Raw genomic sequence first — 237,125 nt, 5'->3', positions numbered from 1 at the left:
AGGCGGAGGTTGCAGTGAACCGAGATGGCGCCATTGTACTCCAGCCTGGGTGACACAGTGACACTCTGTCTCAAAAAAAAATAAAAATAAAAAATAACTTCCCCCTTGCTTTTCTGTGTAAAAACTGGCTCTAAAGAAATTATCTGAGCTACCTTGTTTTAGATCATAGGTCATAAGACGCCCATTCCAAAGAGGGTCCTGTCCATACCCAGAAGGAAGGAATGCTGCCGAGAGAGACCAAGAATCTAGACAGACAGGCCTCACTGGGTTTCCCCACTCAGTCTGTTAGCACTAAATCAGTACCCTTTTTATCCAATCCTATTTCTACATAACTGTCCATACTTTGTTGAACCTAAGCATATAAATGGACAATTTCCCATTTGGGTCTTCATTCTGAAGGCTCCTGTGTCATGTAAAACTATGATCAAATAAATTTGTATGCCTTTTCTCCTATTAATCTGTCTTTTGCTAGTTAATTTTCAGTGAATCTTAAGAGGGGAAAGGGGAACTTTTCTGTTGGCCCCTACAATGTTAAAACTAGTGGAAAATATGGAGCCAGGTGCCATGGCTCACACTTGTAATCCCAGCACTTTGGGAGGCCAAGGCTGGAGAATCACTTGAGCCCAGGAGTTCCAAGACCAGCTTGGGCTACATGGTGAGACCCGTCTCTACAAAAAAGTTACAAATTAGCTGGGCACCGTGGCCTGCTTCTATGGTCCCAGCTACTTGGGAGGCTAAGGCTGGAGGATCCCTTGAACCCAGGAATTCTAGGTAACAGTGAGCTATGATCATGCCTGGGTGACAAAGTGAGACCCCCATCTCGAACAAAAGAGAAAGAAAATATGGACAATATATATTGTGAAAGGAAATTAAATCTTGGGACCCCAAACTCATTAAGCCAAAGGGAAAAGTTGAGCTGGGAACTGGGTAACACAAACCTGTCTTCTGCTTTTGGTTCCTAAATAAGATAGCTACAAGATGAAAAGCTACGTGCCTCCCCCATATGTTGCCCAGTAATTCAGACCCTTCCAGAACCAGCAAACCCTTTTCATTTACAATCTCACTGGACACGTTCGGTATTCCAGTGGTATGATCACTTAGCTTCAATCTTTGTACCACAGATAGGTATTGAAGATGTTATATGGCATATAGAGGCTTTATCGAATTACACCCAAAGGCCCTAAATGGTAGCTGCATGAGTACCTCTTTGCTAAGCAATGAGGTCATGCTTATGAGGAAAGCTGTGCTGCAGAACTATATGGCTTTAGGTATACTCACGGCAGCACAAGGGAACCTGTGCCATCATAAAAACAACGTTGTGTGTATATTCCAGATGAATCGAAGAACATACCTGACTTATGACTGATACAAAAACCCAGATAACCAACTGTCAGATACAAAACCCTCACTAATCCATTGCTTGAGTGGTTGGTTTGGATTCTGGGGAATTTAGTAGCAGAAGCTATTGCTTATAATAGGAGGGATAATAATTTATGTTCTGTCCTGTTTCTGCTTACAATGTTGTTATAGTATGTGTCTGCAAATAAGTCAATGTGCAACCAAAAGGGCTAAGGTAATGATTGCCCAGAGAATTGCTTTAATTGAGGAGGCAGTAATATAGCCTGACCCAGCTTCCAGGTTTGCTTTCCTTTTATTGCTATAAATCTGGCCTAGTCCCTATATATATTTTTTCTTCTCTTTTCTTTGTTCCTTTCCAGGAAAGTAAAATTCCTCACTAGGAATTTCCTTGTGGGCAAAATATGGGGGAGGCATGTAGCTTTCCATCTTGTAGCCATCTTATTTAGGAACCAAAAGCGGGAGGCAGGTTTGCGTGACCCACTTCCCAGCTGGACTTTTCCCTTTGGCTTAATGAGTACGGGGTCCCAAGATTTAATTTCCTTTCACATTTCCTCCTTTTTTTCTTTAAAATCTTTTGGAGAAAGCATTTTAAAAGGAGTGTGTGTTCCTGGCCTCAGGTTGCTTTTTCCTCCTTTTTTGAGCTGGTTTCTTGTCGCTAGGATGGTTTATTCCAGGAAATTCAGGTCCCACGTTGCTAGGAAGGCTCATTCCTAGGAAGTCATGTCCCATGTTGCTAGGAAGGCTAATTCCTAGAAGTCATGTCCCACAAAGATTTAAAAAAAAAAATTGGGGGAGGAAAGAAGGAAAAAGGGAGGCAACGAGATGATTTTGAGAGCTCCAAACTTAAAGGAGAAAGGGCTCCTATCCCTTTTCTCTTAATGTTAAATGTTATTTTGTTTGTGGAATGTTCACTCTGTAATATTTATATGAGGAATAAGTATCCTATTATGCATGCTTTGCAATATTTATTGACCTAAGGAGTGCCTTGAGCCTGTGTGTCCAAGGCTCTGAGTGCTCAGTGAGTGGCAAGTACTAAGGAGAATTGTTTTCTTGGAAACTCAACATAGTTCGTGGCTTTTTTGATTGAAATAGCATCAGTAAAAGTCTGACATTGTGGAAAAACACAAATGTATGTGGACTCTGTTATTTCTGACCTTGCATTCCTCACAAGACACGTGAAATTGGAGTCACAGATGTAGAAACCAGGCAGAAGACTGAAGAGATGATACTTGAGAATTTTCCAAATATAATAAAAGACAACAAATCACAGATCCAAGAAGCTCAGATAAACGCAAGGACTTTCTTATAAAGGCAAAGATATACTTACCATATGAACAAATAATCTCACTCTAAGGTATTTACACAAGCAAAATGAAAACCGATGTCCATACAACGATCTGTATGTCAATGTTTATAATGGTTTTATTTATATTCACTAAAATCTGGGAACAACCCAAATGTCCAGCAACTGACAAGTGAATTGTATGATATATCCATACAATGGAATTCTACTCAGTAATACAAAAGAAGAAATTATTGATACATGTAACAATATGGATGAAATCTCAACTCAAAATACTAAGTGAAAAAAATCAGATCCAAAAGGCTATGTAGGATTCCATTTATATGACATTCTGGAAAAGGCAAAACTAGGGACAGAACACAAATTAGTGATTGCCATGGTTTGAGTATGGGAATAAGTGGATTAACTACAGAAACAAGGGAACTTTGGGGATGATAGACAATTCCATATTTGACTGTAGTGAATGTATGTAAAAAATTCAAAACTAAAAAGGATAAAAATTTATGTGAAGTTATACTTTAAATCAACCTTTTTTTCCTGAGGTGATTTAAATAAATATGTTAGGTAGTTTGATGACCCGTTAAGTATGAAAGTGGTACCAGAATGGCTTGAAACTCATAAAATATTGGCGGAGTGGTTACGAGTTATTCCAAAAATCAAATAATGCATATGTTTATTCATAAGGCCCTTGTCATTTCAGAAGCTGGAAATGAAACAGTACTAATGTCTTTGAATTTGTGGCTTCACCACTTTTTAGCTCCACAACTAGGAGCTAAATCAGGAGAGATTAATCTCTCTAAACTGTTTTCTTTTCTATAAAAGAAGGATCATCATACTTGCCTACAGGGTAGAGTTACCAGATAAAATACAGGAAGATTGGTTAAGTGATGCGACTTTCAGACCAACCACGAATCCTACTTTAGTACAAGTAGGTACCAAATATATTTATAATTAAAAAGCGATTCGCTGTTAATCTGAAACTCAACTTTAGACGTTCTGTAATGAGAGAAAGAGAGAGAGAGAGAGAGAGAGAGAGAGAGAGAGAGAGAGAGAGAGAGAGAGAGAGAGAGAGAGAATGAATAAGAATCTGACAGCCCTACAGAGAAGTTATGAGAACAAATGAGACACTGGAACCACAAGACGTTCGCCCAGCATTTGGCATAATAAGCGCCTCAATGGTAGGGAACGCTGTTTTAATCCCAGCCTCTTATGCATTACGTCTTACTTTATTCTTTCGCCCAATTTTTAAATAAATCAGCTGCACGTGTGGCCCTTCTTTCCAAGCAGGCAAAAACTCAAAGGAAGCATCCAGGTACAATATAACAGGACCCGGATTGTTAAGCTTAGAAATTCCAAGAGCGGGCGACGTCATGACGCAAAGGCTCCGCCCCGGAAGAGGCACTGGACGCGTAATTAAGACGCCGACTAGCCCGGCGCTAGCCTCGGGGCTTGACGGGATTGTGGCGGTCCTCTCTCCCAACTCGGAAGCTACAGCTGCCTCCGGACGCTCTCAAGATGGCGACCTCTCTGGGTTCCAACACCTACAACAGGCAGAACTGGGAGGATGCGGTGAGTGTTCCTGCCGGAGGAGGATGGAAGGAGGAGGCGAAGCCGCGCACCTTGCAAGCTCGCAGGACAAGGCCTGCGGCGCGGCCGAAGGAATTCCGGGGAGGAGCCAAGGCGGTGGCCTAGCTTTGGCCGGAGTAGGAGGCCGGAGGGCGATCCTCTTGCGGGCTTGAAGGGCGGGGGCTTAGCCAGGGTCCCGGGACCAGCGCCCTTTCCATCCCTGCCCCCTCCAGCCTATTCGAGCTGGTTTTCTTTTCTCCCGCCGCCTGCCGGAAGTGCAGACAGCGCCCCCTCCCGCGATCGGGTCGTGATGGACTTCGGGTTCCTGCCGTACCTTGTTCCCCACCCTGGCTTCCCGCCCCCTCGCCGCCCCAAGTGTCACTGAGGTGTCAGGGTCTTCGGAAGGTGGTCCTCAACCAGATTTCCCATTTTCACCAGGACTTCCCCATTCTGTGCCAGACATGTCTTGGAGAAAACCCATATATCCGAATGGTGAGTGATCGCGTGTGAAACGAGTTATTCATGTCCTGTCAGTGTTGTGGTACTTGCACACTGTGAAGTGTTTCTCTTAGACAAGCAGAAAAAATGATGCTGTTTTACTAACCCAAAGTGCTGGACGACTTGCAAAGAACTGTCATGTGTATTCTCTTACTTACGAATCCGGTAACACTCCTGTGATGTAGGGGTAATCATGATAGCTAGTATTTGTTGAGCATTTACCCAGGAAATAGGTCTGTTGACCAGAAGGTGAGAGCGTTTGTGTCTTTTCATACAATAGTAATGAATGGAGCTGGGATTCAAGTTCAGATATTCTGGCTGTAGGAATGTCAGCATGATAGGAGGAGAACCAGAACTAAAAACTAGGTTTCCTGACTCCTGGTCAAATGCCTTTTGGCCAGTGTACTTTATCTCTTTAAGCATTCCCCGTTTCTTATAAACAAGGGTAAAATTAGAACCAGTTAACAATAATTAGGTTAGGGCTGTATTATTGTGTAGTCGTAGAGATGTTGATATATTAGTATGTTCAAGATGTTTGAATGGTTCAAGATGTTTGAATAGTTCTGTTTAAACAGAACATTTACTATATTCCGGGCACTGGCACAGGTCAAGTCTACAGTAGCTACCTTTTGACTAAACTTTGTAAAGTGGGCGGGCCATAGCTGTATCCTCTCTGATTTAGGGATTGTGGAAACCATTAGGAATGTTAGTTCTTGGGAGTGAACTTGGGAGCCAAAAATGAACCTAGGAGTTGTGGCTGTGGAAAGACACTCAGTTACCTAGTATTAGATGCATATACTCTATTTTTTTTTTCCCTGTGGAGACAGCGTCTTGCTATGTTGCCCAGGCTGGTCTGGAACTCCTGGGCTCAAGCGATCCTTCCACCTTGGCCTCTCAAAGTGTTGGGATTACAGGCGTGAGCCGCTGCCACCTGGCCCAGATCCGTATACTCTTGAGATGTTATAACTTACAATATGTTGTTATAGTATGTTTCCTACCCTCTTCCCAAAAAAGTTTGGGTTTTGGTTTTTGTTGTTGTTGTTGTTGTTTTTCTCTCTCTCTAGGATGCCAGGGATTTCCAGACACATTTCTTGGGTTATGTTTAAGGAAATAGTAGACACCTGGCTTTTTTCTTTCTGTAACTCCAGTTCTTTTCTATTTTTTTTCTATTATAGACCAAAGAAAAGTATGGGAAGGAATGCAAAGTAAGTATGTCTGTTAAAGAGTAATGATTTCTGTTTCATTTTTCTTTTCTCTACCAAATTAGCCTTCAGCTTACTAAGTTTTGAGGTCTTCCAGTAAGAATCAGTGCCATACAACTTTTTATGTATTACTGATATATTCATTGGCTGGCAACTATTTATGTGGGAGGTAAGAAAATGAACCCTCTGATGTAGAGATTCTAATGTCAGTGGATGGGCATTGAAGGAGTTTGTATACCAGGTGGTATATGACTGTCCACATGAGCATTTTAGCTGAGGAGGAAGGTCATCCCTGTCAGAAGATTCTCAAAAAATTTTATGACACTCCCCACTCCCCCTAAAAAAGATTAAGGTTCAGATTATTATTGGTGCTTACCTCTAGGATGGGAAGAACTTTGACCTTTTGGCTATTTCATTTCTGTACTCTGAATTTTTGCTGGAGAAGGATGCTGAAAATTGTATTGAAACATCAAATCAACTAGATGGTTGCTAAGGTCTCTTCTAAACCCTACATTCAGGGATCCTTTTTTGAATGCCCCATTGTTATCAGAGCTCCAGATTGCCCAGATCAGGGCCATTAACATTCTGTGGCTCTTGTTTTGTGTTCCAGATCTGTGCCAGGCCATTCACCGTGTTTCGCTGGTGCCCTGGAGTCCGCATGCGTTTCAAGAAGACTGAAGTGTGCCAAACCTGCAGTAAATTGAAGAATGTCTGTCAGACCTGCCTCTTAGACCTAGAGTATGGTATGCTTGACCTGTCCAATAGATCTGAAAGTGTGCAGGTGCCTAAAACTACAAGCCAGTCTTTTGTCTCCCACTTCTCACCCTAGCTCTGGTTCTGATTTCACTTTGGAATGTCTGCTGTGGTCTGCTTTTCCCAGGAAAAGAACCATAATTAGTCTGTTCTAGAGTCCTGAACAATAGTAGGAACTTAAGGAAAATTTGGGAATTAATCAAAAGTGTTCTAGGCCGGGCGCGGTGGCTCAAGCCTGTAATCCCAGCACTTTGGGAGGCTGAGACGGGCGGATCGCGAGGTCAGGAGATCGAAACCATCCTGGCTAACACGGTGAAGCCCCATCTCTACTAAAAAATACAAAAAACTAGCAGGGCGAGGTGGCGGGCGCCCGTAGTCCCAGCTACTCGGGAGGCTAAGGCAGGAGAATGGCGTAAACCTGGGAGGCGGAGCTTGCAGTAAGCTGAGATCCGGCCACTGCACCCCAGCCTGGGCGACAGAGCAAGACTCCGTCTCAGGAAAAAAAAAAAAAAAAAAGTGGCCTAAACCTTTATCTCTGCAGCCCAAGTGAGGTAAAAGGCATTGATCCTATGACAGATAATTTATTTGCCTTAGGCTTCTTTCTTGATCCAGAGCTTTTTTCCACCATGCCAACCAGAAGCTCACAGGGTAATTGTGCTTTATTTTATTTTATTTTTTGAGTTGGGGTCTCACTTTGTCACCCAGGCTAGAGTACAGTGGTGTGATCACAGCTCACTACAACTTTGAACTGCTGGGCTCACGCCTTCTGCCTCCTGGTATGCCTCTGCCTCTGCCTCCTGGTATACCACCACACCCAGTGCACGTGTGTGTGTGTGTGTGTGTGTGTGTGTCACTATTTTGCCCAGGCTGGTTTTGAACTCCTGGCCTCAAGCAGTCCTCCCACCTTGGCCTCCCAGAGCCACCACAGCCAGCCTAATTGTGCTTTAGACTTTTGTCTCAATTGTGTTGTGAGAACTGATACATTGCTACTGTTTCAGAGTAACTGCTTTTGGGAGTATTTTTTTTTTCTAAACAGTAGGTGACTGTTTTTCAGAAAGATAATTTTTCAACAAGAGTTTCTACTATTAAAGGAAAGGGAAAATATATATGAGTTTATGTATGTTAAGTTCATTAGAGTTACTCTTCTAGTCAGAGTTCTGGCCACATTTTATGTAATATTATTTATATGTTTGTTAAGGAGGTGTCTGGTCCTGGAGTACAGTGACCCTTACATGACTGTGACTATCCAGATGATCTGTAGGACTAACCAAAGAAACCACTTTTACATTTACTTTAGGTAAATCATGTTGTAATAAAAAGTAGGTGCGTTACTAATTTACAAGTTGAATATGACCATGGGCACAGTTTGTTCATCTAAAAATTTTCTTTTATAATTTTTTTGTTTTTGTTTTTGAGACAGGGTCTCACTGTTGCCCAGGCTGGAGTGCAGTGGCATGATCACAGCTCACTGCAGTCTTAACCTTTCCAAGTTCAGGTGATCCACCTCAGCCTCCTGAGTAGCTAGGACTACAGGTGCACACCACCACACCCAGCTAATTTTTGTATTTTTTGTAGAAATGGGGCTTCACTATGTTGACCAGACTGGTCTTGAACTCCTGGACTCAAGCTGTTCGTCAGCCCCAGCCTTCCAGAGTGCTAGTATTACAGGCCTGAGCCACCACACCCAGCCTAAAAGGTTTTCTAAAACATTGATTTCATCAAATTTCCTGACAGCTCAGGAATTTGGACAATTTCTTAGCATGCTGTGTAGCAGAAGTAACCTGATGGTGCTAAAGAGTTTGAATAGAAACATAGTAAGGTCTCTGGTACTAAATAGGAAGGAGGGGAAGGGAAAGGTGATGTATTCTGTGTGCGTGGTTAGTATGGATATGTTTTAAAATACATCTGAGGTCTCTCTCCTCTTTTTTTGTACCAGGTCTGCCCATCCAGGTTCGTGACGCGGGATTATCTTTTAAAGATGACATGCCAAAGTCAGATGTCAACAAAGAGTACTATACACAGAATATGGAGAGAGAGGTATGCTGCCACTTTTTGGGTAAAAATCCTAATGAATTGACACAGTCTGCATAATTTATCTTTTGAATTTGTCATCCTCACTTAGATTTCTAACTCTGATGGAACACGGCCAGTTGGCATGCTGGGGAAAGCCACATCTACCAGTGACATGCTGCTCAAACTGGCCCGGACCACACCCTACTACAAAAGGAATCGACCCCACATTTGCTCCTTCTGGGTGAAAGGAGAGTGTAAGAGAGGAGAGGAATGTCCATACAGGCAAGAGCCGAGCCTCATTTTCAGTATTTGCTTTCAGATGATTTCTCATCTAAGAAATGGGAGGTGCTAGCTTAAACTGTTTCTGCTTTAAAATCTAAAGGTCATACAACCAATGTGGTGTATCTGATGTCTTAGAACTATGAAATTTAGAAGAGCATGAATAAATTGTAGTTTTTACTTACAATTGAGCCTTGGAAACTAAATTGCTATGCCATACAATATGGATGCTGGCCTTAAACATTTCTACCTGAGAAGTACATCTTCACTGCCATGATTTAAACACTTGACTCTCAATGTATAGTTGAAGTCAAAGTAAGGTCAGACTACTAAAGGGTGTGTATGTTTTGGTTAAGACTGCCAAGCATCTGTATTAGGAGTTCTTAAATTTGGGATTAGTTAACCCTACCCCCTAAAAAATAATATATGTGCTTTCTCTGGAGCTAGGTCCATAGCTTTAATCAGATTCTCAGTGGAATACAATACCCCAAATGTGTTAAGAATCATTGACCTAGAGAGGGGTAATCATGTGTCCCTTTCTAGGGGGCAGGAGGGGGCGGATCATGTCAAGAGTTTTTATTTATAAGGAAAGTTTGGCATCCTAGATGGCCTAATGGCTTTTAGGAGGCTAGGAATTCCTTTTGTCATACAGTAAATCTCTTGGTATTAGGTCTATTTTGGTAATTGTATTTTGGTAGAAACCATAGTTTCTAGTTCAAAAGGCACTTCAGAATGTGTATCTAGGACTTTAATATGTAGCTATTCTTGGAAGATACCATTTTTTCACCTTTGTTTCACCTTTATGCCTTGTTTTTTTCTTGAATCATAGACATGAGAAGCCTACAGATCCAGATGACCCCCTTGCTGATCAGAATATTAAAGATCGATATTACGGAATCAATGATCCTGTAGCTGACAAGCTTCTAAAGCGGGCTTCAACAATGCCTCGGCTGGACCCACCAGAGGATAAAACTATCACTACACTATATGTTGGTGGTCTAGGTGATACCATTACTGAGACAGATTTAAGGTTTGTGGGTATAAGTTAAAGAGTTATTTTTGCCTTTAACTGCCCTGGGATAATTTATTTGCAAAAACTGCAAGGATGATCATTCTGTACAAAATCCATTTTTCTTTAGTCTCTCTACTGTTAGTATCATGCTGACTGGAATTTTTGTAAAATTGTCCTTTATGGTGCCACAGTAATAATGTGCTTATCTGGCTGGGCACAGTGCCTCATGCCTGTAATCTCAACACTTTGGGAGGATCTCTTGAGCCGAGGAGTTTGAGACCAACCTGAGCAACATAGTGAGACCCCATCCCTCTTAACAAATCAAAAAAATTAGCCGGGTGTGGTGGCTTGTGCCTGTAGTCCCAGCTGTTTGGGAGACTGAGGCAGGAGGATGGCTTGAGCTTGGGAGATCAAGGCTACAGTGAGCTGTGATTGCGCCACTGCACTCTAGCTTAAGCAACAGAGTGAGACCCTATCTCAAAACCAAAGCACAAAAAGTGCTTATCCATCCTGGCGTATGGTAATAATGACACAGAATTCTATTTGACCTAACAGCCAGGTTTTAAAGGATGGCACGCATCCAAGTATGATTAATTATGTAGAGGAGGGAGAGCTTTGTGATGATAAAACTCTTATGGTTTAAATTGTTGGCTTTTTAAAGAGACTGGCATTTGATACATTTGTATTATTTTTGGCTTGTATTATGCTTGGCTAGATGAGACATCTGGGCAGATAGTAATGGAAATTACCTCTTCCAAAGAGATAAAGTGGAGAAGAAACTCCTGTAAGTTTATAACCTGCCCTTGGTAGCCTGTCTCCGTTAAACCCTATCTGAGTGAGCTAGACAACCCCCAGGGGTTGGCAGACTTTTGCTGTAAGAGGCTGGATAGTGAATATTTTAGGCATTGTGGGCCACATGCAGTCTCTGTCACATATTCTTGTTTTAAACACTCTTGGCTCATGGGCCTTGAGAGCTGTAGTTTGCCAACCCCTTATCTAGGATTTAGGAACTTTAAGGAACCTATTAGAACTCCCTTTCCTCCATGGGGAAAAAACCCTGAGATGTTTGAGAACCTTTATTTACTCATTTCTCTTTCCTTCTCTCAATAAGCAGCACCCACATTAGGACAAGATATGGGAGGGAAGACCTGAGGGTAGTTAGGTAGATAACCTTGGGGCCCACCTGCCTAGTGGTGTGTCACTGAAAGTTAATCCATTTTCAGTCTCTTGGGAACATCTTTGTTCACTCCCATTTTCATTTTTTTTCTGCCTGTATCCCTTCAGAAATCATTTCTACCAGTTTGGAGAGATCCGGACGATCACTGTTGTGCAGAGACAGCAGTGTGCTTTCATCCAGTTTGCCACAAGGCAAGCTGCAGAAGTGGCTGCTGAGAAGTCCTTTAATAAGTTGATTGTAAATGGGCGCAGACTGAATGTGAAATGGGGAAGGTGAGAATTAAACTATTTTTAAGTGACATTTTGCTCACATTTTTAAGAAACTATGTCATTGTCTGGAGACTAGGAGGCTATTGATTAACAGGCTTAAATGAATAGGATCTTTAAAGAGATCTTTCAAAAGTCACTCTCTGTTTGATACTTGATTCCTGTGGATGTTGGGAGAACCCTGCTTTGGAAATGTATTCAGGGGTTTGTTGTATAATCTGCTCCTTTGAAGTTTCATGTTTTTGTGACTAGCTATTATAGGCCAGGTATAATAGCCAGGGCATGAAAGGTGAGTTTCAGGGTTTATAAATGAATTAGACCTAGATTCTGCCTTTGGAGGCTGATTGTCCAATGGAGAAGATAAAACAAGGAAGAATCGCTATTTTAAGTTTAAAAGTGATGATTGCATAAGAGAGACACAGGCGAAAGACTCAGTTCAAAGGGGGAACATGTCTCCGACTTGGAACCAGGGAAGAGATGGCTAATAGCAGCATCTGCCTTTGTGGAGAGCTCCCTATGTGGTAAGCACAGTGCTAAACATGTATGTGTTGCCTCTTCTGGTCCTTATGATAGTTCTAGCAGGTTTTGAACCCAGGTCTTTTCTGGTGTCAAAACCTTTGCTCTTATTCACTGTGCACAGTGGCATTTATGGGAAAAGTGTGTGCTGAGGAGGAGGTAGGGCAAAGGAACTCCATTGGACTGAGGAATTTAGGAAGCAGACGTGTGAGATAAGGTGGGCCAAAGTGCCAACTGTATGCATGTGTGTTTCCCAGATCCCAAGCAGCCAGAGGAAAAGAAAAAGAGAAAGACGGAACTACAGACTCTGGGATCAAACTAGAACCTGTTCCAGGATTGCCAGGAGGTGAGTGCAGACTTCCTGCTGACTTCAGAAGCTCCGTCTGCCCTGATGTTCCTATTTTGGAAGACGGGACCCAGGTCTTGTTCTCGTTGCCACTCTGCTCTCCCAATAGGACCTCTGAGAATGTAAAGGTGGTAAAAACTGTTGCACAGTTGTTCTCCCCTCTATGTGTTGACTATGTTCTCTCCTCCAGCTCTTCCTCCTCCTCCTGCGGCAGAAGAAGAAGCCTCTGCCAACTACTTCAACTTGCCCCCAAGTGGTCCTCCAGCTGTGGTGAACATTGCTCTGCCACCGCCCCCTGGTATTGCTCCACCTCCTCCCCCAGGTAACTTCCATCTTCCTTCTTAGCCCAGAGAAATCCTTGTGAAAGTTCTGTCTCATAAACGTCACCATCACGTTCAACACGTCCAAATCCTGTGAGTTTGCTCTGTAGAAGTCTATAAGTAAAGTTGATCTGTTGGGATTTCTGATATTTTTTTTTCTCCTGCTCTGCCAAGGAGAAGAAAGGGGCCAGTTTTCTAAAGATCCGAGTATATGTGTCATCAGAGTAAGATTATTAGATTACAAAGATCTATCACCAATTTGTTCCCTTTTCTAAACTGAATGCTAATGGATGCCCTAGAGCACTATTGCTCAGTGTGGGCTGTGAGTGGGTGTCATTTTACAAAGTGTTTATCATCTGTCTGCCACCAGATCAGGAGCTTGTGCCGAAATGTAAATCAGTGAACCCCTTCCTTCATTGAGAAAGTCTTGTTACCAAAAAAACTGTCAGATGAACTAAACTCTGCCTGATCATATGATTTACATTCTGACTCAAGCTCTTTGTCTTTTCAGTGGCCAGAAATAGGTGGAAGACTGGCACTTTGTATAGCACTGCTCTAGACAGCGTTAACAGTGGAAGGAAATCACAGGTAGCCAGTTCTCCTGTGGCAGAGAGCCCATACTCTGAAGTGAATCTGGTTTCTGAACCCCCTCCATCCTGGTGTCAGGCATTAAGGTTAATGATGACACAGTCTTGCCATCAGCCTGATTTCTTCCTTATCTCCCAAATCCTGACTGACTCCTGTCTGGTAGGATTTGGCGTGTTGGATACATAGCAGAGACTCAGACGACATACTAGGCGATACCTTGTGTGCTCTGGAGTTTTTTGGACTTGGCGGGGAAAGGTTTCTAAAACCAAGGAAATAACAGGTGGAAGCAAGTTTTGTGAACTGACATTTGCTTAAGCCCGGTGTCAACCTTGATTTATGTGTAGATGGTTTTAACCTTAGCAAGATTGAGAGGTTTGAAAGGTTATCAAGGAAACTGCAAGCCTAACACATTTGTTCTTTCGTATCTGCAGGTTTTGGGCCACACATGTTTCACCCAATGGGACCACCCCCTCCTTTCATGAGGGCTCCAGGACCAATCCACTATCCTTCTCAGGACCCTCAGAGGATGGGAGCTCACGCTGGGAAACACAGCAGCCCCTAGCACCTTGTCACCACTCTGGGGCTCTGTGGAAGAAAGGGCACTTAAAACTCCCAGTAAATCTTGGAATAAATATATTTGTCCTTCCCTTGTAGTTTCCATGGTAGCTGAATGTGCTCAGATGTGGGCATTCGGAGACTGACAGCCATGCTTTCCTACACATGTTCAAAGGATTGATGGACCGTAAATAAGCTGCCGTTAACACATCTGGTTACTGCTATAACACGACTAATAAAGCCTAATGCCTGTTCCCCTTACCTGTGTGGGGGACAAGCAGATGAGTGAATTGGAATGTCCAGCAGAGTTACCATCCCAATTATATGTTCATTTTGTATATTTTTTGGGCGGGGGAATAATTGACCTGCGGTAAAAAAAACCTTTGACCATTTTTATGTCCATTGAGTATTTTCCTTTTCATCCTGTTAAAAAAAAAAGATAACTAGTACTAATCATTGGAGTGGCCTAAGTGTGATTTAACTCTTTGGAAGTCACACCCTCAGAAAGATGAGTAGAAACCAGCACCAGCACAGCCCAGATCTTTTCTTTCCTCTCCTTTTCCTCGTTTATTCCTAAAGGAATCTGACCATTTTAAGTCTCTACGGCCCAAAAAAAAGACAAAACTAAAAATTCCTTTTTATTCCTGTCAACTGGATGGAAACAAATTTAATGGAGCTGTGTACCATTGAAGAAACCTGGTGTCTGGCATGAAATTACTGTAAAGAACTTCCTGTGAAACACGTTCTTTAACAAATGAAAAGCATTGGAGCGTGTGAATGAAAGACTTGTGACCTCCTGCTGGGACTCTGATAGTCGTCAGCATTCACCTTCGTGTGTCTTCAGTGTCTCATTGTCATCCCTGCTTCTGTTTGGTCTTAGAGTGTTTGGATATAACTGAATTGTAGATGGTAAAGGAAATTTGATGTGTTTTTGTTTTTAAATAATTAAAACGGGTCAATTTTTGAAATGTTGTCATGGGTTTATTTCTAGATTCCTCTTTATCCTTTGGTAGCTGAACTCGAGGTCAGTGGAAGTTATTTAATAGAAATGAGTTATATATTGTAAATTTTTTAAATGTTGCTTTAGACTTTTGATTATATCCATTCCATGATGATTTACTTATTTTACTATTTTTTTACCTCAGCCTATTCCTGGGTTAGATTCCATGATGATTTAAAAGGCCCAGACCTTTTTAGTACTTACTTCAAAGGGTGATTGTGAGGTTGAAATAAGATAGTGCACAGAAACACTTAGCATAGATCCTGGTGTATGGTGGTTGATAAAGGGTAACTTTAAGAAGTCACCCAGCTGGGTGCATGCTGATAGTGCCAGCTACTTAAGAGGCTGAGGTGGGAGGATTGCTTGAGGCCAGCAGTTCAAGGCCAACCTGGGCAACATGGTGAGATCCTGTCTCTAAAAAATAAAATTTAAAAGGTCATCCTTAGGCAAGTCATTTTAAAAGGAAACATTTATTATAAATTCATTTTTGCTAAGGCAACTTTTTTTTTTTTGAGATGGAGTCCTGCTCTGTCACTAGGCTGGAGTGCAGTGGTGTGATCTCAGCTCACTGCAACCTCTACCTCCTGGGTGCCTCCTGGGTTTAAGCGATTCTCCTGCCTCAGCCTCCTGAGTAGCTGGAATTACAGGCATGCGCCACCACACCTAGCTAATTTTTATATATTCAGTAGAGATGCGGTTTCACCATGTTGGCCAGGATGGTCTCCATCTCCTGACCTCATGATCCACCCACCTCAACCTCCCAAAGTGCTGGGATAACAGGCGTGAGCCATGGTGCCTGGCCATTTCCTTAAGCCAATTTTATGCTACTTTTATCTAAAATGTTTACTTCCAAGAAGGACATGCCCCATATGGCACCCTGTTTTAGATTTGCAGAATTTTTGTTTTTCTCTAGAGAACTTAAATTGCCTTTTTTTTTTTAAGATTTAAAAATCTATACATAGAAATTTTCATTTTATTGCTAGTAATGTCAAATGTGAAGCAATGTAGGATACTTCCAAGTATTTTTGTACCCTTTTGGGTCTTTTTTGATTGCCTGCTTTTGAGCATGTAAAGGATTTTTAGCCAATTTGTAAATGAGATGTGAATCTTATGGATAGCATTTTAATAACTGCTAGATTCAATGATTTACATCTCCACATATACATGCATACATACATACATGCCTGTCCAATTGTGTATTCTAACGTTGCTTTCTTGGGGAGGAGGAGATTCTAATTTTTGTGCAGTCTGGTTATGGATCTTTTTTAAAAAAAATTAAGTATAGAATAGCTATTCATCATAAATAAATCAGAATTATGAGCAATTAGATCTTGGCAAAAATTCTTGCTTGCCAAATTCCATTGCCTGGGACACACAGCTGGGTACACTTGGTGAAAATCAACTTTTGCCATTCCTAGGCTTGGCCTGTAAAACCCTCACCCAGTCCTGTGTGCTTTCTCCATCTGGCTGAATGCACAGAATGGTCTCTAGAAGACAGCAGAGTCACAGAGTGGAGCCTGGGTTCCTCCATCACCACTTAGAAGACAATATTGCTATATGAGAAATTTTTGTTGTATTAAGGCATTGAGACTTGGGGATTTATCTGTTATAGCTGCTAGTGTTACTCTAATAGAAATATAGATGTCCTCAAATCTAATAATAAAAAGGCACTTGTTTATCTAGTAGGTTTATACTGAGTGATGGTGTTTTCCTCTTTTTTTGAAAAATAGGGGTCTCACTACATTGCCCACGCTGGTCTCAAACTTCTGGGCTCAAGTGATCCTCCCGCCTTGGCCTTCCCTTTGTTGGGATTGCAGGCATGAGCCACCGCGTCCAGGCAAGTAATGGTGTTTTAAACAGACTCCGGAGCCAGACTACCTGAGTTCAAATCTCAACTTCAGCTCCTCCCAGCTGTATAACCGGGTATGTACTTAATCTCTGTCTAGTTGTCACAAGGCCTCATCTCTTAACCCTTTTTGCTGCCTGTAATATTTTGAGCTCCTCCCACAGAAAAGGCTCAGAAGGTAAAGCATTATGACAACCAGACTAAGGCAGTGACAGCCCATAGGGCAAACAGTGAGATGTAACAGATGTTCTGGAAGCCAAATCAGTGAGCCACTGTGACCTGAAATAAATGGAGGTGAAAAGAGAGGAGTCTAGGGTAACCCCTAACCTCCCACCTCAGGTCTCTGGGTTGGTCAACTGAGTAGAAGGGTGTCTTTTCCTGAAACAGAGAATGCTGGAAGAAGAAAGTGAGATTGGGAAGTAGGGGTGGGAAAATATGAATCCCCTATGGGATCTGGTGAGTTTAAGATATTGTTAGGCCAATAGAAATTCGCAACCCAAGGGGAATGGAGCTTCAGGGAGATTAAGATTTGGATGGGCAGTGAAGTGGTGACAGCTGAAGCCCTGGCTGTGCAGTGGAATTCTCCAGGGTCGGCAGGTAGAGCAATTTTTAAACTTCAGTGAGTCTTAAGTTCTTGGATTTTTATGAGGCAAAGACCACCCTTTGAGAAATACTAGTATAGGATGAGATCACTTTTTTTTTTTTGAGACAAAGTCTTGCTCTGTTGCCCAGGCTGGAGTGCAGTGGTGCAATCTCCGCTCACCACACCCTCTACCTCCCGGGTTCAAGCAATTCTCCTGCCTCAGCTCCCGAGCACACACCACCATGCCCAGCTAATTTTTGTATTTTTTTTTTAGTAGAGACAGGGTTTCACTTGTTGGCCAGGCTGGTCTTGAATGCCTGACCTTGTGATCCACCTATCTCAGCCTCCCAAAGTGCTTGGATTACAGGTGTGAGCCACCACACCTGGCCGAGATCACTTCTAAGATCTGAAAATGTTACTCTTCTCAGATTCTGTAGTCTTTTTTTTTCTCTGAGAGTCTCACTCTGTCGCCCAGGCTGGAGTGCAGTGGTGCCATCTTGGCTCACTGCAACCTCCGCCTCCCGGGTTCAAGCAATTCTCCTGCCTCTGCCTCCTGCGTAGCTGGAATTACAGGCGTGTGCTACCACACCCGGCTAATTTTTGTGTGTTTTTAGTGGAGACGGGGTTTCACTATGTTGGCCAGGCTGGTCTTGAATGCCTGACCTTGTGATCCACCCATCTCAGCCTCCCAAAGTGCTGGGATTACAGGTGTGAGCCATCACACCCGGCCGAGATCACTTCTGAGATTAGAAAATATTACTCTTCTCAGAGATTCTGTAGTTGTTTTTTTTGTTTTTGTTTTTGTTTTTGTTTTTTGCCCCTAACATTTTACTGTACTGTGTAGAAAAGTTAGAATAATTTTACTGTGAACCACTGTATACCCACCAACTGATTCTACAATTAACATTTTGCCATATTGGCTTTATCACGTATCTATCCATTTCTTTATGCATCCATCAATCTATTTTTTTTTTTTTTTTTTTTTTTTTGAGATAGAGTCTCACTCTGTCGCCCAGGCTGGAGTGCAGTGGTGCTGTCTTGGCTCACTGCAACCTCCGCCTCCCAGGTTCAAGCAATTCTCCTGCCTCTGCTTCCTGAGTAGCTAGAATTACAGGCGTGTGCTACCATACCCAGCTAATTTTTGTATTTTTTTAGTAGAGACGGGGTTTCACCATATTGATCAGGCTGATCTCAAACCCCTGACCTCAAAAGATCTGCCTGCCTCAGATCTTCAAGAGATCTCCCTCAACTTCTCACAGTGCTGAGATTATAGGCATGAGCCACCGTGCCCAGCCCCATCAGTCTATTTTTATGCATTTCAGAGTAAATTGAAGACATCAATAGACTTCACCTTTAAACATTTCAGCATTTATATACAGATGCTCCTCAGCTTATGGTAGAGTTACATCCTGATAAGTTGGAAATATCATTAAGTGAAAAATGTATTTAATACACCTACTGAACATAACAGCTTATCCTAGCCTATTGAGCAAAATCACCTAATACAAAGCCTATTTTGTAATAAAGTGTCGAATATCTCATGTAATTTATTGACTACTCTCCTGAAAGTGAAAAACAGAATGGTTGTATTGCTTTCACAACATCATAAAGTTGAAAAATCATAAATTGAACCATCCTAAGTCAGGGGCCATGTTTAATTAACTAGAGTTCAATTCTTTTTTCCATCTATCTGGATGAAAGAGTTCAATTTTTTTTGTGGATTTTTAAGGTCAAAGTTACATAGACTAAGATGCATGAGTATGTCATTCAAGAGTTTTGACAAATGTATCCATCCATGTGACTCAAACCCCTGTCAAGATATAGGACATTATCATCACTCCAGAAAGTTTCCTCCTGCTCTTCGTAGCCAATACCCACTCCTACCAATCTCCAGAGGCAACTACTGTTCTGATTTTTATTACCATAGATTAGTTTTGCTTCCTTTAGAACTTCATATAAATAGAATCATGCAGTGTGAACTGTTTTATATTTGGCTTCTTTCTAGCAGCATGTGTTTGAGAATCATCCATAATGTTGTATATAGTTCCTTCTTCTTGCAGGACAGAATTCTACTGTATGACTATGCCATCACTAATCCATCCTCCCATTGATGGACACCAAGGCTGTTTCCAATTTGTTTGGGGTTTTTTTTGCTACTGAAAATAAAAGCTACTATGAATATTCTTGTACAAATTGTTTGTGAATATATGTTTTCTTTTCTCTTGAATAAATACTTAGGGTTGGGCGCAGTGACTCATGCCTGTAATCCTAGCACTTAGGGAGGCCGAAGTGGGTGGATCACCTGAGGTCAGGAGTTCGAGACCAGCCTGGGCAACATGGTGAAACTCCATCTCTACTAAAAATACAAAAATTAGCCAAGTATGGTGGCAGGTGCCTGTAATTCCAGCTACTCGAGAGGCTGAGGGAGGAGAATCGCTTGAACCTGGGAGGCGGAGGTTGCAGTGAGCCGAGATGGCACCACTGCACTCCAGCCTTGGTGACAGATCAAAGCTGTGTCTCAAAAAAGTAAAAAATACATAAACTTAGGAGCAGAATTACTAAACATGTCTGGTTTTAAAAAGAACTGTCAGACTTTTTCCCTTTATGTTCCTACCACAATGTAGGAGAGTTCCAGTTGCTCCACAATGTTGCCACCATTTGATGTAAATGGTCTTCTGAATTTAGCCATTCTAGTGGGTGTGTAATGGTAATTAATTGTGGTTTTATTTTGCATTCCCATTGTGACAAATAAGTTGGACACCTTTTCAATTACTTATGGCCATTTACATAACTTCTTTTTAAAAAAAAAAAAAATTGAGAAACTTAAGGATGAAAAATCTGTTTTTATTTTTATTTTTAGAAATGGGGTCTTACTTTGTCAGCCAGGCCACAGTGCAGTGATGTGATCATAGCTCACTCCTGGCCTCAAGTGATCCTCCTACCGCAGCCTCCCAAAATGCTGGGGTTACAGGTGTGAGCCACTGCACCCAGCCTATATGTCTTCTTTTGTGACATATCTGTCCAAATATTTTGGTCATTTCTATTGGGTGTTTTTTTTTGTATTAACTAGTTATAGAAGGTATACATCTTAGGTATTAGTCCTTTTTCAGAGACGTGTTTGCAAATACTCTCTCCCAGTCTGTGGCTTGCCTATTCACTTTCTCTCTTTTTTTTTTTGAGATAGAGTCTTGCTCTGTCGTCCAGGCTGGAATGCAGTGGTGTGATCTTGGCTCACTGCAACCTCCATCTACCGGGTTAAGTGATTCTCCTGCCTCAGTCTGCTAAGTAGCTGGGACTACAGGCATGCACCACCACACCCAGCTAATTTTTGTGTTTTTAGTAGAGATGGGGTTTCACCATGTTAGCCAGGCTGGTCTCGAACTCCTAACCTCAGGTGATCCGCCCACTTTAGCCTCCCAAAGTGCTGGGATTACAGGTGTGAGCCACCGTGCTCAGCTTTATTCACTTTCCTAGTGATGTTTTTTGATAAGCATAAGCTTTTTGTTTTAATCAAATCTAACTTAGTATCTCATATACCAAATCTGTATTAGTTTGCTAGGGCTGCCATAACAAAGTACTAAAAACTGGCTTAAACAACAGGAATTTATTGTCTTACAGTTCTGGAGACTAGGCCTCCAGGATTAATATGTTAGCAGGTTGATTCCTTCTGAGGCTGTGAGAGAATCTGGTCCATGCCTGTCTCCTAGGTTCTAGTGGTTTGCTGGTAATCTTTAGCATGCCTTGACTTGTAGGCACATCACTCTGGTCTCTGCCTTCATCTTTCCTTGGTGTTCTCCTAATGTGCATGCCTCTGTGTCCAAATTTCCTCTAGTTATAAGGACACCAGTCATACTGGATAGGTCCCACCCTAATGATGTCATTTATTGTTTGTTAAAAACATTTTCCTTTTCTAGGGCCCTTGCATTTCCATATAAATTTTTAAATCAGCCTGCCAATTGTGTTGAAAATAGGTCAATTTGAGAAGAACTGACATCTTACAAATATTGAGTTTTCCAATCTATGAGCACAATATATGTCTCCACTTAACTATCTTCTTTAATTTCAGCAATGTTTTAAGGTTTTGGTGTACAAGTCTTACACAACCTTTCTTACATTTATTACTAAGAATTGTGTGATTTGTTGCTATTTTTAAAAAAGTGTCTTTTCCAATTGTTGCAGTTAATATAGAAATACAGTTGGGTTTTGTGTCTCAACCCTGTATCCTGTGACCTTGCTAAATTCACTCAGTACTTCTAGTAATTATTTTGTAGATTTCTGCAATGATCTATGTAAACAATAATTTCACCTGTGAACAGAGACCATTTCATTTATTTATTTCCAATCTTTATGCCTATTTCTTTTTCTTGCCTAACTGAACTGGCGAGGACCATGAGTACTACATTAAATAGAAGTGGTAAGAGAAGACACTTTTGTCTTATTCTCAAGCTGGTGGGAAATGCATGCAGTATTTCCCCATTAGGGTTATTAGCTGGAGATTTTTTGGAGCTAACTTTGATCAGACTGAGGGAGTTGCCTTCTAAATTTTTAAAGAATTTTCACCATAAATTGGGGTTGAATTTCATCAATGCTTTTCCTGCACCATACAGTTTTCTCATTTACTATGTTAATGTGAATTCATTGATTGATTTTCAAATAAACCAAGATTTCATTCTTGGGGTAAACCTAATTTAGTCATGATATATTACATATAGTTATTTATAAATTATATATACAGATATATTTATAAATATGTATGTGTATATACATATATGAACGCACATGTATATCTTGGGTTTTGTGTCTGTATTATTGAGGAATAGTGGCCTTTTCTGTAACATTTTTGTCGGGTTTCTTCTGGCATTATAAAATTTGTTTGGAAAATGTTATCTCTTCCTCTATATTTTGAAAGCATTTGTGTAACAATGCTTTTTTTTTCCCCCTTAAATGTTTGATACAATTCTCTGGTGAAGTGATCAGGTCCTGGTGTTTTCTCTATGGGATTTGTTTGTCTTTAGTTTCACAGCTTGTTATTTTGGAATAACTTCAGATAGACAGAAAAGTTCCAAAGACAGTTCTTATATACTTTTCACCCAGCTTCGCCTCATCATGTTAACACCTTACATAGCCATAGTATGTTTCTTTTTTTTTGAGACAAAGTCTTGCTCTGTTGACCAGGCTGGAGTGCAGTGGCACAAACTCGGCTCACTGCAACCTCTGTCTCCTGGGTTCAAGCAATTCTCTGCCTCAGCTTCCTGAGTATCTGGGATTACAGGTGCACGCCACCATGCCCAGCTAGTCAGCTAATGTTTGTATATTTTTAGTAGAGACAGAGTTTCACCATGTTGGCCAGGCTGGTCTCGAACTCTAGACCTTGTGATCCATCCACTTGGCCTCCCAAAGTTCTGGGATTGTAGGCCTGAGCCAGCACACCCGGCCTCTTTTTTTTTTTTTTTTTAGATAGAATCTGGCTCTGTCATCCAGGCTAGAAAGCAGTGGCATGATCTCAGCTCCCTGCAACCTCCACCTCCTGGGTTCAAGCGATTCTCCTGCCCCAGCCTCCTGAGTAGCTGGGATTACAGGTGCCCACCACCACACCTGGCTAATTTTTGTATTTTCGCAGAGACAGAGTTTCATCATGTTGGCCAGGCTGGTCTTGAACTCCTGACTTCAGGTTGATCTGCCTGCCTTAGCTTCCCAAAGGGTGGAATTACAGGTGTGAGCCGCCATGTCCGGCCTAGTATGTTTTTCAAAACTAAAAAATTGGCCAGGCGTGGTGGCTCATGCCTATAATCCCGGCACTTTGGGAAGCCAAGGTAGATGGATTGCTTGAGCTCAGGAGTCCAAGACCAGCCTGAGTAACATGGTGAAACCCCAGCTCTACAAAAAATACAAAAATTAGCCAGGTGTGGTGGCATACACCTGTAGTTCCAGCAACTCAGAAGGCTGAAGTGGGAGAATCGCTTGAGCCTAGGAGCTGGAGGTTGCAGTGAGCTGAGATTGAGCCACTGCACTCCAGCGTGGGTGACAGAGTAGTAAGACGCTGTCTCAAAACAAAAAATGAGAAAAACAAAACAAACAAAAAAAACTTAAGAAATTAACATAGGTACCATACTATTAATTCAATTAAGTCTTTTATTTGGATTTCACCTTTTTTTTCTGTCCTTTTTTCTGTTTCAGATTTCAGTCTAGGCTTCCACATGACACTTAGTTGTAATGTCTCCCAGTCTCCTCCAATCTGTGACAGTTGATTGGTCTTGCCTTGTTTTTCATGCTGTGGTAGGTTTTAAAAGTACCAGTCAGGTGTTTTCATAGAATGTTGCTCAACTGGGTTTTTCTGATGTTATCACATGAAGACTGGGGTTAAGGATTTGAGGAACAATATCACAAGAGGAAGTGCCCTTCTCATCACTTCATATCAGAAATCTGAGTATCACTGATGATGTTAACCTTGATTACTTCATTAAGGGAGTGTCTTCCAGGTTTCTCCTTTGGGAAGTCATAATTTTTCTCTTCCTATGCTCTGTTCTTTGGAAGCAAGTTGATAAGTTCAGTCTATAATCAATAGGATGGGAATTAACCTCCACCTCTTAAAGGGGCAAGTATCTACATACATTATGTGAAAGTCTTCTACAAGGAAAAAGGAAGTTTTATCCCTTCTTTCTCACTTGTTTGATTTTTATTTATTAAATTATTAATTTATATCCCTACAGTTTCATTGATATTTATTCTTTGAGCTATAATCTCCTATTTTGTGGGTTCTCTTTTCACTCTCTTGATAGTATTCTTTGATGCACAAAAGTTTTGAATTTTGTATATTTGGTTTTTTAAAGCGTATGTAGTTAGAATGAGTATTCTCTAATCTGGTGGTGCAGGATGCTGCTTTTTCATTTTATTGTTCGTATCTTCTATAACCTTACTAATTATTTGTCTGATAACCCATCGATAATTGAAAGAAATGTGTTAAATCTTCCACTGTGACTATGGGTTTATTCTTACGTGAAGATCTGCTTTATCACAATAATGCTTTTTGCCATCAAGTCTACTTTGTTTGATGTTAATGCGGCTAAAACACATTTCTTTTTTTTTTTTTTTTTGAGACGGAGTCTCGCTCCGTCACCCAGGCTGGTGTGTAGTGGCGCGATCTCGGCTCACTGCAACTTCCGCCTCCTAAGCGATTCTCCTGCCTCAGCCTCCCAAGTAGCTGGGACTACAGGCACCCCCCCACCACACCCGGCTAATTTTTTTGTATTTTTAGTAGAGACGGGGTTTCACCGTGTTAGCCAGGATGGTCTCGATCTCCTGACCTCATGATCCGCCCGCCTCGGGCTCACAAAGTGCTGGGATTACAGGCGTGAGCCACCACGCCCGTCTAAAACACATTTCTTTTGGATAGTATTTCTTTCTCTCTTTCTCTTTTTCTTTCTTTTTTTGAGACAGGGTCTCTTTTGCTCAGTCTGGAGTGCAATGGCATGATCATAGCTCACTGCAACCTCAAACTTCTGACCTCAAGGGATCCTCCCGCCTCTGGGATTACAGGCATGAGCCACCGTGTCAGACAATTTCTTAATTTTATTTCTGTGCCACATATTTTAGGGGCACTGCTTATGAACAGCACAGAACTGAAATTATTTTCGTCCAATCCACAAGTCTTTTTTTTTTTAGACAGAGTCTTGCTCTTTTGCCCAGGCTGGAGTGAAGTGGCTGGATCTCAGCTTACTGCAGGCTCCGCCTCCCGGATTCATGCTGTTCTCCTGCCTCAGCCTCCCGAGTAGCTGGGACTACAGGTGCCCGCCACCATGCCCGGCTAATTTTTTGTATTTTTAGTAGAGACGGGGGTTTCACCGTGTTAGCCAGGATGTCTCAATCTCCTGACCTCGTGATCTGCCCACCTCGGCCTCCCAAAGTGCTGGGATTACAGGCATGAGCCACCACACCCGGCCCAATCCACAAGTCTTTATCTTTAAACTGGTGAGTCCTGTCTAAATGTAAATATTAGTTACTGTGATAACTGATATGTTTGAAAGTAATTATACCACTTTATTTTATGTGCTTGTATTTCTTTTTCATCCTTGCTGTCATCTAGTGGATTGATCGTGTTTTAGGACTTAGTCACATGCTTACCATTTCTCTGCTCACTAGTACTGCTTAGATTCTATAATTTCTTTCTGGGTCCTTCCTGAAGTATGTTGTTTGTCATTTTTTCAGGGGTCAGTAGAAAACTCTCTTAATATTTGTTTGTCTGAAAATCAATGTATTGTGCTCTCACTCCTTGAAGACATTTTTCCATTATTGCCGGAAAGTGTTGACATTAGTAGTGTTGGGCATTGTCATTTTATTCTCCATATCTTTTAACTTCTCTCTCATATTTTCCATCTCTTTAACTCTCTGAGATGCATTATGGGCACTTTTAGCTCACTAATCCTCTCTTCAGGTATGTCTCATGTCCTATTAACCTGTTCATTCCGATTTTAAAAGGAGGGATTATTTTGATAAAATATGTACATGTGCAGAAAAGTGTGAAACACACAGGTGTACAACTAACTTAAATATTGTAAAGTGAACATCGATGTAACAATCACCCAGGTCTAGAAACAGAATTTTTCCAGCTACCCTAGAAGCATTTGATGGGGCCCTTCACATTCACAAACGCCTCCCCACTCCCAAAGTTACCACTATTCTGACTTTTATATTAAATCTTTTCTTCCATCAGGAAACATTTGCCTTCCTTTGCTTACCATTATGTTTCTGAGATGCATTCACATCGTTGCATGAAACTATAGTTCATTGTTGCTATGTCTAATGCCACGTTTCTCTGCGTTTTGGCTATTCTTAGTCCTTTTCATTTCCATATCACTGTATGATTTAATTTATGGAAAGAACAAAAACAGGCAAAAATATAGAATTTTATATGAAAGATTTCGTTTTCTTTTTTTTTTTTTTGAGATGGAGTCCTGCTCTGTCGCTCAGGCTGAGTGCAGTGGTACAATCTCAGCTTACTGCAACCTCTGCCTCCTGGGTTCAAGTGATTCTCATGCCTTAGCCTCCCAAGTAGCTGGGATTACAGTCACATACCACCATGCCTGGCTAATTTTTGTATTTTTAGTAGAGATGGGGTTTCACCATGTTGGCCAGGATGGTCTCGAACTCCTGACCTCAAGTGATCTGCCCACCTCGGCCTCTCAGACTGCTGGGATTACAGGTGTGAGCCACTACGCCCAGCCTATGTGAAGAATTTCTTATAATTTATTTCATGTAATCTCAAATTACATGAAAGGTGAGTGATTTGCTTTTTCAGGATCCAAATTTTACTTCTTAAATAAAGCAGCATGATACAGAACAATCCATATAGTATGATTCCATTAAAACAAAGACATGCCTATGTGTGTGTGCATCTATATACACATGCACATATTTATCCATTCAAATAATTCCACAATTCTAGAAGGACCAAATTGTCATCAGTGGTTACCTCTGGTCTGTAGGAATAGCAGAGACAGGAAGGTAGGAAGGTGTACATATGTGCATGGGAGGGCTATGTGGGCAGACACTTTCACATTTTACTCCTTATCATTATTATTTTATTTTTACCATGAGCATTCTTTTTTTTTTTTCTTTTTTACAACACCAGAAAAAGTCACACTCTCAGAAGAAGAAAGAATTTGTTTTGGGTGCAGTGGTCTCCCCACCAGGCTCCTTTTCGTACCCAGTGGCTACAGTTACCTTCCAGAGCACAGCAGAACCAACCCAAGGCAATCGGAGTCCTTTTGTCTACTTTTCAGACTCTTGAATGGCTGCTCTTCAGCACATGGAAACCTGGCTTTCAATGGCAGCCCCCAAATTCAAGAGAAAACACCAATTGCAAGCAATTCTAAAAGTCAGGCCATTGGGCCCTTGGGACCCAGAAGGGGAGTGAAACTCCAGAGCAAAAGGAAAATGCAATCATTATCCCATGCACCCTGGGAATGGGCTGGACTCCTGATCTTCCACATCGCTCCCAGAGAGAGAGGCAGGGAGAGCTCTACAGCAATGAGAGGCTTTCCTTCAGCCTTCAGCTTTACTGACCCCCAGTGACATCTTAGCAGCCAGCTTCTCATGCTGCATCTAGTGCACAGACAACTTTTCCAGCCTAGAGCAGCAGTTGCATGAAACCTACCATTGACTGAGCTCTTATTATAAATGTGTCCTGCACTGTGTTCACAACAAACCCATAAAGGAGATTTTATACTTGTCCTCATCTTACTGATGGAGAAATAGAGGCTCGGGGATGTGAAATGACTTGCTCAAGTTCACCCGGCTAGCAGTGGCAGAGTTAGAACCCAGTCCAGCCAGTCTGACTCCCAAGCCTGCACTCAACTTCTAAACTCCAAGGCAGGGCACCACAATCAGATGATTTCAGAGCGAGTGGGCATTGACCACCCAGTGTAGAGAAAACACATCCACTGGAATCAGATTCCCATTTGGTCTCTGCCCCTGGACAAGTCACTTCCTCCTTTTGAGCCTAAATATCCACATCTGTAAAATGGGGACAACAATATCTTTCTCTCAGGGTTGTTGTGAGAATTAGAAATAAGATATGTAGAGAACCTACCACCAGCCCAAGCACTGAGGCACTCAATATAAAGCTGCCATCATCATCATCATCATCACCACCACCACCTTAAACAGCCTGCTCAAAATGGACAGTGGAAAGAAGGAATCTTAATAAGCACCCCACTTTGCACTTGTCCTGCAAGGTGCCCAGCAGGCGGCCCCTTCTCTCCATTCCCATGGCCTCATCCCTTACAGGCTTCCTGGCTTACGGCATTACCCTTCTCCAATATACGCCCCACACAGCACCCAGCAAGACCCATCACTAAAACCTTCCGCATTTCCTTAGTGAGGTCCACCCCACGCTGGCCCTCACCGGCTCCTCTAGCACAGCCTTCTCCCTTCTGCAGAACACCCTGCACCCGTGCTCAGTTCCACATTTTTGCACATGCTGGTCTACTTTCCAGGAATACCCTCCCCCTCACACCCCCTTCTCTTCATGGACTCTCACACCTCCTCCAAGGTCCCACTCAAATCCTCCAGGAAGCTTCTGGAATCCCATCCCACACCTAGGGTGAGGGACTCCTTCCTCTGCCCCACGACACACTGTTCCTCAATTGTCAATAAGCATGCTTTAGGGAAAATTATGATGATTTCACGCTCTATAAATCTGTCTTCCCTACTGTCTTTTCCTCCTCGAGGCCCAGGCCTGGCACAGTGTCTAGCACACAGTCAGTGCTTAGGAAGTGTTTAGAGCATGAATAGATGAAGACCAACTGCCTCTCAGTAAAGGAACATTTTCTAAGTATTTGAGTTATTCACAGGAAGATGGGGTGCCAGTGAGCAGCACCCTGTCACCGGGGGAGTGTACACTGCAGGAACAGGGAAGAGCAGAGGTGTGGATGTGGACTCCTAATGACACAAACCATGGAAAATTTATGCTGGAATCACCTGGAGTACTGGTTGCTATTTAATTTATTTATTTATTTTAGAAGGAGTCTCACTCTGTTGTCCAGGCTGGGGTGCAGTGGCGCAATCTCGGCTCACTGTAACCTCTGCCTCCCAGTTCAAGTGATTCTCCTGTTTCAGCCTCCTGAGTAGCTGGGATTACAGGCATGCACCACCATGTCTGGCTAATTTTTGTATTTTTAGTAAAGACGGGGTTCCACTATTTTGGCTAGGCTGGTCTCAAACTCCTGACCTCAGGTGATCCTCCCACCTTGGCCTCCCAAAGTGCTGGGATTACAGGCATGAGCCACCACACCCGGCCCTGGTTGCTATTAGTAATACAGATTCCTCGACTTAGGAGACTCTGATGCTGCAAGTCTGGGACAGTCCAGTCATCTGTATTCAGAACAACATCCCCAGGTAATTTTGAAGCACACCCATGTTTTGGGACTACTGAACTTTGTGACCTCTGAGGCCATTTGCGATCAGGTTTTGTGTGTGAAGGCCCTTCTTAAACTGTGAAGTGCTGTCCGCAAGTCTCGGTTCCGGATGTTACCAGGCCCCCAAGACTGGGGAACTGAAGATGCAGGCTTGGGCTACAGCTCCTCGGACTCTGGGAGGTTACGGACCCAGCCCTGGGCCACTCTGTTGAAGCTGGGTCTGAGGCGGAGGAGTTCCAAGCCACTGAGGGGCTCCGGGATGAAGGGGGTGCCTGGCCTGGGAAAAGTGCCCCCGACGAGGGGTCCTCCAAATGGCACCGGGGTCCTGGAGAAAGAGAGCAGCAGGAGAGGTGGGCTGTGTGGAACAGGGACAGCAGTATACTGACATGTGGGTCACATGTATGAGCCCCTCCCTGCTGCTCTCTGAGTCTCAGTTTTCCCTTCTATAAGCAAGACATCTTTTTTGTACATTCTGTACATCTTTTTTTTTTTTTTTTGTCACCCAGGTTGGAGTGCAGTAGGGTGATCTTGGCTCACTGCAACCTCTGCCTCCCAGGTTCAAGCAATTCTCCTGCCTCAGCCTCCTGAGTAGCTGGGATTACAGGTTTGTGCCACCACACCCGGCTAATTTTTATATTTTTAGTAGAGATGGGGTTTCACCATGTTGGCCAGGCTAGTCTCGAACTCCTGACCTCGTGATCCGCCCACCTCAGCCTCCCAAAGTGCTGGGATTACAGGCATAAGCCACCGCGCCCAGCGATTCTGTACCTCTTAAGAGGTTTTTTCAACTTTGCCCATTTCGAAGTCTGCGCCTACGTGGGTGGCTCGTTGCTTAGCAATAGAAATGAAGCTGACAGAGTCAGAATTGACTTGTCCTAAGCAAGACTCTAGACTCCCCTTCAGTAAGCTTCCCTTAGGACAAAAGGCCCAAAACTAGAGAGAGAAGAGAACATTAGAAAGAGCACTGAAAATCAGGGGGAAAATGCAGATTACAACACACATGACATTTCTCCTCCAGGACACTGGCACAATGAAATCATTTGATAACGGGGCAAAGTTGGTGAGGTGGCGGGGGAAAAGTTTCACAGCGTGCTGCTGGTTAGAGGGTAAGCCAGTGCTGCTACCGCAGAAGACAATGTGGCAGGACCTTTGTAACCTGAAATGTGTGAGCTATGTCACCCCGCACCTCCACCTCCGAGCATATGGCTTAGGGAAGCACAGGCGCGTAGGCACTGGGATGCAGACCTCAGCAGCACATTAGTGACAAATCAGAAACCACCCATATGTCCACTAGCAGAGAAATGGGCAAGACAGATAGAGCATGTTCACACGATAGAAAACTGCCTGTAATCCCAACAGTTTGGGACGTCAAGGCGGGCCGATCACCTGAGGTCAGGAGTTCAAGACCAGGCTGGCCCACATGGTGAAACCCCATCTCTAGTAAAAACACAAAAATTAGCTGGGCATGATGGTGGATGACTGTAATCCCAGCTACTTTGGAGGCTGAGGCAGGAGAATTGCTTGAACCTGAGAGGCAGAGGTTGCAGTGAGCTGACATTGTGCCATTGCACTCCAGCCTGGGCCACAAAAGTGAAACTCTGCCCCACCCCGCCAAAAGAAAAAGAAAAAGAAAACTATACAGCAGCTTAAAAGGAACTAGAGCTCTACGTACTAGTATGGTAGATTTTGAAAGCATAATGTTGAATAAAAAAAGCAAGTTAACAGAATGAAACGCAAAGTATTAAAACACACACACACACACACACACACACACACAAACATCATTCCCCCTACAGGCATGCAGTTGCCCACACAAAATGTTCTGAGCCCATACAGGCCAGCCTGACAACCATGTTACCTTTGGGAAGGCAACTGGGATTGAAAGATGGTGAGCAAAGGGGCTCTACATTTATTTGCCTAACATTTTTTAAAAGAGAACCTATGTATGTGATTTTAATAATACTGTTTTGTTTTGTTTTGTTTTGTTTTGAGACAGGGTCTTGCTCTGTCACTCAGGCTAGAGTGTAGTAGAATGATCTCGGCACACTGCAACCTCCGCCTCCCAGGTTCAAGCGATTCTCCCACGTCAGCCTCCTGAGTAGCTAGGATTATCAGTGTGCGCCAACAAGCCCAGCTAATTTTTGTATTTTTAGTAGAAACGAGGTTTCACCATGTTGGCCAGGCTGGTCTTGAACTTCTGACCTCAAGTGATCTGCCTGCCTTGGCCTCCCAAAGTGGGATTACAGGCATGAGCCACCACACCTGGCCTTAATACTGTTTGTTAATTTTAAGAAAAATAAAAATCATTGCTTGTGTTGTTTTTCCAGCAGCCTGGGACCAGTGGGAAGAGGATAGTGCTTGCCTCTGGGGTGGAAAGACAAACCTCGGGCCAGGGCCTGGGTCCCAGCCAGGAAAGCATTTCTGCCTGGACCACCCCAGTTTTGGTGGCAACAGCCAGGCCTCACAGGAACAGGCTGGGTGGTGTCCAAGCCATGCAAGGCCCACAGTCAGGCCCTTGACCGGGAGCCCAGGGCCCTGGAAGCTGAGCACATCTTGGCCCCCCAAACTGCTGTTTCTCTTCTCTATGCCTCAGTTGCCCTTTCTCCCTCAGAAGAGGTCTGGGTGCAGGGCTCCCTAAGACCCTCTTTCTGCTGGTGGGAATGTGCCTTGCTGTCATACTTGAGGCATGAGATCAGTGGGAGATGCAACCTGAGTGGCCCAGCCTGGAAGCCGCCTGCCAGGACTGAATGTCTGCTGTAGGTTTCAAATGGCTGGGCAGGCAGGGTCTGAGGGCCCAGGAGGAGATAGGGCAGTCCTGCCTGGCGGGGAACTCCAGAATGTCTGTTAATGGCTTGTGACTCACACAGCGCCTGCTAGGCCCAATTCTTCCCATCAGGACCCTCTCTGCCTATTCAGATATTTGAGGGCAGTCACATCCCTCCGGAGCTGTCTCTTCTCAAGGCGGATCACCACCAGTTCCTTCAGCCTTTCCTCCTAAGTTCTGATTTTCCAGGCCTAGCTAGGCTCCGGCGCCCACCCGTCTGTCTTAGACAGACACAGTCTCCACGTGTGGTCTGAGCAAATGCCAGAGGAGCAGGACCGTGGCGTCCTCTCTGTGGACTCCCCTTTTCCTCACTAAATGCAGTCCAGACCAGAGGAGCATATTCAGAAATAGCACCCGACCGAGGAAGCCAATGCAGTTAACATGCACCCCTCAGCCCAAGGCCTTCCTCCAGTGCCAAACTTCTGTCTTGATTCCTATGGTTTGTTTTCAGGCCTCCAGTGCAGAATGGTAAATGTATCCCTTTTAAGCTCTCCCCTGTCCAAACCTCATCTCAGCTGTAAATAATAATCATAATAGGCCGGGGGCAGTGGCTCATGCCTGTAATCCCAGCACTTTGGGAGGCTGAGGCGGGTGAATCACAAGTTCAGGAGTTTCAGACCAGCCTGGCCAACATAGTGAAACCCCTGTCTCTACTAAAAATACAAAAAATTGGCTGGGCACAGTGGCTCACACCTGTAATCCCAGCACTTTGGGAGGCTGAGGTGGGAGGATCACGAGGTCAGGAGATTGAGACCATCCTGGCTAACACAGTGAAACCCTGTCTCTATTAAAAATACAAAAAATTTAGCCAGGTGAGGTGGTGGGCACCTGTAGTCCCAGCTACTTAGGAGGCTGAGGCAGGAGAATGGCGTGAACCTGGGAGGCGGAGCTTACAGTGAGCGGAGATCACGCCACTGCACTCCAGCCTGGGCGACAGAGCGAGACTCTATCTCAAAAAAAAAAAGCCGGGTGTGGTGGTGGGTGCCTGTAATCCCAGCTACTCACGAGGCTGAGGCAGGAGAATCCCTTGAACCCAGAAGGAGGAGGTTGCAGTGAGCCGATTGTGCCATTGCACTCCAGCCCAGCCAACAGTGCGAGACTCCGTCTCAAATAATAATAATAACAACAACAACAATAATAGTTATTGTTTGTTGAAAGTTTCTTACTTGCCAGAAACTTTACCTATGGCTTCTCATGTCATCCCCACAGCAACCTTATGAAGTAGGTACTATAAACCCCTCATTTTACAGGTGGGGCAATGGAGGCTCAGAGAGGTTAAGTCACTCGCCCAAGGTCACACGAGCAGGCCTGGGGTCTGCATTTAAGTCCACGTGGAGGCCCCATGCTCTAAACCAATACAGGCCACTGCTGTGTGGCCCTCACTCTGGCGTCCAATGTTTCACTGCCTCTCTCCACTTCGCGGCATCCTCAGAGCTACCTTGTTGGCCTCTTCTAGGCCATTGGTGAAAGGAAAAGCTGAGCTGGCCTCAAACTGCTGAAATCTGGGGACTCCTCAGAGAAAGACACAAACCTAGATGTTCATCAAAGAGGTAGCACACAGCAGCCATGGGGAATAAGGCACTGGTCTCTGGAGTCAGACAAACCCAGACCAGAACCCCAGCCCTGCCGGTGCTTCCCTGTTTTGTGACTTTGGCCGGGTTGTTCATATTCCTGAGCCGCAGCCTCTTCATCTGCAGAACAGGAAAACTCATAGCGCCCGCCCACCATGTCCCGGAGAGGATCCAAGATGTGCGGCACCTTCACTCTTCATTTCTCCCACGTTTACTGAGCACCTACTAGGTGCGGAGGCGCTGTTCCAGCCAGAGCTCAGTCAAAGAGTAGAAAGCGCTGGGGACAGAGCCTGGCCTGCAGAAAGTGCTCAGGAAACGCAGGCTCCCGCTGTGGCTCTGACTGGCTTCCCGCCCCTCCCGGTCTGTCCCCGGGCTGCCCGCCCCGCCTTACTTGTTGAAATTTCGGTAGTCGTTGGGGCTGGGGGTGTGACTTCGGCCATCGCTCTGGTAGTCCCGGTAGCTGACGAACTCCTGCCAGGGGCAGCGGTAGCCCTTGGGGATGGCGGTGTGGTTGAACTTCTCTGGCGGGACGCCCTTCAGCGGCTCCGCATAGCCTAGGGGCGGAGGGGAAGGGGGCGCCTCGGTTCTTCCACCTTCAGCCCCCACCCCCACCTCGCTCCATCCCCATTCCGCGGAGGCGGTTGGAGGAGGGAAGATCCGAGTTAGGGGAGAGGAGTGGGGGAACAGGATGTCACAGTTGCTCCAGCACAGGAGACCCCTTCCCGTCCCAGGAAACACGGAGGACTGCAGTGAGGAAGCCACGAGTTCGCAGCGCGGGTTGCAGTCTTGGCCTTGGCTGACTCGCTGTCTGACCTGGGGCGCGGCGGCGTGTGTGTTGGGGAAGGGGGCGGACTAGCTTTCTGGGTGCTCTTCCTGCCCCATGGGAAGCACACCCATGCTTCAGGCCCCCAAGCCCTGGTCCAGGGACCCGAGGAGGCCACTCACCTGGCGCCAAGGCGCTGGGGCTGGGGACGCACCCAGCTGGGGCGGCTGCAGAGTGGGCGCCCTCGGGACCCCCGAGTGAGGCCCCGGGTGAGGCCCGGAAGATGTGGAGCTCCGAGCGGTAGTTCTGCCCCTCGGGGCCATTGGCATTGGCAACCTGGGCACAGGGGCGGGCTCTCAGAGGCCACCGACGACCTCCCACCCCCAGCCGCCTTCCCCTTCCCCCAGCTTCCCTTCCAGGGAGCTCCCCTCCACGCTCACCGTCCCCGACTCCGCTGTTCCAGTCACCTTCCTCTTGGCGCTTCCGGCCAGCATCTGGGAGCGAGGGGGTAGAATAAACCGCGGAGAGGCTCAGCGGGGCAGGGGACCAGGGTTTTCCCTCCACCAAAAAAAAAAAAAAAAAAAAAAGGGAAAGGCAAGAATCCTAACGCCCATCATCGGGGAACAGGGATGAGTTACTAGTTTACAGCGCTAAACCCAGTGCCTGGGACCGAGAAATACTCGATATATGTTAATTGCTATTGTAATGCTGAGTCTGGGCAAGATACTTAATTTCCCTGAGCCTCAATGTCCTTCTCTATAGAAGGAGGATGATGGTGATGAAGGTCTCTTCCTCAGAAGAATCTATGAGCATTAAATGAGACACCTGCAAAGTGCTTAGCTAGCACTGACTTAGGCACATAGCAAGGGCGGGTGTTTTGTCATCTTTATTTTTCTGCCACATCACTCCCTCTCAGTTGCCTCCTGTCTGGCCCAGAAATTAAGTGGAGGGTGGATGGAATAGCCCTGGCTTCCTTAGAAGTACCTGGAACTGCCTGCTGCCTTTCTGAAGCCAAGGGAAGAACCCTTCTTGCCTTTCTTCTCCACCAGCAGGTTATTCCATGGCCTTTCCTTCCTCCAGTGGGAAGAAGAAAAAAAGGCATTCTACATTTTCCATCTTAGATCAGGCCCAAGTCTAAACTAGATCCTGCCTGCTGCAAATTTAGCCTGGAATGCATGCCTGTCTTCGCATTTTTTTTTTCTTTTTTTTTTTTTTTTGTAGGAGGCAGACTACCTTCACTCAACGGCTTATCCTCAACCCCCCAATTTACTTTGTTCACTTTGTTCTGTAGCCAGGGTGAGATGCCTAAAAAGATAACACTTTTCAAGGATCACACAGAAAGGCAGGAGCTTCATCCGATGGGGACATCACAGTCTTCAGCCTGGCTTACCGTTTGGCTTTAGGCTAACCACTGGCTCTCTGTCGTCCTCAGTTTCCCCATGAGCACAATGGTGGCTTACTCACCGCCCGCTGGCTGGCTGCTAACTCGAAAGTGAACTTCTGCACACGGCGCTGCCTCTTCTGGAAGAGGAGGGACCCTCTGTTGTTGCGTAGTGACAGCTCCTCCATCATCAGGTCCTGGGGCACGCTCAACTTCTTGCCCAGGTCCAGCGTAGGGACTGCCAGGAAAGGCCAGAGCGGGCTCTCACCACCCCATCCCCTATACACTCCAGACCCCACCTCTCAAGGCACCTCCTCAGCATGGCATGCTGTGTGTAAGAATGCCCGTTTCTCCCCAAGCTTGCTGACACCAGGTGTCATGATTCTTTGGAATCTTTGCCCACCTGATGGGCAAAAATGGCACCTTAGAGTTTAATTTGCATGTGTTTGTTGCTTAGTGAAGTTTAGCACTGTTTCAGAAGTTCTTTGGCCATTTGTATTTATTGCATGAATTCCCTGCACAGGTCTTTGCCCATAATGGTGGAGGTAGTGAGAAATGGTCAGATTCTAGCTGTGTTTTAAAGGTAAGCCATGGGTATGGTCAATAATCGAGAGAGGGGTTGAGAATGACCGCAAGGCTTCTGGCCTGAGCCACTAGAAGGATAGAGCAGCAGCTCATTGAGATGGGGAAGGCAAAGGGAGGAGAAAGTTCTGGGAGAGATCAGGAGTTCAGTTTTAGACATGTGTTCTTTTAACTTTAAAATAACCTTTTATTATTATAAAAAAGCATATATGGGCCGGGCACGGTGGCTCATGCCTATAATCCCAGCACTTTGGGAAGCTGAGGCAGGTGCATCACCTGAGGTCAAGGATTCAAGACCAGCCTGGCCAACATGGCGAAACCCCACCTCCACTAAAAGTAGAAAAATTAGCTGGGCATGGGTGGCACGTGCCTGTAATCCCAGCCACTCCAGAGGCTGAGGCAGGAGAATCACTTGAACCCAGGAGATGGAGGTTGCAGTGAGCTGAGATTGCATTGCTGCACTCCAGCCTGCGTAACAGAGTGATTCTCCATCAACAACAACAACAACAACAACAACAAGACTATATGGGCCCTGAGGAACGTTGGAAAATACAGATATCAGACAAAAAAGAGAAAAATACCATTATCTATCACCCAGAGACTGCCACTATTAACACCTTAGTGTATGTCCTTTCATATCTTTTTCAATCACTATATTCGTACGAGGTTTTAACCAAAACAAAATCATAGCATACATGTTTTGTAACTTTGTTTTGTTTTGTTTTTTGAGATGGAGTCTCGCTCTGTTGCCCAGGCTAGAGTGCAATGGCACAATCTCGACTCACTGCAACCTCTGCCTCCTGGGTTCAAGCAGTTCTCCTGCCTTAGCCTCCTGAAGTAGCTGGATTACAGGCACACACCACCACTCCTGGCTAACTTTTGTATTTTTAGTAGAGATGGGGTTTCACCATGTTGACCAGGCTGGTCTCGAACTCCTGACCTCGTGATCCGCCCACCTCAGCCTCCCTAAGTGCTGGGATTACAGGCGTGAGCCACCGCGCCCAGCCTGTAACTAGTTTTTATCACTTAAAGATCTCCAGCTTTCCAAGTGAACAAATTTTTGTTTTACCTAATATCTAGTCCATATCCAAACTCTGCTAATTATCTCCAAAACTGGGCATCTTAAATTTGAGGAGACTTGTAGGCATCTAAGTGGTGGTGCTGAGGAGGGAGACAGACGCGTGAATCTGGAGAAAACTGACCTGAAGGTGAAATTTTGAGCATCATGAGCTTTTACTGGTATTTACTGGTATTTGTTGTTGTTTTTCAATGAAGAACATTACATTTATTTCTTTTCTCATAGTTGGAACTACTCTTTATAGCTATTTAGAGGATTTTCAGGGTGATGACTGTTCTTAGCAGTTTGTGCTTTTCCCACTAGCCAAATGCAAACTTTCACATTTGGCCAACAAAGGAAGCCTTTTGCAGGACAGAGGGGAGAGAATGGTGAGGACCTTGGCAGGTGAGAGCCCTGCGTGGGCAGCATGGCCTGCCTGGTCCATCTCTAAAATCGGATACACATATGTTCATATTCCAGCTCCATAAATGGTACTTTAAGCTGGGAGGCTGGATGAGATCACAAAGAAATGAGAATAGGTAAAGAGGACCAGAGACGGAGCCTGGGGCCTCCAACATTTACAGTGAGGCGGTGAGGATGAACTAAGCCAGGAGCCTGGGCAGGAGCAGCCCACAACATAGGACGAAACTAAAGAGGATGGCATCTTGGAAATAAATGATGAAAGCATTTCAGGTATGATAGAGAGACTAACAGAGCCAAATGCTGCTGATGTGTCAAGGAAGATGAGAGCTGAAAATCGACTATTATATTTAGTAACACAAGGTCATTGGTAATTTTCACCAAAGCAGTTTCTGTGGAGTGTTTGGGTGTGAAAGCCTAACTGGAGAGGGTTCAAGAGAAAATGGACAGAGGAACAAGTTTAACCACACCATGAGGAAACGATAAGCCAAATCCAGGATGCAGGACATTCTACAGGACAACTGGCCTGGTTTTTCACACAAGTGAGTGGCATGGATAAAAGGGGCAGAGGGCTTGCTTCAGATTAAAGGAGATTTAGAAGCCATAGCAACCAAATAAAAACTGTGGCCCTTGTTTGGATGCTGATGAAAACAAACCAGGAAACTGAAGAAGGTTGAATACAGACCGCTTATTAAATGGTATTAAATCATTAGTGCTGATTTTGTTCAGTGTGCTAATATCTTTGTGGCATGTAAGGAAACATCCTTTTATTATTTTGATGCATTCTGAAGTATTTGCGGGGTGAAATGACATGCTTTTTGGCATTAGCTTTGAAATTTAGGAATGAAGGAGGGACCATGTACTTACTCCGTACTTGTATGTGTATTTGGAAATTGACTAATAAAATGTCAAAAAGAGAGAAAAAGAGGATTGGTAAGAAAAATATAGGCAACTGCTTGGAAGAGTTGGGCTTTAAAGGATCCTGGGTACAGACAGCTATGGGATCAAGAGGGGTTTGTTTGTTTGTTTGTAAAGATGGAGAATAACAGCATGTGCGTTAACTGATGGGAACTTTTGAACAATGCAGTAGAGAGAGGGGAGAATTGCTGCAGGAATGTCCTTGAGCAGGAGTGACAGGAGTGCTGCGTTTCCAGAGCCCAGCCAGAGGAGTTGGCACCAGGCAGGTGTGAGGAAAGTTCATCCACCATATCAGAAAGGAAAACCACAAACATGGGCGCAGATGCAAGCAAGTAGAGAGATGTGGCAGAGGATGCTTGCAGATGTTCTCTTCTGGTTACTCTATTTTTCTTAGTGGAATAAGAAACAAGGTCTTTAGCTGATAATGAAGTTGTGCAAGGAGGTACTGAAGGTTTGAGGAGAAGTGGTGCCAAAGTCATTAAGAGAGTAGCATGGGAGAGTGAATGAACTAGGGAGATGGACATGGCTACCGGGCAGCACTGGGGGTCACTCGGGTGCTGTGATTCATGCCAGTCAATGGAATCCTGAATAGCTGTCTAAAAAGGACACTGATTTTTTTTTCATTCTTTCAACACAGACATAAAGGGCACTTTCTATATGCTAAGAACAGAAAGAAACCCACTTATAGGCTGGGCGTGGTGGCTCACACCTGTAATCCCAGCACTTTGGGAGGGCCAGGCGGGTGGATCACTTGAGGTCAGGAGTTCGAGACCAACCTGGCCAACATGGGAAAACCCCATCTCTACGAAAAATACAGAAATTAGCTGGGCATGGTGGCGTGTGCCTGTAATTCAGCTACTTGGGAGGCTGAGGCACAAGAATCGCTTGAAGCTGGAGGTGAAGTTTGCAATGAGCTGAGATCATGTCACTGTGCTCCAGTCTGGGTGACAGAGCAAGACTCTGTCTCAAAAAAAAAATAAAAAAAGAAATCCAGTATAAATTAAATTAATTCCCCTCCAATTGCAGGGAAAGTAAGAATCAGAAGAATAGGTATTTGAAGATCCCATTTGTATTATATATTATATAAATATTATATGTGTGTGTGTGTATATATATATTTTATATATATATATATATTTTTTTTTTTTTTGAGACAGAATCTTGCTCTGTTGCCCAGGCTGGAGTGCAGTGGTGCAATCTCGGCTCACTGCAACCTCTGCCTCCTGGGTTCTGGTGATTCTCCTGCCTCAAACTCCCAAGTAACTGGGACTATGGGTATGAGCCACCATGCCTCGCTAATTTTTGTATTTTTAGTAGAGATGGGGTTTCACCATGTTGGCTAGGCTGGTCCCAAATTCCTGACCTCAAGTGATCTGCCCGCCTCGGCCTCCCAAAGTGTTGGGATTACAGGTGTGAGCCACCACGCCCGGCCCCCATTTATATATTAAAAAATAAGTATGTGTTTTTGCATGCATTGAAAAATCTGCAAGGATACATGCCAAGGAGACATGTCGCCATAGCAAACATCTACAAGGAGACATGTCACCATAGCAGTGACCATGGGACATATAAAGGAGGAGGGTTAGAAATTGTTTACACTGTTTTGTTGTCACTGTTTTTATTGAGAAAGTGTACTGCCTACTTAAAATTACGAAAGAATAGTTATACCTAAATACATAATAAAGCACCCTCAGCATCATATTCTCAAACACTGTACAGATGAGCTAAGCTCAATATTGTTCTTTTTTTTTTTTTTAGATGGAGTTTCATTCTTGTTGCCCAGGTTGGCGTGCAATGGCGCGATCTCGGCTCACTGCAACCCCCGCCCCCCAGGTTCAAGTGATTCTCCTGTCTCAGCCTCCTGAGTAGCTGGGATTACAGGCATGTGCCATCACACCTGGCTAATTTTGTATTTTTAATAGAGATAGGGTTTCTCCACGTTGGTCTGGTCTCAAGCTCCCAGCCTCAGGTGATCTGCTTGCCTCCATCTCCCAAAGTGCTGGGATTACAGGTGTGAGCCACCTCCCCCAGCCGAACTCAATTAAAAAAAAAAAAAAAAAGAGAGCAGCTATAGTTGGCTCACAACTATAATCCCAGCACTTGCAGAGGCCAAGGTGGGTGGATTGCTTGGGCCCAGGAGTTCGAGACCAGCCTGGGCAATATAGCAAGACCTTGTCTCTATTAAAAAATAAAAAAAGATAAAACCTATTTGACTGAGTAATTCTATTTCTAGGAATTTATTCTCAGGGGAAAAGTTGAATAAATATGTCCAAAGATATATGTAGAAGAACGTTTATTGCAGTGGGGTTTAAAATTGTGAAAACTGGGACTCAGTCTTCTGGTGGATGCTGCCCAGATGCCCCTTATTAGCAGCTAATAGTTCTTTTTTTTTTTTTTTTTTTTTTGAGACGGAGTCTTGCTCTGTTGCCCAGGCTGGAGTGCAGTGGCTGGATCTCACCTCACTGCAAGCTCCGCCTCCCGGGTTTATGCCATTCTCCTGCCTCAGCCTCCCGAGTAGCTGGGACTACAGGCGCCCGCCACCTCGCCCGGCTAGTTTTTTGTATTTTTTTTTTGTAGAGACGGGGGTTTCACTGTGTTAGCCAGGATGGTCTCGATCTCCCGACCTCGTGATTCGCCCGTCTCGGCCTCCCAAAGTGCTGGGATTACAGGCTTGAGCCACCGCGCCCGGCCAACAGCTAATAGTTCAAACTGCCACCTTCTACAAAGAACTGCCAGTGGAATGGATGCTGCCGCAGCGCCTTTGCCTCAGGTGGGATGAATTTTGCGGAGGAATTCATGCTCGAGAGCTCCCCACAGGCTCACACTGAACCTGGAGAGCCGCTGAGCCCACACTCTCGCTCAGCAATACCCCACCCTAGGCTGCATTCCTTCTTCTCTCCCGAGAGCACTCTCTCAATAGGTCACTTGCACAAGCCTCCTCTGGTTCTGCCCTGAAGGATCTCACCCCAGACAACCCTCATGACCACCATCAGGGGATGTTTAAATACACGTGGCGTGTGCAAACAGCGGAATGATGGTAAGCACGGGGAAGGAAGGCTTGAGATAAATCATACTAGGATGGAATGCTGCTAAATGAAAAAAAAAAAAGCCAAAGAACATAGCATATAGTATTTAGCCCATGTGTATGTATGTTTATATAAAGACATTCATATATGAACAGAAGAAGAATTTACATAAATATGTTAACAGTGGTTATCTCCAGATGGTTCCATTATGATGAACTTTCACTTTCAAAGCTGTTCATGTCTGTTTTGTGTGAATTAAACAAATTTTTCTAATGTATGCCAAGTCAATGGCAAATGGATATTTTTTTAAAAAGTGATGTATTATCGGCCGGGCACGGTGGCTCAAGCCTGTAATCCCAGCACTTTGGGAGGCCGAGACGGGTGGATCACAAGGTCAGGAGATCGGGACCATCCTGGCTAACGCAGTGAAACCCCATCTCTACTAAAAATAACAAAAAATTAGCCGGGCGAGCTGGCAGACGCCTGTAGTCCCAGCTACTTGGGAGGCTGAGGCAGGAGAATGGTGTGAACCCGGGAGGCAGAGCCTGCAGTGAGGTGAGATCCAGCCACTGCACTCCAGCCTGGGCGACAGAGCAAGACTCCATCTCAAAAAAAAAAAAAAAAAAAAAAAAAAAAAAAAAAGTGATGTATTATCCTCTGGAGACAAAGAGACCTGGAGTCAAATTGCAGCTTTACCACCTACCAGATGTGACCACCTGCTCTTCCGAGCCTCAATATTCTCATTCCCAAAATGAGGATAATATCTAACTTACAGAGTTGTGGTGGGGATGAAATGACACAAAGCATAAAGGATACTTTTCTCTTAGCAAAGTGTCTGCCACATAGTAAACATGCAATGATGGTAAACATTTTTATAATTTTTACTTTACAGTGGCTGTCTTTAGGTGGTGAGATTATAAGATTTATTTTTTCTTCCTACTTTTCTTTTGTTTCAAAATTGTCTTTAGTCAGTACCTTAGCAATAATCAACAAGTTATATATTTCAAATCTTGCATCAATGATGTGTCTCCATATTTGGGGGTCTGTAATTAACTCCCCAAGAGAAAAGAGAATGCATTGCCTGACCCTTCTATTTAGAGCGTCAATACGCATAGAATGTGCATATTTTAGCTACAAAATCAGGGTGGGAGAAGAAACTGGACATCAACAAGAGGAAGCAAGAACACACAAAATAGGTTAAAAGGATGCCACATATAAAGTCACGAAATTGATTGACTCCTTAGCACGCTGAAGGCAAATGCACAGGTCCTACCTCAGGTCCCCTGAGTCAGAATCCTCAGGAGTAGATGCTGGGCATCTGTATGCCTAACCAACATCAAATCATTATGATTCACAATAAAGCTGGAGAGCTCTGACTTAGTTGATTTTTTTTTTTTTTTAAGAGACAGAGTCTCACTCTGTCACCCAGGCTGGAGTGCAGTGGCACAACCATAGCTCATTATAGCCTCCAACTCCTAGGCTCAAACGATCCTTCTGTGTCAGCCTCCTAAGCAGCTGGGACCACAGGCATGTGCCACCATGCCTGGCTAATTTTTTTTTTTTTTTTGTGGGATAGAGTCTCACCATGTTGCCCAGGCTGGTCTCAAACTCCTGGGCTCAAGCAATCCTTCCACCTCAGCCTCCCAAAGTGCTGGGATTACAGGCATCAGCCTCTGTGTCCAGCCCCTAAATTAATTTTTAAAATACCTGAAATCCTGTAAAGTAGACCAAATACACAGATTCCAAAATTATATCAAGAGTTCCTGAAGAGGTCTTATAAAATTGATAAAAATGAATTTAAACTTTTTAAATGAAATGATAAAAATGATTTACTCATTGGATAAATCAGCTTTTAAGTAAAAAGTTTTGTATCCAAATGGGCGGCCTGCTCTTCCCACCCTGCTCCATTCTCTCCATTCCCCTGTCTTAGCCATGGGGCCCAGCCATCCTGGGCCATCCAGAGGCCTCGGTGAACCCCAAGGAGCAATAGGCAAGGGCAAGTATGTGCAGAGCTTGCAGCCACAGGTAGAGCTGGAACTGGGACCGGAGCCTTCAGAGCTTAATTTGGGGCTGAGGTGAGGCCTTAGATAAAGCCAGGGCCAGGGTCATTTTAGAGCCAACGCCCAGCCTGGGACACTCAGCCTCAGCTCCTGGGTCTGTGGAGAGATGGGCAAGACCCCTCCGGGTGCCTCAGGAAGCTTCCCAGTGGAGGCGGCAGATTCCACGGGCACTCCCTCAGGGCTGGCCTGGAGCTCACACCTGTCTGCCCAGGCCTGGGGCCAGCAGGCCAGGGTGAGTGCAGCCTGGGAGCGAGGAAAAGATGGAGTCTGAGGAAGGCATGAGGCTAGAATCACCTTACCTGGTTCAGTGAAGTTCCCCATGGCAGCCATCACTGGCCCCTTCTGCTCCTTGGGGATCATCCTGTGGAGGAGAGACCCCCATAAATGGGCCAGCCTGCCTCCATTTCTCCCCAGACCTCCTTCCAGTCCCTGGTTCACCCTGCCCCGGTCCTGAACAGCTTTAGACCAGCCCAAAATCACAAGCAAGGGATATCTGAGCTGGAAGAGCCTTCAGGGTCTCTGTGCAGAGGAGACTGGGGCCCAGGGAATGAGAGGGAGGTGCTCAAGTTTGCACAGATCTATTTTCGTGTTGCTAGGGAAGCACTGTCTCTTCAAGGGTGGTTTCTAGGGGCTTTTCCCAGCTCAGGCATCCTGATCAGAGGGAGAGTAGGTGCCAGGGGCATCCGGGTGGGGCAGGCAAAGGTCTCAGACTACTGTCATCTGTTGACCCAGGAGAGTCCTATTCCACGACTGAAAGAGGTTGGAGGTTTAAGTTAGGGGAGAGGAAGCATGGGCTAGGCTGGGGCTGCAATGGGGTCTGTGAGGCTGGTGTGCCCCTCTCATCCCTGGCACTTGGCCCTGAGGCTTGAGGGCACAGGCTGGTCCAACCAAGCAGAGAGAACCATCCCCCATCTTCCCCATCTCCCCATTACTGGGCTAACTTCTGTGGTGTTCTTTTCTCCCTCTTCCCTTCTCTCCCTCCTGTTCCATCCCGTGATTTGTATCTCATGGCACTTTCAAGGAATCTTGGAAGAGATCTGCAAATAAAATGAGGTCCAAAGCCCTTAACTTGCTCTCTGGAGAAGAGGCAGAGCCCTTGAGCTCCTTGACTGACCACCCAGCCTGGTACCCTTCTCCTTTGCCTCCGGATTTTTCTATACTCCTTCCTTTAGAAAACAATCTGCCTTCATCTGTATCCCCAACACCCACAAGGGGCCCTCGGTCTGTGGGCACTCATTGTGCAACTGGAGTCTAGTGGGTGTCCCTGACTTTCTCTGTAACTGCAAACAAGTAGCTCTGCAGCTCTGCACCTCAGTTCCCCCTTCTGTAACATTAGGGGGCTAGGCTAAATCACGGAGATACATGGATGGGCTTTAGGGTGTTCACAATCCCCCTAAAACTGTAGGTAAACATGAGTGTGTCTACATGCATTTGGGGATGAGGGTCATGGGATGACTGAGAATGCCTCGATCATGACCGTTTAGGATTCCACAGTCCACAGATCTGTTTCTTGATAAACACTCCCTTTACAGAAATTCACAGACGCTGGGAAGGGTCTCTCATTTTACAGACAGAGAAGCTGCTTCCCTCTACTGCGTAAAAATCCCAAAGTCCTGAGCAGAGCCATTACCTATTCCCCACCTTTAATCCTAGCCACACCCTCCCCATTTAATGCAGGGTAACCTAGAGCTTAGAGTTCCTCTCTTCCCAAACCAGAATCTAGGCTTTCATGGGGTTCCAAACTCCCTAGACCTACTGCAGGGCCCTTCCTCTCCTGGAGAAGGAGCTCTGGGGATTGGATCATTTTCTCTGCCCACTCCCCCGAGTTCCCCAAGCTCCCCTAGGATGCTGGTACCTGAGAGAGTGGGACCACAGTGGACAGGAGGGAATCTTAGACCCCCAAGATTAACACCTCTGTCGGGAAGCTGAGAGTTGCGTGGTGTCCCTGTAGGCAGTCAGCGGTCAGCAGTCAGTAGGCAGCGAGCAGGGTGTCCCCTGCAGCCAGCTCTGGCTTCAGCTGATGAGAATCATTCCTGCCTTGCCATGGGTCACAGCCTTATTTCGGGCTGCAATAGGAGCTGGAGCCAGATGCTAAAAGCACCAGACCCTAGGGAAGACAGGTGCCCTGGCAACAGGCCTTTGCCGACAGAGGGCTTGCACCCACGTGTACACACACGCTCACATATGCATGCACCAAAGTCACCTGGAAATGTTGAGGGTCAGCTGCTGGTAGCTTCCGCTTGTTAACTGTTAAATCCTTAGTGCCAAGAATGGTGCCTGACAGGAACTCAGTAGATATTTGCCAGGTGAATGAATGGATGGATAGATAGATGGATGGATGAATGAATTGCTCCTCAATATCTTTGCTTGACTTATCCTTTTCTTCCTTCCTTTTTTCTCTCCTGCCTTTCTTCTTCTGTCTCCTTCCTGCCTGCCTTCTTTTCTCCCTTCCTCCCTCCCTCCCTCTACCTTCTCACATTCCCTGAGCCTCTCTCTAAGGACTGAAAATAAATAAGGCAGGGCTCTGTCTTCAAGGAGCTCAGCCAGGTCAGATTCAGATGGGTAAACAAGCTTTGGGGAAGGCTCTAAGAGAGCCCAGGGGAGGGAGTTACCAGCTCAGTCTGGGGTAGGGGGTGAGAAGGCTTCCCAGAGGAGGACACACTGGAGTTGGGCCTTGAAGGATGAGTGGGAGTTCACTGGGCAGAGAAGGGGCATGGCAGGTAGTGGACATGTCACTTATAAAGATGGTAGGGGGTTGGCAAGTAGAGCCATTGCTGAGGGCAGTGCTGAGAGATTAGCCCAGACAGTGGGGGCAGGGGCCAGATCCCAGCAGGCTTTCAAAAGGAAACTGTGTTTATAAAGGGTTGCTGATGAGATCAAAGTGGTGAAATGGAGTGATCAGATTCGCATTTTCCAAAGGTATCTTTGCTGCCATGTGGGAAATGGGTTGGAGGGCGCCAGACTGGAGGCACGAGGATCTGTCACCAGGGGTGGCTGGATCAGAGCAGTGACAAGGGGATGGAGAGGAGAGGGAGTTGAAGGGTATTTGAAGAACTCTCAGGTCTTGGTGAGGAATTGGATGTGGGAGGTGAGGAAAGGGAGTCCCACTCCCCTGTTTCATGCTTGGGTGACTGGAAGAGGAGGAGCAGGTGGGGTAGGGGTAGACACTGAGGTCAGTTTTGGATGAACTTTGTTTGAGGTGTCAGGGGACTGGGGTGAGATCACCAGTAGGCAGTGGGACACCGTGCTGCGGTGGGGCCCCAGCCGAAGATAAAGATTGGGTCCAAGGCACACACCACTCCTGGGGAATGGTGGGTCTAGCAAGGATGGGCTGGGCACAGGGTGGGGAGCACCTGTGTCTGTATGCTGGCAGACTATCCTGGGGTGTATTTCTGACACCCTCTCAAATCAGAAGCCTGGGTTCTGCTGTCCACCGCCCTGACCTTAGCTTCCCAGCCCTCGGTGGGCCTGAGCTTCTAGAGAGGAAGAGTGAGATGTGTTCCTAGGGCAAGCTTAGCCTCACCTGGGAACAGGACCACAATCCCCTTCTCTGGCCAAAGGACGCTCCTGTCAGGAGAGGATGCCTCATGGCCCGAGTCCTTGCTTAACTGGGGCTTCCTGGCTCAGATGGGACCTCTTACAGTGGCTCCTTTCCTGCCCTGGCACCCCCACCTGCCATGAGGAAACAGCCCCAGAGCACAGAGCCCTGACCCAGCTTGGCCCTGCCCACTCTGGTGATAGTGCTCTGTGTTCAGAGCCTGGACAGTACCGCCTGAGACATTACCTAGACCAACTCTCCCCTTTATATGGATGGGGAAACTGAGGCCTGGAGAAGGAGTGGGCTCACCCAGGGTCACCTTGCTCATCCATGACAGGACCAGGACTTCAACCCAGGAACTTCTATGGCCTCAAGTTGTCCGTTGTTCCCATCTCTCCCCATGGCTGCTTCTTCCCAAGCTCCCATCCCATGTATCTCAAATATTCCCAGCCACCCAGAGTCCCATGGACTGCTCCATGCTTGGGGAGAAGGGAAGGGCATCAGACACAGCTGAAAATGACACAGGAGGCAGAAGAATGCAGGAAGCATTTATTGAGGGCCAGAGCTGAATTCTACAAGAGGCAAGAGGCAGGGCACAGGCAAGCTCTAGTGGGTTAGAGGAGAGGTTGGGGAGAAGGCAGTGACAATGAGAGAACAGCCAGGGGCTGGCTTGGGAACTGCGGGTTTCTCAAGGCTGCCTCCTGCTAGTCCTTTGGGAAATGCAGGTAGAAGTGGATCCTCTATGCAACTGCCTCAGCCAGAGGCCTGATGGTGTCCCTTCTCTGGGAGGGGCCCTTAGCCCCAATCTCCTGCACTACAAGGGACCCAGCAGCAGGTGGGGGCTTTGGTAAATATAGTCACTCATCATTAACTGAGTAAGAGCCCCTTCTCATCTTCACACCAGCAGGACCTGTGTCCTCATTCCTGAGGTCCAAGGAGCACTCTAAGGTCACACTTTCATTCCAAAGCACCCCGTCCCAACCCTATCTTTCATACTGACTTTAACTGTCTCCAGCCTCACTTGGGGGTTCTAGATCTACCACCACCCTGACGGGTGAGTAAGTCCTAAACCCATACTCTCCATCACCTTTAGCAACATACTGCTATCCTTTCACCTACATACATTTGATCCTCAGCCAATTCCATCCCCTCAGCTGATCCTGAAGCTAATATTCTGAACCTCTAGAAGGCTCTACCAGCCAACTCTGGAAACTACAGAACTCAGCCATATTCCTCCCTGAGTCCCACCTGGGGACTGGAATCAGAGCCACCAAGGTTTAGGGAATCAGTGAGGGCCTACAGCCAGGCTCCCTCAGGTCACTGGACACCAGGCACCAGCTAGGTCAGAGTGCACTGGGGAAGGGATGCGGCAGGATAATGTCTACTTTTCTGGGCACGATACGGACACTGGGACTGAGGTCTGACACTGAAGAAGGGGACATTTCCAAGGGGGCCAGAAATACAGGCAGACCCTAACCTAGCAGCCTGCTCATGTACCCAAGCTCATCGGCCCCTAAATTCAAGCCCAACTAGCCCACCACCAGCACCCACCCCCCACTTCCTAATACCATGGAATGCATTTCAAGACTGGAAGAGACCTCAGGGGTCATCTGAGCCAATCCTGTCCCCTGCTAGAATCTCCTCTATGCATCCTGGCCATGCTTTTCATATTTCCCGTAACAAGTAACTCTTTGTCTCTCTCTTTCCCAATAAGCAACCCCAAACTGAGGGCAATCAGGTAAAGTCACATGGTAGCTCTGTACCTCTTCTCTCCCCAGTTCAGCTTTGAGCCCAGAACCTGCCATGAATGGGCCCAGAAGGAACAGATGAGCTGGAGGCCCAAGTCCTGGGCCTAAGGGAAATCATTGCCTTATAGTTCTCTTGTGGCTGCAGGTAAGATGTCCTGGACAGTCTGAACCAGGGTGGAGAAAGTAGCATGACTGGGACCCAGGGAGAATTTTCCTGCCTCTTCTCTCCAGAGGGTATAGTGGGACACCTTGAGCTGGTCTGGGAGACCTCTCTAAAGGTCATTGTGATAAAAATAGTGCTTGTCTGGGAAGGGATGGAAAACAGCTGCTCCTGCCTAGGACTTGGTGCCAGGGAGCCGGATGGTCAGGCCAGTGCCTGGACATGGGACATAGGCCTAGGATCTTCCCAACACACTGCACTTGCCAGACTCCAGAGAGCAGAGCCAGGAGGGGAAGGAGGAGTATGGAACCCCGAAGGCAGCAAGTCCAGGGGTCCATATACACACTGCCCTGCTTCATCCAAGGCACTAACGTGTATGTGTGTGTGTGTGTGTGTGTGTGAGAGAGAGAGAGTGTGTGTGTGTGTATTGATGGGAAGGGGAATTTTGACGTTTGTGGATTGTCTTGGCCAAAGCCACCATTAAACAGATGGGAAAGCTGAGGGTCAAACAAGGAAGAGTCTTACCCAGGGTCACACAACAGCTGAATGACAGCAAGGGCTAGAACTCAAGCTTGCGTCCCTAACCCATCCCCAAGCCCAGAGCTCTCCTCTGCTGACCCCTCAGCTCTGGGGCTGCCCAAAGAGGCCAGACCCTTTGGGTACCCCAGGTCTGATGAGCCTTCTTCTGGCTCTGTCCTCCCGGGGTGGGGCCGGGGGTGGGGCTCTAGGTGGTGCAGGAGGCCTCGGCGGGGAGGCTGCCACGCTTCAGCCGAAGGCTGCCGTTCCACCCGCGGGGACAGATATTGTAGCCGAGGATGCCGGGAGACTTAGCCCCGGAGTCCTCGGAGTCGAGGGACACGTCGGAGTCCGTGGGCGAGCGGCGGTAGAGGAAGGGCCTGGGAGGCGCGGGCAGCGGGCTCCGGGGACTGGTGCAGGACGACGGCCCGGCGGGAAGCGGGCTCCGCGGGATGGGCGCGAAGGCTGCCCCCAGCATAGCAGCCGAGCCGGGGCGAGCGGGCTGTGGCGAGCGCATGCGCGGGGGCGGCGGCGGCGGTGCCCTTGGCGGGGAGAAGGGCCGCAGGTTCTCGGCGCCCGCCGACCGCGGGGAGGCGCTCTTGCGCCGGGCCGCGTTGATGATGTTTCGCGCCAGAAGCGCCTGCAGCTGGCGGCTGGGGGGCCGCGCCTCGGTCTCCGGTCGCAGCGGGGACACTGAGCGCTCGCTCCACGAGGGAGACATGGGCGGCGGTGGCGGCAGCGGCGGGGGGCTGCTCATGCTGCTCCCGCGGCTTGGCTCCCACGGCCCCGGGCTTACCCAGCCGTCTAGGCTGCTGGGAGGCCGGGACGCGCCGGGCGTCCAGGGAGGGGAGGTGGGCAGGCTCTCCCGGCGGTCCTGGGGAGAGAGCAGAGAGGGTGGGGCAATCATTAGTGCTGGGTTCCTCCACACCGGGCTTTAGGAAGGGACGGAGTCCGATTTGTCTATTACACCGAGAAGGGAAGCCACCGATCCAAGTCAGGTAGTACCTGCAATAAAACACAGGCGCCCAAACTCAGCCCAGAACGCTTGAAGAGCCCCCGCGGTCTTGTGTCTGCTCCCGTGTTAAGACTCGCTTTGGAGAGAGACGCCTTAACTTACTAACTGAGCTTGGGCAAGTTCCTTCACCCCTCTGGGCTTCAGTTTCTGCTTCTGTAAAATGGGGTGTGACAACAGTACTTAATCCTATAGGGTTGTTGTGAGGGTTAAATGAGATAACTGATGGAAAAGAACATTACATATATCGGCACATTCCTTGGAAGAAAGTGCTCAATAGATGTTGATTACCATAAAGAAATACTAGAAGGGCCTGGCGCTGTGGCCCGCGCCTGTAATCTCAGCACTTTGGGAGGCCGAGGTGGGCGGATCACCTGAGGTCAGGAGTTCGAGACCAGCCTGGCCAACATGGAGAAACCCTGTTTCTACTAAAAATACGAAAATTATCGGGCATGGTGGCATGTGCCAGCTACTGCGGGAGCTGAGGCAGGAGAATCGCTTGAACCTGAGAGACGGAGGTTGCAGTGAGCCGAGATCGTACCACTGCACTGCAGCCTGGGCAACGCAGCGAGACTCTGTCTCAATTAAAAAAATAATACTAGAAGGATATAGAAAGATACATGCGAACTAACCAAAGTGGTCACCTGTTAGGAAATGGGGTGAGAACAGGATCAGGGCATGCAGCCTGAGGCACTGGGAGTTGCTCTGTTTGTGGCACATCCCAGGAAGCTTTCAGTCAGGCTAGCTGAGGGAGGCTTCGGTTTCCCCATGATTTAGGGAGAGGAGCTGGGAGGGAGGTCCTGGACCCAGGGCCACATGGGAAGAACTAGATAGAGGCTGAGGCTAGTGTCTCAGGGCCAAATGCCAAGTCAGGGTGGGCTCTGTATGTCCTCCCGTCTGACCACAGTGTCACCTGAGCAGGGAGGTGGGGCCTAGAGCTCATGACCCAAGCCAGTCAACAACTACTGAGGCAGGGGAACCCGGCTCTTCAACCAGAAGAGTAGGCTGGGGCAGGGAGATGGGAATAAGACTTTTTAATATATTACTTTTTATATAAGTTTAGATTTCCGAACCGTATGAATGTATTACCTATTCAAAATTAAAATGTAAAAATATTGACCATTATTATTATTTTTTTAAGATGGAGTTTTGCTCTTGTTGCCCAGGCTGGAGTGCAATGGCACAATCTCAGCTCACCGCAACCTCCGCCTCCTGGGTTCAAGTGATTCTCCTGCCTCAACCTCCGGAGTAGCTGGGATTACAAGCATGTGCCACCACGCCCGGCTAATTTTGTATTTTTAGTGGAGACGGGGTTTCTCCATTTTGGTCAGACTGGTCTCCAACTCCTGACCTCAGGTAATCCACACATCTCAGCCTCCCAAAGTGCTGGGATTACGGGCGTGAGCCACTGAGCCCAGCTGACTATTATTAAAGTTGGACTTAGGGAAAGACCCTCTCAGCCCCAAACCCCTTGCCATGTCGCCATGGTCACTTCCTCATCTTTCCTTGGATACCCAAGCAGAGAGGAAGATCCTCCTGACAGATGGAAATTCAAAAGGAAGTCGGGTCATGCACATGCCCGACAGCAGCACATGCCCCTCACTGAGCTTTTTCACAGCATGGGGAGGGGAGTGTGGTTTTGGAGAGGCCAAGATGGTGAACAGCTTGGAGGCTATGAAGCACTGGTTGGCAATGCACGGCCATACCTGTTTCCTATGTACTTAAGGACTTTCAGTCTACAAACTTCGTTCTCATCCTTTATCTCATTAGGTTTTCACAACAGACTAGTGAGGTAACTAGCATTATCACACCCATTTTACAAATGATGAAAATGAAGCTCAGAGGTATAAATAACAATCTAGTGTGTTCTGCCCCACTGGGAAGTGTGTGTGTGTGTGTGTGTGTGTATGTGTGTGTGTGTGCAGCTCAAAGCCTACATGTTTAAGCAGTTTGAACTGGTTTGAAAGTGGAGGGCTTGGGAATCCCTGCCTAACATGTATCTCCTGAACTTTCCAACTGTTCACCCAATCAGATTCCAGCAATAACCAGTCCACCTTGCCATTCAATCCAATCCAAATTCACTAGCAGTCATCCACCACAGTTCAGAGCTAGCCAGGCCATTCCATGCTTCCTACCCAATCAAAATCTAGAACCATCCAAAGATTTATTCTTTCATCCAATCAGTGATCAGCCATAACCAAGCCAGTCATCCTCGCATCCAACTGAGGGTCTTCTAATTCCTTCCAATCCAAAGGAAATAGACACTAATTGTATGTTTTATCCAAACAGAATGTAGCAGCTGCTAGATGAGCCCAGACTCTAAATTGGAGCCCTTTAAACTAAAGGGGAATGTTATACAACAGCCTGAGCAGGACATTTTTCATGGGATGCTAATGCTGGAGTGACCCTTAGAGACTCCCTAGGGACATCCAAGCTCCCAGTCATCAAGCTGAAAGTTAAGGCTCAGCCTGGGATCACACTCTTTTCCTCCCAGGGTCAGAATTGTGTATACATGAGCCAGAGACACTGGGAGCTTCTCTGTGTCTATGAAACATCCCAGTCAGCCTGGTCATAGAGGGCAGACTCCACAGTTTAGGGAGAGGAGCTGGGAGGGAGGTCCCAGCTCTAGGGCCAAATGCCAAATCAGGGTGGGCTGTGGCATGACCCAACACCTGACCACAGTGCCACCCTGAGCAGGGAGGTGGGGCCTAGAGTTCATGACCCAAGCCAGTCAGTAACCACCCAAGGCAGAGGAACCTGGGGTCTTCAGCCAGGAGAGTAGGCTGTGCAGGAGAGCTATGATAACCACCTAAAAATCTCTAAAGCATTGTTTCTCCCTTTGGTGACCACAAGGGGAATGCTGGGGCCAATAAGTGGAAGGAACAACGATTCAGCCAAGACTACAAAACAGAAAGGCTCAAATGGGGTTGAATGTTGGGGGCAGTGGTAAGCAGCTCCTCATATCTGGAGATGGGCCAGAACCTGACCTCACTCTAACAGCCATGCCTGGGCACTGACTCTGTGTGTATGTTTGGAGTGGGGGGTGTGCACAATAGGAAAAGGCTGCAGGAAATCAGAGCTCTTCACTTTCTGACAGACCGTTCAATGCACCATGCACACCAGAGCTCCTTGGGAATGCGGTGGGTGAAAATTCAAAAAGTAGCATCCGCTCAACCCAACCCCAGACCCAAAGCAGGGCACGTGTGTGAGGTGAATGCGTAAGTAGAACACAGTCAAACCTGGACTGTCAGAGACCAAACGGGGCTCCCATACCACCTTCTGTAATCCTTTCACTGCACAGAAGGGGAAACTGAGGCCCAGAGATTGGAAGAGGTTGAGGTCACACACGAATCAGATGCAGACCTGGGGTTAGAATCCAGTTCTCCTGACCCTTTATGGCAGTTCTTTCCTCCCCACCAGGGGCAAAAACTCCATGCTTTCAGGATCCAGACAGTGAAAACAATGGCAAAAGTGGGAAATGGCCAAGTGTAGATAATAGGAGGGAGGGACTGAGGGAACTGGAGAACGAATGCTGGCTAGAGGCATTTCTATTCCACTTGTAAAGAACCCAAACAAACCTGAACCAGAAGAGGTAGTGCATTTTCCCCAAAAATCCTCTACAGTGTTTTTGGCCAAACTCTGAGGGAAGGAAAGAACAAAAGGTTGCTATTTGCACAGGATTCTGGCTCCCTGAGTGCTGTAGAGAGGAAGGCCTCACTTCCAAGCCAGCACACGTCTGTACCCGTGCAGAACCAGACATACAGCAGATGCAGGCAGCACGCAGGACACAGCCACACTTTCACGCACAGTAATTGAGCAGGCCCACTCCACTTCCCAGGCTAGAATCAGGGAGGAGGAAGGGAACCCTGACCCCTAGCAGCACGGAAGAAAGAAAGAAGCAAGACGGATTTGAGGCAGAGTGTATTGAGAATATGAGAGAAAACAAAGTTGGGGGCAGAGCTCAGCCTGGCCGCAGGAGCTGCAGAATGAAGGGTGGGCTCTTCTATTGATGGCCCTCAAGGGTCGAAGGGAGCAGGGGTCCAGGGCAGGGGCTTCACTCTGTTCTGGGAGGGGCCAGGCCTGAAGGAGCTGAGCTCACTCACAACTCCCCCATGCATATCCCCTTGATTTGTGTGAAATGAGCTCACTAAGAAGGCACCCCTGTTTCCATGGAGACAAGCCCAGAGCTCACAAAAACTGCAGGCTCAGCCCAGCACGGGCACCGCCTCCACCACCCCTTGCCCCACTGGGGAGCCCAGAAATAGGACTGGGAAAGAGAAGTGGGTGGTCCTCGGCCCCCAGCCTTGCGAAGCTTCCATCTGAATCCTGCCACTTATGTCTATATTCTCTCACCCCCCACAAAGCCTGGTTTGGTTGGGGGCTGTATCATATCACCTCTAAAAGTGTCAGAGGTGACGGGGAGTCTCCAGCTACCTGACTTAACACTCTCACTGTATGAATGTGGAAACTGAGACCTACAGACACACATGCAGTTGGTCTGTTAGAATCCAGGTTTCAAGTCCCAGATTTTCCTCAAAACTCTAAGATCTCCTCTGTCCCTTCCCACTGCACTGCTATGCCTTGCCCTAGGTCCTGCTGGTGCTCCCACTGTCCCCAGGCAATCTTGAGCCTGAGCCAGCCCAGCCCAGCCCAGGCATCCCTTGGCCTCTTGCAGCAGCTCATTCCAACCCTTCCCTCACCAGGTCACCCTCACAGCCATCTAACGCCACCTGTCCTTTGGCAATAGCCCATTTCCTTTCTCTTTCTTCCCAGGGGACTGTCTTGTCACTTACAAGGTCTTCCTTCAAAGAACCAGCCTATCCTCTCAATCCTCACAGATTGTTACAGCTAGAAAAGCCCTCTTTGTATAAATGATAAAACTGAGGCCCAAAGAGAGAACGTGAGTGGGCCAAAGTCACACAGCAAATGGGAGGGTGACATGGGACCAGAACCCTCCTCTCCTGCCTCCCCCTGGGCCCCGTTCCAGTGCACTGAGGTGGCTTCTTTTAGTCAGGCAGATCTTGGTTGAATCTGAAGCCAAAACAGCCAATGGATACATGGCTAGGGGCCACCCTCCCTGTGGCACACCCACATCTGCACAGCCTCCTACAGGGCTCTCCTCCTGGGGATCCCCTGGGACGTCCCCCACCCCTACAGCAGTGACAGCAAGCCAGGAAGAACTGGGGCTGAGGCCTGGGCCCAGTGGTCTCCCTAAAACAGAGCCAGGCCTCGGAGGGGGGCAGGAAGAAAAGCATCAGACAGCAGTGGTGGGCTGAGTCCGCAGCCAGCAGAAGGACCCCGGAGAGGAGCGCAGGCGGAGGCGAGGCAAAGCGCTCTGAAGCAGCGGAGAGGAAACGGTGTCCAGAAGGCAGAGGCAGAAGAGACAGGCCCGTGGAGGTGAGAATCCAGCGATAGGAAGAAAGATGCCAGGAGCTTGAGCCTCAGGAGGGAGGCCCCCACTGGGGCAGCTGAGGAGGCAGACCCTTGGCTGGCTGACTCCACAGGCACTGGCAGGCTCTGTCTGCTCCAGAAGTCCCTGTTAGGATCCCCTTCTAGGCCACTCCTCCAGCAAGACGCTGGCATCAGATGCTGCATCCCTACAGCTCACAAAGGCCAGTGGATGCCCCTCTACCGCATCAGGGCTGCCAGACAGTTCTCTCTCCATGACCCTCCTCCCCACTCAGACACGGAGTCCGACCCCTGTTGTAGTAGGGGAGGGGCAGCTTCAGCTCAGAGAGGGGAGGCGACTCGCCCAAGGTCACAAAGCCAGCTGGTGGCCGCATCTGACCTTGAACCATGGACTCCCCATTCTCCTCACTCAGCTCTGTGCCATTTCCTGCCACGTCTGCTCTCCATCTGGCCCTCAAGGAGGGGAACTTGACCGGCAGTGGGACCCCAGTGGGGTTCGTTACTTGAAGCAGAAGGAAGGCTTCCACACCTGAGCCTCAATCCCGGCGTTCCGGGTAGAGAAGGAGGGCCTGGGGGCCTGCTTGGCTCGGGGAGACCATGCCCTGGAGGGAGACACAGGGGAGATGTCACCGCCATAGGGAGGGCTCACAGCAGTGGGCTGCAGGCTGTCCTGGCCGGGGGAGGTGTAGAGGCCCGGTGAGGAGCGGGAGGGCCGAGGCAGGGCAGGAGACGGAGGGAGAGCCCCCTTGGGCAGGTTGGGCACCAGGTCCAAGGAGCTGGGCTTGGCAGGCGAGGCAGCTCTTGGCGAGACCTTGGCAGGCTCCTTGATAGGAGAGAGGACAAAGAGCGAGGGCCGCAGCTGGTACGGCGGCTGCTTGGTGGGCTCTGGGCGCAGGACCCCGTTCTCAGGCAGGTAGCCATGGTAGAGGGAGGCAGGCGGGGTCCGGGCTGGGCTTCGGGATGCCACTCGGAAGGCCCCGGGGGCGTTAGTGGGGTATTTCCAGGAGGAAGGCAGGGACATGGTAGGTGATGGGCAGCGGGCCAGCTCCGGTGTATGACTTGAAGACTCGATGACATATTTCTCCATCCGTGACTGGCGGCGGGCATAGAGCTCAGCCCCCTTCCCAGAGGCCTCGGAGAGGTTCTGGTTGGGTTTGGGCTTCGGCTTGGCCTGGATGCGGGGTGACTTGAGGCAGGAGGCCCACTCTGGGACCGCCTCCTCTACCGCCGCGGGGCTGGCCCTGTCGCGAGGTGCTGGCTCCTGCTGGAAGTTGGAGGCCTCGGCCCCCAGTGCGAAGGGCTCCTCCTCCACGCCTACCTCCCCCTGGTCCCTCTGCCGCCGCTTCTCGTCCGCTGTCTGTACCAGATCCAGCAGGTCTGGATTCGGGGTCACCTTGGGCTTCTCCACGAAGGTAAACATGGATTTACGGCTGCCCCGGCGGGCCATCGACTCCTCCAGAATGCCTGTCTTGCTGGCAGGAACAGCCTGGCCCTTCAGATGAGAAGACTTGGGGTCGGAGCTGGGGTACAGGGCAGAATATGAGGGAGGAGACCTCACCCAGGAAGCCAGAGGGGCTGTGGACAAGGTCTCAGTGTAGGTGGGGGGTGCAGTGAAGTTCCCCAAGGGGCGTCTCTCTGAGGCCGGGCTTCGCTGCCCCATCAGCCTCCTTTCCACCATGGGGCTGTGGGACATTATGTGTCTCTGTGGCCGGGGACTCCTGTCTGGGATACTGGGGAGCTGGGGAGCCGGAGCCTTCTCTCCAAAATGTCGTCTCTCTAGCATGGGGCTCCTCTCCATCTGGCTGGTGCCCCCTGGCGCCTGGATCCCAAAAGGCCTGGCCGTCCTGTTGACCACTGATGGGGGCTTGGCCAGTGTGAAGTGGACCTCACTGTAGACCTTGGTGGGTGTGGTGGCAGCTGCTCGCCCAGACATCTCTTGATCTGCTGACACCACCAGGGTGTTGGGCTGGATGTCAATGAGCAGGGAACTGGACATGAAATCTGAGGCTGGGGGCCTGGAGCTGGGGATGAGCGTAGCTTCTCTGGAGAAGGTGCTGGTGGTGGTAGCTGGAGTTGATACCTTGTCAATTAGGAGTGTGCTGCACCTCACTTCCTCGGCCGGTGCCTGGGGTTGCCCGTCAGCACACAGGGTGCTGGGTTTGGAAGCAGGCACTGTGCCATTGGATGGGAGTTGGGCCTCTGAGGAATTCTGTTGGATGCTAGAGAGTGGCAGGCTCTGTGGAGCGACAGTTGCCGGTGGGTTCTGATTGACATCGGTGGCTGGCGGGTTGTGGCTGCTGTTAGAAACTGGTGTGGTGAGCGTGGCACTGGGCGAGGCAAGGTTTTGGTTGACATCTGCAGCTGGGCTGTGGTCCTCAGCTGGAGGTGGGGCCGGTGAGGACTGCTGGGCCTCTCGGTTTTGGGACAGGTGGAGCCCATTGGCTGTCAGCAGTGCTGCGTTCTCCTTTAGATAAACCACCAGTGGCACCTCTTCCTCCTCACTGGCCACCCTCTCCAGGTGCCGCAGCAAGCTAGCCTCCTCTGAGTACCCCTCCATGCTGTGGCCAGGGACCCCGCTGTCGGGGCTCTGGGGATTGGGGTGCCGTGGAGGGCCTGGCTCCGGCAGCGAGGTGGAACTCAGGCTGAGCCCCGGGGCATGGCCTGGGGGACTTTCAGGGAGCACTTTGAGGGACTCCTGGCTGGGCTTCTGTCCCCTCTGGCCGTGGCTCTCCAAGGTGAACTCGTTCACCCTCTGCCGGCGCCTGTTGAAGAGTTGGACGCCACGGGAATTGGAGCTGGGAGGGGTGGTCAGCTGGGCTGCAATCTGCTGGCTCCGCGCCTTGGCCTCTTTCAGATCCTTCTCCGTGAGGCTAGTGCTCTGGCCCGATGCTGCAGGGAGGGACAGAAGCCCAGTTAGCAAACAGGAATGCAGTGACACAGGGGTGCACAGACAGACAGGCAGACCGAGATGGTCGCCTCAGCCCTTCCTACACAGGATCTCTTCTTCTGGAATTTAATTGTCACTCACTGTTTCTTAGAATTAGCTCACTTCGTAATCAGCCCTGACCTACCTTTCATGGCCCAACTCAAATGCCACCGCCTCTACGCCACTCTGATTATCCTCTCAGGATTAACTGGTCCCTGATTTGGATTCCCCCTGACAGTTGCTGATACAGCACTTTACCAAACTGAGTACGAACACTTCACCCTAGAAGTCCCTCCGTGTCCCTGGCTTCTCCCCACCGCCTTCTCCTCTCTCACTAGGCTCTGCCACACTGGCTTGCTTTCTCCTCCTTGAAAATGCCAAGTATGTTCCTTCCCCAGGGCCTTTGGACTTGCTGCTCCCTCTGCTTGGAATAATCTTTTCCCAGGTAGCAGTCCATGCTGGTTCCTTCTGGCCACTCAAGTCTCAGCTGGAATGTCCCCTCTCTGGAGGCACCTTTCCTTCTCCTATCCCAATCTGTTTTGTTTCCTCCATAGCATTCACCAAGTTGAAATGATCTTTATGTTTCCCTCTCTATTATCCATCTCCTCGCCTAGAGCATAGCTCCAAGGGGCGATGACCTTGCCTGACATGTTTTTTTGTTTTTTTGTTTTTTGTTTTTTTTGAGAAGGAGTTTCGCTCTTGTCACCCAGGCTAGAGTGCAGTGGCGCAATCTCGGCTCACTGCAACCTCCGCCTCCTGGGTTCAAGTGATTCTCCTGCCTCAGCCTCCCAAGTAGCTGGGATTACAGGCATGCGCCACTATGCCCAGCTACTTTTTGTATTTTTAGTAGAAACGGAGGTTCACCATGTTGGCCAGGTTGGTCTCAAACTCCTGACCTCAGATGATCCACCTGCCTTGGCCTCCCAAAGTGCTGGAATTACAGGCGTGAGCCACCGCACCCAGCCACCTGACTTGTTTATCACTGTAACAGCAGCTCCTAGAACAGCACCTGTCATACAGTGGCACTCAGTAGATATTGCTGAATGCACAAATGAACCCCCAGAATATTTTCTGTGTGCCCTCCTTAGGGCCCTTTATACTTTCAGACTTATAGTATAGGAATGTGCTCTAATTTTTTTAAACAAAAATATTTTAATAAACCACTGTCTGGTTTAATTTTTTAAATTTGTATTTATTCATTTTTTTGAGACAGTGTCTCACTCCGTCACCCAGGCTGGAGTGCAGTGATGAGATCTCAGCTCATTGCAGCCTCCACGTCCTGGGATCAAGTGATTCTCCTGCCTCAGCTCCCCAAGTAACTGGGACTACAGATGTGTGCCACCACACTCGGCTAATGTTTTTTTTGTAGAGACAGGGTTTCACCATGTTGCTTAGGCTGGTCTCAAACTCAGGTGGGCTCAAGTGATCCGCCCACCTCAGTACCTCGAAGTGCTGGGATTACAGGCATGTGCTTTGATTTTATAAAGAGATGTCACTAATATTTCCCCTTTTTAGAGTAGGTAATACATTCACATGGTCTAAAAATTTATTTATTCATTCATTTTTATTTTATTTTTACTTTTCTGAGACAGGGTCTTGCTCTGTTGCCCAGGCTGGCATGCAGTGGCACCATCATAGCTCACTGCAGCCTCAACCTCCTGGGCTCAAGCCATCCTCCCACCTCGGCCTCCCAAATGGCTGGACTATCATCAGTGTGCACCACCACGCTTAGCCAATTTTGTTTTTGTATTTTTTGTAGAGAAGGGGTCTCGCTATGCTGCCCAGGCTGGTCTCAAACTCCTGGGCCCAAGTGATACTCTGGCCTTGGCTTCCTAAAATGCTGAGATTATAGGCATGAGCCACCATATCTGGCCCTAAAAATTAAAACATAAAAAGATATACAGTAAAAAGTGTCACCCCATCCTCGATTACTCCATATCACAATCAGGTAACCACTGTTTGTGTCATTATTCTATCTCCTCCCAGGATTTCTTCCCATTTTTACTTAAATAATCATTTTAAAATTCACATCCTTTAACACTACAAAAGTAACAAATTGAGCTAGTTTCACCAACGACTACTCTAGAACATTGCATTCTTTTATTTTATCTGCACAAAACCATAATGAGACAAGCACTGCTTGCCTGTGTTTTTCAGAAGAAGAAACGGAGGTTCAGAGATATATAAGGAAATGCCCCAAGGCTGCAAAGCCAAGGGTGACAAAGCTGGAGCCAGAACTGTTCTTTCTGGGGTCTCCAGCCCATGCTCAAGCTGTCTGCTCATCCCAAAAGGTCTCTTTGGGACATAAGGAGCAGGAACAAGGTCATCAGGGGTCAGGGGTCAGTCTGGGACTTGAGGTCCTGAGATCAGGCTGAATTCAGTCCCCTATTAATCTATAAGATCACTATAGGCAACCATTTCTCTTTCTATCCCCAGTGCCCAGCTGGCACACAGTTGGTGCTCAATTTATAATTATTGAATAATTAATGAACAAAGGATGCATGAACAAACGCCTTGACAGACAGGTGGATGGATCAGCCCGTGACCAGGGTCAGAAGCAACATCAGTGGCTAAGAAAATTCCTCCCTCCATCACCCCTCTCCTCCCTACTGTGGGAAGCTAATTAGTTCTTGAGGAATCTGACCCTGCCCTCCCCTCCCTTGCCCTCATTAGCACTGGCCATGGCATGCTGAGTCTGTCTCCAGGGACAGTCTTTCTAGGCATCTTGCCAGCGAGGCTCTGAATTCATGGACTCTCAGAGCTGGAAGAATTCTTACAGAGGAGGTATTGCATCACCACCCTGTTTTATAGGTGGGAAACAGAGGTCCAGAGAGTAGCCCAGGGTAGAGCTGGCTGACCCCACATGGGAGCCACAGGGAGGTCCACACAGAGCAGAGAAGCTGTGACCAGCAGCGTCACAGCAACTCCACTGGGGCCAGGCCAAGCAGCCACAGGTTTTCTGGCCGCAACCTCCTCCTTTCCTCCTCCATCGAACCTGGCTTTCCCCTAACCTATTAGAAACAGTGAAAGCACATAGCCTATCCCACCCACCCATGATACTACTCCCCTCAATAGGACTCCTCTCCTGCCTGGATCACCCTATCTATTAAAGATGTCTATTAGCCAGGCTGTTCCCCTGGGAGGTGCCTAAGGGATGGGGTGCCAGCCACACGGGAGGGCTCTGAGAGGTTGCTCAGCTCATGCAGCATCTGTCTCCCCTGCTCTGCTTAGAAACCAGGCATCCTGACCTGAATCCAGGCTCTGCCATTTGCTAGCCATGTGACCTTGGCAAGTTACTGTACCTCTCAGAGCCACAGTCTCCTTAACTCAACATGAGTGTTGGGAGGCCACAATGAGATCATGAATGCCAAGGCCTGACTGCCATGAAGCCCAGGTGGGCAGAGGGCTCATGCTCTCCTGGCATAAGCTGGCAATTGGTCACCCCATTCCACTGCCTGGAAAAGGTCAGATACTCTTCTAGCATAGGAGATTCGCTGAAGGTCAAATAGCAGGGGATTCCAGAGCTGCGGGGAAGCAGAGCTTACTGCCCCCAAACACGGAACCTCGGAATCTCAGAGGCGGCTGTCCCCAAGTCCAATCCCCACACAATTCTTGCATCTTCAAAACCACACCCTTGAGTGTGCAAGTCTCTGCTGATGTACTCAGGTGGCATGAGCTCACTCCCCCAGGAGGTGCCTTCCACTAATTAACATTCCTCAGTTAGAAAGTTCCTCCTTACATTAACTTCCATCCACTTTTTTTCTTTTTTTTTTTCTGAGATAGGATCTTGCTCTGTCGCTCAGGCTGGAGGGCAGTGGCGCCATCATGGTTCACTGTAGCCTCAAACTTCCAGGATCAAGCATTCCTCCCACCTCAGCCTCCTGAGTAACTGGGACTACAGGCATATGCTACCATGCGTGGCTAATTGTTGTATTTTTTGTAGAGACAGTGTTTCACTATGTTGCCCAGGCTGATCTTGAACTCCTGCGCTCAAGTGATCCACCCACCTCAACCTCCCAAAGTGCTGGGATTACAGGTGTGAGCCACCATGTCCAGCCTTCATCCACTTTCTTGATGTGGGTCTGCCTCCCCAGGCTGCACAGAAAAAAAATCTTCTCAGCCGGGCGCGGTGGTTCACATCTGTAATCCCAGCATTTTGGGGGGCCAAGGCAGATGGATAATGAGGTCAGGAGTTCAAGACCAGCCTGGCCAATATGGTGAAGTCCCATTTCTACCAAAAATACAAAAATTAGCTGGGTGTGGTGGCAGGGGCCTGTAATCCCAGCTACTTGGGAGGTGAGACAGAAGAATCACTTGAACCAGGGAGGCAGAGATTGCGGTGAGCCGAGATCACACCACTGCGCTCCAGCCTGGGCGACAGAGCAACATTCCGTCTCAAAAAAAAAAAAAGTTTTCTCATTCATTCCAGCCTGACAGCCCTGCAGAGATTTGCAGATACATCAGATCCCCTTGGGACAGGGTCAGGATAAACATCTGTGGTCCTACCAGTGTTTCTTATGACATAGTTGCAGCAACAGTAGCTAACATTGATTGGTCACTTACTGTATACCTATACACATACTTTACTCATATTATTTAATTTTCAAAACAACCCTACAAGGCACAAACTATTATTATTTATTGATGAGAAATCTATGGCTCAGAGAGGTAAAGTGAGCTGCCCAAGATCACAGAGCCAGAAGGAGTAGAGCTGTGTTCACACCTGGCTCTACGTTACTGCAGAGAGCACTAGGCTCCTGGCTGGCCGGTTCCCACCGTGCGAGGCTCATAGAAAGCACTTCAGTGTTTGATTACTCCAGACCTCTCAATGCCCTTGCATTTTTCTGCTTTTCTCTTTACTGGCTCTAGAAGGCCATGGGTTTAGAAAATCCTCAAATGTCAGAGTGTGCAGGGCCTTTAGAAATAAGCTGGCCTGGGAGGCCCAGCCAAGGAAGGGGTCAGAGAGGAGGATGTGAGTCCAAGACCAGGTCAGCTGACTCCCAGTGAGGCTCCATTCACAGCCTGGGCTGCTGCTAAGATCCCATCACCGCCACCTCTCTGAGCTTAGAACTGCTCCCAAGCTACTGTTCTGGAACAAGAGGAATGGCAGAAAAGGCCAGGAGGTAAGAGAGCCCTGCCCTCCAAGGCAAGCTCCTGCAGCCCGCACTCCAGCCCACAGTGACTCCATGGAAAAGGAATTCAGCAGGAGGTTTGGACCAGATCCAGCCAGCCATCCAGATGATTTTTGCCACCCTTCACAAACAAAGCTGGGGAGGGAGGGGGCACCCCAGAGTCCCTTGTAGCAGGGCACCAGGGGGCAAGTCCATCTAAAATTCCTCAGACTAGGGAGCTGCCCTCTCTGGCAATATCCCAGGCAGCTGCTCCAAGATCTTGCTCCTGGTGTCAAAGGTGGGGGTGGGGAAGTAGCCAAAGGCTACAGGGGACAGGTACCTCATTGAACCCTCAATTGGCCTGGCTGTGGCCTGCACTTGGGCAAGTCATGATGTCCCCACCGCCTCCCCACCTAAACTGATGCAGAGCCAGGTTGGGGGGTTAGCCCTTTAAAGACCCACCCTGGACATTGGATCAGGAGCCCTGAAGACAGGCCTTCAAGAGAGGAAGGGGTGGAGCGCGGACACAATGAAAAGCTGCCTGGGGTCAGGAGACTTGGGTCCAACAGGGTAAATCCTGGAGTGGGGGAGTAGGCGAGAAGCACCAGCACAGTCATTAGAAGGGGTTTGCCATGACCGCGGTCACTACCGAGCCCCCGCTGCAGCCCAGGTGCAGTGCTGTGCACTTTATGCTCACCACCTTGTTCAGTTCTCACAGCACCTCCAAGAGGTAAGTCCTGTGATTCTTCTCATTCTGCAGGTGAAACTGGGGCTCAGAGAGACCTGCCCAGGGTCACACAACTTAAGAGTGGCAGAGCTGGAATTCAAAACTCAGAAAAGTCTGGCTCTGAGTCTAATCTCTTAACTATTCCCCTTCCAGACTAGGACTCTGGAAAGACGAAAAACAAGAGAGGCTGCAGTGCTCCTGGATGATGGTCTGCAAAGCCCTCTGCTTCCTCATCTCGTGATCAATGCCCCTCAGCAGTGTCTTCTCCCCTGAAAACCCAGCTGCCTAGAACAACTCCTTCTTTCTCCCACTTCTTCCTCTCAGAAGAAGAGTTGATGAACTCATTCTTACTAAGGTAGAAAGGACTGCTAGGGCATGAAAGATTAGTAGAGTGGGAAGATCACAATGTTGGGAGTCAGGAGACCCCAGTTCTCGTTTGGCGTAGGAAGGGACAAACCCTTTCCCCCACCCCTACCACCCACTGTGGACAGCTGCCTGTTCTGCCCACCACTTGGGGCCCGTGTGGACGGAGGATCCGCAGGAGGGAGGTGGGGCCGGGGAGGGGAGGCCAGAGCACAAGGTCAGGACAGGGAGAATTCAAGGAAATGCTTCTTCACACGATGCCGTCAATGGGAGTGTCCAGCCAGGGTCGGGTGGGGTGGGGTGGGACAGGGAGCCAGGGGTAGGAATAGAGATTGGCTCAAGGCAGCCCATTGTGGTTGTCCAGGGGTCTTGGCAACAGGAAGGGTAAACAGGCTGGGTAAACTGCCCCCCTGGTGAGGTCAGGAAGGAACCAATGACTGGCCACTGCACAACCTCTGGCTCAGCTGGAGGCAGGAAAATGGAGAGGCCTGAGTAATGGCCTGGCTACCTTGCCAGCCCCTTCCCCACTCCTCCCACTGAGAGGAGGAAACGGCACAGGCTCCATGCCCTGGGGAGTTCTCCATCCCCACAGTCATGGCGAGTGCGACCTGACTGGGTCGGCAGACTGCCAGACCTCCTCTTGGGAGGAGAATAATATAGGCTTTGGTGGGAAGGACTGCCGCACATGGGAGAAGACACAGAAGTGGGGTGGGGAGCCCCAGGCCCAGCCCCCGCCTCACCACTCACAGGCTGGCAGAAATCACCACATACCTCTCCCTTGATGCCCAGAGGAGAGACTAAGATCAGAGGGGGATCCACATGCCCTAAGTCACATACCCCAAGCCGCAAAGGCACCTCCGGGCGCTCATCTTACTCACTCTGCTGGGTCCTCCCTGAAGCCAAGCTTCTCCCTGGATGCTCCTGCCGGCCTTCGGGCCTCGGTTCTCAAAGCCTCCGGCGAAGGCAGCCAATTGCCTGGCTGACGAAGCCAGGAAAATCCCACATCGACAGCAACACGAAGGAGCTGGATATGACTTTTCTCCTCCACAGATGACTCAGCCCAGCTCTTTATCAGGAAAACCGATTTTGCAACAGCCTTTTAAATGGCCTCTCCACCCCCAGTCTCTCCCCCGCCAATCTACCCGCCCCACGCTGCCAGATTCATCTTCCTCCCTCTGGGCTCCACTCATGCCTCTCTCCTGCTCCAAACCCTCTGCTGCCTCCCCAGGACATGGAGGATCAAGAGGAGAGGCTTCATCCTGGCATTCAAAGCCCCTCCACTGGGGCCTGCCCAAGAGCTCACTCACCTTCTCTCTGTGCCCTCGGCAACAGTGGAGGGAGTTCGGTGGCCTGCAGTTCCCACAGTTGCCCAGTGAATTCCTGCCTGCAGAGCAGCGTTTGCACAGACCCCCTCTACCGGGAACCCTCCTCTGTCTCACATCCTTTCTACATGCCCTAATCCCTCAGATTTCCGGCCTACCTAGAATGCTACCACCCCCTCCAAAAAGCCTTCCCTGATCCACCAACGTTCTACCTGCACCACTTCATAACCATCACCTTGTGTATTATTCATTCTAGTAAAAGTTCTCTTTCAGGGTGTGCTCACCACATGCCAGGTACCAGGGCAGGGCCTTACTTCACTTACTTCCACAGCAACCCAGGAGGCCAGCACTATCCTCATCTCCACGTTAGAGAAGACGCTGGCTCAGAGGGGTGCAGTGACTTGCTCAAGGTCGCACAGCCAACCAGAGGAAGAGCTGAAATTCAAGCCCAGGTTGGCCCAATGCCCAGTTCAGGGCCAGTCACATGGGCCATGCCGCCCCCTCCCAGTGTTTTGCTTTGTAGCAATCAGGCTCTGGGCCCTATTTTCCCCCAGAGACTGCAGCGGCCTCGAGGGCAGGGGCCTTTACGGCTTCACCTCTGTATTCCTCCCTGGTCCCCTCCACATCTTCCACTGGCACTTGCAGAATAAACACGAAATCTGTGAGAATGACAAGAGCCAACATTTTGGAAGCACCAGATGCTGCCAAGCCAGGGGTTTAATGTGCCTTTTCTCATTTAATCCTCACAACAGCTCATAGAGGAGGTTCCCTTATCCCCATTTCGTAGATGAGGAAGATGAGGCACACAGAAGCAGCTAACTCACTCCAGGTCTCACAGCTTAGCAAGGGCCCCTCGTGGTCTGACTGATCGCAAGCCTGGACGCCTTCCTTCGGAAGAGCTCCCCACAAAGCAAACTCACCCTCCTACTCACCCACCCAGGCCCAGCCCAACAGCCATTTCTTGGCAGAAGCCCTCATCAGTCCATTCAGACTCCTAGATCAGTGCTCCTCCCCTGTTCAACCTGGCCCAGAGGCCCCAAACAGAAACAGGGCTCAGAGGAAACAGCAGGTTGCAAAAACTCAGAAACCCAGGGGAAGGAGGCTGGGCCTGGCCAAACTTCTGGTTTCTCTCTGCTGGCACTGGGTCGGGATCAGGGAGGGCAGAGATGGAGGGGTTAGGGGAAGCTAAGATGAGAGCTCCTCAGTCAGCGCAGGCCCGGCCCATCCTCTATCCTTGCAGATCACAAGCCCTGCTCCCTGCTGGCTGACCAGGGCCCTGCCAAAGGCCAGGAGCCACAGCCTCTCTCTTGCCCACTCTACTGGGGTAATCATTAATCTATAATCAGTCGATTTTTAGAAACTTTGAGATGGTAACCCAGAGAGAGGCCGGCTGAGCCCCAAGTATACAGCAAACTGAAAAGGGAGGGCTCACAGACAGGATCACAGGATCATAGCCCAGCCTTCCACCTCTCCAGTCCAACCCTGGTGAGCTAGGCCTGTGCTCACGAAGCCCCTCCTGCTATTTCACTCTCCCCACCCCCAGCTCCCTGGAGGCCTTAGGGGTACAGAAAGGGCCGTCACACCCTACCTTTCCAGAGAAAACACATAAGCTAAAGGACAAAAAGGTGGCAAGTCAGGGCAGGGGGAAGAGGTGGTTTCCCCTAAACTGCCTCTGCCAGGGTCAGGGCAGGGCCTAGGTCATCTGTGGATTCCCTACTCCTCCCAGGGCCTGGCACACTCTGGGCCCACCACAAAGATGTGGTCCTTCTCCTTAGCCCTAGGGTCAGGACTGGTCTCCGTCCTCTGTAAATGTCCCCAGACTCAGCAGAAGTCATCAGCCAGGAGGGGCTGAAACCATCACTGTGTTGACTAAATAAACTACTAAAGGATGAGCGCTTCCACAATCCAAAGCCTCCCCCTTCATACTTTGCTTCACTATTCATCCCTGGAGATGAATTTTAGATTTGTCTAAATCCAAGACTCATCTAGATTCTAGATCAAAGATCTAGAGGGTGGTTCCTGGGAGTGGGAGGAAGGAAGGAGAGAGCAACACGCTTGTGAGAGAAGAGGGAGATGAAGTCTCAAATCACTATGTTAGATCTAAGAGGAAGAATGTTTCATGAAGTGAGGGGAGAACATAGAACCTAAGAGAAAGATGAACTAGGATGAAGCAATCCAGGAAGGCTTCCTGGAGGAGGTGACCTATGTCCTAGATCTTGAAAGATGGAGATAAGGAAGCATTCTAAGCAATGAGGATAGCTCAGCAGAGACTAGGAGGTTCAAGATAACCCCCACCCCACTCTCCTACCCACTCCCATATCCCAAACCTAGACCAGCTGAATAGAAAGGAAACTTTGATAGAAGAACACACCCACTGGGCTTGCCCACAGGCCAGGGGTGAATGGGAAGGGCCAGGAACAGTTCCACAGGAGCTATGTACATTACCAGGCTCAAGACCAGAGACCAGAACCTGGGCCTCCGGGTGAGTTACATAACCGCCCCCCACTCCTTGGGCCACAGAGCCAGCTAGGACCCTCCGCCTCCACCTCTCCTGCCATCTGTCTCAGCAGCTTCCTTCTTATAGGAAAGGACGCCCTGCAGCCCAGCTGAACGTGAAGGCCAGCGCCCTGTGGTAAATTCCCCACATTCCTTCCTCACAGAAAAATAAATAACTCAGAGAAAAAACGCAGGAGGAATGATAATGACAAAGTCACCGCACATGGGGTAAACAACAGAGAGACAAGGTTTACCCCCAGGAGGCGTCATCACCAGCCTGGGGCTCTGGGACAGACAAACCTGCCCCCAACCCTTGCGGGTCCCCCAGACGGGGTCTCAGGCTCACTCACAGCTGCCAAAGAAGGCACTGGAAATCCCTCAGTCGTGGCAAGTGGTCACTGTGCGCAAACTCGTCAGGGGCCGGGTGCACTCATGTTCGTCACTCAAGTTGCTGCTTCCCGAGCACATCAAATGTGCGAGGCATTCGGTTTCAGTGTTATCATTTTTCATCATGTTGTTTTATCCTCACAAGCTGTGAGTTAGGGAGTGCCATTATTCTCATTTTACAGATGAGGGAACTGAGCCTCAAAAAGAAAGGTTTTGCGATTTGTCAAGGTTATTTGGCCAGTGAGTGGACTGTGGGTTTCCAGCCGGCCCCTCGCTCCCGAATCCATTCAGCCTGCCTGCTCCTCCCACAGACAGCCCTCCTTTACCAAATCCAGTCAGAGGTGCAGCCAGTTCTTCCCCCATCTATGGTTCAGCAAGGCATCCAATTCAAATTGCTGGGCTACCTTCAGTAAATCATTTCACCTCTCTGAGTCTCAACTTCATCATCAGTAAAACAGGGATGATAATATCTGCTTTGCAGAGTAGCTGCTGAGTAAATGAGATGCAGCAATGATTTCTAAAGTATAAAGCACTGTGCACACCTTGGGGGGTGGTTAACTGTAGGCTTTTGCACACACCCACCTCTGCATAACTCGACCAGGCTGGGGCTGTATCTGTCTCTCTCTCTCTGTCTTCACCACCCCTCTCTGGGTCTGGTCTCACTCTTCTGCTCATAATCAGGCACGGCCCAACCCCATCCCCCTTCCCAACACCCCCTAGCATCCTCTCTGCACAGGGATCCCCATGTCATTTCTAGCCAGAATCAGTTTTGAACCCCAGGGCCCCTCAGAGGAGGACACCATGGCTCTGGGGTGCTGGAGGCGGCTGACCCTGCCATGGCCCTCTCCTCTGCTGCCATTCACCAATTACCAGGCAGGTCTGGCCCCACTCCAACAGGAGGAGTCTCCTGCCAGGGAAAGGCTGAATCATGCAGTCCTGCCCTCCATGTTTCCCTCAGACTACAAAAGAAAAGAAGACTAGAAGTCAGGAGATTTGGTGCCGGGGTCTGTCCTGTCACAATTCGGGCGAGACGCTGGGCTGATCCCTGACCCTCTTGGGGCCTCAGTGCATCCAATTTGTCCAAAGGAGGGATTGGACTGGACTGGTGGTTCCTAGAGTATAGTGCCCTCACCACTAATGGAAGCAAAAAGGATTTTAGGTGGTACCCTGATATTTAAAATCTTAATAGTTACGTACATTTCAAATGTGAATTGGAAAAGAGGTATAATAAACACACTTGTGATCTCAGGTATATTACTGCTTAAGGAGAGGCTAAAGTGGACATTTCACTGGCAAAATTTGAAGAAAATACGTATAGGTGGTGCATGGATTCATTCATTCCATGAGTATTTACTGTACACCAACTAAGGGCCAGGCACTGTTCACAGGCGTGAAGGGAAACAGATTAAAACCTCTGCTTGCATTCCAGTAAGGGAACAAGATAATAAATACACAAGTAAGTCAGATGGTAAATGCTATAAAAAATAAAGCAGGGACTGGGGGTATATGGACTGTAAGGGGTGAGGAGTGATTTGCAAAGGTAGACATGATAACCAAAGGTAGATATGATAACCAAAGCCATCCTCACTGAGAGGGCACATCTGAGCAAAGAACGTAAGAAGGTGAGAGAGTGAGGCATATGCTTGTCTAGGGCAACAATGCAGGCAGAGGGAACAGCGAGTGCTAAGGTCCTGAGGCAGGCTCATACCTGGCAGGTTTAAGAATGATACACATAATATGGAGGTAAGACATGAATAAGAAAAGCATGGGCCGGGCGCAGTGGCTCACGTCTATAATCCCAGCACTTTTGGAAGGCTGAGGCGGGCAGATCACTTGAGGTCAGGAGTTCAAGACCCGCCTGTCCAACATGGTGAAACTCCGTCTCTACTAAAAATATTCGCCAGGCATGGTAGCGCATGCATGTAATCCCAGTTACTTGAGGGGCTGAGGCAAGAGAATCACTTCAACCCAGGAGGCGCAGGTCGCAGTGAGCCAAGATTGCACCACTGCACTCCAGCCTGGGTGACAGAGCAAGACTCTGTCTAAAACCAACCAACCAACCAACCAACAAACAAATGTGTTCTCTAATGGCCCTTCTCCTTCTGAGCTCTGTGTTGCAACCCTTTCCATACACACACATACACCTGCAACATACACGCATTCTCAGTAGCCTCTTAACGCTGGAGAGGCTCCAGCCGGCAGCAGCACATCCTCCTCTGCACATATGCCCACACACAGAGGTGCTGCTTGCTTCAAGCCTGTGCTACACACAGCAGAGCGTGCCCAGGCACACATGCACACCCACAGAGGGGGCAGGACATACACACAAATATGTGCACACTGAGCACCCATAGGTACACGGGACTCATGTGGAAGGCTGGTATGGATGGACGGGCATCAGGTACACACCTTGTGGGACATACGTGTTTCCTTCCTGCCAGCCTGCCCTGTCTTCAAGTAACCGGGTTAGCAGACAACTCTTGCCTTGAGGGCACATGCTCCTGGAGAACGGACAATGCACCGATGGTATGGTTTCAAATTCACTTCTCCAGTATCTCTGTGCCTCACTCATAGTCTCCCTTTTCCAAGGGTACATTAAAATCTGCCACTTGATGCTCAAATGAGCCAGGGGATCATGTGGCTGTGGAGAGTGTCCGTGTGTGTGTGTGTGTGTGTTTTAAGACAGAGTCTCACTCTGTCACCCAGGCTGGCAGGCGGGAGTGCAGTGATGCGTTTACAGCTCATGGCAGTGACCTTCCAGGGACAAGGGATCTTCCTGCCTCAGCCTCCCAAGTAGCTGGGACTACAGGCATGCGCCATCACACCCGGCTAATTTTTAAAAATTTTGTGTACAGACGAGGTCTCACTTTGTTGCCCAGGCTGGTCTCAGACTTCTGGGCTTAAGCAATTCTCCCACCTTGGTCTCTCAAAGTGTTGGGATTACAAGCATAAGCCACTGTGCCCAGTCGAATGTCCCTTTTTCTATCCTTATTGCCATTAAATGGGATAAGCCATGTCAAATGCCTACCACAGCACCGTACACCTTAGCACCACCACCAGCATCCTCACGTGTCACCGAAGTCATCTCCACCTTCATTTCTCTAGGGTACTTGGGGGCAACTGAAGAGTAGAGGGAAAGGATCAGGCCAGGAGCTGGAGATCTGGGTTTTAGCCTCAACCTGGTCTCCAATTCAATGTGAGGCCTCTGGCAAGTTCCTTCCCTTCTCTGGTCCGGATCAGAAACTTGTAGGTGCTTCAGAATCCCTCAGGGAATGTGGTCAAGATGCAGATTCCTGGGCTCTACCTTAGACCTGTGAGACCACAGAATATGCACCTTAACAGGCTCCCGAAGGGGTTCTGTGCACAGCCAGGCTGGGGACCCACTGGGCTTTAGAGTCCATGATCTTATAACTAAGTGTGTAAGTTAGTTAACACAAGAAAATGTCTGGAATACAGACTTGCACACAGTAAGGCTCCATAATGTTAATAAAAAATTTAATAAAACATATTTTTATAATTGTCTTTTTAAAAAATTCTTATTTTAATAGAGGTGTGTTTTCACTATGTTTCCCAGGCTGGTCTTGAACTCCTGAGCTCAAGCAATCCTCCTACCTTGGCCTCCTAGAGTGCTGAGATTATAGGAATAAGCCACTGCACACAGTCTATGATAATTATATATGGTAATTTTATAGCATTCCTTGAATATGCACAACACTTTTATAGTTTTCCTAGAGACAGAGCAAGGATTATTACACCATTTTACAGACTAGAAAACTGAGGCACAGAAAGGGCAAGGGATCTGCCCAGGATCTCATGGTTCGTTGGCTCCCAGCCAGAGCCGCTGGCACAGCCTCAGGTGCACCACTTCCGGGTCTTATCCTCTCATCCCATGTGATTTTGACTCCCAGTCCCCAATATAACTATCCTTCCACTCCAGGTTTGTAAAAACTCTGAGTACACATGACTTCTCCATGACTCTGGAGAACAGGACAACCTCAACCAGTTAATTTCCTTCCAGCCACAAGATCCTTCTCACTGGTAGTGCAGAGAGTCCCCAGAGCCCTAATGCTACACACTACCATCTGATCTACAATAGTTGTTTTATTCTAACTAACACGAGTTCAACCTGATCGCTAGCTATGGTGACCTTTACCAAGCCTTATATGTGCTGAGCCTCAGTTTCCTCTAAAAGATTCTTAATTCCTCCTCTGCTATGTTATTGCTCAGATCAGCTCTCACTTAGGCAAAGGCCTGAAACCTACACTACTGCACATTAACTCTCTGGCTAAAGTGTGAGCTCTTGGAAGATAGGAACCCTGTTTCCTCCACCCATGCACCCACACCTATGGCATGTAATATGTGCTCAATAAATACATGCTGAATGCACGATGAAAGGAAATGATATGGCCAAAGCAGCTCTGTCCTAGCCCTAACTGACCATGGTATTTCCTGAGTCATTTCCCAGGTCGAGGGGTAGGGACTCTGAGCAGGGATGAGCAGGGCCAGAAGGAATGGTTTCTGGGTCCTGGGAAATTGCCCTCCATCTGCGTAGAGTGGACCGCCTGCCATGGCTGTGATGAAGGCCAAGCTGGGAGGGCGGTGTTCTGGGAGTCCTGGATGTAATCCTGTTGACTCACAGACATAAATAATGCACTAGTATGTTCTCTCCTCACCACCCTGTCACACTAAGAATAGCACCGGCTACTCTTTCAGCGATTCCAAGGGGAAGAGGGCAGGACAGCAAGATAGGGACAAGCAGGGAAAGACGTCACTGGACTATGGACTATCAAGCACTCCCTCTCCAAACCCATAAAGCAGAGGAGCCTGGAGGGCAGAGCTGAAAGGGCCCTGAGAGGCCAACTGTCAGGAGTGCTCCAGGGGTGAGCAGATGGCAGCCGCCCCTCCACCAGCCTGCTTTATCTTTTCCTCCTCCTTTCTGACGTCCATCCTAATAAAGTTTGTGCCTCCAACTTACCCCTCCACACTCCTCCCCCTCCTTGTTCATGGGATGAATAAATAGAGAGTGGGTGAGTGCCCTCTTATGTGTTTATATGTAAAGCTTTAGAGAAGGAAAAATATGCTATAGATTTTCATTTGTCTTAAGTTTAAAAATAACTGACCTAGAACAGTGCTTCTCATAATTTAAAGTACATGGAAATCACTCAGGAATGTTGTCAAAATGCAGATTGTAATTCAGGAAGTCTGGGATGGGGCCTGGGACTCTGCACTTCTAACAAGCTTCTGGGTGATGCTGATACTGCATCCATGGGCCGCACATTGAGTGCAGAAAAAGTAGAGTATTTATCTATCATAGAGATGGGGAAACTGATGCCCGGGGGGGAAAGGGGTGTGCCCTAGAGCGTCCAGCAGAGCTGGGCTCAGAACGCAAGCCTCCCGCCTGCCAGCCCAGGGCTTTGGCTCCAGGGTTGGGGCAGGGTTGGTGCCTGGAATGGAACTGGGGACAGGCAGCTGTTACAGGCAGTGGAAGTAAGTCCAGGGGCGGCCTTCATTCAAACACAAGCTGACCCTCCTTTGTCCACAGACTCCCACAGGGAATAAAAGGAAGTAAGAACTCACCTGAACAGGGGCACTCAGCTTGAGTGACCGCAGCCTCCTGCCCAGGAACGCACTCTCACCAGCTTACATCTGAGGCCTGCTGGGCCTCCATAACCCTCCTTGAAGAAAGAAGGGAGAGATGGCCCCAGACTCTGCATTCAGCCACCTCATGAAGTGGCTGGGGGCATGGATGGGGTCTGTCGATAGCACTATCAGGGTGGACATCCAAGGGAAAGACGAAAGGAAAAGAGGAAAGACCCGCCTCCCAGATCAGCACCAGCATGCTCCTCCTTCCTATGATCCGCCTCAAGCCCCTTCGCAGGCTCCAGGCCCTGTACCACCAGCCCCAATGCCCCCACCCCCACGCTGCAGCTCCCGTCCTGGTGTCCTGGTGCTTCACCTCCCAGCCAGCGAGGCTCCAGCCGTGCTGACCCTCTTCCTAGTGCTCGGCCAGCCCAGCACTTTCTCCCCTCAGGGCCTCTGTACTGGCTGCTCCTTTTCCTAGAGCCCTTTCTTCCCTTGCCCCCTCGGCTGCCCCTTTCTGACCATACTTCTCATCCTTCAGGTCTGTTCACAGATCCCAAGGCCCTCAGAGGTCACATTCTCCTGTCACAACAGCCTCTGCCTCTCCCCTAAACGCTCATCAGCTTTGTAATTCCATCAGGATTTGTTTTCATGTCAGTCTGCCTGTCCCTGCCGGGCAGGGACCTTGGCTATGTTCATGCCCCTGTGCCTCGGCCATAGCTGGGGCTCAATAAACAGTTGTTGACTAAGTAAAAGAGCAAATGCATGAAACACTGCTCACATCACAACTGCAAAGCCTCCTGCCTCCATGCTTCCATGTGACCTCACTCACCCGGAGTTGTACAGGATTGGGATTTGCACGATTATCTGGGCATCCGCCCCTGCTGTGCTGCACCCTAGCTGAGTGGCCACGGCAGGACACATTACCTCTCTGAGTGGGGTCTCCTGCACTGTCTGTCAGGTCTAAATGAGAGAAGAAATCTGGAAAAGAACTTTGATTGACAGCATTACTCTGTCAATGTCTGAGGCCCAGAGAGGGAAAGGGCTCATTCAAGGCCACATAGCCAGTGTGTGGGGATGCCAGACGCCCCTGGCACAGCTTAAACTCCACAGCTGAGCTTCAGGCCCACCCAAGCTCAGTAAGTGCACCATCTGCCTGGAGGCTGGGCAGGGATGGAGGAGGGAGAGGAGAGGGTGGATGGGAGCATTCAGCCTCAGGCCCAGAGCCAGGGTGTGGTGGGCGGGGCCCCCAGCAGGAGACCTGAGTGGGGCCTGGCAGCCGGGCACGGGGGAGCCAACTGGCTCGGGCTGGGTGGTGGCATGCTTGTTCTCTGTGCGCGTGACAGTCTATTTTTTAATCAGTACTCTCCCCATCCCCCAACTCCATGTGCCCTCCCAAAGGACCCCATATTGGGAATAATGTCCCGGCTGTGGAGGCTAGGACCACCTTAGGGATCCGTGGGAGGGTCCCCAACATCTCATCTTCCTATGGAGCCCACAAGAACTAAGCGGCCCAGAAGGCAGGACAGGAGGCTCAGGGATGAAGCGTGTCCTCTGCCTGTGTGACCCTGGGCTGGTCCCTAAACACTCTGACCTCAGTTTCCCCTACCTGTACAACGGTGGCGGTGTGCCAGACTGCATGGGAGTTTATTACAACTCAAGCACTTATGAGCCACTCAAGCTCCAAGGCACTAACCATGCCCACTCATCAGGCCCTGGCAAAGCCTTCCATGCCCACAGTGACAGCAGGGCACCCTTGATCCTCTCCGACCTACTCCCAGGGGAATAGAAAGGTTGAGCTGGTTCAAGGGCCAATCTCAGAGCCCTGGACCCTAGACCCAGTGAGGCTCCTCCTTCCAGGACCTCAGCTTCAGGGATAATGAGGATCAAAGATGAATGCTGTCTGTTCTGGGACAGGTAGCTTGTTTTTCTGAGCCCCTGGCACTCCATCTAGCGTGGGAGAGACCATGTTGTGAAGAAGTTAAGCACATAGTTTTTGGGGCCAGACTGCCTGCATTTGAATCTAGCCACTTACCAGATGTGTGATCTTGGAAGCTCACTTAACCAACCTATCTGTGCCTCAGTTTCCCACCTGCAAATGCTAATAATAACAGTACTCACCTCATGGAGTTGTTGATGCATGAAGAACTTAAAGCACCCATGGTACATAGTAAATAACAGTAAACAATCATTTTTCAAGAACTGTGGCTTTTATCTTTCAAGCACTCTTAGACTCCAAGAGATTTTATTCTGGAGGATTACACACAAGGGTCTCAGGTTAGCCCACTCTCCTGTCCCAGGGGCTCACCCAGCCTGCCCTTCCTTGACCCTTGACACCATGATGTCAGCCCCTCCTGCTAGCCCCATGTTTTTGGTGACAAGCCAGTAAGGATCTTTGTCACACCCATGATCCCCTCAGATCCTTACTAGCCCATATCTCAGCAGTCAGAAGTGAAGCCTGTGGCCCAGAGGAAGCAAATGATTTGCCCAAGAACACCAGCCAGTCAGCTAAGAGCACAGGTTCAAGCATCCATTCCTGAAGCTCAGTCCAGGCATTTTCCGCTGTGCTTGTGCCAATTCTCCCACCATCAAAACCTGTTCCTAGGCCAGTCATGGTAACTCATGCCTGTAAGGCTGAGGCAGATGGATCACTTGAGCCCAGGAGTTCAAGACCAGCCTGGGCAACATAGTGAGACACTGTCTCTACTAAAAATACAAAAATTAGCTGAGCATGGTGGCGCATCTCTGCAGTCCCAGCTACTTGGAAGGTGGGAGGATCACTTGAGCCCAGGAGGTCAAGGCTGCAGTGAGCCATAATCATGCCACTGTACCCCAGCCTGGGCAGCAGAGCAAGACTCTGTCTCAAACAAACAATCCAACCAACCAAACAAAAATACCTGTTCCTGGCCAAACATCAAAAAGTAACTTATAGTGAGATACAACTAGTCTTGAGCAAGAGCCCATCTCCTTAAGAAATTGCTATTCCTATTTTTTTTGGTGGAGTCTCACTCTGTTGCCCAGGCTGGAGTGCAATGGCATGATCTCAGCTCACTGCAACCTCTGCCTCCTGGGTTCAGGCGATTCTCCTGCCTTAGCCTCCTGAGCAGCTGAGATTACAGGCGCGTGCCACCATTCCTGGTTAATTTTGTATTTTTAGTAGAGATGGGGTTTCACCATGCTGGCCAGGCTGGTCTCAAACGCCTGACCTCAGGTGATCCACCTGCCTTGGCCTCCCAAAGTGCTGGATTACAGGCGTGAGCCACCACATCTGACCGCTATTTTAACATGACAATACTTAAGTGGTAGCTCTTTTTTTTTTTTTTTTTTTTTTTTTTTTTTAGCATTTATCATCATCTCATTTAATTTTCAGAACAACAGTATACAATAGGGTCTATTATTGTTTGTATTTTATAGACGAGGAAACAAAAGCCCAGAGAGGTTACATAACATAGTTAAGATCTCCCAGCTAGCCAGGAAGGGAACCCAGAGGTCCAACCACAGAATCTGTGTATTAGTCACACATGAAGCATTCAGGAGTAGACTGAATTTTGTCCCACCCACAGCAACCCTAGGAGGCTGGACAGGGTAGGCTAGGGCAGGGTCTGCATAGTACTATACGACCCTGCCTCAGCGAGTGGAAAAGCTGAAGCTAGGCTGGTGGAATTTCAGGCAGCAGCAGCCAGTTGGTAGATTTCATTCCAGACAGAAGGCTTGTGTAAGCCTTTGGAATTACAGGGCCTGGAGGCGGCTTCCATGTTGACTCCTCCTCTAGCCACACTGGGTAGCAATTGAGCCCCAATATCCAGGGACAGTTCACAAAAGACTCTGGCCACACACACACACGCGCGCGTGCACGTGCACACACACAGAAACACACACACACGTGTGCACGTGCACACACACAGAAACACACACACACACAGATACACACGCACACACACACGCCTAATTTAGCAGAGCCACTTTGCAGGCAGCCGCCCCTCTGACCAGATCTCAGGCGAAGCTGCTTTGGATCTGCAGTCTGAAGCCCCTGGGGATGCAACCAGCGCCTACCCTCCAGTCCCAGCCCCTGGTCCCAGCCCCTAGCCCCAGACCGTGACCATCTTCTGGGAAACCTTTCCTCCCAACCAAATTCTCCCCCGCCCCCGCTGCCCCATTCTTCCAGACTCCAGTTGCAGATACACCTCCCCCAGGAAGCCTTGAGCATTGCTTCAAATAAGATTCAGGTCTCTGTTCCGAAGTCACCTCTGAGAGAGGACTTTCCTAACCACCAACCCACGGTAGCCCCCTAACTGCTCTCCATCTTAACAGCATGACTTATTTTTTTATGCCACTTTTGCCCATCTGAAATTATCTTGACGATTTATTTGCTCCCTTTCTTCTTTTCTATCTTCCCAATTAAAATGCAAGTGCCTTGAGGGCAGGGGCCTGTCTGTCTTATTCACTACTGCAACCCCAGTGTCTAAGCACCCATCCCACCCCATTGCTAGCCAGGGACAGCGAGGCCCACAGAGAGAAAGGGATTTACCTAAGGTCACGCAGTAAGTGAGTGGGTAGCAGAGGTTGGCCTAGCACTACAGCCCAGGGCACTTGGCCTGTCCCCACCCCTCCTCAGTTGACCCTTAGCGGATCTATCCTGCCACTGCCTCTTCACTACAATGGGGACCAGAGCCTGCAGGGCCTCACCAATAGCACCCCCCTGTACTTCCCTGGGCCCACGGTGCCCTGATCTGGGCAGCCCTGCCTGCTTCCCCTCAGTCCCTCCCTTCCTGGCACCAGTAGCTCTGATGAGCTCATGTCTGGAAGCCTGGGAGCTGCCCTGAAGGAAAAGGTGCCTCCCAGGCCAGGCTGGGGGCCTGGAGGTGTGCTCAGCCTTGTGGGAGGGCAGCCCTGGCAGGTGGAAGGAGTGTGTTGACCCCTGCCCTGCCCACCTCCCAGAGCTGTGACGTGGGCTCAGGGAGACATATGTCAACCCTAGAAATAGGCTGTGACTAGCGGTGGAAAGAAGATGGAAGAAGGTTCCTCCCATGCTTCTCCTCTCTCTCCAGGTGCTCCATGGACACTCATGTCCCCAGCCACTTATCAAGGAAATGCTCTTTCCCAAGGAGAGGGAGCTCTGTTGCCTTCTACCCACAGAATCACTCTGTGCAAACCTCTTCCCCTCCTTGGCCTCAGTCTCCCCAATTCTAAAATCCGAGACTGGATAAAATGCCATGGAAGAACCTAGGGATGCACCAGGAACCAGGCGCCTGAATGCCACAGGTTTGGTTTGGTCGGTTTTTTTCCTACCTTAAGGGATGGGGAGTAGATAAGGGCAACAGCTGACTAGGGAGGAAGGAGTTAAAGTTCTCATTTAGCCATGTAAATGCTGGTTCCAACCACAGCTTAGTTTAGGTGTCAGTTGTGGGGTTGAGGGGAGCTGGCCCATGGCTTGCAAAGATGGGGCAGGCCTGGAAAGTGGGGGCTGCAAGCCAGAGTGGTAAACAACATTCCTGGGGGAAGTTTGAATATCAAGCTAGAGTGATCCTAGTCCATTCCCTTCGTACTGATGGAAAAACTGAGGATCAGAGAAGGGGAGGAACCAGCCCAAGATCTCCTAAGGAGACAGAGGAAGGGGATGCCCCACCTAGCAAACAGGGTTTTTCAACCCGTCGGAGGGGTTTTCAACCCGTCGGAGGGGTTTTCAACTCCCATGAGAGATCTCATCTGACTGCCTGAGACAATATGGCAAGTAGTGGGGGAGCACATCAGTTTCAGTTTGTGGCTGTGCCCCCCAACATGGAATGGGCCAGGCCTGGGCTTGGTGACAAGGCAGGCTGGCACCAGCAAGGCTTCCAACCCCTTGCCCCAGAGTACCCTAGACCCCCATCAGCAGTTTCACTTCCACTTTCTAATGGACAGGGGGTAGGGCACCCTCTGACTAGCCCTACAGCTACCACCAGCACTGCTGTCCACAATGCGATTTCCCCCTCAGGGGCCACCCTGCCACCCCTCTCACTGGAGGCTAAGAGAGCAAGGGTCTTGCTCCATGATCACATAACAAGTTGGTTTATTCCAGTGTCACCTGCCATTCAGGACAGGGTGGGGGATGGGGGATGGGGCACCTGCTGCTTCCCACTCAGCTCTTGTCCCTTCCAGACAACCTGGACCCCATGGATGGAGTTCCCTGGCCCCTTCCGGAATAAGCCTATAACTTGAGGTGATGGGGGGAGGAAAGGAGACCTTTTCCCAAGTCCTCAAAGAGGTGTTGCCAGGACTCTGGACAGTGCCCCTGATTCCACAGCGCAGTGGTTAGAAAGGTGCTGGGCCCTCCACTCGCTTCACCTCTGGGGCCTCTCTCTCACCTTGGCAAGGAGGGCAATTGCAGAGGTGCTGTGAGGCGGGCACAGGACAGTTTCCCCTCTCTCTGAAGGCGCTGGGGAGAGGCCTCGATTTCCCCAGGTAGGGCTTGGGAGGGGTGGTCCCCAGGATGTGACTGCTCTGGCATCCTGTGTGCCCCACCGCCAGAGCCAGACCCCAGAGTCCGGTCGCCCCGCCCGCAGGGAGGAGTGAGGAGGCCCAGCACTGGCCGTTCCCGCTGCCCCCACGGCGCCCATGTTGGTCAACCCTGGGCAGAGCCCAACCCGCCGTTGTCCTGGGTCAAGTCGGTCCGACTTTTCCCTGAACGGGCTTGGGGACACAGACTCCGGGCTGTTGCCCACCTGTGAGCCTGGGGCTGCCTCGCCCTGATCCGCTTGCGGGGAGGGGCGCAAGGGCTAGAGCCCCCACGCAGCCCGGGAGGGTAGCTTCCCGGCGTCAGGGCGTCCTCCCCCTCCTTAGCTGCTCGAAAGCCTCGAGACCCCTCCAGCCCCCCACCTACAGATGGGGAAACTGAGGCCCAAAGTGTAGAAGCGACTTGGCCAAGGTCACCCCGCGTGCGAGTACTGGAGCCCAGATGTGCCACCTCCTCCTGGGCGGCGCCGGGAATAGCGCAGGTGGGAAGGGGCGAGGCTCGTGCGGTGCCCGCACCCCCGCCAGGCCAGCGCCCCTCACTCACCTCCAGCCGCTGCGCACGGTCCCCGAGCTCCCGGGCGCCGCCGCCTCGGCACACCTGGCCGCGTCCGTCAGCGCGCCCCGCCCCGAGGTCCCCGCCACCCCCGCCCCGCGCCAGGCCCAGGCTCCGCGCCCGACGCCCCCTCCTCGCCGCCGCCGCCGCCACCGCCTAGCGGGCTGCTCCGGGACCCCGGGCTGGGAGCCGGGAGCGCTGGGCGGGCGGGCGGGCGGGTGAGCCGTGCTCCTGCTGCCTGCTCCCCGGGGCCCTAGCGCCGCCCCGCCCGCCCCGCCCCGCCCAGCCCCGGGGGTGCGACTCACTCCCCCACCCGCTCAGCCTCCCGTCTCCAGGCGCGGCCCCCTCTCTTTCCTCTCGCTGTGCCTCACTCTCTGCTGCCTGGTTGTCTGTCTTTCCGTTTCCTTATCATTTTCTGTATCTGTAAGTCCGTCGGTCTGTCCTAAAATCCTATCTCCTTTGGATAGGAGGGAGACAGATTCTTTGTGTCCCCTTTTCTTTTCTGTAACCCACCCACTACCCACTTTGAAATCTGCCTTTGTGATTCTGTCCCCATAACTGGTACCACCTCCCACCCCACCTCTTCCTGGCTTTCCTTTCAGACCTGGGTGCTCAGGCCCGTCTTCCCCGCTATGTCTCAGCCCCGGTAATTAGAATAACTGTTTCCCTTGGTACGACTTAGGCAAACGGGCACGGAGAATGGAGAATGGTGGCAAACGGGCACGGAGAATGGAGAATGGTGATGTCCCCACCCACCTGCTGCCATCCCCTGACTTAACCAGTGGGTCGGCAACAAGGCAGGGGTGCTGTATGGCAGCTCTAGGGCTCAGCTCCCCACCTTTCACTGCGCAAAATGCCATTCAGATTGAGCGTGTGAAGCCTCATGGCAGTGGCCATGTACATCAGAGTCACGTGGGGATGCTGTTAAAAGTCCAGATACCCACATTCTAGCACCCCTCCCACTGAGGCCACGAGCCGGTTGGCTTGGCACAGGACTGATGGCAAGTACCCTCCACAACCCCAGCAATTTTGAAGCAGAACCACAATTGGAAAAATGCTGGTCTAGGTTTTCACCGAAGTTTCCCTGGGTTCCCCACCCCCTTGACCAGGGTGGTTCCACTTTCATCTGTCTTCTGCATCAAGAGTTCTGTGTTTAGATTTCTGCTAAAGGAAGTTAGGAATGTGCTAGTGTAAGCCCACCCCACCCAAGGGCCTGTGAAACACAGACCTGCAGGTGGCCCGGGTTTGGGATGTCCCCTGTTCACACTGGGGAGACTCAGAATGCAGGAAGTCAGGTGACAAGGGGCAAACCCTCCCTGGTAGTTCCCATTTCTCCTCCTGGCCTCGTGGGCTTCAGAGAATTACTCTGATCGTGTGGCTGCTCTGCTCTCATCCTCTTGTATCCAGGGTAGGGGGTGGGTTGGGAGAGTGAGGGGTGGAGGGGGGATCCTGGGACCCCCACCAGGTTGGGGTATCGCTAACCCTGAGAGTGCCTGTTCTAGGGAAGTGGCTGCAGCCCAGCCTGTGGGAAACCAGGAAGCTGTGTGTGGGTGAGAGGAAAAGAGAGAGAGAGGCTAGGATTGCTGTGTGGGTGGTATGAAAGAGAAAGAGATGTGGAAAAGAAAGGAAAGAAAGTGGTTCGGTCTGTGCGTAGGTGTGTGACAGTGGGTGTGCAAGTGTGGCTAGGTCTGTAGGAGAGAATGTGTGAAAGATTTCAAAGTGTAGGTGTGTAGCAAAAGGAAACGGAGAAAAGAACATGCTTTTCACCTGTATCTATGAGAGGGAATATGTGTGTTTGTGTGAGAAAGTGTGCCTATGTCTGCTTACGTTTTCAGATGCGACTGCAGCTCTGTAAGCAAATCTGAGACATGTGTTCGCATGTGGCAACGGTGCATGGGTGAGGGGGCCTTCAGGAAGGTGTGTGCCAGTGTGTACTACATGCATGGATGTGTGTCTGAGGGCCTCCATGTGTGTGCAGATGTGTGAGTGCATATGTGTGATGGTTTGCATGAGAACACGGCATCTATACATCATGTGTGAATACATGTGTGTATGGATGGATGTGAAAGCATGTATGTGTGAGTGCATGGTGAGGTATCTGTGAACCTGGGAGCTGTGCTCCTCACCATCACCCTCCTGTCACCATCTCTGTGGAGGAGGGGAGTGGAGGGAGAGTGGGCAGCTTCCTGCCCAGGCTCCTGCTCCATCTGCCCTCTCTGTCACAGCCTGAGGAGCAGGAGCCTTGTTCTGGGCCCAGTGACCACTGTCAGCTGTTAACACGGACACAGGTTCCTCTGCCTGAACAAAACAGACATGTCCGGTGGCAGGACTCATCTGACAACACAGAGCCACACCCCTCCCCACCCCAGAGGCTCAGAACAGTGTCCACTAGAGTTGGAAATGGCTCTAAATCTGCTACACACCTCGAGCCTCCAATAACAAGTGGCCACCAGCAAAGGCGGGGAGGGATCATCAGCGAGTACCCAGGTTTCCCCCCAGAGCATCTGAGTGGGAGGGAATGTGGCTTGGCAGAATCTTCCAACAACTCCCAGAGCCTGAACAACCTTTTCCCAGCCCCAGGTGGGTGGAAGAACACAGCCTGCTGCCTCATCACCATGGAGACAGGCAGCAGAGAGGGTGGTTAAAAGCATGGCCCCAGACCTCCTGGGGTTCAAATCTCAGCTCCTCCACCCACAGGCTGTGAGACTTTGACAATTCACTTAAACTCCTTATGCCTTAGTTTCCTCATCTGTAAAACAGAGATAAGAAAAGTATGAACTTCACAGGATTGTTTAGAGGATTAAATACTCCATATGACGCATTAGCACAGTGCCGGGCAGCTGAACTGGGAGGCATAAACCCTGGGTTCCAGCCCCTAGCTTTGCCACCAACTTACTGTGTGACTTTGGACAAGTCACTTGCCGTCTCTGGCCCTCAGAGTCTCCATCTGCACAACAATCTCAAGAAACCCTACCAGTTATGACCAGCTGAGACTTTGGGGAGGGCAGCTATAGCATGGGGCTGTCTTGGTGAGCTGGAGACCCTAGTGTTGGCTGAGGCCTGATCATGAGCTCTACACTACCCCTTCCTCCCCAGATCTATTTTCCCAAATTGGCAGCAGCTGATGGCATCTCTCTGTACCTTCCATCCCTCTAGCCTGCCAAGGGCCCTACATTGCCCTGCTCAGCTGGTACTCAGGCCTTGGAGAAATGGCACTGGTACCCACTGACCTCAAACAAAGGTATCTGCAGGACCCAAAGCAGAAGATATTGTGGCTCATACTTAAACCTGCCTGTGAGCCCTCTAGAGAGGCAGGTATAATTGCGGAAGGATGGATGTAATTGTCTGAAGATGCTTATAATCCTTTGGCGGTAATGGGAGGAAGCTTTAAAAGGAAGCCCTAATCCACTAATAACCTGGCAGCCCCACAGCCTTCTTCCCTCCTGATCTCTGGGCAGAGAGAAGGAACTCTAGCCACTCCCTTCCTCAAGGCAGCAGAACGGCAAGTGTGGGCTCCGACCCAAGACCACCAGATTTTGACTCTCCTGCAAGACTTCCTTCGTGCCTCCATCTCCAAGAAGTCTTCCCTGCCCATTTCATCCTTCTGAAGTCTTTTCTGCCCCCTCTGTCTCTAGAAATATTCTAGGACAGAACTGGATGACAGACTGACTGGACAGTAAAGAAAGGAATAAGGCCTGGTGTGGTGGCTCATGCCTATAATCCCAATACTTTGGGAAGCCGAGGCGGCAGACCACCTGAGGTTAGGAGTTCGAGACCAGCCTGGCCAACATGGTGAAACCCCATCTCTACTAAAAATACAAAAATTAGCTGGGCATGGTAGCGGGCACCTGTAATCCCAGCTACTTGGGAGGCTGAGGCAGGAGAATTGCTTGAACCCTGGAGGCAGAGGTTGCAATGAGCCGAGATTGTGCCACCGCACTCCAGCCTGGGTGACAGAGCAAAACACCATCTCCAAAAAGAAAAAAAAAAAAAGAAAAAGAAAAAGAAAGGAATGAACCACACTGTTCCAGGCAAGAAGAACACAATCATAGTCTCAGCTCTGGCACTAGCTGTGTGACGTTGGGTAGGGGACTTAAATCTCTGAGCCTCAGCTGCCTCACCTGTAAAATGGGGAGAATAACACCTGCCTGCCTTGAGAGGCTATAGTACAATAACAAGAATGAGACGCTATCAAATGAACTGGCTTAGTATGACTTGCCAACAGAGTTCATTAAAGGTAGTGCCCTCTCCATCCATGGTCTCTTCCATTCCAGGATATCTGCAGACAACACTTTACTCTTCTAATTCCAGAAGAGAATGGTGGCCAAGAGCACACGCCCCTTTTCAAAAACCCGTAATTGGATCATGCCTTAGCAGCTTGCTAACCATGCATCTTGGATAAGTCACATATATTTCCTGAACCTCTATCTTCTCATCTGTATAATGAAGATTTAAAAAGTATGTCTCTCATGAGGATTGCTACGAGGTTAAATTAAATGAAAAGGGTAAAGCTCTTGGTACAGTGGGCTTAGCACATAAAGGCTTCTAACAAATAATAGCAGCCCTATTGTTGAGCTGATGATGGTCATTTCAATTAAGAATAAACATTTCGGCCGGGCGCGGTGGCTCAAGCCTGTAATCCCAGCACTTTGGGAGGCCGAGACGGGCGGATCACGAGGTCAGGAGATCGAGACCATCCTGGCTAACACGGTGAAACCCTGTCTCTACTAAAAAATACAAAAAAAAAAAAAAAACTAGCCGGGCGAGGTGGCGGGCGCCTGTAGTCCCAGCTACACAGGAGGCTGAGGCAGGAGAATGGCATAAACCCGGGAGGCGGAGCTTGCAGTGAGCTGAGATCCGGCCACTGCACTCCAGCCCGGGCGACAGCGCGAGACTCCGTCTCAAAAAAAAAAAAAAAAAAAAAAAAAAAAAAAAAAAAAAGAATAAACATTTCTTACATACCTATCTAGATTACTCTAAAATTTCCAAAACACTGCCACAACTAAGATCACTGCAACCTCCCAACAGCTCTTTGAGGTAGATAAGATTCATATTTTTATTTTATTTTCACAGAGGAGGAAAGTAGAGCTCACCAAGGGGAAGGGATTTGCTAGGGCTTGGCTAGTCAGCAACATCCGGTCTAGAAAGCATCTATGTCTCCTGACCCCCAGTCTGGGCCTGTGAGAGGGACGGGAGCAGGTCCTGGGAACTTCAGGCTCTAGGAGATCAAATTTGGGCTGACTCTGGTGTGAGGGCCCACCTCCAAGTTCAAGACTGCAATGCCTCCCTGGGGTCCTCCTTCTTCCTGCCCTAGAGGGATTAAAAGTCCTTTCTTGCTCCTGCCCAGCCCCCTGTGTGACCCCAGCCTGGTAGACAATGGTGGCCATGGGGGGCGATCCGAGCCTGGAGAGAATTATTTCAGAGAGAAGAGTGGGCGGGCAGGCTGGTGATATGCCAGCCGGGCGTCAACGACGCCTGCAGAGAAATGAAGCGTTCCTTCAGTTTCCTGACGCACAAGCCCTCCCAGGACTGTGTCCCCCGCATGCCCTGCACCCCCAGGATCTACTGGCTGTGCTCCTGCTTAAGCTGAGCATGGCCCTGCTCACGTCCTCCCCATCTGGACCCACTTCAGCGTTTCCATGGGCCGGCTGCGGAGGTGATTCAGTGTGGGCTTCCCTGTCCCGCCCTGCTCTGCAGACAGCAGCCGCTGCAGGAAAATTATCCTCATTCCTGCCCTTCCTTCCTTCCGCGTGGCGCACACTGTGCGCTCCCCACACGCTGTCATGGGATCTCACTGCAGCCTAGGTGGTGTTCCATCTGCCCCTGTCATCTCTAACAAATGAAAAACCGAGGCCTAGACGAGGAACACGGGCCTAGCTCAGCCACTACTAACGTGCTGAGTGACTCCAGCTGTCTTTTCCTCACTCTGAGTCTCAGTTTCCCCACCTGTAAGATTGGGAGGTCAAATTCTATCCAAGGCTTCAGTCTCTACCTCCCAAGCTCCATGAGGTCAGCAGCCACATCTGTTTTGTCCAGTGCCACGTCCCCAGCACCCCCATGTAGCCAGCACTCAATACATTTAATGAGAGGGTCCTGCCCCATCGGTGGCTTGGGACACCACAGTGATTTGTTGCCGCTAATGATTAAAAGGCAGACGAGAGTGGGAAATGGGCTTTTTTTTTTGACCAAGCAAGATAATGTGGCTTTCTCTCACTGCCTTCTCACGTGCCCTCTTTGGCAGAGATAGCAGTGGGGTTAGCTGTGGTGCAGCTGGAGCTGCACGGAGCTCCCAGTCGCTCCTATCTCTCCACAGCTGTTCATCTGGGCATGCCCATGGGGCTGTGATGAATTATTGTGAATCATGGAAAAATATGGTCAGGAGCCCTTGTACTAAGGACCTGAGGGGTCTCCAGTGACTCCAGTAGTCCAAGGGAAAAGGAACACAAGCTTACCTGGTGTCTGGGCCACTCTGGACCCAGGGCCCGGGCTGGGGTTGGCTGTCATCACCTGCCGGGCCTTCACTACATCCCGGTCCTGGCTGGCCCTGCCGTCGTGCTGGGACGCCCCTTGTTCCTCTCTGGAGCAGCTGGGTGGTTGGATGCCCAGGGCTTTGGGCAGCTGCGGTGTACCCTTGGTGACTCTGCAGGCAGAGTTGTCCCCACTCCTGCTGACCCCCTCATCCTCTTCCAGGTCGGTAGGCCCCGCCTCTCCCTGCAGGCCCTCCTCACCGCTGCTCTCCTCGGCTTCCAGAGCCAGACACCTGTAGCTTCCATCAGGGATCTGGAAGGCGCAGGGGGTAGGCCTCCCTTCGCTGGGCGCAAGGGGCGGAGATGGGAGGTGAGGACCCAGCATGGTGCTGTTCCTCCTCAGCGATGCAGGGAAGCAGGCTCCTGGGCCTGGGCTGGGGCCACCTGTGTGAGCTCTGGTCTCTGCTCCTTGCACAGCCTCCTCTGACTCTGCAGTTTTGCCGTCCTCCGCTGATTCACAGAATTGGGGTGAGGTCTGGCTGAGGCGAAAGATAAGTCCTTCCTGGGTTAGTGAAGTGATGGACCTCCAATCCCTCTTCTTAACCGGTCTCTGGTGCGAGGCCCCTTCAGTGCAATCTATCTGCACAGGGAAGAAAGAAACAGCACATGAGGCAGCTCACTGGGGGTTCCAGGCTGAATTTCTGAGGCCTGTTCATCTTCAGGTGACCCTGAGAACTGGCCAGCAGCATTTGGGGTGCAGGTTCCACACTTCCATAGGGAAGTGTTTCGAAAGCTCCAGCCATTTAACATCCTGGATTTTCACCACATCCTCATGCTACCTGAAACTTTATTTAATATTTTTCCTTTAATCAACTTGAAATCACTTACTTCTGTTACTTTAGAATTATCTTAAGTAGCATTTGCAGAGAAACCACAAGTATATTGTGCTCAGTCCTTTTCCCCCAGTGCACATTAAATAAATATCTAGTTATTTAACATGTATCTAGACACCACCTAGAAAGAATTCGCTCATGTCCCAGCAAAGGTACCTACACCACAGGAATCACAGGAGTGGTGTGACCTCAGATGCAAACTGGGGATAGGAGCCCTTGAAGGAGGTTGTGCAACAAGAAACACGGTGCGGGCCGGGGGTGGTGGCTCATATCTGTGATCCCAGCACTTTGGGAGGCTGAGGCGGGTGGATCACCTGAGGTCAAGAGTTCAAGACCAGCCTGGCCAGCATGATGAAACCCTATCTCTACTAAAAATACAAAAATTAGCTGGGCATGATGGTAGGCACCTGTAATCCCAGCTGCTTGGGAGGCTGAGGCAGGAGAATTGCTTGAACCCAGGAGGTGGAGGTTGCAGTGAACCGAGATCGCCCCATTGCACTCCAGCCTGGGCAACAGAGCAAAAAACTCTGTTTAAAAAAAAAAAAAAAAAGATGGTGCAATGGCATGCTTTCAGTTTCTGTGCCCAGGCGTTTCAGTTAGAATCCTAGCTCTGCCATCTGTGTGACAATCAGCAAGCCAGTCACAGAACTGCTCTAAACCTCCACTTTTCCATCTGTAAAATGGGTATTGTAATATTTCTAACTTCACGTTGCATTGAGGATTACATGAGAAAATGCATGCAGAGGACTTAGCGCAGTTTCTAAGCCATAACTCAATACATGTTGGCTGTTCTTTCATTCCACAAAATTTTTTATGATCCTATTATTTTTCAGACGTCATGAAAAGTACTGGGGATATAGCAGAGGGATAAAGAAGTCTTAAAATGTGGTGAGGAGAGCTGTGAATGATAGCAGGAACAACAATAATCATTGTATGATTATTTATATAAATGTTAAGAATGATGATAATCCAGGCAAGAGGGAATGGAGGCTTTCTATAAGGGATGACGAGGAGGGGGTAGATGGGAAAGATACTTGGGTGGAAGAACTGGCTGGGCTTGGAGGCAGATGGAGAGTGGGTGTGGAGAAGAGGGAGGAGCCTAGGATGCAGCCCAGGTTCCTAGCTCTGGTGACAGCGATTTTGTTAATAGAGATCAGGAATAAATGAGAAGGAGCAGCTGTTTAGTGGAGCAGGGAGATGAGTTAGGTTTTGGATTTCCAGGGGAGATGAGCAGTGGGCGGTTCCACACAGGGGTCTAGAGAACAGGGGAGAATTCCAGGCTGGGGACAAATATCTAGAAATCATTTGTGGAGGCAAAGGGTGGAGGTGGGTGAGATGCCCCAGGATGGGCAGGTAGTACGTAAGACAGAGCAGATGGCCAATTACACTTGAGAGGAAACCCTGGAAACAAGGGATCTTGCTTAAAGACTGGAGTCTGCTGCTACTTAGCTGTGTGAACTCAGGCAAGTGTGAACGATCTTACTCTCACTTATCCTATTGCAAAATGGGGAGCAGTGAGAATCCTGAAAATTGTGAAAGTCTGTGGACATGGGTGATCTGAGGACCTGGACTGACCTCAGCTGCTGTGGTCATGCCTCCGCCCCCAAGCAGGGGTCAGGCACCTCCCACCGCAACAGGCTGTGTCAAGGTCTTGGTTTCTGGCTGGGACTGTGCCAGGACAGTCTGGCAGGCAGGCAGACAGATAAGCGCATTTCCAAGCCCCAGGGCGAATCAGAGCCGGCCAGGGGAAAGGCAAACGACTGTCCGGATCAGAAAGATAACCAGGCACCTGTTACAGCAGCCTCAGTGGCAGGGAAATGAGGAGAAAGAAGCCCACCTTCTGCCCCGGGGGAAGAACAGAAGCACCTCTTCCATCCTGGGTCATTCACTTAGGTTACTGCAGTACTTTCTCACATCAACCCTGCGAGAGAATTACGTTATTATTATCCCATTTCAGAGGCGAGGAAATTGAGGCTCAGATAGGTGAAGTGACTTCTTGCCTAAGGCACACAGCTCATAAGTGGCCAGGCTGGGATTCTAACCTCGCTCTGACACCTTGACCATGATGGTGGATTCAGAGACCTGGAGGAGAGGCTCCAGGCCCTCATTCATCTCCAGGTACTTTTTCACTCACCAGCTGCTGCCAGATTTCTGCCATTTGGGTTTCAAAGAATCTTAGAATCTCACAAAGGCCAGCAACACTGAGAAGAGACAGGACTGGCTGTGTGAACTGTGGCAGGTGCCTTCTGCACTCTGGAGTCAGATTCCCGGAGGACACCATGGTGAGACTGAGCCAGATGATGCTGGAGGATCCGTCCAACTCTGACATTGCAGGATCCCCTGATTCTAAGCACTTGGATAGCCCCTCTGTCATCCCCTCAGCGTAGAGCCAGATGGCTGGAGGCAGAAGGAGTGGGTGTGGGGAGGGGGCAGGGCTCCTCTGACTCCCCACAGGGGCCTCGCCTCACTCTATCCCTGCTTCTGTTTTGATGTATTTGACGGTGGCCACGGTTTCCAGGAAAGAAGAGAGAGGCGGAAAAGTTAACTTTCCGCCACCCACACAAATATTTTTGGCCGGCGTTGTCTTCACGCTGCCAAGCCAGGAGGGAGGAGTTGGCAGGAGCACTCCAATTCAAGGTTCCCTCCTAAGGAAGAAGGAGGACTCCCAACCCAGTCGGGTAACTTGGGCAGGCCCTGTGCAGGCCTAAGCCCTGCAGCACCCACCTCTGTGCAGGAGCTGTGGGGGTCGGGGCCCAAAACAATAATAGCGGCTGCCACTAACAGCACCTGCTAGGCGCTGAACCCAGCCCTTTACCTGACCCTCCTGCTGTGTGAGTGCTGTCTACAGAGGAGGAAACTGAGGCACGGAGAGGTAAGTACTGTGTTCAGAGTCACACGGGTGGGGAATGGCAAAGCAGGATGTGAATGGAGGCAGCTGAGGTCTGTGCTTATACTCACTGCTCTCAGCAACTGCAGACTCCAGGGACCCCCACAGCCCCTGGGGTTGCTGGACTCAGCCACGGCAACCCATCCATGAGGGTGGATCTCCTCTGTGGGTAGGACAGCACCTGCCGCAGTCTCCACAAACATGGGAGGGAGTCCTACCAACTTCTAATTCCATTTCCCCCAGATTCATGACCCTCATCTGGACACAGGCTCTAAAATACTTGAGCCTTGGCAGAAAGGGCTGATAGAGTCCACAGAACATGCTGTCCTCATCTCAGAGAGGAGAACTCTGAACCCAGAGGGGAAGGATTTACCTGCAGTTGTATGGCAAGCCAGAGGTAGGCGTGGCACTGGAACCCAGGTACCCAGACCCTCCAACTCTAGCTCCTTACATAAGCCCTGCTCCCTCTGAGGGTCAGCCTCCCCTTCTCCCTCCCTTTCACCTCTGCACAAGTCCAAGCAGGGGCTCCCAGGACCAGAGGACTGGCTGAGCATCAGGTGCTCCACAGTCTGAGGGCTGGCCAAGACGCCCCAGGGCTCCAACTGTTGGCTTCTGCAATGGCCTTGGGGACGCTCGCATCCCTTCCGCTGCTGTGTGTGTGTTGGGGGAAGGGCACTGGCTTTGGCATCAGGTCTGGGTTGGAATTCTCACCCAGTGGCTGCCTGACCCTGGACCTGTCTCTTGTCTTTCTGAGCTTCACTTTTACTGCCTGCAAGATAAGGCTTAAAACACGATCTACTTCCCAGGGTGGTTGTAGGGATTAATAGAGAAAATATGGGCTTATTCCTTCACCCAGTGGGGAATGAGGAAGCACTGCTGTGTGCTGCTCACCGGCTGGGCTCTACAGAGGCTTGGTGAGCCTGGCATTCGGGGCCCCAAGTGTTTGGTGTGCACAGACTGCAGTGATTATAAGGCACAGTCCAGCCTCCTTCTGATTCCCCATCATCTGCAGGGTCCCCATAGGTCAAAAGAGCCTCCCTGGTGCTGTAGAAGAAGGGAAAGGGAGTGAGGGGTGCTGAGCATCAGGGCTTAAGTAGGTGCATTGCAGAGGTCAGGGCATGGGGTCCTTGTTTCGACTCTGCCATTGACTCACTGAGTCATGCTGGGGAAAATCACAAGATCTAATTTTATAGGTGGAAGACTATAGGGCGGAGAAGGGAGAAGCAGCCCAGGAAGACTAGACCCTCATTCCTCCAAAAGCCCTACTGCCCATGGCTCCCTACCTGACCTTCCCACCTGCTGTCTCTTCCTGTTTCCATCCTATACAAAGCCTGATCCATTGTCCTAGAGTGTGGCTCTGAATGTGTTGCTCACCTGCTCAAGAGCATTCCATGGCTCCCAATTGCTCACAGATAAAGCAACACTGCAAATGCAGACTCAAAGCCAAATCTTATGATTCTTGGCTGAGGGGAATGAGGAAGGGCTTCCTAGGGTAAAGATCATCCATCGAGGCCCAGTGAAGGCAAGAAGGCAGCACCACTGGGGATGACTCTGAAGAACCAGGCGGGCTTGGATAGGCTGAGATTAGGGCATGTATGGAAGGGCTGAGAAGGTGACTAGTTTGTGACAGGCTTTGGTTGCCTAGGCTCTCTCCTGCTTGCTGGAGAGATAAAGTAGGGGTGTGGGCAGCCCTACAGGGTTGGGGAAACCACTGCAAGGCCCAGCTCTGTGGGTTTGGGTTGGAGGCAGCATGGCCAGAACAGAAGGCAGGGGACTGAAAAAAGGGCTGGCAGGCAGAGGTCCCAGCAAGAGGAGAATTTTGGAGTAATTTCTTCAGCAGCTGGCACAGGGCCAGGCACATAAAGCAACAGGCCAGGACCAGTGGCTCATGCCTGTAATCTGAGCACTTTGGGAGGCCAAGGTGAGATGATCACCTGAGCCCAAGAGTTTGAGACCAGCCTGGGCAATATAGTGAGACCCCTGTCTCTACAAAAAAATTAAATATTAGCCAGGCATTGTGGCACACACCTGTAGTCCCAGCTACTTGAAAGGCTGAGCCAGAGGAGTGTTCGAGCCCAGGAGGTCAAGGCTGCAGTGAGCCATGATTGTGCCACTGCACTCCAGCCTGGGCAACAGAGTAAGACCCAGTCTCAGAAAAAAAAAAAAAGAAAAGAAAAGAAAGAAAGAAAGAAAAGAAGAACAAAACACAAAACCAGTAACAATGATAATATGTAGAGTGTTTACTCTGTCAGGTGCTATTCAGACACTTCATTTGCAGCAGCTCATTTGATCCTCATCACACCCTATAAGGAAGGTGCTATTATTATCCCCATTGTGCAGATAAGGAAATGGAGCTTCGATGACTTGCCAAGTTCACACAGCTAGTGAGTGATTGAGTCAAGGTTCACGTCCTGATGGTCTAGTTCCAAATGTCACTCTTATCCATAAGGCTGTACTATTTTAATGGTATAAGTAGTTGCTGAGTGAAAGAATGAAAGGATGAATGAATGAAAGAGAGGAATGGGAAATGGAAGGATGGGAGGGAGAAAGGAGCTTCTCTCCGATGTCTGGTACATTGCCTGGCATATTGTAGATGCGTAATATTTATCAAATGAAACAATACATGTGGGGTGGCCAAGAGATTAACTGCAGGTGTAACCTAGGAGCAAAACTGAGGCACCCTGGGAAAAAAGGTGACTCTGAACAGGTTCAGATGGCTCACGTGCACCTGCCCACCGGACTCCTGTCTGGAAGCACCCTCGGCACCAGTCTGGGGTAGGGGAACTGTCTGGCCTGTCCACAGCTGAGTTCTTGCTGACAACAGGAAGAAAGCTTTTGTTGTCCTTGAGAATTTGACCTATGTTCCTGCCTTAGTGTTTCTCTCCCAAGGAGGGGATGAGAGCCAAGGTGGGGGGTTTCTTCCTCATGGCTTCAAAGGCGGGGAATCCCAAGCCTTTCCAACCTCCAGAGCTAGTAAACATGAGAAACCCCAGCATTTTCCATTACCTTGCTCTGCATTCTTAGAAGAATTGCTTTCTTTTACCAGGCCGCAGTTTCTCCAGCTGAGAAAGGCCTTGGGCAAAGTGGTTAGTGGGAGCAAGGTTGCTGCTACACTTGAATTCTCCTTGGCCTTGCCCATTTCGTGTTTTCCTGTTGGGGTAGTCAGTCCCAGAGGGATGTCCACTAGGATCCCATGGTCCCAATCCTTTCCTCTAGTCCTTTAGGACAGACTGACCAATCTCGGCATCCTTCCTCCCTTCCTCAGCGGCCATCAGCATCAACCATCCCGGCTGCCCAGCCTGCTCTGACCTCTTCTCCTTCCCCCCTAGTCCTCTCCTGCCCTCCATTTCTGCCCACCTCCTGGGGCAGAAGGGACCAGTGTTAGATGGGCATGAGGTGGAGCTGGGGGGACCCCCAGGAGCCATAGGAAACCAGCCCTTGGCACTAGGTAGTGGTGAGAGGTTGGGAAGAACTTCCAGCTGGGCACACTGGGTGGTCTCAGGAGAGATAAGGTTTCAGTTCAGCCTCAGAATAGTGGGTAACTTCAGATGAGTCTCTGCATCTTACTGAATTTCAGGTGCCCTCTTGGTAGAATGGAGACTCAGCCATTCATTTACTCATTTGTTCACTCAACGCATATTCACAGAATGCCTGCTAAGTGCCATCACTATTTTAAGTGCTGGCAGTACACAGTGAACAAAAGAGAAAGAAACTCTGCCCACGTGAAGCTCACATGTTAGCTGGGGTGGGCAGATAAATAAATAAGAAAGTATGTCAAATGGTGTTAAATGCAATGGAAAAATAAGCCAGAAAAGTGACCTGGGAGCGCTGTGTGTCATTAAGATAAAGAAACTGTGGTATGAGCATAACAAACCTTAACAGATGTCATTCCATGTTTTGTATAGCATATGCATTTCAAGTTCACTATTATGCTAAATTCTCATATGCAATTATAAAAAAAACATAAACCAACATTAGGTGGCAAACTTAGAAACATAAGCCCTGCAAACCCCTGGGAGACATATTTCTTATGCTAATATTTTGATTATTCAATTGTTCACCATTTTAGAACCTTCCTATTCCATTCTGAATATGTCTACTATTTAGAAATGAGTATTTTTTGTAATCCTGTGTATAAAAAATAAGATTTCATATGTTAGCATTCTTTTTTTAGAACATTCTTTTCCAAGTTCATTATTGGTAGAGCATCTCCTCACTGTAAAACACATGATATGCAATGAGTTTGAGGACAATAATAATGATATCATATTGCTGTGAGGATTAAATAAGGCAACCTGTGAACATGCTCAATAGAGACAGCTGTTGTTATTATAATTATTGTTTTTGTGAAGTGGTGACTGAGGGCATTACAAGAGCTAGCATTTATTGAATATTGAGCATGTGCTGGGCACTGTGTCAATCTTGTTTCTTGTTTCTTCCTCACAATAACACAGTGAGGCAGGCACTACTGTTACCCCCCAGTTAACAGATTGAGGAAGCGGAGGTTCACAGAGGGTGAGTCTGCGCCCATGATCCCAGAGCAGGAAAACGACCAAGCTGGAACCTCACAGGTGTCTGGGGCCTGGCGTGGTCACTGGAGGTTTTCTGAGGGTCTGGGGAGGGGCCGTTTCACACAGCACAGAGTCCGTCGTTCTAGCTCTGGCTCTGCCATGCCCACTGTGACTGTGGCCACATGCCTCCACTCTTGGGCTTTGGTGACCCCCACCGCACAATGACAGGGCTGGGCCTGGGGTCTCAAAATGCTCTTCCAGCTTTAGACTGCCTGTGGAACCCGGCACCCAGGATGCTGGGGGACTCAAGCCTGTTCCAAGTGGACTCACTGAAGCCAGCCTGCTCACAGAATCAGCCAAGTCCCCAGTACGTCACATCTATTTCTGCCCTGCTGGGTTTATAAATACATGGGCCAGGGAATCAGCTTCAGAGGAACTAGGGAGACTGAAGTCATGGCTATAAATACGGGGCTGAGACTGGCTGGGTCAGGTAGGGGTGTGGCAGGGCAGAGGCCACTCTGCACACAGTCCAGTCTCCCTTGGCCACACCAGAAAATGGGGGCTCAGATGGAGAAGGACTTGCCCAATGCCATGCAGTCAGCGTAGGGGGAGAGGGCTAGCACACAGGGCCCAGGTTCTGAGACTGCTTCTCACTGCCACCCCCTGCCACATTCACAGTGTCCCCTCACCCTGTCCCCCAGTTTAAACAAGAGACTGAGACTGATACTATGATTTCAGTTTCTATAATAAACTTATGCTGATAACATACTGCTTTTTATCTGTTGCATACACTGGGGCTCCCAAATATTGCACTGCAGAAAGGGTTCAAGGACTAAAAATTCAGAAAATGCCTAACCAGCCAGGCATGGTGGCTCATGCCGGTAATCCCAGGATTTTGGGAGGCTGAGAGGGGCGGATCACTTGAGGTCAGGAGTTCGAGACCAGCCTGGCCAAAAGAGTGAAACCCCATTTTTACTAAAAATACAAAAATTAGCTGGGCATGGTGGTGCATGCCTGTAATCCCAGCTACTCTGGAGGCTGAGGCAGGAGAATTGCTTGAACCCAGCAGGTGGAGGTTGCAGTGAGCCGAAATAGAGCCATTGCACTCCAGCCTGGGAGACAAGAGTGAAACTCCATCTCAAAAAATTAAAAAAATTAAAAATAAAAATAGAAAATGCTTAACCATGCCTACCAAATGGGATCCCTTCTTCTCCATGCCAAGTGGCCCAGCTGTGTGCTGAAGCCAGCCACACTGTCTCAGCAGCCAATGTACCCTTTCCCAGCTCTGCATTCAGGGACATTGTCAATGGCTTAAAATGGGCCACAGTGGGAGTAGCTACACCACGGAAATTGGCAGGTGCTACAAATCATAGCTCTTTTTCTCCAGAGAGCAAGTTGTTAGACATTTATCCACACACCGCTGGTTAAAACCATGGCCAGTGAATCCCTACCATACCCATTTCCTGACTGGCTGAACTTGCTCCAGTTACCTTTCTTCTGGGAGCCTCCAATCTTTCATCTGTGGAGTGGGAACACTAACCACGCCTGCATCATAGTGACTGTGAGGGCTACCGGAGCTGGTGCCCCTGAGGGTTAGCATGGCAATTCCCAAACTTGTCCAACTCATCAGAATCACCTGAGGATCTTTTACACATTCCAAAGCTCTGGCCGCACCCCAGACAAATTAAATCACAACCTCTGGGGGTAGGACCTGTGTTCAGTGTATTTTGAAGCTTCCCAGATGGTTCCTATGCGCAGGTAGGTTTGGGAACCCTCCCTCTTTACAAGCACTATGTAGCTGCCCAGAGATCATACAGGGATGGGGAAAGTGCAGACCCCACATCACTGCTCCATTGTTTAACTCCTGGGGTTTCAGGGGGAAAAAAGCTGTATTAAGAATAGTGGGTTTTCAAAGGATTATAAGCCATACTGCTATAAAGACACACACACACGTATGTTTATTGCAGCACTATTCACAATAGCAAAGACTTGGAACCAACCCAAATGTCCATCAATGACAGACCGGATTAAGACAATGTGGCACATATACACCATGAAATACTATGCAGCCATTAAAAAGGATGCATAGTTCATGTCCTTTGTAGGGACATGGATGCAGCTGGAAACCATCATTCTCAGCAAACTATCGCAAGAACAGAAAACCAAATACCGCATGTTCTCACTCATAGGTAGGAATTGAACAATGAGAACACTTGGACACAGGAAGGGGAACATCACACACCGGGGCCTATTGTGGGGCGGGGGAGGGGGGAAGGGGGAGGGATGGCATTAGGAGATATACCTAATGTAAATGACGAGTTAATGGGTGCAGCACACCAACATGGCACATGTATACGTATGTAACAAACCTGCACGTTGTGCACATGTACCCTAGAACTTAAAGTATAATAATAATAAAAAAAAAGAATAGTGGGTTTTATTCATTTGTTTTTTCTGTTTAAAAGCCTAACCAATCTAAAGGAACCATGGGAGGAGAGGCCCTTACCCTCTCCTTTGCAGATGTGGGCCTGGCTGCCCCAGACTCCAGAACAGATGGGCCACAGGCTTATAGGCCCCGAGGAAGCTTCACTTCATGGGGTACCCAGCTGGCCAGCCAGGGAGACGGAGGGGCTTCGGGCTGGCCTCTCTTCCTCCACTGGAGAGTCATGCTGGCCCTTTTGGGTCCACGGGCCAAAGGTTCATGAAGTTGGCTCTGCCTGCGAGACATCGAGCTCCTGGCTTGAAGGACTTGGATTAAGAAGGGTGACATCAGTGCACAGTTTATGCCAAGGGCTTAGGGCCTCAGTCCAGTTTCTCCCTGGACCACCACCAACAACAACCAGTGATAAAAATAATCATACTAGTGACTGACATTTATGGATTCTTCCTATACACTAGGCTATACCACAGCGAGCGCCTCGAAAGGCAATACAGTATAGCACTGTGCCATCCAACATAGTAGCCACGAGCCACATGCGCTACCAAGCACTTGAAATGTGGCTAGCCCACATTGAGATGTGCTGTAAATGAAGAATACACACCACATTTCCAAGACTTAGTACCAAAAAAAGAATGTAAAATGTCTCATTAACAAGTTTTTTTATTTTTTTATTTTTATTATTTTTTTTTGAGACAGAGTCTTGCTCTGTTGCCCAGGCTGGAGTGCAGTGGCTCGATCTCGGCTCACTGCAAGCTCCGCCTCCCGGGTTCACACCATTCTCCTGCCTCAGCCTCCCCAGTAGCTGGGACTACAGGCGCCTGCCACCACGCCTGGCTAATTTTTTGTATTTTTAGTAGAGACAGGGTTTCACCGTATTAGTTAGGATGGTCTCGATCTCCTGACCTCGTGATCCGCCCGCCTCGGCCTCCCAAAGTGCTGGGATTACAGGTGTGAACCACCACGCCCGGCAACAAGTTTTTTCTTACATTTATTACATGCTAACATGATGCTATTCGGAGTTTAAATAAATGCATTATTATAATTGATTTCACGGGCTTCTTTTTTCCACCTTTTTAAAAACCTTTTAGTGTACCTGCTAGATAATGTAATATTACATATGTGCTCACCTTATGTTTCAGGGGACAGCACTGGCATTGCAGTCAGGAGGGCTGGTCTCCACTGCCACACTCCAGCACTGCATTGTGCCACATACCAGCTGTGACACCTGGAACAAGTTATATCACCCTCTGTACCTCAGTTTCTTCATCTGTAAAACTAGAATAATAATAGTACCTACTTCTCATTTAAATGTGCCTGGCAAAGAAAGTCCTCAATAAAGATCAGCTCTCCCGGCAGCCCTTGGCATTGGCCTAAGTGATCCCTTGGGTTATTACGTGCCTCAATAGGTACTGAGCTCCCTGTCACTTGTGGTAAACAAGCAGAGAATGAGAAACTCTTCAGCAGAAATGAACTGACCCCAATATTACAAGAAACCCAGACCAGCACAGAGCATGGTAAGACCATAACCACCTTCACTCTGGACATTCTACCTTTATTAATGCAGCCTAACATCAGATTCGCTTTTTTTTTCTTTCATCAGCTATGTCCCTATTATGCTTATGGTCCACAAAGAAGGCACTACACAACTGCTACTTTTATGCCATATCTCCCACATCCTGTACCTGGGCAGTTGGCATTTTGAGCTCAGTGGAGGACCTGACACGTATTTAAGTTAGTTTGGCATCATGCTGACAAGGACTCTCAGTAAGGACTGGAGCCCAGACTCAAGTTTATCAAAAGATTATAACCCCTCCCCCTACTCCTAACATAGGATGAAATAAAATAATAGAAGGGAAATACGTTTTGTCAACAGTTATCCAAGGTTACTATTAAGTCCATTCAGGACTCACTTGTTGAGTCTGGCAAGTGTGAGGGCGTCAGATACTGGTCAGGGAAGGGCTGGAGGATAGTATAGGCTCAAGAGTTGGGAGCAGGTCAAGGAAAGGATGACACCAAAAGAGGAGGCTGAAGGGCGCTGAGTCTAACTGTAGATTTGCTCGGTTGGCCAGCCCCTGTCACCTGCCTCTCCTCGTCACTGAAGCTTTGGCTCAGCACACACTCAGAAGTTCAGCCCTGCTCCTTCTAACCCCTGTGACCGTGGGCAGGTCACTTTCTCTCCCTGGACCTGAGAAAGGGCAAAATCATGTTGCTGCTCCACAGGGCATGGCAATACTGGAGGTGAAAGAGCTGGTCCCCACACCTGGTGCAGAGCAAGAGCCCAGTGCTCTGAGACAGTGTGGGGGCGTGGTCCGCCAGCTGGCCCAGTGCTGAGACAGTGTGGGGGTGCGGTCCGCCAGCCGGCCCAGTACTCTGAGACAGTGTGGGGGCGCCGTCCACCAGCCAACCCAGTGCTCTGAGACAGTGTGGGGGCGCGGTCCGCCAGCTGGCCCAGTGCTGAGACAGTGTGGGGGTGCGGTCCGCCAGCCGGCCCAGTACTCTGAGACAGTGTGGGGGCGCCGTCCACCAGCCAACCCAGTGCTCTGAGACAGTGTGGGGGCGCGGTCCGCCAGCCGACCCAGTGCTCTGAGACAGTGTGGGAGCGCGGTCCGCCAGCCAGCCCAGTGCTCTGAGACAGTGTGGGGGCGCGGTCCGCCAGCCGACCCAGTGCTCTGAGACAGTGTGGGGGCGCGGTCCGCCAGCCGACCCAGTGCTCTGAGACAGTGTGGGGGCGCGGTCCACCAGCCGGCTCTGCGCACTGGCAGCTTGCCTTGGAGAAGCCATAAAGGAATGGTGTGGCTTTGGGCAAGTGACTTCCCCTCTTCTCCATGTACAAATCAGGACTCATCACAGTGCCCACCTCATAGAGTGGTTGTTGTGAGGATTAAACAAGTTAATATAAGAGCCTAGAACAGAGCCTGACACGTGGCGATGCCCAGTATACAGTAGGTGTTATTATTGCAGTGAGGGAGTTGAGCCTGACTAAGTTGTTGGGGCAGAGGGGAGCAGGTTGAACGAGAAGTAGCTACAGAAATACACCATCCCAGCATCTGTCCTCCAGCTTGGAGCTTCTCTGCTGTGTGTCTGTGCGCGCATGCGTGTCTACCTCTGTCTGTGTGTTTATGTATTCACTGTGTATATTTGTATGTGAATCTTGTGTTTATGTGGATATCTGCATGATATCTGCATGATATCCACGTGCGCGTATGTTTGTGTGCATGTGTATATGTCTGGGCGTGTATCTGTGTCTGTGTGTCTATACTTGTTTCTATGTGACATTTTGTATATATGTGTCTGTGTGTAATCTGTGTAATTGTTTCTTTGTGTGTATCTATGTAACTGTGTGTAAGGGTGATGTATATGTGTCTCTGGGTATGTATGTATGAATCTGTGTGTCTCTCTGTGTGTGTGTCTATGTATATCTATCTGTGTGTATTTGTGTGTCTGTGTGACTGTTTAGTCATGTGTTTGTGCCTGTATTTATGTGTGTGTCTGCATGTGTATCAGTGTGTGCTTATCTGTCAGTGTGTGCATGTTTGTGTGTGTGTGTGTGTGCATGTGGTGGGGGTGGTTGGAGTCTGTCTGCAGAGCTGCTGGGAGTGGCCCAGGAGGTGGTTCAGCCAGACCAAACAACCCCAGCGAGCTTGCAGCTCCAGGCTTTTCTCCTGACTCTGTTTGCTTTCTTCCTCTCCTTTCCGGTCCCCTTTAACCCATTCCTGCTCCAGTGGAGCTGGGAAGGAGGCCCTGTCCGGGTAGGTACCAAGGGCCTCCCCTTCCCCTCTCCCCATAAGGTTTTCTACCTTCTTGCCTCCACCCCTCCATCCCTGCCTTGTTGCCACGTTGATCCCACAGAGGCCCCTTCCCTGTCTGAGCCTCAGTTTTCTGAGTTTCCTCATCTCTTTAAATATCCTTCAGGCATGAGCCATCACACCATTCCTGCTGTCAGTGACAAGGAAAAGCGCTAGTCCTGACCACCTGCCAACCTGGGAGACTCGGGCAAAACATTCCAAGAAGTGCTTTTGGTAGTGTTTATGGCAAGATTTGAGACCAGCCTCAGGGAGAGCCAGGGCCTCTGGCCATCTAACCTCACTACTCACAAAGGCTGTGGCCCCAACTTGGGACTATCAGAGGGGAGCAATTTGAGGAGCAAAGGCCTCTGGGTTTCCATTCAGCTAGAAGAGTGTTCATTGAGCACCTACCATGTGCCAGGAGCTTAGGGTTGGCTCATTTAATCCGCATAACTGCCTTGTGAGGTAGGTGTTATTCCTGCCCACTTTACAGATGCGGAACCTAAGACTTGGTGGGATTAGTAACCTGCTGGAAGTTATAGAGCCAGTGGGGGCGGGGATGGGACTGGAACCCAGGCCTGGGAAAGAGTTGGTGCTCTTCCCTCATCTTAGTGCACACCACTTGCGGCTGTGTTCCCCCTCTGTAAAATGTCAATCATACCCCCTCCTTAAGCCAGCAGAGTTATCAGCAGGCTTGATGCCTTTGAGCTACAATTTGTTCAGTGCCAGCTGCAGTGTGTGCCAGGGCTTCTGTGCCGCCACCCCGTGAATTTGCACAACAACCCATTTTGCAGGTCAGGAAGGTGGAGTTGAGACGTAGTCGCCTGGCAAGCTCCCACAGCTGCTACAGGAGCAGAACACGGGGTCACCTAGCTTCTCTTTTTCTTTTTGCCTCACCCAGCAGCTAACTTCAGTTTTCCCTTGCCTAAAGTTAACATTGCCACAAATAGATCTGGATGTGACTCTGTAGATAAACTGCTTTGTTGCCACTTCCACACACTGCCCCTACCAAACCTAGGAAAAAGAAATCAAAGTAAAATCTGAGGAAGTCAAGAGCCCAGAGCATCACTGTCAGTGAAGAAGTTCTAGAATCTTCAGCCTCCATCTGCACCCCATTCCTTAGCCCACCGGGGTGGCTTACTTAACCAGACCACAGTTATGGGAACAGTTTTGCTTTTAAATGAGAATGTTTCTTGGGGACGGAGTTGCTCTTTAAGCACTCATCCTCCCCACATAGCAGTGCCACCTCCCACTCCCTGGTCAGGCAGATCTCTCTGTAACGATGCCCATGCCAGGACAGCATGAAGCAGATCTCTGTTTGCCCTTGGCCTTGGGTATAGCTGCTAGTGGTTCAGCAGGACACACAAGGCCACTGAAGGCCAGTTAGAATGTGGCATGTTCTGCAGGCGGAGGCTATGCCCCTGACCACAGCCAGCAGCTTCCCCAGGGTTTGAAACAGGATTCAAGGGAATCCAGGCCCAAGGACTCTGAATGACTCCATATGCCCATCTCCAGGAAGCCCAGCTCCAAAACTCACAGAGTTCTTCCCCCTAGGAAAGGCACCCTTCCATGAGAACAGGAGTCCCTGGAAATAGGATTTTGTTTCATCCTAGGGCAGCACTAGAGAATCACTTCAGCCTCATCAAGGACAATGCCTCCTGGGGCCAGAGGAGAGGCGGACCAGAGAGGGCAAGGAGCTTGCCTAGGGTCACACTGCATGTTAGTGTCAGGGATCAGGTGGACCCAGCCCTGTGCTCCTTCCTCTGCATCTCTACCTCACCAAGAAAGGACTGTGAATTCATCCCCACCCAAGGATGCTGTCCACATCCTGGAGTCAAAGCTTGGTACCCTTTGCCTGTTGCAGGACAAGACAAGAAAGAATGGTCCTGAGAGTTGCGTTTCCTGCAGCAGAGCAGGGTCAGGCTTCCCTAAAGAGCTGGTGATGAGACAAATCACCAGTGAATATCCACATATAAGCAACTGTGGTCACAACTAACACTAACAGCAACAGCAAACCTAGCAGAAAGGGAGGAGGGAGAGGGAGTATGTCCTGAAAGATGCCAGCTCTGACCAGTTTCGCCTGGAGAACTGACGGGGGAGCTTTGCCAAGGCCCCCCCCAAAAAACCCTTGCATCCTCCCAGTGCACCTCTCCCTGGCCTGTCCTGGACTGGCAGATAAAACACAGCCAAGTGGCCTGGGAGCCAGAGCTGAATGGCAGGAAAGGCCAAGGCCAGGGTGGCCTGTCGCCTACCCACCCATCCTGGTGATTCAAAGCAAGGCTGAGTCCGGACAAAGCACTTGAAAACGTCAGTCAGGGGACAATCTCTTTCCCAAACTCCTTGCCTGTGACCTTGGGCATTCAGCTTTTACTCGGGACAGCTGATCTTTTCCCCAGCTCTGCGCATTCCATCCCCTGCCCCTTCCCACATAGCACTCACAGCATACACCACACACACACACACACACACACACACACACACACCCCCTAAGGTGGCAACTGGGCTTTCCACTCTGTAATCACAGAATTACAGGGCGGTTGCTAGTTCGTGGGGGCCAAAAGATGGTCTACATAGCAGATCACACCTTCAGGCCCTAGACAGTCAAAACCAGTGCTCTTAGGAGCATTTAAAATGATGAAAGCGGCTACGCATGGTGCCTCATGCCTGTAATCCCAGTGCGTTGGGAAGCCATGAGGGAAGGATCGCCTGTGGCCAGGAGTTTGAGATCAGCCTGAGCAACATAGTGAGACCCTGTCTCTACAAAAAATAAAAGAAAAAACAGCTGGAAGAGTTATGATCATGCTACTGGACTCCAGCCTGGGTGACAGAGTGAGACTCCGTCTCTAAAAAAAATAAAATAAACAAATAAAAATAAATAAATAAAGTGCTGGAAGCATAACGAGAGCCCATTGCCAAAATGGACAGAACACAAGAATTTTCTCCTGATCCCCGGCTTTTATTCCTTTGGGTCAATTATTCCTTTATTTCCATCTACCCGCTGACTTGACATGCTATTTAGACACCTTTCCCTAACGGGTAAAAACAACACGCACTCCTTGTTACAGTGAAAACTGGCAATCCACGTGGCACCGTCTCATGGACTGCCAGAGGTGCACACACCAGACTTTGGAAAACACTATCCTGGCCCAACTCTGCCATTGTGGGGATAGGGAAACAGGCCCGGAGACAGGAGGAGACCTGTCCAACATCCATAGCAAGGCAGTGGCAGGGCCACCACCAGAACCCAGAGCCTGGCACCCAGTAAGGCTCATTCCTTAAGGAGAGATGATCCAGGACTCAGGTCACCTAGGCCCTCGGGGAATCCCATTTGCCACAGAACCTAAGAATGCGGACTCCAGACTTGCACCAAGGCAGAGCCCACATCCCAGTGTCCTCTGTGCCCCCGATGAGTCTGGATGGCCCACCATGTCCCTCACTGAGTGAGGCTGTCCCTCACTCAGGCTAGGTTTTCTCACCTGCCAGGGCTACAGTGGCGATGCCGAGCTCCTGGAGGTGACTGATCTGAAAAAGATGAAAACAGACGTGGGAGCAGAGGTTGTTATCACCTCCTTGCTCTACTTCTCAGCTCTTCCCCCCGGGGAAATGGGCAGAGGTTGCACAGGTGCCAGAAGACTGAGCTGGGCTGGAAGAAAAGGAACGAAGGAGGATGGTGGTCACGAGGGAGTCTCCGCACAGTGAGAACCACCCCCTACTCAGGTGAGAATCCCCTCACCCCAGAGGGCCCTCCTAGGGGGCAGCCAGCAGGCTCCCAAGCTCTGGGTGACAGGTAGGAGTGTGCCCAGGACTCAGGCCGCAGGAGGCCACTTCAGCCCTGCAAGCAGGAACAGCCCACCGACCTGCAGACGGGCTCTCGCGTGTGCACACACGCTCATTCATGCAATAAGCACATGCACAGAACTCATTCACTCACACACTGACACACTCTCACTTGTACGGATGCAAATGACCCCGAGCCCTCCTGCACAGCCCCTCACCCACCCTGGGGCACATGGTGGGGCCAGCTGCATCTTTTCTCCCCCAGCCCCAAGCACCAGGCTTGGCGGCATCTCTGCCCCGCTGCCTGGGAGACACATGTGGTTTCAGTTAACAGGAGAGCGGGCATTTCCGTCCCAGACAGCCAGGCCCTGCCAGGGCCCTGGCCCCACAGGCACCCGCAAGAAGGGCCACCTCCACCCCCACTCCGCCATTGACCATCCCAGGGACCCCGAGGCCCCCTCTCCCCTGGAAGGCTCTGTTCTCCTTCCCTTTGGTCGCCCCCTCACCTGTAGCCGGACACCACACCCTCCGGCGCAGCAACTGGCTGTGCCCGGGCCTCTGTCCACGGCTGCCCGGCTGCCCGCTGCCTGCCCGCCTGCTCCTCACTCGCGCTCTGTCTTGAGCAGGCTGAGCGGGATGGGAGGAGGGCAGGGTGTCAGGGGGGCGGGCGGGAGGGAGGGGAGGGGGCGTGTGGAAATGAAACTTTAATAACAGAGCCCCTTTTGTTTCCGAGCATATGGGATATTTCATACATACTGAAGACATTAGCCGTCTATATTTTTAAGGGCTTGGGGTAAAGGATGAATAAATACAGCCCATATTCTGCTTGACAAACACACACATCAGAGTACTAACTTCTGTAGCATTTCAAAACCCGAAGAAAAAGACCCCAGCGACACAGGACACTTAAAAATAAATACGTTTCCAAAACCTCAGGCTGGCTTTGCCCCTTCATGGAGCCACTTGGAGGACTCGGGGCTCCCTTTATCCCACGGCACTTCCCACCACCCCCTACACCTTCTGTGCTATTGTGGGAAGCAAGCCCCTGGAATCCAGCCCCCTTCCCCGTTTCCCTTTCCCGGATCCCCTAACGCCCAGCCAGATCCCTGAGTGTTAAGAGTTCCAGAAGAGCTTGGAATCTCTGCTCTCCTCATTGCAGAGACGGGGAACCAAGGCCCAGAAAGGAGCAGGGACTTGCCTGAGGTCACACAGCAAATCCAGATTTGGGCCAAGGGGCTGTGCCTTCTTCTTTCAACAGGAGGGATCCCCACTTCCCCATCTGGGGGATGGGACTGGGGAGACCCCAGAGCCCCAGAGGGAGGGCCGGTGTGTGGGCTGGGAGAGTGCCCGCCTTCCTTTCCCAGTGGAGCACTGCTCTGGGTATCCCCTCCAACTCTGGGCACCCATCCAGGGGTGACGTCAGCAGGGCTGGGAATGGGGCTGGCCCCAGGAAATCCCCTTCAGGCCGGCAGATCCCAACAGGCCCGGAGGCCTCAGGTGCAGGAGCCTCCCTCCTTTACAGTTCAGCTCCCAAGTCCCCTCGCACCCTCCATCTTTTCTCCAGGAACAAAAGGAGAGGCCCAGAGAGGTCTGAGGTTTGGCCAAAGTCATGCAGCAAAATGATGGCAGGACAGAGAATCGACCCCGGCTCTTCTGAACCTGTGTTTGCTGGCAAGGCTTTGCCGGCAAGCTGTCCCCAGCTCCCTCCGGGCAAGGCCCCTTGCTCGGGGTCTGTGCAGTTTCCCCACTGGTGTCTACTCAGTCTCTGGAGATGGCCTCAGGTCCCCTCTCCTGTTAGAATTCAATCCCTTCTCATCAACTGCCTAACCATCCATTTAGTTAAGCAGTTAGCACAGTGCTTGACACTTAGTAAGTGTCCATGATAAATGCAAACACTTTATTTTATTTTATTTTTATTTTTTTGAGACAGAATCTTGCTCTGTTGCCCAGGCTGGGGTGCAGTGGTTGGATCTCAGCTCACTGCAAGCTCCGCCTCCTGGGTTCCCGCCATTCTCCTGCCTCAGCCTCCCGAGTAGCTGGGACTACAGGCGCCCACCACCTCACCCGGCTAGGGGTTTTTTTTTTTGTATTTTTTAGTAGAGACAGGGTTTCACCGTGTTAGCCAGGATGGTCTCGATCTCCTGACCTCGTGATCCGCCCATCTCGGCCTCCCAAAGTGCTGGGATTACAGGCTTGAGCCACCGCACCCGGCCGCAAAGACTTTATTATGATGATATTGATCGAGTCCCTGCTACAACCAAGCCTGTGCCCAGCACTGGCACTGCAGTAGTTACTGTAAGACAAGCCCGCCCCCCGACCCCCATGCTCACAGTACAGAAAGAGCTTCTGTCTTTGCAGATGTCTTCTCAGGGATTCTTCCCTGATACACTTTGCAGTAGGTACCACAGTCATCCTCACTTTAGGGCAACTGAGGCTCAGAGAGGTTTACATGTCTCCCCAGGCCACACTGGTGGTGACGGGGCTGGGCCTCCTAGCAAGATTCCCTGACTCCAGAGCCGGTGCGGGTCACCCTCCTGGGGCTCACTCAGTCCTTGACCCCAGCATCGGTCCCCAGACTGCCCAGCACTGCATACCATTGGGTGACAGCCAGTAACAGTCACTTTCCTGGCCCCTGCCAGGAAGAGCACTCCCAAACCATCCACGAAAAAGGGGGCACTGATACAGAAGCTTGCGTCCTGGGTTCTTGGCCTCACCATGCCACTAGCAAGAGTGTGGGGTCCCTTCTCTAAGGACATGGTTCTTTACCTGTGAAGTGGAGATCGCCGTTTCACTCAACTGTGAGGATCACATGATATTAAAGGATGTGAGAGGGTATATACCCCGGAATACTATGCAGCCATAAAAAGGGATGAGTTCATGTCCTTTGTAGGGACATGGATGAAGCTGGAAACCATCATTCTGAGCAAACTATCGCAAGGACAGGAAACCAAACACCGCATGTTCTCACTCATAGGTGGGAATTGAACAATGAGAACACTTGGACGCAGGGTGGGGAACATCACACACCGGGGCCTGTCGTAGGGTGAGGGGGGGGAGGGATAGCATTAGGAGATATACCTAATGTAAATGACGAGTTAATGGGTGCAGCACACCAACATGGCACATGTATACATATGTAACACACCTGCGCCTTGTGTACATGTTCCCTGGAACTTAAAGTATTAAGAAAAAAAAAAAAAAAAAGGATGTGAGAGGGGCTTCTCCCGGTACATGGTGATTTCCCTGTCTGGAATTTTGTGTCGAGAATGGATCCTGGCATTAAATCCTGTCTGGGTTCCAACAGGCCCTGACAGGCCTCCTTGCCAATGGGTGGCCCTCAGTGTAACCTGCATCCGGCCCCAGAATCAGCTTCCTGAACAAGTCCTTCCATGTCGACAGCCCTGCAATACCGACAGCAGGTCCCCCGGCCATATGAGGGGCTAGAGGGGATTGATTCAAGGTCCCTGTGAACCTGGCCCCGACCTCAACTTCCCCCTCCTTCCCAACCCAAACCCCCCACCATGTCAGCCTGCACCTTCAGGCCTCTGGGGACCCCTCCCTCCCCACCACCGTCAGCAGCCTCTGCCTTCCACTGCCGCCATCAGCTTGCTGATGTGGGAAGTCCATGAGCTGTATTGTCTGCACACGGAACTTGCTGTTGGTAACAGTTCAGAGGCCTTTTTAGAAAGGGGCTTTCATAGGAGTTCTGGGCTGGGCTCTGCATTAGGTAGTTTTCCAGGTAGGTGGAAGGTTATTATCTGGATACTAATCATCTCATAAAATAATAAGAAAACCGCCATTGATGGAGCACTTCCTCTGTGCTGGGCATGGTGCTAAGCATTTCACATGCACCGTACATGCATTCCTGACAGCCCCAGAAAGCTGGTAGGGAGGCCAAACTGTTTGCTGAAAGCGCCCCAGCCTGTCCATGGCAGGGCGGGTATTTAAGTGTGTCCTACGAGTATGGCCTGCTACCTCCAGGCTATGCCCTTCACAGCAGCACAGACTGGCTCCGAGGGCAGCATTTTCTGTGCCTGGTGACAGGATGAGCCCCTGGAGGAGTGAGACAGCCTCAGTCTTGTCTTTCCCCTTGCAGCAGTGCTGAGTGCCGTGCTCGTTCTGAACTGGCATTCGTGAACATTTGCTGCACCGAACGCCAGAGAGGTCCTGGTTAGACTCTCAGATGGAAGGAGGTAGTGTGTGTTTCTCTGTGGGCGGGGAACACCACTTCCTTGGCCTGGCGAGCCCTGCCCAACCTACGTGGAGCCCATGACCACGGTGTGTTGCGAGGGCAGTGAGTGTTCACAGGCAAGACCCCACTACTGAGAAGCGTGAGGGTTTTGACCCACGCTGTTTCTGATCCAAGGAAGTTTTCCCCTCCGTCCCACCCCCAGGAAGTCCCTATATTCATGCCAAATTTATTGTGGTCCGGGTGTGGTGGCTCACGCCTGTAATCCCAGCATTTTGGGAGGCTGAGGTGGGCAGATCACTTGAGGTCAGGAGTTCAAGACCAGCCTGGGCAAGATGGTGAAACTCTGTCTCTGCTAAAAATACAAAAATTAACCAGGCATGGTGGCGTGCGCCTGTAGTCCCAACTACTCAGGAGGCTGAGGCAGGAGAATCACTTGAACTCAGGAAGCGGAGGTTGCAGTAAGCAAAGATTGTGCCACTATACTCCAGCCTGGGTGACAGAGCGAGACTCTGTCTCAAAAAAAAAAAAAAAAAAAAAAAGCTGGCCGGGCACAGTGGTTCACGCCTGTAATCCCAGCACTTTGGGAGGCTGAACTGGGTGGATCACCTGAGGTCAGGAGTTCCAGACCAGCCTGACCAACATGGAGAAACCCCGTCTCTACTAAAAATACAAAAAATTAGCCGGGCGTGGTGGCGCATGCCTGTAATCCCAGCTACTCCAGAGGCTGAGGCAGGAGACTCACTGGAACCTGGGAGGCGGAGGTTGCGGTGAGCCAAGATTGCACCATTGCACTCCAGCCTGGGCAACAAGAGCAAAACTCCGTCTCAAAAACAAAACAAAACAACAAAACCAAATTTAGTGTGGACACTCCATCAGCACAGCACACTATGTCCCAGAACTCTTGGGCTCACTGAGCCTCCTATGTATGTTGATGGTGAGGGATGGGAGACAGCCGAGAGGTGCAATGTCTAAGAAAACAGTCCTTGAGCAATGGGCTCAGAGTAAGAGGCGTTAAATGGAGACTTGAAGAAACAGGAAGCTCCAAAGCCCACTGTCTGCCACATTAGCCAACTTAGCAGAAGCCACAGGAAGACAGCGGGATTGTATTGATTTCCCAAGGAAGGCAGATTGAGACACAGCACTAGGTCCCCAACCCTCACTATCAAGCAGGTGCCAGCCCTACAGCCAGGTTCCCCTTCTAGAGTTCAGAATGTGGACAGAAGTCATGAGGTTTTCCAGCTCTTGCAAATGGCTGGGCACACGATGGGGCCCCGTGGGTGTGAAATGCGTACACTATCTTCCCTTACCTTCCAGCCTCCTTGCCCTGCCTTGGGTCTTTGCATGGGGGATCTGAGCCCGTGCAGGAGGTGGCAGCCTCTTCTGGGTCCCCTACCCTTGCTCAGCAGGAGACACTGCTCACCAGACACATTCTGGGACCCAGGGACCTCAAGAAGGTACCGTGGGCTGTGGGAGGGGTGGATCACTGGCCCAGGAACCTTCATCTCTGGCAGAGCAACCTTCACCAGGGCCCCTTCTGACACATGAGCCGTCCTGATCAGATCACTGGTAATTGAGTTGCCTTGGGGGGTAAATTCCATCCAGATGTGGAGGGCGGGGTGGACTTCCTGAGCAGAGCAGGGGCGGGGCACTGATACATGGGGCCAGTCTGTCAACTCACCAAGTACCTAGGAGGCCTGGGATGGAACATCATCTTTTGAAAAAGCCAGATGTAGAATTTCAAGGCCAGGATATCTGAGTCCAGCCTTCTTAGTGAGCAGATAAGGAAACTGAGGCCTAGAGAGCCTAGAGAACAAAAAGGACTAGTCCCACAGTGACTGCTGGATTTGTGGGATCAGAATTCCAGATCTCCTATCTGGCCAGATCTCTTCTCTGGGGGTGTTAAGGGGAAAGTCGGCAGGGTGGCCCCCTCCCCCAGGAATCTCCATCAAACCCTGGATTCGGAGGTCAGGAGTAGGGGTCAGGAGCAGAGAATCTGTGGTTGGGGGAGGCTCTAATCACCTCCAGCTTAAACCCCCAAACCATAGAGAGCTGTGTTTTATTTGCAGAGATTGTGGGGACGGAGGAGAAAAGAGTCTAGGGGCAAGCCTGTGAACAAGACTTCCCCCCAACCCACCTGCCCTTGCAGGGTCATGGGAGAGCCTGTGGCCCGGGCCTCTTTTCCCAGGGGAGGCCCCTCCATGCTTCTCTCCTTTGAGAAGAGCCGCTGGGCCACATACCTTCCTGGCTCCTTTGGGCCGACTTACGGGAAGGCAGGAAGGGGCCAGCCAGCTAGGGGGGTGGGGGGCATGAGAACTTGGAGAGAATGAGAGGAAATGAGGGGGGAGTGGGCTGGGGTGGGGGCAGATTAAGAAGGGAATTTTTTTCCTCCTGCCTCATGTTTTGGCTGCCTTAGTGTGAACATGTCTAGGCGCCTTATCGCGAAGGCCAGCACAGTCTGCATGAGAAAGAAAATAGTGTCTGCAGCGGAGAAAATTACATCTTGATAAAATAGCCCTTTGGAATGACATTGTGGGTCTCTTATCAGCGAGTGGCTAGGCCTTACATACCTCTTGTCTGCCTGTCCCCAGGCCCCCAGATCCCTCCTTTTCTTCTCTCTCCCCTGTCTCCTGACTCCCAAAGCCTACCCAGAAAGTGGCCTATGCCGAAACTGTCAGCGAAGTGTGGAGACCCAAGTTCTAGTCCTGTCGCTCCTGATGCTGTGAGACCTGAGCCAAGTTCTTCTCCTCACTGGGCCTCTGTTTCCCTTCAGTGAAGAACAGGGAAAGGTGGAGGAGCAAGATGGTTTCTGAAGATCCTTCCAGCATTAGCATCTCACAGTGCTGACATTTTCATACTTGGTGATTCTGTGTGTTTTGAACTTTTCCAACCTCTTCCCAAATGCCATCGCATGCTAAATGTCTACAATCTAAAATGTGCAAATCCCCTTCATTTCCATTAGACACATGAAGTTCTCGCTTCATCTCAAGGTAAAGCTACCCAACCCAGAGTCTCTGCAGCTCAGAAGAGGGTCTGCCTTAAGCTTCCGCCTGAGAAGTCTTGCAACAGCACGAGGTCTTCCAACTTTTTAGGCATAAGTATTTTTTGCCTCAAAATATTTCCTCCATGGAAACCCATATAAAATAACAGACAAGTGAAGCCATCATGCCTGCTTCATCCCATCCCCCCCATCCTCCACGTCTGCTCCCCTCAGGCCTCTGACCTCCTTCCACAGCATCCGAGGTCCCACTGAAGCCCCTTGCAAACTTCTGGGGCAGTGGATGGAGGTCTGGACATAGCAGCAAGAGTCCCACTCAGCCATTACGTTGCTGTGCAAACTTGGAAGAGACTTTCCCCCTCTCTGAGCCTCAGTTTTTATCATCTGAAAAAAACTGAGAAGAGTGTTCACCACGCGCACCTCCCCAGGTTGTTCAGGGATAAACTAAGTGGTAAATAGGAAAGTGCTCTGTGAACTGAAAGACTTGATGATGATGAGAGAACTTGTAGTCTGCAAATGTGAGGCCCGGGAAAACTTGTAGTGACCATCTGTGCAATTCCTTCTTCTTACAGTTGGGGAGACTGAGGCCCAGGGAGAGGGGGAAGGAATTTGACAAAGGCCACACAGTGAGATGGCAGCAGATCCAGGGGCAGGTGGAGGGACCCATGCCATCTATCAGGAAGGCCTGTTGGTAGGTTGGGGGGGAAACTGGTTGCTTTTTAGGGATCCTGCCCAGCTTGAGGATTTGCTCTGACCTCTCTGAGCTACTCAGAGTCTGGGTTTTCCCCACTTCCAGCCTCCTGGCTTTGCAAGGCAGGGATGGGGAGAAAGCCCCTTTGTGTAGCAGCCAAGCCCCAGCTCTGACCCAAGTTTCTGTTCCCTAAAGATCTTCCCCCGGCAGAGAAGCCTCAATCTGCACTGCCCCAGCCCCACTTGGCCAGGCTTCCCTGCCACCTTCCACACCACCCTCAAGCCGCAAGTCTTGGCCCACACACAGGATTCCACAGAGCGCCTCTGTCCTCTGGCCATCTGGATGGCAGGGCGGGAGCTAACACACATCTGCAGGCTGAAGAAGGATAGCACCAGGGCCAGCAAGGCCATGCAGGGTACCCCCCTTCGCCCAGCAGGGACACCCACTGCCCCAGGTCTGACGTCATTATCACCTCACTTTGTGAAGCTTTATTATTCCAGAACCAAGCACTGCCAGAGCTGGCAGCCCCCTAAGTCTTCCATGACTTGTACCTACATAGCTCTGAAACCGCCATTCCACTGACCACACACTGCCCATTTACCCACCAAACCCAGACACTGCCTCTGAATTCTTCTTATCACAGTTCCAGCAGCACTGGCCGACCAGAACAGACACAAATGTTTTTATTGTCAGAAACAGGCCACACCCTGGGCGTGCTGGCTCATGCCTGTAATCCCAGAACTTTGGGAGGCCCAACTGTGGGGACTACTTGAGCCCGGGAGTTCGAGACCAGCCTGGGCAGTGAGGCAAAACCCCATCTCTACAAAAACATGAAAATTAGCCAGTGTGGTGGTGAATGCCTGTAGCCACAGCTACTTGGGAGGCGGAGGTGGGAGGATGGTTTGAACATGGGAGGCAGAGGTTGCAGTGAACCGAGATCATACCACTGCACTCCAGCCTGGAAGACAGAGCAAGACTCTGTCTCAAAAAACTAAAAAGAAATAGGCCAAGTCACTCTGGAATATATAAAACAGAGCCAAAGCTCAGAAGGGAAAGGAGTGTTGCCTGAAGCTGCACAACACATAAGGGACTGAGTAGGGAACAGAACCCAGGTCTCCGGGGCTCCGCCTGCAACTCCTGCAGACTCAGCATCCAAAAGCTCAGAAAGGAGCTTCCCTCTCTGTCCTGGCTCTGCCCTGGCCCCAGCTCCCAGGACAAACCTCATTCTTACTCCCTGCCTGAAGATAGCACACAAGTCAGGGCCGCCAGGCATGCCCTGGTCTGGGGGTCTAAGGCCATTTCTCTTCAAATGAGAAAGCCAGAGACCAGGCCATAAGAGGGAGAATTCAAAGAAGTGGGTCTATTCAGACTCCAGTGGGCTACCAATACAACTCTAAAGGACTGTCCCGGGACTGAGGGGAGCACTTTGTTCAGAAGGCAGCGGTAAATCTACAGAGACATAACAGGAAGGCAGGTTTCTGTTCAGCCTAAGGAAGAGCTTCCTAAGCTGCCCAGTGATGGAAAGACTTATCTTGGTAGGTGGTGAGCACCCTACCACTGGACACAAGGTTCAGATGCCCACATGGGGTGGGCAGGACTTGTAGGTGGTATTAGAGGAGATGCCCTTAAAAGCCCTTCTCCATCCTGAGAGGGTGTGATTTGGGCAAACACACTCAGTTACTCAAGCTCACAAACCACAGTCCCTTAAACACAAGATCCCCTGTCTTCTGAAAGAAGGCTCAAGACTTAACACCTGAGGAGTGTCCTCTGTCCTTCAGGCCACGGCTCAATGGGAGGAAGCGTGCTTGGACTCCAAGATTGCTGTCTTACACTAGCTGGCCTATGGGTCCAGCCCCAATGCCTCCTTCTCCTACATGGAGCCTTCAGAATTTCCCCCATTTGGAATGTTCTTAACCTACTTGCAGATTCCCACACTAGCATGTTTTGTTGGTTTAATTCCATCTTGAATCAGAACAGTGTTTCTCAAGATTTTTTTTTTTTCTTGGTGGCATAGGGACATGGAAATATCCAATATCACTTAGCAGTGAGAAAGCTGTTCCTTTAAAAACTCTTTCATTCATCGAGGGTGGGGTTGCCAGATTCAGCAAGTACAAATACAGGAGACCAGTTAATTTGAATTTCAGATAAACAACAAATAACTTTTTTCAGGGTAAGTAGGGCCTCCACAATATTTAGGATATATACTAAAAAATTATTCATTGTTTATCTGAAATTCAAACCTAATGGGCATCTTGCATTTTTTCTTCTTCTTCTTCTTCTTTTTTTTTTTTTTTTTTTTTTTTTTTGACGATTTTGTTGTTTTGTTTTGTTTTGTTTTTGAGATGGAGTTTTGCTCTTGTTGCCCAGGCTGGAGTGCAATAGTGCAATCTCAGCTCACTGCAACCTCCACCTCCTGGGTTCAAGCAATTGTCCCACCTCAGCCTCCCGAGTAGCTGGGATTACAGGCATGCACCACCACGCCCATCTAATTTTGTATTTTTAAGTAGAGATGGGGTTTCTCCATGTTGGTCAGGCTGGTCTCGAACTCCAGACCTCAGGTGATTCACCCACCTCGGCCTCCCAAAGTGCTGGGATTACAGGAGTGAGTCAGGGCCTCTTGTATTTTATCTGGCAGATCTAATCAAGAAGAAAGTCTTAGTTGGGTGCTAGCCTGTCCTTAACACAGTTCTGACACTTGTTAATCTTTTTATCAGAGAGAGAGAGAGAGAGAGAGAACAAGTCTTAGGCTTTAGGTAAAATTTAACAACATTTTTTTGTTTTTATTGTATTTTATTTACATGGTTACTATGTATGGTGAGTGTTACCATCTTCCCTTTACAGTAGCAATATCAAATTCCCTTTGAAATAAATGTATTCAGGTTTTAAAAAGTGAATCAATTTAAAGAAAACTGTTATGTAAGTAACATCACAGGCTCAATGCAGTTGTGACAAAAAACAGGAAGGTGAAGGCCAAGAGACCAAGGCTTGGGGCTATCTGAGAAGGTGCTTCTGCCCTTTCCCATCTGTGAACTCCAGAGTCCCTTCCTCCCCTGCCCCGTCCCTGGTCCCACACAGGCTTGATGGCTGGAATTCTGCAGCCCCCGGGGCAGGCCTGCAGGAAGTGCTGGGGGCTCGGCTGTGCATGCTGCAATTCTGGGGGAGAGGTTTCAGTCCATTCTCCATCACCGAGGTCCCCAGAGCCCCTTTATACAAAACAGCCTCCCCGTCCCGGGCTCGACTTCAGAGGGGCTGTTTCTGAGGAGGCAGCCGCCAGGGACTTCTCAATGTGTTTCCAAGTCAAATCCCAGCCTTTTCAGCTTTGCCAAGACCCACCCCCCCTTCCACTCTGGCTGCCTCCAGGAGCCAGGGCTGCAGGCCATGTCCTCCAGACACCCCTCCCCCACCTACCAGACCTTCCGGCCCAGACACCATTCGTGCCCCCAACCCAGGCCTGGCACCTTTGCCTCATCTGTTCCCCACCCCCTCTAACCCTGAGGCTCAGAAAAGAGCCTTGGAATTAGAGGTAGGGGCTTGGAGGGGGGCAGAAAAGGAGCTAATTCCCTGGATTGCAGAGAAGGCCCCAGTCCCTTCTTAGACTAGGACTGGGGTCGGGATGGGGAGGTATAGCAGCAAGTCTATGCTTAGACCTTAGAAGCCCCCTTCCCACTTCTTTATTGTCACCACCAGCAACAACGATAAGAGCCCTTCCTTTTCGAGGCTCTTCACGTGTCAGGCACTGTGCTAAGTATTTTCTGTGAATCTTCTTATTGCACCCACACAGGGACCCTCTGAACTGAGAATTGCCATTATCTTATTTTAGAGAGGAAAAAGCTGAGGCTCGGTTGTGTTAAGTAACTTGCTCAAGGTCACATAGCTAAAAGGGACACAGCCCAGGATTTGAACCTATGCAGGGTGACTGCAGACACCCACACAAGCGCCACCCTCAGATGCACAGTATCAGCCCCAAAAGACTTCTAGGACGTGAGGTGGGGAAACAGAAACCAAGAGGCAGAGGCTGCCTACCAGGCTGGGTTTGACTCTGGTAGAAATCCCCTCTGCCGTCTCGCCCAGTGTCTGATCACCATCAGAGCTGAAGTGCCCTACCAATTTGCTGTGTGGCCTAGAGCAGCCCCTTGGCCCTCTCTGGGCCTCCGCAGCCCCTTCTGAGCTCTATCTTAGAGGCTTTTCAGCTTGGCTGGCTGTGGTGGTCCCTCTGCCCCACTCCAGGGGCCTACGGTCCCAGCCAGGAGATGAGCCAGGGGAGCACGTAGGGGAGAGGCATGGGGACCATCTCAGGCCTCATTCCCCTCTTGATCCTCAGCAAAGATGCTTCTCCCCAAGGCAGAGGCAGGCTCCAGCTCAGACATCAAAGAGCCTGTGCGGCTGGCGCTTTGATGGGAGCCTTGTAAAATAATAGGAAACATGAGGATGACACTGTGCCCCAGCCCAAAGCGCAAGGCTTGGAAAAATGAAAAGAGGAAACTCTTGGCAGCCCTCCGTGTGGGCTTTGGCTGAACTTCGCTCCTTGCAGCTGTCGGCAGCCTGTCCTCTCCCCACCAGGTTGTTTGCAGCCACCCCCGGGGGGGATGTGGGTCCTTGCCTGACTGGTGAACTGGGGACCTCTCCCCACAGCAAAGGAACTTGTCTACTGGAATCCCTTTCTCCCAGGCTCCAGAGCGCTACGGAGAGCACAGAGCTGGGGGCTTTGAAAGGGCTCACAGGGGCTCTGAATAAACCCTCATTTGAAGATACTTTAGTCCATCTCAGACCTGGAGCCTGTGTGGCTTATAATCTAATAATTTGCTCTTTCTACCCCCTGCCAAATGCATTAGCAGCAACTGACCAGACCACGGAGGCCTGTCATTCCCCTGCTCAAAACCTTCTAGGTAACAATGTGGTGACACATACTGAATTAAACGCATGTATCCTTTGACCAGCAATACCACTTTCTAGGAAGTTATCCAGCTGGCGCACCAGCCCACATGCTCAAAGGTGAATGCGTGAGGATATGTTCGTCACAGGATTGTTTGTGGAAGCAAATGGCTAGAAATGATGTCAAGGTCCATTCGTAGGCATGGGTAATGAAGTGCAGAGTGTCCATATGGCAGGACAGTAAGTGGGGGTAAAACCAATGAGATAGACCTACATGTGCTGCTCAGAAATGATCTATAAGGCCGGGTGTGGTGGTTCACGCTTGTAATCCTAGGACTTTGGGAGGCTGATATGGGTGGATCACTTGAGGTCAGGAGTTCAAGACCAGCCTGGCCAACATGGCCAAACCCCATCTCTACTGAAAATACAAAAAAAAAATAGCTGGGTGTGGTGGCACACACCTGTAGTACCAGCTACCCGGGAGGCTGAGGCAGGAGAATTGCTTGAACCCAGGAGGCGGAGGTTGCAGTTAGCCAAGATGGCTCCACTGTACTCCAGCCTAGGCAACAGAGTGAGACTCTGTCTCCAGAAAAAAAAAAAAAAAAATCTATAAAGCATACACTGGAACAGAGAATGGTGTGTATAGTACATTACCACTTACAAAAAGGAAGCAATGGAATACATTGAATCAATATAGCCTCGAATATCGCTCCATCTTAGACATTCAAGACCTGTCAAAAGGGTTTGCTTCTCCAGGAGGAATTGGGAGAGGGGGAAGAAAAATTTATTTTTTACTAAACATTCAGTTGTATTGTTTGCTGCCTTTTTTTTTTGTAAATAAGTGACAGTGCAATACAAGCTTTTTAATGTCAAAAAGTGTGAACACCTTTAAAAAAAACAGTTCCATATTCCACAGAGGATAAAGTCCAAAGCCCTCATTAGACTGACTTTATGGTCCCTGGGAGCTCCTGGGAGCACCGCCCCAGGCTTCTCTTCTCTCCCCTGTCCCCTTCCTCCACCCCACCCCTAACCTTTGTCATATGGCAAGGTTTTTCTCCCCCACTCTCCTAGACAGACTGAGATCCCCTTCTCTCTGACGCCCACAATCCTGTGTCTGGGGGTCTGAGATGCTCAAGACCTACTTTCTTCCATGGCTGCCGCAGAGGTCCTTCCCTTCCTGACTTGTGGAGCCCCTTTTCCTCTGGGTGGGGACAGGCAGTCGAGGCTCGCTCTGGAGAAGGGGAATTTCCACCTGGCAGACACACCCCCAGCTTCAGAGGCTGGCGTTGCAGAAGTCCAGGGTAGGGAGAAAGTTCCAGGCAGGTTATGTGGTGCCAGAAACTCACTAAGGGCTCTTTTATAACACGCAGATTCCCCCGACCCCCGGGGCACACCAGAGAGCGGAAAGTCATGCATGGAGATATGGCCGGTGGCCAGACTGGCTTAAGAGGGAGTTGGAGGCTGGTCCTCAGACCAGGATGGGAGGTCCCAGAAGCTCCCAGGGTCCATAAAGTCAGGCTGAGGCCTTTGGACTTTATTCTCTATGGAATATGGAACCATGTTTTCACACTTTTATGAAACTAAAAAAATTCATACTGTACACTGACTCATTGTAAAATCACTTCACTTTACTCCCAGGGGCCTGGCATCTACCCTGACAACTCTATTGGGCTTTGAGAAAGGTATGGGGAGGGATATCCGACACAGCTCAGCAAGGCTGACCTTCCCCAAAATGCAACAGAATAGCTAGATTTTGCCCCTGGGAGAGACCCAATCTTTTCTTCTAAAGAGAAAATGGAGTCCCAATAACTTGTTCCAAGTCACACAGAAACCTCAGAAGAGACAGGACTGGAATGAAGCTTTCTGACCCCTTTCCCAGAGGCTGTTTCACACAGCAGTGCGAAAACAGATTTGTGGACACCTAATTTGCTGTGTGGCCTTGGACACATCGATTTCACTTCTCAGAGCCTATCTGCTCATCTCCTATAAGAGGGAATTGAGCTCTTACTTGTCCGTTCTAATTATAATGCTATGTTTTATTTTAACAATATAATAAATAAAAGGTACCTGTCTTTAGCATTCTAGAGTTTCATGATTATGAACATTCTAACAGTCTAACATTCTAAAGTTCTGCCCAGACATCCATTCATCCATCCTTCCATCCACCCATCCATGTATCCATCTGCCTATTTATCCACCTATCTACCCAGCATCCATTCTTCTATATATTCTTCCACTCATTCATCCTGCCACTCACCCATCCACATATCATCCACATATCCATCCATGAATCCACATCTTCATCCCTGCATCCACATATACCTACATGCAGCATTCACATACACATACATGCATCCATCCACATGTTCATCTGTGAGTCCACGTATCTATCCATGCATCCATATATCCATCCATCCAACCACATATCCATCTATGCATGCCAATATCCATCCATCCATCCATCCACATATCCATCCATATATCCACCCATGTACCCATATATCCATCCATACATCCAAATATTCATCCATGCATCCATATATCCATGAATCCACATATACATACATGAATCCACATACACATCCATGCATCCACATATCCATCCCTGCATCCATGTATACATCTACCCATCCACATCCACTCAAGCATCCACTTGTTCAACTAATATTTATCAGGTTTTTACTACATTCCAGGGCCTGAGGATAGTCCGGTGAACATGATAGACACAACTGCTACCCTTTCAGGGCTTGCAGTTAGAAGGGGCACAATATCAATCAAATAATTCCACAAATAAATATATAATAACAAACTAAAGTTCCGCCCAGACATCATCCATCCACCCATCCATCCATCCATCCTTCCGTCCACCCATCCATGTATCTGTCCGTCTATTTATCCACCTACCTAACCAGCATAGGAGAAGCCTCAGTTTTAGAAGTGCTATTCTGGAGTTTGACCATATCTCCAGTTTATAGTGGGAGTTGGGGGTTAGGTATCAGGGCGAGCTTCCCTAAGGAAGAGTACCTGGAGCTAAGACCCGAAAGATGAGAAGGCATTTGACAACGAGAGGGAGATTGAGGAGGCAGGTGAGTCCACGGGCTGCGCTTTTGGTAGCTCCACTGCAGCGTGATTGATTCTAACCTCTGTGATTTGTGGTTTAACTGAGCTTATCACAGCAGTGGCCTCAGCTGCCTCACCCTAGAGACAGCCATCAAGCATGGGCTTTCCCTTCTCCCTTCCCGATTTTCCAGCCCCACCAGATCTGCCAAGGCCGAGGGCAGCCTCTGCCTGGCACTCACCTCTGCCAGTCCTGCATGCGGGCCTGCAGCTGCGCCATACAGCAGGGAACCTGATGCCAGTGCATCCTGAGGACCTTCAGAGCCTGGTACTTGTGCTGGACCCTGGCAGCGTCCCTCGCTGGGGATGGCACAGTCACTAGGAGCCTCTTGGCTCCTCCTTCCATGGGGCCTGGTTTATGACGCCAAGGAGAACTTTGCCCAGCTCAGGGCCTCCCAAGTTCCTCTGGGGCCAACCCTGGCAGAGCCTTCAAGAGCTCCCCAGACGGGTTCCTGGGCCAGGCTCACCTGTCAGCCCTTCCTCCAAGGAAGAAGCTGCAGGACGCCAAGAGCTCAAATGGCTTCTTTAGCCAAACGCCTCCCTCTGATCAGGCTGTCACCTTGCTGGTCCCAGGGCTCAATGGGTATGTTTTGGCTTCCATACCTTGGCTCAAACAGTGCCCACTTTCCAGGCTGTCCCCCTCTTTCCTCCCATCCTTTTCAAGGTCTGCTGAAACCCCAACTCCTTGTCAAAGCCTTTATCCGTTGGGTGCCCCAGTCCCTTCCTCATCCAAGGCAGGTCAGCCTGCTGGGATAGCTGAGGTTTTAGAGAAAACAGACCTAAGTTTGAATCTTGACGATTGTGAGCCTTGGTTTCTTTGTCTGTAGAATGGGGGAAAGATGATAATCATAGTATCTACTTGTTGGGAAGGCTAGATAAGAGAATGTATATAAAGGGCCTGGTGCACACAAGCACCCAGCACATGGAAGATACAACTCACTTCAGGGCCACTCTGAACTCCCTTAGGATTCCACGTCTGAGCCATGTATCTGGAGTGCAGCACATGCCACCCTAGACCATTAGTGCTCCCAGTGGCCTGTGCTGTTTCCCCAAATAAAAGCCCTGGCCTGGGCACAGGGAGCCTCAACTATGAAGCCTGGCTCTATGCTCCCTCCTCATGTGACCTAACAAGTCCCCTCCTTCTAGGCCTCACATGATGGGATGAGCTCTCAGTTTCCCAAAAGATTGGAACCTGGGCTACCCACCCCACCACAGCCCCAGTGGCGACCTCAGTGCCAGGCACACAGTAGGTAGGTCCTCAAGTGGCTTGAGAGAGCAGAAGAGGAGAGAGCAGGGAGAGGCAGACAGGGAAAAAGAGGGAAAGAAAAAGGATTCAGGGAGAGGGGCAAGGGGCTGCACCCATCCAGTTCAGAAGCGCAGACCTGGGGAAAACTCTGCACCTATACAAGCCAAGAAGGTGGTTTACAGCCTGTGTTTATTATACTTACTGTGTCTCCAGCTGCCTGAATCTGGACAAGCCAGGTCTGTTCTACTGTGTACCAAGGGCTGGGTGAGGTGTTGGGGGTTCATGTGGTGAACACTCGGCTACTGCAGCCCGGGCAGGAAGGCAGCGTGCAGGGAGTTGGGGGGCCAGGTTGTGTCCGACTGGTGGGAGGGCAGTGTGTGCTGAGGGTGGGGCTCCTCTGCTCAGCATCTCTGTGACCTTAGGCAAGTGACTTTCCCTCATGCTTACAATGAAGCTGACGAAAGGAGGCTTACGCAATGCCTGGGAAGGGCCTGGCATGTAGTAAATGCTCAATAGGTGTTATCAAAATTATTATTACATTATTATTATTGTGTGTCTGAATGTGATCTGCATGTGTGAAGCAATGAAGGTGCAGTCTTTAGTTAGAGAGAGGGAGACAGAGTGTGTGTGTGTGTGTGTGTGTGTGTGTGTGTGTGTGTGTATAGGGTAGAGAATGCTGCTGGTAGTAGTTGACTTTATGTGCAAAGTTAACTGAGCGTCTGCGTGCAAATGTCAAGAAAGCTGCTAGTTCCATGCAGTTGGGATTCTCGGGTTCCAGGAAGCCTTGAGAAGTCACCCCCAAGTCCATTCTACTCCTCCAGCCTCCTCTGAGCAGCCACAGCTCATGCCGCTTTGTCACACATCCCTGTCCTCAAAGAGAAGCAACCAAGTCTTCTTTAGCCGCTCACTGCAGGGCTGAGCTGCTCTTGCCCTGACCAGGGTTTCCAGTCTGTTGGTAGGAAGCTGGGCTGTCACTGCACAGGCCCCTGCCTGGAGCAGTGCCCGTGACATGAACATCCTGCCCTTGTGCCTCTCACAGTCCCCACGTGAGTCGCAGAAGTCCCTGCAGTGGGCATATCGTAGAGGACCTGCTGTCATTTACAGACTGTATAAACTGAAGGAAGCTGTGGTACTGCCCCCCACCCCGTCACTCCCAATGGGTAAAGTGTGGACCAGACAGGACCCAGCCAAGGTCCTCTCTGTTCCATTCCAGGACTTCCCCACCATGAGATGCCCTCTAGAGAGAGATCAATGGGGCGAGATATTTCTGGGCTCCCTGGCCAACCTTGTCTGGCCAGAGTGCCACCCCAGCCACAGGTGAAGGTGAAGGGCCTTGCAGTACCACTAACCACCTTCCAAGGTGGGGTGGGGGCATGGTGGACATCGCGGGCAGCTCTGAGGGAAGGACATAAGCAGAGGGAAGAATGAGGGCCGGCGTGTGCAAGTTCAGTTGGTTCATAGGTTTACCCTTTGAGCAGTTTTATTTCTAGCCATTTCTCCCAAGGAAATAATTCACATGTGTACGAAGGTGCAGGTACCAAGATATTCAATGCTGCATTGTCCATTCAAGGGAAATTTTGAAAATCCCCTGAAAGCTCGACAACATCGGGCAGCTATACGATGGAACGGCCCTAAAAAGGTTGAAGTGGATCTGCATGTCCTAGCGTAGCCAGGTGTGCACCACTGGTGTTGAGTAAAAGAAGGAACGTGACAAAGCTAGATGGGTATGATAAGCTCACCTTCCTGAAGAGTAAACATACATAAATACTACATAGACCCAGGATAGAAATAATAGGAGAAATGACACCAACATATTGGCAGTTAGTCATTTAACATGGTAATTTTGGGGTGATATTTAGTTCTCTTTTTTGTTATATTCTCTTCTAGTTATTATGTGTTTAATAATAAAATCATTGGCTGTGTGCAGGGTTCATGCCTGTAATCCCAGCACTTTGGGAGGTTGAGGTGGGAGGATTTCTTGAGGCCAGGAGTTTGAAACCCTGTCTCTTAAAAAAAAAATGATGAGGCTGGGCGCGGTGGCTCACGCCTGTAATCCCAGCACTTTGGGAGGCCAAGGTGGGCAGATCACAAGGTCAGGAGATCGAGACCATCCTGGCTAACACGGTGAAACCCCATCTCTACTAAAAATACAAAAAATTAGCCAGGCGTGGTGGCGGGTGCCTGTGGTCCCAGCTACTCGGGAGACTGAGGCAGGAGAATGGCGTGGGCCCAGGAGGCAGAGCTTGCAGTGAGCTGAGATCGCACCACTGCACTCCAGCCTGGGCGACAGAGCAAGACTCCGACTCAAAAAAAAAAAAAAAAAAAAAGATGAAAGGAAGCTTACACAATGCCTGGGAAGGGCCACGTAGTAATAATAAAATAAAATAAATAATAATAAAATAATAACAATAATAATAAAACCATTGAAAGGGCTAGAGTTGGTGGCCTGCAGCTCTCTGCTATAACACTGTACTTGAGAGGAGCTCATGAGGAAATGTGCCTTGGGTTCATCTTAGCGCCTGCTGGAGGGATTTTCTCTGAGAAGTCCAGAATCTGCTTTCAGACTCTCTCCCCAGACCACTCACCCAGGGGCCTCAACCTGGATTTTCCTCCTCTGTGGATGGTTCAGGTGCCAGTCACACCTCTCCCTGTGCCTCTGGCCAGGGTAAGACAAGCACCTTGGGCAGGTGGGACATTTTCCTTTTTGGAGCCAAAGCCCTTTCCTGGGCAGCTGTGTGTCTCTCCCAGCAGGACGGGGTGGGTGAACCCCACCCCCAATCCTGAACAGAGCCAAAGTCCAGGAGACACAGTCATCAGCCAAAGGTCAGCAGTACAGCCAACGCCACCTGGGTCCAGCTGCTGAGGAGGAGGTAGAGAGGTTCGCCGTCTGGGCAGCTGCCCTCTGGCCCGCTGCTGGCCTCCCCTGCCCCCACCCCAGCTCCCCAAAGGCCAGGAACATCTGGCTGCTGGCCTAGCTCCAGGAAGGGTGAGCGAAGGGGCCTCTTTCCACCAGGCCCGCCGCTGCCGCGGTGCAAGGCACATCAATCAAGACCGCAGAGCTGGCTGGTGCTGGGAGAGGAGCCGGCTCCTTCCCCACCCCCTCCCCAGACATTCCTGCGTAATGGAATCTCCTTTCCTGTTCATTTATTACCAACCCGCAGAACCCCGCCAAGCCCCGTCTGCACACTCAATCCCCACCGACCCTGCTTGTTCCTGGCAAAAGGGGTTCCTGGGGGGACCTGGAAGGAGTGACCCTAATGACCACTAGCAGATTCGCACAGTACTCCTCTGCCTTCGTGCACTTGCCCAAGGGGTCTGCTCTGCTAAGCACTCACATAGGAGATCTCAAGTGTCTATGCCCGTGATATGAGCACTCTTGTCCTCGTGTTAACAGATGAGAAAACTTCAGCTCAGAAATGTTAAGCCACTTGCTCAGAGTCACACAGCAAGGCAATGGCAGAATCTGCCAGATTCCCAAGCCCAAGCTCTTTCTTTTCTTCTGTTGAAAAGACTATTCTTTCCCCCACTGAATGGTCTTTTTTCGAACCCTTGTCAGTTGACCATAGATGTATGGATTTATTTCTAGACTCTAGACTTGATAAATACATATCCTTGTGCCACACTGTCATGATTACTGTCGCTCTGCAGTTGCTTTAAAATCTCAATGTGTGAGTCCTCCTGCTGTATTCTTTTTCAGTATTGTTTTGGCTATTCTGGATCCCTTGAAATTCTGTATGAATCTTAGAAATAGAATGTCAATTTATACAATTTATATCAGCTAGGATTTTGATAAGGGTTGTGTTGAATCTGTAGATCAATTTTGGGAGTACTGCCATCTTAACAATGTTAATTGAGTCATCTAGTCCAGGAATATATAGTGGTTTCCATTTGTTTAAATCTTTACTTTCTTTCAACAGTTTTGTAGTTTTCAGAGTATAAAATTTGCATTTATTTTGTTAAGTTTATTTATATGTATTTTATTTTTTTTGATGATACTGTGAGTGGAATTGTTAATTTAGTTTCTGGATTGTTCATTGTGAATGTGTAGAAATACAATTGATGTTTGTATATCAATCTTATATCCTGCAACCTTGCTGAACTCATTTATGAGTTCTAATAGTTTTTTAGTGAATTTCTTAGGATTTTCTATGCACAAGATAATATCATCTGTGACTAGAGATAGCTTTGCTGCTTCCTTTCTTTTTTTCTTTTACTTTTACTTATTTATATTTTTATAGAGACAGGGTCTTGCTCTGTCACCCAGGCTGGAGTGCCGTGGTGTGATCACAGCTCACCACAGCCTTGAACTCCTGGGCTTACACAATCCTCCAGCGTCAGCCTTCTGAGTAGCTGGGATGACAGGTACATACCACCACACCCGGCTAATTTTTTTTTTTTTATTTTGTCGAAGTGAGGTCTTGCTTTGTTGCCCAGGCTGGTTTCAAACTCCAGGCCTAAAGCAATCTTCTCACCTTGGTGGCCTCCCAAAGCACTGGGATTATAGGCACGGGCCACCATGTCCAGCCTATGTCTTCCTTTCCAATCTGGATGACTTTTTATTTTCCTTGACTAATTACCTTGACTAGAACACCCAGAACATGTGGAGTAGAAGAAGCAGGCCTCCTCATCTTAGCCCCTTTCTTCTCTATATCCCTTCCTTTCTTACAGTTCCTTTTCGTCTCCTTCCACCCAATGTGGGGTGGGAATGGTATTAGCAGAGAAGAGAGTCTATACAAGGGAAGTGGCGAGAATAAAGAAAGAAAGAAAAAAACAATTTATCAGACACCTACAAGTCTCAAGACTGTATCAGGATCGCCACTGTATAATTGAGAAAACGGAGGCCTAGATAAAAAGATGTGACAATTAACATTTATTGGACACCTACTCCACGCCAAGTACGCAAAATACAAAGATGAATCAGAAACTCAAGGTCGAAAGCTGGAATTTAAACTGGGATGAAAGTAGACCCACACTACCATCTTGGAAAGGAGGGAAGCATAAAAGAAACCTGTCACTATTGCTCCTAAACCTCTTTAGAAGTGGCGGCTCGAGAGAGCAGACGACAGTAGGCAGCTCCTTCCCGAAGACAGGTCATCCTGACAAGTGTCCGGGTCTCAGCGGAGAGCAGACCCACAGTGGGTAACTCCTTCCCGCAGACAGGTCATCCTGACAAGTGTCCCTCTCGCAGTGGAGAGGAGACCCGCAGCTGGTAGTCCAGACTGTGTGGTCTGGCTGGGTCTGGGTTTCTATGGGCTTAGAAGGGAGAAAGTGCTGCTGATTCGTCCATGGGCAGCCATAGGTGGCCTGGAAAAAGCACCAGAAGCTATTCTTGGCTGGGCTGTGGACTTCACCCAGAACAGGCAGCCCAGCACCCAGGCTTCAGGCCATCCCTGGCTTGAAGGTGGGGTTTCACCAGGGACCTGCCCCTTTCTGCCCAGGGACTGTCTGCCTCTGCCATTAACATGCTGTCCATGGTGTCCAGGCTGTTCATGGCAAGGAGTGCCGGCGGGCCGGTGCCGAGCTGCCCTCAGTCATCCCTGGCCTTCCTCCCATGCTTGTCGGTGCCCAGAGGAGGTCAAGGCGGTGGGGGTGCTGGTGTGTCAGTGCTGCCTTGAGTGCGTGCACACCTGGCTGGATTGTGACCAGCACCTGGGCTCAGCCACAACTTTGCTCCAAAATTGGAGCAGTGCCAGGAGCAGGCAGAGGCCTGGGAGCAGGAGCAGATACATCGGAGCCTGTCGGGGGAGGGGGACTTCCCAGGCCCCTGAGCGCACAGGTCCAGAGTCGTGGCTGTGCCTGGGAGCATGGGGATCCCACCCTGCTGACTTGGTAGGGGGCAGGGCTCCCACCCGTTCTTGGCCCCCTCTGGCTCTGCAGAACACGCAGCCCTGGCGGTGGCTCCCCCATTGCAGCTGATGTCCCTGCAGCGGCTGCTCCAGACGGGCTGCCGACGCCATCAGTAGCCACCTTGGTGCTCTATTGTGAGGATTAGATGACTGGTTAATAGATGAAGCTAGTGGCAAAGGGCCTGGCATGCAATGGAGCTATGCGAGTAGGTCCCTCTTCTGCATGCTTGGCACCCTGAGAAGCCAGCCTTGTCGTGCTATGGAGTGTAGGTGGGGCCGTGAGGCTGTCTGTGCTGGGGACTTCGGATGGGACTTGTCCTGGCTGCCTGGAGCCCTTTGGAGTCATGCAAGAAACTGCTGTGACTTCTGTTCCACTTATAAAATGGGACTCCTTGGCACTTGCCAAAGGCCTACAACATGCAGACCTACTGCTGGGGACTTCCCAGAAAAGGCGATAATTGCGATTGTTATTCTTATCACAGCTCACTATGTGTGTCAGTCAGGGTTCAGCCAGGGAAACACAACTAGTAAGAGATGTATAGTAAGATATTTATTGCAAAGACTTGGCTTACATGATTGTAGGGGCTGGCTAGGTGAGTCTGAAATGCGTAAGTGTGACAGTGAATTTTATGTGTCAACTTGACTAGGCCATGTGGTGCCCAGAAATTTGGTCAAACATTATTCTGGGTTTTCCTATGAGGATGTTTCTGGGTGAGATTGACATGGGAATCACTAAAGGCAGATGGCCCTCGCTAATGTGGGTGGGCCTCATCCTGTCAGTTGAAGAGAACAAAAAGACTGACCTTCCCTCCCATAAGAGAGAATTATTTTTGCCTGCTGGCCTTGGAACTGAGACATTAGCTTTTTCTACCTTTGGATTTGAACCGAAATAGCTCTTGCCTCTCAGGCCTTCAGACTCAGACAAGAATTACATCCTCAGCTCTCCTGGGGCTCCAGCTTGCCAACTGCTGTTCTTGGGACGGGTCAGCCTCCATAATCTGGGGAGCCAATTCCTTATAACAAATCTGTCTATATAAAAACATGTGTGCACACACACAGGTATACACACACATATACACATACACATGCACATGCATACACATGCATGCACACATGTGCACATATGTACATGCACAAGCATGCACACACAAATGCAATGCACATATGCACACACCCACGAACCCACATGCACGCAACACACATGCACATGCACACACGTGTGCACTCATAAATACACATGTGCACACATGCACACACACACACATGCATACACCCTCTATTGGTTCTGTTTCTCAGGAGAACCCTGACTAACACAGCAGGGCAGGTTGTCCAGAAGGGCAGGCTGGAACCCTCAGGCACAGCAGGCACTGAAGCTGGTGTCCACAACTTTTCTTCAGGGACACTTCAGCTCTGCTTTTAAGGCCTCAAACCACTCAAATCAGGTTCATCCAGATCATCTCAGATAGTCTCCCTTACTTAAGAGTCAACTGATTATGGACTTTAATCACATCTCTGAGATACCTTCACAGAACACCTAGATCAGTGTCCCACTTCAGCTCTGCTTTTAAGGCCTCAAACCACTCAAATCAGGTTCATCCAGATCATCTCAGATAGTCTCCCTTACTTAAGAGTCAACTGGGCCGGGCGCAGTGGCTCAAGCCTGTAATCCCAGCACTTTGGGAGGCCGAGACGGGCGGATCACGAGGTCAGGAGATCAAGACCATCCTGGCTAACACAGTGAAACCCCGTCTCTACTAAAAAAATACAAAAAACTAGCCGGGCGAGGTAGCGGGCGCCTGTAGTCCCAGCTACACGGGAGGCTGAGGCAGGAGAATGGCGTAAACCCGGGAGGCGGAGCTTGCAGTGAGCCAAGATCCAGCCACTGCACTCCAGCCTGGGCGACAGAGCGAGACTCCGTCTCAAAAAAAAAAAAAAAAAAAAAAGAGTCAACTGATTATGGACTTTAATCACATCTCTGAGATACCTTCACAGAACACCTAGATCAGTGTCCGACTGAGTATCTGGTGACCATAGCCTGGCCATTGATGACCACAACACCTGCCGAGTGTGATGGCGAGCACATGACTGCATAGCAGCTGATTTATCTCCCCAAAAATCCCATGAGGAAGATGTTTTTAGAAGAACATGTCTTGCCCAAGGTGACACAGCTGGCCAGGGGGAGCGCTGGGGTTAGAAGCCAGGTTGCCTTCCGAGCACAGCCTGAGCCACTCTGAGGCTCTGAACCCCTAACCCACCTTCCCAGCCCTCATAGAGGCCCCTGTGGTGGGACTCTTTTCTCTGCTTCTGGAGGACACAGAGGCTCCGAGAGGGCAGGTGGATGCCCCAGTCACAACACTGGGAGGTGGAGGCTGTTCCACTTCAGCTCTAGGCCCCTCCTCACAACAGCCGCCTGCTCGCTCTCTTCCCTAAGTGGTCCACCCCAAAGGACAATGCTGAGCTTCTGCCCAGGAGCTCTCTGTGTGATACAGGCACCCCTCCCTCCGGGCCTGAGCATCACCCCGTGTAAAGAGGGACGTGGCCCTTCCAGGTTTGAGGTCAGGGGCCCTGGCCTTGGAGCACAGGGTAGAATCTCAGGACTCCTGGCTCCAGGGAGCTCCTATTTTGGGACTAGCCCTACCCTTGGGAGAAGGGGCTGAGGGTATCTCATGGGGGCTACTCAGTTAGGACCAATACCCTCAGATGGCCTCCCTCCCAGAGGGAGGGTCAGTTAGCGGGGGTGAGCAGGGGATAGGAGAGGTGATCGGGGGTGAGCAGAGGATAGGAGAGGTGATCGGGGGTGAGCAGGGGAGAGCAGGGGTGAGCAGGGGTGAGCAGGGGAGAGCAGGGGTGAGCAGGGGAGAGCCAGGGAGAGCATTGCCCAGTAGAACATGTGTTCCTGGGGAAACCAGGGTGCCTCCTGAGAGACAGGCCCCCGAAGGGTCCCAACACAGCTGAGCCTGTGGTCAGTCCCGGCCATGGCCCAGCCCACCTGCCCGCCCTTTCCTGTGACAGCCTCCGTGCCCGGGCAAGCGGCCCCTGAACAATGCTTCACTCTGTTCTTGGCCTCGGCAGGGGCAGCTAATTCAGCCACACCTCACACGGGATGCAGATCCCACACTCCCCTGCTCTCCCTGGCTCTCCCCTGCTTTCCCTGGCTCTCCCCTGCTCACCCCTGCTCTCCCCTGATCACCTCTCCTATCCCCTGTTCACCCCCTCTAACTGGCCTCAGGAAACCCAGACACTCCACACTTAGCACCCTCCCAGCTCCCTGACAAGCCACAACTCAGAGGTCAGGAGTGACAGCCAAATGACTTAGGGGCCCTGGGCTGGGGGTTGGGGATGGCACACCCTCAAGGCCAGCCATGAGCAAAAAGCCTACCCAGCCAATGTAGCCCCACCTTTGCTCAATCGCATTGACCAGGACTCCATCATCATTTGGTGAATGAGGAGAGGGGCTCAGAGAGGCTGGGCAGCTTGCCTCTGGTCACACAGCCCAGGAGCAGCAGAAGTGGAACTCAAACCCAGGTCTTGTGCCTCCAGAGCCCATGGTCTTAACCACTGCACAAAACTGCCTTTAGGAAATCCCAAAGCGATCATGAGTCCAAGGACTCAGAGGCACCTTGCATGGATTTCAGCACATATGCATGGTTGCGCACACACACGCGCACACGCACACACGCACACATGCGCACACACGTACACACACATGCACGCACACACATGCACGCACACACACACACATACACACGCCTTCCTAGGTAACCAAGCCCCATAGACAGGGCCTGCCCTTCCCAGGCAGCCTTGAAAAGGGCCTTGCAAGGGTCTGAGACATTCCAAGCCCGGTTCCCACCTTCACCTGGAGGGGGCCTCTCTGCCTCCCACATCCCCAGACTGGACCTAAGAGTCAGAATCACAGCTCAGAGTCCCCTTGGTGTGTGTACATGGCTTGGGGAGGTCAGTCCCGCCCCAGAGCACCCCCAGCCTGCCAGGCCTCTGGGTCAGCCAGATCCCTCCCCCAACCTTCTCAAGGCCCACAAGCCCCGGGCCAGGTCTGGCTTCCGGAGCTGCCGCCACCTTGGCTGGCCACACCACACATGGTTTTAATCAGCAGCCTGCCTGGATGAATGGTGCCTTGTGAGAGCGCCGCAGGGCTCACCTCCACAGCAGGGCCAGGACGGGCCAGGTGGGGCAGCCTCAAGGAGGGAGGAGTGTGAGGGGGACCCCATGTGGGGGTCAGGCTGGGGGTGAGGAGGACAGGGGGGACAGCCCAGCACAGCAGTCATGAGCCAGGGTCTGTGGCCAGATAGAGAGCGGGGGTCCTGGCTCTGCCACCCCACAGTCTGCGTCCAGGCAACCCACGGAACCTCTCTAAGCCCGGGCCCCACCCTGCGTATAAACGGAGTCCCTTACGGGGGGCTGTAAGGATTTCATTTGAGGGTGCTTGGTGCATAGTGTGGGCCTGACATATAGTATGCACTTTGTACCTAGAGGCCAACTCAGGGCCAGGGGCAGGGGACTCACACTTTGATTTAATGGAAGAGTGGAGAGAACTCACCTTGGAGCAAGGTGGCTGACCTCCAAAGAAGCTAGGGGTGGCATCTACGGTTGACTCTGGTTTCCTCAGTTCCGGGACCTCGGCCTCCGCTGCTCCCTCCACCTTTCAAAGGGCCTCACAAAGAGAGGTAGGGGGGCAGACCTCAGCTCCTTGAAGGGCCCACTTGGCCTCCCTCCATGGCAGGCAAAGCTTCAGACAGTACTAATTAATGTTTATTGAGCACTTACTAGGTGCTGCACCTGGGCATTTCATGCATAAGCTCATCTAATCCTCCTCTTATGATTGTTTTCATTTATGTATAACAAAACTATGACGCAGAAAGGGTAGGCAACCAGGCCACGACCACACAGCCAGGGAGAGGCAGAGCTGGGATATGACGCTGCAGAGCCCTGTCCCTGTTCTTGCCTCAACTCCACCCACCCTGTGTCCTGTGGAGGGAGCAGCATTTCCCACAGGGGTGGCCTGCACTGGGCAGCCTGTCTGGGGGAGCGGAGAGTGCCTTCTCCTTGGGCCTCCAGTGGACGGAGCTGTCTCCCTCACTGGCAACCCTACTCAGCCTCCCTTCCTTCCCTCCCACAGAGCCCCCGAAGGCCCCGTTCCCAGTGCGCAGGCCGTGTCCTCCTCCCTGCCTCTCTCCCAGCACCCACCCAGCCTGGCTTCTGGGTGTCTGAGAAATTATGGGAGGGAGGGAGAAAACGTCAAAAGAGGGCCCAAACCTTGTCACGCGTCTCCTCACTGAGCCATCATGGCAGTCCTGTCATGTGGGGTAAAGTGCAGACTCCCGTCACCCCTGCTGCACCCCTGCCCCTAACCTCTACCCTGCGGACTAAGGCTTTCCTCTGCAGCACTGGCTCTGCCTCTCATCTCCAGGCCGTGCTCATCTTTCCCCCTGCCTGGTATCCTCTCCTTTTCCACTCTGGCTAACTTGTGGTCCAAGACTCCACCAAGCCCCACATACTAGGAAGACTGTGTGAAGCCCCTCCATTCCCCACTCACCCACTAGAACAGCCCCTGGAGCACTTCTGGGAGTAGAGCTCTGGGACCTCTGGGAGTTGCTCCAATTTCAGAGTCCATTTCTGCAGAGGAAGGATTGCATCCTCTTTCCCCTGTTGGAGATGGGGACATCACCTTTGCAGACTGGTTTTGTCTCGTTCCTCTTCAAATTCAATTATCTGCAGAGCCACGGGGGCTGCACTCACATGCCCACATGGGTATCACTTGCCAAGCTAAGCTCCCAGCCTTTCAGTGGTTCTCTGAACTCAGCTGAGACCATTTATAGAGCACTGTTTAAAGAATAAGGCATCCTGCTGTCTTCTACATAGATTAGGATGTCTCCCTCAAGCTGACTTGACCCAGCTAAGAACGGGGTGGGCACACCTTATTGGGTGCTCCCCTCACCCAGAGTCTCCCTGACCTCCCTGCCCTTTGGTAAGACAGGTCAGCAAGGGCCATTAGGGAAACAGTCCTGTGGAAATAACTAGAAACATGCTCAAGGGTTAAGCCACAAAAATGTTTTGCATAGCTTTGTTTATGACACTAAAAAAATACCTAGAATAACCCACATATTCAACAATTAAATAAAGTGTGATACATCCATAAAATGGAATTCCATAAAGAGGGTTATTTAACACCACCAAGAGATGGTCACAATTTATCTGTAAGTGAAAAAAGCAGATGATAACATCTTATAACATCTTACGCTGGAAGAGAAAAACCTCCAGGCAGTTCAGTGAGCGAAACTGAGGGGTGTAGAGTGAGGGGTGCTTCAGGGTGCAGACTTGGAAGCTGGAGGCCTGGGTCCTCTGGCAGCCTCTGCCCCCTTGCAGCCAAAAGACTTTGGGCCATTCACCAAACCTAAAAAGCCAGAGGTGGCCATCTGTACAAGTGGGATAGTATTGTACCTACAGACATATACTAGCCACTTAGCACACTGTGTGTGGCCAGCAACAGACATACAGACTGAGGCAACAGACATTATAAACATCACGCATGGGCTTATTTCCATATTATGGGTGATTTTCATTTTCTTACATTTGCCTATTTGTATTTTTAAATTTTTCTGCAATGAATGTTATTACTTTTATTAACTTAAAAGTAAAAGCAAACATGACCTTACAAGGAAACAGCCCAGTGGAACTCATTCCTGTGTTAATGGCCGGCATGTTGTTAAGGACATTGCTTATTATGCTGCCCTAGTGAGATTTTCTGGGAGAAACTATGATCTGCTCTCAGAACCAGGAGGCTTCCCTGGTCACACTGGCTGCCTGTGGGCTTCAGACAGCTGTGTACCTAACCTCAATGCCCAATGTGAAAGAATCATCTAAATAAACTATGACACAGCTCTACCATGTACACCAGTTTGTCATGTACACAGGAGAATGTCTGACAGATTTCCACCGAAGAGTCAGAAGTATTACTGGGGGACAGGAAAAAGGGGGACACTTGAGCCTTAAATTTTGTGCACTTCACTAACGATTGCAATTTCCACAAAATAGAAATAACACAATTTGATGTAGTAGAAAAATATTTAATAACACATAAAGATGTTGACAATTTATTATGATTTAAAAGAGTTTTGTAGGCTGGGCGCGGTGGCTCACGCCTGTAATCCCAGCACTTTGGGAGGCCGAGGTGGGTGGAACATTTGAGGCCAGGAGTTCAAGATCAGCCTGGTCCACATGGTGAAACTCCCCTCTTTTTCTTTTCTTTTTTTTTTTTGAGATGGAGTCTCGCACTGTCGCCCGAGTTGGCGTGCAATGGTGCTATCTTGGCTCACTGCAACCTCCACCTTTCAGGTTCAAGCGATTCTCTTGCCTCAGCCTCCTGAGTAGCTGGGATTACAGGCGCCCACCACCACACCCAGCTAATTTTTTGATATTTTTAGTAGAGAAGAGGTTTCACTGTGTTGGCCAGGCTGGTCTCAAACTCCTGACCTTGTGATCTGTCCACCTCAGCCTCCCAAAGCGCTGGGATTACAGGCATGTGCCATTGCGCCCAGCTGTGAAACCCCCTCTTTACTAAAAAAAAAATTAGCCAGGCATGGTGCCACACATCTATAGTCCCAGCTACGTGGGAGGCTGAGGCATGAGAATCTAATCACTTGAACTCAGGAGGCGGAGGCTGCAGTGAGCCAAGATCGCAACGCTGCGCTCCAGCCTGGGTGACAGAGCAAGACTCTGTCTCAAAAAATAAGAATAAAAATAAAGGGGGTTTGTAAAATACAGTGTATGCATATTATCCTTTCTGCAAAAACAACTTTATATATCAGACAGAAAGGAAACGTCCTAAAACATGAACCGTGGTTACCAGGTTGGTGGGATACAGACATTTAAATTTTCTTCTTATGTGTCTGTATGTTCTAAAGTTTCCACGATGGAGATTCATAACTCTTGCAATGAAAGAAAAAAATGCATTTTGTTAAAAGGAAAGATTTGGCCCCAGCTCTCCCCTGCCCTGAGTGCCTAAGTCACGGCAGACTCGTTCTTAGCCTTCTCGCCTCCTCACTCCTCACCTGGGCGTGTCTGTTTCCCACCCGTTTTCATATGGGCCACCTTGCTGTTCTTCCTGTGTCCTTGTAAAGGGACCGAAATCCTTGTTAGAACCAGGCAAGGCAGAAGCCAGGACACAGGCCCAGCCCACCGCTCCCCATCCAGTGGTCCCCCAGTCACCCGCCGCCGCCTCCTGGGGCATTGTTCTCATTAGTGGGGATGCAAAGCAGACCCAAAGGCGGAACTATAAACACCAGAGGCAGAGACCCATAAACAGCTGGGTAACCAACTCCAGCTGTGCAGATGGGCCCTGGCCACACTGGGGGGCAGATGGGGGCTGGGCTGGCCACTGAAGAATTGCCCTTTGCCTGTCCTCCTTAGGCCATGAGCTGCCAGGATCCGGGTGGGCATCACTAGTTAGAGAACTGGAGGATGGAGGGTCTGCACAAGCCTAAGTGAGATTACATGCAAGTGAGCAGAGGTCTGGGGGCCAAGGATTCTCAGGCACCTGAGCCCCATTACCTATGCACCTGGGCCTCGATTTACCTATCTGAAAATGGGGAAGAAAAGAAGTAACAGACTAGATGGTCTTTCTCAGCTCTACTACATCATGACCCATCCATAAATCAATGCACTAGGCCTAAATGCCTGTAATGTATCTGTCTGTAATATAACAAAACTATATCCTATGCGAGAACATAAACAAATGTTTATCTGTACTATAACCCCATACATATTACATGTTTTATGTCAGCCTCTTTAATGTTATGTTTCTAAATGTTTAATGACCATCTCTGGATATCTGTGATCAGAGAGTATATGGAGGCAAGCCAGGAAGACCTCCTGGGAGAAGGGAGACTTAAAGCCTATGAATTCAACAGGCAAGAGGAATGAGCCTCCAAAAAGGTTATAATGGAGGAGAAGGGAGGGATTTGAGTGTGAGGGGATTTATAGGGCTGTTGAGGGTCATCCAGGGAAGGGATCCATGTCCATCTTCCACCCTAGAAACAAAGCTTCTGGCACGGGAGAGGGCAGGGAGAAAGCACACTGGACTGAAGTGACTAAGATTTGCCAGCCCCAGAAGCTCCCAAACCTGGTTACATAACAGGACTACTGGGGAACTTGGTAAACCACAGACTCTTGGGCCCTTCCCGGGGCTCCTGAATCAGAATCTAGGACAGCAGTGTCTGAATATTTGAATTTTTATTAATTCCCTGGTGAATTCTGAGGCTAGAAGTCTGTTACAGGTGGGTGTTTGGGAACCTCTGGCCCAGAGTTCTCAGTGTTTGTGGATTGGATGTAGGGCAGAAGGGTCACCCATGATTTTCACATCCTGTCCTGTGTCCGGTCAACCAACACAGGGTACAGTCATTGCCAGGCAGCTGGTGCCACGCTATGCTTGGGGCCTGATGGGACTGGAGACCCCTGAGAAGCTCATCACCTAGTGAGGGGTCCAGACCCCCATATCAGCCATCCGAACTCAGTGCTGGATGTTGGAATCTTCTCAGGTGGCACAGCCCAAAGGGTGGATGCTGGAGGAGCCCAGAGGAGTGAAAGCAAACCCCCGAAAGCAGGACTAGGAAAGGGACCACAGAAGGCTTTCTAGAGAAGATACCCTGAATGACAGAGAGGATTTGGGTGATAGAACAGGAAAGGAACAAACAGGCTAGGTGGAGGGGATGATGGAATCAAAAGCGAGAAGTGCAGATGCAGTAGAGGTAAAAAACATGTGGGGACCATTTTATGGTCATATGGTTTGTCAGGGGCTCTCTCTGTTGGGCACTGTGAAAAGGCAATGTGCTGAACAGCCTGGGCCAGGGGACCAGAGAGCACAACTCCCATGTCATAGGCAGCTGGCCCAAGGTCCCAAAGAAAAAGCCCAAGCCTGGGACTCCCCCACGTACCTGGGGGAGACTCTCCCCCTCCACCAGGCCCAGCCATGTGACTTTCCCAGTTCCCCCATCTGGGATCACATGAGGCAGGCATGGGCAGGGGAGAGTGGCAAGTTCCAACTCTGACCCCAAGACCAGAATCTCCTTTTCCAGAGGGGCCTCTGAGGCCAAGTCAACTCTGATCAAGGTCACATCTCCCCAAGCCAACTCAGTCCCAGTTGCCATTTCTACCCATACCCCTTCTTCACACTCTAAACATTTTCTATGTGATTATAAAAATAGTGAGTCACCTGGGCATGGTGGCTCACACCTGTAATCTCACACTTTGGGAGGCTGAGGTGGATGGATCACCTGAGGTCAGGAGTTCCAGACCAGCCTGGTCAACATGGCAAAACCCCACCTCTACAAAAAATACAAAAATTAGCCAGGCGTGGTGGCACACGCCTGTAGTCCCAGCTACTCGGAGAGGCTGAGGCAGGAGAATTGCTTAAACCTGGGATGTGGAGGTTGCAGTCAGCTGAGATCGTGCCACTGCACTCCAGCCTGGGAGACAGAGTGAGACTCCATCTCAAAAACAAACAACAACAACAACAACAACAACAAAAACAGTAGAGTCAAACTGGAGACAAAAAAATACAAAACACAAAACCTCACTGAAAACAATTAAGGACAATATAAATAAATGGAAAAAACATCCCATGTTCACAGAGTGGAAGATTTCATACTGTTAAGATCATAATACTCCTCAAATTGATCAACAGGTTTAACTCATCCCTATCAAAATCCCAGGTACATTTTTTGCAGAAATTGACAAGTCGATACAAAAATTCACATAGAAATGCAAAGAACTCAAAACAGCCAAAAATCACCTTGAAAAGGAAGAACAAATCTAGAAGACTCATACTTCTTGATTTCAATAATTACTACAAAGTTACAGTAGTCAAGACTGCATGAAAGTTGCTTGAGGATAGACAAACAGATCAATAAAATAGAATTGAGCATATGTGTACATACTTACATTTATGGTCAACTGATTTTTGACAAGGGTGCCATAACAATTCAATGGGGGAAAGAATAGTTTTTTAAATAAATGATGTTGGGACTACTAGATATCCACACACAAAAGAATGAAGTTGGACCCCTACCTCACGCCATATACAAAAATTAACTCAAAATGGATCAAAGACCTAATGAACTGTCTGATTAGAGTCTAGTATCCAGAACACATAAAAAGCTCTTACAACTCAACAACAAAAAGAGAAATGATCCAATTCAAAAATGGGCAAAAGACTTGAACAAACATTTCTCCAAAGAGACATACAAATGTCCATCAAATACATAAAAAGATAATCAACATCAGTAGTCATTAGGGAAATGCAAATCATAACCACAATGTGGTAACACTTCACATCCATTAGGATGGCTATAAATTTTTTTTAAATGGAAAATAAGACCAGGCTCACGCCTGTAATCTCAGCACTTTGAGAGGCCGAGAGGGGAGGATCACTTGAGCCCAGGAGTTAGAGGCTGCAGTGAGCAATGATCATACCATTTCACTCCAGCCTGTGCAAGAGAGTAAAACACTATCTCTTTAATAGTAATAATAATAAGGCCAGGCCCGTTGGCTCATGCCTGTAATCCCAGCACTTTGGGAGGCTGAGGTGGGCAGATCTCTTGAGCCCAGGAGTTTGAGACCAGCCTGGACAACATGGCAAAACTCTATCTCTACAAAAAATACAAATTTTCTGGGTATGGTGGTGCACAACTGTAGTCCCAGCTACTTAGGAGGCCAAGGTAGGAGGATCCCTTCAGCCTGAGGGGAGGAGGTTGCAGTGAGCCATAATCCCGTCACTGCACTCTTGCCTGGGCAACAGAACGAGACTCTGTCTCAAAAATAAATAAAATAAAGTGGAAAAAAAAAAAAAACAGGTTTTGGTGAGGATGTGGAGAAACTGGAACCCTTGTATACTGCTGGTGGAAATGCAAAATGATTCAACTGCTGTGGCAAAAAGTTTGGTGACTCCTGAAAAAGTTAAACATAGAATTACCTTATGACCCAGCATTTCCCTCCTACATCTATACCTAAAGGAATTTCAAACAGATACTTGTACATGAGTATTCACTGCAGTACTATTCACAATAGCCAAAAAGTGGAAACAACCCAATGTCCATCAACTAATGAATGGATAAACAAATATACCAATAATGGAATCATAGTCAGTCATTAAAAATGAAGTATTAACACAAGCTACAACATAGATGAACCCTGAAAGCACACTGAGTGAAAGAAACCAGGCACAAAAGGCCACATATGGAAGGATTCCATTTATGGGAAATGTTCAGAATATGCAATTCATTGAAAGAGAAAGTGGTTCAGTGTCTGCCAGGGCCTGAGAGAAGGGAAGAATGAGGAATGACCACTTACTGCTATGAGGTTTCTTCTTGAGGTGATGAAATGTTTTGGAATTAGATAGTGGTGATGGTTGCACAATTTGCTAAAAACCACTGAATTATACACTTTAAAGTATTATTTTGTGTATGTAAATTATATTTCAATTTAAGAAAACAGAGCTGCCTTGAATGCCGTATATGTATTTTTATTGTGGCGAAATACATATAACATAAAATTTGCCATTTTAACCATTTTAAAGTGCACAATTTAGTGGCATTAGTACATTCACAATGTTACACAACCATCGCTACTATCTATTGTCAACATTCTCCATCACCCAAGGAGAAACTCTGTGCTCCTTAAGCAATAACTCCCCATCCTCCCTCTCCCCTCAGCCATGGTAACCTCTAACCTACTTCTTATCTCTATGAATTTGCCTATTCTAGATATTTAGTATAAAGGAAATCAGACAATATTCGTCTTTTTGTACGTCTGGCTTATTTTATTTCACATAATGTTTTCAAGGCTAATTTATGTTGTACCATATATCAGAATTTCTTCCTCCCTTTTTTGTGGTGGAATAATATTCCACTGTATTATATACCACATTTTATTTGCTCATTCATCTATTGATGGACATCTGTGTTCTTTCCAGCTTTTGGTTATTGTGAATACTGTTTAACCTTTTGATGAAACACTAAACTGTTTTCCACAGTAGCTGTATCATTTCACATTCCCACTAGCAATGTATAAGGGTTCCAATTTCTCCACATCCTCATCAAAACTTATTTTCCTTAAAAAAAAAAAAAATTATAGCTGGCCAGGTGTGGTGGCTCACGCCTATAATCCTAGCACTTTGGGAAGCCCAGGTGGGCAGATCACCTGAGGTCAGGAGTTCCAGACCAACCTGGCCAACATGGTGAAACCCCATCTCTACTAAAAATACAAAAATTAGCCGGGTCTGGTGGTGGATGCCTGTAATCCCAGCTGCTCAGGAGACTGAGGCAGGAGAATCGCTTGAACTTGGGAGGCAGAGGTTGCAGTGAGCTAAGATCACACCACTGCACTCTAGCCTGGGTGACAGAGCAAGACTCCACCTCAAAAAAAAAAAAAAAAATACAGCCATTCTAGTAGATTAGAACTGGTTTTCATTTGCATTTCAGTAATGATCAATGTTTTCAGCACCTTTTCACGAGTGTGTTGGCCATTGTCTGTCTTCTTTGGAGAAACATCCATTCAAGTCATTTTCCCATTTTTTAATTGGGTTGTTTGTCTTTTTGTTGTTGAGTTGTTCTTTATATTTTTTGGATATGAGGCCCTTATAAGACATATGATTTGCAAATATTTTCTCCTGTTATGTGGATTGTCTCTTAACTCTCTTCATAGTATTCTTTTTTCTTTCTTTCTTTTTTTGAGACAGGGTCTCACTCTGTCACCCAGGCTGAAGTGCAATGACGCAATCTTGGTTCACTGCAACCTCCTCTTCCCAGGCTGAAGGGGTCATCCCACCTCAGCCTCCCCAATAGCTGGGACCACAGGCACACCACCATGCCCAGCTAATTTTTGTAGTTTTTGTAGAGATGGGGTTTCACCATGATGCCCAGGCTGGTCTTGAACTTCTGGTCTCAGGTGATACACCCACCTAGGTCTCCCAAAGTGCCAGGATTACAGGTGTGAGACACGCTGCCTGGCCTTAATGGTGTCCTTTGACATACAAAAGTCTTTTAAATTTTAATGAAGACAAATTTATCTTTTTTTCCTTGTTGCCTGTGCTTTCCGTGTCATATTTAAGAAACAATTACCAAATTCAAGGTCATAGATATTTGCACCTATGTTTCTAATAATTCTAAGTTTAGCTCTTAAATTTACATCTCTGATCAATTTTCACTTAGTCTTGGCCTACGGTGTGTGGTAAGGGTTCAGCTTCATTCTTTTACATGTGATATCCAGGTCGTGGAGCACTATTCTTTCTCCAGTGAAAGTTCTTAGTACTCTTGTCAAAAATCAATTGGCAATAGACGTGAGGGCTTATTTCTGGGTTCTCAATTCTACCCCAGGGTCTACATGTCTATCCTATGCCAGTAGCACACTGTTATAATTACTGTAGATTTGCAGTAAGTTTGTTTTGTTTTGTTTTGTTTTGTTTTTGAGACAGAGTCTCGTTCTGTTGCCCAGGCTGGAGTGCAGTGGCACGATCTCAGCTCACTGCAACCTCTGCCTCCTGGGTTCAAGTGATTCTCCAGCCTCAGCCTCCCGAGTAGCTGGGACTACAGGCGCGTGCCACCATGTCCAGCTGATTTTTGCATTTTTAGTAGAGACAGGGTTTCACCATGTTGGCCAGGCTGGTCTCAAACTCCCAATCTCAGATGATCTGCCCACCTCAGCCTCCCAAAGTGCTGGGATTACAGGTGTGAGCCACCATGCCTGGCCTGCAGTAAGTTCTGAAATCAGAAAGCATGAGTCCTGCAACTGTGTCATTTTTTTTTCAAGATTGTTTTTGCTATTCTGGGTCTCTTGAAATTCCATGTGAATATTAGGAATTTTCATATTAGGAATTTCTTTTTCATTTCTGGAAAAAAACCTGTTGGAATTTTGATAGGAATTGCAAAAAAAAATACTGTATATTCCTTGACAATATTGAGCCTTCTAATCAAACATGAGATGTCTTTCCATTCATTTAGATCTTTAATTTCTTCAAGCAACGTTTTACAGTTTTCTGTATTCAAGTCTCTCACCTCCTTGATTAAATTATTCCTATATATTTTATTTTTATTTATTATTATTATTATTATTATTTTGAGAAGGAGTTTACCTCTTGTTGCCTAGGCTGGAGTGCAGCGGACGATCTCGGCTCACCACAACCTCCACCTACAGGGTTCAAGTGATTCTCCTGCCTCAGCCTCCCAAGTAGCTGGGATTACAGGCACACGCCACCACACCTGGCTCATTTTGCACTGTTAGTGGAGATGGGGTTTCACCGTGTTGGCCAGGCTGATCTCAAACTCCTGACCTTGGGTAATCTGCCCACCTCGGCCTCCCAAAGTTCTGGGATTACAGGCGTGAGCCACCACACCTGGCCTATATTTTATTCTTTTTGATGCTATCATAAGTAGAATTGTTTTCTTAACTTCCTTTTTGGATTGTTAATTATAGTGTATAGAAATTCAACGGATTTTGTGTATTGATTTTGTATTCTGAAATTTTACGAAATTCACTTATTAACTCTAATAGTTTGTGTATGCGTATGAATTCTTTTGGGTTTTCTAGGCATTAAGATCATGTTATCTATAAGTAGAGATAGTATTACTTCTTCCTTTCCAATCTGGATGCGTTTTGTTTTTTTCCTGCCTAACTGCTTTGGCTAGAACTTCCAGTATTGTGTTGAGTAGAAGTTTCTAATCTTAACTAGAAGTTATGAAAACAGACATCCTTGTCTTGTTCCTCATCCTAGGGGAAATGCTTTCAGTTTTTCACCATTAAGAATGATGTCACTTGAGCCCAGGAGTTCTAGACCAGTCTGGGCAACATGGTGAGACCCTGTCTCTACAACAAAAATAAAAAATTAGCCAGGCATGGCACGTGCCTGTAGTCCCAGCAATTTGGGAGGCTGAGGTGGGAGGATCGCTTGAGCCTGGGAGGTCAAGGCTGCAGTAAGCCACAACTGTGCCACTGCACTCCAGCCTGGGCAACGGAGCGAGACCCTGTCTCCAAAAAAAAAAAATTATGTTAGCTGTGAGTTTTTCACATATGGCATTTATCATGTTGAAAGAGTTCTTTTCTAGTACTAGTTTGTTAAGCATTTATATCATGAAAGGGTGTTGAATTTTGTCAGACGCTTTTTCTGCATCAATTGAGATGATCATGTGGTTTTTTTTTTCCCCTTCATTCTTATAAGGTGGTATATTACTTTGATTTTCATATGTTGAACCACCCTTGCATTCCTGGAATAAAACCCACTTGATCATGGCATATAATTTTTTTGTTTTGTTTTGTTTTTTGACATAGAGTCTCACTTTATCGCTCAGGCTGGAGTGCATTGTCGCAATCTTGGCTCATGGCAACCTCCGCCTACTGGGTTCAAGCGATTCTCCTGGCTCAGCCTCCTGAGCAGCTGGGATTACAGGTGCATGCTGCCATGCCTGGCTAATTTTCGTATTTTTAGTAGAGACAGGGTTTTGCCAAGTTGGCCAGGCTGGTCTTGAACTCCTGACCTCAGGTGATCCACCTGCCTCAGCCTCCCAAAGTGCTGGGATTACAGGCGTGAGCCACTGCACCTGGCCTGCAATTTTCTTTTCTTGTAGAGTCTTAGTTTCAGTATCAAGGTAATGCTTGGCCTCACAGAATGAGTTGGGAAACGTTCTCTCCTCTTTAGATTTTTGGTAAGAGTTTAAGAGAAGGATTGATGTTAATTCTCCTTTAAATGTTTTGTAGAATTCACCGATGATGCCATCTGGTGGTGGGCTTTTCTTTGCTGGAAGTTTTTTGATTACCGATTTAATCTCCTGACTTGTTATAGGTCTATTCAGATTTTCTATTTCCTCTTGAGTCAGTTTTGGTAGTTTGTGTGCCTCTAGGAATTTGTCCATTGCAGCTAGAGCATCTGATTTGTTAACGTGCAGCTGCTTATAGCAGTCTCTCGTGTTCCTTGTTTTCCTGTGAAGTTGGTGTTGTGTGTGTGTGTGTTCTGAAGAGTCATTCTCAGTGCCCCAGATCACCCACCATTTCCATTTCAAGGTCCCAGGAAGAACAATCAAATGTAATGAGTTTCCACATTGACTGGGCCGCTTGACTTCTCAGCCCAACCTCATCAGCCTCAGGACAAAGGTGGCAGTGCCACCCCCAGGCTCAGGCTCAGAAATGGGGTCTGTATATGTGTGATACCAAGAACTGGCAAAGACTTTACTGAGCACTCACTGTGTAGAAGGCTCCTGCTGAGGGCTTTCCAGACACTGTCTCTTCACTCCTCACAACATCTCTGTCACCTCAGTCCTGTAACTATCCCCACTTCACGAAAGCAGAGACTGAGGCCCAGAGACATGAAGTACTTGACCAAGGTCACACAGCCAATACTGAGCCTGTATTTGAAACCAGATCTATCCAGCTGTGCATATTTTGACTACTGTGCTGTGCAGTCTATTCCTTCCCAAGGGAGAACACCCCAGAATGTGGCAAAGGTCAAAGAATTCAAGCTCCAGTTTCTACCCCCACTCCCTGAAAGGTGTAATAGAGCAGAGCTTCTCCAAGTACCCATGCAGAGGAGCCCTCCATCTGCTGCCATGCAGAGCAACAAATACCCTCCACCCAAGTACCCACGCAGAGGAGCCCTGTGCTGCCATGCAGAGCAGTAAATACCTTCCACCCACTGACCAGAGGCACCCATGGAAAAGCCCAGTGCAGAACAGCCTGAGGGTACACACCAGCAGGGCATGCACGTGCTCTCAACTGTTTGTATATGTAAAACAATTTCTGGAAAGATCCACAGAAACTGCTAATGGTGGTTTCCTCTGAAGAAGCGAGTTGGAGGACAAAGCTCAGGGAGTGGAAGGAGACTTGCTTCTCACACCATCCCCTGTTTGTACTTCTGTTTTAGATTTGTAGGTATATATACTTTTAGGCACCTTTAACAGCTTCCCAGGACCACCCAGTCCCCAGCCCTGAAAAGGGCAGGGCCAGGCTCAGTGAATTGTCCCCACTCAGCCTCATGGGCACTTCTCTATGCCAGGACACATTCTCAGCCTCAGGCCCAGGGGGCAGGACAGTCTAGTGGACTCCAAGCTGTGGAGTCTCATGGGCCAATGACTACCAGCTCTGTGATCCTGGTAGAGTTACTTAACCTCTCCGAACTGAAATTACTCAAATATACAATGGGAATGATAATACCTACCTCAGAGGATTGTTATGAGGATTAAAAGAGGCCGGGAAAGGTGGCTGATGCCTGTAATCCCTGCACTTTGGGAGGCTGAGGCAGGAGGATCACTTCAGGCCAGGAGTTCAAGACCAGCCTGGGCCACATGGCAAAACCCCATCTTTACAAAAAATACAAAAATTAGCCAGGCGTGGTGGTGCATGCCTGTAATACCAGCTACTCAGAAGGTGAGGTGGGAGAATGGCTTGAGCCCAGGAGCTTCGGGCTGCAGTGAGCTGAGATCACTGCATTCCAACCTGGCTGACAGAGTGAGACACTGTCTCAAAAATAAATAAAAAATTTTAAAGATAGCACTTGATAAGCAGAGGGTCTGCCTGATACAGGATAAGAAATACTTTTTATTTATATTATTTAATTTATTGATATTAATATTGATAATATTACTGCCACACCACCATTACACCAGCCCAGTCTTCCCGGGAGGCATTCACGCTGACTACACTGTGAGAGGCTGTGATAATAGTGCCCCCTGGTGGACACTTTTTGGACTGCATCTGATGAGTACCTATCATCTAGTACCATTAGAGAAAGAACAGGAGTCAAAATTCAGTTCCATTTCTTCCTTTTTACCCCTAAATACTAGGTTGGTGCAAAAGTAATTGTGGCAATTACTTGTAATTGCAAAACACTAATAGCTCACATGTACTTCATTAGATACTCTTTCATAACAGTAAAATAATCAAAACCAGAAAATTGAACATCGGTTGAATAGTATTATCTAATCCACACGGTCCATCTTGACGTTCTGCTAGGTGTCCCTGTGGTATCCTTTATAGCAAATTGTTTCATGGTCCGGGACCCTCCAGGGTCACACATGGCATTTGATTACCACATCTCTTTAGTATCCTTTAATCCTGAACCATTTCTCAGCTTTTCTGTATCTTTCATCACCTTGACATTGTTGGAGTTCAGGCCAGTTATTTTGCAAAATGTCCCCAATACGGATGTGTCTGTCTGTTCCCCTTGGCTGGATTCGTGTCCCATGTTTTTGTTAGGAATCTCCCAGGTGTTGGACTGGGTCCTTCCCATTGCATCATATTGGGAGACACATGGTGTCAGTTTGTTCCAGCAATGGTGATACTAACCCTAGTTGCCCCGTCTGTCAGCTCAGGGAAGCCAAGCTCCCAGGACCAGAGAGGAGTTAAGACTGGCCTACAGTCACAGGAAGGTCAGGCTCCTCACTTCAGGGTCTTCACGAATGCTTAGGACAAATGCAGCAAGGCAAGAAATTCATCACCGGCACCCTAGGCCTTCTCCAGACCTTAACTCCATAGGAGCTTAAGGGCTGGGTAAAGCCGTGTTGGCCTTCATCGCATGGTCGTGGAATTCTAGCTGCTTGGAGTCCCCCTTTCCGCTTTGTCCATTTCTGTTTTTCATTAAGACGTTTTCATTCCACAAATGATATGCAAATACATTTTCCTTGTCTTATATATATTTCAGCCAAGGCTGAAGTCCCCTTTGAAAGTCCCCCTTCTCAGTCTTTCCTCCCCTACTAGCAGTTTGATGTGAGATACATATATCTACAACCCCAGGAAAAATACAAACTGTAGTGTTCTCTTTCCATGACGGTCACATTGTATAGGTCTGTCATAGAAATTTCCCCGGCAGGCCTTGGAGACTGAGCTCATTACTTTCAACTGAATCATCGTTACAGTGAATGGATACAACGGAGGTTACCTAGCTGATCCCCTGTGGATGGACATCTAGGTTGTTCCCAGCATTTTGCTATTATGAAACACACTGCCCTACACACAAAATCCAGGCTTCTCCAAGGGAACTGCCCACCTCTAGAAGCCCGAACCACTCCTGGGGCACCAGATTTCCTGGGTGGACATCCCCGTGGGGGGTGAGGAGGGGCTGATGGGCTGCTATTCATTCAGCCTGTTAGAACTGCAGGAATTTTGGGATCTCTGGAAGCAACTGGGTTGGGTTTTCACAATGTTTTTCAAAAAATCCTAAGGTTCCAAGATAGGCTGAGAGACAGGGAGGAGGTGAGCTGGGAAGAGTCCAGAGCTTCACTCCCACTCCAACCAGAGAGCACCCCCACCTTTACCTGGTTTTCAATTAAGTGATTCTTTCAAAACAGAATCTCAGCTGTATTTAAATTCAAAAATCCCCGTTGCAGGCTGACCCCTCAGCTGGCACAGTCACCCTTCTGCACCATGCCTCTTGATCTGCTCTTGCCCATGCAGCCTCCAGCTGTGTTCTTGCTGGTGAGGGCCACCCGACCCAAACCAAGCTCCCAGCTGACGAACTCCAAAGAGGGCTCTGCAGGTGCTGCCCTTGTGCCATTGTGGTACATTCACTTTGAACATACTGGGTTCTGGGAAGCAGGACTGCCCAGCTGCGTCTCCGGCATGCCCCTCCTCTGCCCCTCAGAACCTGTGCACATTTCTGGGTACCGTCTCTGACATACATGGTGGCCTGATTCGGCGTTCCCAAACTTCCCTGAACACCAAGGAGTCTGTTAAAGTACACCGTGCTGGGTCCCACCCCAGAGGTTCTGAGTGAGCAGATATTGGGGGAGCCCAGGAATGTATATTGTTTTAATATTCCCAAGGGGATTCTGAAGGAGCAGGTCTGATCACCTGCACTGCAGACACTGGCCTGGGCCCCTACCTGTGATAACTCTCCTTCTCCAGGCAAATCTCGAGTCTGGCCCTCAATGAGGCTGTGAGGGCTTCGAAGTCATTTGTTTTACCCTACGTTTTCCTGAACAGTGGGGCTCTCCACATTAATCAGAACCCACAGGAACCATGGATCTGAGCCAGAGTTTCCCACTCTGAGCCAGAGTTACACTGGGCTGCCTCAGTGTACTGGAGGGCTCGTTAAAAACTCCTCAGTGCACTGGAGGGCTCCTTAAAGATGTTGGGCCCCATCCCACATCTGCTGCAGTTAAATCTCTGAAAGTGGACCTGGGAATCTGTATTTTTTAGGCAAGTTCTTCAAGAGAGGCCACAGAGTCCAACTCCCTCCATGCATCTAAAAGGTAAGGGAAATGGGATAAAACAGTAAAAGTGGCTTGCCCCCCAACTACCATATACATTAGTAGCAGAAATGATTCCACCTCCCAAATCTCCCCTCGGTCCAGTGCCCGACCCCCAGGGCTTCTGAGCAATCCAGCTTGTCTGAGGGCTCATGATCTGAGATGCCCCCTGTGGCTGCCCCAGGATAGGCCTCTGCTCTATCTGGGAAATCTTCCATTCATAACCCAGTGGAAATGATCTGCGTCGACCAAGTCACCATGTGCATATGTGAGTGCACACGTGTGGGCACGTGTGCATGCCTGAGGTGGCGGGGACAAGTGGCTTTGGCCATGCATGCAAACACCCCTACTCCACCCTCCCCTGCAGGCCTTGCAAAAAGGTCAGACAGACAGGACCAAGGTGTACAAACAGAACCCCACTTTATTAGCAGTTAGTTCGAGATTGTACATTAATGGAGGAAGGTCTCACCTTTAACACAACCCAAAACGGCTGGTTCGAGAGCCCTCATCAGGCGAACTGGGTAGCACCCCCTCTCCCCTACTCTCCCCACCCCCCTACAAGGGAAGGAAACCTCTGCCTGCTTCCCCAGTGTGCCCCCCACCCTCTCCAGTTGGCCCTCTCCTCTCCCAGGAAATGACATGAATTTCATGCACAAATTACAAAAGGAGCCCTCTTGCTAATAATAAAAGCTAACACAGTCATAGAAAAGCCTCTCCTCCCTCATTCTCCTCCAGGGCCAGAAAGAGGAAGAAGAGCAGGAGGGATGAACTTCTTAGGATAAAATGCAGCCAGTTTCCCCCAGGTTCTTGGCATTGACCCCACACAAACCCTATGCCCGTTCCTTGGGGGAGCTGAAAACTCTCCAGCCGGCTGAGCTGGCAAGGGCAGCCAGCCCAGAGCTGTCAAGCCAGGAACCCAGTGTTGCCTCAAGGGCCTGGGCAGCAGGGGGTCTAGGCCCCCCTCATCCTCACATCAAGTAGAGCAGAGCTGCCTCCTTGGATGTGTGAAAACCCCTGCCGTGGCCCCTATCTGCTCATTCTACAGATGAAGAAATTGAGGGCCTGGGAGGAAGATGGTCAGGCAGTCACTAAATGCACCCGGCTGGGATGAAATTTCACAGCTCCTGCTGCCAGCCAGGGCTCTTCTCACACCACAGCTTGTGGGAGGCAGTTCCCCATGTAGGCTTTTCCCTGCTGCGTCCCAGAGCCTGGCTCTGCTCCAGTGCACACAGACCATGGGCCTCCAGGAAATGAGAACCCTGGGACCCCAAAACAGAAAGAGAGAGACATATGATGTGTTTGGTGCCCTGCGGCCCATCCCCAGGGTCGAAGGCCCAGCCTTCAGGCATGCAGCCTCCTCCTTCCAGAGCCCTGAGTCCTTCCTTCCGAGGCCCAGATATTGCGGCCTTCTCCAGGGAGCCTTTCCGGGCCCTCCCCAGAGCTTTTGCTCTAACTGGCCCCTCTGCTGTTTTGGCACTTGGTACAGGTGACAGTGGAGGCGCACCTTAGGCAGAAGTGAAGCTGTCAATCCAGCACAAAAGGCAAAGTCTCATATAGCCTAAATTATCCTTGAAAGTACAGGAGATAGAAGAAGTGGTTATGTGACACCATGAGCAAACAAGCTGACAAATTCAGAATGTGGGGCTTCAACAGGACAGCAGGCCGAGGGCCTCAAAAACAATATCATTTAAAACCTCAAAGTGAGCTGAGGGAAGACCTTTCAGCATTCAAAGGGGTTTTTAAAACATAGTTAGAAAATGCAGTGTGCACCGCAACTGGACGCTGACTCCACAACCAGACATAAGTTACCTGGGAGACAACCAGGGGGATTTGAACACAGATTGGATAGCAGACATCGTTGGGAAATGACTTCTTGTCCGGGCTGTGATACTGGGCCAATGTGTAGGAGAATGCCCTAATGCTTAGGAGATGCAGGCTGAAGCTTTCAGGTCTCAAGTTTCATGGTGTTTGCAATGTACTTTTAAATTAGGACAGAGAAAATATATATGTACACAGACAGAGAAAAACAAATGTGGCAAAATGTTAATTTTAGATATAGATGCTGGGGAGTGGGCAATCATAATTAAATGTTTGGTAAAACATTTTTGTACTTGCTCCTGCCACTAACAAGCCAGTGGGCACAGCTCTGTGCTGGGACCACCAACCTCTGCAGGTCAGCGCAGCAGTTCTCCTTTGCTGGGAACAGATGGCTTCCTTAGCTGGGCCCAGAAGCACTGATTGCTCATCAGGGGGACTCAGAAAAGGCCCATTTTTAAACTTCAGACTCATCCTCCAAGCAGCAGGACGCTCCACCACAGAAGGCTCCGGAACCCTGAATGACAGGCAACTGCAGGTGACACTCGCACCTGCACCCACCCTGGGGCAAAGGCTCATGGAGGGGACCACAGAATAGATGGTGGAGCCACCTGAACAATTAATTTCAGCTATTTCTCTCCCTTTTTTTGGCCAAATGCTTAGAGTGAATTGGTGGACACTGAAGACCGGTCTCGCTTCCCCCACTCATCTGTGGCTTTCTCTTCTCGGGAGGGGGTGTCCGTGTACCCATTAGCTGACAGCCCCTCAGGCAGCTTATCTGCCTCTCCTTCTACCCCCCCCCATACCTGCAAGTCCTGGCAGTGTCTGGGCCTAGTGGGTCTTCAAGAAAGGTCTGTTAGTGGGAGGGGAGGTGGCAGCAGCGACCCAGGCAGACAGACTTAGAACACATGGCAGGTCCAGTCCCCAGGCTCACAGAAGGGCCCAGGCAAAAATCCAGATCTCTGTTGTCACAGGATTTCCAACTGCCTGCTCCTTCCCACAGCCAGAGGCAGAGATAAGTGGAGCTCCTGCCCCAGGCCAGCCCACCTCTCCTGCCTTCCAGGCTCTGCGACAGAGGCCTCCAGGCCCTGCGACAGAGGCCTCCAGGCCCAGAGGGTAGATTTCAGAACCTGGGAGCTGTAAGATCCTCACCCATCCCGCAGCCCGGTCCTCTCACTGATGGATGGGACTCTGGAAGTCACTGCCCCTCTCTAGGAGCCCCTGGCTCCATGGCATGGGCAAGTCTTCACGAGTGTACAAGCAGACACGCCACCCTGTCCTCAGACCCTTTGCTGCTCATCCCTGCTGGCCCAACGATGCCCAAGGTTCCCAGGCTTGCAGGCCCCATTGAGAGGCATGATGGAGACACTGCTCTGTACACCATGAAACCACCTGCAGCTGGTCCCACTGAGTGTCCAACTTCCTCATCCCAGCAGTGAACTGGAGAAAAGGGAATCAGCTCAGAACAGACCCAGGCCCCCACAGGCTGGGGAAGGACCCCTCGCGGGAGAACACGACAGGGATGCAAACGCAGACCTCGGAATGAGAAGGCTCAAAGGCACCCTGGCTGGGAAGGAGTGGTTTGTCCCCATATCCTGGAATGACCATGGTGTGACGGAGGAAGGGACAGGAACCTGGCACAGAGTAGGGTCCCAAGGATGGGCTCAGAGGCAGTGTGGCATTGGAAGAGCACGACGGGACTTGGAACCGGGAGCCTTGGGTTCAATGCCCAGCCCTGCTCCCAGCTGGCTCCATGACATCGGCCAAGCAGGCCACCTCCGCTTTCTGGACCTGTTTCATACCCGTCAAAAGACCTTCCAGCCCCAAGATGCTAGAGTCTTCTGAATAAGACAAGGCTCTCTAGAAAGTATTTCCTGGGGTTCAGAGGGAAGCAGAATTTGGCAGTTGGAGGGGGCCAGGGAGAGGCACCTCAGCCTCAGTCACTTCACATTGTTATACGGGGTGGGGTAGGAGCAGACCCCAACCAGAAATCAGCCCAGAGATCCCACTGTCTCCAAGGAGCCTGGAGACAGCTCTGTGGGCCCTGGTGGGCATTCCAGCTCTCAGGGCAGCTCCCAGCCTAGCACCATGTGAGGGAGAGGGGGTGGGCCAGTTTTTGACCCCAGCTCTCCTAGCCCAGCACTGGCTGTTTCCTTTGGCCAAAATCCCCTCAGGGTCACCGGACTTCACACAGCCCGATGTCCTGGAGAGAGCTGGTCTTCCCTGCGCATCTCACCACCTCTGTTCACCTGGGGTAGCCCCAGAGCAGCCATGGCACTGGGGAGGGCCCCTTCCTACTGTCTCCTCAGGCCCCAGGCCACTGAGGACACAGCCTCCCTCCCTGCCACCTTATTTCTAGCTCTAAGACAGAACGCCCCCTGAGACTGGGGCTTACCACCACTTTGTATGACTGAATTAAAAACAAACCCAACCAAAAAAAATAGAATATATATATATATACACATTATATATATATATAACACAGTGCGACCCCAGCACCCAGGGTATAAACTCTGGCACCAAGAAAAAAAAAACCAAAATATTAAAATACTTTAGCTTCTTAGTATTTGGGAGGTTAAGGGGGTCTCTGGGAGCCCTCCGCCACAGGTGGTTGAGCAAAGCCATGGCTGGCAGTCTCGCCAGCTCGTCCACGTCTGCCTGGGCCTGAGGCTGGGAGGGTGTGGGGACCGCGTCTGTACATGGGAACATGTTACTGGCAGAACCCTGGCCTGCCTCAGTCTTTTACCACAGGAAACACCACACATGTCATATCCCAGGGGGAAGAAAGGGGTGCAGGTGGGGCCCAGAGAACCAGGCCCCATGGCAAGGCAGTGCCCCAAGGCCCCATGGGAAGCCTTGAGGATGGGGTGGATACTGTAGGAACCAGAGATTCTTTCCCCAGAACGGGAGGGTGAGATATGAAGGTAGGAACCAGATGTGGAGGCTGGGAGTCCTCTTGAGGTGGCCACCCTCCCATCCAGCCTAGGACTGACTCTGGGGACCCAGCTGGCCACTTGGAAGAGCTTGGCTCGAAACAGTAAGAGAAACGTCCAGTCTGTCTCCCCCCGCCAGGCTCTCCTCCCCTACAGCCTGGAGGACAGGGACATATGGCAGCGAATACTGAGGGGCGCCCTGCGGAAGCAGGGAGTGATGGGTGACGAGAGGGGACGGTCGGCGGAACACAGTGAGGGACAGAAAAGAGCCTCGTGGACTCCCTCCTACCAGGAAGCGGCCTCCCCAGGAGCGGCTGGGAACGGAATGGACCTCTGCTGGCGAGGGAGGTCCCGTAGGCCACAGACCCAGCGGTGGGTGCTCCGAGGCGCTTGCAGACCCGCCTGGGTGCTCCCCCGGCCCCACCAGGCCTCCACAGAGTATTGCTCGTAAGTACGTGGCCGCCCGGGCCCAGCTTCGCACTCTGCAGGTCAGTCTGGCTCAGCGCGTGGCGGGACGTCCCGGCTGTCACAAACTTTCAGTCTGGCTGTGGTGGCCGCGGCTACCTGGTGTTCTGGAGGTCCTCTCGCAGCCAAGTGGGAAGCGTCTGGCCCATCTTGTACAGCAGCTTGGAGAGCTCGATGTTGTGGTCCCGGTAATAGTCCTTCAGGAAGGCTCGGGACTGTAACGGGAAGGAAAGCTCAGACCTTGCGTGCTGACTTAAGAGTGACCTCCTCTTTAAAATCACCATGCTCGGCCGGGCACGGTGGCTCATGCCTGTAATCCCAGCACTTAGGGAGGCTGAGGTGGGTGGATCACCTGAGGTCAGGAGTTCAAGACCAGCCTGGCCAACATGGTGAAACCCCGTTTCTACTAAAAATACAAAAATTAGCCGGGTGAGGTGGTGGGCACCTGTAATCCCAGCTACTCGGGAGGCTGAGGCAGGAGAATCTTTTGAACTCGGGAAGTGGAGGCTGCAGTGAGCCAAGATCACGCCATTGCACTCCAGCCTCAGTGACAAGAGCAAAACTCTGTCTCAAAAGAAAAAAAAAAAACTCCATGCCTCTGGCACCACCCTCTATGCACCTCTTATTTATCCACAATATCCTTCTAAATGGTAGCCTCCAATCGGGAACTCCCAGTTGGCAGGAGCATCAAAATATATCTCACCAGGTCAAAATTCTTCTGATAGGGAGAGGAGACAGAATTAATAATCAGAACCCGAGGCAGGGCAGGGCCAGGCATAGTGGTTCACGCCTATAATACCAGCACCATGGGAGGCTGAGGCGGGAAGATCGATTGAGCCCAGGGGATCGAGGCTACAGTGAGCCGTGATCACGCCACTGCACTACAGCCTAGGCAACAGAACAAGACTCTGTCTCAAAAAAAAAAAAAAAAAAAAACAGAAGGAGGAAATAACAAGACCCACAGTCTGTGACCTTTTTCCTATATATTTTTTAAAATTTCCCCTATGTTTTTACACATGCTGTTCTTACCCAGCCTCCCATTCCGTAAGTCCAAATCCTATAAAATGGATCTCATCCTTCTAGGTGCAACTCCGGAGACCCCCATCCCTCCTTTAAGGAGCCTTTCTACCCCTCTCAGCTTTAAGTGACATTCCCCTGTTCTGAATTCCCATAGCACTCGTGTGCCCTCTCTGACTGCGCGCAGCACTCTCTGCCTGTATTCTAGTTACTGGTGTTGCGACTCATCCCCCTCCAAGGCCAGGAATTCCTTGAAAGCAGAGAACATCTGTGGCTCATTGTCAAAACCCCACAGCACTCAGCCCTTAGTAGAAGGTAATCAACACTTGTTTGATGAAATCAGTTCTGACCCACCATGTCTCAGCCCCCGTTTCCTCCTCTTACAAATACTGTCCAAGAAATGCTAAGGCCATGAATGTGCTGAGTGCATGGTAAAGGGAAGAGAACCCCCCTCAACCCCATACAGGGATCCCTTACGCTTATGCAGGTGCCACAGGTAGTGTGTCCACCACTTACATCCAAGTCCATCTCGGGATACTTTCGGCCCTTGCTTTTGCCCAGACACTTGGTCTTTCCTCCTTCGAGCAGTTGGCACCAAAATCCTTTCTTTGGATCAAACCTGCAGAGGTGGGAAAGTCTCTGGATGGGAGCTGGCTCAGCCCACCCACTTCCCACCTTAAAGCTATGTTCATGGACCCCAGGAATGGCCGAATCCAGGGAATCTACTGCTCCTGAACCCACAAGGACTGTCAGCGGCTGTGTGCCATCGGTGGGACCAAATGTGTCCTAGGCTACACTAACTGTGCCTGCCCTACTTCCCGGCGAAGGGCAGCTCACACACTCTGAGTCTTCTCTTCTCCAGCCCAAGCAGCCACAGTCCCTTCAGCAATCTACTACGTGAACAGTTTCCCATCCTTCAATGTTCTGGGAAATCTTTTCTGAGCATTCTCAATGCTGAGTAACTTTTTTTTTTTTTTTTTTTTTTTTTAACCCAAGAAGCCTTCTTTACCCCTCCCAGCGTCCATGGGGGAGGGGGGCGTTTAATGGAGGTTCTTTTGCTTTTTAATAAATTTCGTCTTTATCAAAACATGCAGTATCCACAGCTGCACTTAAGCATGCCTATCGCTGGAGAGTTTCATTTTTTGCAGTAAACTTCAGAAATGACACAGCAAGACTGCCAACACCATCCTGTCTTCAAAGGCATTTTTGGGATATGAGATCCGAAGCTGTTATGAGAAGGGAGGAATACTGACATCAGAATTTAGCCCCGGATCAGGAACTATGAGGAGATCCTTGAGCATGAGGTCATCAAGAAAACAGAATTCCCATGAATAGCGGAGGAGAACAGAGACCTCTGAATGGGTCACAGGATAGATATAGACGATGACGATGATGATGGTGACGATACTGATGATGATGACAACAACAACAGCAGCTACCATTTACTTAGCACTTAGTGTGTGCCAAGCACTCAGCTAAGAGCATGCCAAGCATGTACTAAGAGCCCCACATGAAGCTTTCATTCAATTCAGTGACCTTCAGGAGGCCGGGATTATCTTTATCCCCAACTTACAGATGAGGAAAGTGAGGCTTGAAAGGCTGAGGAAATGGATGTGGGGCCCTAACCCAGGCATCTCTGACACCATGGCCCACAGCCTCAGCAGGTGGCCCTTCCTCCCTCAAGGTGAAGGACTGACTTCCCTTCTCCACCTTCAACTCCCACGACAGTGAAGAGGGAATATTCTCGTTGCAAGACTTTCCCAAGAATGGAGCCAGGGAGTGTGACTTGATTCCTCCTCTTGCGGGTCCCCTCATTCAGCTGAGTGTGTCACTTATCTGTGACACAGCACAGGAAAGCAGCCTCTCCCAGCCCTGAGCCCATGCAATGCGGGCAGGCACTTACTCACAGCGGGAGGGCATTCTCAACGCACTTGCACCACGTTCTGAGTGAGTAAGGTTATTAACCGTCAACAACATTTGTTTCCTTTTCCTGAAATTATAAGTCAAAATCTAATGCTGGCCGGGGGCGGTGCCTCATGTCTATAATCCCAGCACTTTGGGAGGCTGAAGCAGGCAGATCATTCAAGACCAGGCTGAGCAACACGGTGAAACCCCTTCTCTACAAAACATACAAAAATTAGCCAGGCATGGTGGCACATGTCTGGGGTCCCAAGCTACTTGGGAAGCTGAGGCGAGAGGATCACTTGAGCCTCAGAAGTTGAGGTTGCAGTGAGCCAAAATCATGCCACTGCACTCTAGCCTGGGCAACAGAGTGACCATGTCTCAAAAAAAAAAGAAAAAAAACCCTAATGCTAAGAAAACCTTGTGGGAACTGGGGCTGCTTCATTACTGATCTAATTTACTTACATAAAACACTCTGAAAATGTTCAGCCCAGACCAAAGAGAATACCCCAGGATGGTCTGACCAGAGTAGAACAGATCCATCACCTCCCTTTTTCTTAAGGTGATACCTTTATTAATATGACTTAAGTCATATTAATAACTTTTCATACTTGGTGACTCTAATTAACCTCTCTCATAATTATTCAAGCCTTCGGCTTTTTTGGCCCAGGTGCCTAATCAGGGAAATAACCTGCAAAAATGCAAACGCAACACTCACGCCAAGGTTTTGTGGTAGTCAATGGTGTTGGTCACCCCAAGGAACTTCTGCACCATGTCCATCACTTTGGCAGGTTCTGTTCGTAGCAGTTTGCCATCCAAGACCAGAATCTGGAAAGGAGGAAAGGGAGAAAGGGGATCGGGACCTGCTCTGACTTCGGTGGCAAACAAGGGCAACAGCCACAGCAGCAGGAACGGGCCTGCTTATAAATACGGGACCCTGCACCCTCTAGAATCGGGCTCCTCCTCCCCCATTGAAGGGGAGGTATCCCCAAGCTCAGGCCTCTTGTGGTCTCATGCCTGCTTTCCACCAGCTTCTGCTGCCCAATGCCATTTCTCCTAGAGTTTAAGCTCTCACCAAAACTCTGCCTGCCCCTCAGGTCCCTACAAACGTCCCTCTCTGGCCTCTCTCTGAGCTTCCAGTCCACGTCACTCTCCTGCTCAAACACTCCACAAGTTTGCCTAAAAGGCCTGGTATGGCGGGGGATGGTGGCTCACACCTGTAATCTCAGCACTTTGGGATGCTGAGGCGGGCAGATCACTTGAGGTCAGGAGTTCAAGACCAGCCTGGCCAACATGGTGAAATCCCGTCTCTACTAAAAATACAAAAATTATCTGGGCGTGGTGGCGCATGCCTGTAATCCCAGCTACTTGGGAGGCTGAGGTGGAAGAAACACTTGAACCCGGGAGGCAGAGGTTGCAGTGAGCCGAGATCATGCCACTGCACTCCAGGCTGAGAGACAGAGCGGGACTCCGTCTCTAAATAAATAAATAAATAAATACGTAGCTGGTATGATTGGGTTCCTGTCCACCCCTCCAATCAGCCTCTCCCTACTTCACCACGCCCAGGCTCCTCACTCCCACCTGCCTGCCTCAGGGCTTTCTGGGTCCCTTTAGGGCTACAGGGTCTGTGGTGACGGGACACAGGCTTGGGGAGTTCAACCTTGGGGTAAACAGGTCTACCGTCTTTTTAGGCCAGATACAGTGGCTCACGTCTGTAATCCCAGCACTTTGGAAGACCGAGGGAGGATTGCTTGAGCCCAGAAGTTTGAGACCAGTCTGGGCAACATAGTAAGACCTTGTTTCTTAAAAGAAAAAAAAAAAAGTAGCTGGGTACAGTGGCTCACACCTGTAGTCCCAGCTACTCAGGAGGCTGAGGTGGAAGGATTGCATGAGCTCGGGACATCGAGGCTACAGTGAGCTGAGATCACACCACTGCACTCCAGCCTGGGCAACAGAGTGAGACCCTGTCTCAAAATAATAATAATAAAATATTTTTATAGACCCAAGGGTCTAGCTCTCCAAGGAGGGCATATCTGTCCCCGTGGCTGGTGAGAAAGAGTTGGAGGCTCTCCGCTAACCACAGCAAGCCAGTACTGCAACTGCCCTCACAAGGGTCAGGGACAGGCAGCTACCTGGTTGGCGTGATAGGCACTGAGCCAGCGCTCGATGTGGGTGGCGTACCAGCCGGGGACCAGGCAGCGGTTCTGGAGGGCACGCAGCTTCGAGGATGCGTCGGAGCCGGCCGTAATCACCTCATGGAAGGTGTACTTTAGGGCCACTGGGTCGTCATGGGCTCGCTGGTGCTGCAGGCAAGGAAAGAGGGTCAGCATGCCACATGGAGGGCACAAAGGAAGTGGCCTCAGAGGGACAGCAGCCTGCAAGGTGACCAGAAGATCCTCAGCTGGACCCAGAAGCTCTGGGTCTGAGTCCTGGCTCTGCCTCTCACCGTGTCCTATGTCAGGGGAAGCCACTGCTCCCAGAGCCCCAATTTCTCCATCTTCGAAATACGGGAGCTGGACTAAATCAGGGTTTCCTGAGGCTGGGCATGGTGGCTCACGCCTGTAATCCCAGAAATTTGGGAGGCTGAGGTAGGTGGATCACTTGAGGTCAGGAGTTCGAGATCAGCCTGGCCAATGTGGCAAAACCCCATCTCTACTAAAAATACAGAAATTAGCCGGCATGGTGGTGCACGCCTGTGGTCCCAGCTACTCAGGAGGCTGAGGCACGAGAATCGCTTGAACCCGGGAGGCTGAGGTTGCAGTGAGCCGAGATCATGCCGCTGCACTGTTGTCATATATAGAAGGCAACCACTCATAAATGCAATAAAAACAAAGCAATGTTCTCAAACTCCAGCCAGACACAAATGTCTGCAACAGGCCCTGAACTTGCTTTCTTTGTTGAAAGCAGAGGTTGGCAGTATTAGAAAGGACAAAAGACCACTTGCACTAAAGTGAGCATTTCTCCTTTATGGAAATCAGAAGGATTGGGAAAGAACTATAAAAGGGAGACTGGCTGGTCTGAACCACCTAAAATAATGCCATGGGAGGTCAGAATCTGCAGAATTCACTAAGTCCAGAAGTCCAGAGCTCGGGCACCTGTGCAACGGGCACTACCCCCCAGCTGCCAATCCCCTCCCCTGAGGATCACACACAGCCCAGGGCCAAGACAATATGGTGCACAGCAGCCTCCTCCTCATCCCAACGTCCTTCTGAGATAGGCCACTGCCCTTCCTCTCCTCCAGCACCTTCCCAGGTCCTCCTGGGGACAATGAGTCTCCCTTCTCCTTCTCTCCCTTACCCCTCTTGACCATGGACAGAAAAAGGAATAGGGTCTTAGATTTAGAAGACTTGGATTCAAATGCCACCACATGAAACTTGCTGAAACTTGGTTTTCTCATCTTTGAGAAGGGGACACAAACATGAAACCCCTCCTCTGCGTCTCCAGTGAGGTGGCAGATGTACAGCAGTGTCAGTGCAGAACAGGGACTGAGCCAACCTGTGGCGGCTCCCTCTCCACCCTACATTCCCCCATGAAAGCAGACTGCTCATTCCCTGCACAGCACCAGGAGGCGAGGGCACGGCACGGCAGAAAACAGAAACACTCGACGAGGGTTTCTCGGTTTTCTTCTCCTAAAGAAAAAGCCACAGGAAAGCAGACATCAGGGCATAAACAGAAGCCCTAGAGAACAAGAGTAAGAAGGGGCTTCCCCATCAGCCTCAGCGAGTGGCAGGAGGAGAGACTTCCATGGGAGCAAAGAGGAGGCAGGTGCCAGCCTCGTGGAGGAGACCACGAGGTCCCAGGCGGGAGGCAGCCACTGTCACAGCTGAGAAAAGAGCCTCAAAGTGGTGGGTCAGGCCAGGCCTGAAGAGGCTGTCCCAGCCAGGACAGGGGACACTTCTCTGGCAACCATGGGCTATAAGACCTAGGGCCCCACCCCCTCCCCAACACCAAGCACAGGCCTAGTCTGCTGGGTTAATGAGGATGCTCGGGACGTTGGCCTGGACAACAGGGTGGCTTTCTGCTGGGGCACTACTTCTGAATCACAGTTCTTGGCTGTGTGGCATAATCACAGGAATGCTGGCAGCCAGGGGAGGGACTCCCCCTACCCCACCAGGGAAGGCCTGAAAGCATTCCTGCAGGCTCAGTGGGCTGGCATGCAGGAAATTAAGTCAGGCCACAGGCATTAAAGAGAGCTCTGGTTCAGCCATGCGTGGTGGCTCACTCTGTAATCCCAGCACTTTGAGAGGCCTAGGTGGGCAGATCACGAGGTCAGGAGTTTGAGACCAGCCTGGCCAACATGGTAAAACCCTGTCTCTACTAAAAATACAAAAATAAGCCTGGTGTGCTGGTGCACACCTGTAAATTCCAGCTACTCAGGAGGCTGAGGCAGGAGAATCACTTCAAACCGGAAGGCGGATGTTGCAGTGAGTTGAGATCGCGCCACTGCACTCCAGCCTGGGCGACAGAGCAAGACTCTGTCTCAAAAAAAAAAAAAAAAGACAGCTCTGGTTCATACATGTCCCAGATAGAGGCTCGGATCCACACCCTCTTCATCTATCACAGTCCAGGTAACTGCCTCACCTGGTCAGGTGCCCGCCTTCTCCACTGTGAATGGCAGTCTTGTGTCTTGTCCTTCCTTGAGCTCCCACTCCCACCCGTGTCCAGCGAGGAAGCTACAGTCAGTATGATCCTGCATCGCTGTTCACCAAATCTAAGCTTCCTCAAGGTGTAACCAGCCTCCACCTCTCGTCAGTGTCAGAATCAGAGGCAGGACGCCGCATGATGCTAGGAGGGTGGACAGTTAACTGGTGGCTGGCTTTCCATTTCTGCCTGTCTCCTCCACCAGGGACTCTATTCTCAGCCACCACCATGCTCCAGGTACCTGGCTCAGGGCTAGCACACAGTAGGTGCTTACTAACATCTGTTGAGTGAGTAACTGAGTGTCAGATGTAGCCCTGCGTCCCCCACACAGGGATTCCACCCCAGTCCCACTCACCTGGTACCAGGAATAGGCCCGGTCCGCGGGGTTGATGAGGATGGTCAGGACCTTGGCTTTGGGCAAGAGGGCTGCTGCCCGCCGGGGCGCCACTTCTGAATCAAAGTAGTTGGCGCTTTTCTCAAAGTAGAAGTCAGAGGTGGTGTTGGAGGGGATGGGGAAGAACTCCATGTACCTGTAGGAAGCCCAGAGAGGGGGCTCACAGACAAAACTCATGAGGAGTGGGCTAGGGGAATGCAGCACAAGGGCGAGGCACTGGGGTCGAATGTCCTCAGAGAGCAAGCAGGACACTTTGCTCCCAACCAAACAAGGACTTGCCTCCAGTAGGGATTCTGGAGGGGAATGGCCTCTCCGCAGCCTCCCTGTTTCAAATTTGTTCCTTTTCCAGAAGATTCTGGAGTTGGCAGGATCTGAAGACTTGTGGGTGCACCGTCAGTTGCAGGTCATGGGGAGGGGGTAATGCCCCTAAACTCTAGGATCCCGCCCTCTCAGCGGCTCCAGGCTAAACTCCCAGGGCTGTCACTCTCTCTGCCTCTAGGGGGCGAGCTGGGGCTCAGAACAGCTCCAGGGCTGCCCCAGGAAGGGTGGCACAGAGCAGAGGAGGCCTCCAGAGGGCGGGCTTTCTTTCCTGACCTGGGGGAACACCTTCTAGGCCATCACTGTGGACCGGGACCTCCTGCTACCCACAACCCCTCCCCAGTCTGCTGTGGGTGAGCATGGCTTTCCAGACTAATGCCCATATCCCACCAGAGCAATGGCCATCTCTGGATGAAGGAACCTCTGGAAACCAAATGAACACTCCAGACCCTCGCAGGGGAACCTACCTATGCAAAATCAGAGTCCAACTTCTGGGGCGTGTGGGAAGCAAAGTCCACTCTCATGAAGGGTACAGGGTCCCTATCCTATCCTGTGAGGTAGGGCTGCTCTAGGGTGGTCCCAAGGATGCACTTCATCAGAGCGTTCTGGGGGCCTGCTAGATTCCTGCACCCCACTTTAGACCTACCTACAAAATCCAGCTCTTGGGAATCAGGCCAAGGAATCACGCTTTTTCTCATCTTTCTGAATTTTCTTTGCATGTCCACAGTCCTTTGTTTACAATATCTCAATTGAGAAAGCTCTGAAAACACAGCTTTGTTTCCTAGGTTTGTAGCAAAGCCGTGTAGCAACAAAACCTGACTTATTCCTCTTACTTAGTGTAAATATTCACATACTTTGCTACATAGTAATGAATTTGCTACCGGGTACTGCCCCAGGCATCGCTGAAGATGTTACTAAATATATGGTTTCGCACATTACCTTTCTAAAATCTGAAAAATGTTGACTTCAAATAATCCATCTGGCCACAATAGATTTTAGATAAGAGACTGTGGACATGTTAGAAATGCAGGGAGATGGGCCGGGCACGGTGGCTCACACCTGTAATCCCAGCACTTTGGGAGGCAAAGGCAGGCAGATCACGAGGTCAAGAGTTCAAGACCAGCCTGACCAACATGGTAAAAAAACCTCATTTCTACTAAAAATACAAAAATTAGCCAGGCATGGTAGTGGGCGCCTGTAATCCCAGCTACTTGGGAGGCTGAAGCAGGAGAATCACTTGAACCCAGGAAGCGGAGGTTGCAGTGAGCCGAGATCATGCCACTGCACTCCAGCCTGGGTGACAGAGCGAGATTCCAGCTCAAAAAAAAAAAAAAGAAAGAAATGTAGGTGGATGGACAGATGGACAGATGAATAGACACAAAGGCAGACAGACAAAACGATGATACACAGATAAAAAAGAGAAATATGCACAGAAAAATACTAAAAAAACAGATAGAAGGCCCATAACATCTCCACCCAGGGAACCCACTGACATAAAAATAATCAATAATGGTAATACATGGACAAGGTTTAAAAAGGCAAACTTTGCAGTCCATGCACGTGATGACTGGGTGTTCACACACGTGTGAGGTGTACCCACCTCGAACCTTGTTATGATGTTGGCACATTACCTGCCTGACATGAAAATTTTTAAAAAAAGAAAAAAAAAGTCAAATAGAGAAAGATGCCAACTGAAAAGGTGGAGAGTAAAACCATCTCTGCTCTGATCCCCACACCCTTAAGAGAACCTCTACTAGGACCCTCTGCTGGGAACCTCTAAAAGGTAACCTCTGCAGGCTCTGGTGGGAAGTGGCAATCTTAATGACTTCCCCAGGTGATACCTGAAGACCAGGGACCTGTCCCTGAAGGGCGCGCAAGAACACCTCTGCTTCACAGTCAGCCACACGCAGTGAGGAGAGCCAGAACATTTGGATTTCAGACCTTAAGACCCTGGGCAAACCCTTCTCCTCCCCAAGACTCAGGATGTTTCTCTGCGAGCAAGGGAGGGGTGGACTTCAACTTCAGCGTATGACTGCAGGCAGTAGAGCAAAGGGGCAAAGGGCCTCCTCATCGAGTGTCCTCTCTATGACAACGCTTTCACACCATGATTCAAGGGTCACCGCACTTTGTCCCTGTTTACAGGAACTACAGCTGTGTGTGAGCAAGCTCCAGCTGCTTCCTGCTGTGGCCATAGCAGACTCCCGGGAGGCCCCAGGATGGCCTTCCCATCCTGCTGTGGACAGAAAGGCCAACTCACCAGTCGATGCCTTTGTGATAGTTGTGGCCGTTAAAAAACTGGATCTCCTCAAAGGTCTCAGAGCTGGGGTAGTTGCTGCTTAGGTCAGGGTGCATGCCCAGGAACAGGTAGAGGGCAGTGGTGCCTGTGGGGAGGGTAGACACCTCAGACCCAGGGCCCAGTCCCCAGCCAAAGACAGAGTCTGGGTTCTGGGCCTAGCTCCCCATGACCCACTGAGGGATCCTGGGAAGGTCTCTGCCTTTCTCTGGGTCTTAGCTTCTTCATCAGTGCAATGAAGGAATTACTAAATCCAGGGTGGTAAATATATGGCATGCATGTGGACACCGCAACTCCTGTACCTACTGCAGACATCACTAATCTATCGCAGCATTCTTCACTAAACAAGGACTTGGCCTCAGAATCCTCCTCACCACTGCACTCTGGTAGCCATGTTTAACTGACTGCTGTCCCCTCAGCATCCCAGAAGAGCTGGCCCTTTCCAGCTCTGGTCCTCTGTCCTCTGGCACTTGGTAGGAGCTCAGGGAAAAGGGAGTTTGTGACTCTCCAGTTCTGTTAATGTGAAATTCTTAAAGAACTAACAAATCTTGTTTCCATGTCTCCTCTTCCCAATACCCTCTCCTCACTCACGCACCCTGCCCTACCTCCTCCTCCGCAAGTTCGTTCACTTTCTGTGGTATGAATCTATAGTTTACATGCTATAATGAGAGAGCCCAGAAGAGAAGGAAGCTACAGAGTTTGGCGATTAAGAGTATATGTTTCAGGGTCACAGAGACCAGAGTTCAGGACCAGGAATTGCCATTATTACCTAACTGAATGTGTTAAGGGAAGTCACGACTTCTCTGAACCTTGAGTTTCTGTCCATAAAATGGGAGTGCCTATTTGTGTCTTGCAGGGTTGTATGAATGACAAATGCTTAGCCATCATGTCACTGCTTCTCCCTACTGCACCTCTGGCAGACATGGTTAATTGATCACAGTCGTCTTTATACCAGTTTTGCTTGGCACTACTCAAACTTACAGAGCAACTGATCTGGGCTTCTCTGACTAGACTTGGAGACTTCCCAGGATGATGCAGAGAGAGCTCCCTGAGGCTATGGTTCAGGATAAATAGGAGAACTCCAGGCCCCTCCTCCACCTCTTTCCACTCCATACTGACAGGCAATTTGTGTTCACCCCAACTTCACTCTTACTTCCTGGGAAAGAGGGAGCAAATTATCCGGGAGTGGGGCCAGGGCGAGGCAGTCCTCAGAATTCTGTGGCTGAGACAGCAGGCAGTTGGGGAAGCTGGGTCAAGAGCAGAGAAACCTGCCTGTTTTCTGGGGGCCAATGATGAGGAGCTTTGGGAAGCGGTCACACGTCTTCTCCTTGGACCAGATGTCTTTGTGACGTTTGTCCTCGCAGGGGTCCTAAAACAACAGTGGAAGGGACGTGTGGGGCGCCCCAGAACCCAGTCAGCGGACTCTCACTGCGCATGGATATGTGGCCCTTACAGCCCAACAGGCATAATACCTACATGCTACATGTGTCCTTGTCACATCCCCACTCCCAGACACTGAGCCGCTGACAGGCAGGCTCCACTTCTGGTCAGTTTCACGTCCCCCAAAGAGCCTGGCAAAATGCCCCTTAGCACGTAACAGGAACTCACAAGCACTTGTTGAATTTAACTGGACAAGCTGGGTCTGAACCAGGGGGTCAATAAACGTTTCCTATAAAGTTTAGTAAATCTTTGGTAAGTGTTTAGTAAATATTTTAGGTTTGGGGTATGGAAGTTTCCATTGCAACTACTCGACTCTGCCGTCATAGCATGAAAGCAGCTATAGACAGTACATACAAGAATGAGCGTGGCTGTCTGCCAATAAAACTTTCTTTACAAAAACAGGTCTCAGGCTGGATTTGGCCCATGAGTCATTGTTTGTGGACTCCTGGTCTGAACTATGAGACTGTCACCAATTCCAGCTTCTGCTTCCACTTTTTAACAACCCATAGGAGCAGATTTTACCCAAAACTGGCCCCCAAACCCTCCCATCAGTCCCTTTTCCCACTCAGAGCCTGCTGGAGTTAGAAGAGATACAAGAGATTATCTAAGAGTCTGACCAAGACAGGGCAGTCACTTTCTATACTTTGTCTGCACTGTGTTCACTTGGAGTTGTTTTTTATTTTTGAAACAGGGTGTCACTCTGTTGCCCAGGCTGGAGTGCAGTGGTATGATCACAGCTCACTGCAGCCTCAACCTCTAGGCTCGATTGATCCTCCCACCTCTGCCTCCCGAGTAGCTGGGACTACAGACACGCACCATCATGCCCGGTTAATTTTTGTATTTTTTGTAGAGACACGGTTTCACCATATTGCCCAGGCTGATCTTGAACTCCTGGGTTCAAGCAATCCGCCCACCTTGGCCTCCCAAAGTAATGGGATTACAGGCATGAGCCACTGCACCCAGCCCACTCGTTTTTTTTTTAACACTGTTTTTTCCAAGGCTATGTATGACTGCATGCATGTAGGTCTGCATGGGGAGGTATGTACATGTATGAACATGCATGTGGGCACAGGAGTGAATGCACTCATACTGGTGAGTAGATGGAGACCTGAGTTTACATTCGAGCGAGAGTGTGAGGGCATGATGGCTGAGCCTTGAGTCCATATCTGGAGTGTATGCCTGTGCGTGGTGGCATTCCATCCCTGCAGCAAGGTGCCCAGGCTGCCCAGCCCCCCACCTGCCACAGTGGGTCCTTCTCCTCAGAGAAGATCTGGAAGTACTTCTGGGCCAACTGCACAGGGGGCAGTGTCTGCAGCCGGAGGTTGGTCCAGGAGTGCAGGAAGCGCACCAGGTGCTTGAAGGTGTACAGGCCCAGGCGGTCATTCCCATAGTTGGACAGGTGCGTCATGAAGATGCTGATCTGCTCCAGGGGAAGGGAGGAGAGAGGCAAGGCCCATCAGTGTCTGAGCCACCCTCACCACCAACTCTGATCCTTCTGACCCTGCCTCAGCTTGCAAGGCCCCTGATGACCAGCGGAAGTTACGCTGGGGCTATCAACAAACCTGCTGCGAGTATTTAGATGAGGCAACAGACAAACCAGGTCTGACTGACCCCAAATATTACAGTCCTGAAATGGAAAGCAGACCCAAATGTGGGAGCTATTTGGGTTTTGTTTTGTAAATGTTAGGGGTGGGTGCATGGAGGATGAAGAGTACTCAGCCCACAGAGCTGAATAACAACCACCACTTGAAGTTTATTTCATATTATTAAAGTAGAGGTAATTGTTTGCATTTTGCAAATAAGGAAAGCGAGACCTAGAAAACTCAAATGCCATTTATATATGTGTGTGTATCTGTGTATGTGTGTGTGTATGTGTGGATACACACATGAGCAAAGACTGAAAGGGAACATGCATAAAAATGCCAACACTTCCGTATTAAAGTACATGATTAGGAAAGGAAAAAAAAAGCATGCTTGGATACTTTAGCCAAGGTCACACAGCCGAGGCAGGACAGGGCCAGCACTGGTGAGTGGATCTCCCAACTGCCAGGCACTCACTCACGCCTCTCCGCCCTTTCCTGGCTCCAGGAAGACTGCGCCAGCTGCAGGCGGGCTGTGCAGCAGCCCCTTCTCACCAGCAGTCATAGGCTGTGGGGCACTCACAGGATTGAGGAGCACGGTGAGGAAGAGCTCGCCCCCGTTGATGATCTTGTCCAGCTCGCTGGAGCCGCCAGGGTACTCGTTGTAGAAGATGGTGTGTGTGAAGAGGCCACAGGTCTGCCGCGGGAGAACCTGAGGAGGGGGTGGGGGAGAGGAGCTATGGTGCCTTCTGGCATGATGGTGGTGGGAGGACTTTTCCTCAGAAGAAGGCCTAGCTGCTTCTCAGAAAGGCCGTCTCCATGTGGCTGCACAGCCCCGACCCTTGGGTGCAGCCTACAGCACAGCGTTCCCCCCGGTGAACTACAGGCCCCTGCCATTTTACAAACTTCACTGCTATTCTCTGCACAAAATGAGCAGACCTCAAAGTAACAGAGTGGGAATGCTTCTGGAAACTTGGACTGCTGCAGCCACGGTCCTTGCCTGGCCCTCTCTGAAGCAGCTCTCCCGGACACACTCTGCAAGCCCCCTTGCAATATTAGAACCTCACCTGGTAACACTCGTTGTCACACACTGGGTTAGCCATTTGTCATCTGTCTCCCCTCACGAAACTGTGAGCTCCAAGGGAGCAGGGAATGTGCCTGCCTTGTCACCACCTCATCCCTGAAGTTCAGGGTTGAGGACCTGAAGGAGTGCCTAGAGTTTAGCACAAAGGCCTGGTGCTGAGGTCAGTGGGTGGATGGATGGATGGACTGATGGACAAATGCACAAACCTTGCCTACCCACTGCTGCCCCAGCTCAACTGATGACAACTCATCCTTCTAGCACCTTAGGCTAAAAACCCTGCAGTCATCTTGGAGTCCTCTCTTCCTCCCACACCCTACATCCAACTCATCTAACCACGGGCCTAACTATTCTAAGCCCAGAGTATGGCCAAGTCCCAACACCGGGCCTTGGTCCAAGCTGCTGCCCGCTCTGGTCTGGAAGACCACAGTGCCTCCTAACTGGTCTCCCTGCTGCCACTTTTGACCCCTACAGTCTCTGCTCCACACAACAGCCAGAATGATAGAAATCCCTTTCAAAGATGAGTCAGATCATGCTCCATTCAAAACCTTCCCACCTCAGCCTAAAAGTCCATGGCCATCCAATGGCTGGCCTTACATAGCCCTATCGATCTGGTCCGTCACCCACCCCTGACCTCATTTACCACCATCCCTCACTCCCCTGCAGTCATCCTGGCCTCCTATTTGGCCCTCAAACACAGTCAGCACAGCCTGCTTCAGGGCCTTTGCACTTGCTGTTCTCTGTCTTGAGTGCTCTTCCTCATGAGGCAGCGTGGCTTATTCCAGGAAGACTCACCTAGCCACCTTATTTAAACCAGCTTCTCCTCTTGCCAGCATTCCTTCCTTCCATTCCCTGCTTAACTCTGTCCGTGGCACTCATCACCATCTGACCACTGTATACTTTACACACGCATGAGCATATGGTCTGTCTCCTGCCACTAGAATGTCAGGTCTACAAGGGCAGGAACTTTCCTCTGTTTTGTGCATTTCTGTGCCCCCAGTGCCAAGGGATAGATGCAAGGCTGGGCACAGTGGCTCACGCCTGTAATTCCCAGAACTTTGGGAGGCCAAGGTGGGTGGATCCCCTGAGGTCAGGAATTCGAGACCAGCCTGACCAACATGGAGAAACCCTGTCTCAACTAAAAATACAAAATTAGCCAGGCATGGTGGTGCATGCCTGTCATCCCAGCTACTCGGGAGGCTGAAGCAGGAGAATTGCTTGAACCCAGGAGGAGGAGGTTGTGGTAAGCTGAGATCACACCATTGCACTCCAGCCTGGACAACAAGAGCAAAACTCTGTCTCAAAAAAAAAAAAAAAGAAAAAGAAAAAAGAAAGAACAAAAAAAAAAGGGATAGATGCATGGTAGAAGCCCCAGGGGGAGGAATTTTTTTTTTTTTTTTTTTTTTTTAGACAGTCTCACTTTGTCACTTAGGCTGGAGCGCACTGGCACAATCTTGGCTCACTGCAGCCTCGATCTCCCAGGTTCAAGTGATCCTCCTGCCTGAGCCCTGCAAGTAGCTGGGACTACAGGCATGCACCACCACACCTGGCTAATCATCAGGTATTTTTTTTTTTTAGTATTTTTTTTAGTAGAGATGGGGTTTCACGATGTTGCCCAGGCTGCTGTGAAACTCCTGAGCTCAAGCAATCTGCCTCTTTAGCCTCCCAAAGTGCTAGGATTACAGGTGTGAGCTGCCACGCCCAGTCAAGAAAAAAATTTTTAATCAGCAAAAAGACTGTAACAGAGCCCTGTCCCATGTCCTCATCAGAAACCTCTTTCAAGAATGCTCACTATTGCTTGATCCTCTGTCACAAAAGCTAAGAAAGAGCTCATGAAAGGGGCCCGAGTGGCAGCCCACCTTCCCTGGGACAGAGAGCCTCGGGTGCCAGAGGAGGCAGCAGAAGCTGATCTGCAACCCCTAAGCCAGCAAACCGGAGCCGCGCTTCCCAGCACAGCGTGTGCTCTCCATTCTGCCACCTCCCGGGCTTCAGGGGCCCACTCACCATGATGCCATTGTGGATGAAGCCACGGCGGTAGCGGGCTGGCTTCAGATGGGGGTACTCCTCCGTGCTGGTCACGCGGATGCTCCACACCTGCTTCCAAGCCTCATACAGCTGCACGTGCACGGGGTACACGCCCGAGTGGTGGGGCGCCACTGCATACCCCATGTCTGTGGGAATGCCATGCTCCTAGGGAGAGGATGACCAGGCCAGGATGAGCATAGGGGTCCTTCCCCTTTGGGCCTTATTCCCCCTTTGTAGAATGGGAGAGAGAAATCAGAGGCTAGGTCAGCAGGGCCGCTGGTCTGAGCCTTCATGGTACAGATGGAGAAGCTGAGGCCTGGGAGGGCAAGGAATGTGCCCAGAACCTCAGTGTGGGCAACTGGCAGAGCTGGGATTAGAACCCAGGTCTCCTGACTCTCGGTCCGGTGCACACGCCTCTAGCACAAAGGACTCAAGTACCCTGTAGTAAGGGACAAGGATGAGGGCCTTTCCTGCCTTCTCTTCATTCTACCTAGCACCCAGGGCTCGTTCCCTCCTCATTGAGCACCTCTTCCAGCTTTCCAGAGCCTCCCATTCTAATAAGAGCTTGGGCGCAGGAAACAAATGGCCTGAGTTTAAGTCCCAGCTGGACCTCTTAGTAGCTGATGTGACCTCCCTGAGTCTTGGTTTCTTGTCTGTGAAGGGGTTATTCTCCTGAGGCTTCAAGGAGACAGTGGTTATAAAGGCAGCTCTCCCTGGGCCCTGGCCCAGAGGTGTTAGTAAAAATCCATCACAGCAGACTGCAAAAGCAGCAAGAGGCCAGCAGTCTGGACCTCCAGCCCAACCCTTAACCCACCCCGCTCTGCCCTGTAGGGAATCTTACTCACGACAGCGAACTTCTTGTTCAAGGCCATCTGCTCGGCCAACACGGACTGGTTGTGGAAAAGGTGGGGCTGCATGTGGCTCCACATGTGAGGGAACCACCAGAACTCCTTGACATACGACAGCAGCAGATCATCCCCAGCGTCCTCAGCATCGGTACCTGCAGCAGCACAGGCAGCTCAGCCCCGCCCATTGGGCCATGAGGCCCTCTAACCTGGGCCTGGGCCTGGGGATGGGAGCACATGGCCACAGTCCACTCAGGAGCTGCCTGGAAGAGTTATCTGGGCTACAGCACAGAAGCAGACAGAGCCCCAGCCCAGAGCCCTGAGTTCTAGTCTAAAGTGTGCCCTTGACTCAATGGGGGACCTACGCCAAAACTACCTCTTCTCTAGATCCTTGGGCCCATCTGCACAATTCGGGGTCTGGAGTCAATGATCTCAAGGGTTTCTTCTACCTCTGACATATCTGCTCTGATTCTATTCCAATGATCCAAATCAGGTCACTTGTCTTTTATCTAATGATCTATGGAAGCTCTTTGTATATATCCAGGATGTTTGACCCTCTGTCTCAGATGTATTACTACAACCACCTCTGATATGCTAAGGGTTACGAACATAAAAAACAACCAAGCACAGTGGCTCACACTTGTAACTCCAGCACTTTGGAAGGCCAAGGTGGGAGGATCGTTTGAGCCTAGGAGTTTGAGACCAGCCTAGGCAACATAGTGCGAGGCCCCATCTCTACAAAAATTTTTAAAATATTAGTAGCTAGGCATAGTGGCATGCACCTGTAGTACCATCTACTCGGGAGGCTAAGACAGGAGGACTGCTTGATCCCAGGAGTTCAAGGCCGCAGTGAGCTATGATTGCACCACTGTACTCCTGCCTAGGTGACAGAGGGAGATCCTGTCTCTAAAAATAAAAAATTTCTTTTTTTTTCAGACAGAGTCTTACTCTGTCACCTAGGCAGGAGTACAGTGGTGCGATCATAGCTCAATGCAGCCTTGCATTCCTGGGATCAAGCAATCCTCCTGCTTTAGCCTCCCAAGTAGCTGGTGCTACAGGTGCATGCCACCACGCCTGGCTAATTTTCGTATTTTTAGTAGAGATGGGGTTTCGCCATGTTGACCAGGGTAGTCTTGAACTCCTGACCTCAAATAATATGCCCACCTCAGCCTCCCAAAGTGCTGGGATTACAGGCTAAGCCACCACGCCTGGCCAAAAATAAATAAAAAATTTTAAAAAGAATATAAAAAATGCAGACAACCCAGGATCACTCCTATTTGGCTTTGGGGCTATGTTGCATATACCCCTCCATCTGCTGAATTACTGACTAAAATGGTTTTCTTAGAATTCAAGAGAGGCTGTCTCACTGAGGCCTGGGCAGAAGGCAGCTAGGGGAAACGGTCACTGCAGATGACCAGCTCAGGGGCTGTTCCTTCCTGCCCAGTCCCTGAAGGACAGCAGATGAGGAGAGAACAGTAAGTGAGAGAGCCCCAAAGAGGAAGGAAAGTGTGCACCAAGCAACCTATAGCCCTCACCCTCAACCCTTAGGACTCTAAAATAAATCCAGGACACTGGTCATCTAAGGTGGGTACAATTACAGGGCATCTTCACTTTCTATGCTACATGTTTCTGTAATGTTCTTAAAATTCAACCAGCTTCTTTCATAAGCAGAAATAATACACATAATTTTAAAAGATAGGAGGGAGAGGTAAGAGGGAGAAGATACCCCACCCAGGCCAGCACAGCCCGAAAGGCCAGGGAGGGACAAGCAGCTGCTGTTGCTGCCGCTGCTGTTGTCCCCAGATGGCCTCTGCCTGGGTTGTGACTGCTCTTGTAGGCTGTTGGCTCCAGGGGGGGCAAAGGGGTCACATCTGCCCCTAATGTGGGCCAGTAAGCCCACCTGCTGCCCTCATGGATGGATTCTTTGAGGGTTTGGGTGCTGAGGATCCTGGTAGTTGCTAGTGAGGGCAGAGGCAGGCCCACTTACCTGTGTGGAAGAATTTCCCTGAGTAGCCCAGGTTGAAGGTGAAGTTCGGGATGTGTGCGCGTAGTTCGTTCTGTGTGTCAAACAGGGCCTAGGACAGGCAGGGGAGAAAGGAAGAAGTGAGGGAAAGCCAGGACCTCCCTGCTCCTCCCACTGAAGGTAGTGAAAAAATGTGGAAGCCCCTTGTTCAAAAATTATAAAGAATGTCAGGCCGGGCGCGGTGGCTCAAGCCTGTAATCCCAGCACTTTGGGAGGCCAAGACGGGCGGATCACGAGGTCAGGAGATCGAGACCATCCTGGCTAACATGGTGAAACCCCGTCTCTACTAAAATATACAAAAAACTAGCCGGGCGCGGTGGTGGGCGCCTGTAGTCCCAGCTACTCGGGAGGCTGAGGCAGGAGAATGGCGTGAACCCGGGAGGCGGAGCTTGCAGTGAGCTGAGATCCGGCCACTGCACTCCAGCCTGGGCGGCAGAGCGAGACTCCGTCTCAAAAAAAAAAAAAAAAAAAAAAAAAGAATGTCAAGGACAGCGTGGTGGCTCATGCCTGTAATTCCAGCAGTTTGGGAGGCCAAGGCGGGTGGATCACTTGAGGTCAGGAGTTCAAGACCAGCCTGGCCAACATGGTAAAACCCAGTCTCTACTAGAAATACAAAAATTAGCCGGGCATGGTGGCACGAGCCTGTAATCCCAGCTATTTGGGAAGCTGAGGTAGGAGAATCACTTGAACCCGGGAGGCGGAGGTTGCAGTGAGCCAAGATCACACTACTGCACTCCAGCCTGGGTGACAGAGCGAGATTCCGCCTCAACAAAAAAAAAGAATGTCAAGAAGGCAACAGCAGGCATTAAACCTCGTAATGGGCTCCCTCTGAGCATGGGGCTCTGTGTGGCTGCACAGATCACACATACCCTTGAAGCCAGCCCTACGCTGCCTTCCCCCAGGCCTCTGACAAGGGAAAACCTAGACTCCCACCCAGCTCTGCTATGCGTCCTTGAAAAGGTTTCACACTCCTCTAGGTCTCGGTTTCGTCAAATATAAAACAGGGATGATAACATCTCCCTCATAAGGTTCTTGGAAGAATCAAGTAAGATAACCGCATGTATCCCAGCTATTCGGGAGGCTAAGGTAGGAGGATCACTTGAGCCCAGGAATTAGAATCCAACATGGGTCCAACTGTAAGACCCTGCTCTAAAAAGATTAAACAATTATAAAAAAGATACTGTACGTAAAACTGCCTGACATCTGGTAAGTGACGAAAAATGGTGGCCAATGCTATGTCTGTGGTCACCGCCGCTGTGAGCCTGTATCTTCATCTATCAAATGTGGAGGATTTCTCCTTGCTGATGGAATGCAAGGCTGACATTAAAAGGGCCATGATCTTTCCAAGGATGGGACACTGTGCGCCCAGCAATGCAGTCCTCCCATGCGCCACGTACCGAGTACTTTGCAAGTCAATGAAGGGACACTAACACTTATAAAACAAACATACAGGTGTACTCTGGGGTTAGGACACATGAGCCACAAAGCGGCTGAGAAACCTGTAAGAGCTGCCGGGCGCAGTGGCTCATGCCTGTAATCCCAGCGCTCTGGGAGGCCGAGGCGGGCAGATCACCTGAGGTCAGGAGTTCAAAACCAGCCTGACCAACATGGTGAAACCCCGTCTCTACTAAAAATACAAAATTAGCCAGGCGTAGTGGCAGGCACCTGTAATCCCAGCTACTCGGGAGGCTGAGGCAGAAGAATTGCTTGAACCCAGGAGGCAGAGGTTGCAGTGAGCGAAGATCGCGCCACTGCACTCCAGCCTGGGCAACAAGAGAGAAATTCCGCATTAAAAAAAAAAAAAAAGAAAGAAAAGGAAAAGAAAAAAGAAACCTGTAAGAGCCAGCCATCAGAGCACTTTACAAACTAAAAGTCCTGGCCCTCCCCAGGCAATGCAGTCACCACCAGCATCTTGCCAGGGCCGTGCACTGCCTGGTGGACACGCATGCTCCAGCTGTGTGGCCTTAGGCAAGTTACCTCAGCTCCCTGAGCCTCAGTGCCCACCTCTGTAAAATGGGACTCAGAACAATACCCACTTCACAGGGCTGCTATAAGGACCCAACGAAGCAATGCCCAGAAAGGGCTAAGCACAGGGACTCACCAAACCCTGAATAGGCAGCTGCTATTGGTATCATTTAAATTGTGCTATACAAGCTAATGAGGCAACATTCATGTCTCTGAAAGAAGGGCTCTGTTGTAGGCTGTGCTTGGAATTAAAAAAAAAAAAAAAAAAAAAAAAAAAAAAAAAAAAAAAAAAAAAACTCTGCCCTTTCTGACTCACAAAAATGTTTAAGGCAAGTAGGATTATGGCTGGAGAAGCACTTTGCAATCTGAACTGAGCTGAGTGCATGAAAGACGGTGCCTCTATTTGTATTTTTGGTTTGTATTCTATTTTTCTATTTCTATTGTTCTATAGAAATGGCTTAGACTGCTATCATTCCTCTCACTTTAAAAATACAAAAAATAGAGCCAGGTGCGATGGCTCATGCTTATAAACCCAGCACTTTGGGAGGCCGAGGTGGGCGCAGCACTTGACTCTGGGAGTTCCAGATCGGCCTGGGCAACATAGCGAAACCTGCCCTCTACAAAAAACTAGCTGGGTATGGTGGCATGTGCCTGTAATCCCAGCTACTCAAGAGGCTGAGGTGGGAGGATTGCTTGTGCTCAGATCGCTCGAGTGAGCTGTGATCCTGACACTGCACTCCAGCCTGGGTGGCAGAGTGAGACTCTATCTCAAAAAAAAAAAAAAAAAAAATTAGAATAGGGAAAATAAATGAGAGAGAGCTATTCAGGGCTTATAGGAAGACAGTGAGCCCAGGAGCCTGATCTCCTCAGGCTCAACCTGACCCTGGACCACAGTCTCTCCAGAACCCACTGGACAGGCAGCAAGAACCCAGGTTCCTACAGGAGAAAACGAGCTTGGGCCACTGGAAGAACACCTCAAGTAGAACGCAGAGCAATCTACCTTGCCAGAGGCAGGTGGTGGCACCGCATGAAGACTTAGACGGGAAGGCTAAAATGGTCTTTAAACAGGACAGCCTTTAAAAGAATAGAATCTCAGGAGGAAACACAATGCGTAAAAGCAGCCCAAAGCAGCACTGCTGGTGCCACTGAGGCAAAGCCTGGAGGGCTGAACCTGGCACTGAAACATCCCCTTATCCAGGCACCTATGGGAGACCCCTGGGGTACCAGGAAACAGCCTGAAAACCTCCCATCCACCCCATCTCATCATTTTACTGCTGAGGCTCAGGCATGGGAGGGGACCTGCCCAAGTCACCTAGTCCATTAGGGTCAAATTAGGACTCGACTCAAATTAGGTCTTAACTCCCCAGACAGTGCCTGCTCCCGAATGCCATCCATTCTGCTCTTCTCTAGAGGTGTAAGGAGAAGCAGAGTTCACTCCTGACCAAGGCAGGGGGATGAATGCCACCAGGAACTTCCTTCCAGGCCCCAGGGCCAACCCCTACCAGAGATTTTGGAATTACTCAGAAAAGTATTCCTCTTACAAGTCTCTTTTTAAAGCCTCCTGCTAACATCAAAGTCAAGCCTGGGTTTGGTGTTAATAGGTTTCTAACACTTGCTAATCTCCTATAAGAGAGGACAGGCTATCAGCAGACAGCAGAATGTCTCTAGAATTTAATCCCCCTGTTTTGTTTTCACTGGATTTATTGTTATGGTTGCCCTCTATTTATGGCAACTGATCCGGATTTCCTATTTACACTAGGATGCCATCTCCTTTGCAAATAACTTTAAGTAAAATAGTGAGTAGATGAAAACTATATTTTATTTTTGTTTTTTGTTTTTTTTTTTTTGAGACAGAGTCTCGCTCTGTCGCCCAGGCTAGAGTGCAGTGGCCGGATCTCAGCTCACTGCAAGCTCCGCCTCCTGGGTTTATGCCATTCTCCTGCCTCAGCCTCCCGAGTAGCTGGGACTACAGGCGCCCGCCACCTCGCCCGGCTAGTTTTTTGTATTTTTTTAGTAGAGACGGGGTTTCACCGTGTTAGCCAGGATGGTCTCGATCTCCTGACCTCGTGATCCGCCCGTCTCGGCCTCCCAAAGTGCTGGGATTACAGGCTTGAGCCACCGCGCCTGGCCTGAAAACTATATTTTAAAGATTGTTTAATGGTCTTAATTTGTAGGCTCTTTGTCACAATGACTGTTCACATGTGTGTAAAATCTTGTGGTCTGCAAAGTGCTTTTACATAGTTTTGCTTAGTAAACACTTTTTTTTTTTTTTTTTTGAGACAGGGTCTTGCTCTATGACCCAGGCTGGAATGCCACACACAATCATGGTTCACTGCAGCGTCAACCTCCCAAGCACAACCAATCCTCCTGCCTCAGCCTCCCAGATAGCTAGGGCTACAGGACTACTACCACCACACCCAGCTAATGTTTTCTTTTGGTAGAGACAAGGTCTCCCTGTGTTGTTCAAGCTGGTCTCAAACTCCTGGGCTCAAGCAATCCTCCTGCCTGGGCCTCTCAAAGTGCTGGGATTACAAGCACAAGCCACCACACCCGGCCAGCAAACCTTTTTTGAATTAAACACATGCGTTCTACTGTCTACTTACATCTCAGTTAAAATCTGCCTCATGCATGATTCAAGCTCTCATCCTTATTTTAAGAGTTTTGTAGGCGCTCTGACATTAACATAAACATTTTTAAGAGTTAAAAATCATATTTAAATTAAAGGCGGATAAACAGCACTGTATAGCTCCCATCTTTGTCTGGACGTCTTCTTCCATAGATATTATACAAACTTAAACTCCACACTCCAGATGCAAAATTCCTCTATATTCAGTACTCCAATACAATAAAGGTTTATTTTTTTTAATTTTTTTGATACAGTCTCGCTCTGTCACCCAAGCTGGAGTGCAGTGGCACAGTCTCGTCTCACTGCAACCTCCACCTCCCAGGTTCAAGCAATTCTCCTGCCTCAGCCTCCTAAGTAGCCAGGATGATAGGCATACGCCACCACACCTGGCTACTTCTTTTTGTATTTTTAGTAGAGATGGGGTTTCGCCATGTTGGCCAGGCTGGTCTCAAACTCCTGACCTCAAGTGATCCGCCCACCTCAGGCTCCCAAAGTGCTGGGATTACAGGTGTGAGCCACCACGCCTGGCCAATGCTTCAATCAAGTTTTAAATGATACTTGCTTCGAATAAGACAATTAATAAAAACCAGCTGGCAGGATAGGAAGCAGGGTGGGACTGTCTTTTAAGTAACTCTCAGCACAGGGGAGATACAGACAGGGCACATCCACCAAGGGGCACCTGAAGGCTGAAGCTTGCCAGGCCCTGCCTGCCTTGCCCAGTCTGGCATCCCCGGTCATACCTTCACGTCCTCCACCTTCATGCGTGTGCCCTCTTTGCCCACAAAGATATCATCAATGTCCACCAGGATGTAGCGGTCCAATGGCAGGGAGAGGCGCTTCCCCGTGAGGAAGGCCACGGCGTCCACGAAGACAAGCTTGTGCAGCCAGAAGTTCAGGTTGTTGCCAAACAGCACACGCTGGATGCCGTCGTGCAGGCCCAGGTCCTGGACCACAGTGGCGTGCAGTGCGGCATGCAGGCCGGCGTCCGCGCCCAGGTGTGGAATGGATTCGGATGAGCGCGTCTTGGCCAGCAGCACCGGCTCATAGGTGGAGTGGTTCGACTGGAACACCGTCCAGTCCTCTCCGGGGAGCACACCCTTCTCCACCTCGCTAGGTCGCGTCACGTAGAGCAGCGGGGACTTGGGGTTGATGCTGCAGTCCTTCAGGCCCAGGTTTGAGTGCAGGAACAGGGGGAAGCCCTTGAGCTGCGCGCTCAGCAGGCTGTTCTCATTGGCCTGCAGTCAACGGGGGGCAGGAGGGGGAACAGAACTGTCATATCCAGAACCTAAAGGACACAGACTCTCACATGTGGACCATAACAGTGGTATCAGTATTCACCAACATTCATGGAAGGCTCACCACCCTGGCCCTGCACTCCACCCTGCACAATAATATACTCACAAACACACATGACTCACTTACCAAAGTCAGGCACTCGGTGCTGTGCACTTTGCAGACAGGAATGCTGTTAATCCTCCAATGACCCCATGATAGAGACACTGCTCTCATACCCATTTTACACACAGGAGATGGGGCCTAGAGAGGCTAAACCACACAGAAGAAAATCTAGCAGTTGAGAACATGAATCCTGCTAGACTGCCTGACTTTGGGCAAGTTATATCACCTCTCTGTGCCTCAGTTTCTGCTGTAAAATGTGGCTAAGAACAGAAAATAACTCCAGGGATGGTAGAGGATGATCAGTATCAATACCAGCAGAGTGCTCAGAATAGGGCCTGTGGCATGATCAGAAACTGCTCATTCAGTCCTCATATCAGCCTGCGTATCCCACTTCACAGGTGTGGAAACCGAGACTTGGAGGGGCACGCTGCCCTCAGTAGCACAGTGGTTGGCAGGAGCTATGAATCACTGCCAAGAGGTGAGCCCTAGCACTCACACACCTAACCACCAGGTGTGGTTGCCTGCGATTTCCAAACCGGCTCTGGCCACGCAACCTTTTCTTCAGGAGACATCTTCACGTGGATGCCAATGCGGACGCTCAAAGAGGAGGCTTCTGCTGGGGGTGCCCCATATGCTCCTAGCACTCCAGAGGCCACTCCCCCACCATGGTGCCTGCCTGGTCATTGCCATCAGTGGTGAAGTCTCTGCCTCCCTTCTCTCAAGGCATGCGGCTGCCCAGCTCCCTGGAAGTCTGAAGTCAGTGTGCCCCAGTCCCATCTTCCCTAGGCTCACAGCCCCTGTTCCTTCCTCACCCTCTCAGCTACCTGCCCCTGAATATGGTACAATTTGTCCTTGTTCCTGTGCCAATTCCATTCTGTCTTCTTGGCCTGACAAACCCTTGCTCATACTTCAAACCCAATGCATATATCCTCTTCTCTGCACTGGCCTCCCTGAGACCATGTTAAAGCCTCAGCTGCAGCATTTCTCACCTCAGCGGCAATATTACATTTTCAGCATTCTATCTCCCACCAGCCTGCAACCCCTTAAGTTCAGGGGCTATGATGTTTCACCTTTGGATCCCTGGTGCCCAGCTTGATACCCAGCAGGAACACACACAATTTAATGCAGAACTGGATTTTTAAAAGGAATAAAAGAGGAACAGCCAGCTCTCTAGTACCTGGCATATGATAGATGCTCAATACAGGTTTCATCTGTTCATTCTACAACCATTCACTGTGTCAGGCACTGTTTTAAGTGCCAGTGATACAGTGAGAAAAACAAAGACTTGGCCCCTGCTCTCATGAACCTTAAAATCAAGGAGGGAAGAGAGACATTCACCAAAATCACAGGAATAAATATAAAACTTCAGTGTGGCACATGCTACACAGAGGAGGTTCATATTTGTGGAACAGTAGACCACTGGGCACAGTTAGTGGGCTCAGGAGGTCTCCTGAAGAAAGGGACTTTTGAGCTAACATTTAAAGAACAAATGAGCACAAACAAAGGGAAAGGTAGAGGCCAAGAATAGCAAGTGCAAAGGCCCTGAGGTAGGACAGGACTTAACGTGGCCAAGGAATAGCAAGAAGGCAGCAGAGTGAACAAGAGGGAACGAAGGAGCTGAGGCAGTTAGGTCAGCTGGAGCCAGACCTGCAGGGTGCTGAAGGCTTGAAGCAGCAGCAGGAAGCCCTCAAAGACTCCATCAAAGGATGATAGGTTTCAATTTGCATTTTAAAAAGATCCATGTGGTTGCTGCGTGGAGAGTGAGTGGCGCAGGGCAAAGCAAAATGACTTTGGAGGGGGAGATGGGGTCACGTGTGGGCCCCCGAGGAGAGCTGCTCAGGGGGCACTCACAGGGGCGTGCAGGTCAGTGGTGGGCACGGGGTAAAGTCTCGGCTGAGCCTGTGCCCGTTGCAGAGCTGCACTTGTCCAGAAGAGTGCCTTTCACTCATCTCCTCTAATTCCCAAAAAGGCTCTGCAGGGCCCTGGCCTCATAAACCACATTAAGAAGCCTGCATGTGATTCTCCAAACATCAAGAGTACCTCCCCATCCTGTCTTGAGCCAGCCTCAGGTGCTGAGGCCCAGCACACAGCCCAATCCTCAGCTACCTCCCCAGCTCCAGGCTGCTCACGACTCCTAAGACAGCCCTGACCAAGGATGGGAACTACTTGGGCTGCGTGGGGACAAAAGCGGTAGGGCCCTGAGACATTTCAGGCCTTGTCCGTTGCCTGCTGAGGCCTGGGATGCCACACAGGACCGCGGGTGCTGAGGGATCCCATTTCAAAGTCCCGACCCTGAGCTGACTGCCAGGTGCTGGCGGCTCAGTCAGCTGCCCAGCCATCCGGGAAGGCAGAAAGCCAAGTCACTGATGGCCTATCCGCTGGCAATGAAACGAACCAGCCAAGAAGGGAATGGAGGGCCTCAGCACCGAGAGGCTGGCCTCACTGCAGGCCTCACCCCACAGCACTGGAAATCCCTCTTGCTCCTCACCACTGAGGACCCACTCCGAAGACACCAAATCTTCCAATGGGGTCCGCCAGGCAGAGGGAGGAGGAGCCCTGATTCGGGAATGCCGAGGTGGAGGCCAAGCACAGACCTCACCATTACCTGGGGGACCTTGGGAATCCCACATCTCCTCTCTGAGCCTCAGGCTCCCTGTCAGTCCACTTGCTCTTATATTATCTCCTGTGGCTGGGTTAGAAACAACAAGCTTGACTATCAGATCTTGGTTCTATGACTTACCACAGGTTGAGCATCCCTAATCTGAAAATCCAAAATGCTCCAAAATCCAAAACTTTTTGAGCACCAGTGTGACCCCCAAATGTCATGCTCAAAGGAAATGCTTATTGCAGCATTCTGGATTTCAGATTGTCAGATTAGGGACGCTCAACTGGTAAGTAGAATGCAAGCATTCCAAAATATGAGACCCTTCTGGTCTCCAGTATTTCAGACAAGAGACACTCAACCTGTAGCTATGTCATTCTGCACAAACCATTTAACTTTTTGAACCTCAGGTCCTTATCTGAAAATAAAATGCCTACTTCACAGAATAGCTATGAGAATTAGCCATGAAATGCCTGCAAAGCACTGAGCTCAGTGACTGGGACACAACAGTGAAAAGGTGAGGTAGTCCTTGCCAGACCCCTGCCAGGGTGTGTTTAGCTCCAGGTCACCTGGAATTTCAAGGATGAGGCATGACAGTGCCAGGAAGTAGGGATCCAGATGAGGGTGACCCTATTCCCACCCTCCAAGATCTCACAGGGGCACACATTGGTCAGGACCACAAGACAGACACAGCGCTACCACCGCTGTATGCGGAACCTGGAGATGACAAAGCATGAGAGCTGCCATCTATTGAGTGGCTCTGGTACCAGACAATGGGCTCAGTGCTCCCCACCCACCATCTTGTTTTCAACACAGACCAGTGAGGCAGGAGCTGTAATTGGCCCCGCTTTGCAGATGAGTTGAGCATTTTTACCCAAAGTCACTCTGTTTCTAAGTGACAGAGAGATCTGAACCTGTCTGGACTTTTAAGTCCCTGCTCTCACACTGCCCTGGGAATCCAGCATCAGTGGGAACTGGAAAATGAGTCTCCAGATCCCTGGAGCCCACAAACACTCCCCACTTGGCAAGTTCAGCACACAGCAGGGAAGCTGGTCTTGAGGAAAGAGTGGAGAGATGTACCTTGACCACCAGGGGGCATGCATTTGAGCAGAAAATCACAGGCCTCTGCTCAAAACCAAGGATAGTCTTGTCCCAGGCAACAGGGTAGGAAGAGCACCAAGTCCTGGAATTACCACTGGCCCCACAGTGAGACTCTGAATGTGTCCCCACCCCTCCCTGGGTCTCCTGTTCACCTTCTGCAGAGCAAGGAATTGGGGCCAGACAGCACCCAGCTCCACTGTACCAATTATGCCCAATGACCATAGCCCACTGCCTGGTCCCCAGAAACAGTGGGAGCTCTGTGCAATGGGTGTGACCTCTGATGCCACTTCTCCTGAATAAATGGCATGTGAGGCTCCTGGACTCGTCACATCGTGGTTAAGACTAAGGCCTCTGGGGCCAGACTGCTTGAGTTCAAATACCAGACCTATACTCATCAGAGGCGTAAGCCTGGACACACTGCTTATCCTCTCTTTGCCTCAGTTTCCTCCTATCTTAAATCAGGCTGCTAGCCACCTGCCGTGGTGTGAAGTGTGTGAATCTGCATGACGCATGTAGATGGTGCATGGCACTGAGTGAGCACTCAATAAACGCCAGCAGTCCTGACGCTTTCCAGGCCTGGGGCTCTGAATAGAACTTAATGAAGTTCATGGCAGGAAAGGGTACAGAGTCCAAGAGAAAAGAGAAAAACAGACAATGAAGATAGTCTGACTTGATGTCATTGTAAAGCCATAAATCAGGCCAGCGTTCCCCTGAGGGCACTCTGTAAAAGAAAGGGTTTTGTGATCAAGCCAGTTGAGAACAAATCTCACTGGTTGCTCTACTGCAGGACTTCTAAGGGCCTTCAAATTCTTGGCTCACAACACCTTTCAGTGGCAGAGCTTCCTGCTGTATTAGTGTGTGAAAGAACATGCCATGAGAAACCCTGCAGGAGACAAGGCCCAGCGCACAAGCACACCAGGAAGGCCTGGCACAAACGGGCACCCAGCAGCAGACACAGGCCACTTCTGACCCATCTCCCGCTCCTCCTCTCCCGCTTCTCCTCTCCTGGCTCACACCAAGCAAGAGGCTGCTTTAGGACTTGTGCACTTACTGTCCCTTCTTCCTGGAAGGCTCTTTGCGCAGAAAGCCACACAGCTCCTCCCTTCACTTATTTCAGGTCACTTTATCAAAGACGACTTTCCCAAAATAATGTCAAGCTCCCACCCCCGCTGCCCTCTGTGTCCTTTCCCTGCTTTGTTGCTTTTTGTACTGATCACACCTGCCCCATCCTGTGTTTATTTGCTCACTGCCTGTCACCCACCCACTCCCACAGCACTGAAATGCCAGCTGCATGACAGCAGGGACTTTGACTACTTCGATCACCGCTAGCACAGGACCACAAACACTGTGAGTGCTCAGTAAATATTTGTTGAATGAAGGAACAAATTCCCTGCCACCTCCAAAGCATTCAACTAGAGTCCCAGCTAGTGTCTGTTTTCACCTTGCAGGTCAGACTTCTCTGACCACAGCCTCTGGATCCCCCGCCATTCCCAACCTCGCCGCCCCAAGGACAGATTCTCTGTGACACCCTTTCTACAAGGACCCCAATCCCAGCGGTCATTCTGGGAGCCCCATAAAGCCCAGAGCAGCTCCCCATCTGCCCAGTGGGATTTCATTCTTCTCTTTCTCCTCATGCAAAATGGCTCTGGGTCAGGAGGTACATTAACGCCGTACTCCACCACCACCAAGAGGAAAGAGCATGGGATAGAGAGCCCAAACTATCCATGTCTAGGTTCAAATCTTGGCTTCCCCACTTACAGGCTGCATAACCTTACATAAGTAACTTAACCCCCAGAGCCTTGGTTCGCTCATCTGAAATATGGGTGCACACGCCCTCCCTAGGGGAGTTTGCCTTGACAGGTTTTGGGGCACCTAGCAGAGCATGCCCCTCTGACTTCACACTTATCCCTGTGGCCTCCTTTACACAAGCACCTGCTGTGTGCTGGACCCCATGCACAGCAGGCGATCCCCCTGGCACGCTCCCCTAATACTTACAAAGCACTTGCCAGGCAGTGGGCACCACAGGCTCCCAGTGCTTTACCTATACTCACTCATTTAACCCTCCCAACAACCCCGGGAGGCGGGTGCTACCATTACACCCACTTCACAGATGAGAAGTCAGGCACTGAGCTGTCAGTCTGGAGAGGGGGCTCCGAACTGCTCAAGGACCCTGCTTCTTGTGTACCTTGAAGAAGCCAATGATGCCCACGCCGTAGGCCACACAGTACTTGTCCAGCAGCTCCCGGTTCCAGGCGTCCAGGTTGACATACTTGAGGATGTTCTCATAGATGATGAGGGCGAAGCGGCCACGGCCCTTGTCAGTGAGCGTGGGCATGTCACCCTTGCCCGGCGCAATCTCTGTGCGGTATTTGAAGCGGCTGGACTCCAGGATGGCCACCACCTCCTGGCCCAGTTGCGAGTAGAGGCTCTCCACAAAGACCAGCACCAACGGGTCCGTGCGGGAAGGGGTGGCTGCCTGCACAGGCTTGAGCGGCAGCAGGCGACTGGGGGCCACGGGCGGCGGGTCCCCGCAGTCAGGCTCGGGGGCATCCACCGAGGGCTCCAGGCCTCGCTTCCAGCCATATAGGTAGTAGGCCGAGATGAAAACGCTAAACAGGCAGAAGACGAACAGCAGGAAAAGGACAGCCTGCGGGGACACGTGCCGACACAGCCTCCGGAGGCATGCCAGGGCAGGCATCCTGGCCTCCGAGACCTTGGCCACCGGAGGCCCGGCCTGCCCTGGCTACCCCAAGGCCCCACACAGGAGGAGACACGAGAATCGTCCACTGACCAACAAATTCACAGAGACTTAGGAAGCAAGGCCCTTGTGGGGCACTGGGAGTGGAGGATCTGGGCCCCCGGTCCTTCCTCCCAGCCAGGGGCGCAGTCCACAGGCTGGTCACGCTCCTTCCTTCCTCTGCGCCCCTTTATGTCACCATGGCAAACCCCCGCGTGGTCCTGTGCAGAGCAGAAGTGCCCCAGGGCGTCAGGGCCTTCTGGGGGTGCAGGGCAGCAGGCCAGAGGACACTGGGCAGGCCTGGGGGTGCCGCATGCCGCTCACTCCGTGAGGACCACGGGACTAAGGCTGTGGAGAGTGGAGAGAACAGGAGCGTCAGAGTGTGGGCTTCAGGGTTCAGCTAACTGTGGACACGTGGGAGCTGACCTAACAGTGCCCAAGTGCAAGTACGGCTGCTAAACCAAGGTTGCATGATTTGCAGCAAGCTCTTTAATATCTCTGAGCCCCCGTTTCCCCACTTGTAAAATGGGGCAGACAATAAATAATATGAACCCATCTCACGAGGGGTTGGAGGATTAAGTCCAACAACGTTTGTAAATGACTTAGAGCAGTACCTAGCATATGGTATCCACAAATGGGAGTTGCTATTTTTGATCATTATCAGAGCCCAAGACTAGGCCAAGGAAAATCCAAGAGCAGGAAGGATGGGGAGAGATAATAAACATTTGCACAACCTGGGAACTAGAGGTAGAATTCTAAATCATGACTGAATACCACATCCTCGCCATATTCCATTCCCTTCCTAACCTGTTGCTCTCTTTGAATGAGCCCAGCAGCCCCATCTGATAGATGGAAAGACTGAGTCTCCATCCGAGGAATGAAGGCTCAGAACGAAGCCAAGCCAGGATTCATTAGCGGGCTGCGGGGCATGTGTGACTTATCAGTGTGAGAAGGCCCCAGGTGACCATTACACCGTCCGAGCATCAGTGAGCTCATCTGTAACACCAGCACCCCCGCAGCTCATGGCTATAGCTGAGCGTTAAGCAAATGTGTCTGAGGAGCTTGACACAAGAAACATGACAGCTGTCATATTTGCCCCTCATGTAACCAGGCATCTCTCATCCTCGGGGTACATACCCACAGGTGCACACAACAGCCTAGGACAACAGGTGACCAAACAGCCTTCCTGAGGATCGCTATACTGCCACAGGATGCAGAGGGGAGGCCTCCCCTGCCCTGGACCTTCTGTCCACCCAGGTAGCCAAAACTCTCAGTTCCAGCCTCCCCCTCAGCCTGAATCCCCCGCACCCAGGCCATGCCTCCTGGACTCATCTCACTGGAAAGAGTTAATGAAGACCCACATACACGACACAAAGGCCCCAATTCTCTCATCCCAAACAGCAACCCCAAGCACAGCCTTCCAGTCTCCCTTAAATAGTAATGAAGTCACAAAAAGTGAGATTTCTCAGCAACCTAAGGAGCAACTTTCTTTTCTTTTTTTTTTTTTTTTTTTTTTTTAGGCAGAATTCACTCTTGTTGCCCAGACTGGACAATGGTGTGATCTCGGCTTGCCACAACTTCCACCTCCTGGGTTCAAGTGATTCTCCTGCCACAGCCTCCTGAGTAGCTGGGATTACAAGCATGCACCACCTCGCTCAGCTAATGTTTTATTTTTAGTAGAGATGGGGTTTCTCCATGTTGATCAGGCTGGTCTCGAACTCCTGACCTCAGGTGATTCGCCCGCCTTGGCCTACCAAACTGCTGGGATTATAGGCATGAGTCACCACACCTGGTCCCCAAGGAGCAACTTTCTATCAGTCACAGCGGCTCAAAGCTAGCAGGAGAGTTGCCCGGGTCTAGATGGAAGGTGTAAGAGCCAGGGCTAAAGAGGCCGGGGGGACTTCAAGGTTTGAGCCCAGCCTAGGGGGTAAAGATCTTTGAAATCCCTTCCAGCCCCAAGACCACACGATGTGCTCGGCATGGGTACAGCATGCCTCAGACCCAACAGCTGCACTTCCAGGAATTTATCCTAGAGGTATTACTGCACAAGTGTGTAAAGATGTCTGCACAAGAACACAAATCCTAGTGCTGCTTATAACAGCAAATCCCAAACAATGGGAGATTGTAACACAAGGGTCGGGCGTGGTGGCTCATGCCTGTAATCCCAGAATTTTGGGAGGCCGAGGAAGGCGGATCACTTGAGGTCAGGAGTTCAAGACCAGCCTGGGCAAATGGTGAAACCTCATCTCTACTAAAAATACAAAAATTAGTCAGGCATGGTGACAGACACCTGTAGTCCCAGCTACTCAGGAGGCTGAGGCAGGGGAATCACTTGAACCTGGGAGGCGGAGGGTGCAGTGAGCCGAGATTACATCACTGCACTCCAGCCTGGGTGACAGAGCGAGACCCCATCTAAAAAAACAAAAGAGGGAAATTATAATACAAGCATCACGATGAAATCCTAGGCAGCCATTTACAATATGTTGAAGAAGGACATGTACTGACATAGAAATATAATTACCATATATATTGTCAAAGTCAAAAACATTCATAGGCCGGGCACAGTGGCTCAAGCCTGTAATCCCAGCACTTTGGGAGGACGAGATGGGCGGATCACGAGGTCAGGAGATCAAGACCATCCTGGCTAACACGGTGAAACCTCGTCTCTACTAAAAAATACAAAAAATTAGCTGGGTGAGGTGGCGGGCACCTGTAGTCCCAGCTACTCAGGAGGCTGAGGCAGGAGAATGGCGTGAACCCGGGAGGCGGAGCTTGCAGTGAGCTGAGATCCGGCCACTGCACTCCAGCCTGGGCGACAGAGCGAGGCTCCGTCTCAAAAAAAAAAAAAAAAAAAAAAAATTTATAAAACGGTTTGTATGTGTGGTCACAATTTTGTTAAACACTTTTGTGCATAGGCTAGAAACCGGTGCTAAATGCAAAAAAAAAAAAAAAAAAAAGAAAAAGAAACATTAACAGTGATTATCTCTGGGTGATTTTTATTTCCGTTTTTTGTTTGTGAAATGAGGAGGTGACTAGGATAACAGGTCTGGTCTCAGCTCTGCCATGATGCACTGTGTGACCCCCTCTGGGCTTCCTGCATGTTAGAAGGGGGTTGGGACAGGTGATCTCTGGGGGCTCCTTCACCTCTGATATTCTACATTTCAGTGCCAGTACCCTGAGGAACCAGAGGCAGCCAAGAAAATGGGCACCTGCAATGCAGTGGGATAAGTGTGACAGGCGGGGATGGAAGGGGTATTTGGAAGAACTCAGGGGTCCTTAACTCTTCTGGCAGGGAGAAGGAGGGGACAGGGAAGGCTTCCTGGAGGAAGGATACCTAAGCTGACCAGAATAAGTAAGGGTTGGGCAGGGGTGGATAGAGGAAATGGCACATACCACAGCTTGGAGATAAGAGCATGTGTGGCGCTTTCCAGGGACTCCCTGCAATTCTAGCTGAGAGCAGGGCAAGAAGGAGCAGGTGTCCTGGGCAGAGCCAGGAAGGCTGGGGTGACTGGTCCTGTTTATACTCAGGGTACCCAGGTGTCCCATTTACCACTGATAAGGACAGCCTGTGGCAGCAGCCCAGCCCCACCTCTTGGCCTAGGGCCAGGACAGAAGCACAGTGGGGAAGAGGCGGGGATGCCCTGATGGTGCCCCGCCCACGTTGGCCACCCAACCCCACGGAAGCGGGGGAGAGCAGCCACCAGCCACTCCTCGAAGGCCTGAGTGCGGTGGTCAGTGACCCTCTATCAGATTAACAACCTTCCAGAGTGTGAATTATGCAGCTCAGAGTCTCAGGAATGTGGGAGCCACGAACCCCTGTGGGAATCTGACATTTTTCAGACATAAAAAATATGCACATTAAAAAATGCACATGGTTGCCAGAGGTTGGGCGTTGAGAGTATGAATCAGCGGAGCAAAGAGAATTTTTTTGGCAGTGAAACTATGTGTATGAGACGACGATGGTGGATACATGTCATTATACATTTGTCCAAACCCACAGAATGCATACCACCAGGGCTGAACCTGAAAGTAAACTATGGACTCTGGGTGATAATGATGTGTCAATGCAGGGTCATCTGTTGTAACAAATTTACCACTCTGGGTTGGACACAGTGGCTCACACCTGTAGTCCCCTGACCCTGGGAGGTGGAGGCAGGAGGATCACTTGAGGCTAGGAGTTTAAGACCAGTCTGGGCAATATAGCAAGACCCCCATCTCTACAAAGAAAAAAAAAAAAAAATGAGCCAGGTGTCAGAGAATGTGCCTGTAGACCCAGCTACTCAGGAGGCTGAGGCAGGAGGATCACTTGGGCCCATGAGGTCAAGACTACAGTGGCCATAATTGTGCCACTGCATTCCAGCCTGAGCGACACAGCAAGACACCATCTCAAAAAAAAAAAAAAAAAAAAAAAAAAAGTACCACTTTAGTGGGGGATGTTGATAATAGGGGAAGCTGTGTGTGTGTGTGTACAGGGGAAGAGGGCATATGGGAACTCTCTGTACCTTACTTTCAATTTTGCTGTGAATGTAAAACTAAAAGTCTAAACAATAAAGTCATACACACACACACACACACACACACACACACACATATACACACACACACACACATATGCTAGAAAATGTCATAATGGTGTGGTGGCTCTCACCTGTCATCCCAGCACTTTGGGAGGCTAAGGTGGGCGGATCACTTCAGGTTAGGAGTTCAAGACCAGCCTGACCAACATGGTGAAACCCCATCTCCACTAAAAATATAAAAATTAGCTAGGCATGGTGGCAGGCATCTGTAATCCCAGCTACTCGGGAGGCTGAGGCAAGAGAATCACTTGAACCTGGGAGGCAGAGCTTGCAGTGAGCTGAGATCCGGCCACTGTACTCCAGCCTGTGCAATAGAGCAAGACTCCATCTCAAAAAAATATATATCATAATAATTTCAAGGAGTTCAGAGCCTCCCTGTCACCCATCCACAGACCTAAAGTCCTAGACTAATGGACCCTACTGGTTACACATGCAGACTGGAGCCAAGTGGCTTCGGTTCAAAACTAAGCTCCACCACCTAGTAGCTGTGTAATCTTGGGCGGGTTATTTAACTTCTCAGTGCCTCAGTTTCCTAGCATGTAAAATGGAAATTCTACCTACTTCCCACGGTTGTGAACATTAAATGAGTTGATACAGAAGATGCTCAGAACCATGCCCGGCACACAGCTGCTGTTATCACGCACCCCTGTTGCTTATTTAACATACTTATGACAATCCCTCACGATGCGGATCACAGCTTAGCTCACGAAGTGCTTTCAAGCTCATCCCTCTCTTGAGAGTCTGACAGCCCTAGGACTCAGGCAGGGGAGGGCAACTCATTTCACAGAGGGAGAGCAAGGGCTGAGGCAGGCAGGCACCAAACACACTTATTACACAGAGGGCCAGGCAGCCAGGGCTGCTGTCCTCCTCTCACAGCATGCCTGAAAAGCAGCCCTATCTTTGGGGGCTGTGGCCCTTACTGGGAGCTGGCTGGCTGCCTGGATAGAAGCCAGGAAGCTAAAGATAAGGCCATGGCAAATCACAGGGCAGAGGGAGAGCAAGGTAGCCCCTGTTCTCAGAGAAGGCCAAATACCCTGGGGTGGGGGTGGGCGGAGGGAAGTCAGTTGCTTTGTAGCAAAGTGCTGGCCACTCAGCCTGCTGGCAAAGAGGACTTCCAGCACAGCCCCTCTGCAACCCACTCAGAGGCTGCCACCCTCCACCCAAGGCCCTCCTCACCCGCCTGCACTCCAGAGCTCCCAAGGCTCAAGGGATAAATAACTGAGGGGCTCCTAATCCCCCCGGAGCCACCAAGGCCTCAAGGACAGCTGGGGCTGAGGCCTCAATGACCCCCACCACCCTGGGCCTGCTGGGCCTCACAGACATCACCAGCAGTTTCCCCTAAATTCCAGCCTCACCCAGACAGTCACCAATCTCGGGCAAGCATCGAGGCTTTTGCTGATGAAATTCCCATTGCCTGGAATGCCTCCCCCGACCCCTTGGGACACTTACTCATCTTTTAAGATCCCAGTTCCAAAGTCATGACCCCTCTGAAGTCATCTCCAACCACTGCCCCCTCTCCCACTCCTAAGTCTCATTCCTCAGGCTCCCGCCTCATCCCTGCTCCACAGTGCAGAGGCTGAAAACCAGGACCGTGGAGCCCAAACAAAAAATGCAGACTGTGCTCTTTGGCTTGCACAGTATTTTTCTTTAATTTGGGATTTGTTAGCAACATTGTTAAATCAGGAGATTTTACATAAAAGTCAGAACTTCCAACTTTTCTCTAAAGAGGGCAAGTTCTGGTGACACTGGGCACACATCCTCACCCGCCACCATCAGCTGAGGCACTTAAGAGTGCCAGCCTCAAATGGGCCGTGTATCCTGCAGTTAACACCATCAGCATCTCTATGCACAGTCTCACAGCCAACCTCTTCCCTTCATTTGGCTTCCTGCCCAGGCCCTGGGTGTACCTGAGCATGTGGTCTGTGCAGAGTAAACTGGGGGCATTCCTACACATGGCTCTACCTGTAGCCTGCAGATCTGTGGGGCAAGACCAGGGCTTACTGACCTCTGCACAGGCCCTCACCGGCACCCGGCACAGAGCCCTCAGCACAAAACATGTCCTTTCTTCTTCCTCCCCCCATGCCCGGGTGCCACTCAAGGGCAGGAACCAAGTCTGATTCATCGTGGAAGCTCCCACTTTTCCCAGGGTCAGGTCCTTATTGAATACTCAGGATATGAATGAATGAGCAGCTGTTATTATTTCCAATTTACAGATAAGAAGACAAAGACTTCAAGGTGAAGTGACTGGCCACAGTCACATGGAAACCACCAAATCTTGACTCAAATGGGTTTCCTTTCTGACTTTGAGTTTGGTCTTTCATTCCTCCATGAAACCCAAGGGTTTCTACAATAAAAGTAACACCAACAACGTTATAATTATCATCATTATGAATACTGCCGCCATACCTTCAGCACATACTATGAGCCTGGCACTGTGCTAAGCACTTATTTTTTTTTTTTTTGAGACGGAGTCTCACTCTGTCACCCAGGCTGGAGTGCAATGGCATGATCTTGGCTCACTGCAACCTCTACCTCCCAGGTTCAAGCAATTCTCCCACCTCAGCCTCCCGAGTAGCTGCGATTACAGGCACCCACCATCATGCCCGGCTAATTTTTGTATTTTTGTAGATATGGGGTTTTGCCATGTTGGCCAGGCTGGTCTTGAACTCCTGACCTCAGATGATCCACCCATGTCGGCTTCCCAAAGTGCTAGGATTACAGGCGTGAGCCACCACTCCAGCCAGCCCTTTTTATACCTCATTTCATGTAATCCTTACAACTAATATTGTTATCCACATTTACAGTTGAGTAAAATAAGGCTCAGAGAGGTTAAGTCACTTGCCCCACATCTAGTCAGTGGCAGAGCTGAAATGTGAACCCAGACCCCATGGGTGGGGGAGATAACTCCACAGCCTTCAGAGGAACCTTGGCTTGGGGTAGGCAGGGGCATGAGGGGAACCTCAGCCACAAAGGCCAGTGGCCCACAGTCCTCAGCCAGGCTCCCACTGCACTCCCCTAGCCCTAGCCCCAGCTTTCCCTGCCAAGGTGCTGAGGATAATGAATGAGATGCTCTGGTTGTCATGGAGATGCCATGGCAACGCTGCACTTTCGGGAAATACCACGGTAACCGTGGCCACTGCTCTGGAGTTGAAGTCACTCTATCTAACATCCCCACCTGAAAATGCTCCCCTGGACCCATAAGAGAAAAGGGGCAGAGGTACAAGGGCCTTCTTACAGGAGCAAGCTGTCCAGAGACTGGGACCAGGGAAAGGGGTCCAGCTTGGGCCTGTGATGAATGCGTGGGCTCTAGGAATGAGCCCAAGAGCTCCGTAAGAGCAGGTATGGAGACAGAGCAAGCCATGCCTTTCACGGTGAATTGTGCCCAGTAACCCAACTCACATGTACACAGTACCTACTGTGCACCAGCAGGCCTCCTGAGAACGGCTGTGCACACCCTTCTATTTCACTCTAGTGGCGACAGCTAGCATAACAGTTAAAGGCCCAGACTGGGGCTAGCCTGCCTGAGCTTGAATCTTTGAATCTTCTCTTTCTTTTTTTAAGAGTCTTGCTCTGTTGCCCAGACTCCTTCCAGCCTCCTCCTACTGGGTTCAAGCTTCGAGCGACTTTTGAACCACAGCCTCCTGAGTAGCTGGGATTACAGGCGTCCGCCACCACGCCCAGCTAATTTTTGTATTTTTAGCAGAGACGGGGTTTTGCCAAGTTGCCCAGGCTGGTCTCAAACTCCTGACCTCAAGTGATCCACCTGCCTCGGCCTCCCAAAGTGCTGGGATTATAGACATGAGCCACTGTGCCCAGCATATTTTCATTTTTTGAGACAGTGTCTTTCTCTGTTGCCCAGGCTGGAGTGCAGGGGCACATCACACTTAATGCAGCCTTGACTTCCCATGCTCGAGTGATCCTCCTACCTCAGCCTCCCAAGCAGCTAGGACTACAGGCTTGCGCCACCATGCCCAGCTAATTTTTTAATACAGACAAGGTATCCCTATGTTGCCTAGGCTGGTCTTGAACTCCTGGGCTCAAGCAATCCTCCTACCCTGGCTTCCCAAAGTGCTGGGATTACAGGTACGAGTCACTGCACCCAGCTGGGGCTTGAATGTTGGCTCCATTGTTTACCAGCCTCATGACCTTTGAGCAAATCTCTCAACCTCTCTGAACCTCAGTTTCACTAACTCTAAAATGGGGTTTATACTACTTATCTATCTTGCAGGGCGGCTGCCAAGACAAAGAGAGATGAGGCATGTAAAACACTGAGCTCAGTGCCTGGCACACGGTAATATAAGCTAATAAAATGATTACTCAGTAACAGATTTGGAAAGTGAAGCTCAGGAAGGAACTGGCCCAAGGCCACATATCAAATTAGTAGTCAATTGAGAAAGAGAGAGGAAGGGAGGCCAGGCTGACGCCAGAGGGAAGGAGCAAGAGAATGGGATCCAGGAAGGAGGTCTGAGATCTCTCTGGGAGTGCGGAACAAGCAAAGGACCTGTTTCCTCATCCTGTATTTATTGAGCACCACTAGGTGCCAAGCATGCCACTAGGCACTGAAAATGCAGTGGCGACCATGACCTTACCTCAAGGGTTTCTAGAGGTATCTGGAATCCAAGGTTTCATGTCTCTGGTATGACATGGCTGTAGTGAATGGGGGAAGATGCCCACAGCCCTGAATGCTCACCCAGCCCACATTTTATTTCCAGCCTAGGTCACTCTTGACAATGCCCTCTGTGGACCACACACCTCTCCCCACTCCCTCAACACACACACCACACTCACATGCACACGACAGGCTCAAACGGCATCATCATAGACATCTGCGACACATAAACAGGGGGTGGGGGCTGAGAGGAGGTCAGTGTAGAAAGAGCTCTGCCAGCAGCCTCAGAAGGATGTGAATGGGTACCTGGGCTTGGGCAGGGACTTGAGCAGGGGAGAGCATAGCAGTGGCTGCAGGCCTGGGAACAGGTAGCCCCACATGCACCCAGGGCCACTGCCCATAGGTGATCCAGCCCCTCCTAGCCGGTCACAGCCCCAGCACAGTCACATCATCACCCCCCACCCAGCCACACCCCACAGCTTCCTAGCTCCACCAGCCACCCTACCACAGCCTGCCCCACCCACCACATCCAGCCCAGCAAGGAAAATCCTCCACTTTTGCTTCCCAGCTGTGCGGGAGTTTCTCCGCGTGATTACACCCCCGGGAGGCCGAGACCAGAAGCAAATCTCTTCCTCTGCTGGAATTTGCTGCATGCCCCATCCCCCATCACTCCCACAGTGCTGCCTGGCTGGGGGCCAAGCTGCCGCCTGTCACCCCAGAGTCCAGGACCACCACCACCAGGAAAGAGGCTGTTGGAGGTCTGGCTCAGAGTCGCAGGGCCACAGAGAGCACAGTCTGCCCTGCAGTAAGCCCCTGGGGACACTGAGACCCAGAGAGAGGAAAGGACCTCCTGGCCTTGTGCCATCTGGTGTGCCCCACTCTCATTTACCTTGGTCCATTTTCTTGCCCAGGAAAACCCTGTCCCTCCTCCTCCAATGCTAGCCTCAGCAGGGAAGTGAACAAGCCTGCTCTGGATTTCTAAAGTCCTGGTTGAGCTCCCCTGCTCCACATCCCACCATGTAACACCAGGTATCAGTTGTCCTTGCAACTAGAATGCGGGGCTCCCAACTTCACTGAAAGCTTTGCAAGGCACAAGCCGTCTCCTACCCACAGCAGGTGCTCAAGAGCCTTGTGCCCTTGCCAATTACCTTCCCCTCTGCGAATCTGCTACACAGCATCTCCAAGCTAAATGCATTAATAACATTAACTTCCATTTATGAGACATGCCATGTCTATGTTACGTGCCATTATTTCAACCTTACCACAGCACCATGACCTAGATTCCCCCCATTATACGGATGAGAAACTGAGGCCCAGAGAGGCCAGTCACTTGCTACAGCCCCCAGAGCTAATAAGAGGGCGAATGGGAACTTCAGCACACAGCTGCTGGGCTCCAGAGCCTGGGCCCCTCATCCCCCATCTCCGCAGCCCCTTTGTGATCACCTAAGACAGCTAACACTTGCCTGATGCCCTGCACATCCCATTCTCCGTTCCCTTTGAATAGTTTTCTGTGTTTGTTTTCATACATTTTATATGTGTTTTAGTATCACAAGCAGCCTCTAGTGATCTTTCTTGGAAGTAGCCCACAGATACCCATCAATCAACAAGGAAACAAAGCATTAAGCACTATTGTTCCACTCCCTGGTTCTCAACTTGTGAATCTGTTCTGGGTTACCTGGCAGGGAAGGCCCAACAGAAAACCTCAGGAACTTAGACCTCACTTGTTGAGAATGTGTCCTTCTTCCAACAGGGCTTGAGTTGCAAGTTTACCTTTGTACCAGCTCTGAAAAAAAGGGCTTACCGAGCAAACATACCAGACAGCCCGGGGGCGGGGCCATGTGGGAAACACAGCAGGTCACCTGCCACCCTCCCCTCCCAAGGACAGGACAGTCCTGACAGTCCTACTGAGGCTCTTCACGCACACCAAGGTTGTCAGGTCCCTCACACAGAATGTTATGCAATAGCCACAAAGCTTCTCAAAACGGGGCTCTCTGCCCACCCTATCCCCAAATCTGCCTATGACAGAGTCAAATCCATCCAGAACTATTTTTTTCTTAGGCTCAGATCACAGACACTCAAAAGGAACAAAGCAGCATATCCAAACACATATCATAACCTCCCTCACTGGTGGCCAACATTAAGCTCCTGCGAACATCTGGGGCTGTGCCAGGAGCCTTCCCTGCTCCAGCACGCTCAATCCTAACACCCTGAAAGAGGTGTCACTGCTATGAGCACTTTACAGACAAGGAAATGGAGGTTCAGAGAGGGTAAGTAACTGCTCGAAGTCACACAGCTGGGCAGAGGTGGAGCTAGGATGCCCCTCCCAGCCCACCCCAGACCTACTCTGCAGTCCTACTTTCCACACCATTCCCAAGTCAGGTCTGCAGCCCAGGAGAAAGGCTTCCTGCAGGCGACCGGCCCCAGGGCTGCTGACCCCACTTCTCTAGCTGAGCTTCAGCCTCCTGGGAAAGCCTGCACTGCAGAGAGGTGCACCATGGGACCCAGCAAGGCAGGACTTCAGCCACAGGGTCCTCACGCCCCCATCAGGTACCCCAATACAAGAAAGGGGGAGGGTGGCTGGGCGCGGTGGCCCCTGCCTGTAATCCCAGCACTTTGGGAGGCTGAGGAGGGCGGATCACAAGGTCCGGAGATTGAGACCATCCTGGCTAACACTGTGAAACCCCGTCTCTACTATAAATACAAAATTAGCCAGATGTGTGGCACATGCCTGTAATCCCAGCAACTCCAGAGGCTGAGGCAGGAAATCGCTTGAACCCAGGAGGTGGAGATTGCAGCGAGCCGAGATGGCGCCATTGCACTCTAGCCTGAGCGAAACTCCATTTCAAAAAAAAAAAAGGCGGGGGGGGCACCTCCTGCCCCAGGCAGAGGCCTCATGCTAAGGAAGAGACAAGAGCAAGGGTCAGAAGCAGGAGATCTCAGCTAGCAGGGCACCGCAAAGGACAATGGCGAGCACCTCACCTCACGGCCTGGCACATGCCAGGCGCTTTACCAAGCACTCTCAACCCTCACTTCACTTATTTGTCATTTATGCCCAGTGAAGTGAAAACAATTTTATCACACCCTGAGCTTCTCCCCTATCTGCCTCCCCTGCAGAGGAGCTGGGAAATGTGGGTCACCACCAGCCCCCACCCTCCTCATGCCCAACTCCAGGCCTCAAATACACCCTGAGAGATTCCAAGGCACAGGCAGACTCAGGGGCCTCCATCTCATGGATGCAGAAGCCAAAATCCATGCGGGCCTGGAAACCACAACAGCCTCCTAGTCCTTCCTGAGGCCGTGAACACTCAGGGGATGAGAGGTCATTGTCCCCTGAATGAGCCAAGCTCCCCCAGCCTGTGAGGTCAGGCAGAATGTGGCCAGGAAGACAGAGGCGGGGGGTGCCACAGCCTCCATTGCTGCCTGTGAGTCTCTGGGCAAGTCCCTTCCCTTCTCTGAGCCTCAGTTTCGGCAACTGCAGTGAGGGGTATGGACTAGAGGAGACGTCTGTGACTTTCTGGGGGTTACAGAACCCTTTGAGAATCTAATGATGGCTATCAGCAGATTCTCTCCCCAGACACACAAATTCAGAGTGGTTGTGACTGGCCCCCAGCAAAAGCCAAGTTAAGAACATGGAAATTCTCTAGGGGCCCCTCTGGCTTTGACAAGCCATGGCTCTCACAGTCTAGACAGGACCAAAGCCACAAACACATCAGAGAGCCCCGGGATCTCACCATTCCAGCTTCCCCCGTGGCCCTGAAGTAAATCTTTAACTCTTGGGCCTGCTGGCTTCAGGTGGATTTGTGGACGTGCCCAGCTGTCTAGAGAAGCCACAAGAGAAACTGAGCCCTTCCTTCCCATCCCTCAGCCTCCTCCTCCTTCTCCTCCATCAGGAATCTGCCAGGTCAGCCTGGACCTCTCCCTGGGGCAATTCCGGGAGCTGCTTCTGATCTGGAATGAAGGTAGGACCCAGTGCCAGGCTCAAGGGCCAACCTGTACCCCAGGCCCCTCCTGGGGGACACACACACATACCACACACATAACACACACACACAAACACACACACACACACACTCAGGTGGACCTGGAAGGACGGGACAGGGCAGGGGGCCAGGGACAGTGGTCAGAGGGGACAGGAGCCAGGGAGAGAACCAGACCCAGACCCACCAGAGTTCCAGGCAGTGGCATGCGGTTCCTCTTCACTTCGCCACGTCCTCTCGAACGTCCTCTCCTTAACACGGCCGCACCTAATCCCAGGGCCAGGAAAAATGGCATTACTGTTGGCCCAGTCCCCTCCCCAGGAGAAAGGGAAGGCAGAAGGGAGGGAGGTGGCCCTAGAGCACCCTGCGCCACCAACCACGTTCCTAGAAACCTCCACGCCCCTTCATGCCACCTCCCTTGTCAAGGCCTCCAGCCCCTACCTCCTTAACCTCAGAAAGAGGATGTCCTCCTCCGATTCTGCCCCATGCCCAGGGGACCACCGGCACCTTGCTTGTCTCACCCAAGCCCTGCCTGGAGGAGCCTTCCATGGGAAAGGAAAAAGTATGTCCCTGACCCTCATGTCAGTGGGTCTTCTGACCCTCTCAAGAGAGGTAGCAGCCAACAGCAGGAGGAGCGCTCACTGGCAATAAGGATAACTGGGTCCCAGTTCCAGCCCTGGCCCTTCCCTCTCAGACCTCAGTTTCCCCACCTGTCCTGAGAAGAAAAGGAAGGACTGGTATGCCCAGCTGGTGGGAAAAGTGTCTATGATGCTGGCTTTTGGCCCCTGGCCCCACCCAGCTCAGCTCCCAGGCCCTTCCCTGTGCCCCACCCTGCAGAGGAGGAAGAAAGGTGACTGGCAACACTGTGGAGGGTGTGAGAATCCATGCTGGAGCCCCAAAGTGCTAGAGCTGAAAAGGGTCTTACAAAGACAAGACCCAGAGAGGAGAAGCAACTTGGCCACGGTCACACAGAACACTGGAAAAGGGCCAGGCTGGCCAGGGCTTGCTTCTTGACAGCAAATGCTTAAACGCACCCAGCTGAAAAGGTATTTGCCTTCTTAGAGGATGCCAAGGAGAGCACAAGGCAACGTGACAATGGTAGAATTGCAGGCTCTGAGAGCTGCAGTTTAAAAAAAAAAACATGGCATGTTTATATGTGGGGCTTAAGAATGGAGATTGGGCTGGCTTTCCAGGCTCCTCATGTCACACCACATGGGTGGCCAAGGGTCCTGCCAGCCACAGGGAAATCCTAGGAGCCCCTTCCAGGGATTAGCAGCTTTGGCCACCTCTCAAGAAGTCACCTAAGGCCCAGCAGGCAGGTCCAGCAGTGGTGACAGGGAGAAAGGCTCAGATGGACACCCCACGACTAGTCCACTCTGGAAGATGCCAGAGCCTTGGAGAGAGTGAAAATCCCCCAACCCCGTGGCCAGTGAGGACGGAAGCCAGGTAGGCTAGGGATAACACAGAGGAAGGGAAAAGCTTTGAGCCATCTGGAGCCACAGAAGCCCCCTAATCTCCTAGAGGCCTGGTGGGCACAACACAGGGCCTGCTGAGACCAAGGAGGCTTCACTGAGGGCCCACATGAAAGCAGCCAGTCCCTGTAGACTTGCTGGGGCTTGTCATCAAGACAAAAGCTAGCCACCAACACGCCTTGGGGTGTTAAGGGGCTCAAAGTACTTACATGGAGGCGCAGCTGGCAGGGGGAGGGGGCAGGAGGTGGGGAGAGGTGGAGGTAAGTGGGCCTGGCTTTCTCCAGGACACAGACAACAGCTAGAGAGCAGAAACACGGAGCAAAAAGCGCTGGGTGACCTACTTCACAGAGGCTCCTTTTAAAGGGGAATAGGGGGCCTCTGTGAGACTCTAGAAAGTATCTCGCAGGGGTCCAGAACAGTTCACAAGGCCAGGAGACCAGGGTTCCAGTTCTAGATCTGGGACTCAGCCAGGACTAGGATCAGGTGAGGCCAGCAAGGAGCCCTTAAGAAGGCACTCACTGCCAGGTGTGGTAGCTCACGCCTGTCATCCCAACACTTCGGGAGGTCAAGGCAGGTTGACCCAGGAGTTTGAGACCAGGAGTTCAACACCAGCCTAGGCAACATGGCAAAACCCCTTCTCTACAAAAAACAATTACAAAAATTAGCCAGGCGTAGTGGCGTGTGCCTGTAGTCAGTTATATGGGAGGGTTGAGGTGGGAGGATCACCTGAGCCAGCAGGTTGAGGCTGCAGTAAGCCCAGATCGCGCCACTGCCCTCCAACCTGTGCAACACAGCTGACCCGCTCTCAAAAACAAAGCCTCTTATTCTCCACAATGTGCAAGCACACAGCGGGCACCTCCTGAGACACTACACTTAGATGCCTCACTTGCCTCATCCTAGGCCCAGCCTTACACAACCTGCCTGTGACCTCAGGCAAGTACCGCTCCTTTCTCGGCCTCAGTTTGGTCACATAAAACAGAATCATGAAGCCAGGCATGGTGGCATGTGCCTGTAGTCCCAGCTACTCAGGAGGCTGAGGTAGAAGGACTGCTGGAAACCCGGGCATTCAAGGCCACAGTGAGCTACAACTGTACTACGGCACTCCAGCCTGGGAGAAACAGCAAGACCCCATCTCTAAAAAACATAAAATTTTAAAAAACAAATTAATTTTAAAAATTGAATCATACCATATGATTCCATAGACCCTCCTAAATCTAAGCTGGGTTATTCTGTAGGGAGCATAACCGAACTCTGCAGCAAATCCCCAGAAATGGGCACAGTGGCCCCAGCTCCCTGCCATCAATAACCTGTCAGTCACCACGTTGTCAGTCACCATGTCCCAGGCAGAATACACATTATACAACCACCTGATGCCACTATGTTCCAGACTCTTTGTTAAATGCTTGGCCTCTACTTGATCATGGCCTCATTTTACAAATATAGAGCCTGAGGTCCATAGAAATTAGGCAACTTGCTTAAGGCCCCCGTTGGGAAGTGCTTAGCTGAGATTCGAACCACCGTCTGTCTGGTTCTTAATCCCCACATTCCATGGCATCAGCCACAGATAATACAAAACCCACCAGGGCTGGGGAAATGCCATCAGCTCTTTGCACCTCCCACATTTTCTAGCATATAATGCCAGGGCTAATGTGAAGGCAGGCTGGTGGACAGCCGGGAGCAGGTAGGCAGGGACGGGGAAGTCTGTGTGGGCACTGAGCATTCCACAGATGAACCAGCCTCCAGCCCGGTCAGCTGCCCACCACTCTGGTTACAATGCCCTCATCACCATCAGCATACCACAGCCACTGCTGTGCCATTTTTAAATCATTACACAGATGCAAAGCTTTTTCACAGGCATTGCTGTGGCATCACATGCCAACTTTATAAAAGTATAGCAGGGATTTCTTCCCCCTTTCTCAGAAAAGGAAAGTGGGGTTTCCAGAGGATAAGTGGCTTCCCAACACGCACACAGGAATGCAATGTTGGAGGTGAACTTGGAGACCACATCCTCTGCCTTCCAGTCCAAGCTTGGGTCTACTCCTCCATGCTCACGACTTTCTGTTCAACCAGTTGATGGGCCTTTGGGACAATGATGACCATTTCTGAGAGTTTACTTGGTACCAGGTGTTGTACTCTGTATTTCACGCGTTATTCCACTTAACTGTCCTGACATTCCTGTAAACTAAGTATTGCTACTATTTTCATTTCACAGAGACAGCGGCTCAGGAAAGTAGTGTATCATGCCCAAGGTCACCAGGCCAGGAAGGGGCAGAGCTGGCATCCAGAGTTCAGACTGGCTCCAGAGCCTGGGGCCTAAACCTCATGCTGCACAGCTCGTCGGGGAGACTCTGTCACGGGCTGTCAGTGCAGGGGACGGGAGGTAGACACATCAAATAGTGTGCGCATCTGGCAGATTATGGCAAGATTATGATAATGGAGGACAAACAAAGCTCTCAGGGAGCCCACAGGAGGGAGGTTGTTACAAACGTCCAGGCAGAAGGCCAGGAGTCTGTGCAGAGGACATGGGAACAGAGGGGAGTGACAGATATGAGGGAGGCGGCCTTGTGAGACCTTGGTCAAGTGCCTTGCTTTCTCCAGACCTCAATTTACCAAGCTGTTAAGAAAAGTGCTTGGAATATCTCCAGAACCCCCTCCATCCCTGAAGACTCTTGGGCCCTGGGAAAATAAGCAATGCTCGGTGACAGCCTGGCTATGAGCCCTGGGGACTCTGAAATGTTCTTGGCTGTCCTGGCACAGCTCAACTGCTGGGAAACAGGCTTGCAGAAGCACAGGGCTTGGCTGGCATGCCTGGGCACCAGTGAAGTGTGGGTTCTGAAGGGGCCACATTCCGCCCATTGTCGACCTCTCCACAGCTCTGCTGGAGCAAGCACCACCCCGTCTGGATGCAGATCAGAAACCGAGGTCACTCCCAGTGCCCAGTGGGCTGCCACTCCAGGCCCCGCCTGACCCACCAGCCCTTGTCCAGAGCCCTACCTACATGTAAATTAAGTCCCTTTGATGTCACTCACCTGCAAAGCCCTTCCCTCACATTTCCCCAAGTCTGGCCACTGGGATATAGAGACAAGGGGTCCTATAGGAGGCCTTAAGGAAAATGACTACCTCACCCCAAGGGACCTGTGCAAAACAGAGGCTGCCTATGCCAAGCCAATGAAGACCCTTGGCTAGGGAAAGGAAGATGGTCCATTAGGGCCGGCCCGCAGCTCTCACTCTGGAAAATGGAAGGGGCTCTTGGACTTGCTAAGAAAACGCAGCCCAAGTCTCCACACTCACAACTGCCCCATCAAACCACATGCCTGGCATGCTCCTGTTCAATAACCTACCACGGTTCCTCCCACTCACTAGGCCAAGCTCCTTACCTGCCTGCCTGCATGGGTCATGGTGAGCAGAGGCCTTTGTTAACTAGGTGTGCAATATGCCAGGGCCTTGCTAAGTGCTTTACTTTTTTTGTTTGTTGTGTTTATTTTTTTGAGACAGAATTTCGCTCTTGTTGCCCAGGCTGGAGTGCAATGGCGCGATCTCGGCTCACCACAAGCAACCTCCGCCTCCCAGGTTCAAGCAATTCTCCTGCCTCAGCCTCCTGAGTAGCCAGGATTACAGGCATGCGCCACCATGCCTGGCTAATTTGTATTTTTAGTAGAAACAGGGTTTCTCCATATTGGTCAGGTTGGTCTTGAACTCCCGACCTCAGGTGATCCGCCCACCTCAGCCTCCCAAAGTGCTGGGATTACAGGCATGAGCCACCATACCCGGCACTTAGTGCTTTATGGACATTTCCTCATTCAACCTCACAGTAACCCTGTGAGGCAGGTACTATCATTGGCCCCTTTCTACAGATGAGAAAATTGAGGCTCAGAGAGGTTATGTTACTTGTCCAGAGTCTCACAGCCAAGCAGCAGGCAAGGATTCATGCCCACGCCTGCCTGACCCCAAGCCCAGATTTTTAACCACTGTGCCATGTGGCCTCCTCAAATACTCCCTGCCACCCTCAGAACCCTGGGGCCACCTCAACCCTTCTCCATACAGGAGGGGAAACCAAGGTAAAGAGCTCTGTTGGTAGCAAAGCCAGGATAAGGCCTGAACCTCTACCCCACCTTCCGCCCCCAACCTCACCTACCCAGGAAGGAATTCCCTGCCAGAAGGCGTGCCAGGCAGAAAGGCTAGGACCATCACAGTGACAACGAGGCTTCAGAATCTGCCTTTTTCCTCTGTCCAAAAGGAAGAGAAAAGCAGAGCGAGGTTTGCAGAGACAGAAAAGGACGTGAAGGGACCACGAAACATTTGTTCTTAGAGAACAGACTCCTAGCGTTGGGGTCCCCTCACACAACCCCTGTTGCTATTCCTGACAGCAACAGGAACATGCACGTCCCAGGACCCATGTGCACCATGCCCCACCCCCACCAGCATAGGCCCCAACCCAGCACAGCTGACCCCAAATCTTAATTGCTCTCCCCAAACCTGCTTGTCCCGCCGCCTTCTCTGTCTTGGTAAATAGCAATACTGTCCAACTGTCCTTCCAGTTCCTCAAGCCAGAAACCTTGTGGTCAACACTCTCTTCTCACACCCCACATCTAATCCATCAGCAAATCCCATCAGCTCATCCTGCAAAATAAATCCAGAGCCAACCCCTGGTTGCTCCCACACCGTCCCCACCCACCACTGACCTGGCCGACCTCTCTCGTGGCAAGATGCAGCAGCCTCCCAGCCCAGCCAGTCATCCTGTGTCCACCCCTCACCCCTAGCAGTCTCTCTAAAATGTGTACCCAAACCAGTCAGTCCTCACACTGGGCTGCCAGCAGCTTCTCCTCCACTCAGACTCAAACAACAAAGTCCTCCCCATGGCCAAGAGGCCCTACCTGTCTCCACACGCCCTCTGGCCCCTCTCCTCCACCATCCTCTCATTCTTCCAGCCCTGCCTCTGGTCACCTGTGCCCTCCAGTTCCAGAGCCTTTGCCCTGCAGCTCCCTCTGCCTGGAAAGTTCTTCCCTCAATTTCCCGTGGGCTGCCCTCCCGGAGTCCACTGCCCCTCACCAAGGGACCATCCTGACCACCTAACATGGCAAGTCACTCCCTCAAGTCACACTCTTGACCTACAAGCCAGCTTTATTTTTCTTCCAGGCACATCCCACCACCTGGCAGTGAGCTTGCTGGGCTGTTCACTTCATCCCACCACTTCAATGTCAGCCCCACGTCCAAAACAGGGTCTCCATGTGTTTGGTTCACCGCTGCATCCGAGTTCCACAAAAGAGCCTGGACCAAAGCAGATGTTTAATACAAATAATGCTGAATGAGGGACTATTGTCTCCCTCATCTGAACACACCTTTAGGCTTACACAGCCCCTATAGACCAGGGGCTAGAGGCCGATACGAGACTCTACCTGGGCCGGCTAAAACCCTGAGCAATTTGGCCAGTTCCCAGCCAAATCCCCAGTCCTGTTCTAGTTCAACTGACTGCTTGGACCAACGGACGACAAGACTTTACGTCTGTCCCTGTTCAGTGCCTTGGCCTCTCTTTTTGGCCATGAGGGAGAACTTCTGAGTCCTGAGAGTTGGGCTGCCAGAGGGAATGTGGACTGGACTGCCGCCACCCACCTTCAGGACCCTTCCAGCATCCACCCAAGGCTGCCTACCTCATGCTCCCAGCAAGAGGAGGCAGAGGAGGGAGGCTGGTGCTACGCCTGCCCTTTTCCTGTGGTCAGCAGGAGGACGGTCAGAAGGAAGCTTTGTTCTCAGAATGAAGAGCATGAAGCCCAGTGCCAGGCGGAAGCGGGCACAGAGGCAGCTGGCCCATCAGACAGTTTAAGGAAAGACAAAACAACAACAACAAAAAAATGGGATGGAGGATGTTTGAGGGGTAATTTGCACACTCAACCGGTTCCATGCCTCCGGGGTGGCTGTGACGATGGTTCATTTTTCCAGGCTCTAACTAGGTCGTCATAGACAATCAGATGATTGTCCCAGCTAGGTGATCTGCCACTGGCCCTGCAGAGGGAGGTGGAGATGGAAGAGTGTGGCCTTGCCTGGCATTGGAAGACCTGGGGTCCCAGCCCAGCTTTCCACCCACTCATGTGACATTAGGAGAGTGTCTTCCCGCTATGTACCTCAGTTTACCCAGCTGTATATGGCTTGTTCATGCCTGCACTTGATGTTTCAGCCTGCCTGCCACAGGACCACATAGCAGGAGAGCCCCTCAGCCTGTGGCCAGGTCACTGGGCCACCCAGGCCAGGCTTTCCCTGTGGGGCCTGATACCAGGGGCACAGCACTTGCCCACTTTCAGCCAGGCTTCCAGCCTGCCTCCTCTCCTGATCTGTTCCCTAATGTGAATGTGAAACTCCTCTGGGCTTGGCTAGGGTGGGGCCAGGACTGGGAGCCCTCACCACACCCAGACACTGGCACCTGCCCCGATCCACTCTGTGTTATCCTCTCCAAGGATAGCTCACATTGCACTTAGCCACGACAACTGGGGAAGCCCAGAACATTGGCACAGGGGGCAAAAGAGTAGCCCAGAGAGAGAAAGGGGCATGATTGACGTCGCCCAGCACAACAGTCACCCAGGGCTCCTTCCTACCTGCCCTGGGCTCCATGCACTAAGACAGAGTCCTTGAAGAGTGGTCTATAGACCCCCTGGTCTGAATGTTCTCAGGAGGGGAAGGATACACCCTAGAATGAAAGAATCAGAGCAGGAGGCAGGGGGTGGGGGCAGCAATCTGCATTCATTTCTACAAGCTTCCCAGGTTTTTCTTGTAGCCAGAACAATTGCAACCTCTCAGCTAAGACCTCTTCCAGGAGAAGTCATCTTAGCAGGCCCTAGGGAATACTTAAGCTTTCAATTGAAAGAGTCAAATAAACTTTGACTGGACAGACAGTTGGACAAGGGAGCTGTCAGATAAAATAACATACTCTAGGAGGAGAAAGCACAGAGAGGCCCAGTGGAGAGGAAGCCCAGGCCAGTAAACATCTGAACTGGTCCACACCCCTCTTCACCCTGCTGGCCTCAGCACACAGAGGTCTGGACCTGGTACGCTCTGAAGGCTGCTGAGCGCAGTCCTCCCTTCCCTAAACTCCTCCAAGCCCACCATGAGAGTGAGACCTGGGGACAGCTGCAGGTGGATGCTCCTCTCCTTGGTTACACTGCAGGTTGGGGCCCGCCCTTTCAGGGACTGTTATGCGAAGCTTAAGAAGCCACCTGGGTCAGTGGCTAAGCAGGCAGAGCTTATCTTGGGGGAGGGTTCGAGGGCCACAGAGCAGGCTGACCCAGAGGCCTCTAGCAAATGGAACCTTCACAGCTGGCAGGGACAGACCATGGCCACACCTGCTTTCACACAGGAAGCACTTGTTACGCTCCTACTGGGGACACCGTCCTGAGCCTAAGCATGATGCTCCAATGCTTCATGCTTCAAGGGACACAAAGGTGATTCACCCCCTGCCTTAGAAGAGCCCACAAAGGAACAATGTAGGAGACAAAGTGGCTCATGGCTTAAGGACAGGGTTGCAAACTCAGATGCCTCCGGTGACCAGAAAGATCATGTAAGCATATGAAATGGCTGGCTGGGGATGGGGTGAAGTGTACACGCCTCACCTCTAGCAATGACCCCTGGAGAATATAGGCTCAAGGTTTTCCTATCTTCCAATTTTTGAAATAAAGCCAGAAGTCTGAGTTTTTATGTAAAACCTCTGGTTGGCAACCAGCTCAATATTTGGCATGGGCCAAACAAAGTCTGCCCATAGGGCAAATGTGGCCTGCCAGTTTGTGACCCCTGTTTTCTTAAAATGGACAGAGAACACACTGTGGAGCTCAGTAGAGGCCAACTTCCCTGCAGCTGAGGTACCTGGGAAGGCCTCCTGGAACAGGAGGCATTGGTGCTGGGCTGCAAGGATGGAGAAGGCTCTTCTGGAGAAGGAATTCTGGGTAGGGTGTGGGGCATACCTCTAGAACTGCAGAGGCCATGGGCAGGAACATCCTGGCCCTACAACCCGGCAAGCTGGACCAAGAGCCCAAGCCATCTAGACTCCTGCGTTTCCTCCCCAAAAAGGAGGCATGAAGCAGGCATAGAGGCATCAGTTTAGTTCTGTCCCCAGGTAGCGGGAGGAGGGGGCCGCCAGCCCAGCAAACCTCTGGACTCAACTAAATCAATCGGTGGCAGAATAGCAAGGGTCCAATTTCATCCTCGGAGCTTGAGGAACAGGTCAGCTAACAACAGCTCCGTGGGGGGAAGGGAGAGGAAGACACAATGGAGGGACAAAAGGAGGCTGAGAATCACACCCTGCCTGGCCAGACCTGGCTGGTTACATAACCCTACCTCAGGGCAAAGCCAGGAAGGGCCTGGGCTAGGGAGTCCCCGAATGCAGAAACGGTTTCCCCTGCCTCCCCTGCCCACTCCTGCTCTGCAAGCTGGTCCTGCAGCTCCTAGAAAGCCCAACACAGAGTGCGGAGCCAAGGGTGGAGACTAAGACCCCAGGATCAGGTACTTACAAGATCACTCAGCAAATTCATAGCAGAGCTAGAACTACCAACAGCAAACTTTTACCATATGATTACTTTGTACCAAGCACGAGGTAAGTCCTTTACACACATTATCTTATCTAAAAGTCTCATTATAACATCAGGAGATAAATACTGTTATTGCCATTTTACAGAGGAAGCACAGACAAAGTAACTTACCCAATGTCACACAGCTCCTAAGTGGAGGAGCCAGCTCAGAAGCCAACAGCCTGTCTCCAAGACCACACCCTGAGCCACGATGCCACACTCCACCAGGCTACTTTCTCCTTGCACCACGCTGCCTGCCACCGCTTCTCAAGCCTGCAGTGCGCACAGCCCCCTGTCAGCACTCCACAGGGACACCCAGCCTTCTGATGATCTGATGAAACCAACAAACTCTTTCTTTAGAAAAAGAAAGCACAGAAATGCCTACAACACACTGCACCTTTGGGGGCTCACGGACCCCTGAACTGGTGGGAATAGACAGGTCACAATCACAGGATACTCAAGAGACAGGAGGTAGCAGAGGGAGCCGACCCCCTCAGGTCCCCTGGGCCTCCCCATATCAACTTTCATCCACAGGCGTGGGCATGGATCGGTGCTCAGGGCCTCGTCATCCCTTCGGGGCTGGGAGAACAGAATGAATCACGGCACACAATGGCCTGCGCCTCTGTATACACTGGGTGTGACTCACAGCTCCCAGCTGCTGAGCAGACGGTGCACAGCTGGGCCTGGCATCTGGACGGGGGTGGCATTACCAGGCGCACCATCTCAGTCTTCTCCCCACCAGTGGGCTCATCTCGCCCAAGACTAGACCTGGCCTTACCCCGTCCCCAGCAGCAATGAGCCTTTCAAAGGGAACCCCTCATCAGCGACTGCTCAGCCCCCACGCCAGCCTCGTCCCAGGAGGTGGTAAGTCAAGATGGACAGCCTCTTGCAACACATGAGAAGATCCAAGACCTCGGCTACCTCACTGTGTGACCTAAAGCAGGCCCCCCACCTCTTAGCCTCCATTTCACCAACTATAAAGTAAGCAGACTACTTGATTGAGTCCTTCCCAGCTCCAAAGTCCTGAATCTATAAAAACAGCACCTGATGGCTGGGCATGGTGGCTCATGCCTGTAATCCCAACACTTTGGGATCCCAAAGCAGGCGGATCACCTGAGGTCAGGAGTTTGAGACCAGCCTGGTCAACATGGTGAAACCCCATCTCTACTAAAAATACAAAAAAAAAAAAAAAAAAAAAGTAAGGCCGGGCGCAGTGGCTCACACCTATAATCCCAGCACTTTGGGAGGCTGAGGCGAGCAAATCACATGAGGTCGGGAGTTTGAGACCAGCCTGACCAACATGGTGAAACCCTATCTCTACTAAAAATACAAAATCAGCCGGGCATGGTAGTGCTTGCCTGTAATCCCAGCTACTTGGGAGGCTGAGGCAGGAGAATGGCTTGAACCCAGGAGGCGGAGGTTGCGGTGAGCCGAGATCGCGCCATTGCACTCCAGCCTGGGCAACAAGAGTGAAACTCCATCTCAGAAAAAAAAAAAAAAATGCAGCTGGGTGTGGTGGCACACGCCTGTAATCCCAGTTATTCGAGAGGCCGAGGCAGGAGAATCACCTGAACCCGGGAGATGGAGGTTGCAGTGAGCCAAGATCGCACTGCTGCACTCCAGCCTGGGTGACAGAATGAGACTCCGTCTCAAAAAAAAAATTAAAATTAAAAAAAAAAGAAAAAAAAGGCTGGGCACGGTGGCTCACGCCTGTAATCCCAGCAGTTTGGGAAGCCGAGGCAGGAGGATCACGAGGTCAGGAGATCGAGACCATCCTGGCTAACACGGTGAATCCCCGTCTACTAAAAATACAAAAAATTAGCTGGGTATGGTGGCGGGCGCCCGTAGTCCCAGCTACTCGGGAGGCTGAGGCAGGAGAATGGCATGAACCTGGGAGGTGGAGCTTGCAGTGAGCCGAGACTGCACCACTGCACTCCAGCCTGGGCGACAGAGCGAGACTCCATCTCAAAAAAAAAAACCAGTACCTGACAAGCCTCACAGAGTGCTGGGATCCTGCCTTCAGAAAGTTACACAAACATCCTTCAGAGAAACAAAAGTCAAACCTAAAGCCTCTATATTTTTTTTTTCTAAGGATATCAAGAAGCCCTTTTTAACTTCCCTCATCCCACCTCCATTGTTCCAAATATCCTCTTAGGGCCCAGAAAATACATTTGGTTTCCGTCTGGGGTTTGGGCTTCTTAGTGCTCTTCCTCTTGGAAGCTGCCCCACCCCTTCTTGGCAGCCTCTTCACAAGGCACCTTCATCTCTACCCCCAGCACTGCTCTGGGCCACCCTGAGGGCAACGGCTACTCAGCCTGCCAAAGAAGGGGTGGGGAAGGGACAGGTTTTGGGAAACAAAACCCTTCCTGGTTGTAACCGAGACAATCCTGGGTTCTGGCCTCAACAGTAATTCTGACCCCCTGTGTGGCCATGGGTGAGTCCCTGCTCCACTAGGCTTCAATCCCCTAAATGTGAAGTGAAGGGGTTCCTGTGTTAGAGAAAGACTGCCCACCCTTGGGCTACTGGGCAGCAGCTTGGGGACACTGAGGCAGGAAAAGACAGCAGAGTGGACAGTGGGCTCTGATCTTGAATCTCACACCCCCTCTTGTTAGAACCAAAGGAGATCCACTCTTTTTGCTGTTTGAGATGGAGTCTCACTATGTTGTCCAGGCTGGTCTTGAACTCCTGGGCTTAAGCGAACCTCCTACCTCAGCCTCCCGAGTAGCTGGGATTTCTGGCATGTGCCACCATGCCCAGCTAGAGATCTACTTTTATCTCTCTGATTTGTTCTTTTGCCCTAGAAGCGGAACCTTGAACTCACCACTGAATCTCTTTGGGCCTCAGATAGCCCATCCACAAAACAGGAGAACAACATCAGCAGTGGAAGCCCCAGCTTGGAGGCTGGAGCCCTAACCACCCAACACAATCCCATCCACCTTCCTCCAAAGGCTGACTCACTCATTTGACAACACACACATTTGGAGACATCTTTAGAAAACCGCCATAAGTTGTGCCTGCGATACAAACACTCCATGACAATCCCCTACTGCTCTCCTTCCAATGAGATCATGCCTTTAAGCACCTCTATATATCTCCATAGAATTCTTAGATCTACCCTCTTGTGTGGCCTCAGTATTTTCATCTATTAAGCGGGGACAATAATGGTGATAATAGAGCCTACCTATAGGATTATCCTGGGGATTACTTCCGATAAGGTGACATGGAAGTGTCTAGCAAGCATTTATAAGTTGTCAATAAATGTGAGCAGCAATTATGATCATCATGATTAAAATTATTAGGCTGGGCGTGGTGGCTCACGCCTGTAATCCCAACACTTTGGGAGGCCGAGGCGGGTGGATCATGAGGTCAGGAGTTCGAGACCAGCCTGGTCAATACGATGAAACGCTGTCTATAGTAAACATACAAAAATTAGCTGGGCGTGGTGGCATGTGCCTATAATCCCAGCTACTCGGGAGGCTGAGACAGAAGAATCACTTGAACCCAGTAGGCAGAGATTGCAGTGAGCTGAGATCATGCCACTGCACTCTACAGAGACAGAGCAAGACTCCATCTCAAAAAAAAAAAAAATTATTGAGGCCAGGTGCAGTAGCTCACATAATCCCAGCACTTTGGGAGGCCAAAGCAGGTGGATCACTTGAGATCAGGAGTTTGAGACCAGCCTGGCCAACATGGTGAAACCCCATCTCTACTAAAAATACAAAAATTAGCCAGGTGTGGTGGCACACATCTGTAATATCAGCTACTCGTGAGGCCGAGGCAGGAGAATCGCCTGAACCAGAGAGGCAGAGGTTGTAGTGAGCCAAGATCATACCACTGCACTCCAGCCTGGGCAACAGAGTGAGACTGTCAAAAAAGAAGGGGAGGGGAGGAGAGGGGAGGGGAGGGGAGGAGAGGGGAGGGGAGGGGAGGGGAGGGGAGGGGAGGAAAGAAAGAAAGAAATTATTGAGATGCTGACCGGATATGGTGGCTCATGCCTGTAATCCCAACACTTTGGGAGGCCCAGGTGGGAGGATCACTCGAGCTCAGGAGTTGGGAGACCAGCCTGCACATGGTAAAACCCCATCTCTACAAAAAATGCACACAAATAAATAGCTGAGCCTGGTGGTGCACACCTATAATCCCAGCTACTCAGTAGGCTGAAGTGGGAGGATCCCTTGAACCTGGGAGGCAGAGGTTGCAGCAAGCCAAGATCGCGCCACTGCATTCCAGCCTCAGTGACAGAGTGAAACCCTGTCTCGAAAAAAAAAGGAAAAAAATTATTGAGATGCTTAAAACCAATGGATTGATAGCAGCTAAGTCCCCTCAGCCCTCTCAGACCACATATGACCATTGTAATCGCACATGTGTGCATCCCACACACACACGTTTGCATATATACACCTAAGCACACTATTTTTTTTTTTTTTAGATGGAGTCTTGCTCTGTTGCCCAGGCTGGAGTGCAGTGGCACAATCACGGCTCACTGCAACCTCCGCCTTGTGGGTTCAAGCGATTCTCCTGCCTCAGCTTCCCAAGTAGCTGGGATAACAGGCACCCATCACCACGCCCAGCTAATTTTTGTATTTTAGTAGAGATGGGGTTTCACCATGTCGGCCAGGCTGGTCTCAAACTCCTGACCTCAGGTGATCCACCCATCTCAGCCTCCCAAAGTGCTGGGATTACAGGCATGAGCCATCACGCCTGGCTCTAAGCACACTATTCTTTAAGGCAGAGCCCATGCTCTCTGCCCAACCCCTGCCCTGGCCCCAGCCCCAGAAAACAGCTGCCCTGGCACCCATGCTTGCCACCCACAAAATCTCCCCTGCTCTTCCAGCTCCCCAATCCTGCCTTCCTCATGTTGCCCCAGCACTGGCTCCTGTAATCATGCTGGGGTTCTGTTGTATCCCATCATTGTGTCACGAGATTGTTTCCTGGGGGATAGGGAGCTGTTACAAGATGGGGGCTCCTTGAAGACAGGGTGGTGAGAAGCTAGGCTTTACTCTGGGTCCCCCACATCCGCTGGGTGACTGAATATGCTGAAAACAAGAGAGCCCAAGGAAACAGGCATCAGTTTTTTTTTTAATGACCTATCCTAGTGTTTCTCGAAATTCAGCATGCAGCAAGGCGCGGTGGCTCACACCTATAATCCCAGCACTTTGGGAGGCTGAGGTGGGCGGATCACCTGAGGTTAGGAGTTCAAAACCAGCCTGGCCAACATGGTGGAACCCTGTCTCAACTAAAAATTCAAAAATTAGACGGGCATGTGGCAGGCACCTGTAATCCCAGTTACTTGGGAGGCTGAGACGGGAGAATCACTTGAACCCGGGAGGTGGAGGTTGCAGTGAGCTGAGATCGCACCACTGCACCCCAGCCTGGGTAACAAGAACGAAACTCTGCCTAAAAAAAAAAAAAAAAAAAACCACACAGCATGCATTAGAATCACTGGGAGGGTTCCTAAAACAGATTGCTGAATCCCACCCTCCAGGGTATCTAATTCAGTAGGTCCAGTATAGAGCTAGATAATTCGCACTTCTAACAAGTTCCCAGGTAATGCTGATGCTACTGGTCCAGAAACAAACTTTCAGAACCACTGACTTAGCCTGCAGGTGGATCAGGGAGAGCTTCCGTGAATAGATGGTGCTTACACTCATAGAAGCATGAACAGGAGCTGCCCAGGCATAAGGAGAGGGGGAGGGAATGAATGCAGGCAGAGCATGCAGCATGAGTAAAGGCCCTGCTATGACAACACTCACTTCTCCTCATCTGGCCTCTGCCTGGGCAGGTCATATTTGCAAGGCTGGTAGTATAAACCAGAGGTGGCTGCCGTGCAGCAATGACTATAGCAAACCTCCGCCTAATGCCACCCTGGGACCTGCCCAGACAGGCCAATCCCTTGGACAGACTGGGATGATAAGAATCCAAGTCCTCCCTCGTGAAGCCAGACCTCAGGTCTGAACGAGGCCAGAATCCTCACCACATCTTAATCACATGAGCTCCAGGATTCTGCTCCCACCTCCAGAAACAGGGAGCTCGCTCCCTGCAGACACAATCCGTTCCATCTTGGCTTGCTCTAATTTTTTTTTTTTTTTTTTTAAGTCTTCTCATTACACTGAGTTGAAGTCAGCCTCTCCTGGCCCATCTACCCACTGGATACGCCTTCCAGCACCTCATACAACAAGTCTACTTCTTCTGGCCAGAGCAACCCCAGCAGCGGGCCCTGACTGTCATCCCCTGGGACTAAACTGCTCCAGGCTAGCCACCTACCTCTCTTAGCCTTGGTTGTTACATCTGCTAAAAGGGAATAATAATAGTGCCTATCTCTTACTGCTGTCGTGAGGATTAAATGAGCTCTTTAGTCAATAATATCAACTACAATAATAATGATAACTCACATAGATTGGGCTCACAGTGTGTTATCTTTCTAAATGCTGTCAGATGGGGACAATTATCATCCCCTTTGTACAGAGGAAGAGCTAAACAGCTTGCCCACGTTCTCACACATAGGAAGCAGCCCAGCAGGGACCTGAACAGAGGCCACCTGGCTCCAGAGCCTGGCTCTCAACCTTTGCTCTGTCTGGATCTCCTAGTCACCTGCCCCAAGACCAAGCCCATGTCACCTGTCTCTGCCACCATCCTCTTCCCCTTCCCAAGCAAAGTGAGACTGGGTGGGAGGCCTCAAAAAGCTCCAGCCCATGCAGTCTGGGGCACGGTTCCCTGGTTACAAGGACAGCCACAGGGCTGCCAGCCCCGTGGCACCTTCCCAGCCAGACCAATTTATCTGGTGTAAGCTTTAGACATCCTTCAACATGGTCACCAGGGAGGAGATTGAGCCCGTGGAATTTAAGCACCTTAGGCTTGATGACAGGAAGGAAGAGGAAAAACAGAGGCATAACAAAAAAATCCTGTCCAGCTTCCTAGACAAGACCAGATGTTCCCACATGCCATGCAAATTGCTCTCTCTCTCCAGGCCTCAGTTTCTTCATCTGCACATGCCATCTCGGGCCATTAGGCAGAAAGTTCAGAAACTCAAATTTCAGGGATTCTTTCTCTCACCTCTAAAAGGACAGATCCCCTCTAGCTACAAACGATGATCACAACAACTGTTATCTTTGAACAGCTTCTACTTACTGCACACTTACTATGTCAAAGCACTGATTTCCGTAACCTCCCTAACAAAACAGAACTATTATTACCCCCATTGTGAAGTTAAGGAAACTGATGTCCATGGAGATTTAGGTAATTTACCCCAGATCATGCAGTTAATAGTGACAGAATGGGGATTTGAACCCAGGACTTTTGATTCCACTCTACAACAATGCCCACCCCCATTGGAAATCAGTCACGTGTCGCCCCTGCCTCCAGAGCACAGAGCCCAGAGGAGAGGAGACTGTCTTTAGGAAGCTAGAGTTCAAAGCTAGGAGCCGAAGGGCCCATGAGAGGTCCAGGTAACAGGTTCTGCACATGTAAAGGAGGGAGCAGGCAATGCCGGCTCTGGAGAATTAGGGATGGCTGCATGGAAGAGGTAACCCTGGAGCTGGGTACTGGTAGGGAGGGTTTTGGGGTGAGCAAGGGGAAGTGACTGGAGTGCAGCATGTTCACCATGAGCAGATGTGTAGAGGCAGGAGGGGCCAGGAGCATAGCCAGGGAGAGGGAAAGAGGCCAGTTCTGCTTGAGGGTTGAGGAGGAGTGGGAGAGGGGGCACTGCAGTCACACAGCAGGCACTTCCCATACATTGCCCTCAAATAAACAAATGCTCATTCATGCACATTTTAAAATTAGATTAATCCAATCTGTATTAAAGAAGTAAGGTGAGTAGAAATAAAAAGGGCCAGGAGGCAACTTAGCACAAACTCTCCTCCATCTAGATAAGGATTTTGACGGCAAATTGGCTTTAGCCCTGAGGCCACAGGGTCCAGGACCTCTGCGCCCCAAACATCCACCCCTTCCACTGCGCTCCACATCTCCAAGACAGAAGCTGCTAGGCAGAGCTTTGTAAGAGCCCCACAGACACAGAAAGCAGCTTTGCTGGTGACCCCCAGAAACCAAGAGAGCCTCCTTTAACCTTCACTGCAGGGAAGGAGGGGAACAACCCCTCCCCTCCGCCCCGTCTTCACTTTCAAATCCACAAACTCACCAGCCCTTTTGCCCTAAGCCCTACTGATTCAGCCTGATTCATGACGTAGCCTTATTTCTTCACAGGTGAGGAAAGAGAGACTGACCCCATTTCACAGATGAGAAATGGAAGCAGAGGGTTCAAATCCTCTGTGAAAGCACAGTCCTTAGCCTAGCTCTGGCCACTGCTCCAGACATCCCCAAGGGGCCCCTTGACAGTCAGCTGGACTGAGTGTATTCCAAAGGGCAAGGACTCTCCCAGTGAAGCTCTGCAGGCCAGGCCAAATGGAACTCCCCAGGACGTGCAGGAAGGGCAGCTCCAAAGCTATGAGAAAAGCAGGGGGTGGAAGTGGGCCGGGCACCATTCAAATGCTGAGATTCTTGGGTGAAAAGGGAACTGAGAGTAGCCACCCAGGCCTGCCCCTGCTGGTGCATCCTGCTGCCACCTCTGCAGCTCTCCAGGCTCTTTGCATACCTTCAGCCATGCTGTTCTCGCCTTCTTTCTGGGCAGCTTACTTCCTGGCTAACTTCCTTGGAGCTGTCACCCTTGTTGCTTTCTCCATCCTCAGGAACCCTGAAGGACAAGACTATGGCCCCTACCTGTAGAGGGCCTTTCAGGGATTTGAAAGCAGTAATACTGCCCCTTAAGGGTTATTCACCAAACCTTAAGACGACCTGTGACGACCCCAAACGCCAAGACAGCTACAAAGTCCTGCAGCTTCCCCCTCCTTTCCTCTCAGTCCACTGCCTGAGTCAGCCTGTGGTCAGCTTTCTGCAGGACCATGATGAGTGCCATCTCTGGCCTGGTCTTAACCCTGCCAGTCTTGCTACCATCTTGGGTCAAAAGACCCCTGAGAAGCAACACAGCAAGGCAGAAATAATTCAGGCCTGGGTTCAAATTCCAGCTCTACAAGTGACTCTACCCGTCTGAGCCTCTATTTCCCCATCTGAAAATGGGACAGGGGTAGGGGTTACCAGCAGCAGCAGGAGCAGCAGCAGCTACTTTGCAGGGTATTGTGAGATTTCAATGGGGTGTCTGTAAAGAGCCTGGCATGGTGCCTGACACAAGGCACAGGAACAGGCATCGAGTCAATGAGCTACTTACAACCCTCTGTCCTCTCTATAGGCTCCAGAGTAAAACCCAAACTCCTGAGCAGGGCACTGCAGGCTCCCCATGACCTAATCTTGTCTCCTATTGTCCCATTTCCCACAGTCTGCACCCTCGAAAATACTTCCTCCTCCAGGAAGCCTTGCTGACATGAATAAGCAGAGAGCGTTTCCTTCCACTCGCCTTCCAAAACCCATCTATAACTGATCAGATCCTGCCCCATAGCCATCATTTGAATCCTTGTCTTCTGTCCCCCATCAGAACAGCCTCTCCAGAATCCAGCAGGACTGTACCCCATTTCATGTCCCCTGTCACCCTCAGCCACAGACATTTTCCATACACATTTCACAAATTACCCTAATGTTCCATTTCAAGTAAAGAATGTCCAAGTCCTCCAAACAGTCCAGATATTTCAAGCCATATTCAAATCCAAATTCCAGGCCAGTAGAAGTCTGCCCAGCCTCTAGAGACTTGCAGGCCTGGCTTTGGTCCCGAAGCATGGAAGGGTGGAAAAAGCCCAGCCAAGCAGGTCCAAAGCCCAGGGCAGAGAGAGCTCTGGGCTGCCTAGACCAGAGCCCATTTGTGAGTTTCTCAGATGCCAACCCCCAGTCTATGATCTTAAATTCTTGACCACATCCTCAACTTGTGATTACAAAACTGTTCCTCACATACCTCCTTGTGACAGGAGGCTCACTATCCATTTTCTCTTGCTTGCCGGGGTCCTCCCTTTACTTATTGGTTCCCCCAGAGGCCTTTCTTCTTGCTCTGACCACTATGAAAGGGACAGTCTGACCATATGACAAGTCAGCCTTCCAACTCCTCCATTCAATGCCCTGCTTTTCTGAGTCCCCTCAATGTCCAGCAAAGCAACGGAATTTCCACATTTATTCCTACAAGCTATCGGCCCAGCAGAGTTCCCTATTCCCAGGGCCCTCAAAAAGCCTACAAACCCTGCAAAACCAGACACAGTGCCGGAACACCGCTCGGAGCAGGCTGAAATGCACAAACTTCCCTTCCCCAAGAACTTCTCTCATTATCTACCCCCACCCACCACACTGTCTCTCAGCCCTAGATTTAAGATGTTGTTAATTAAATTGCAATTTGTTTTCCATTTTTAAAGTAATTACTCAAGGACCTCAATCAGAGCCTGATCAGTACTCATAAGATGTCACCCTCACCAAATGATTGGGCCAGCCCAGGGTGTGAAAGCCAGCAGAAGTCTAAGCCACCTCACACATTCACTTGTGGGATATTTACTGAGGGCCTGCAGGGTGCCCAGTACTGAGCTAGCTAGGCTCAGGAACCTGTACACACATGCATTCTCCATTAGGGTTCTGCAATCCTGACACTATTACTACCCTCAAGGACTTTGGGGCTGGGGCATCCATTAGTTAGCAGTGAGGACCCCTGCCATGGCCAAGTTACACAAGAACACCCTTGCCCCACCTCTGCCCCCCGCTGATCTGAAAGTAACCTGGTCTGAATGAAAAGTAAAGATTCGGCTGTCCCTGGGTGCTAGGGAGAGAGGCCTGTTGACAAAGCCACCAGCTGTCTCCAGTCAGAGCCAGGGAGACCGGCTTCTCCCTGCACCACTGGCACTACCATAGACCCAGTAGCCAGCAACAGCACTTGGACCATTACGGAGCTCCAGGCCCAGTCTCCAACTGACCTCCCTCCTGCTCCAGCTGCCTATGCTAACAAGAGCCAGGGCATAAGACCTCACTTGGAACAAGTATCAGGCAGAAGGGAGCATTACCTGCGGGTGGGGGAAATGGTGAAGAGGACAGATGTCCCCATAATTTCAACTGAAAATGAAACTGTACAAGGTCAAAGTCAAAAAAAAAAAAAAGGGAGAAATAAACTGTGAGCTGTCACAGCAAGACATTGTAGGGATCTGTGGTTGAGACACAGGCTGAGAGACGGAGGTAAAATCCTAGCTCCACCACTTTCTATCTGTGTGACCTTTACAACCCTGTGCCTCAGTTTCCCCCTCCATAAAATGTGGTTAACAGTAATGTGGGAGAATTAAATGCGAATGTACGTAAAGCAATGAATTCGTCCAGCGCCTAACACACGGTAAACGTGAAATGTACTTGTTGAATATAAGCATGCCACCATTTGCTGAGGTACCACACACTCCTCTCATCCTTACTCTAGCAAATACTATTCTCCCCATTTTACAGGTGAAGAAACTGAGGCTAGGGGAAGGTAGGGAACCCACTCAAGGTCACACCGCTGGAAACTTGACAAACAGCCAGGTTGCTCTGAACAGACCAGGGGGCAAAACCGCCTGCAGGCCATTCTGAAAGCTCTCCAGGTGGGGAGGGCGACAATGGGGCGTTCAGGGGGTGGGGCTCTGTATTCCCTGAGCCTCACAGGGCACACTGGGGTGCTCGAGTCTGCAAAGAGCCAAGTGGCCAGTCCCCGGATTCCCGGCCGGTCCCAGAACCCACCCGTCCCACGGGTGCCCCCTCCTCACCCCTGTCCCAGGGCGTTAAAGAGCTGCGTGCAAAGGGAGAACTTCTTGCTCCCGAGACCCTGAGGAAGGAGGGGAGTTAGAGACCAGGCCGCTCAGAGACCGCAGAAAACCGGTCCGGCTGCCTTAGCCTTCGCGAAGCAGGACCCGGCCTCTAACCCCCTCCCTCGCTAGACAAAAGTTTCCCCTGTTCGGGAGCAGGGGAGGGGGAGGGGGCATTCCTCGTGAGTGACATTATCCGTGACCTACAGCTGCCGCGCTGCCCTCGCCCGCACCCCAGCCTGCCCTCGGCCCCGCGCGGCCCCCCACCCCTTTGTCCTCCCACCCCCGCGCGCGGGGCCCGGCCGACTCCACCCGCCCGCCCGGCGCCCTCCCGCACCAAACTTGCGCCGGCGGCCGCTGGGGCCCCGCGCGGCCTGCACGCCGGGCTCGGGCCCCGCCGGCTCGGCGACAGGGGACTGGCAGGCCCGGGCCCTCCCGGCCTCTTACCTGCCACGGCTGGGGCGCCACTCGGGGGAAGGGGCGCTCCCGGAGAAGAGCGGGACGCCTGGTTCCCCTGGGCCGTGCGTGCGCCTCCGGGCTCCGGCCCGGGCCAGGGTTAACCCCTTCGCGGCCGCCTCCTGCCGCTCCCACCCCCGCTCCACGCTGCCGCCGCCGCCTCCTCCTCCCGCCCGCTCTCCTCCCCCTCCCGCTCCCGCTCCCTCCCGGTGCCCAGCCCCCAGTCCCGGCCCGGCGCTGCGCCGGGGCAGCTCGCAGGCTCCCCCTCGTCCCGCGGCGGGGAGGGGTCTCCCTGGAGACTGGAGGTTGGGGCGCGCTGCCTCGCCCCCTAGCCCAGAGGGGCGTACCCGTGCGCCGAGAGCCCCCCCAGCCCGTCTCCCCTTACCTCCTCGGCCCAGCGCCTACCTCCCCGAATCGCGGCCTCTGAGAGCGGGGTTCGATTCCGTGATGCCGCGTGGGTGCCGGCCAGAGAAGGGTTCCGGGGCCCGGGACGGCCGGCGGGCGTGCGGTGAGCGCCCCGGGGCGGGGGCTGGGGCGGGACCGGGCGCTGCTATCGGGGCTGGATTTCTCGACTTCCACCCGGATTCTCCCTCGGCCCTCCCGGCCGATTCGGTGCTGCTCGGCGACCACGTGACGCGGGCTGCCTTTGACCCCTATCTCCGAGCGGGTAGGGGGCGGGGGCCGGAGGGGGTGTCAGATGAAGGACCCACGAGGGCCGGGGCGGCTGCCCGGCGTCCCCGAGGTGGTGACCCCGGGAAACAAAGCCCGGGGGGAAACCAACAAGTTATTCGGGGTCAGAGACGAAACAGCGCTGGGGGTCGGGAGAGGCGGCAGAGAGAATGTGGGAGACAAAGACCCGCGCCCGCCGCGGCTCCGAGGGCCCTGGGAGCGCTCTGGCTAGGCTCGAGAGGGCCTCCAGGCTCTTCCACCGCTGGGCTTGTGACAGCTCTCCAGGACCTCCTGGGACAGCTCCCGGACCACCAGTGCTCTGCCAGAGTGACCCCTCTTGGGCAGACCCTCCCTCCCTCAACACATACCTTTGCCCTGACTCTCGAAAACCCCTTTATCGTGATTATCTGGTTCATTTACTGGTTTCATTGTTTACTAGAATGTCATCTCTCCCAACAAGTTGTTCCCAGCAGAATCCCCTCTCCTGGCACAAAACAAGCAGATGAAGAGGTAAATGACCTTGTGCTAATCTCTTCTCCCGCCGAGCCTGTCTCCCACCCCACCCCCCCCCCCCCCCCCCCCCGTTATTCTAACCATCCCAAGGACTCTGCAAATTAGGCAGGATGACAGTGGTTGTCTCCATTAAACAGATGGGAACAATGAGGCTCAGAGAGATGAGATGGCTTGGCAGGTTAATGAGAGCCTAGGCTGGCACTCGGATCGGCCTGCTCCCAGTGGATGGCTTTCTGCCATCCCATGAGCCAGCCTGTAAAATGAGCAGGGTGGGGTTGGATGAGTGAATCCCTTAAGGAGCTTGCTAAGGATGCAGATCACCAGGCCCCTGGAGATCCTGATCTGGGAAACAATGGATTGGTGGATTCCTAAGGACCTTTAGAGGCTCAAGATTATCCAACTGGGCCAGGTGCGGTGGCTCACGCCTGTAATCCCAGCACTTTGGGAGGCTGACTTGGGCAGATCACAAGGTCAGGAGTTCAAGACCAGCCTGACCAACATGGTGAAACCTCCTCTCTACTAAAAATACAAAAATTAGCTGGGGGTGGTGGCGCACGTCCATAATCCCAGGTACTCAGGAGGCTGAGGCAGGAGAAAATCGCTTGAACCCTGGAGGTAGAGGTTGCAGTGAGCTGAGATCGTGCCACTGCACCCCAGCCTGGGTGACAGAGCAAGAAAAAAAAAAATTTTAGATCATCCAACTGTAGGAACAAAGCTCAAAAAATATACAAGGCCGGGTGTGGTGGCTCATGCCTGTAACCCCAACACTTCGGGAGGTTGAGGTGGGCGGATCACTTGAGGTCAGGAGTTGGAGACCAACCTGGCCAACATGGTGAAACCTGTCTCTACTAAAAATACAAAAAAAAAAAAAAGGCCGGGCGTGGTGGCTCAAGCCTGTAATCCCAGCACTTTGGGAGGCTGAGACAGGCGGATCACGAGGTCAGGAGATCGAGACCATCCTGGCTAACACGGTGAAACCCCATCTCTACTAATACAAAAAACTAGCCGGGCGAGGTGGCAGGCGTCTGTAGTTCCAGCTACTGGGGAGACTGAGGCAGGAGAATGGCATAAACCCAGGAGGCGGAGCTTGCAGTGAGCTGAGATCCGGCCACTGCACTCCAGCCTGGGCGACAGAGCGAGACTCCGTCTCAAAAAAAAAAAAAAAAAAATTAGCTGGGCATGGTGGCAGGTGCCTGTAATCCCAGCTACTCTGGAGGCTGAAGCAAGAGAATCGCTTGAACCCAGGAGGTGTAGGTTGCAGTGAGCCGTGCCACAGCACTCCATCCTGGGTGACAGAGCAAGACTCTGTCTCAAAAAAAAAAAAAAAAAAGTCTGGGTGTGGTGGCTCACGCCTGTAATCCCAGCACTTTGGGAGGCCAAGGTGGGTGGATCACGAGGTCAGGAGTTCGAGACTAGCCTGGCCAACATGGTGAAACTCTGTTTCTACTAAAAATACAAACATTAGCCAGGTGTGGTGATACATACCTGTAATCCCAGCCACTCAGGAGCCTGAGGCAGGAGAATCACTTGAACCTGGGAGGCAGAGGTCGCAGTGGGCAGAGATCACGCCATTGCACTCCAGCCTGGGCAAGAGAGTGAGACTCCATCTCAAAAAAAAAAAAGGCCGGGCACGGTGGCCCACACCTGTAATCCCAGCACTTTGGGAGGCCGAGGCGGGCGGATCACGAGGTCAGGAGATTGAGAGCATCCTGGCTAACACAGTGAAACCTCGTCTCTACTAAAAATACAAAAAATTAGCCGGGTGTGGTGGCGGGCGCCTGTAGTCCCAGCTGCTCGGGAGGCTGAGACAGGAGAATGGTGTGAAACCAGGAGGCGAGCTTGCAGTTGCAGTGAGCTGAGATCACACTACTGCACTCCAGCCTGTGTGACAGAGTGAGACTCCGTCTCAAAAAAAAGACTGGGTGGGGTTGGATGAGTGAATCCCTTAAGGGGCTTGCTAAGGATGCAGATCGCCAGGTCCCTGGAGTCCCTGAGTCTCTGGGTCTGAGGTAAGGCTGGGGCAAATTTGGAAAACAGTGTATCGGTGGAATCCTAAGGACCTTCAGAGGCTCAAGATTATCTAATTATGGCCGGGCGCGGTGGCTCAAGCCTGTAATCCCAGCACTTTGGGAGGCCGAGACGGGCGGATCACGAGGTCAGGAGATCGAGACCATCCTGGCTAACACGGTGAAACCCCGTCTCTGCTAAAAAATACAAAAAACTAGCCGGGCAAGGCGGCGGGCGCCTGTAGTCCCAGCTACTCGGGAGGCTGAGGCAGGAGAATGGCGTAAACCCGGGAGGCGGAGCTTGCAGTGAGCTGAGATCCAGCCACTGCACTCCCGCCTGGGCGACAGAGTGAGACTCTGTCAAAAAAAAAAAAAAAAAAAGATTATCTAATTGTAGGAACAAAGCTGAAAAAATATACAAGCCACCAGAGCAAAGCAGAGGAGGACAGAGAAGCCACGTCAGACACGTGAAGGTGGGACAGACTCCTGTTTCCTCCAAAAGCCAACCTCCTTGTGTTGAGGAAAAGGGCTTTCTGTCAGCCTACTCATATCTCAGAGAGGGAAAGAAGTGGAGGCCTTAACAAAGTGAGATGCTGGGGGATGGGACCAAGCTTCTGACTTCCATATGTGACCATGTGACACCTTTGGACTGGGTATAGTCAGATAGGACTGGACCTGATGGTGATGGCCATGAACCCAAACTGCAGGCCACATACAGAGATATGCTTGTGACTTCCTAGAACGTGGTCCTGTCACTCTACCAGTTTGGTGAGGGAAATTAGCATAGACCAGCAAATTCTCCTTGGTGATCTGTGTTCCTGTGCTCAGCAGTCTAAAATCCTTGAAGATGGTCTGGGTCTTTCTCATGCTAATTTCTGCCTTAGAGGGCCCCTTCCAGCTGCTTGAGGCCCTCTGAGCATCTTCTCTGTGCCAGGCACTGTGATCCTGGTAAGGCGGATGCAGAGTTGAAAGAGACAGGAGCTTGCACTCTCAATAACTGTCCATATTTGTTTGGAGATGACCTGCATGTCCCTCCTTATGTCCAGAGGCTGGGGGAGCTGAGTGCCTGCTGGTGAGATACAGTGCAATGCTGTGGCTTAGGGAAAAGAGGGGAGCCCTGTTTTTTGTTTTTTGTTTTTTGAGACAGAGTCTCACTTGGTCACCCAGGTTGGAGTGCAATGATGAGATCTCAGCTTACTGCAACATCTGCCTCCCAGGTTCAAGTGATTCTCCTGCCTCAGCCTCCAGAGTAGGTGGGATCACAGATGCCTGCCACCAGGCCTGGCTAATTTTTGTATTTTTATTAGAGATGGGGTTTCACCATGTTGGTCAGGCTGGTCTTGAACTCCTGACCTCAAGCAATCCACCTGCCTCAGCCTCCCAAAGTGCTGGGATTACAGGCATGAGCCACCGCACCTGGCCTTCCTTTTTTTTTTTAAATGGAGTTTTGCTCTTGTCCCCCAGGCTGGAGTGCAATGGCATGATCTCAGCTCACTGCAACCTCTGCCTCCTGAGTTCAAGCAATTCTCCTGCCTCAGCCTCCTAAGTGGCTGGAATTATAGGCATGTACCTCCACACCTGGCTAATTTTTGTTTTTTTGTTTGTTTGTTTTTCAGTAGAGACAGGGTTTCACCATGTTGGTCAGGCTGGTCTCAAACTCCTGACCTCAAGTGATCCACCCACCTCGGCCTCCCAAAGTGCTGGTATTACAAGCAGGAGCCACTGTGCCTGGCCAGAGGGGAGCATATTGAGGGAGATTTTTACGGGAGGCAGCTTCTGAGCAGGGTCAGCAAGAATGGATGGGATCAGGGTGGGGAGATAGACATTCCCAGCACAAGGAACAATTTGTACAAAGGCCACGTGGAAGGCTCAGGAAAAGCAGAGTGTTGCATGGGGGAAGGGGATGGAGGAAACAGGAAGGAAAAAAATGAGCAAGAAAACTGGAGAGGTGGTCAGGAGCAGATGATGGGTGACCTTGTGTGTGACAAGGTCCACGGACTGGACCTTATCCTGAGGGCCTGGCAGAATGAGCAGACTGTGGGCAGGTGAAAGAGGTGATAAGAGTAACCTGTGGGAATGTAGAGGGGAAGGGAAGGGCTGGAAGCCAACAGGTCAGTCAGGTCAGGGAGCCGAGCTCCCTGGCTCACTAGGGGAGGGGCAGATCCACAGCTTTTGGAGGCAGCCTGTGAGTTGGGGTGACTTCATGTCTCTGGCAGCCCTTGCTCCTCTTCTCAGGACTTCTGAGTTGCTCATCACTGAGCTGGGCCCAAATCCTTCCAACTCGCTGTCACCCGGAGAGCCTATAAGGAGGCGAGGCCCAGGCCCCACCCAGGGAGCTGGTTGCCACGGGTCCAGGTGAAGCGTGGGACGTACATTTCTAGCCACACCCTGGGAGGTTCTGAGGAAGACTGCTCTTGAGGGCCTGGCTCCTCCCTCTCCATAGGACCATCCCCTGCCTAGACTCCATCCTCGACCCCAGGTGGCTCCCACTACCCACTTACACCCCCGCTGGGGCTGTCCCAAAGTCAGCTCCAACCCAATAAGTCAAAGGCTGAACTCACCAATCTGCTTCTCCTCTTCCCCAGTGTGTCCAATTCACATGTTCAGTCCTAAAACCTGACACTCCACTCGTCCCCACATCCCATCCATGAGCCAGTCCCATAGGTCCTGTGTCCAGTTTTTTTCTCTAACCCAACCCCATCTTTTCTTTTCTTTTGAGATGAAGTCTTGCTCTGTTGCCCAGGCTGGAGTGCAGTGCTGTGATCTCAATTCACTGCAACCTCCGCCTCCTGAGTTCAAGCAATTCTCTGCTTCAGCCTCCCGAGTAGCTGGGACTATAGGCGCCTGCCATCACGTCCAGCTAATTTGTTTATATTTTTAGTAGAGATGGGGTTTCACCATCTTAGCCAGGCTGGTCTTGAACTCCGTACCTCGTGATCCATCCGCCTCGGCCTCCCAAAGTGCTGGGATTACAGGTGTGAGTCACCACACCCGGCCCTTTTGTTTATCACTACCACCCTAGTCCAAGCTGCACAGGTGTCTGCCCTGACCATATTTACAGCCTCCTCACTGTGTCTGTCCCTCTCTCTGACTCTATTGCAACCTCATCATGACCATTTCCTAATTAAAACCACAAGAATGGCCCATAGTTCCCAGGATAAATTATCTGCCTTGTCCTGCCTTATTGGCTCCACCACTCTCAGCAATATACTCCACCTTCCCCTTTACCTAATTTCCCATGTAGAGTATGGATGCCATAATATGCCATAAGATTAGAGTTTAAAATAAAAATAAATAAATAAAATAGAGTATGGACTCAAGCTAGTCTTCCTGGGTTTGAATCCCGACTCTGCCACATATAAACTATGTGACCTTGGGTCAGTTTTTCAAGCTTTCTGTGCTCAGTCCTCCTCTCTAAAGTGTGGATAGTCATAGTACAACATACCTCCCAGGGCTGTTATGAGAATTAAATGAGTTAAATATGTAAAGCCCTCAGTGTGTTATCTGTTACAGGACAAGCACTGTACAGTTACAGTTATCCCTCAGTATCCATGGGGGAATGATTCCAGGACCTTTCATGGATATCAAAATGCATGGATATCCCTGATATAAAATGGCTTAGTATTTTCATATAACCTATGCACATCCTCCCATATACTATAGATCATCTCTAGATTACTTATAATACCTAATACAATGTAAATTGTATACAAAGAGTTGCTATATTTAGAGAATAATGACCCAAAAAAAGTCTGTACATGTTCAATACAATTTTTAAAAATAGATTTTCGATCCATGGTCGGTTGAATCCACAGATGCAGAATCTGTGGGTACAGAGGGTTGACTGTTTAAATGTTAGATGAATGATTCATTGTGATCCTTTAGGTCTGATATCTTTTTTTCTCTTTTTCCTGCAGGCTGGAGTGCAGTGGTATGATCACGGCTCCCTGCAGCCTTACCTTCCAGGCTCAAGCAATCCTCCCACCTCAGCCTCCCAAGTAGCTGGGACTTCAGGCATATGCCACCAAGCCCAGCTAATTTTTAAATTTTGTATAGAGACAGAGTTTCACCATATTGCCCAGGCTGGTCTTGAACTCCTGGGCTCAAGCAATCTGCCTGTCTCTGCCTGCCTCAGCCTCCCGAAGTGCTGGGATTACCAGCCTTTTTTTTTTCTTTTTAATGTGTCGAGGTCTCGCTGTGTCATCCGGACTGAAGTACAGTGAGCAAGATCACAGCTTGCTGCAGCCTCAAACTCTTGCATTCAAGCATTCCTCCCATCTCAACATCCCTAGTAGCTGGGACTACAGGTGCATGCCACCATACCCAGCTGTAGGTCTCAGAGTAAACTTAATTTCCTCCTGGGCTTTCCCTCAGACCCTAATCCAAACCAGGCTTCCTGTATACACTTCACATTTTCCTCTTTATCACCCTCATAGCTACCTGTCAGCTGCCACTCTCTCCCTCGAGATTGTGAGCTCCACGTGGGCAGAACTGTGTTTCTCTCAGACGCCCTGAGCCCCAGTGCCCCAAACAGCACCAGGCACATTGTAGGCAACCAGCACATACTTGCTGAATAAACAGATGAAGTGAAAGTTCACAGGTTCATCATGAAACAGAGGACACTGTCTACCTAACAAAATGCCCATCAATGGTACTTCACTCATTCATTCAACAATTATTAGTGCCTCTTCTATAGTCTTCCTCACACCATCCTGGTGGCAGAAGGGAAATAGGGAAACACAGAGATGAATAAGACAGATGTGGTTCCTGTCCTCAGAGACGCTACAGTCCACTGTGAGAAGGTGCTGTAATACATAGGAAGATACAGTGCAGTGCAGCCACATTGTTTTAGTCTATAACAATTTTGTTTCCTAGGAGGCTGGGGCTGGTCTTTGGAACAGTGAAAGTGAAAAGTAACCGAAAACAAATACTGTTTCCTGCTTTAGCCAGCACCACCAGTTCCCAGCAAGCTACTTTTCTGTCTCTCTCCCTCCTTCCCTCCCTCCCTCCCTTCTTCCTTTTTTTTTTTTTTTTTTTTTTGTTTTTTTGAGATGGAGTCCCACTCTGTTGCCCAGGCTGGAGTGCAATGGGGCCATCTCCATTCCTGCAACCTCCACCTCCCAGGTTCAAGCGATTCTCCTGTCTCAGCCTCCCAAGTAGCTGGGATTACAGGTGTGCCACCAGGCCTGGCTAATTTTTGTATTTTTAGTAGAAACGGGGTTTCACCATGTTGGTCAGGCTGGTCTCGAACTCCTGACCTCATGATCCATCCATCTTGGCCTCCCAAAGTGCTGGAATTACAGGCATGAGCCACCATGCCCGGTCCCTTTCTTTCTTTTTTAACAGGGTCTTATTCTGTGGCCAAGGTTGGAGTGCAGTGGAGTGATCATGGCCCACCGCAGCCTTGACATCCCAGGCTCAAGCAATCCTCCCAATTCAGCCTTCTGAGTAGCTGGAACTACAGGCACATGCCACCTAATTTAAAAAGAAAAATTTTGCAGAGGCTGGGCACAGTGGCTCATGTGAGGCGAGAGGATCACTTGAGTCCAGGAGTTCAAGACCAGCCTGGGTAACATAGGGAGATCCTGTCTCTTCATAAATACATACTCTAAGCATAGTGTTGTGTACCTGTAGTCCCACATACTTGAGATGCTGAGGTAGGAGGATCACCTGAGCCTGGGATATCGAGGCTAAAGTGAGCCATGATGACACCACTGCACTCTAGCCTGGGTAACAGGGTGAGATCTTGTCTTTTAAAAAAAAAAATTGCCAGGCGCAGTGACTCATGCCTGTAATCCCAGAACTTTGGGAGGACAAGGCGGGTGGATGACATGAAGTCAGGAGGTCAAGACCAGCCTGGTCAACATGGTGAAACCTGTTCTCTATTAAAAATACAAAAATTAGCCGGTCGTGGTGATGCACGTATGTAATCCCAGCTACTCGGGAGGCTGAGGCAAGAGGATCGCTTGAACCTAGGAAGAGGAGGTTGTGGTGAGCTGAGATTACGCCACTGCACTCTAGCCTGGGTGACAGAGCAAGACTCCGTCCATCTCCAAAAAAAAAAAAAAAAAAAAAAACCCACGTGCGGTGGCTCACGCCCATAATCCCAGCTCTTTGGGAGGCTGAGGTGGGCAGATCATGAGGTCAGGAGTTCAAGACCAGCCTGGCCAACATGGTGAAACCCTGTCTCTACTAAAAACACACAAAAAAATCAGCCAGGCATGGTGGTGGGTGCCTGTAATCCCAGCTACTTCGGAGGTTGAGGCAGGAGAATCGCTTGAACCCGGGAGGCGGAGGTTGCAGTGAGCCAAATTCACGCTGCTGCACTCCAGCCTGGACAACAAGAGCAAAACTCTGTCTCAAAAAAAAAAAAAAGAAAAGAATTATAGATACAGGGTCTCCCTATGTTGCCCAGGCTGGTCTTGAGCTCCCGAGCTCAAGTGATCCTCCTACCTCAGCCTCCCAAAGTGCTGGGATTATAGGTGTGAGCCACCACACCTGGCCAGGGCTGTCTTTAGAGCAGGAAGAGTAAGTCCTGTCCCAAGGGCATCCAGGCCACCACCTTTTTCTCTGCCTGGAAACCTATTCAGCCTTCAAGGTGCTACTTAAGTAGCACTTGGTCCAGGAAACCTTCTTGCTCCTGCTAGAGGTCTGTATGGGCCCCGGTCACAGCTCTAGTGATTTTCTGGGAATATAGCAGGATTTGTCAAGGACAATCCAAATTTCATGTCATTTGCTTCTTTAAAAAAAGAAAAGGTGATTCAATGAATGTGTAACTACATGTGATTTCATGTTTGGACTTCAGCGGAGGCAGAAAATAGCCTCTGTCAGACCACGTGACCTGATCTGTGGTTTGGAGAACATGGTCACCATAATTACAGCATTGACCACATGCTGTAACAGTTTCCTCTCTCTTTCCCTCCGCCCCCCACTGTGCCCGCCCTTCCCCCAACACACACATACAGTGAACTTTTCTTTTTTTTTTTTTTTTTTTTTTTTTTTTTGAGACGGAGTCTCGCTCTGTCGCCCAGGCTGGAGTGCAGTGGTCGGATCTCAGCTCACTGCAAGCTCCGCCTCCCGGGTTTACGCCATTCTCCTGCCTCAGCCTCCCAAGTAGCTGGGACTACAGGCGCCCGCCACCGCGCCCGGCTAGTTTTTTTTTTTGTATTTTTTTAGTAGAGACGGGGTTTCATCGTGTTAGCCAGGATGGTCTCGATCTCCTGACCTCGTGATCCGCCCGTCTCGGCCTCCCAAAGTGCTGGGATTACAGGCTTGAGCCACCGCGCCCGGCCTACAGTGAACTTTTCAAGTGCTAGGACTATTTGCTTCCTGGCAGACCTTGATATCTGTTAAACAGCAGAGAAAATCTGTAAAATGGGCAGGCCATGCTTCAGCCACACAATGGATATAAAATGTGGAAACCAAAGACTATCTGATATAGGGGATGTGGGTAATTCACAGCAATTAATTACTGACTCTGATGCATGCCACTTGCTTTCTTGTATCTGTTACTTCAGCAACCCAGAGAGGTACAGCAACTTCTCCCAGGACACACAGGCAGGGGTGGCAGAAGACATTTCAAATCTGGGTCCATCCAACTAAAAGATGAAGTTCTTGTCACTACTTATGCTACCTCCCAGTACCCAGGGGCCATAAGCCCCCAAACTGGCCAAGACTACCTGGTCTCCGTGCCTCCTCCCTCACTTCCACGAGATTCCCTCATGCCCTTTCCTTCTACACACCACTTTCATCAGCGCCGCTCCTGTTTGAAGAGCACTTCCAGTGGGTTCCCAAAGCAGTGCTGTCTTGGGGTCCAGGTTTCCTGTTTCAGGCAGAGCCTAAAGATGCATGTCATGCCTTCCCCAGACCTACATCCCTCACTCCTGGGAGCTGCTAGCACAATCCATTTCACATGAGCACTTTCTTCCTGGTTTTTCTGTTGTTTTTTGTGACGAAGTTTCACTCTCGTTGCCCAGGCTGGAGTACAGTGGTGCAATCTCAGCTCACTGCAACCTCAGCCTCCCGGGTTGAAACAGTTATCCTCCTGAGTAGCTGGTATTGCAGGCATGCACTACCACGCCCAGCTAGTTTTTTTGTTTTTTTTGCCGGGGGGTAGACACAGGTTTCACCACGTTGGCCAGGCTGGTCTCGAACTCCTGACCTCAGGTGATCTGCCAGCCTTGGCCTCCCAAAGTGCTAGGATTACAGGCGTGAGCCACAGTGCCTGGACAGAAAGTGGTTTTTCTAAAAACCAGGAAGAAGCCAGGCACAGTGGCTCATGCCTGTAATCCCAGCACTTTGGGAGGCCGAGGTGGGTGGATGATGAGGTCAGGAGTTCAAGACCAGCCTGACCAATATGGTGAAACCCCATCTCTACTAAAAATACAAAAATTAGCTGGGCATGGTGGCGGGCACCTTTAGTCTCAGCTACTTGGGAGGATGAGGCAGGAGAATAGCCTGAACCCGGGAGGCGGAGGTTGCAGTGAGCCAAGATTGTGCCACTGCACTCTAGCCTGGGCAAGAGAGCGAGACAAGAAAGAAAGAAAAGAAAGAAGGAAAGAAGGAAAGAAGGGAAGGAAGGAAGGAAGGAAGGAAGGAAGGAAGGAAGGAAGGAAGGAAGGAAGGAAGGAAGGAAAGAAAAGAGGAAAGAGAAGGAAAGGAAGGACTTTCTCATTCTGCACATCAATTCCTCAGTGCCCCACAGCAGCCCTGAGAGGTAGACACAGCTGAGATTTTTTTCACCCACATTGTGCAGAAGAGAAAATGAAGCTTTGGCCTACCCACAGGAGATCCCCTTACCTTGCAAAAGAACCAAGTTGTGGCTAAACTGGGATCTTCAGTCCCTGGACCATTTAGCTTGACTAAGAGAATAGGAATGAAGGCCAAAAGATCTACAAAATCCTCACATAGAGAAGATGACAGCTTCTACAAATAAATGTCAATTAGTTCATTTTCCCTTTGACTGTGTTCATTGTAATGCACCAATTACAACCTGACAAAAGTAAAACACTCCCAAGCACAAGCGGTCTTTAAACGACCTTATCATCTAGAGGTTCAAAGTCTCTTAAGGATAAGGCCTAGTCCAGGGCCCAGGGCTGAGTCCAGGCCTGGCGAGCAGAGTGCTAGGCTCAGGTGCCGTCAGGGCGGTAGGTGTGAAGGGCTGTCCAGTGATTGTTCTTACCCACCCTCTCAGCCGCTGGTCAGAGGGGCTCTGCCCTGGACTTGCCCTCACCACAGGCTATTTCTCATCCACTCCTCCACCATCTGACCTCCTCATTCTGCGATTCTGATTCTCTTCACTTTAGAACTAACACTTTTGACATCATTCAAATCAAAACATTAGGTTAACCCCCAAAAGAGGGGAAGGGTTCAAACGGACACTGAAAGGTTAAGTGGCTGGCTCAGGATCCCAGTGTCTCCACAGCAGAATTCAAAAATGCTTCCAACGAGTGAAGCAGGAAGGGGTGAAGTTGCCTGGCCTGGAGGTTGTCTGCAGTTCTCCATACCCATCACTCCATATACACACACAGCTCACTTTGTTTCTCTGCATTATTCTCCTTTCCCCAAACACATCCAATTCTCCTTACAGAAATGGAGAAACTGAGACCCAGGGAGTCAGAGGGGCCTGCCTAGACCAGCGGTGGCCAGCAGGTGAGCTGGGATTAGACCTGGAAGTGTGTCTATCAGCATTTCCCTCTGCCTATCCTGTACATCTCGGAAGCCGGTAAGGACCCCCAGGGTTGAGCCCAGATGCCATTTCTAGGTGCTTATAGACATAGCCAGCAGGGGGTGGGGAAGCAGTGCTGACCCTATGGGAAGTCAGCTCTGGGACCCGTGTGGTGGCCAGCCCTTGTCTGGGGCTCTCTGCTCCAACAGGCATGGACATTCTTATCATTCCAAGGCCCTCTTTTCACTCCAACCTGTCTGGACTGTGTCTGGGGTGAGATGGAGCTGGGGCTGCGGGTGGGAAGAGTGAGGGGAATGGCAGGGATACGCCTCATAGCATACAAAGCATGCGGTCACACTCACTCACACTCAGACTCTGCACGCACCACGCAAATCCCACCTCCCTTCTCCTGCAACTCGCCCTCCATCCAGTGCTTGGGCATCTGTCTTGTGTTAGAATCAATGATCAGCCCTCACTTACTGTCATTTAACCATTTAACTTGGCTTCGATTGTTTATTTGCAGAAGGAGGATAATAGTATTTACCTTGTAAGGTTGTTGAGAGGATTAAATGAGATATTAGGAAATTGCTTAGCACTATGCCTGGCATAGCTAAAGCTTTTGTTGTTGTTGTTTTGTTTTTTGTTTTTTTGAGATGAGTTTCATTTTTGTCACCCAGGCTGGAGTACAATGGCA

The 237,125-nt window shown here is 50.2% G+C and overlaps 4 protein-coding genes, 3 long non-coding RNA genes and 1 other non-coding gene across 30 annotated transcripts; 5 read left to right on the top strand and 3 right to left on the bottom strand.

The window, feature by feature from the left end:
- Nucleotides 1–4,085: 4,085 nt before the first annotated feature.
- Nucleotides 4,086–14,721, top strand: RBM22 (RNA binding motif protein 22). The gene is made up of 11 exons (XM_045395006.2): nt 4,086–4,231; nt 4,667–4,720; nt 5,902–5,931; nt 6,539–6,671; nt 8,618–8,718; nt 8,804–8,976; nt 9,803–10,003; nt 11,270–11,434; nt 12,202–12,290; nt 12,481–12,612; nt 13,630–14,721. Exons 1-11 carry the CDS (start codon nt 4,178–4,180, stop codon nt 13,758–13,760), a joined length of 1,263 nt encoding a protein of 420 aa, XP_045250941.1. The 5' UTR covers nt 4,086–4,177; the 3' UTR covers nt 13,761–14,721.
- Nucleotides 14,722–24,531: 9,810 nt separating this feature from the next.
- On the top strand, nt 24,532–28,187 carry LOC141407086 (uncharacterized). Its single transcript, XR_012414292.1, has 2 exons — nt 24,532–25,150; nt 26,811–28,187. It is a non-coding gene; the product is annotated as an uncharacterized lncRNA (long non-coding RNA).
- Nucleotides 26,738–46,166, bottom strand: MYOZ3 (myozenin 3). Of its 2 annotated transcripts, none has more exons than XM_065545936.2 (7): nt 45,903–46,166; nt 43,999–44,060; nt 35,720–35,874; nt 34,696–34,749; nt 34,438–34,591; nt 33,884–34,046; nt 26,738–29,422 (listed from the first exon to the last, which is right to left on the bottom strand). In XM_065545936.2, the coding sequence occupies exons 2-7, from the start codon at nt 44,057–44,059 to the stop codon at nt 29,254–29,256; spliced, it is 756 nt and encodes a 251-aa protein (XP_065402008.1). In that variant the 5' UTR covers nt 44,060; nt 45,903–46,166; the 3' UTR covers nt 26,738–29,253. The 2 variants fall into 2 exon arrangements, with proteins under 2 accessions (XP_065402008.1, XP_065402007.1); XM_065545935.2 differs by lacking the exon at nt 45,903–46,166 and adding an exon at nt 45,555–45,670.
- A 1,606-nt stretch (nt 46,167–47,772) lies between these two features.
- SYNPO (synaptopodin) lies at nt 47,773–122,983 on the bottom strand. 6 transcript variants are annotated; one of them, XM_005558277.5, is made up of 4 exons: nt 122,849–122,983; nt 88,492–89,146; nt 56,612–58,971; nt 47,773–50,535 (listed from the first exon to the last, which is right to left on the bottom strand). In XM_005558277.5, the coding sequence occupies exons 2-4, from the start codon at nt 88,889–88,891 to the stop codon at nt 49,870–49,872; spliced, it is 3,426 nt and encodes a 1,141-aa protein (XP_005558334.3). In that variant the 5' UTR covers nt 88,892–89,146; nt 122,849–122,983; the 3' UTR covers nt 47,773–49,869. The 6 variants fall into 6 exon arrangements, with proteins under 6 accessions (XP_005558334.3, XP_045250344.2, XP_073850703.1 ...); XM_045394409.3 differs by lacking the exon at nt 122,849–122,983 and adding an exon at nt 107,306–107,414; XM_073994602.1 differs by lacking the exons at nt 88,492–89,146; nt 122,849–122,983 and adding an exon at nt 82,031–82,305.
- Nucleotides 81,354–86,650, top strand: LOC141407085 (uncharacterized). The gene is made up of 2 exons (XR_012414291.1): nt 81,354–81,435; nt 85,196–86,650. It is a non-coding gene; the product is annotated as an uncharacterized lncRNA (long non-coding RNA).
- A 28,417-nt stretch (nt 122,984–151,400) lies between the features above and the next one.
- On the bottom strand, nt 151,401–224,206 carry NDST1 (N-deacetylase and N-sulfotransferase 1). 17 transcript variants are annotated; one of them, XM_045394401.2, is made up of 16 exons: nt 223,962–224,206; nt 201,549–201,628; nt 187,647–188,546; nt 181,101–181,595; nt 175,734–175,821; nt 173,747–173,901; nt 172,881–173,066; nt 170,379–170,507; nt 169,453–169,635; nt 168,048–168,144; nt 166,740–166,863; nt 164,126–164,300; nt 161,262–161,432; nt 159,848–159,957; nt 157,744–157,846; nt 151,401–156,425 (listed from the first exon to the last, which is right to left on the bottom strand). In XM_045394401.2, the coding sequence occupies exons 3-16, from the start codon at nt 188,157–188,159 to the stop codon at nt 156,306–156,308; spliced, it is 2,649 nt and encodes an 882-aa protein (XP_045250336.2). In that variant the 5' UTR covers nt 188,160–188,546; nt 201,549–201,628; nt 223,962–224,206; the 3' UTR covers nt 151,401–156,305. The 17 variants fall into 17 exon arrangements, 15 of the variants coding, with proteins under 15 accessions (XP_045250336.2, XP_045250337.2, XP_045250340.2 ...); XM_045394402.2 differs by having other exon boundaries at nt 223,982–224,206; XM_045394405.2 differs by lacking the exon at nt 223,962–224,206 and adding an exon at nt 223,082–223,233.
- LOC123574307 (small nucleolar RNA U13) lies at nt 166,024–166,123 on the top strand. The gene has a single exon (XR_006699188.1). It is a non-coding gene; the product is annotated as a small nucleolar RNA U13 (small nucleolar RNA).
- Nucleotides 224,207–224,683: 477 nt separating the features above from the next.
- On the top strand, nt 224,684–230,748 carry LOC141407082 (uncharacterized). Its single transcript, XR_012414284.1, has 2 exons — nt 224,684–224,755; nt 230,682–230,748. It is a non-coding gene; the product is annotated as an uncharacterized lncRNA (long non-coding RNA).
- Nucleotides 230,749–237,125: the final 6,377 nt, after the last annotated feature.

The sequence above is a fragment of the Macaca fascicularis genome, chromosome 6 (genome assembly GCF_037993035.2).
Source record: "Macaca fascicularis isolate 582-1 chromosome 6, T2T-MFA8v1.1".
Classification (NCBI taxonomy): domain Eukaryota; kingdom Metazoa; phylum Chordata; class Mammalia; order Primates; family Cercopithecidae; genus Macaca; species Macaca fascicularis.
Note: the sequence above shows the minus strand (reverse complement) of the source record. Positions and strands in the feature narration are given on the sequence as shown.

Coding starts and splice junctions, on each gene's coding strand:
- RBM22 (XM_045395006.2), top strand. CDS start 4,178: ATGGCGACCTCTCTGGGTTCCAACACCTACAACAGGCAGAACTGGGAG. Junction 4,721..5,901: donor AAAACCCATATATCCGAATG/GTGAGTGATCGC, acceptor TTTCTATTATAG/ACCAAAGAAAAGTATGGGAA. Junction 5,932..6,538: donor AGTATGGGAAGGAATGCAAA/GTAAGTATGTCT, acceptor TTTGTGTTCCAG/ATCTGTGCCAGGCCATTCAC.
- MYOZ3 (XM_065545936.2), bottom strand. CDS start 44,059: ATGATCCCCAAGGAGCAGAAGGGGCCAGTGATGGCTGCCATGGGGAAC. Junction 34,750..35,719: donor TAGCAGCCAGCCAGCGGGCG/GTGAGTAAGCCA, acceptor CCTCGCTCCCAG/ATGCTGGCCGGAAGCGCCAA. Junction 34,592..34,695: donor GAACAGCGGAGTCGGGGACG/GTGAGCGTGGAG, acceptor CCCTGTGCCCAG/GTTGCCAATGCCAATGGCCC.
- SYNPO (XM_005558277.5), bottom strand. CDS start 88,891: ATGCTGGGTCCTCACCTCCCATCTCCGCCCCTTGCGCCCAGCGAAGGG. Junction 58,972..88,491: donor CAGAGTGGCCCAGACACCAG/GTAAGCTTGTGT, acceptor CCCTCCCTGCAG/CATCGGGCCAGAGCACTAGC. Junction 50,536..56,611: donor ACGCCGGGATTGAGGCTCAG/GTGTGGAAGCCT, acceptor CTCTCTCCCCAG/GACCGCCGGGAGAGCCTGCC.
- NDST1 (XM_045394401.2), bottom strand. CDS start 188,159: ATGCCTGCCCTGGCATGCCTCCGGAGGCTGTGTCGGCACGTGTCCCCG. Junction 173,902..175,733: donor AGGGAAATTCTTCCACACAG/GTAAGTGGGCCT, acceptor GTGCTGCTGCAG/GTACCGATGCTGAGGACGCT. Junction 164,301..166,739: donor TATCACAAAGGCATCGACTG/GTGAGTTGGCCT, acceptor GGCTTCCTACAG/GTACATGGAGTTCTTCCCCA.